This window comes from Urocitellus parryii, chromosome 5 (assembly GCF_045843805.1).
Source record: "Urocitellus parryii isolate mUroPar1 chromosome 5, mUroPar1.hap1, whole genome shotgun sequence".
Lineage (NCBI taxonomy): Eukaryota > Metazoa > Chordata > Mammalia > Rodentia > Sciuridae > Urocitellus > Urocitellus parryii.
Window position 1 is genome coordinate 22,449,390 of NC_135535.1, and position 288,358 is coordinate 22,737,747.

Below are 288,358 nucleotides of genomic sequence, written 5' to 3' on the forward strand. Positions count from 1 at the left end.
TTTGCAGTGGGGAGACCACAGGTCTAGTCACAGCCCTCAAGGAGGATGCCTTCACCTAGAGATTCCCTAGTGTCTGCCGAGAGCTTTGCATTTGCCAGATTGAACTCTATGAGTGTCCATGTTAGGACTCTTCTTGCTCCTTTCTCACTTTCACAGGCAATTTCAATAGGATTTCAGAGGCCCAAGGATTGGGAAGGAGAAGGATCTTAACAGGATTATTCAAGAACATAAACAGAGGAGAGAATAAGAAGTAAAAAAGGTGGAGAGAGAGAGAGAGAGAGAGAGAGAGAGAGAGAGAGAGAGAGAGAGAGGGGATGGGACATATGTCTTAATTTTAATTTTTTGGTTCTGGAATTATTTTGTGAAGATTTGTAGGAAAAAGGACCCCCTTTGCATAGCGCATCCTACTCACCAAAAAGGGTATTATTGGAAAGATAAAAAAGAGCCTTCATTCACAACCTGTAGCTTCTGGGTGATGGCTCACCTGTGAGAGGCTTAAAAAAAAAACAGACTCATTTTCAAAGCTTTTCAGCCAGTAAATAACATTTCATACAGAGAGATTTCAATCACCCAAGGGCATCTGTCTTGATGACTCTATTTGTGGATAGCAAAATTATCAATGTTTATCAGGGGGTGAAATATTGGCAAGTCCATTCTGTATCTTATTATCTGAAAAAAATTCTATTTTTCAAGCAAAAATGTCTGACAAGCAAACCACATATAATGATATATATCAGTATCTCACCACACGATCTCTCTCTCTAGACAATTTAAATCAGATTTGAGCAGGGAAAACGAGATGCTGATGAGAATATTAGTCAGTGTTTTCAAACAATGGGCTTGAATTCGTCTTTGCCAAGATAAGAGTTCAGTCTTGCAATTAGCCAGGAACATTAGCCAAAGTTAATATGCTTCTTGGGGTGTGCGTGCCCATCAATGCGGCACTGTTGAAAAGACTCATCTGCTTGGCCAGATACCATCTCTTGTCATGCTTCTTTCTCTATCTTTGGTCTTCTCAGCTTCTCTGAAGGCCTCAGGTACCTTCTTACATAGCTAGAGGCCTTCCCTGGGGAATGTCATGCCTGGGATTAAATGTGTGACCCCCTCCTGTCTCGTCTCCATCCCCTCAACTTCTTTAGTCATCAGAGTTGACTTAGGGGGCCAGACTGTGTAAGGGCTGAATATCACAATGCAATTATGGATTTCAGTTTTCTCAGAGAAGTAGCTTTGGGTACCTTAGAAATACCTAGAGTTACTTAGAGTTTTGTGGGAAAAGCAGCCCGAATGATCAGGAAAGAAATGTCAAGAGACTTTTGGTAGTTTGAGTGGCAGGGTTGAGACCTCATCCTTTGGGAGGTATAAGGGTGGTTTTAGAGGTAGAGATGCTTCAGGCCTCATTCCTATGGGTCAAAGGGATGGATTTAGGTGCTCTTGTGCCAGCCTGTGCCTCGGGGAGTGGGAATTATGTGAACTGAAAATCTTTCCACTAGAGTTATAGCCTTGGAGTACTGAGGGAGTGGGACCACGGGAAGTGGACGTGGCATCTCACAGATGGGACGTGAGCCCATGGATTATGGAACTGTGAATGAAAAACGTTAACCTAGACACCGTGTGGTGGGCAGAAGCAGTGGCATTGGGTGGTGGGGACCTGCAGAGTTCTGGAAAAGGAGGAGAAGTGATTTACTTTTGTAATCTTTCTGTAGTTTCTGGACCATTAGTTGGGACTCCTTGAGAGGAAAATACTGATCATTTGCCTGGATGGTAGGAGGTGACTCGAATGATTATTTGCAACAACAAACAAGATGTGATTTTTCCTTGTACTACTATATGTTGGAGAAATTCTTGCCAGGAACATTTAACATTAGAAGTTATATTTCAACTTAATGACAGGCAGGAGAAAACTTCTTATATTTTTATAATAATTGCACCACGGTTCATATGCTTTTAGGTATTTTGTGAAAATAAGGTGTTGCCTAATATGTAACGGTTGAGCTATACAGTCATTTTAGAGTTGGGCTCTATCCTGTCACTGGTCTTCCTGGTTACTAACCTAACACTGAAAAGGGAAGGAATTCAACCCTGGTCAAACTGAGGCCTTTGCCAGCGCCATATTCTTACCAGGGATTCATCATTCATTGACTTAGTCATTTACTCATTCATTGATTAAACACTTACTGAACATCCAGCATATATCAAACACTGTGTGGGAAGCCAGGGTTGCAACTCTAAAGGGGATGTGATGTCTTAAAGAATTTACAAGTTATTAGGATAGGGAGTCATATCAATAAATAGAAAAATCATGTTACTTTGTGGTCATTGCTTCAACAAAGGTATGCTCAACATGGCCCAGGAGGGGACATAGGCTCAAGAAACAAGCTTTTTGAATTTGGGAGAAAGGTTTCTCAGGGAAGGTAAAATTTTAGCTCAGGTTTTTGAGGGCTGGGGGATGGGGAGTCATTTATCAGGTGGATTAAGACAAGGGCAGGTCAGACTGAGGAAGAAAGCTAATGAGTATAAAGTGCTGTAGGGCAAAATCTATGCCACAATAGCCAGAGGGGTGGTTTGATGGTGCAGCTCAGAAACTGTGTCTATAGGGACAATGGCAGAACATCGGTCCAAGGCAGTGCCCAGCCTAGAAGGGTCTGTCACTATAAAGCATGAGCGAACAACCAAACTTCTAACTCAGGAGGGAACAGAGACTTTCCTTTGCTTTTGTAGCAGGCATCATGTGCAGAGTGAGTAGGCAAGGAGAGATGCATTTCTTGAAGTTCCCAAATGTGTACTGATTTGTGGAATAACGAACAGCAGCAGACACAGCTACAGTTTAGTTCAAGAAACACTACTTACAGGTGTTATTGAAGAGAGCTATTTAAATTGGAGAACACGACTAATGATTGCGGTTAAGATTGTGATACCCAGAGTGGGCAGACCTGGTGAATGACATACCTATTATAGGCATTACCTAAAGTCATACAGATATTTGGGAATATTAAACATTTTAGTGTCATTGAAGGGTTGGAATCAAGGGAGATGTATAGAAAACAGTGGGTTGCATGCCATGTTTAGAAATTTCAACTTTACTTTTTATATCATTATCATGTGCTTAGTGCCTGTGAAATGTTTATATCCCTTAGGATTGCATTCAGCTATAAGTAGCATAAAACTCAAAAAAATGCAGGAGCCTAAGTGGTAAAGGAGTTGAGGATTCTTGTGGGATGTTCAGGACTGGTTCGTGGGTCAGTGCTGTCATTAGGGAAGCAGGCTCCCTGCCTGCATCTCCCTGCTCATCCCTCTTCTGCAGGAGTCTGGGATGGTTGCCACCTCTAGCATTACATCTTCATTTTAGGCAAGAAGAGGAAGAAGTGGAAAGGCTACAAGGGAAGTGCTTTTCAGAACTTCTATCTACATCATATTGCTGAGATTGTCACTTAGGCATGCCAACGACCAGAAAACCCAGGAAATGACTATATTTTTCCCACTCTTCTTCCACTTTTCCATTCTGTAGTAGAGAAAAATAGAAATGGGTGTTGGCATGGATTAGTGAGCCAACCTACAACATCAGACTCAGTTCTCCATTATGAAATAGTCTCATATAAAAATTTGGGGGAATGCTTGGCTCCTCTTGGAGGCTCATCATGCAGAGAAGTGTAGCAAAGTCTCTGTGAAGTCTTGTAATAAAGAAACCCATTTAAACGTGTTTAAGGCAATGTTGCCCCAAATGATGTCACCACAGGACACTTTCTCAATGAAACACCTTCTAGCAATGTAATTTGAAAACTCACTGAAGATTTTTATAAGATAGGAGACCTAAAATGTATGTTTTGAAAGATAATGTCAAGTGAGATTGGAGATGGTAAAGAATGTTGACAGGAACATTATTGGATGCTACTTTAAAGGTTTAAGCCAGAGATAATTTAGGCTTGCTAAGGGAGAAGCATTGACACTTGAACGGAAGGAGATTCAAGTGATGAATTAATATTCGTGGGGGAGTATATAAAGAAATTGGTGGGTAATAGTGAGTAAAAAAAAAAAGGAGCTTTGATGAAATAAGAACTACTGAATTTTCTGAGTTGTTCTAGCAGGAGGACATTGGTGCCATAAAATGATATACGAAGTCAGCAAGAGAAACCAAAGGAAATGTTTAGTTTGGTCTCGGTTGAATTTGGACAGACTGGTCAAGTATAATTGACACCAATATTACTACAGAGAAAGCAAATTGAAACTTCTACCATAAAATTTTATTTAAGGATGGGAGTAATATTAGTCCAGTCTAGTTTTTCTTTTGGAAAGAAAGAAATCTGCTTTATCATTTTGATATTTATCCTTTCATTCACATCTGCTTAATTCGAGGAGGATTTGGTACAGCTGTGCTGCATACTATGTGCTGTGTTAGGATATGAACAAAATGATCAGTTTGGCATCTACCATGGGCTTAAAACATGAACACAGCATAAAGCGCAAAGAGCTCTGGATCAGTAAGGTAGAAAGGGGATAAGAAGGAGAGAAATGGCTAAGAATTGATAAAAGGATAATATTTCAGCAGGTAAAAATGGAGGGGGAGGGAACTCTCTTACTAAATGTTAATAAATGTTAATGCTTCCTAAAGGTAAGTAGTTAGTGCAGTTTCTTAGAAAAACTCCAGGATAGACATGTTATTTTGTTTACTGCTGTATCCCTACCACCTAGAAAATGCCTCGCGCAGAGCAGATGTTGTTGGAAGGAGGAGTTCATAAATGGATAGAACATCTTCTCTTGATGTGTTTTCACTGCTTTTTGCCACATATCCATGGTGAGCTTTTTGGAAGACACTTATGGGTGTCCTTTCTTCTAAATGCATTTAGCAGAATATGAAGAGTCAAAGTTTCCAGGAAAAATTTAGTTTAGGTTCTTATTTTCCATTTTTACATGAAGGGTCAGGAAACTAGGATGTCTGTCTTGTCTGCTGCTGTGTTGTTTGCCCCCAGCACAATGTTTGGCTCACAGATACATGTAGAATGGGTGAATGAATGAATGAATGAAATAATAAATTCATTAATAGAAAAAGATCACTCCTTTTTTTTTTTTTCTTTTTAAATTCCTGGTGACCAATTCAACACCCTTAATCCCACTCTCCCCAGTGATGTTAGACAGCCATGAAAGGTGATTTTTTTAATTCCCAAAAAGTTGGAAGAACTCATCAGAAATCTGTCATAAGCACTATCCCGTGTCACATATGAAATGTGGGAAGCAGCTGCAGAACTTGAATAGCCTCATAACATATGCTAATAAATTTTGTTTATTCAAAAGAGGCAAGTTTATTTGAACAGTTGGACCCAATGTCTAGCCTTTTTTTATTGCTTTTTAAAAATCATGGCAGTATGGCACATGGGGTCTTTGTCCCACTCAAGAAAGAACAAAATACTAAGTTTTATGACAACCTTATTTTATGTGGGAAAAATGCCAGAGATTTTATTACTTCTCAGTATAAACTTCTCTCTCTCTCTCTAATATATATATATATATATATTTTTTTTCCCCCCCACAGCCTGTGGCTGTCAGGCATGTGTGTGTGTGTGTGTGTGTGTGTGTGTGTGTGTGTGTGTGTTTGTTTGTTTCTGGGAAATTCCAAGGACTAGTCCTTGGGTTGAGGACAAGAACATTGACTTTTTGCAACAAGTACACTTCAGAGAAGGCTAAGCTATATTAATAAATTTGATCAGTGAAGCCAAACTGTTTTCATTTTGTTCAAAATAAAAGCATATTTTTAACTTTAATGTTAAACAAAGCTTATGCTAATTCTATAAAATTTGAGCAATGTAGAAAAAAAAAGATAGGATGTAAGTTAGCTTATACCTAACACTAAGGTCAATAGAATGAAGTGTCCATTTCTCTACCTACCTTTTCCCATGCAGACTACTGGAATGTCAAATTTAAATATTTGATTTCATGGTAGGCTAAATCACTCTTGAAAGCACAAAAATGCTATCAAGAGCAAAAACCTTAGAGCCATCTCCAAAAAGTGCATAGTACTCTGTAAGAGCCTATACTTCTTGAGTCTGTAACAAGCTTGACTTTGATTTTCTCTCTTGTTGGATACATTAATAACAATAGTGGCTAATGTTTATTGAAAATTAGTTATCTACTTCTAAGTGTTTTGGATCCAGTTAACTAGTATTATATGTTTTACATGTAAGGAAACAGATTTATAGAAAAGAGAAATGCTTAAAATAACATTCCTAGGAAACACATTTTTATTTTCTCAAATTTCAGTCCCTTATTTTCCATTAAAAGTCATGAACATCACGTTTAATAGCGAACATGTCGGAGATGAAGAGTGTGCCTTTGTGTGTTAGGAAAGAGAGGAATATAATTACATAATTATATTAACAAAGGAATAGATTCAAATCACTAAGAGAATAACTGAGAAAGTCAGGAGAGCTCTATACTCTAGAAAATAAGAGTATTGTCTTAGTTTCTGATGCTCCTGTAACACATTGCCACAAACTCAGTGGCTTGAAGCCACACAAATGTTTGTCCTTACAGTTCTGAAGGCTAAGTCCAACATAGGTAACATTAGCTAGAATCCAGTAGTTGCCAGGGCCATGTTCCCTTCAGGATGACCTAGGGGAGGATCTGTTTCTGTGCCTTTTACAGACTGTTGAGGCCACTGGCATTCCTTGGCTCATGGCCCCTTCCTTCATCTTCAGAGCAAGCAATCGTTGCTCAAATCCATCTCCCTTTTCACTTCACATCATTCTGATCTTTTCAGCCTCCCTCTTCCATTTGTGATTGGATTGGGCCACTCTGTATAATCTAGGATGAGCTCCCAATTTTACGGTCATCATGTTTACAATTTCCATTTCCTCTATAACATACTTACAGAATAAACAGAATAGGATGTAGGTAATTTTGTGGGAGTAATTGTTCTTCCTTCCTTCTTCTTCCCTTCCTTCCTTCCATCAGCAAATGAACTTATGAGGGCCTCTACAGTAGAAGTATGGTTCTAGATTCTGAGAAGATAGCAAAGAACTAAGCCAATCCCTGCCCTCATAGAGCCTATGTTCCAGTGGAGGAGATGAACCATAAACCAAAACAGAATATCAGGCTATAGAAAGTACCTCGAAGATCAGGAAAGTGAGGAGTGAGAGTAATGGCACCCAGCGATTGTACAGCAATTTTTGATAGTGGTTAGGGGAAGACTCCTCTGAGAAGATGATTGTGGAGCAAACCCCTACATGAAGTGAGGAATCTGAGATGATCCTTCCAGACAGAAGGAGCAGCAGTGCCAAGGCCATGGTGTGAGCCAGACTGGCATTTTGGAGAAAGAGCACTAAGGTCAGCACATAGAGAATGAGGGAACGAGATAGGCAGGGGTAAGAGATGAGGACGGTCAGGCAGCAGCAGCCAGATCTGCTCGGGCCTGGAGGTCATGAGATTAATTATGGGAGCCAAGGAGTTGTGATCAAAGGAATGACTGATCTCATTTTCAGTTGAAAATACCCCTCTGCCTAGAGTATAGTTGAAGACATTTGAGAACATAAGAATGGAAGCAAAAGGACCAGTGAAAGGCTTCTGTAGTAATCTAAGCAGAAGGTAATGATGCCCAGGACTCTTGTAGTGGAACAGGTTTTGAGGAGTGGTGAAATCAAGAAATGGACATGTTAGATTTGTCTATTAGAGAGCCAAAAAGAGATACTTTGAAGAAAGTTGTATATCTGCGAATGGGACTTTAAGAAGACATCAAAAATAGAGACAGAACTTTGGAAGTGATCAGCTGTGGGAATCATGCATGGAGGCTGGGATGGGGATTGGAGATTTGGAGAGGGAATTGCTTACCAGGGGTACTCAAGATCTCTGAGCTTGTGGTCACTTAAGGTAACAGGTCAGCACAGTTTTCTTTGATCCACGTGCGCTTTGTGTGCACTGGGTGGTGGATGAGTAAGTTAGAAGATGAACAAAACAAGGTTCCAGATGTCCTGGATGGAATTCCAGTTCTTCACTTCCAGGCTGTAACCACGACTGTCCTCAACTCTGTTTTCCTAACAGAGGGAACAAGAGAAATGCCCATTTCTAGGAACTGCTGTGAGGACAAAGGAAGGCAAAGGGCTTAATTAAGTGTCTTGAGCAGAATAAGATCCCAGTCCTTAGTAGCTGGGATCACAGTCAGTATTGACAACATCATCATCAATCACACCGCATCATAGTGTCTCAAAGCTTCAAACTTATTTTTAAGGAAAAACATGTTGGAAATATTCGCCCCCACAGAAAGAAAAATAATAATAGGATGTGATTAATAATGAGTCATTCATGAAGCAAATATGTTTTGACATACAGATGACTTCACTCATTTTTCCTTGTATTGTAACCAATTTTATGTATCTCTTGTCCAGTTCCAGTCTTCCTGGTCTTGTCCCCATCCTCTCTGCTTATTCCTGGTGTTGCCAGTTAACCTTGAGTGTCCCTCTTTCAAGAGGGGTTTTAGATCCTTCCACATGTGTCCATATTCTGAAGCAGTTTTATTTTTTTGAATGTTCAACTCTCATAGAAGACACCCTCTAGAAATGAGATGACCAAGTGTGTATTTGCTGAAGATTCAGGTCTTCGAGTACCAATAAGAAATAGATGAAACACACAAATTAGAAGATTTTTTTTTAACAAAGGGAAAAGGAGAATGTGGGGGAGTGTGATGATCAGGGTCACCCTCTATGACTTGGGGAAAAACATCCCCAACTTGAAGAGTTGGAGAGAAGGGACAATTATAGGTTCTAGTCCAAGAAGACCCAACATTCAGGGCACCAGGGAAATAATTTCCTGACCTCACTGTCCTCCCCTTCCAGCTCCCACCTCTCCTGTCTGGACGTCTGATTGCCAACTCAGCTGGAAGCCAGGGGTACATGAACCCGCTGATGTGGTCCATACCATCTGGGGATGGCCCTCTTCTGGGTGAGGAATGGGTTTGGGGAGGGTGCCCAGGACATTTGAAGGGACTTCAGGAGTTCAGTAAACATAGCTGGCACAATGCCTATTTTGGGACTTCTCTACCAAACACCTGTTCTCAATACAAATATCTCCTGTTGGGGGAAAAAAAAAAAGAAAAAAAGCCCTTTTCATCTTTCTATCCACTCACCAAGACATGTGGACTATCACTGTGCAGCTTTGCCCACCCCTGCCATTTTACCTTTTCTCCTCTTCCCTCCTTCTCTCTGTAAAAGGGATTTCTTTTAAAAGGGATTTCTTTCACTTAAAATGAGAATCCTTTTATTGACTGCCTCATTTCAGGTAGCAAAATAAAGAAAGAAAACTGTAGGAACCTGATCCAAGCAAAGCACCGCATCCCCTTCTTTCTTGACATGCTTTATCTTCATGTGTATGACTCTCAAGAGTTCCTGGGCCAGGGATGGTACCATCTCTGAGACTCTATTCAAGAGTTAATGTTCCATAGAAGGTAATGAGAAACAAATGAATCTTAAAAATATGTCATAAAAGCCACTTAAAAACGTCAGCTCCAAGTGCCCTTCTAAGGCTGGTTACTTAAGGATTCAGTGTTGTAAAAGGAGCACTGTAAGTTCCTGCAGACTAACAATAACCTATAGATTTCTAAATTGCTCTGGCCCTACAGTTAACAACGTCTCTAATACAGAAATACATTGAAGAATTTGCCCATGTATGCAACTATGGGAGTGTTCTCAAAAGCCACTTCCAACTCTAAATAAAATGAGGGTTTTCTTTTGAAAGGGACTCCCTGAGTCCCCATACTCACCAAAAATAAGCATCGCTAGTTGGGCTCTAAAAGGAGACTAGGAATATTTCTAGGGCTCTTCTGGATGGAGACCAAGTAAAAGGATCTTGGCTGTACTCTGAGTTTTCTTTTGAGAGTGCCGCATTGACCTACTGCATGGAGAGGTGAGGCAGTGGCCAGGAGGAGCACAGAGTGGGAGAAATAGCAAATAGGGGGTTCTGGGGGCTGGAGTCGGCTTTGTGCTTAGACAGAAGGTGATGACCGTGGCGCTCGAGTGGGGCTCTTTGACTTCTAGCAGTCCACCATTCGTGAGTGCGGAGCATGGCTTTGGAAGCAGGTGGGAATGCCATTCTTGATTCTCTTTTCTAATTACGTGAAGTGTGGAAAAAGGATATTGGAAATGGAGACCCAGCTGTGCCCAGTGACAGTTCAAACACAATGAGGACAAAGAACTCGAGACGCAAAAAGGGAAGCTGTTTTAATCTCAGGTGTCTGCTCTCTCCTTTCATTATTATAAAGGGGAGCCAGCAGCAATAATGGAAGAGAAATAATAAAATGAATGGGTCCCCCCTCACCCCCTGGTAGTTCCTTCTGCCACCAAACCTTGAAGCAATCAGTCAAGAAAAAAGAGAGCCCACAAGACAAAGTGAGAAAGATGGAGTAGGTAGCTAACTGTGGAATTCAGAGGGTGTGGAGGAAGCAAATTAGGATCCATTCCTCCTCACAGAATGGCATGATAGTCAATACACAGGGAGATGCTCTCTCACAGAGAGAAATGGAGCAGAGCGTAGTGTTGACCTCAAGAAGAGGTAAGCACTGACCTCTTTCCCCTCCCCTCCCCTCCTCTCCTCTGTCTCTTTCTTTCTCTCCTTCACACGGTGTTAGAAATAACTCCAGAGCCTTCACAGCTTGTGAGCTGCCCACCAAAGTGTTGGAGGAGCTGGAATCTCAGGGCAATAAAAAAAATTCACGGACTAGTCTCTTCATGTGTCATGGACACAGCTTGAACAGCAGCACAAACTTCATACAGTAATGCAGATCCATTTTGTCGAGTGACTTTAGTAGCTAAAGTTTTGCTGATTACATCATGTGCTATTTTTAGGCAGACTTCAGTGTCACCATGGAAACTGCTTTTGCTGAAAACTCTCACACTATTTCCTTCGAAATTAGCCATAGAGAAGAAAACCTTTGCAGAAAACTAATAAGGAACAAACGAGTTAGATGCGAGGAGAAAGAAAGAAAACCAACTTAGTATGTCAAAAAGACATTTGTATGTATGAGACACCTAGGCCTGTGTTTGGGGTATGGTTATCATCTATACCTCTATATCTGTATGTAAAAATCACTAATTTTTTTTTTAGTTTCTTTTTTTGACTGGCAACAGTCTGAGACCATGACACAGTGCCATTTATTAGAAGGGTACGGCACTGCATATCAATCTGCAGGGAAGTCTGTCCCTGAGGAAAAGGGAAACGCGGTTTCCTAGCAACGAGATGTGTTGGAAAGTTTCACAGGACAATTCTTTTGACCAATGGGCAACTTGCTGGGGTGTGAGCAGTTTTTGTGAACAGAACAAATTCTCACACCATGCTTGAGAAGACAGAAGTAGTCCCTTCAAACTCTGCTTTGGGATGAAAGATGGCTAATAAGGTGATGGCAGATGGCAGGTATTTAATGCTGGGTTTTTTTTTTTTTGGTACTGGAGATGGAACTCAGGGGCACTAGACCACTGAACCACACCCCCAGCTCTATTTTGTATTTTAATTAGAGTCAGGGTCTCACTAAGTTATTTAGCACCTCACTTTTGCTGAGGTTGAATTTCAGCTCTTGATCTTCCAGTCTCAGCCTCCTGATCCCCTGGGATTACAGGTGTGCACCGCTGCACCCGGCTTTAATGCAGTTTTGAGGTCTGTTCTTTGGTAGGCAGGATGGACACCTTAAAAGAGTCCACTAATACCAGGAACCATGAATGCATTATATTACAGGGCAATAGGAACTTTGCAGATATAATCAAGGTCATGGGCCTTAAAATAGAGAGATTCTTCTAGATTATCTGCATGTGCCCAATTTAATCACAGGAGCCTTTTAAAAGAACAAAACTAACTTAGCTAGAGTTCAAGAGGTATGGCAGAGGAGGATGTCAGAGACATTCCAAGCATGAGAAGGACTTCACTCAGTTGTTAGCTTGAAAATTGGGACCTGGGGGAGAGTGGTTACATGGAAACTTTAAGGAGGAATGGAATTTTTCCAACAACACAAGTGAGCCTGGAGCTAGACTGAAATTCTCCTCCAGAACTTCCAGATAAAAGCCAAGGACTGCTGACATCTTGATTTTGACCTTGTGAAGTCTAAGCAGAGTCCCCTGTCAAGCTAGACTTCTGACCCAGAGAACTGTGAGATAATGAATGGGTGGATAGGTTTGGGGCTATTTGTTACTACAGCAATAAGAAACTAATACATACCTCAAAATTGTTAAGTTAGAAATGTAGTTTACTAGTGAATCTTCTTTTCTACTGCTATGAAAGGGGAAAAAGATAACTTCTTCGGGTGCTTTTTACAGATCTCATTGTTATTTTTCAAAAACCTTGAAAATCTTATACTCTTTGACAAGCAATTATGCTTTCAGAGCTATATCTCAAGGATGAATATTTATGTAAAATTGATTTTTATAATATTGCATATACCGACACAAAAAAGAAACGACCTAAAATTTTGGCAGTAAGGTTCTGGATAAACAAATTATAGAACATCTGTTAAGTGGAATATTTTCCTTCATTAAAATTATGCTGTATTAAAATAGAGGTTGACCTGGGACAAATTTTCATGTTATATATAATTAAAATTTGGGGGAGAGTAATTAAACATTTTATATCTGCATTTAAAAGGCTGAAAATATGTTAAAGTGTTGAATGCTCTTTCTCTCTGGGTGGTGGAAATATATATTTTTCAAAATTCCCTTTGATGAAAACATGTGACTTTAGTAATTGGGGAAAAAATCCCAATAGATATCATTAAAATTATAAAAATAAACAGAAGAACTTGGTACTGAACAGAGTTGGTGGGAATAGAGAAGAACTGAGGCTATGCCTCAAATACAGCTTCTTTCAAATGCTTTACCACATGGCTGGCTTGGACATGGGACTCTGTGACTTCATCGCTTTTCAAAGCTGGCTTCGGGATGCACCTTGAGCATGCTGACCTTTGTACTAGGTAGGATTTGTGCAGTTGTGAATGATAGATACCTGATTCAAAGCAGCCAATCCTCAAGTAACGTAAAGTTCTAGTGGTGGATTCTGGTTTTGGGTAAGGCTGGATCCAAGTGCTCCACCAGTGTCTTCATGGCTCCCCATTTCTCCTTACCTCTTGGATGACCTCTTCATTTAACCCAGTAGAAAGAGCTTTGATAGCAAAGTCCATTGAGGACTCTGGTTAATCTGGTCACAGGGATCAGGGAGATGGGTGCTCATAGGCTCTACCTATGACAGGGCTAGCCTTGTCTGAGAAAGGAGGGATGGCTTTTCTAGGGTAACTAGAGAATCTGTTAGCAAAAGCAAGAGTTCAAGAAAAACAAGAGCTACCCATCAGATGATCTGCACAGGACCCATGACCCCATCCAGATAACCAGAGTCCTCCTTGATAAGGATCCAGAGTATTCATTACTAAAAGTTCCATAATGCCACACTGTGTTCTTTCAAGAGAGGCTCATATACCTAAGGACTCTTCTGTATTGAGGTGCCATGTAGACCATCTCTGTCATCTGTTCCATGTCCTCTGTCAACCCCCTTTTATTTCACCACATCTGAAACTCGAGGGGAATTCTTTCCGTAATTTGGGAAACACTATACATGGTCATATTAAGAGCTATTACTGTGGTTAAGGCTGAATTTTTTTTACTTCTTCCAGCCCATACGACTTTGTGGCCTTTCTGGCCCAGTGTGTGCCTCAGTAGGAAGTCAGTATATATTTGCTGAATGGAGGGAAGTTTCTAACTTCTGAGGTTGGAATGCATGTTTGTCTCCCTTCTTTGTTTAGGTCTTAAGCTCACATGATCTTTACTGTCAACCCCAATGTCTCCTTCACTGAGGCTCCCAGAGAACTGAGCCCCCGTCCTGATTCCATGAACCCCAGAATTCACAGGTGGTCGCTCAAATGGTGTTCTCTAGTCATTCACACCTTACACTAACCAAGGCAGACTTCCTCTCGCATAGTCTAAACTTCCACAAAATGGAAACCTATTTTTCCATACCTTTTCTCTTCTGTAGGATCCTGAGCTGCTAAATTTGGTGTGGAATTTTGAGAAAAAACATTTCAGAGTTATAATAAGTTCTTACCAGTCTTTGAGGGGTGGGTTAGACAGAGTTCCTGGGATAGGAGGAGGAGCAGTTGAGACATCATTTTGATATTCTGATTTTTCTACCCTTATTAATTTTTCTCTATAAGTGCATTGATATTTCTGGGTATTCTTTGCTAAATTGTGCACTAGGGGCCCTAACATTTAAGGTGTTAAGCCAGTAGGAGCAAATAAGGAGTCGAGGACTTGCTGTACAGTATCCCTATTGGCTAATGACCAGCACTGTGCAGATAGCAGGGTGACCTCTGGTCTCTCCCACTTAGAAATCCTCATTTCTGATATTCTGCAAGGATCTTTATACAAAATCTTCTTGGACTGGCAGCAATTGTCTTGCACATCTCAAAAAGTCTTTAAAAATACTCTTGAGCATATGAAAAGGCCCAGAAATAAGAGGCAGTGTGTACTTTCAGATTATTACCCATCCCTTGAATTCTCTTTGGAGGATACTTGCTAGATAATTACTACAACAAATCAGTGAGTGACTGGAGGACCCACAAGGCAACAGCTGTCCCTAGACAGAACAGCAAAGTAGGCAAAGTTGTCATTTAGTGTATTTTTTCCCTCCCCCACCCCACCTCCCACTTCTGGTTTTCCTATGTTTCATGTCACCTCTCTCCTCCCCAGGCTTTCTAGGACCCCCAGCTGTACACTCCACCAAAACACAAGCTGGTCTTGCCCCAATCTCTTTTCTAGAAAAAATACAGACTCATGCAATATTCCAGTTCTTCAGGCATATCTTTCTAGAATAATAGCTCCTTTTGAGTGGCAATTAGCTCACCTGGGCAAAAGTATCTATGCCATAAAATTCATGTTTCCCATATTGTTTGCAGATTAGCAGGGGATTTCTGGAGATAGTGGATTAACAGGCTGAAGCCTGAAGTCTGAATGACCTTTCCTTCGTAGTGCTTTACCTCAGGTTACATCATACCCAGTATTCTTTAACCAAATATAATAAGAAGTACATTATACTTCATATGTTAGTTTTCTTTCTTACTCCCATATAATTCCCATATAATTCATATTTTTGTTCAGTGACTAGTGGGCTCGTGAACCCCACCAACTATCCAACGGCTTAATCACCTAACCACCAAGCTCCCTTTGCTAAGCTCGTTTGGCCTGTCCACACCCCTAGCTGCTGCCTCCTAGTCAAATCTCCTGCATCCTTTGGTATCTCACCAGTTCATTCTTCTCTGATGAATTAATGGTCTCCTTAACTGGTTTCTCTTCTTTTGCTTCAAAGCTGAGTTTCTGCGAGAATCACTTGGACTTCCCTCCCTGGATCTCTAACCCACCCGGCTAATTACAAAATTCTCAGCTCAACATCTGCCCAGTCTTCATCCTGTTGCCCTTGCTTTGATTTAATTCCTGGTTACATTTCCTTGAATTTCCTCAGTTGTTTCCTGTCTCGTCTTTTTCCCTGGGAAAATCTATCTCCTCCACAACTTGAATCACCCAGTCTTAAAACGCCTACTACGGCTCACATGTTTTTGTTTCTTCATTTCTATTCCAAGATTTTTGCTTCATCGTTTGCACCTATCTTTGAAGTCTTACTCTTTCTTTATCACTTCTCCTCTTCACCCAAGTCTCCTCTTTGGCAATAGACAAAAGAGATCCAGGTAAGTCTTTCATTTTCTATTCCTGAAAACACCTCCTATGTTATTTCCTCAAGGCTACTGGGTAACCTAAAAAAGAAAAAAAACCAGAAATTTATTCTCTCACAATTATGGAAGCCCTAAGTCTAAAAGCCAGCCATTGGCAAGATCACAGTCCCTCTCTGGAGGCTCCAGGAGAATCCCTCCTTGCTCTTCCAGCTTCTGGTGGCTGCTGGTGTTCCTTGGCTCATGTGGCATCACTTGGTCTCTGGAGTCTTCATGTGACCTCCTTTCTTGTCTCTGTGTGTCTTCTCTTTATACTTGTCATTGGATTTTTGTCCACCCTAAATCTAGGGTGACCTTGAAATCCTTCCCTTAATTATACCTGTAAAGACAAACTTTTTCCTAAGGTTATATTCAGTTTAACCTGGGGTCCAGTCTTGGGTGTATCTTTTGGGGGTTCTTCAACCCACCACTCCTCCCTCTTCTGAACCTGCCCCTTTGGGATAGCAACACTTCCTCGGGAATAGCTTCCCTGGCATTTTAACTTGACTACAACTGAGCCAGCTTTGGAATCCCTCCTGAATTCCAGTTTCTCCATGGGGTCTCTCTTGACTCCAGAATGTCTCTCTTTTAAACTCCCAGAGGAATTTGTACTGCTCCCATAAAAATTACCTTAAGATACCTTGATCCAGAAGTACTTATGAACCTATCCCCATTCTCTGTCAGACTTTCAGTTTTTGAACGTAAGATCACCTTTGCAGCCCTCACCAGAGATTTCCAAGTTGGACCCATTTATGCATGAGCTGAATTGAACGGGCTATAAAGGCAAAGTTCTACTGCAGGATTTCATGTCCATAGATGGACAATAGGGTCTCTGTGTGATCTCTTTTGCTCTATCCTGATAGGAGCTTTGGGGAGAGAGGTGCAATGTGAATACAGCAAAGCAGGTAAGCATTCCCCATTCAATCTTGTAGCCAAAGTTAAAATATCAACCGAAAAGAATGCTTTTGAAACACCTGTACCTGGCACCAGAGTTTTTAAACTTGTTTTTAAAAACAAAATTGAGCAGTCTTATAATTCCTGGACTGCTTCACACTAGTGGAGCTCCGTGGTCTTCCAGCCCAGTCATAAAGATAAGAGTGTGATTTGCCCAAAGCCATACAGCTGGTCCGTGGCAGAGCCAGGATCAGAGAATCCAAGTCTCATTCAAAACAGAAAAGTAGCTTCTAGTGTTTTCCAGTTGAGAGATAGCCAATTTGATCTCCTTCTGTGAATCCCTCCACACTCTAATTAAGAGAAAGGATGACAAAATTTACATGGTTTTAAAGAAGCTTTGGCTTTCTGAACGCCTTTGGCATGAATAACCTAAATTGGAAAATAAACAAGTACAAATAACACAAAGATCTATTTCTCATATTTTTAATACATTAAATGGCCTGTTTGTTTTTCCTCTCATCTTTTCACATTCTCTCTAATAAGCAGAAGTCAGTAGATCATGTGTGCATTGGGTCTTGTGGTCATTAGTGTGAATCAGAAAGGTTGTACTCTAATTGCTTACACCCTGCATCAAGCACTCTGGTGACCGGGGTGCAAACCACTTTCCTTAGCGACAAAGTGAATCTCTAGGTCAAAAACCCTCACCATGGTTTTTGTAATCCTTAGATGTGTTGTTACCAACATGGAAATCATTAGAACCTATTCTTTTAAAATTACACATCTTCATTATAATCATTTTTGGAATGAAAAGTCAGGACCAAAAGATTTGTGCTTGATTTGTAAAATTATATATTTGGAAATCTGGCAGTGATGCAAAATTAAATCCAATTTAGCTATGCATTTAGCAAATCAAGGCCTTTCATGAAAAAAGAATAGAACTGGTTAACCAAGAAAATCCAGGCCATGTGGTCATTGCAATATGCTTTATCAGTATTATTAAAAGGCATATGTAAATAATAAGTATACATTCTCAGTAATATCCTAAAATGAGGATTGAATCATCAAATTAAGTGAGATCATGGAGTAATTGATGAGAGATGGATTTGAAAATAATTACTCAGATTGTAGGGATTATAATCCCTTGTTATCTTGATATTACGCTTTTGTTAATAATAACAATCAAAATAATGATAACTGATATTACTGAGCTCTAACTATGTTAAGCCTAATCTATGTTGGTGCATTAGCAGAATCTAGTTTCTTCCGAGCTTTGTGTCTATTCACTGATTTGGTCTCCAGAATAAACCTATGACATAGGTGCCAATAATAAAGCGGGCACTAACATTATCCCAGTTCACCATGGTTCAGATGAGGAAACTGAGGCACAGAGAAGTTTAAGTATCATGCCTAAAGGGACATAGGGAAGAGTGAATTGTGGAATTTAGGCTGCTCCTGAACCTGTTCTCCTCTCTCTCTCTTTCTCTCTCTCTCTCTCTCTATCAACACACACACACACACACACACACACACACACACACACACACATATATATATATATATATATATATATATATATATATAAATTCCACAATTCTCTCCATATCTATCTATCTATCTGAGAGATAGAGATAGAGATAGATAGAGAGATTGATTTTATATATATAGTCAAAAAATTTACTTACATGTCACCAGTTCTTTGGCTAAATAGAATTCAATCCATTTTGTCCCATCATCCCAGATGTGAAGTATTTATAAAAACTTAAATATAATATATAATATGAAATGTAATTCATTATTACATAAAATAATCATATAACATAATTATACAACATACCAACATAATTATGTAAACATAATGCAACTATATAGTATATAATATAATTATAACATTAATTGATATTGATTAATATAATGATATAAATAAGTAGTAGATTATGATTTCCAATCTAATGTACTTGTGCCCTTTTCATTGAAATGGTCACAGAATTGACAACTTGGGACCTAATGCATTAATGGAGTTTAAGGAAGTCTGGGGGATTGGTAAGATGGTTCTGAAGTAGTGTGTGGGTGACTAGGTGTCTGCTTTGCTTTCTGGTTAGGTTTTGGGAGGGTCCATGAGGAGGAAATGCTTTTCTTTCCTTGAATTTATTTCCGACTCTCTGAAATGCCTAGGTCCCTTTGACAGCCACACACAGACACACACACAGCTCAGGCAGCTACTCTGGCCTCTGGCACCACGCAGAGGAGGAGCATGCTGATGGCCAAACAGCCCCACTGTGCAGCCAGGTGCCGTGAGACAGCGGGCCGGCTGCTGGCCCCACTCTAATTGCCGTTCTTGTCACTCCTCTTGTCTTCCTACTTCTTCTACACGGGTCCCCGAGAGGCCCCATCAAGGAGAGCAAGAGGAGAAACAGCATGGATCAGTGTTCAAACATGAAATGGTGGGTGCTTCGGGACTGTTTTCTTCCAGGAAAGAACTCTTCCACTTTTCCTTTCTCCTTTTCTCACATCTAGGGTTCTGGGAACAAGATTTATGCACTGCTCAGGTTATGGTTCCTTTCTTAGTATCAGACTTTTTTTCTTTTTTTTTAACATGGGAAAAGCTTTGGTTCTGTCTATGATCTAGATCTTGATCACTAAATCACCAAGGTTTGATTGTCAGCAAAGCATCCTTGAGAGTTGAGTGGACTTCCGAGGTGAAGCAGGTCCATGTGGTAGACCAGATAGCCTTCCTCACCCTTATCCTTCAAGAATTGTTTCCTTCTGTTCCCGCAGACAGTGGGCAGGGGGAAAAGTGGACTGATATTTTTCTGGGGCTGTCTTATGCCTTGGTGTTCTATGTACATCATTTCCTTGATTTCTAATAACAACTCTGCAAGGCAGACATTATCACCCTATTCTGAAGAAGTGAAATAGAGATTTAGGCACGTTCAAAGAGCTCAGGTGGTAAAATTGGGATTTGACTCAGTTGGGTTGACCCCAAAGTTAGCGTTGGTTCCCTGATTGCATTAACATGGGGGTTAGGTGCAATTTAATTGAAAAGCACTATCTTTAACAGAAGAGATTGAGCCTTTCAGTAGAATTTGGGACATACACTACCTTTGAGAAATCTTTAGGAAAAAATTTTGACCAGAAGTAGCAATTTGGTGGATAATTCTTCCAGGTGGTACTGTACAACAACTAGTCTTTATCACATAAAGGGAAAAGATATTCTCTCCCAGAAATACAAGATTGGTGCATTCCACACAAATCACAAGTCTTACAGTCAGGCATGACCTACCAATTAAGGACATCTTCCTCCAGGCAACTGATTGCCATCCATGACAGAAATACAAACAAGACTCCTGTTAAATAGATTTGTTAATAGATGATTTCTATTTGCCCAACTTCAGTCATTGATCTTAGTCTCTGAATGTTTGATTTTTTGAGTGACATGACAGAGGTCCTGCCTGACAAGCACCATACCTGGGGATTACCTTAATTGGAAGTGATTGGAGCATTGATACCTGTCTCCTTCTCTTCAGTTCTCATACTGTCTCCAATGGAGAACTCATTCCAATTCCATTGCTTCATTACCCTGCTATGTACATAATTTCTAAATCAGCACCACTCAGGCCCTGCTTCTACACAAATAGCCCCTTGCCTACTGGATATTTCTAGTTGAGAGTCTTACAGTCAGAATTCCCAAAGCCAAACTAATTGTCTCCCTTCAAAATAAGCTCTCTCTCCCAAGAGCCCACTTTCTGGAAATTCCAGTGTTGGCCATCCTTGCTTCAGAATTTTTTTCTGACCAGTTTCCTCTTCCTCTTCCTCCTCCTTCTCTTCCTCCTCCTCCTCTTCCTCCTCTTCTTCCTCCCCCTCCTCCTTTTCCTCTCCTCCTCCTCTTACTACTATTATCCTTGTCCTCCTCCTCCTCTTCTTCTTCCTCCCCCTCCCTTCCTCCCCCTCTTCCTCTTCCTCCTTCTCTTCCTCCTCCTCTTCCTCCTCCTCTTCCTTCTTCTTCTAATTGAATCCAGGGCCTCACACATGCTAGGCAAGTGTTGTATCACTAAGTTACATCCTCAGTCCTTATCTCATCTTTATTTCTTTGCAAGTTTGATCATTAGTTTTTCTTCCTCATCTAGGTTTTTGTGGACACTCCTCTGAACTTTCAATGGTGTGCCTGGCTCCTACCCTCATAGACCTCGGTTTGGTTCTTCTGCACCTGCAGATTGGCTCTGCCTTCAAGTTCTGGGAGTCTTCCTATTTCTAGACAAGAGCAAAATTAAAAAACACTGGCCCAATCGTTCTCCTTCCTTTCAGGAACAAGGACCATCATTTTAATCATGCGTTAAAATTTTTAAAATTAATATTTTATCAATTAATATATGAATATTCTCCTTGTAAAAATTAACACATTACTTTTAAGTCAAAAGTCCCTGTTGATTCTCTCTACCTGACCCCAGTGAATTCTCACTTTGTTTATATCTTAAGTCTTTTCTAAGCCTCCACATGCATATGTGTATTCATAGAAAATCTATACTATTGTTTTCTTTTTTAAATAATAATGATTATAAATGAAAATATCACATGGTATATATTCTGTTACAAACTTCACTTACCTTCCATTATTTGACACATATTTATTGGGTGGGTGCTAGGGGCCAGGCACCATACCAAACCACTGAGAACACGTTGGACAACCAACAGAAAAAAAGAACCCAAATCCCCAACTTTGTGAAGTTTACATGAATGACCCACTAATGTGTTACCAGGAGATGTGCAGTTCACACTTGTCAATGACCATGGTGTATTCCATAACAAGAGGTTATGTTGGGATTTATTTGCCCATTTCTATGTTGATGGACGCTTGGATCACTTCCAATATTTTGGTAATACAAACAATACTGCCATGAGCACCTTGGGCACAGTGTGTCTCTCTAGGATGATGCCAAGAGGTGGAACTGCTGAAACATGTACCCTCCAAGGTTCCAGTACTTCCAACAGCATGGGTAAGAACTCTCACTTCTGCACACCTTTGCCAGAGCTTAATATATCCAGATTTTAGGCATTTTACCCATCTTATGAATGAAGTATGGTATTTTGCTATTAAATTAATGTCAATCAAATTTTATAAAATGCTCATCTATGCACTGAAGTAGGTGAAATGGATAGAGTAAATTGTTACAAGTAATTATTATTATTATTATTATTATTATTATTATGGTTATTTGTTCAACTCACCCAATATTTTCTGAACTGAGAACTATTGCAAGCATGTGGCAATCTGAGATGCTCCCTCGTTCACACATCTGCTCTTTCTAGAATTCCCTTGAGAAGGAAGCCCGTGGCTGGGCCTATCTCAAAAGTAGACAGGGAGATATGAAAGAATGCAAGGAGAGATGGTGAGGAGTGAGGGACAGGAACAGAGCAGGGTTGGTGTGCAAAAATCAATTACTGAGACATGCACACACGTGCACACATGCAAACTTGCACAGACCCCCTCTCACACGGGCAAAGACCAAGGATGTCAATCTGTGAGAACATCAGAGAAAGACCTGGCAGGTATCCAAGAGACATTTCTGTGCTTCCTGTCATGAAGATCTGCTGAGGGGACTAAGACAAAGTCCATAGACTCTGCCCTGAGACAAGGTAGCTTTGATGTTGGCCACCAGGTTCGGAGACTTGTTCTCTCTATCCACAAATCCATCACCCTTCTTCTTGGAGTGAACCAACTACCATGCTACCATCAGTTCAATACCTGGTGGCCTGGGGAATCCTCTTGTTGCAGATGTTTGGGCATCTGGGGAACTTATCTCCTGATGTCTTCTCGGGCTGAAAATATGTACTTGAACTTTTAGCCTCAAGCACCATGACAGATGACTCGAGTCCTGAGAGATGCGATTGGGGAATACAACATCTCTCCAGCTCAGATGCCAGGACCAGACCTCGGATGAACTGCATCTGGGTGAACTTGGGGATCCCCCGCTTTTTCTTTTTATAATTTTGCCACATCAAACATGGATGGAGACAGATATGAAGGACAGTATAGGTGGAAAACTGATATCTAGTGATCACATGAAATTAAGTTGCTAACTGGGCCTGTAATTCCAGCAACTTGGGAGACTGAAACAGGAGGATTGCAAGTTTAAAGTCAGACTCAGCAACTTAATGAGGCCCTAAGCAACTTAGTGAGACCCTGTCTCAACATTAAAAAAAAAAAAAAAAGAAAAACAGAAAGAAAAAAAAAAGGGCTGGGGATGTGGCTCTGTGGTTAAGTGCCCCCTGGGTTCACTCTCTAGTACAAAAAAATCAGCCACTTTTGATCTAGTTAACGACACAGTAATTGGAAATGTTCAGAGTGCAAGGAACCAGTGACAAGAGGAACAGATTAGCCATTGAGAGTTCACAGGGAGGAGAAGGCAAGGAAGGAGTGGGAAGGTTATTAAAACATCACAGAGGATGTTTTTAAAGAAGCAGCTCCACATTTATGGTTCCACACAGAGTTTAATGGCCATTGTAAATCACCTGGTATTTGCCCATAAGATGCTCGAGCTTACTGTGGGCCTTTTCTTGCTACAAAAGTAGGTCTGGATGTCTGAATTTGCCTTTACATAACTGTGGGTGGTTGTTGAGGATGAATGTATGGGGATCCCAAAGCTGATTCCAGTTTGGGTTGGGGATCATTGTCATCTGGGGGTTTCTCATCCAAGGCTGTACTCTGGAGCTTGACAGGTGCATCGTGGAGACAGATTCCTGGGTTTCAAACCCTGTGTCAACCCCTGTAGAATAGGGATAACGGTGGCAATTCTTACCTGGTGGGATTGTGTGGGAATGAAGGGATCTAGGAGGGGTCTTCCTACTGGCACTCAGGACAGCCCTTTTGAGCCAATCACTGAATCCTTTTGCCTAGTCTGTCCACGACTTCGTCTTTCTCCCTATTTGAATGGTCACTGCCTGTGGGACCTTGGTATTTGGAGGAATCATTTCCAAAATATATATCCCAGGAGGATGTTGAGAATCTTGCTATAGGTTATAAGTCAGTAATCAACCCGGGTTTTCCTTCCATTTATCCAAAATAGTCAGATTGATCTTTGATTAAAAAAATAAACCTGCGAGGATGCTCATGACCTTGTACCTGGCTGGGCATGGGCCCTCAACAGAGCAGCTCTGAATGGTGCAGGAGTTGCCATTGGTTCATGGAGGTACGGGTGGCTGCATCTCCCTCATGCACTGGAAGTCCCTTCAGTCCTCAGCCCTCCTCTTCCCACAGAGCTCAGTGACTCCTTGTAGAAAGACCCATCAGGAAGAAAGTTGACCTCTAGGGAGTGAACCACAGTGTGCACACTGGCACATGGAAAGACGTTTCTCACTGCAGAAAATTGGCTTGCCTCTGGGAGAAAAGAAGTATTCAGATTTTTTTTTTTTTTTTTGCAGGGGGAGGAGTGGCCGTGGTTAAAGTTCTTCGCCAAATGCTTCCCCTCAGCATTTTTCCAATTTCTCATACACGAGCCCGTTCCTTTCCTTTCTTTCTTCTTTTCTCCCAAAGATACAGGCTAACAATGTCTATAGACGTATTGAACTTCGTTGTTTTAATTCATTTTCAGGAATTATTGACCCAGCAGAACTTAATGATACTTCAGAGTTGAGGCCCTTTGTGTAAATCCTTCATTCTTTGCAGATTAATAGCCAGATGGGATCTGGAAGGACTCCAAGGTCCAAATGCTAAAATCTATACCAGACTTTCAGCTGAAAGAAAGTTACTGTTCCTGAATAACAACTTTTATTTTTTTAAATTAGAACAACAGCAACAATGACACCAACAAAATTCAATTGATGACCCTTTCCTTGCTTAAAAAGAAAGTTTTTTTTTTTTTTTTTTTTTTGTCTTTTAGAACTAACAAACTCCGATCAACTGGCCGAAAATCAGGAACCTAACATAAATTCACCATCTCCTCACAAATGTTCTTTGTAGATGGCCTATAAAATCTGATTTCTAACAACATCGGTTGACTAAGTGTACCTAGAGCAGCCATATCCCCAGCCACTAAAAGCAGCTTTTATTTTAACTTAATTCATAGAAAATTGGGAACAATGTACTCCTAGGTTCTGTATAAAAAGTCATCCTTTTATTGCTGGATTCGGAAGTAAAATTTTTATTTACATATTTTAGTAGGGAAGCTCCTGCCCCCTGAAAAGAGACCATGATATCAGGCATTTGATTGATTTCAGCTGGGTTCTGATGACAGTATGGGAGAAGTAACTTCAGGACCTGGCACTTGGATGACAAGAAGGCACTGGGAGATGGAGGCAGGGCGCTGTCCTACTGTGGGAGCCCAGACCTCCTTCAAACGAGCCCAAGCACACAGCCCCAAAACCTGTCTGACAAACACAGCCCAGGCTGACACCGTTACTACCCAATCAACACATCTGCCCATTTCTAATCCTTCAATGCAGAAGAGACAATTCTACCACCCTACATCATATGTACCAGCTGAACGGATCCCAATTTATCAGGGAAACTATAAATTGCAGAACACCAGGCTGCAACTAAAGTAATAAACCCTGTGATCTCTGTACCATACATTTTCAGCTGTTATTTAAGGTCTCCAAGGAGATCGGTGCCATAAAAACCATTTCTCAGGAATTCTGCCAGCGATAGAAGCTCACTGCTCATGCTAATATATTACAACTTGTTTATCACAGTCCAGAAGCAGCAGCAGCAGCAGTGGCGGCATTACCAAGGGAGGGGAAATGAAGCGCACACCCTCCCAATGGGCCGCCAGATTGTTGTTTCCTATGTATACATACAGAAGCAAGCTTTTCTTTTTTTGGTTCTCTGTCTCGTCTGTACCCTCTCCCCAGAAATAGCTCCCTAGTGCAAAGGGACTGAACAGGGCTTCTGTTGATCTTCAAATCTCCTCTCACCCTCTGCACAAAGATAACATGCAGCTGTTGGGAAAAGCCTGTGAAAATCTGGGGGGTATATTATGAGCTTGGGAGTTATGTAGATCCAGACACAAATTCCACAAAGGATCCATGTGGCTTCTGCTGGGCCGTCTAACTTCTTTGAGTCTTCGTTTCCTCATCTGTGTTTTTGCTTATTTATTTTTTTTAAGGAAAAATAATGTGTCTTGTGAGGGTTCAATTCAATAACAGATGTAAACCACTTAGTACAGTGTCTGGTATAAAGCAGGGACTCAAAATGTGTTAGCTTATTTTACTTAATTATTCAATGAAATGAACAAAATACAAAAACATTGATTTTATAAAAGACCTAACTATATTTGGAACAAAATCTTACTCCATTAATTCTGGCCATTTATCTATTAGATCTTTTTATTGGGTGGAGGGAGGGTACTGAGGATTGAACCCAAGGGCACTTGACCAATGGGCCACAAACCCAGCCCCCCCCCCCATTTTGTATTTTATTTAGAGACAGGGTCTCACTGAGTTGCTCAGCACCTTGCTTTTGCTGAGGCTGGTTTTGAACTCACGATCCTCCTACCTTAGCCTCCTACCTTAGCCATGTGCCACCATGCCTGGAAACCTCTTAGATCTTTAATGCAATTTCTGGGGTGCTGGAAAAACCCCCTGTTTTAGTTTGTGAGGGATGCCATCACAAAATACCATGCACTGGGTGGCTTACATAAGCTTATTTTCTCATAGTTATAGAGGCTGCAAGTCCAAGATCAAGGTATTGTCAGGGTTGCTTTCCTCTCAGGCCTTTCTCTTTGGCTGCAGGGCCATTTTCTCCATGTGCCCTCCTATGGTCTTCTTTCTCTGTGTGTCAATGTCCTCATCACCTCTACAGTTTTGATCTTAAATGTTCCCCAAGGTCCTGAGTGTGAAACGCTGGATTGTCATTCTGGAGCCTTTGTTTGTTTTGTTCTTTTTTTTTTGGTGCTGGGGATCGAACCCAGGGCCTTGTGCATGCAAGGCAGGCACTCTACCAACTGAGCTATATCCCCAGCCCCCATTCTGGAGCTTTTGGAAAGTGGTGGAAACCTATAAGAGGTAGAGCCTAATGGGAGGTTTAGGTCATTAGAGATGTGCCCTGGAATGGGGAGAGCAGGCTCCTGCCCCTTCGTCCTTTTTCACTTCATGGTGAGCCGCTCTGCTCTGCCATGTACCCCCTGCCCTGAAGTGCTGCCTTACTACAGACCCAACAGCAACGGGACCAGTCCATCATGGATTGCAATCTCCAAAACAGTGAATCCAAAATAAACTTTTTGTTTTTATAAGCTGTTTATCTCATGTATTTTGTCATGGTGATAGAAAGCTTACTGAAACATCATCCTCTGACACCAATTATATTGAATTAGGACCCATCTCAACAACCTCATTTTAACTTCACTGCCTCCTTAAAAACCCTATCTCTAAATATAGTTGTATTCTAAGGTATTGGGCTTAGGATTTCAACAAATGAATTTTGGGGACACACAATTCAGCCCAGAATACCCCCATCCCCTGCCACCCCCGTTTTTGCAATGGAAAGGCCTGATTCCATTTAAGGAGCCATTGTGTGCTCATTATCATCTTACAAGCAAATTTGGAAAGCTCGTCCTTTATATTGTTTGATACAGGAAACAAATTCTAGCAGACATAAGAATTACAATAAATATTATTATCTGATGATGTCCTCTGCCTAATTGGTTATCCAGTGAAGAACTTAAGGAAAAGCACCAAGCCTTTCCAGTAATGGATTCGTAATCTGATGGCTGTGAAATCCTTCAGGTTGCCGAAAAGTCATTTCCCAGCCTAATAGAGCTAGTAGTTATCTAGCACACTGTCATGGTTGGTTTGGTCCGTGATGGATAATGGCTGGATCGCAGAGTTGGACAGCTGTGCTGTGGAAAGGCTCTGCACATCAGGATAGGGACTTGCTTCTCAGCTCTAGGGACTCTGTCTTGACAGCCCAGAGGGACTTCTTGTCTCCGTGTGACCAGTGTAGCAAGCCAAGGCAGGAGGAGCCCAGCAGCTGAGCCACAGGGTCTAGTTCTGAAGAGGTGCATTCATTTTCTGATTGCTGCTGTAACAAAATACCACGTGCTTCATGGCTGAAAACGATGCAACTTTTTTATAGTTCTAGAGACCTGAAGTGTCACTTGAGTCCTGTGGGGCTGAAGACCAGCTCTCAGCAGGTCCAGGGGAAGTCTGTTTTCTTGCATTTTCCAGTGTCTATAGGCCTCCTGCATTCCTTGGCTAGTGACCCTTCTTCATCTTCAAAGCCTGTGACACAACATCTGCCAATCTCTCTTTAATTCTGTGATCTTGGCTTCCATCATCCCAGCTCCTCTCTCACTCTGACTCTCCTGATCCCAATGTTGACTTCAAAGGATCCTTATATTGACATTGAGCCTGTCTGGGTAATCTGGAACAATCTTATATCCAAATTATTTACTTCATAACATCTTCAAAGCCATTTTTTGTCTAAGATGACATATTCATAGGTTCTGAGGATAAGGATGTGGTCATTTCTGGAGGGGCCATCATTCTGTGTTTTCCTCAGAGGAGAGACCTGGCTGGTGGGCTCTAGGAATTGTCAGCAGCTCCAACATTTAAGCCAAGGGTAAGCATGTGTGTGAGTAGGTTGGTGCAGGTGGTACAAAGGTGGGATTCAGGAGGCCCATGAACTCTCTCACATTCATTCACTCAGTCCTATGAACGTGTCCCTCTCCTAAGATACACAAAGGTGGCTCTTCTTCCACCAGGTCATAACCTGACCTTCAGGCATGGTAGAGGAGAAAAAGCTACTGAGCCCCACGGGTTCCAGAGCTCCCTGGGAGGTCATGAGCTGCTGGTTCTGCTTATCCAGAGGGCCACCTCCTCCTCCTCCTCTTCCTTTTCCTTTTGTGTCTGGTAACATTTATTTAGTACTTATCATGAGGAGATAGAGGGCTTCATGCTTTATCTGCTATTTATCTTATAATCTTTGTTGCATTTGTGAGCGGGAGACCTTTGGCTATGACAAAGAAACCACAAAATTTCAGTGGTTGAACCTCTAGGGGGTCAATTTGTTGTTGTTGTTGTTATTCATATGACCTTTTAATATAGAGCTCTAGTCTCAGGACAGCTTTCTTCAACAGGCTCTGTCCATGGTGCTGGTCCACCCTCCCTTGGGTCCTCAGAGACCTGTGGAATCCTCTGCATGCAGCCAGCTGGTTGAGAAAAAGTAAGTTGAGAAGATTCATCTGCTCCATTAAAATTCCAACTGGAAGGCAGATAGGTCATTTCTGCTCATGTTCTATCAAAACATGGCCATACCTGGCCACTAGAGAGCTGGAGAAAGCAGGGCCTGGATGGGTTGTTTCCTTCTTGGTGGAACTTAAAACTATGCAAGTTTGGGGGGCAGTGTGAGATTTTGGTAGACAGCTGCCATCTCGTCTATTCTATGAATAAATTCACCTGGTAAGATGATATCATTTATTTATTGATGAGTAAATAAAAATCCAGAATAGTTAAATATATGACTTGGCTAATTGGTGGTATAAACAGAACACTGCACATGCTTGTCTGCAATCTTTGACTGCGAATCCTGTCTTTGTAAACAATGCTCCATCTCAGCACTCCTCCAGATTCAATGCCTATCAACCTTCTTTGCACCCAAGAGTCCTCAGCACCCCCTCTCCCCTCCCAAAATCAAAGGTTATAAAATTTGCTGACCCTACTCTGGGAGGCAGCCCAGCTGCAGCATCCTTGCTCTTCTTCTCTCCTGTTTTCTTTCTGCCCTTCTCTTGTGAAATTTCCAGATTCCCCTGTGCTTTTTCCAAGCTTCATGATCCTAGTATCTTCTAATCTCCCATCTCTCTGTGTCACAGAGCATGGAGCCCTGACGATCTGCTTTCTCAAGCTTGTTCCAAAGATGCTCTAACCCCAGATATCAGGTATCCCCCATCCATTCATTTATCCACTTTCTGGCATTATTCTGTGCCCATTCTGTGCCAGGAACTGTGCAATCTGCTCCATAGAAATAGAACTCAAAACTTAGCCTTAAGGTGTTCAAATTCCCATTTCAGGACCCAACAGTGCTGGTTTATCTTCCTCTGTTCCACTGTTAAATGTTCTAGTTCATGCCTTATTCCTCAGTCATTTCTAGCAATATTTGTCTTTAGTTTGTTTGCTTCCATACTTTGTTATCCAGTTAGTCTCTATGAAGTAGAGACCTCATTACTTCAGTTTCCAGCTCTAAACCTTCTGTGGCTCTCTATCGACTACAGATAAGTTCTGAACTCTGGAGGATAACAGACAAACCCTCCTGCCATCTGACCTCTCTTGGTCTTTCCAGTTTTATAACCATTTCTCCCTTTCATGCTTCTTACTCTTACTGAACTGCTTATACTCCATCTTACCTGCTCAACTGAACATAAATCCCATGCACATCTTGCTCTTTCTCATCTTTGAAGACTTTGAACAGCATAGTTTCTAGTATGAGTGAGTCCATTTCTATTCCATAAATACATGCTAATGAGAAGCTATGCCCCAGCCTGAAATAACCTTCTCCTCTTTAGCATGTCTAAATGCTGAACATAATGCTTTGTACCTATTTCGTGGTGATACATTTATTGTACACATTATTATATTTGCTTAATGTATGTACCTTATTGCTCCTATTTGATGGTGCTCAGGGCTATACATGATTTACCTTATGCACTGCACACCAAACCATCCTTTACCTGCTCAACAGCTGAGCACAATGTTCTGTACGTAGTCCAAAAAAGTGTGTGTGTGTGTGTGTGTGTGTTAGCTTTTTTTCCCCTTGCTGTGACAAATTCATGAGAAAAAAACAATTTAAAAGAAGAAAGATTTATTTTGGCTCATGATTTCAGAGATTTTAGTCCATGGACCATCCATTCCATTGCCTTGGGCCTAAGGTGAAGCAGAGTACCTTGGAGAAAGAGTGTGGAAGAGGAAAACTGCTCAGCTCATGGTATCTGGAAGCAGGGAGTCGGGGAAAGGACTGGAGACAAGATACACTCTTTCAGGGCATGCACCCAGTGTTTCCTCCATCGAGGCCCTACTAACTACAGTTTCTCTCTGCTTCTAAGAAAGCCACCCTCAAAGACTCATGTACTGCAGGCTTGGTCCCCAGTACAGCAGTGTTCAGAGGTGGGGCTCTCGCATTGGATCATGAGGCTCTGACCTATTGGTGGATGAATCTACTGATAGCTGAATGGACTCCTAGAAGGGGGTGGAAATTGTGGGCCGAGGAGGAATGGTTGGAGGAAGTAGGTCACTGGAGTGCGGTGTCCTTGGGGACTGTGTTTTTGTCCCCAACCCTTTTTTCTTTTTCTGTTTCCTGGCTGCGGAGAGATGAGCCATTTTCCTCTGACATGCCTTTCCTCCTGGACAGTCTGCCTCACCTTAGGCCAAAGGCTCACCATGGAATGAAATCTCTGATTCCATGAACCAAAATCAACTTTTCCTCCTTTCATTTAAGTTGATGTCAGATATTTTGGCCATCGTGATGAACATGTACGTCATGCTAGACGCTAATGGCTGACAACTACTGAGCCATTTCTAAAGGGAAATTTTAATAAGGAATCCAAGGACATGAGTTTCGACTTGAAGAATTCAGGGTTCAAAGAGCAAGTGAGAAAGGCATTTGGTGTCAGGGTTCCTCTGATCACCCCGTATAGGCAATAGGACCTTCATTACAGGGACGACCTGTTTGGCTTCTCTAAAAGCAACCATGCCTCTTGGAATTGGAGTGTAGAGTGAGCTGCTGGTGGAGTCTGGGGTACTGGAGTGGGAATGACTGAGTCACCCATTCAACACAGGGTTGGGGAGGATGTTAGTTGAGTGAATCAATGAAGGCCTCAGATCTGGGGAGTAACTAAAAACTCGAGTGCAGGGCTCTTTGCAAGAGTCGGCTCTCTGGTTGCTTCTTTGTGAAAAGGGGAGGGAACGTCCTCCCTCGGATGAAGCCTCACTCTTTCATTTAGAGAGCAGACAGCTCTCTAACGGTGCCCTCTGATCCCCACAAGTGTTTCTGTCCTCTTCATTTGGTGCCAGTCCTGGGGAGCACAGACACAGGCTGGGGTTGTGTCTTTATTAGAGACATTAGCCACCAAGGGAGCCTGCACAGGACTTCCCATGGTTTGCTGCTGAGCAGAAGGCCAGAAGCATCACCAGGCTCCGCATGATTTAATTAGAGACAAGATTTCGAGCTTTGTTTGTGTTCCCAGGATTTGGCATGATGGTACAGCTGGGACTCCAGGATCTTGGCTTCCTCTGTCGAGGTAATTGGTACAGCAGGGAGGGCTTTATTAGACCAATGGTAAGTATTCTCCACCAAAGGTTTCCAACACCCTCAATACATTTCACTGATTTTAAATAAGTCTCTGAACACAATCCAGCCAAGGAAAGCACAGGTCTTGGAAACTCTTGCTCCCATTCTTCAGAAAGACTTGGCATAGACAGGCTTTGAAATGGGACATCTAACTCTTACCTTACAGACAGAAAGCTAACTCTTTTTATTTCTAATTTTTTATCAGTCTTCTCTCTAGCTTATCTTCTTTGGTACATTTCAGAATGTTGTCAGTCCAAACAAGAAGCATAAGACTCCATCCTATCACCAAGGCCGTTACCATTGTGGTTTTCTTTGTTTTCTGATAGAACTCTCTCTCCCTGCTGCTCAGCCTCCCATATCCAGACAATACAGTGTTATTCCAAGTGGAGAAGACATCCGTGGTGTCATGGGCCCTTTCTGTATACCCACGGCAGACAGTACTAATTGACCCCAGAACACTTTCTCTATGAGCTGACTCTTACAGGCAAAGTTCTACTCACGAGAGATCCAGGCAGTCACCAATGATTAGTGAGTGTAAACTTGTGAGATAAAACCTATTTTTCTAATTAGGCTGTTTCTATTGACTCCTAGAAATAAAAAGTGGAGATTCAGCTCCCTTAAAAAAATCCCTTCTCTTCTTTTTCTTTTCTCAACTTTTTTTTTTTTTTAATACTGATCATCTTTGGAATTTTACAGAGTCAAATTCATCATTTTCCTTTGTCAAGTCTTAGCAGTATTTCTTGATTCCCTGCCTTGTAAGGAAAGAGCGTTAGTTTTCTTTGTCTCTCTTCTCACATTTTAAAATCCTTATTCTACAGCTTTCCTCCTGCCATGATGTTAACATTGACCTCCTTTTCTTCATAGAGTGGGTCCTAATCCCTCTTGATGAGACAATTACCCCTGCCCGTCTATTATATTTATCCTGCTTTAGTTTCCTTTATGCCATCTTTCACTACTTGAAATATTACATATTTACTCATTATTTCTCCTCAACTAGAATTTAAACTTCATGAAAGGAGGAAATTTGTGTGTTGGGTTTAGTGTGATAGCCCCAGTATTCTAGCAGGCACAGAAGTGAAGTGTTTAATAAAATTCCTGCTTAGGTAATAAATGAATTGCAGCAGGGCTCCAGATCCCAGCTAACTTTTATTGGCAGAACTAGCCCTTGGGTGCAGTGAGGGAGTATCTGCCCTTGTGATACAAAAGGACCATCTCACCTCTGCCTCATCAGAGTATTGAGAACTTCCATTGAAGGCATTCTCTAAAGTAAGATCTTATTAAAAGAAATTTGCTTAAATGGTTACCTAGCTTAACCTTATGAAGCATATTAACCTACTCTGGAATAGAACCCAACAGGCAAATTTTGATGAGAAGAAAGTTCAAATAAGAGAGAGGTTTAGAACATGAGGTTGCTTAGGGAGGTCAAAGTTTGGGAGATGTGGGAGATGCAGTTCAGGAAAGATAGAAAAGGAACATCACTACCTAAATTATTTTCTGTCAGACTGAATCACAACTACTTGTGTAGCAGGAGGGTGCCAAGGAGACCTGGCCTTTGGCAGAGACAGATCTGGGTTCCAGGCCTTCTCTTGGCTCATGATATTGCATGAGTTACTCAACCTCTCTGAACATTAACTGGTGTTATTCATAAAACAGAACTCACGTCGGCTAACATCTGTATATGCCTGGATATGTGGCGGAAGACAAGGAAACACTTGAGGTCACTTCAGGGCTACCTCAGAAGCTCAACAGCATTAAGGAGCAAGGGAAGAGCCCAGTTTGTCTTTCTCTTCTTAAGATAGCCATGGTGGGATAGCTTCATATGACAGGGGTGGAGAGTGGGAAAGGGTCTTCTCCTCATACTCCTCTTTCTGTAATCAGGCAAGAAGATTCCAGAAATCTCCATCGAGCAAACTTCAGGCATATGCTTAGCTACAAAGGATCATGGGAAATAGGCGTATGCTATTTCAAGCCTCCATCCTGGAAGGGAGCACCACAGAGTCACAGGGAATCACAACTAAACCATGCTCGTGTCAGAGACCCACTGGAAAAAGGACTCTGTCATCCGAGTGGATATTTTCATTCTTCGGCAGCATATAGGGTTGACCAGGCTATGGTGGATATAACATGAAAAGCAAAACTACAAAACATCTTTTTGTAATTCTGAAGAGTGACTTCTGAATCCAGGTTATCATTTCCTAGTACGAACTAGACACATTACAAATGTAAACTACTTTATATTTTTCCAACATTTCAGAAAGTAGCTAGTAAATTTTTCTCCAGGGATCTAGAAATGCATAGGAAGTTGTCCCAAGCCTCCTAGCTAATAAGCAGTCCAACTAGGAACCGAAGCTAGATGTTTCCAATTCCTGTTCTTAGGCTCTTCCCCAATTGGCCACCTGGCCCAGCCAGGAAAGATTGTCTTCTCAGAGGCAGTAAAATGGTGTAATTACTGCTTCTGAGGTCTTATCCAACACAGTTGTGTACGAAGTGAGCTTTGTTTGATGGCTTTAAAGATCCTTTCGTTACTTTTTTTCTCCCTATTGACGTAACACTATTTTTATAATAAAAAAAAAAGAGTGTGTTTAGGTGTGATCCAGTGATTCTGAATACTACTTTTTTCCCCCCTTCCATGATTAATTTTTCACTCTGACTGCTCCACTCTTGTTTGCAGCTCCTGTGGTTGGATAAAGCCAGGGCAATTTTTGGAATGTCAATCATTTTGAAGGGCGACTTTCTTGCATGACTTGGTAAGATCTGAAAGGAGGATAACCACAATAGAGAGGCTATGGTGAGGCATCCCCAGGCAGCTGGCAGTCTTGAGCATCCAAATGTAATTGCTCTATTTTATTCGCCACAGCCAGCCTGCCGTGTTCATCAGACTGCCCAGTGGAACAGAAGGTAATCAGGGCTGAGATGGCCTCAGAAAGTCAGGCACTCACAACCAAAGTTAAAAATATGTAAAAAATCACTCGGATGTGATTTGCTCTCATAGAACTCAATTTCTGGATAAGAACAAGAGGAAACAGTGCAAAACTGGGGCACTAAAATTCATTTTGACCAAGGAAAATGCAGGGCGAGCTGTGAACATTTAATAACTTTAGTATCTGACTGCCCATAGTAAGTGCTTGCTTAATGCATAGACAAGACGGGGAGATTCATAGAGCAGTCGACTGAAGGCATTTCCATTTTATTTAAGGAACTCTTTGATCTGTTTTGAAATTTAGGATTCTGCTTTTGACTTTGCTAGATAAAGTTGGAGTAGAAATGAATTATTCATATGAAATATTGCCTCAATAACACTGCATCAAATAAACATAATGAAAAGCTGCCCATGTTATATAAGGGAAGCTAAGTCACAACTCTTTTGAATTGCAAAGTTAAGCACTTGGGGCTAGACTCTTCTCCACCATGCCTCTATGGAAGAATCCGCTTAGGAGGATGTAACACTCAGATCCTTTTTATTTCTGTCCAGACATGCATTTGTGGTTTATGAGTTTAAACTACTGTTGTAACCATGGTGTTATTAAATCTCACAGTCCTCATCCTGATTCCATCCAAGTCATTGGAGGCCAGAGAACATTTTCCACGACATTGTACCCAGTATCACTCCAACATTTTAAGTTCACCATAGAAATATGGTAACCAATATTCTCCCCCTACCCACCAATGAATTGTGCACAGTATGATATTTTCAGCAACCATTAAAGCTTACCCACATCTATGTCCATAGCCAGGGAGGGAAAACTTAAATAGCACCCTCACTTATCAACAGTGTGTGTGTGTGTGTGTGTGTGTATTTAACAATGCTTTGACTAATAGATTAAAAGAGAAAGAAGAGTAAACTAAACCTAAATAAATAGTGTGTGCCGGGGGAATTGAGTGCTGCTGAAATTCAATAGATAACACTTGAATTCTTGCTGACAATTCAACTTTAAAGAATTGTTGTTCAATAAAGGTACAGGAAGTAGCTGAGTCAGCCCAGGGGAAAATGGTGAGGAAGGCAGGGTTTGTCTTCGGCATTGCCCTTGTCCCTGTCCTCTGTCCTTTGGACCCTTGAGGTCCTACAGGAGCAGGCCCGTCCCCATAAAGTGGGTGTTCTGAGATTCCTAGTCCCTGGCTCAGGTTCACCTGGGAGCTCTGTAAAATGGGATTCCAGGGGCACACCCTAGACCTGAACTGGAGTCTCTGTGAGTTGAGGAGCTTCTTCTGCTATCTAAGGAACTGACACTGAGCTGGCCAGGGGACCCACTATGAGGTGGGGGTCAAGAGCATGAGCTCTGCCATGGTCTACAAGGCAACCTCGGGAGAGTCATGGCTGTAGGCTGAATGCTCCAGTCTCCCCGGCTCCACATGCTGACACTGTGATGCCCTATGGGATGATATTAGGAGGCGAGGCCTTTGGAGACACTTAGGTGTAGATTGGGTCCTAAGGATGGGGCCTTCCTGATGGGATAAATGCCTTCACAAGGAAAGGAAGACAAAGGAGAGCCCTCCCTCTCCCCAGGATCAGGCACGGAGGAAAGGCCACACAACTCGACCTTGAGAGAGTGGCTGTGTCCAAGCTGGGAAGTGGGCTCTCACCTCTGGAACCTTGAACTTGGACTTCTCAGCTCCCGAGACTGTGATAAATAACTGACTATGGCTTCAGATAGCCAGTGTATGGCAGTCAGAGCTAAGACACTCATGTTCTGTCTCCGTGCTTCTGCATCTGTGAAGTGGGGAAGGCAGGGCCTGTCTCTCAAAATGGTTGTGAGATTTCACTGATAGATTTACACAGATTCTTACAGCTATGAAGTGACTTGGACAGGAAGGAGACTGGAAAGGAATCCGGGCTTGTCAGTGCTAATCTTAGGCCACTCAGATTCAAGTTTAGGTTTCTTCCCTTATAAGATAAGAACGATAATAATAGTTCTGTTTCAAAAAATTCTCCTGAGAAGTAAATGAGACAGTGTAAATAATTCAAAGTATACCTTGATATTTGTTAAAAAGCAATAACTATAAATGGAGGCCTTGGATTGGATACCCCAGCCCACTGCCCATAGCCACAAAGCCCAAACTCAAGTCAACCCGATTTCCTAAACACCAGCCTGGATCATAAGCGAAACATGAAAGGTAAGCTCTTTGTCCTTGTCAGTAGGATTCAGAGGAATTAAACCAATTGGCCATTGATGAGTAGCCTTAAAACGCTTTGCTTGACTTAAAAAGAATGTTAATGTCTAGCAACTCTTTTAGTCAGCTTTTTTTTTTTTTCCCCAATGTGACCAGAAGAACTGACAAGAACAATTTTAGAGGAGAAAAAGTTTATCTGGGGCTCAGAATTTCAGGCGTCTTAGTCCATAGACTTGCCAACTAGGTTGCTCCTGGCCCAAGGTGAGGCAGAACATCAAGGCAGGAGAGTGTGAAGGAGGAAGGTGGCTCAGGACAGGACAATCCAGAAACAAAGAGAGAGAGTGAGCTCTGCTCATCAGGGATGAAATATAAACCCTAAAAGCGTGCCCCCAGGGACCCACTTCCTCCAGCCACACCCCGCCTGCCTGCAGTTAATTAACCACTCTATTAATCTCTATCAGGGGTTTGATGCACTGATTAGACGAAGGCTCTCATAACCCAGTCGTTTCACCTCTAAGCTTTCTTGCATGGTCTCATACATGAGCTTTTGGGGGATGCCTCATATTTAAACCATAACAACAACCAACCAAGAAAAAGTCAGAATACATCCTCCTCTATGCTTCAGAGACTGTGTTGTAACTGTCAGGAGCAGGACTTCGGAGAGTATTGGTCTGAAGACTTCCAGCCCTTGAACTGTTCTTTTTAAAAACTTTTTAACTTGGTCTGATTTTATTTTCCACATATTAAATAAGCAAATGTATAACACAATAATATAACAACCTGAACATAAACTGTAATGTAAATTTTTATAAATGCTATTTAGGTAGGGAAATGATATGAATATAATACATAAATAAAAAAAAGAATGATGATACACTCCAAATTCTAAATTTATGTAACAGGCAATCTATTTGATATTTTAAGTTTGTGACACTGCTTCTCAAAAGAAAGCACCTTTTGTTTATGGGGTGGGGGGTCTTGCTGGCTGATCATGGTGTGAGGTGCTTTTTAGCACGAAACACTAACTCTTATAAAGCCGTCACTCTGGGGCAGGCGCAATTCCAGTGCTTTGCATGCATGAATTATTCTCATCATCACAATTTCTAGAAAGCTCTTCTTATCATTGCCATTTTACAGAAAAAAAAGCAAAAAACAACAACAAAAAAACGTGAAATCTAGAAAGGCGAACACATAACATGCCCAATGTTACATGTTAAATGCTAGATTACGATTTGAACCTAGGTATTCAGGCTGTGCAGTTAACTCTAAAGCAGAATTCTAAACTGTATTTATAAAATAAAATACTTTTAATAATATTCTGCCTAATAAATACTTGTCCAGTGAATGACTAAACCTTCCTTGGAATTCCATATCTTCTGGAAACAGCACCACCAGAACAAGAAGGGAATGATTTGGCTTCACCTTCTCACGTTTCCTAATAGATTCTACCTGGTGTGCTGTGCTGAGACCTGGGTGATGTTTAAATGGCATATGTCATTTTCTTATGTCTCCAATCTCTTCCTCCTTATTTCCCTCCTTTTTTATTCACAGGTATTTATTAAGCACATGCTAGATGCCAGGCATTCTGTGAAGCTCCAGAAGTTCAGCAGTAACCAAAGTGACATGGGTTTTGCCCTCAAAGAGTTAATGCTTTAGAGAGGAAGAGGCAATATAATAGGGGCAGTGGTCCTGAGGGTATCTGGATATCTTAGGGGATTGGTTACAGGTCACCCTGCAAGTACCAAGATTCACAGATTCTCAAGACCGTTCGTGAAATAGTGTCGTAACCTTTACATATAAACCATGAGCATCCTCCTGGGTACTTTAAATCCTCTGAGTTCCTTGGAACACCCAATACAATGTAAATGCTATGTAAATAGTTGTTATCCTATATTGTTTAGGGAACAGTGACAAGGGAAAAAGTCTGTATGTGTTCAGTACAGACACAATTAAAAAACATTTTGATTGGCAGTTGGTTGAGTCTCTGGATACAAATCTGTGGCAAATTGAGGGTGGATGGTGAGAGTTTATGGCTGTGCATCCTCGGGGTCAGGGGAGGATGTATTTTCAAAGCCAACACTGGAAGCCCATGTTAGCCAGGGGGCACTGTGGGTGAAGACTTGGGTGAGTGTTTCAGGCACAGGGTGCAGCTTGGGCAGAGGTCTGGAGGCAGGACAGTATGGCTTGGTAGAGAAATTCAAAGCAGGTTTCTTTTTTTAAAAAATTATTTATTCTAATTTGTTATATATGGCAGCAGAATGCATTTCAATTCATATTACAAATACAGAGCACAATTTTTCACGTCTCTGGTGGTGCACAAAGTGAAGTCACACCATTTGTGTCTCCATACATGGACTTAGGGTAATGATGTTCATCTCACTTCTCTGTCTTTTCTTTCCCCCTGCCCTCTCCCTTCCCCTCCATCACCTTTACCCTGTCTAAAGTTCCTCTGTTCCTCCCATGCTCCCACCCCATCCCCATTAAGGATCAGTATCTTCATATCAGAGAAAACATTTAGCATTTGGTTTTTTGGGATTGGCTTACTTAACTTTGCATAATATTCTACAGCTCCATCCATTTACCTGCAAATGCCATGGTTTTATTCTCTTTTATTGCTGAGTAATATTTCATTGTATGTATATATATATATATATATATATATATATATATATATATATATCACATTTTCTTTATCCCTTTATGTACTGAAGGGCATCTAGGTTAGTTCCACAATTTAGTTATTGTGAATTGCGCTGCTATAAACATTGATGTAGCTGCATCCCTGTAGTATGCTGTTTTTAAGTCCTTTGGGTATTTATTGAGGAGTGGGATAGCTGGGTCAAATAATGGTTCCATCCCAGTTTTCTAAGGAATCTCCATACTGCTTTCCATATTGGCTGCACCAATTTGCAGTACCACCAGCAGTGTATGAGGGTGCATTTCTCCCCATATCCTTGCCAACACTTATTGTTGCTTGTGTTCTTAATAGCTGCCATTCTGACTGGAGCGAGATAAAATCTTAGAGTAGTTTTGATTTGAATTTCTCTAATTGCTGGAGATGTTGAACATTTTTTCATATGTTTTTTGATTGATTGTATGTATATCATCTTCTGAGGAGTGTCTGTTCAGTTCCTTGGCCTATTTATTGATTGGGTTATTTGTATTTTTGGTGTTAAGATTTTTGAGTTCTTTATATATCCTGTAGATTAGTGCTCTAGCTGATGTGTGAGTGGTAAAAATTTGCTCCCAACCTATAGTTCTCTATTCACTTCACTGATTGTTTCTTTTGCTGAGAAGAAGCTTTTTAGCTTGAATCCATCCCATTTATTGATTCTTGATTTTATTTCTTGTGCTATAGGAGACTTATTAAGGAATTTGGGGCCTAATCCAACATGATGGATATTTGGACCTACGTTTTCTTTTAATAGACGTAGTTTTTCTGGATTAATTCCTAGGTCCTTGATCCACTTTGAATTGATTTTGAGCATGGTGAGAGATAAGGGTTTAATTTCATTTTGCTGCATATGGATTTCCAGTTTTACCAGCACCATTTGTTGAAGAGGCTATCTTTTCTCCAATGTATGTTTTTGGCACCTTTTCTAATATAAGATAACTGCAACTATATGGGTAGTCTCTGTGTCCTCTATTCTGTACCATTGGTCTACCAGTCTATTTTAGTGCCAATATCATGCTGTTTTTGTTACTATTGCTCTGTAGTGTAGTTTAAGGTCTGGTATAGTGATGCCACCTGCTTCACTCTTCTTGCTAAGGATCACTTTAGCTATTCTGGGTCTCTTATTTTTTCATATGAATTTTATGACTGCCTTTTCTATTTCTATGAGGAAAGTCATTGGGATTTTGATTGGAATTGCATTAAATCTGTATAGTGCTTTTGGTACTATGGTCATTTTGACAATATTAATTCTGCCTATCCAAGAGCAAGGTAGATCTTTCCAGCTTCTAAGGTCTTCTTTAACTTCTTTCTTTAGTGTTCTGTAATTTTCATTGTAGAGGTCTTTCACCTCTTTTGTTAAGTTGATTCCCAGGTATTTTGTGTGTGTGTGTGTGTGTGTGTGTGTGTGTGTGTGTGTGTGTTTGTGTGGGTGGCTTTTGTAAATCGGGTCGTTTTCCTAGTTTCTCTTTCAAAGGATTTGTCACTGATATACAGAAATGCCTTTGATTTATGGGCATTGATTTTATATCCTGCTACTAAGCTGAATTCGTTTATTAATTCTAGCAGTTTTCTTGTGAAAATTTTTGGGTCTTTTATATATACAATCATATCATCAGCAAATAATGGCAATTTGAGTTCTTCTTTTCCTATCTGTATCTCTTTAATTTCTTTCATCTAATTGCTCTGGCTAGAGTTTCAAAAACTATGTTAAATAGGAGTGGTGAAAGAGGGCATCCCTGTCTTTTTCCGGTTTTTAGAGATAATGCTTTCAATTTTTCTCCGATTAGAATCATGTTGGCCTGGGCTTAGCATAGATAGCTTTTACAATGTTGAGATATGTACCTGTTATCTCTAGTTTTTCTAGTGTTTTGAACATGAAGGGGTGCTGTATTTTGTCAAATGCTTCTTCTGAATTTATTGAGATGATGCTATGATTCTTTAAGTCTACTGATGTGATAAATTACATTTATTAATTTTTTAGAGAGAGAGAGAGAGAATTTTTTAATATTTATTTTTTTAGTTATTGGCAGACACAACATCTTTGTTTGTATGTGGTGCTGAGGATCGAACCCAGGCCACACGCATGCCAGGCAAGTGCGCTACCGCTTGAGTCACATCACCAGCCCACATTTATTAATTTCTGTATGTTGAACCAAACTTGTATCCCTGAGATGAACCCCACTTGATCATGTTGCACTTTCTTTTCGATATGTTTTTGTATTTGATTTGCCAGAATTTTATTGAGAATTTTTGCATCTATGTTCATTAGAGATATTGGTCTGAAGTTTTCTTTCTTTGATGTGTCTTTGCCTGGTTTTGGAATCAGGATGATATTGGTCTCATAGAATAAGTTTGGAAATGTTCCTTCTTTTTCTATTTCATGAAATAATTTGAGGAGTGTTGGTATTTGTTCTTCTTTAAACAGCTTGTAGAAATCAGCTGTGCATGCTTCCAGTCCTGGGCTTTTCTTGGTTGATAGGCTTCTGATGGCATCTTCTATTTCATTGCTTGAATTGATCTGTTTAAATTGTGTATATCATCCTGATTCAGATTGGGCAAATCATGTGACTCTAGAAATTTGTTGATGCCTTTGATATTTTCTATTTTATTGGAATACAAATTTTCAACATAATTTCTGATTATCTGGCTGGGCAAAATAACCGGGGGGTGACAAGCAACTTGTGAAGATTGAAACACGCCGCTTTATTACGGGACAGCAGAGGTATATATACCTAACTAATTACACACAGCTTAACTTAATTAACATCATCTAGATTCAGCAGTCAGTCATTAAGGAATCCTCATCATCTTAATGGCTCACTGGCGTTGCTTCACAAACCACTCCTCCTGGCAAAGTGCCAGGGGCCATCTTGACTTGGTTGTGGCCCTCAACAATTATCGTCTGTATTTCTGTAGTGTCTGTTGTAATATTTCCTTTTCCATCATGGATGTTAGTAATTTGACTTTTTTTTTCTCCTTCATTTTGTCAGCATGGCTAGGGGTTTATCAATTTTATTTATTTTTTTCAAAAAATCAAATTTTTGTTTTGTCAATTTTTTCATTGTTTCTTTTGTTTCAATTTCATCTCTGATTTTAATTATTTCCTATCTTCTACTGTTTTTGGTGTTGATTTATTCTTCTTTTTCTAGGGCTTTGTGATGTAATACTAGTCATTTATTTGTTGACTTTTTCTTCTTTTAAGAAGTGAACTCCATGAAATGAACTTTCCTCTTAGAACTGCCTTCATAGTGTCCCAGAGATTTGGTTATGTTGTATCAGTATTCTCATTTACCTCTAAGAATTTTTTAATCTCCTCCTTGATGTCTTTTGCAATCCATTATTCATTCAGTAGCACCTCCAGATGTTTGAGTAGCTTTTATTTTTTATTTTATCATTTAAAAAATATTTATTTTTTTGGTTGTAGTTGGACCCAACACCTTTATTTCACTTATTTATTTTTATGTGGTGCTGAGGATTGAACCCAGAGTCTTGCACATGCGAAGCAAGCACTCTACTGCTGAGCCACAACCCCAGCCCTTTATCATTGATTTCTAATTTCATTCCATTATGATCTGATAGAATACAGGATAATATCTCTATTTTATTTGTATTTGCTAAGATTTGCTTTGTTACATAATATATGGTTTATTTTAGAGAAGGATCCATGTGCTGCTGAGAATAAAGTGTATTTGCTCATTAAAGGATGAAATATTCAATATATGTCAGTTAAATCTAAGTTATTTAATAATACAGTTGTATTATTGAATCCTATAGTTTCTTTGTTTAGCTTTTGTTTGGAAGACCTATCCAGTGGTGAAAGAGGTGTGTAAAGTCACCCAGAATTATTGTGTTGTGGTCTATTTGACTCTTGAACTTGAGAAGAGTTTGTTTAATGAATGTAGATGCTCCATGTTTGGGACATATATATTTATAATTGTTATGTCTTGTTGATGTATGGTTCCCTTAAGCAGTATAAAATGACATTCTTTATCCCTTTTGATTAATTTTGGCTTGAAATCCACTTTATTCGATATGAGGATGGAAACTCCTGCTTGTTTACACAGACCATGTGAGTGGTATGATTTTTCCCAATGTTTCACCTTCAGTCTGTGGATGTCTTTCCTATGAAATGAGTCTCTTGAAGGCAGCATATTGTTGGGTCTTTTTTTAAAATCCAATCTGCTAGTCTATGTCTTTTGACTGGTGAGTTTAGGTCATTAACATTCAGAGTTACTATTGAGACTTGATCTGTGTTCCTCTTCATTTTTGTTTTTTTTGGTATTTAACTTGAATTACTTTCCCTTTTGATTGGCCGGTCCTTTACTATAGTTCCTTCCTTTGCTGATTTTCATTGTTTGTTTTTTTCTTGTTCTGATTTTCATTGTTGTTTTTCATTTCCTCCTCATGGAATATTTTGCCAAGAATGTTCTTTAGTGCAAGCTTTACTTGCTGTGAATTCTTTGGCTTTTTGTTTATCATGGAAGGCTTTTATTTCATCATAAAGACTTAAGCTTAATTTTGCTCGATATATGATTCTTGGTTGGAGTCCATTTTTTTGTCAGAGCTGGTGTATGTTGTTCCAGAATTGCCTGGCTTTGGGGGGGTCTGGGTTGAAAAAATCTGCAGATATCCTAATTGGTTTTCCCCTATATATAATCTGATTTCTCTCTCTTGCAGCCTTTAAATTCTATACTTACTCTGTATGCTAAGCATTTTAATTTTTTTAGAGATATTTATTTAATTAGTTGTACTTGAACACAATACCTTTATTTATTTATTTTTATGTGGCGCTGAGTATCAAATCCAGGGCCTTGAACATGCCAGGTGAGCACTCTACTGCTGAGCCCCAGCCCCAGCCCTAGGCATTTTTATTATAATGTGCCCTGGGTGTGGATCTGTAAGCCTCTTGTATTTAATTTTCCAATTCATTCTTCATGTTTGGGAAATTTTCTGATATTATTTCATTGAAGAGATTGTGCGTTCCTTTGGTTTGAATCTCTGAGCATCCCTCTATCCCAATAAATATTAGATTTGGTCTTTTGATGTTTTCCCATACTTGTTGGATGTTCTGTTAATGGTTTCTCACCGCCTTCACTGTGGTCAAGTTTATTTTCCTTTTTCTTTCTTTCTTTCTTTTTTTTTTTTTTGAGAGAGAGAGAGAGAGAGAGAGAGAATGAATTTCAATATTTATTTTTAATTTTTTTTTCAGCAGACACAACATCTTTGTTTGTATGTGATGCTGAGGATCGAACCTGGGCTGCACTCATGCCAGGCGAGCGTGCCACCACTTGAGCCACATCTCCAGCCCTCAAGTTTATATATTTTGTTTTCATTGTCTGGATTCTATCTTCCAAGTGATCTAGTCTGTTGGTGATGCTTTATATTGAGTTTCTTATTTAGTTGATTGTTTCTTTCAATTCAAGGATTTCTGTTTTTTTTTCCCCCTTAGAATCTCTCTTTCTTGAAGTAATCTCTTGCTCCCTGTATTTGCTTTCTTATCTCTTTGTTGGAATGATCAATTTTTGCCTGTATTTGCTCATTTAGGTCATTCTTTAATTCCTAGATAGTTTTTATTTATGTATATTTTCAACTCCTTCTCTGACATTTCATCTACTTTGCTATCTATGGGTTCTATTGTTGTAGTATCTTGGTTTGTTTGGGGTACTTTCATTCCTTGTTTTTACTTGATGTCTATGTGTCTTCCTCTCTTGCAGTATAGAAGTGAGGTATTGTAGCTTCAACTCTATTGTCTTATAGTGTCCCTGCAGGTTACCAATACGTCACCTTTAAGAGAGATATCAATATTACTGCCCACCAATGTGACCAATATGCAGCCATAAATCAATTTAGCTTCTATTTCGACATTTACAGTTTTGTTGCTATAAACAGAAATGATAAGTCCGGTTATCTTTTACCATATAGCCAGTAGGTTTGCATAATGGTTTATAGCTTCTGATGAAAGGGGTGGGGGGGATAGACTGGGATGTTTATGAGGCAGGATGTGAGAATATAGAGTTATTAGATTATATGACAAGTGAAAAGACAATCAAAAGAAGTTGGCTGTTAGCAGGAGAAACAAGAGAGAGGCAACCCCATGCAAGGCTCCCTGTTACCTTTGCAACAAGATGATGACTGTTAGCACCTCTAGTAGAGATATCTCTGGTGCAACCATTCCCACAGGGTCCTTGATGACATTTTATCAGGTCCTGATTGTTGTCCCTAGATAGAAATGGTGATGTCCCACTTTGGTTGGTGGTGGCAGCATCAAGCCTGTAGGTACCTTAATGTTGGGCTATGGAGCCACACTTTGGTAAATAGGGAACCACACTGCAGGCCTGGTGTGCCTCTCTGAGTGCTCACAGGGTGCGGGGTTTGGGCCTTTCATGGCGGGCAGGCTGTGAGGTGTGCTCCCAAGCAGCTTTCTATGCCTGGAGTTCATGTTTCCATGGGGAAGGATGGAGAGAGATGAGGAAGGAGAGAGATCGGGTGTTAATGAGTTTATGGCTTGAACTTCCTGCTGGGAGCTGTGGGAGCTGTTGTGGGCTTTCAGTAGGGATATGGCACCAGGATGAGGCTACTGTCTTGAGAAGACAGCTCTGGTGACAGTCTGCAGGGAGCAAGGACAGCAGAGGAGCATGGAGAAGCTGTTGTGGCAGCCAGGTGGTGGTGGACAGTTGCCTGCACCAGGGTGGGGCTCTGGGATAAAGAGAGATTTAGAAAGTACCGTCAGCAGGACTCTGTGACCAAGTGGATGTGAGCAGTGACCAAGATATCTTAGGGATCCCTCTGACAAGAAAACAAGTAGAGAACGGAGCATGTTTAGACCAGGGAGGTAGAGTGAAGATGGGGCAGGAGAGGTGTCTTCAAATATTTAGCATAGCATAGCTTTTTAAGTGTTTTAATTTTCTTATCTCCCTCTGAGAAAGTGACCAGCTAAGAGCACATCTATTAAAGTGTAGACACAACAAAATAAGCTAAGTGGGTGTAGAGGGTGCCAGAGCCAAACTGCATGCTGGGGCTTCAGAGTTGAGGATTTGGATATTAGCAAGTCCCATGAAGAACTTTCTGGAAATTGTCTGCTGTTCCATTGGGGTGAGCTCCCCATTCCTGGATGTACTCAAGCTGGTCTGGCCCTAATCTGCCAGGCAAGGTTTTCCTATTGAGGAGGACATCTCGTGACAGTCAGGGCCCCTTATGACTGCTAGTAAATATGACATGTAAATGACATTCCCTTCTCAGGGGTGTCTGTGTCTCTCAGGGCTCCACCACTCAGGTCAGTATCAGGAGCACACACCGATCCTCCTGGGATAATCCTGTCATCCCAGCATGTGCCATTTTAGGGATCTTTTACACTCGTTTCCAGGTAGGGTCTTTTCTTCTCCACAGAAAACGAAACAAGAATTCCACATTTCACCAAGCGAAAGCTGCCTCTCGCTAAGTTCTTTTTCAGAGAATCTTGTTTTATAATTTAATGAGTGATTCTAACACTGGAAAAGAAAATAAGAATCCAGAGGAAAATCTTGTATCGACTCTGCCACTGGTTGGACAACCCAACAATAAAAAGGCAGAGAATCGATCTGATGATAAAGGATCCAAGTGCGTGTGAATGACGTGCGTTGGTCCTGGTCCTTTCATGCTCTTCAGAATAAGAACAAATGGCCACCCAGGACCTTCCCCTGAGCTGTCATATTCATTTTACTTGTGTCCAGGTTTTTAGTGAGGTTTGCTAAATAAATAGAAGCCTGTTGCCCCACGTCACCTCTCTTCCTCAGGGTTATGCTTTTAAAAGCCTTCTCAACAGGAAATACGTTTCATTAGTGCCTGGAAAATAAATTGGTGATGTGACAGATTCTGTGATTTGATGGAAGCTCAATTATAATTGTATAACATAATATAGCAAGTGCAGACGAAATCCTATTAGGGTCTGGAAATCCAATATCTCATCTCTATGACTTTTAATTGATCTTTACACATATTGTCATTGCAGTCCAATATTCAAGCTGATTCCAGTACACATAAACAAATGTAAGCATATTAGCTCTGTTAATAATTTTAACAAGTCATCTGTATTTCCCATTAGACTGTCTCTAGTTTTGCCTTGGCATAATTAAAGATCTCATCAGCGATAAGCCCCGATGCGTTATTTAAAGGGTGCGTGTTTTGAAGTCTTGCTTTTATCATTAACTGCATCGTGATGTAATTGTGCACGGCCATCATTAAAAAATTTAGACCTTCTCTTTCTCCGAAGCAAATGTGAATGGTGATGAGGAGAAGGCACCCCCAGGGATGGGGTAGAAACCACAGGCAAAGAGTCGAAAGCCTGAGTTCTAATCTTAATTTGCCACTCAGTTTGCACACTCAGTGTGCAATCTTTAACCTTCCTGATGCTATGTCACCACCTCCAGTGGCGCCTGCATTCTGACTTCTGTGAGGCAGAGGCTAATAATTGACTGTTGGATATAAAAACTGTTAACATGTTAACATGTTAAATGCGTTTAGATTCATTTTTTGCTCAGTTTCATGTAGCTGGACAATGCAGGCTCCAATGTGTGCATGGAGGAAGTAGTCAGGGAACGTGGTTTTTTTTGCTCATTATTTCTGCAATGTCAAGCTCAGTGCCTGACATATGTTATGTTTATTGAATGAATGAGTGAATGAATAAACGAATGAATGGATTCTAATCTTTTTGCTTCCACATGGAGACTGATTGAGGAGATTGGCTCCGCTCTCCATCATCCCTCCTGTTGTTATCTTTAGGCGAGGTAAAAACATCCTTAAGAAACCTCTGAAAGGACACTCTAATGACATGACACCACGTGCCTTCGTGCCTTCGTCAGTCCTTAATGAAATGGAAGTGAATCAGAGCACTCACCACTGTCTCCGGGACCCTTCCCCCATGCTAGCCCATTAGGCAGAGCACAGAGTGGAGAGGCTCCTGTCACTCAAAGGCACAGAGACCCAATTTGTTAGTTTCTAGCCCACTGGAAGTAAGAACTATTTGCGTGTTATACAGATGCGACATTTGAGAATGTTCTCTGAGCACTCAGATAACATTAAAGTCTAAACCGTGTTGTAAACAAAAACAACTTTTAATACCAGCTCGACTAATCCAGTGCTTTTGTTCATTAGGTAGAGCAAACATTCTGATTTACAATCAAATATCTAAAATTACCATGAAAGGCTGAGAAAAATCCTCCCTTGCGTGAGATTTTATCTCAGCACACAGAACTGATGAGATTCCTTCCTTGATAGACAATCTCCATGCACAGGTGATCTCGGCAAACAGTCTTTTTGGAGTGACTTTTAGCAAATGGGTGGCTTATTCTGGGGTTTATCTGTTTAAATTCATCACTTTTTGAAATCGTCTTTGCATATATTAGCCTGTACTGAGTTTATTTTCATTTCACCGGCTCTTTGTTTCTTTGGATGGGCGATGCTCGGCTCCTCATTTCATCTGATTTGCTTTTGAAGTGATGAGCCCTTTTCTTCTTTAGGTGTTTGTCTTTTGAAAATAAATCGAATTTCCTGTACATTAAAGAAACTAGATGAACTCAGATAGCTCGCCCGCGTGAAGGGGAAGAGCCCCATGGTAAAAATCACCAGTGCTCCTATTCCTTTATGATCAACGTCTAGAAAGAAGCTGTGTGAGAGACTTGGGATTCCTGAAGTGAGCCACGTCCCTTCAAGGTGACACCATCGCCTCCCGGATTAGTGACCCTTTGCTTGCTTTTGCCTGTTTGCACAAGCAGAAGCTTTTGATGCATTCCCCAAGACCCTGAAATTCCTCTCTATTTGGCACGTTACCAGCAACATAAAAAAAAAAAGAGAGAAAAGGAGATGCTCTCATTTTATCTTCGAGCTCCTTAAATATTTATGTTCTAATTTGTTATTGACTTCGTGTGAAGTTTTATCAAAATATAGATGGAAAAGTTTAAAGATTGCTCCTGGGAGAGCACTTAATCCATTTAAAAATAAATTTCTAATGGCCAGATTTTCTGGGCTTAAAACATGAAGCTAAGAAAGAAAGCAAAACCAAACAGGCCCAGTTGATAGGCTGACATTTGTAGGCACGGATAAGGAAAATTTGGTAATGAAAATGCTAATCAAATATCATTGTGAATACTCATTTTTCCATCTTTAAAAAATATTTGATGGGAGCCTTTACTAGGTTTCTATTTTAATTGCTTTTCATTGGCAAAAATAAATGAAACTTAATTAAAAAAACACCCCAGGGTAAACCCACGGGGATGATGTTTAGTTACATTTCACCTTCCATTTCCATCTCACTCTTGGTATACTCATGCTTCTTAGCTATTTCATGTATTATTTCTTCCAGAAATAGTTAACATGTTAAATGCAAGGGGTAGGCAATATGGATAGCAAAGGACCGAATGTCTAATAGTGAAATTTCAGAGAACAAAAGGAAAGATAAATTGAGGCAGAGCACACGAAACAATTTCCACCCCCCCCCAGTCTAGACTTCTGGGCAACACTTTCTGGATCTCGGGACTTGAAGATGCATCTAGCATCTCTGTTATGCAACCCTCTCATCACAGTGGCCTTTAAGACGGTCCTTCTCCTTGGTGACTCTGCTGCTAACTTAATGTTTTTGACCAGAGTTCTTACAGCAACAAACAATCCATTGCAAATAATAATAATAATAATAATAATGCTTGTCTTTCCAAGGAGATGTTGAGCAGATACTGTGAAATCCTAACCCTGGGAAAGATTTTATCTATCTTTCTATCAATCTATCTATCTATGTATGAATCTATCTAAGATGAGATACTGCTCTGTGTGTTCCAATTGCTAGAGGTTTTTTTTCTCATTTGCAAGTAGTTTTTCCTTGTTTGCTTAGATAAGAATTTCTCCTATTTTAAGCCTCAGATGAGGCCCAGTTCCTGAAAAAAAAAAATTGGGGGGGGGGAGCCCTTAGAACAAAACCGAACTAGAAAGAAAGAAAGAAGGAAGAAGAGAGAGAGAAGGAAAGATACACTGTGTGCCCCCAGATTCCCATCTTGTCTCATAGAAGCAAACACAACTTCCAGGGAAATGAGCAGAGTCCCTACAAAGAGACCGAGACAGGAAATAGACTTTAAAAAACAACAACAACAACAACAACAACAAAAAACCTTGAACAGATTAAACTCATCTTACTCCAAAAGGGCAAGTTGAATTTATATGTCTTTTTATTTTTTGGTGTAGGGGGTTTAAACCCAGGAGTGCTTAGCCTCTGAGCCACATCTCCAGCCCTTTTTATTTATTTTTTAAAATTATGAGACAGGGTTTCATTAAGTTGCTTAGAGCCTCCCTAAGTTGCTGTGGCTGTTGGTCTTGAACTTGCAATCCTCCTGCCTCAGCCTCCTGAGTCACTGGGATGACAGGCCCACTCCTTGTATCCTCTTGTCCCTGATGCAAAGCAAGATCTGCTTCAGTCAAAGATTCTCAGGCCACTGTCCTTGAAGATGTTCCATATTCTGATACATCCTTTCTGTACGTTCCTGAGCTGCCTATAGGTGGCAGAGTTTGCAATGGTGAGTGTGCCATGGCACACTGGGGCTGTCCCCTGAACAGAGCTTTTAGATCCCCCCATCCACGTCCAATGCTCATGAAAGTCAATGATGTGACGGTGACAATTGTTTGCCGATTGTGAGTAAAGGCCACTGGGTATTGGAAATTCCTGAGAAGGGGCTTCCCAAACCTCTTGAATCACCTGCATGTCACCCAAATGTAATACCCAACTTCTGGTGTGATTTCTTACTACAACACCAGGGCCATGTTTGCTGTTCAGGCATGAGAGACAGAAAATCTATTAGGGTTCTCCAGAGAAGCAGAACCAGAGTCAAGAGTATATCAATATATGTTCTTTTTTTTTTTTTCCTTTAAGGAGGTGCTGGGGATTGAACTTGGGGCCCTGTGCGTGTTAGGCAAATACTCTACCACTGACCTGCACCCAGCTCTGAGTACACATATATTTATCATAAAGATTGGCTTATGCAATTATGAAGGCTGAGAAGTCCCACCACCTGCCATCTGCAAGCTGGAGATCCAGGGAGGCTGGAGGTGTGCTTCAGAGGCCTGAGAGCTAGAGAGCCAATAGCGTAGATTCCGACCCAAGTCAGAAGGCCTGAGGATCAGGAGCCCGGCACAGGAGGAGATTGATGTTCTAGCTTAAGCTGTCAGGCAGAGCGGAGATGGGGGCGACAGAGAGAGAGAGAGAGAGAGAGAGAGAGAGAGAGAGAGAGAGAGAGAGAGAGAGAAGGAAGGACTCCAACCTGCCTCTACCTTTTTGTTATTGGCTCTCAGTGGACTGGATGATGCCCACCCAGACTGGGGAAAGCGGCCGGCTTCACTCAGTCCACCAGGTCAAATGCTGATCTCTTTTGGAAAACCCCCTCACAGACACAGGCAGAAGCCATGTGGAACCCGCTACGTGGCCAACCTGTGGCCCAGGCAAACTGGCACACAGAATTCACCATCACATGCAGCTACTCCGAAACTGCATGCTGCCTGCTGAGGTCCTGAAGAGGCTGGTCTGGCAGGTCTGGCCCAGGCCACTGAAGCTCCCAGGGGTCCTGCAATCCAGGGGGAAGACTGGCGACCATGTCCCACTGCTCCAAGATGAGCTGGAGTGAAGGGTGACTCCTGAGGCAGGCAGAACACAGTTTCCCCAGCCACGTGCAGTGACTGGTGGGATCAGAATTGTGCTTTAGGAAGATCCCAATAGACAGGGCATGGTGGCATGCACCTGTGATCCCAGCTACCTGGGGGCTGAGGCAGGAGAATCTCAAGTTCATGACCAACCCGGCCGATTTAGTTAAGACCTCGCCCCCCAGATTAAACAACAAAAGGCTGGGGGCTATAACTCTGCTCCGGGTTAGAGCAACCTTGGGCTCAATACCAAAACCAAAAACTAAACAAAACAACAACAAAAAAAGCAACAAACAGAAAAGGTCTCCAAAGAAACAGGAGGTGGTGAATGGATACATCGGCAAAGGATGCTGGGGATGCCTTACTTAGCAACACAGAGAGGGAATGAACTGTTTCTAGAAGTAGCTAAAAGAGCAAGGCTGCTTCTAGGGAGCAAGACTGGGATTGGGAGGCACATGGAGGGAAGGGCGTGCCTGTCTGCCAAAGCCAGGCCTCTTGCTCCTATTTCGTGTTTAAAAATCAGGCCTACGTGTGTATAGATGCAGTATCATAGACACATAGGCATGTGTGTGTATGTGAATATGGGTGCCGTTGGACGTGTATATATGTGTGTGTGCAGGTATATGAAGACACATATTTGTTTTCAAAATGAGAAAAAGATGACTCTGGGAACCGTGGTTCAGCACTGGAGAGAAGACACCAGTTCATAGGTGACCTCCGCAGTGATTTCCAGAAAAACTTGCCTGCGATGGCATGACCTCTGGCTGTCCGTCTCTTGGCCTCTCTCCCCTTCAGTAAGTGGAGGCTAAGTTAGAACAGGGAGGAAAGGGAGGGGGGTGGATGGTGGAAGCTTGCAGAAGCATCAAGACCCATAGTCCATGTGCTGGACAAGGTGCCTCTCTCCCCTCTAGCTGGATTCAGGGTCTTCTACACCTTGGAGGAGAGATTTGCAATTCATTTTTATCTTCACCATATCTATCTTGCATCCCTTTACCAAGTATGCACAGGTTTGCATAGGTACGTTGCTCTCCTAACATTCCTCCACTTTAATCTATCCTTCCTTCCTTCCTTCCTTCCTTCCTTCCTTCCTTCCTTCCTTCCTTCCTTCCTTCCTTCCTTCCTTCTTTCTTTTCTTTTCTTTCTTTCTTTCTTTCTTTCTTTCTTTCTTTCTTTCTTTCTTTCTTTCTTTCTTTCTTTCTTTCTTTCTTTCTTTCTTTCTTTCTTTCTTTCTTCCAGAGGTTGAACTCAGGGGCACTCAACCACTGAGCCACACCCCCAGCCCTATTTTGTCATTTTTTATTTAGTGTCAGGGTCTCACTGAGTTGCTTAGCGCCTCGCTTTTGCTGAGGTTGGCTTTGACCTCGCGATCCTCCTGCATCAGTCTCCAGGGCTGCTGGGGTTATAGGTCTGCACCAATACACTCAGCTTCTTTTATATTCTTTTTTCCTCTTGTTTTTTTTCTTTTATATTCTTAATGTGATGTATATGTGTGTGTGTGTATGTGTGTGTGTGTATGTGTGTGTGTGTGCGCTTGCACTTGCATTTTGTGTATTTGAGGAGGTGAGGTGAGCAGGGAAGAATGAATAGTTTCAGGAGATGAACTTGATGACAGAAAAGATTTTGCTCCATTCATAAAGAATAAAATATTACACATGTATATATATTTCTCCCTGCTTCCTTCCTTCTTTCCTGCCATCCACCCATTTGAGTTTTCTGTCACAACGGTGTCTATATTAACTCATTTGCCATCGTAGTTTCTTTGGGGGAAACCTTAATTTCAGTCTGACAAAGGCACATCTAAAGTCATAAAAGTCTGACTCTCTACCCGTTTCCAGTGGGCTCAGACTCATTTCCGATGATCTCATTCATCTGTTGAATATTATTTGAGATTTTGTTAGCCAGACATTTTGTCAACTGTCTCAGTGCTCATTCCAACTTCTTTTCCCTTCCTTCCTTTCATAGAAGACACAAAGCTTACATTTTCAGATGCGTAGAAGCTAAAGATAGTCATGTAACACTATTGTGACTAAGGAAACATGAGTAGGAAGTCTCTTATGAGATTCATGAGATGTCTTTTGTTTTCTTGATTTGATGAGCCACACCATCTGCCTTTATTTTGCACCAGTTTTTCCTTCATTTTGCCTGAAATAAAGATATGATGGCTGGAACTTTGGCAGCCATGACATGATCATGAAGCAAGGCCAAGGGAATTAGGGACCACTGACTTCCTAATAGACTTCACCCGATGAATCACCAATGGCAAATATCTGTCAGATTTCACGTTGAAGCTCTGTCAGGTGGATTTTCTAAGACTCACAACTGAATGCAGTCTTTGATATAGGCAGGCATTGGGAAAATAGTAACAACTGGATAGGACAGAAGCTCTGGCCCGTGGCATTGTGGACTGAGTAACTCCACAGGAGGTGAGACTTCAAGCTGTGTCCTCCACAGACATGCCTTAGATGTTCAATGCCTGAGGACCCTGGAGCACAGAGGCTTAGGAGAATATGTCCCTGGCTATCAATGCTGAGACAGTGGCCACTCTAGTGTTAATCTTTCAGGCTGGAGATAAATTAGGCCCTGTCTCCACTAGACCGAAGCTTTACTAAAGCAGCATTAATACCTATTTATATTTTTCTATCAATATTTCATAAATGTGAAGAGAAACAGCTTGAAAGAATTCAGATTATTTTTCTCTGTGTGGGCTTTCACGGGCATCAATTATTGCTGTGGGGGCACCTTCAGCACTGCCTAAAGCTACAATAAATTCCCGAGTTTTAACTTGGAAGATTTTAGAAATGCTAATACAGGGATGCGTATGAGTTATTACTCCTGCTCTAACACAGTGATGTTCCCCTGAAGAGTAAACAAAGTCCTCACCCAGGTCTAGACAGATGATCACTTTTTCTGGCTCGGGTTGGCGGGGCCGGGAGTGGGAGATGGGAGAGCACGGGTGAACCTCGTAATTGTTTCAAATTCAGTTTCTCACCAAGTGAAGGACAGGGATAGGCCAAAGAACTTTGGTATGTCTATATTTTTTTTCTAAATATTTTTACATTTTCTAACATACCTGATTCTTATAAAAATATTATTCAGCATGTGGGTTCATTATAATTATTTCTGATTTATCAATGTGGAAACCAAGGTATGATGGATTTTTCTCTTGATGGGCTTTAGGGTGGCTTCTCAGCATTCCAGGAAGATGAAATGCGTCACCAATTGGTGTGAAAATGGAAATCCAGTGGACAGGCCTGCTACTTTGCTGTCTTTTCAGTTTAACAATTAAAAAAAAAAAAGTAGGCCAATTTCCTTTATTTTAGTCTTAAAAGCAACAACCATGTTATCCACCAAAGTACAGAAATACCAGTGGATTGATTTATATTTTATGCAGATTGGACCAGGGGAGGGAAGGAAGGGAAGGAAGGAAGGAAGGAGGGCCATAGCAGGCACGGGGCAGCTGTGGTGGGGGCCACAGTGCACATCACCCCAGCACCTCTGAAAGAACTTTGTGAGGAACGTTATTCACAACTTCCAGGGGCAGAGAGAGGGTCAGACAGATGAGATCACTTGCCCAAGGCTCTATAGCTGGGTATCACAGAAGAGTGGTCACGGGGGGCTGTTTTCAGGGCCCAGGATCTTGCCAGTGCACTGTGGCTTCAAGAAGAGTTTGGTCTAAGGGAGGATGTGGAAGGGATAGGAATTGGACTTGTGTGAGAAATCAAGCTCCTGCCTTCCTGGTAGCTACCAGGAGGTTTGGACTATAATCAGATTTTGCTCTATCCTTGACAACTGCAGAGGGTGACTTGATTAGAAAATGTGAATTATGTCTTGATGGTTGATTGTTTTTTGAACCCTATTTCCATATCATCTTATTGTGATTATTCATGTGATCTTGCAAACAACTCAATTGTTTGTAGAAAGACGAGGGAATAAATATTTTGTAAACACATGAAGTAGATTCTTTGATAATAAATGAGTGCATTTGTGGAGGATGTGTAGGACATGTAGAATTGTTATCCATGGCTTATTAAAAGAGTTCCTGTCACTAGTTGCATGGTGGTGGAGGAAACTCATACATGAATTGAGTCTCTGATGTTAATACACTGTTGTTCACTATGAAGAACTCTGGAAACCCTCAGTTACATCTACCTCCTCCCTAACAGGGACCAGATTCAATTCTCATATTTTTCTTGTTTGCTGATTCTTTTTGGTGTCTCATGTTCCTCTAATATTTAATTTTGTGTCATGACTTTAATATCTATAACTAAATTTATTGAAGAGTTTTGCTCTGTCATAAAATGACTTTTATTTTTTCTCAATCACAATCCCAAATGTGCTATATTAAAGCTTGTTTTCTAGTTATTTGAAAAATTAATATTTATTGAACTAACTTAATTACTTTTGCTCCTGTAATTCATGTTTAATAATCACATAAACTTTATGATATGAATATTCTTTTCAACCTCATTTGACTGAGAAAGACACTGAGGCACAAAGAGGTTTCTCAACCAGCGAGGGGAAAACCTGGATAAACCCGGAGGATACTGTCTCTATCAGTCAGCTTTCTGTTGTTGTGACAAAACAAGTGAGACAATCAATTTAAAAAGAGGAAAGGTTTATTTTCCTCATGGTCTGAGAGATTTCAGTCCACAGTGGCTTGCTTCTGTTTCTTTAGGCCTGCGGTGGCACAGGACACCATGGTGGGAGTGAGCAGCAGAGGCCTGTTCACCTTTTGGCAGTCAGGAAGCAAAAAAAGAGGAAATGGCCAGGATTCCAATATCCTTTCCAGGGCACACCCTCTGTGACCTAGCTTCCTCCCACTAGGCCCCACCTACTAAGGATCCCACCGCCTCCCAATAGCACCACCCGCTGGTGACCCTCCTTCAACACATACGCCTTTGTTTTTCAAATCCAAACTGTAGTACTATGCTACAATTTCTTTTATTGCTGTAACAAGAGATTTTCTATCACTTTCAGGGCTGTTAAAAGCACAGTTTGGTTTAAAACTTCATTCCTGCAGTTGATTTTTAAAAATTCAAGGAGATTTATTGAGCCATAATTCACATGCAGTACAATTCAGCTATTCAAAATATACACTTCCAGTGTTTTTTTACTATATTCATTTTTAACGTATGACTATTGAAACAGTTACTCTCACTAGTTGCTTGACTAGAGGAAACTTATATGAGTGAGTCTATGATGTCAAAAAATTGTTCTATGGGGAAAAAAATCAGGAAGCCCTCAGTTACATCTGTTTCTTCCCTAACATGGTCCAGATAGTTTTTCAAATATTTTTCTAACATTAGGTCATTATCTCTTTTCTAACATCATGTTGGAATATTTCATCACCCTAGAAAGAAATCCTGTATCCAGAGCAGTCCTGTTCCTCTTACTTTTACTATGGCTTTAAAAAAATGCCCTATCATATGATTTATGATAGAAAATTGTTCATACGTTCTATAGAAGAATGTGTACTGTTTGGTTGGGTGGCGTGTTTTATAAATATCTGTTAGGTCTAGTGGGTTTTATAATGTCATTTAAATCTTCTGGGTCCGTGTTGATCTCCTGTCTAGTTGGTCTGTATGTTACTAAACTGAGTTATGGAAGTCCCAATCATTACTATTGGATTATCTATTTTTCCCTTCAATCTTCCAGTTTTTGTATTTTGGAGGATCTATTGTTAGGTACATGTATGTTCCAATGTATTATATCTTCCTGGTGGATTGACTCATTTCTCTTTCTAGAATGATTCTTTCTCGCTCTACTAACATATTTTTGTTCTAAAGCATATTTTGTGTGATATTGGTTTGATTCCTCTAGCTCTCATACTATTTCTGTTTTCCACTTTTTATTTTAAACCTGTAAAGTGTGTCTCCTATTGACAGTACGAAGTCAGATATTTGTTGTGGTTGTTGTTGGGGATGGGTACTGTGGAGTGCCCCCCAGGTCTGTGTGGCCTTGTGCATGCTGGGCAAGTGCTCTAACACTGAGCTACATTCCCAGCCCCTCAATCTTGTTTCTAAACATTTTATCTGATAGTTTCTGTCTGTTCATTGGATTGTTTAATTTTTTTCACATTAACTTTATGATTGATTTTTTTTGGGTTTTTATCTTCCAGTTTATTTTTTTCAATTTCTATAAAACCTCATGTCATTTTACACTCTGTTCTTCATTTATTGTTTTCTTTTACATTAAATATTTTCCAGTGAATAATAAAAGAAATTAAAAGAATTACTTTCATGATTTTTAAAGTATAGCTTTCCTATATCCAAGGATTTAATTTAACTGAGTTATCCATTTTGGTGGGGCCCCACTACTAGGTGTTTGAAAGGGCTTCCAACAGTTTTAAAAAGAGTTTAAATTTAGTTTGGAACCAGAGAGTATAAGATTTTAGTGGTAAAGAATTAAAGCAAACATAATTCTTAAAATCAATAACAGAAAAGGATAAGTATATTTTCTTAAAATGAATTATAACTTTAGGATAAAATTCAACAAATAAAGAGAATTATATTCCAAATATTAAAATGTTGCTTAACCATTCAAGCATAACTCTCCAGTTGGCTATTCTGTATAAATCCTCAATTATCATGGATGGTAAAGCAATGAATAAGTCTTTCATTTTTAAGAATTTATCACAAAATGTCATCACAAAGCACACGTTTTCTATACATAACTTCAGAGAATGTTATGAGCTGCATTGTATCCCTCCCAAAATTTATGTATTGATATCTGATATGGTTTAGATGTGGTGTCCCCTGAAAACTCATGTGTAAGACAATGCAAGAAGGTTTAGAGGAGAAATGATTGGGTTGTAAGAGTTTTAACCCAGTCAGTGAATTAATCCCCTGATTGGGATTAACTGAGTGGTAACGGAGGTGGTGGGGTGTGGCTGGGGGAAGGGGGAACTGGGGAGTGGCTTTGAAGTGTATATTTGTATCTGACAAGTGGAGATCTCTGTCTCTACTTCCTGGTCATCATGTGAATTGGTCCCCTCTGCCACCCTCTTCCCTTGTGATGTCCTGCTTCACCTGGAGCCCCGAGGAATGGAGCCTGCTCTCTAGGGATCGAAACCTCTAAAACCATGAACCCCCAAATCAACTTTTCTTCCCCTAAAATTCTGGTCAGATTCTTTTAGTCACAGCAACCAAAAAGCTGACTAAAACAATATCCTAAGCTTTGATTCCTCAGAAAGTGACTGTATTTAGAGGAGAGTCTTCACAGGGGCTTTTGGGGTGGATCTGAATCCAATATGGCCAGGATCCTTATAAGAAGGGAGGATTCGAACAGAGATAGATGCAGAAGAAAAGATCACATGAAGACACAGGGAGAAAGCAGTGACTTGCCAGGTCAGGGAAAGAACCAAAGAGAGACAAGCCTATCAAAACCTTGATCTCAGGCTTCCAGTTCCCAGGATTGTGAGAGAAAAAAAAATTCTCTTTTTGCTTAAGTCACTCAGTCTATGGTACTTTGTTATGGAAGCCCTAATGAGTGAAGGACATTTCAAGGACATTTCCCATAGACCCTTCTTCCCTCCATCCCTATCTCCCTTCTTGTCCATCTTCTTGACTGGACCTGCCCACAGCAGACCTTCCCCTGCTCTGAACTGGGCATGGAGGGAGGAAGTAGGTCATGGCTCAAATGTCATAGAGCTTGACAGTTCTTACCAAGATTTAACAGATTTTCGTCAATGTTTTCTCTTTCTCCTAGGACACTGCTCCTTTAGGATACTTTCCAGAGATTTAAAAAAAAAAATTAAATCCATTGGATAACATGGAATCAAATTCCCCCTTTTAAATCCTTTTTTTCCTTCCTTCTTGCCTATAATCCTCATTCCCTCCCTCCCTTCTGTCCTTGGACACATGTTTATTAGGGCCTGAGGCCCACCACGGTCACAGTAAGATGAAAATAACTTACCCCACAATTTTTATTTATTGTCAAACTTTCCGGGGAAACAGTTTGCAAAGTTGGAAGATCCAGGAAATTTGAATGTGGAAACCAGATGCCAGCCTTTGGCCCCAGGAAATATATGGAATATAATGGAATATCTAACTCAAAAATCTGTATTCTGTGCCTTAGAGGAGTATATCTTAGTGGAAATTATGCATGTTTTGGTTTCAGTGTTCCACATTCTGGATTTGGCCCCAATTTTCAAGATTTTTAACTCGTTTAAATTAATAAACATGACACACATTATTGCTTTTCCTTTTAATTAATTTACATATTGTTCTAAAGCAGTAAACAAACGACTATATTTATTGTCTTTTGCCAAGAGTGGGCTTTTGTTATTTGGTCATAACTTTATTGAATATTTTCTATACCTAGATGTAGAAAAATTTCATTTATAGATGTTATGCATTGCATATATTAAAGTAGCAATTTACTTACATGTTTCTTCCAAATTGTGAATGCTGCTGTATCAGGAAATTGAATAATGATTCTGTAATTTTCTTTATTAAAAATAGCTGAAGCAGTTGTTTTTAAACTAGTGAGAGATGAACCATCTCTAATTCAGCATGTTAATCATGGATGCTTGGGGGAAATATTTGATAACCAAAGTATTCAGAAAATTATTATCTCCTCAAACAAAAAGAATTAATTTTTTTTGTGCACAAGTTTCTGCTGAACTCAAGCGAGGGAGATTAGTGCCCTCTATGTCCAAGACCCTATGCCAGGAACACAAAAGTCCTCCAAGAAGCTTTTCAGGATCAGTGACTTGTAACCAAGCTAGTGGTCTAAGAAAATACCTTCAAAGAGGCTAAAATAAGTAGCAGAGGAGGAAGTATGCAATTTGTCGGAAAGTCCAGGAAGCACACAGGAAGGTGATGTTGAGATTAATAGTATATATGCTTTGATTAGGATTTGATAACTTCTGTTTCCATGTCTTTGTACTTTCATTATGTTATTTGTTTAGTCTAGCGTAAGCATACTTCATTATTTTCGTTTGACTAGTTTTAAAGCTTCTTGAGGACAAGGAACTTGTAATAATCCCATTTGTTCCAAATATCTCCTACTCCTTTCTATCCTTTGTACTCCATATCCATAGTAGTTGCTAAATAAATGCTTGTTTAATTCAATTTAGCACTATTTTAAGGATAAAATTATGCAGAAGTTCAGAGTGTTAATCTGTATGGGCCAAAATATTTTTAATAAGAAGATTTAAGATTAGCAGATAAATGCTAAAAAGAAGTCAGGGCATAGAGGAGATAAGTTCAGAAGCAATGAAAATGTTTTTATTCCCTCTTGAAAAAAAAGAAAGATGTTTTTAGATTGACAAAGATTGACTATATTCAAAACATACAATGTGATGATTTGATGTACATTGTGTGATTACAATGTAATTAATTAATCAAATTCATTAATACATGTTGTGTATTAGATCCCTAGAACTTGTTCATCTTTTAACTGAAATTTGTGTCCTTTGATCAATATCTTTCCATCTCCCTGCTCCCAACTCCTCGTAACTGCCCTTCTACTCTCTGTTTCTATGAGATTCCACTGCAGGGAAGATAATACAGTGTTGGTCTTTCCATATCTGACTTTTGAAAATATTTTTGAGTAGAAAGATGCTATGCAAGGATATTCCTGTTTATAGATATATAAAAAGGGGGGAAAAAGTCATGCATGTTAACAATTAAGCAGCAACCGGAGTATTTAATTTTCACCCATGAGTACAGATTCCTTTTAACTTTTGTTAAGGATTAAATGCATTGTCAACCTGTGCAAGACTGGGTTATAAAGTATAAATGGCCAAGGAAGACTTGATTCCTGTCTTCAAGCATCTTTTCAAAATAAGTTCCTATCAAAAACATATCAGCATTGTTTCTCTTCCTCTACCTTCCCAATTTCTCATTATTACAACGGTTTGTTCTCCTTACCCAGCATGAGCTATGTCCTGATTTTAAAGCTAATCTCAAGTGAGGAAGAAATACAGACTGACTTTCCCTAATGGGAGGATTTGAAAGACACAGAGCCCGGCATGGGGGGGCTGGACCACATTGCTTCCTTGAATCTTCTCCCAAACAGTTAAACTTTGGGATGGGTTTAGTTCTGTCAAGTGGCTGTTGGTTAGTTTTTCTCTTTCATCTAGCTCAGCATCTTTCTTCTGGTGAGCTTCTACTTTGGTCCCCACTCTTTTGTCAGACATATGTTTCTGCCCATTTCCTTTGGCTCTCTGGCCCCAACCATCAACCTGTTCAGATCTTTGCAATTCCTTCCCCCGAGGGTTGGAACATTTATCTTGCCATCTCAGGCTGCAGGCCACCATTACTGTTCTTCCATATCTCGAGAGTTTCCTACTTTTTGACTTTGGCATTGCTATGTGCTCTAACTGTTCAGATCAATTTACCTGGGATTAATGGTTTTCTTGAATTCTTTCTAAGTTCCTGGATTCTTTCTAAGTCTTAAACTCCTTAATTGCCTTCCCATCGCCCAGGCTCTGTGGCCATGCCAGGTTCTGGGTTACCCTCTTCTCCACTGTTGCCCTGCCTGGTTTTTCTCCTCTGCCTTCCAGCTCCATGTGGCTAAGGTACTGCAAACTCTAAACTCAGGTGCAGCTGAGCATTGCCAAATTGATGTTCTTGTATTCAATGAAGCTAATGATGTAGTTAGAAATTAATTTGAATTGCTTTCTTAGCAAAAAAAAAAAAGGATTTCTCCCCCACATCATATGTAGTTCCATCCCCAAATCCACTTTTTTGAAAATATTAACTTTGTGTCCAAGAGTAAGAATTTCTTCCCATCCACCCCTGTATCTATGCATCCATTCAACAGATATTTAGCAAGAAACTTCTAAATTTAAGCTATAAAATTCAGGCTTAAATGTTGATTGGCAAAATCAAGCCATTCAAATGCTCCATACAAATATATGCTGATAGCTTCAGAGTTTCTAAGGAGATAACATGAGTTCTTTGATCTTTTTTGTTGCTATAAAATTATGAGTTATGAATTCTACATCATGAGTATAACTTTAAGGTTAAGCATATTTTAAGTTCAAGTAATAAAAATATAATCTCAACTCTATTAGGCAGGGTTTTAAAGCTAGCTGTTATATGTCAGGCACTTTACATACTTTATGAGATAGACTTTATCATCAACTACAATTTAAGATATGAAAATTTAAAAAAAACGGAGGCTCAAGGAATTTAAGTAACTTGTCCAAAGTCAATCATCAGGGAGCAAAGGACAGAGATCATAGTTTAGATATTTCTAGGTCGAAGGTCTGGGCACTTTTAATCTTACCATAGAATATTTCTAAATACTTAACAAAGACTAAGAGAAATATTTGAACTTTGACAATCTGATTATATTTAAAATATCATATTATTATTATTTTTTTTAAAGTTTGCTTTCTTATTTACCCTTAAAATATTCGATCATCACAAGGTCATCTATAGTCACCCTTCGATCCCCAAATCCCCCATAGCATCACCCACAGTATTTGTCTAAGATCTCAAAAATCAAAATTAGAGCCAGAGAAAAGGGAACTGACCAGACAAAAGAGAAGACCTGCCTTCACCTCTGTGTGGGCACTATATTCAGGCTGCAGGGTACCAGTCCCTCACTCAAATGCTTTGAATCTTGACCAAATTCTAACGATGTTTGTCATGTGGTTCCCGGCCCATGAGAGAGAGGATGAGAAAACTATAAAAAGCAGGAAAAACACTAAGAAAACAGTGATGAAGAGACCGCTTACTGTCAGATGCTACACATACCTGCTCCATAAGGCTTTGGCCTGTGATAATTGCTTCTTGACCCAGGGACACACATAATGATGACTCTGGGGACCAAGTCAAAGATTAAAATATTTCCCAGTCTTCTCCTTTAGAAGGTGGGTAAGTGTGCACTACCTTTAAAGAGTGCTGGAATCCAAAACGGTGGTAGAGTTTCAAGGAATAAACTTGTATTTTCTGAAAAATCCACACATTGGGAATCTGCATCCCAGTGGTTCCTCTTCCCTGCTCATTGACCTTGGGAAAGTTTTCCAATTTCTCTGAAATGCTTCTATTTTCTTTAGAGTGAAGTTAACAATAGTAAAGAAAGTTGTCTGGGAGGATCAAGTTAGATCAGATGCTAGCGCAGCTTATGGTAAGTACCCAAGAAAGAGTTTGCTGTTGTTTCTTATGTTCTATCCATTTGCCTCTGCCTATATTTTTACTTGGATCTGTGGATTGAAGTTTTTGCATTTCATAGTTTAAGAAACTTCATGTATAGAGGTGTGTTTATTTAAGTAGTGAGTTTGCAGGTGTCTTGAGACCCACCCTTGCCTGAATTCCTCATTACTTTTTACAATTACATGAGAACCAACTACATTTCTCATTTCCTCTTCTTGTTCCATCGCTCCATAAGAACCATAGAGCCACCAGTCTCCAGACTCCCAGACATCCGTTTTGTGTGCCAGTAACTCACTGTGCAAACTCAGGTAAGCAGCTTAACTTCTCTGGGCTTTAGTCTGAGTTCCTCCTTAATATTTCTATCACCTGCCTTTTATAGCATTTTCTATCAGTCTTTGGAACCATCTAAATGCTTTTGTTTATAAAGGTTTAAATGTTTGTTTAGTGTAGGGTTTAAGTATGAGGACTTTGGAGTCAGATTGACTAGTTTCAACCCTTAGCAGCTGTGTGAAGAGAGACAAACTGCCTAACTTGCCATTACTTGGTCTACTAATTTGTGCAACAGGGATAAAAGTACTTACTCCCTGGAGTTGCGAAGATTGAAAAAAATCACAAACACACCTGCAGCATTTGAAATCATGCCTAACGAACACAAAGTACAAGTCCCATAAGGGACACAGAGATGAATATATTTTCAAAGAGCTGGCAATTTAGTAGGGGTAGATAAAAATATACATCCATAACAAAGCAGAATGCATACATTTTCAACAGAGGAGACGTTGGAAAGCCAGGTGGCCCCTGGAGGGAGGATAAATTAATTTCAATGGGAATTGGGAGTTAGGTCCACTGTGGCCTGAACATTGAGACATGAGCTGGTGTTAAGGGAAGGGGTGGGAACATGGGAGTCCCCAACGTGGCAACTCCTCAGATGGAAAGCTGAGACTAAGCAGTGGGAGATGAAGTTGGGAGAGTGGCCTGGCATGGGGTCAGGAGGAGTTTCAGTGTTTTGCTAAGAGGTGTTTCTCTAACAGAAATAGAAGCATTGAAGGTCGTTGGGCAGATAGGATTCCATTTGTGAGTTGGGACAAATGATACTTGGCAAGTGATTCTGTTGAGAAGAAATTAAAGGAGAAATGAGTTGGGGATAATAGTTATGGGGCCTTGGAATAGTCTGGGTAAGGGATGATAGGGCTCTAAATTGAAGAAGTGATTGCCCAGGTCCAGAGAGGGCTCAGAATTGAGAACTTGGAAAATAGCTACTGTCATAAATTCTTTTTTTTTTCTTTTTTGGCCCCAGGGATTGAACTCAGCGGCACTCAACCACTGAGCCACGTCCCTAGCCTTATTTTCTATTTTATTTAGAGACAGGGTCTCACTGAGTTGCTTAGTGCCTCACTTTTGCCGAGGCTGGCTTTGAACTCACCATGCTCCTGCCTCAGCCCCCTGAGCTGCTGGGATTACAGGTGTGCACCACTGTGCCTGATGCTGTCATAAATTCTGTGACCTGTCCAATGCAGCTTTTTCTTCCTGCTGTGATCCCTTCTGTTGGCCTTGCTACGTTGCAAGGGGTTCCCTCTGTGGCCATCCTCCTGTGTCTAACTCACTCGCATCTAAGCAGGGACGGGTTAAATGGCAAGCCGTCAGCTGGCTGCCAAGCCAGCAGCTTTCATTCCCATTTGCTTAAGGTGGGGGACATTTTTAGAGGCAGAAAACAGTCACACAACAAATAGCTTTTGTTGGATGAGGGAAAAGCTTCCAAGCAATAATTAATCTGAAAGACTTCTTTTTCTTACAGGAAGCCAACAGATTGGGAGGTGCATTCAACCTCTTCATTATACAGCTACAATAGGCATTGTGGAGCAGGGATTTTGCAGGGGGCATTTTGTAATGTGCCATCTGTGGTAGAGGGAGCATCGTTCTTTCATCATCGCCTGGGCTCATGTAGCATCAAATAGGAAAAGGATCATCTAGATCAATACAAATAGCCATTACAGACACCATGTATGCATTTCAAGGCAGGCATTCTCTTTACTTGAAAGGGTGCATTTGAAGCAATTGCAGCTCATGAGGATTCTGTTTAATTAGTTATATCCTGATATGACAAAAGGAGGCGAGGTTCATGAATTCATGTGAAATACAGCTCAGGAATAGATCAGAGAAGACTGATGCAGCAGAGTCACACATGGAGACCAGAATCAGGTAGAAACATAAAAGAGTGGCTGGTTTAGAGTGACGGTGATGTGCTGATGAGAAGAGATTGTTAATGAAGCCCAGGACCATGCTGTAGCAATGCTTTCTCCTTGTTGTAGATGAATATGCATCGGTATGTCCCTTCCTACACATATGCACACATGAATGCATGTAATTTATAAATATATGTCAGTGAAGAAGAATCCATTCAGCAAGTGTTTACGGAACACTTACTATGTACCAGACATTACCCTAAATGCTGAGGGTCAAATAATGAACAAAAATAGAACTGTTCCTAAAGAGCTCTAAAAGGAGAGAGAGCTACTAAATGTCCATCAAATCAGGTAATGATAGGGGCTCACAAAGAAAATGAGAGCAGGTTAAGAGGACAGAGAATGGGAGTGGGAGGGGAGCTTGATGGGAAGGGCCACTCTAGTCAGGTAATGTTTGGGCTAAGACTTGAGGGGAGGCTTCCAGAGATCTGGAAAGAAAGACAGTCCTATTGGAGAGAATGGGAGGTGTGCACTGAGGTTACTGAGGTGTTATTGAGGAAGAGCAAAGAGGCAGGTACCTAGAGAGGGAAGGGAGATAATAGGAGGCAGATTTAGAGGGACTTCAGGCCTTGCAGGGCCTTAGGGTGGGTGGTAGGACCTTGCTTTTATGCTGATGCAAAACCTTTAGAAGCCTCTTACTAATACGTCTATGTGAACCATGTGAAGTTAATTTTGTAACTTGGACCTAGTTCTTCATGGTCCCATGTTGGCATTTGTAAAATTGTCCTACTGTAACCCTCTCCTGTCTCCTTTGTCTTCTCTGTCCCAAGGCACAGCGAAGATAGATTTGGATTTTGTTCTTGGCGCCTGTGCTGTGTCCTTTGATAGTTTTATGAAAACACTCTTCTTATTCAGTTCCCTCACCAAACAGTGGTGTACCCTCACCAAACTCACTCTATAAATAATTTAGTAAGAAAAGGGAAACAAGAAAAAAAAACATCCACAACAATTTCCAAATGCATGGTATTATAATGCCTCTGTCTTTCTAGAATTGCCAGAGGGCTTAGTATGTGGTAGGTACTCAGTAGAGACTTATGGAATTGAATTTGAAAGCTGAAATAGTGGTGATGTGTAAAACATTCTTCAAGTTTCTTTAGGAATAATGTAATTTTATTCACTCAGCTCAACAGATTTTCTTGCTGGGGAACATTGCCCTTATTAAACAGAAAGTGAGATTATGTGTTCATAATGTTTACAAGAAAAAAAAGTTTACTTTTTAGATAAAATACATTTCATTATTCCTTTCACAAAATTTTGAAGACAGTTTTAGAAAATACTTTCTCTTGTAAAACTTTGCAGAATGTTCTATGATACATTTCAAATACTTTGAGTCTATTGTAAATGGTGTAGTTTCCCTCATTTCCTTCTCAGAGGATTTGTCACTGATATACAGAAATGCCTTTGATTTATGGGCATTGATTTTATATCCTGCTACTTTGCTGAATTCATTTGCTAGTTCTAGAAGTTTTGTGGTGGAGCTTTTAGGGTCTTCTAGGTATAGAATCATATCATCAGCAAATAGTGCCAATTAGAGTTCTTTTTTCCTATGTGTATCCCTTTAATTTCTTTCGTCTAATTACTCTGGCCAGTGTGTCAAGAATTATGTGAAATAGAAGTGGTGAAAGAGGGCATCCCTGTCTTGTTTCAGTTTTTAGAGGGAATGCCTTCAATTTTTCTCCATTTAGAATGATGATGGCCTGGGGCTTAGCAGAGATAGCCTTTATGATGCTGAGGTATGTTTCTGTTATCCCTATTTTTTTCTAGTGTTATGAACATAAAGGGGTGCTGTATTTTGTCAAGTGCTTTTTCTATGTCTATTGAGATGATCATATGATTCTTATCTTTAAGTCTATTGATATGAATAAATTACATTTATTGATTTACGTATGTTGAACCAACCTTGCATCCCTGGGATGAATCCCACTTGATTGTGGTGCATGATCTTTTGGATATATTTTTGCATATCAATTTGATGTATGCATGCTGTTTTGTGAGGTGACTTTTTAGCAACTCCCATTAAAAATTGGCATTTAGCCGGGCCAGTGTGATGGTGCATACCTCTAATCCCAGTGACTTGGGAGGCCAAGGCTGGAAGATTGCAAGTCCAATGCCAGCCTCAGCAATTTAGCAAGGTCCTAAGCAACTTAGTGAGACCCTAGGACTGAGGATGTAGCTCAATGGTACAGCACCCCTGGGCTTAATTCTGGGGGCGGGGCGGGGAGGAGAGCGCACTTCTATTTCTTCATTCCTTAATTTGAGCATGGCCACATGACTTGCTTTGGCCAATTGGACATTAGAACATGGGAGGCAAATATCGCTTTGACAAGCACTTTTGCTCAGAACCTTGCTGTCCCTTACTTCTTTGGCCCTGGGACCATGACCATATGAGCATCAAGATCACCTGATGAATGATAGGCAACATATGGTCAGTTACTGTTACCCTTGCCAAGAGCCAGACACCACCAGACAAAAGAGAACAAGGCATTGTCCACCAGCTGACAAGGGCAGGATTGAGCCCAGCCAACATCACACAGTCCAGAGAGGAACCAGCCCAGCTGAGGCTACCCCAAAATGTTCATCCACAAAATGTTTGGGACAGCAAAACCTAACTAATGCAGCTCATATTTCCATTAATTGTTTCTATGTTTTGAAGTCCAAAGTGGATTTTCTTTTTTAACCTTCTTTTTCCAAAACACACTGTAGAAGAGACAACTAATTATTCTGATAGGGAATAGGTAAACATGAGAGGTGGTGATATGGAACATGAGGGGTTAATTCTACAGACTGAACCAACCTGCCAACTCAGTGTTTTTAAAGAAGTGACTCACACACAGTCATCCTGGCCCTGTTCTTTCCAGATTTCAGGCCCTATCCCTAATGCCTCCTGTTGTCCTTCTTAGACACCTCACTTGCCACTATCTTTGAGCAGCCTGCTTTGGCAATTAGGATTTCAATCTAATGCCCACAGCTCCCCCCACTCTTCAACATCCAGCCTATGTGGCTGTAAAGGATTTAAGGGACACAAGTCTCTGACCCTGTACCTGCTCTGTCTCTGTTGGCAAGATGCACTTTGAGTTTTCTTTTGCAGTATGATTTGGTCACAGTATTGTTTGGGGAACAGACAACACGGGCCTAAAGATGACAGTGTCAGCTACAACCCTGCTGTCTACTTAGAGCTCTTTTATAAATAGGAGGGTAAATAGACAAAGGTTCCTTGTGTTCAGACTTTTCTTTTCCTTAAGGGATCCAAAAGATTATACTCCAAATGTTGGATATTCAGCACTTTGCTAGCAATATTGGGACAAGGATCCCTGGAATTAGGGGATCTCTTAAAGCCTGGCTTGCCCCCTCTGTCTTCTTTCCTGGTTACCCTTTCCCATAAGTTTGGTCCCCTTCAGGAGGTAAAGGGAGGCACCAATCTCAGTAAGTGTACCTAGTCGCTTCTTTCTGCTTTGTTCAGGTAAGCTCCTGGACTCCAATCACAGAGTTAACATGACTGCTTTTGGATCTCTGTTCTCTCTTCTTTTGTGCTTCTGCTTTCACTAAGATAATTTTGTTATTCAAGGTTACTTGGAAGTATGTTATTTTAGTCAGTTCTCCTTGGAATGTAAACATCTGTGAATAAACTCTTAGACTTGAGACTGAGACCAAGGCAAAGCTGCTATAAGACTAAGCAGATCTTAATTCGTTTCATTTTAAAATAAAATATAACTTGGATCTCTTTCTTTTTTCCCTTGGCCAAAATTTTTTACTCTTCCTTTAAAAAAAATATATTTGTTTTTAAAAGAACTGAAGTTAAAACTCCTTTTCCCTCCAGCTCCTTAGTCCCGAATTCTTGACTCTGTAGCCTCTGATATGACTCAGAATTCTGAGAACAAGTTTCCGTGGCCTCTTCCTTCACCCCTTCCTCTTCTTATTTCTGTGGGATGTGCAGTCTCACAGAAGGTCTCTGTCCTCTGCAGGGACCGTACTCTCAGAGTGACAAGGCACTCTCAGAGCTTCACTCTGCTCAGTAATAATGATTCTCACATTTATTCTCATGTTCTTTGTGCACAGAATTTGGGGAAGGAAGCCATTCAACTTGACCAGTCTTTTCTATATGCCTTATAGATAGAATCCCAGAAGAAAATGTCCTCTTTGTTCAACCTCCTATTATATATAACCTCCTCCCTGGCATGATCTGACTGTTGGAAAACAGCCCTCGCTTGGAGAATAGCAATTGCCAAAATTAGACATGTCTTATTTTGCATGAAATCCCACCATGAAGAAATCCACCCTTGTTGGTCATGGGATAAGACATCAGCTTTAAATAACTATGTCTGTCTGGTATCTCAGTTTTCATAAGTAGTCTAGAAATAACTGCTATTAGGCAATTATCAATGGGCTAAATGTTTATAAATGTACATGACAGAGGTGAAATATCAGAGGCATAAGTAAGAACACTGAAATATCAGCTGCTAAATATAAATTCAAGTACTCTTGGCTTCTTAAATTCTATGAAGTAATATCTGTGTCTGTGTATGTAAATAGGTCTATTAATTGTATTTTTTGTAAATTGTTGGTATATAAAAACAGTTTAAGTTTGCTTTCTTTCTGAGTCTTCACTAAAAGTTACTGAGTTAAAATTCTAATTAATGTGTTAATTACATGAGAAGGGAGCAAAAAGAAATTAAGCTGTGTTTCAATGGGAACATTATTAAGTATAGAGTATTTTATTTCATAGAAGAAAAGAGTAATTTTATATAAATTCAGAAGTTTTTAAGGATTGTTTCAAAATGACAAATTCAAGGAAAGAAGGAAGGCACAAAGAAACCAGTAAGTAGCAATGAAATGGAGGTGAAGAAAGTTGGATATATTTTTTGGTAAGAAGGGTTGGAGAGAAAAGAATATTTTGGGATAAGAAAGGCCTTTGTGTGGCGAAATCATATTTTGTTCTAAAGCCAAATGATTGCATTGTCCCAAGATGGGAAAAGAACAACAGTAAAGTTAGAAGGTAGAGTAAGTCACAAAAGCCATGAGTAAATTGCATAAGGTTGTGGAAGATGAAACTGAAGGAAGACTCTTATTTGTGTGAGATCCAGTTGACTGGTTGCAATTAAGAAAAATAACTTAAAAGGTTTTCTAAAAATCAAAACTTAATGCAGATATAAAACAAAGTCTTATTTCCTATGTTTACAATGATTAGGTTCTTTCAAGATATTGATATGCTCTTGGTAAAGTTTATAAGAACTGGCCTAGAAAGCAAAGCATGTACATTTTATTAAGATAAATTTTATTAAGATACATTTCTGCTGTTTTTATTACTTTTTTTTTACTTAGGAAAAATGAATCTTAAATCATCTATGAAATTTTACCTAACCTTGTCCCACTCAAGAATACCCCTGAATCCATTTGAAAACTCACTACAAAGTCCTTATGCTCTCTCCACTAAAACAGAACAAAACAAAACCCCTAATAAACAGAGAAAAAACTTCAAGCATTCAACACACCTACACTGAGATCTCAGGAGTGTTCTTTGCATAAGAAGTTAAAGCCCCAACCTTTGTATACATACTGCAGAAAGAAGGATGCGGGAAGACGGACACACTTCCAATGCCTCAGAACACCTAAGAGGTCTGCCAGAAAATTCTAGACTTAAAAATAAGGCAGAGATGCTGGGGATGGGATCTGAACAGGCTTGTCACACCAGATTCTTGTGCTCCTCTGAGGGAGGACACCTCAAGGTTCACCAGTAGACGAAGAGACTAAGACTATGAGGGAAGGGGATACTTTCCCATGGTCAAGATCATCAGTGGGCAGAAGGAAAACGTAGTCGGCTATGGCTCTCTATTTGTCTTCCTCTTGCACATAGGAAATCAAGAGTTCATCCTATCAAATTCCCCCTTAGAATGCATCCTGAAAAACTGAACTAAAAGCAGCGAATACTCATCCTGTTTCCATTTCTCCAAAGAACCTGAAAACTTATTCCCATAAATTATAGTATCTGACCAGATCAGAGATATACTGAGGGCTTCAACTTCTCATCAAAACTCTAACCATGGTTGGTTTAAGTCTTTTGCATCCCCAGTTTTGATTCTTCTCTGAAGCATTGGCAAACAAATTCATGGAAGAGATTCTAGCAAGTTCTCTTCCACACGGATTCCTGATAAGGGTAGACCTATTTTTTTCCAAACATGTTAGTTTTTCTATAAGTGTCTTTCACAAAGTTGATATAACTGTAAAAGAAAATTGTTTCTTTGTGTAAAATTACTATAGGAACTGGATTTGGTTTTGTTTTGCTCTTGTTAGTTTTGTATTTCCCCTTAAAAGCTTTGTAGCTCTTTCCTCTCTAAATTCTGCAGAAGTACCCTATCTAACAAAATGATCTGATTCAGTGTTTTGATAGTCATTGCCTCAAAAACAGATAAGATGAAATTTACCAATGAACTTCAGGTAAGCTTGGCTTCAAAGTTGTTCTTCTAAAACTCTTTGGTTTTCAAATGTGGCTAAAAGGGTTTTTGATATTGACTTCCAATCATCAATCCTTTGCCTTTAACACTGGACCAAATAAGACCAGTAACTGGAACAGATATATCCCACAAATGAGGGACAATAAAAACTCAACTAGAATGATTGATCAGCAATGTCTTTTGGGAAAAACTTTCCCAAAGACAAGGGGAAAGTAAGAGTATAAGAGATGTCAAAATCAAGATGAAATCACTTATGTCAAGCCTACCAAAAAGTAAATGAACTCAAAAGGTAATAAAGGAAGGGTCCTTATGCCTGAGTGCCTGATAATAACTACCACAAAAGGTTGCCAAAACCAAACCAAAAGTTTGTCCTGAGTTGAATTCAGCCTGATCTTACAAACCTGCTAGCCTCTTTCTTGGTTCTTCAAAACATCTTGGTAAAAAACAGTTACTAATATTTCTGATAATAATTATTTGTTGAAAAAAATCACACTTTGCTATCTTATGTATTACTGTGTAACTATGATCTTATCTTGATTTATTATGCTTCTCTCAATCAATCTCAGGGGTCAAAATTCAACTACTACTCCAAGACCATTCCTCTGTAGACACTCCTGAGTTTTACCCGATTGCCCTGATGTTAAATTCCTTATCCATGTCCTACCCACAGGAGACTCTTGATCCCTAAGACTACAACCTTTGTCAGCAGGAAGTAGTCAAAGATAGACCATGACAACCATTTCCCCAAAAGACTTCATGGTCTCCAGTTCTTGAGTGGGGGGACATGATAGGAAACAGTTAGACATGAGCAGTGGGAACATGGTAAATGAAGGTTTAATTTTACAGAAGGAGCCTAGACGATAGCTCTCAATATGTTTTTAAAGAAACAACTTATACAAAGTTATCCTGGCCCTTCTATGACTTAAGATAATAAACATCATATTAGTCACAGAGCAAAAGAGTGTTTGCCCAAGATTCTGATAAAAAGAAGTCAGATTACCCTGTCAGGAGACTGGAATGCTCAATGGTCTCAAAGTCTATGAAATCAAGTTCTAGATGAAATCCACCTGCTTAAGACAGGATGACCAAAGTTGCCTTTAGGTCCTTGGAGTATTATTTGATCTTATTATAATCATAAATTTTCACTCCCCTGGGCTTCACTTAGACACTCATGAGTGAGACATATGCAATAGGGATTTAGAAATCTATTATTATCCAACTCTCAATCAAAGAGGTAGGAGAGAGTACTGAGGTAAGACCCTCTGGAAACTGCTCCTTGGCCCCAATAAAAACTGAGCTCATGAAGGAGTGAATTGTCAATCTTCTCTTGAACAGCTACTCTCTCCCTTGAAGGCTTACCAGGAGACTTCTTCTTTCTCTTCTAATAAACTTTGCTATACTCTTACTATGCCTTGTTGTCTTGCTTAAATTCTCTTGCCAAGCCACAAGAGCCAAAAACTCTGCACAAATTTTCAATAGCACTTCACTATCCATTTTTCTCTTCTTTAGTTTTATTAATAGACTACCCCTTCCCTTCACATTAGTGTTTTTGTCTGGGCATATATAGCTGTCCAGCTTGAGATTAAATTTTCTAGCTTCTCTTGCAGGTAAGGCATGGTCATGAGACTCATGGTCATGAGAGAAAAATAAACCTCCATCTTGAGTAAACCCCTATAGTTTCAGGTTTCTTTGTTATAGCAGTTTGACTCTTATCTAACTCATACTTGACAAATACACAGCAGACACAAGTACACACATACTCTGTCTCATGCAGCACTTAGAACTCAGAAATTCAATAAAGAATTCATGCACTTATTCAGTAACAGTTATTTTGTACTATTTTGTGCTAGGCACAAAGTTGCATAGATAATAATTATATATATAATTATATATATTATATTTTTGCCCAGAAAGTGACCAACTAGTAAGGAAAGACAGAAAAAAGAAATTGTAATATAAAAGGGAAATTAAAGGTAAAAAGTCTTATAACAGACTCTGTCAGGGGGTAGTCACCAGAGAAAATGAAAGGATTTGGACATCTCTTAAAAATTTGCTGCAGTGGATGAAACAGGAATCATGGAATGAAGCATCCATTCAATGCACCTGTACAATTACTTTCACAGAATTTGGAGGTCTCCTTTCACTTGTTTCTGGGTCACTAACCTTGAGCTGAAGCAGGGTAGGGGGTGGCTACTGGCTTACTGTTTTCTCACTTCAGACTTTCAACACTAGCTTTTCAAAGGGTTTTGTGTGTTGGGTAGAGGGGTGGCAGAAGGGACAGGGGTTAGGTTTAGAAGGATTACTGACAATCCTGTAATAACTTTTGAAATAGCTTTTCAGATCAATTCCCATTCATTTCCCACTTTACAGAGAAGAGAGGACCAGGGAAGGATCAACAGTTATGAGAAAAACCACGAGGAATAAAACCCCACTCCCTACACCTGGGAACGGAAGATATCTCTTTGTTCTCATATTCCATTTTCTTCTCCCTACCATGTCCTGTGGCTTGCTTATGTTTTCCTCCTGTCATCCACCACGGATTTTATTTTATATGCAGACTAGCCTCAGAAGCTACTAAGTGGGAAATCATTGCACAAGTTCAAGAAGAGAACAAAGAGACAACCCTACGGTGCTAAGAGATGCTAGGCATAAAATAGAGTTGTGTCAAATTGGGAAGTCCTGTCTGCTTCCTCTTCTTATACCAAATTTTCTATCATGCTCATTTGCAACACTGATACTTTCATCTTGAATTATCTGGTCTTGCTCTTTGTGAATGGGTTTTCCCCTCTCTTTCCTACAACTTCAGAATTTCTTTCATTGTAGGTGATAGGGTATACACCTTCATACGAATCATTGTGTCTCAGTTTCCTCATCTGGAAAATTACTGAGTGATCCATGATATCGCTTTTGGGTCTTGAATTTCATAATCTGCCCCCCCCCCTTTATAAACATATTGATTAAAGTATGGTGATAACTGTAGCTACAGTGACAACAGAATGATGAAACGTATTAACATTGGTGTTAATGCAATAATCAGCTGTGTTTGGTTCCATATGGCAATTTATTTCAACAATTAAGCCCAGCTCCATCTGTTTTGGCATCAACAATGTTCAGATGGATTCCTGAACCACATCTCTGGAAATTATTTTATGTTTTTTCAAATATTGCTACCGTCAGTAAATGACTGTGTGGAGTCCTTCTGATGAAAAGAAAAAAAAAAAAAAAAACCCAGGAAGGTCAAAGCTCTTCTTATTTGATGAAAGGATTGTTTTGTTACTTGACCTTATGGATACGTTGTGCAGTTTAATCGATAGTCCCAGAAAAGGAAAATAAATCTTGGTGTTGGTGTAGAGGAAATGGGTGAGGGGCACTGGTTTCTGGGGCAGGCAAAGCAAACTTTGACGCTGTTGGCAGAGGATTTCTATTTTTCTGACCTGAGGATCGTGATGGGACAGGATGTGCTCCCATCTGTGATGGAGACAAGACAAATGGTACATTCTGCACATCCGGCAGGGGTGTCTTTCTTTGGCTTAGGTTGAGCTGCATTGACAGAATAGCAATGGGGAACATTTGTCTTGATCTTTATAACACCTGACAAGAGGCATGATTACTGCTGTAAGGGTATCAAAATAAAGAAAAAAATGGGCTGTCTGAGCGCCCTGTTATTTATCACATTCAGGAACGCTAACCCAGACTAGCGGGGTAGAAATTCCTTGTCAAATTGCCTCTAAAAATCATTATTTTCCTCCCGGAGACAATAGGCGAAGCCCATGGATCTCACCTGTGCTGTCTTTCTCCCCCCTTGGCTTGCAAGTTGGGGCCAGTCTTCTCCTGAGACCAGGCTGTGTCTCCACACACTGAGAGTCGCCTCTGTGTGACCCTGCAGTGTGCCTGTAGGACAATACACACACCACTTTCTGCTTGTGCAGGAAATACAGAAAATCGCAAGCTGGCAGCTTATTAACAAATATTGAATGTATGCAGCCAAAATTCGATTTTTTTTTTTTTTTCAGCAAGTGTTAGGATGTCTCCAGGCGAATTAGAGCTGGAGCTGACTTTGTTCAGCCCTTCTATTTATTTTTCCCATTCCTTTTGTTCCTAATCAGGCAGGTTTTCTTCTGGGTTCCAAATACCCTCTCTGTCTAAATCATTGCAGGTCTATTGAATCCTGAACAAAATAGGCTTAAACCCTTCGTATTAATACATATTAACACCATGAGAGAGAGGTACAAGCCACCCCTTTGCATATAGGCTCCAAATTTTATAAGTTTCATACCAAATGCCTTTACGATAGAGAACATGCACATAAACTGCACAACATGTTCCTGCCCATGTGTAAGGCCTGGATGTGCTATGGACAAATGATTTTTTTCCCAAAGAAATTATGAACAATAGATAGGTCTAAGTAATATTTGCTTTGAAAGGCTACCTCCTTCAGTGTATGGCCCCAAAGTGAGTTTTTCTTTTTTTCTTCAAAGTGTTCTCTTTTCACCAGCCTTTGCAAAAGAGGGCACTTGCTCACAATTCCTCATGAAGAGCAATTCAAGAATTAAATCAATGGCTATGTCCTAAAGCTTTTTCAGAATTCAACATTTTATTTGGACTTGACATTCTCCTGTAGGGTTTAGAGCAGTGGTTCTCAACCTTGGCTTTTCATTAGAATCATCTGGGGACCTTTTAAAGAGTATTGATGGCCAAGCCCCTTCCCAGACTAATTAAGTTAGAATCTCTAGGGGCGGTACCAGAGCACTGGAACTTGGAAAAAAAAAAAAAAAGCTCTTTGGATGATTCCAATGGGAAGGAAGGGTTGAAAGCCAGTGGTTTATGGGGATATATCATCAGAATATATCTAAAGAATTCTTTTTTCATTTATTCATTCAATAAGTACTTCAGTGACTACTACCTGTCGGAAAAGGGACCGTGTAAAGGAATTTCTATTTTCTCCAAGTATCCAGTAAGTTAATAGTTGCAATGAAATTTTCATTCGTCCATGCATGCTGATTGAGTCCTACTATGTACGGTGAGCCTTGAGGAGTCAGCCATAAGCAAGACAGACAAGGCCTCTGCCATCACTGAGCTTACTTTCAAGGAAACAGATTTTAAAAATAGATCCTGATGGTGAGAACCACCAAGAAATAAAAGCATAAGGAATGTGACAGAGAGTGGCTACGACAGAGAAGGAGTTCTATCACAATGTTCAGAGTCCTGATAGGAATGATTTGAAGGAAACAATGAAGGGGACTTATAGAAGGAGCAAGTCCTGGGTAGAAGAAGGATGAGTAACTGCCAAAGAAGAGTTGAGGTCAGAAAGGTAGACGAAAAGTAAAAAATTTTGAATGTCGGTGGTTTACAGGGCCTTATAACCTGACTATATCCAAATAACTCTTAACAGAAGAAAGCCCACAAAATTTGGAGATGTAGATTAATGTTTCTGAGCACCTGAAGACATAAGAAGTTGCTTTGACAGGGGCATTCAGACCTTGAATGGTGCTTTGGAGGCCAGTACCTGAGAAGCTGGGGGAAGGGGAAGATCGAGATGGTTTGGTTATAAGGTATCCACAAAAAGTTCCTTTGGTAATGCAGGAATATTCAGAGGTAAAATGACCAGATTACGAGAGCTATAATCTTATGAGGCCATTCTAGCTAGTGTGTTGTGGCTGTTGGAGGTGGCTCACTGGTGGTCATGCTTAGAAGAATTACTTTCCCTGCAGCTCCTACCCCTTTCTGTCTGCTTCCTGGCTACCCTGAATTGCACAGCACTCTCCCACCATGCCCTTCTGCCATGATGTTTTGTCTCACCTTGGACCCAGAGCACTGGAGTCGGTCCACAGTGGACTAAATCTCTGAAACAGTGAGGCAAAATAAACTTTCCCTTTTAAAATTTGTTCTTGTATGGTATTTTGGTCACAGTCACCAAAAGCTGACTAACAGAAATTGATCTTGAGAGTAGGGTCATTGCTGTGACTAACCAGACCGTGTAGCTCAGAAGACTTTGTGACTAATCTGTGGGAGAATTTTGGGAAAAGTTTGGAAATGCAGATGACAGAAGCCTTAAAACTTTGTAAGCAGAGCTTAATGTATGATTCTGGTGGGAGCTCAGAAGACAAGAATGTGGACAGTAAAGGCTGTGCTCATGAGAGGGAAATGAGTACTCTCTTGGGAATAGGAGCAAAGGCCATTCATATTAAATTATAACAAAGAACCTGTCTACCTTTTGTCTTGTCCTGAGATTTTGTATGAGACTAAAATTAAAAAGTGATAAACTAATCAATCTGGTGGGAGAAATTTCAAGGTGCACAATATTTGGTCAGTTGCATGGATTTTGCTGGCAGGCTTTAGCTATGTTTGCCTTGAAAATCAGTGGCAAAATCAAAATTGCAGTTTGGCCCGAAAAGTTCCTATAACACTGGAGCTGAGAAATCTGTTATCATTAAAAAGATAATAGTCACTGAAGAGATGCTATGTACTTTTCACAGAGACAATAGGAAAGATGCCTTGAGGTTATCTCTAAAATATGCAAGAGCACTGTTATAGGCTCAAGGGTGTAAAATCCTTCACTAGACCATGGGGTTGCCCTGCTCACTCAAGGTGCCTAGAAATATATATATATTTGGTACTGAGTTTGAACCCAGGGGCATTTAACCACGGAACCACATTACCCGCCCTTTTTATTTTTAACTTCAAGACAGGTTCTCACTAAATTGCTTAGGGTCTTGCTAAATTGCTGAGGCAGGCTTTAAACTCATGATTGCCCTGCCTCGGCAACCAAAGCCACTGGGATTACAGGTGTGTGCCACTGAGCCAGCTTATTACTCCATTTTGAAGTGGGAATGTTTACTCTGTGCCACTGTTTATTGGAGATCTATATCTGTATCTTATTTTTGATCTTTGTATGGGCTCACAGTCAAGACTTTGTTTTGAGTCTCAGGGGAGACTTTGGACTTGGACTTTTTGGCAATGCTAAAACTGTTAAGACTATAGAGAATTTTGGAGATAAACTAAATGCATTTTGCATTACGAGATGGACATGAGATTTGAGGGCTATCGATAGAATGTTATGGTTTGAATATAAGATGTCTCCCAAAAGCTTCTGTGTTAATGCAGGGATGTTCAGGGGTAAAATGATTGGACTATGAGAGCTGAAACCTAATCAGTCCATCATAGGATGAATGGACTAACTGGGTGGTAACTGTACACATAAGAGGCATGGCTGTTAGAGATGTCACTGGGGGTGTGCCCTGGAAGGGTTCCTCTTTCTTGTGGCTCCTTCCCCTTTCTATCTCTGCGTCCTGGTCATTATGAATGCATCAGGACTCCTCCACCATGGCTCCTGCCATGATGTTCTGCCTCACTTGGGCCCAGAGTCATGGAGTCAGCTCACCATAGACTAAGCCTCTGAAACAGTGAAATAGAATACACTTCCCCCTCTAAACTATATTGTAGGTATTTTTTTTTATCACAGAAACAAAAAACTCACTAACACTAATGTAGGAAATGTAGACAGTGGGATTATTTTCTGTGGACGTGTCCCAAAGGCTTAGAACAGTGCCTGGCACCAAGAAGGTGCTCAGTCATATTTGGTGAATCAATGGAAGTTCCATTGGAGGTACTAATAGCTATGTTGGAAGTTTGTGTGAGATGTAGATGACTCCTGTCTTGGCTGGAGTTGAGATATTTTCTGGAAAATGTAACTTTTTTTTTTTAAGTTTTTGAAGGATGTACAGTTTCCTTAGGAGAAGATGGAGGGCATTTCAAGCTGAGCCCAGCAGTAGGACCTTACAGAAGCAGGAGAACCAGGAGAATTCAGGGTCATGGAAGGTGAAGATGGATGGAGGGAGAGACCAATAGCATGGGATGTTGATGAGAACTCAAGGCAGCAAAGTGTGAGGTGTGAGAGACATGGCTGTGTATTGGGGCTGGTGGAAAATGGATTGAAGGATGAAGAAGTATGTGGAGTGACAACTTGGAGACCAGTATGTACTATTCCAGACTCTGGCATATAATGAATGGCAACTTAAGAGAAGATGGCCTTAATTTTTAATGAGACCAGGTCAATTAAGCATGCTAGTAGGCAAAGGAGAAAAAGCCAGCAGAAGAAGCCAGGATAGACAGTAGAAGAGGGTGAAGTTGATGCAATGTGGTCCTGGGAAAAACAGAAATGGAGGGAATTAAGAGGACAGAGAGGGAGTATTGGCCTGAGAAGAACTCATTCCTCCTCAGAAACTAGAGGTTCCTGGGAGTGAATGAGAATCTCACCAGTCAAGTGGAACCCAGTAGTGATTCATCAAAATACTGTCAGAGAAGGTAGTCTTGTCATAGAAACCAAGACTGCATGGGCATCTAAATTGAATCCTGTCAACTCATTTTTATTTGTTGTTGTTGTTGTTGAATAGCAGTTAAGAAAGGTGGCGGCCTGGGGCGGTGGCACACACCTGTAATCCCAGGGGTTTGGGAGGCTGAGGCAGGAGGTTTACAAATTCAAAGCCAGCCTCAGCAACTTAGCAAGGCCCTAAACCACTTAGTGAGACCCTATCTCAAATTAAAGAATAAAAAGGGCTGGGGATGTGGCTCAGTGGTTAAGCATCCCTGGATTCAATGCCTGGTATCAAATACAAACAACACACAAAATAACAACAACAACAAAAAGGTGGCAACGGAGGGAGTCCTTAGAGAGGAATGTTCAAGAAAAAAAATAAACTGTATAAAACCCAGGATTTGCTATTGTGGCATTTTCTAACTCGGGAGTTTACCAAAAACTGGTTATGGCTTCACCATTGTTAAAAGAGACTGCATTTTTTTTTTCTGATTTTTGTTTTAAAGTAAATGATAAACTGCCAACAAAACTATTTTAAAACTGTTGAAATAACTCAGAACGTTCCTGCAAATTTTAATTTTCTTTTAGTTTGCAAAGGTAGCTGATATTGAATAAAGGATTGGCATGAAGGTTATGTACCTTTGGATGTCCCCAGGGACAGCATAAAAAAAAATAATAATCCCTCAAATTCAGTTGTAGCCAAAAAGTATTTAGTGAGTTGAGGATCCCGATGTCTTAGCTTTTTTATTTTTTTATTGTGTCTGAAAATTAACTTCTAGCAATGAGAAAATGGAAGATTATAATAATGAGTGGATTTTGCAGATCAAACTTATGCTTATAAACTTCGTATTGGATGGGTAATCTTTCTATTCTGCCATGAGCCAAAGAAGTGGGTTGTCTCTGAATATAACTATTATATTATCAACCATAATAGTTTTTTCCTCAAGGGCAATTTCTCAAACACATGATTTCAAAATCAATAAACACCCCATAGCCTCCTGTTTCAGAATTTACTTATTCATGAGATGCTTATCTCTCTGCAAATTCCCAGGAAGAATTCTTATTGCTTAATCCCACCATATTGGATAGAATGCTTATCAGTTCAAAATTAGTTCTTATTAAATTTTCTTGGCAACTTTGTAACTGTCTCTGGGGCTTCTCCCCTAGAGAGTTACTTTTACTTTTAAATCTTAACATGAGTAGAAACTCATTTTAACATCCTAAAAATCATTAAATGTCGGCCTGCCCATTTTGCAAGGTGCCTGATTTCAGTGTTTACTGGGGGACAAACGCCACATGCTTTTTTAAAAAAAAGACTATTTTGTAAGACTGCATGTTTTCATTATTAGACAGGAACAGTCTCCATCGCTGACAGGTAATGACAGATGGAAAGCTAGTAGAGGCAAGTGTAGGTGCCTTCTCATTTGTCACCTTGAAGGCTCTTTCTGATGTGCTTTTGCTGGGTCACAAGATCATTACCAGCTTCTCTCCCAATCTAGGCATGTGATCTGGTGTCTACAGAATTCTTTTTCACGTACATGACCAGGTAACTAAAGAGTGGTGGTCTGTTCTTACTCCCTGAGTGTAAGAGGAGATGCCTGCTAGAGATGGCCACGACCCCGGCACTACTGCTCTGCTGCGGACTCATTTGAATAATCTCTCTACTCATTAAACACAGCTCCAAGGCAAGAGGCAGCAGAGTTCAAAAGGCAAGCCAAGGGAATATATTAGTAATAGAATTAAGAGTTTAAGCCTTTAGGCGTGTTTCCCCAATATTTTTGTACTCCATTAATTACAACAAGAACACTTTTGTCACTTACAAAAAAAAAAAATTAAAAAATAAGTTTAAAAAGAGGTTAGAGGAATATTCTAAGAAATGTAAGTAAAATGTACATATTTTATCAGTGTTAGGTATACTGCAATTAAATTTTAAGAAAAATTCTGAATGTGATCCAACAAGTCATTTCCTTATTGTAGAATTTAAATCCCTGGTGAGCTGAGATTAGTACCTTTGGTGCATTTTAGCTTTGTGACTCACTCCACCCTTGATGCAGCATGTGACCGTCCTCACACAGTCCTCCCAGCTACTTGTGAAGGTGTGGGTGATTTGTGTGTGTGTTTGTGTATGTGTGTGTGTGTGTGTGTGTGTGTGTGTGTGTGTGTGTGAGAGAGAGAGAGAGAGACCGAGTACTCTGTTGGGTGCTTTCTAGTCTAAATCCCAGAATACCTCTTGCTCACACCCACTTAGAGCAACATCCCTATTATAGGACTAGAAAATATTTAATGAGAGAGAAAACAGTGGAAGTAAAGGTGTAAACCAAAAACTAAAAATCAAAGTTCCCTTTGGAGGCCCTCACTGGCAACTCTGGTTCTCCTTTCTGCCTCTGAGGTTCAGAGGCTTCTTTGGGTTCCTCTGGCTTTGCAAATGCTAAGGTCACAGTTTCCATCCCATCCATCTCCTCCCTTAATCTTGCCCCTCATACCATCTTGTGTGGATGACTCATCAACATGACATTTTTAAGATATTAAAATACATTTAAATTCTGAATATGGTTTAACTCTGAATCCAATTGTATATCCTTTCTTGGGCCATGGCTTGAATTGAGTTGAGCTTTATTACCCTAGGGACTCCTGTTCTTTTCCAATACAGAAGCAAGTGACATTCACTTGGTCACATGGTTTCTGTAGGGAATTTAAGGATATACTGAAGTCCAAGGTTGGACAACTTCATTGTTTCTTTGCAAACACTGCCTGAATTGACAGAAGGTGAGGGTTGATGTATCCCCGTTAGAGGTTATAGAGGGATTCTGGTTTTCTGTTTTCATTCTCGTTTCCATATGGAATCCTTCCGAAAGCCTCATGCAAAACGCTGACTCAAAGTAAATACTTTTAAATCCAACTACTGAAGTTTTTTTTTTTTTTTTTTTTTTGGCTAAGTTTTAAAGTACAGATTCAGCATTGTATAAATAAAGAATTCATCTCAGGTGAATTTTCAAGTTAAATGAATATCGCCACTTGATGGCAAAGTTTAAAGAATAGAACAATAGTTTGTCCCTTAATTTTGGGTTTGATCTTCACCTTCATGATTGTAAGTTTGTATGTACTGAATGAGAGGCTGAGAAATGACCTATCTGAGTAGGACTTCAAAGGACTTTTAAATCCTAATCCCTAGAACCCCTGAATGTTTCCTTGTATGGAAAAAAGAAATGGTCATTGGGCATGTGACTAAGTTAAGACTCTTAGGGGTGGGGACATTATCTTGGGTTATGCTTTGGGCCCTAAGGATTCCTCTACAGATACAAGAATCACTGGGAGATTTGACACCCACACAGCATAGAAGGTGATGTGAAGAGGAAATGGAGACAGATTTCGAGATACTAGCCTTGAAAATTGGAGTGATGAGAGTACAAACCAAGAAATGCTAGCAGCCATCAAAATCTAGAAGAACAAGGAATGGATTCTCCCCTAGATCTCTGGGGGAAAGTACAACCTTGATGGCATCCTTGTTGTGGCTGTAATACTGATTTTAGACTTCTGACTCCCAGAATCTTGAAAGAATAACTTCCTGTGTTGTAAGCCACCAAGAATGTGGAAATTGATTATAGTGGCAATAAGAAGTGAATACAGTAGGTCACTCTCATAATATCCAACCATTGGGGCACATTTGCCAGGCAAATGAACTTACGTAAATATTTAAAATTCTATTTTTTCAAATGATCTTCTAAGCTATGGAGAATATAACTCAGCTACCTGCTTCAACCTATCATCTATAAGCAGAAACAAAAATTAACAAAAGGAAAAGAGATAATGATTTAAGGGATGTGGATCAAAAAATATATAGACATGACAATTATGAATTCATTCCTCTTATTTCTGGCCTAAAGGGAACAGTTTTACAACGTGGGTGCTCTTTGTCAGGAAGTAAGTAGGCACTGGATTAGGTACAAAGGGCTCCTATCACACCAGGATTTGCCGCTGCTGTGTTTCCATTTGTAGTCACTTGTCATGTTCTCCTAGGGGAAGCTACAAATAGTCTGGCTGGGTCCTTAGTCCAGAGAAGTAAGATGCCCACCATAGCATTCCTGTCCCTGACTGGGACCCTGATCTCTGATCTTTGGTCCCCAGGAAGCAAATCCAGCCCTGAGATCTTTTACAAAAAAAAAAAAAGTATTATTAATTAATTAATTTCCAAGCTTTCTTGTGGTACAATAAGTTAAAACAAAACAAAACAAACAAACAAACAAAAACAACCCCAAACACCAAACATATATTAGAGGTGCACAGCATGATGTTTCAAGATATGTATAATTTGAGAAATGGTAATTTTTACCAAGCTAATTAATATATCTAGCACTGGAGCTAGTTACCATATTTTTGTGTCTTGAGAACATTTAAGATCTACTCTCTTCACCTATTCAAGTATACAGCACAGTTGTGTTAACTATAGCCATTATGACCTACTTTATAACTCCAGAACTTACTCATCTTTCATAGCTTTGTACACTTTGGTCTCTCTGCTTCTCCCAACCCCATATCCTGGCCACCACCCTTCTATCCTTGGCTTCTATGGGTTTCACTCAGATTTCACTAATAAATAAGATCACGTAGTATTTGCACGGCTTATTCTGTTCAATAAAATATCCTCCAAATTTTCTTCATCTAGTTATCTGTTGATGGACACGTAGGTTGTTTCCATGGTCTTGTGAATGATCTTCAATAAAAATGGGAGTGAGATATGTCTTCAAGATACTAATTTCATTTCTTTTTGACATACACCCAGTAGTGGGTTGCTAGATCATATGGTAAATTCTATTTTTATTATTTTTAGGAAACTTCTGTATTGTTTTCCATAATGACTATACCAACTTACATTCCCACAAAAATTATACAAGGACTCTTTTCTCTACATCCTTATTGACACTTATATTTTGCCTTTCTAATAAGGGTGGTGATGTCTCATTGTGATTTTTATTTTCATTTCCATGATGATTAATAATGAGTAGTTTCTTTTCAAATACCTTTTGGTCATTTGCATGTCTTCTTTGCAAAAAAATGTATACTTATGCCCTTTTCCCACTTTTTAAATTGGGGGTTTATTTTCTTGTTATTAAGTTTCTTACATGTTTTAGATATCAACTTTTTATCAGATGTCTGATTTGCCAATATCTTCTCCCATTTCATAGATTCTCTCTTCATTCTGTAGATTGTTTCCTTTGCTGTGCACAAGCTTTGTTATTTGATGGAATCCCACTTTTCTATTTTTGCTTTTGTTACCTGTACTTTGGTGGGATCATCTTCAAAAACATCATTGCCCAGACCTGATGTCAGGAAACTTATTTCCCAGGTTTTCTTCTAGAAGTTTTACAGCTTAGGGTTCTACAGGTAAGTTTTAATTTCTTTTAAGTAGATTTTTGTGTATGTTGTGAGATATCCAGTTTTGCAACTAATATTTATTGAGGAGACTCTTTTTTCCCCTCTGTATGTTCCTGCCATTGTTGTTGACAATTATTTGGCCATAAATTTCTGAATCGATTTCTGTACTCTCTATTCTGTCCCACTGATCTATGTGCTGGTTTTCAGGCTATTGCCATGCAGTTTAGATCCTATAGTTTTGTAGTACATTTTGAAATCAGGTAGCATGATGACTCCAGATTGGTACTTTTTCTTCAAAATTGCTTTGGCTATTTTGAGTCTTTTGTGATTTCATACAAATTTCAGAATTGTTTTTCTGCTTTGTGAAAAATGTCATTGGAATTTGGATAGACACTGCCCTGAATCTGTAGATTGAGGGCCTGACTGTTTTAACAACATTAGTTCCTCTAATACATAAACGTGGGGGCATCTTTCCATTTTTAATGTCTTCTTCAATTTCTTCATGTAAAAAGCCTTCACTTTCTTGGTTAAATTTATTCGTGTTTTGAGTGTAGCTATTGTAAATGGGATTGTTTTCTTGATTTCTGTTTTAGATACTTCATCACTAGTGTCTAGAAACACAACAGATTTGTGTATGCTAATTTTGAATCCTGAAACTTAACTGAATTAGTTTATTTCTAAAAGTGTGTGTGTGTGTGTGTGTGTGTGCATGTGTGTGTGTGTGTGTGTGTGTGTGAGGGAGAGAGAGAGACAGAGAGAGAGCGCGAGAGCGTGTGTGTATGTGTGTGTTTGTGTGTGTGAAGACTTTAGGTTTTGCTATGGATAAGTTTATGTCATCTATGAACAAAAATAGTTTTAGTTCTTTCTTTCTGATTTGGATTTGTTTTATCTTTTCTTTTCCTTTTTCCCCCTAATTGCTCTGGTGAGGAAAACAGGATATTTTGCTGGAGAGCCCTTAGAGGAGGAACAACATCTACTTTACTTCTTCACTTGGAAATCACAAACAGAAGAACTTAAGAGATATTCCAGGTATCTTTGAGCCAAAGTATTATATGGGCAATAGAGAAACTTACATAGTAAGCTACAAATGACTGTTGGTTAGTGGATCAAAGCCAGCTAAATAAATTTAAACATTCTCTCGCACTGGACCCAAAAGATAAACTCATTTAACACGCAAGGGTTTATCATGCCCTTTCAGTGGTCTAATTGAAAAAACCTAACGTAACCCTCAGGAAGAAGTCATTTATTTTAAGAGCCTGTGGTTCAATATAGCTACTGATTTTAGACTCGTTTCCCTCACAGGTGAAATCCTAAAAAGGTTTTTTAGGAATGTATTATTTTGACCTTCAGTTGAAGAGAAACACCATGCTTGGGAATTAAAATCTCTTTCCTCCCATTTAGAATTGGGCTTATTATTAGCTCGTTTCTATAGGAGTCCTGATTATTTTCCTCCTTTCCATCTTCAATTCAATACAGTTTTTTTCTGCTTTTTCCCCAGATCCTTCAAAATTATTCTTGAGCGAAGGAGCAGTGATGTAGTAGTTAAGCCCTTTGGAATCTTTTTGTCCTTTTTTTTTAAAATTGACTTCTTGGAAGAAGTGTGTGATCTGGTCTCTGCAGTGAACCCAGGGATGTGGCGTGCCATCTGCCCTGAGAAGAACTGTACTGGGTGGAACAATGAAGGCCTGAAGGCTGCCATCACCCTGCTCATTGCTTTGTGCTGCCAACTTCCTGGGCTCTTCTCAGTAGCAGGCCTGGTGCTGCTGGATGAGAATACAACCCTAAGAGCAATCGAAGCTGGGGTCCCAGGGTAACCATCTGCATTCTGATCTCAAGGCGACCTCACGTGGCATCAGGGGAAGTTCCCAGTTCCTTCCCAGGCCCTCTGGCAGAAGGGTAAAAATACTACTCTATGCCATAGATTCTAGAGTACATTTTTCTCATAGCCTAGCATCTTTTACCATTCATGGCATTTCAAATCACCGTTAGCCTGGATTGACACAAACTCCTTCCCTGGAAGATTTAAGTTGCCTTCTTTCTGCAAATTGCTTGGGCCCACTAACCTGAAGCCACTTTAAAATAAATTCTCTGCTTGAGGTTTTTCAAGGCCACACTGATGGTGTGAATTCAGACCAAAGCTTGGGTTGTGGCTCATATAACTCTGAGGAAACTTTTCAGTTTCTTCCTCACTTAGTACCAAAGCAGAGGCATCTATTCATCGTCCCTTTCAGTGTAGTGGGTTGGCTTCTCATTTACTGGAATGCAGAGGGTATAGTTCTTTTGTCTCCAGGCTTTATGCAGGAGTGCCTTTCTTCTGTTAATAGGACTTTGAAAAAGGGCTCATGAGTTTGTCAAAGACAGTAGAAGGACAACAGGTTATGCTGCCTCTACAAATTCTTCAGCATTTAGACTCAATTTATTTCTATTACAGCTTAAATTCTTTCCCTAATAAGGGCACTTTTTTTTTTTTTTTTTTTTTTTTTGTCGGAAGCATGCAGCCCCACCCCCAAATCTCCCCAGACTTTCCCTTAAGATGGAACAAGCTTGACCAAAAGTGACTCCATGTCCAGGTTTGTTTTTCCCAGTAACATCGGCCTGGGGGTGGAATTTCCCACTCCATGACTAGGCCAACTGGGGTGAGTTCAGTCTTTTTAAAACTTTACTAAAGCATACCGTTTAGTTGCTTTAATAAAAGATAAAATACTTTTTAAAATAAAAGATAAAATAAAATACAGTTTAGTTGCTTTAGTTGGAATTCACCTTAACCCCACGTGACCAAAGTGCCCCCTGGGTCCTCAGCTCCCTTCATTGCTGGGCCAGGGACAATCACAGCCAGCTGCTTACACCATCACCCTGTCTTCATCCCGTTTTAGCTGTCTCTCCTCGCAGGGTTGCATACTTTCCACCAAACGTGCTAATTTGACTTTTCTTCTCCACTAGCTAGCCTGGAAGCATTTCTACTGTACACAGCGTTCCCAGTTTCCTCCCCCAGCGGCACGTCCGACATCACTCAGGCCGAGGCTGCCCACCTCTTAGAGTGTTCTCTTTTCTGGCCTTTGTCTGTTTAGACGGTTAATAGCAAAATGCCATAAACCAAGTAGTTTACAAACAACAGAAATTTACTTCTGGCGGTTCTTGAGGATGGGGAGTCCAAGATGAAGGCAGCAGCAAATTCAGCACCTGCTTTTTGGGCCCGCTTTTTGGTGGAAGCTTCCTCTCATTGTGTTCTCACATGTGAAAGGGGGCATCATAGTTCTCTGGGATGAGGGCAACGGCCCAGCAAAGAAGGGAGCTGAGAACACAGGGGCCCTTTGATCACGTGGGGTTAAGGTGAATTCCAACTAAAGCAACTAAACTCTATTTTATCTTTTATTAAACAAAGTATTTTCTTTTTTATTAAAGCAACTAAACCATATGCTTTAATAAAGCTTAAAATGAGTGTATCCTGTAAATACACGAATCTCCTGCTTGAGGGTGCTCCCTTTATGACCTAATCACCTCCCACAGGCCCTGTCTCCTAACACCATTGCCTTGGGGTTAGGATATCAATATACGAATTTGGAGGACAAACATTCAGACCATAGCGGGACAGGTTAAGGATAGATATTCCTATTCCAAAAGGAAGGAAGGGTGACTCCAAAGCTCAACATGGCAAACAAAATATATTCGTTAGCCTCCAGTATAATGGTTTTTGACTTCATGTCCCGCCCGCTGTACACACTGGGGTAGAGTTGGACTCCCCAAACTCTGAGTGGCTCTGCTCCTGTAGCTTGTCTGGGTGCAGCCCCCACTATGGCTCTCACAGGTTGGCGTTTCCTGCCTGTGGCTCCCCTAGGTTGGAAAAGCCACTCCACTGGTATGAGATCACTGGGGTAGCCCCATCCCTGTGGATGTACTAGGTATTGCTCTGGTGAATCTACTGTTGAGGTAACTTTCTGCTTGGGTTGTCTTCTCAAGGTTCCTGGTGTCTCCATCCTTTGCAATCTTGATGGAGGTAGCCATACCCCGTGCATTGTGCATTCTGCAGGCCAATGGAGATGGCTCTGCATGGTTGCCACCAATGTTTATCACTTGTTCCTTTAAGAGGGACAGCCACCTTAGTGTAGTCTGTACCTGGACCAGTTGCTAAGAATTACTATGCCAGGATGGGTGGAGACTTGAAATCATTTTGCTTCCAAGGACATGGCACTCTGTGCTTGTGTTGGGGTGGGGACAATCCCTAAAATCTCTGAAATACTGTTGGGGTCATTCTTTCATTGTTTTGATTTATACCATCTGGCTTCTACCCATCCATATGAATTCCCCTACCAGGTCACTTGGCTACTCTGTTCATTTTTTTTCCCTCCCAAACACATTTTTTTTTATTATTTCTTACAATTGTGGAAGGGATGAGAATTTTCTAAATCTTTGAGTTCTGCTTCTTTTTGATTAAAAAATCCCATTCCTAAATCCTTTCTCTCTTTTCTTGCATTACTATAAGCATCCAAGAACTGCTGCTCCTTGAACATTTTGCTTAGATATTTTCTGAAATATTCCATTTCATTGCTCATAAGTTCTATCTTCCACAAAACAACATGCACACGACATGCACACAAGTCAGCCACGTTCTTTGGCATTTTTTTTTCTAGTGAAAATTGCCTTTTCTCCAGTTTCCAATACTGTTCCTCACTTCTGCTTGAGACCTCATCAGAATGACCTTCAATCTGTGCACAACTGCTTAGGTCGTCTCTAAGAAGATGGAAGCTCTCTCTGCAGTTCTTTTCCTCTGAGCCCTCTCTAGGACTGTCATCTAGCAGCCTGTTTATGGTAATATAAACTTTTCCAGCTTGCAGTTCAAAATTAGTCTAACCCATTATTAGTTCTAAATCGACTGCTGCATTTTTAGATATATGCATAGCAGCACCTCTACTTCTCAGTCTATTTGGGTTGCTGTAACAACATATCATAAACTGGGTGGCTTATAAACAACAGACACTTATTCTAATAGCTCTTGAGGATGCAAATCTAAGATCAAAGCACCTGTAAATTCAGCATCTGGTAAGGGTCCTCTTTCTTGCGGAAGATGATTTTTCACTGTGTTCTCACATACTAAAAGGGACATGGTAACTCTTCAGTATCTTTTTTACAAGGTTGTGGATCCCATTCATGAGGAACACACCTTCATAACCCAGTGACTCCCTAATGGCTTTGTCTCCTGATACCATCACTTTGAGGGTTAGAATGTCAACATAGAATTTTAGAGGAATACAGACATTTGGACGATGGTACTTCTCTTCTTTGACATCATCTTCTCCTGATCTTGATCCTCCTTCTCTTATCATATCTGATCCTTAAGTGCTGGTTTCTCAGGATTCTTCCCAATGTCCCTTTCTGGTCTCACTCTGTGTAACTTTGCCATCTAATGGATGCTCTCAGAGCTTCCATGATAATTGTTAGGCTAATGACCCCTTAGCCCTTATCTCCAGTCTAATTCCTCTGCTGAGTGCTTAATATGTCTTTTCAGCTATCCCCAGACACCATCCAGAGGCGTATGAGACTCCATAGTCTAAAAAGAAGCTCAGCACCTTTCCCACAGATGCATACCCCTTCCATATCTCCAGTCCTTGCTGGGCATCATGATGCAGCTTCTGGTCCTTCCTCCAAACCTGGATATCTTCTCAATAGGAATTACTAACTTTATAGACTAATTATTTTTCCTCTCTAAATCTTATTTTCTAATTTATAAAATAAGAATCATAATGCCTATTTAATAGCCTTGTGAGGATTTTACATATATCTATGTAGTAGTTATCATGGTAGTGACATAATAAGCAATAATACCATATGAAATAAAAATTAATGTTATTTTTGTTACACTTTATTCTTTCCTTTTCCGCAAGCCCTCACTTGATCACCAAACCTTCTTTTGCTCCTGTCTTAATCCATGTATACTACAATTATCTTTCTAATTTACCTATTTCTTACATCCCAATGATAAGATTTTAGTGTCCTCTTAGGCAAATTATTTCCTTGTGTTCCATCTTGTCAGCTATCAATCCATTTCCCACCATTAACACAGAATACTCTTCTAGCATGGTATCTCTGATCATGTAACATTTTTGCCTAGAAACCTTTATAATTTTCCATCATCCCCAATATGGTACCTGGTTTTTGTTATTTTGTTTTGCCTATCACCCTACACCCATTCATTCTGAACACTAACACAAGGCACACACAATCTCTTTTTTTTTTCCTCATGTTCTTTGCTTTTGCATTTCCTCTTGGAATCCTTTATTTCTTTCCCTTTTCTTGGTTAACTCCAATTCATCTTTCAGATCATGGTTCTCAAGTGTGGGTTACTGGTTTCTCCTTATGCATTTCTTTTTTCTCTCCCACTGTTATGAAGGCATAATTCACAAAGAATCTTATAACTGAAAGTTGGTATCCTGTCTTAGTCTGTTTTCTGTTGCTATAACAGAACACCTGAGATTGAATAATTTATAAGGAAAAAATGTTTATTTGGAGCCACAGTTCTGAAGGCTGTAAAATCCAAGGTCAGTTGTAACAACCTCCTCTTGGGATAATTAATATAGTCCTATGAGAATGAGAATTCACTCACCAGAGTGAGTGGCATTTATCCATTCTTAAGAATTTCATCTCATGACCCAAACACTTCTCAATTGGCCTCACCTCCAAACCCTTCCATTTTGAGAAATTAAGGATCAACATGAACTTTAGTGGGGAAAACATTATTCAAACCATAGCATACCTTTTGACCAACAGCTCCCCATTTCCCCCACCTCCCAGTCTCTGATAACTATTGTATTAGTCTCTGATTCTGTGAGTTTGAGTTTCTGAGATTCCATTTAAGTCACACTATGCAGAATTTTCTTCCTCTGCCTAGTGTTGTAAATGACAAGTTTATCTTCTTTGTACGACTGAATGATACCTGATACGTATATAAGTGTATGTGTGTGTGTGTGTATCATATATATATGTATATACATATATACATATATATATATATCAGGTATCATATATCATATATTATATATCATATATATAAAACAATTTATTTATCCATTCATCTCTTGATAGACATTTAAGTTATTTCCATATTTTAGCTCTTGTGATAATACTGCAAGGAACATGACTTTCTCTCTCTCTCTCTCTCTCTCTCTCTCTCTCTCTCTCTCTCTCTCCCCTCTCAGCATAGTCAACAAAAGCAAAATTAACAAGTGAGACTATGACTATATCAAACTAAAAAGATCTGCACAACGAAGGAAACAATCAAAAAATGAAATGACCACATTCGGAATGGAAGAAAATATTTACAAATCATATAGGTGATAAGGGATCCAAAATATTTAAGAAATGTAACAATATAACAATGCAAACTAAAAGAAATAACCTGATGTAAAACTGGGCAAAAGACCTTAATAGACATTTTGCCAAAGAGTATATCCAAATAGTTGACAATTACGTGAAAAGGTGCTGAACACGTGAATCATCAGGAAAACTCCAACAATAACTCCAATGAGATGGTACCTCACATGGGTCCTCAGTGAGGTTGAAAGTGTGACCAAAAGGAATCCCGACACACTTTTGTGGTGTACGATGGTAGAGCTATTGTGGAAACTAGTATAGGGGCTGCTTAAAAATTCATTATAGACCTACAGTGTTCAGGATTCAACAAATCCTATTTCTGTGTACATGTCATAAGGAACTGAAATTGGGGTCTTGAAGAGATGTTCTTATGCACTTTAGCTCTCAGATCTGCACTTCACATAATATGCTCATTTACCTCTTCGTTGGGTTACCAGATTTAATAAATGCAGGATGCCCATTAAATTTGAATTTCAGGGAAACAAGGAATGATTTTCAGTTTTAGCATGCCCAAGCATCTTATCCCCTCCTATTAGACTGTGCTTACTGGGGCCAGGGGTCACCATTCCTTCCGGACACCTCACATGCCTTACTCACTGCTGAGTAAATGAATATACCACGCAATGCAGCCCAGGTGTGTGTTCATTATTTGCATGTTAGGTGCTGACGTGTTCCTGATCTATCATTTTGATACTATTCTCATCATGAAGCATGTTCTTTTAGTTTCATTGTCTGTCTCTCATGTGTGTTTTAAAGCAAACAGAGATCTTAGAAATTGACTGCCTGCACCACCATTGGCTTTCCCATAAATGTCTCAAAATGCCCAGGTTTGGAATCCTCATCATGTCAAAATAGAGTGTAAACTCCAATCACAATTTTCATTGTAAAACAAAAGAGAAGCAAGAATATAACTTCGGCAATTTGACTCCCTTTCCCCTTTTTGTTCAGTTTGAAAGGCTTCTGTTCTCTCGAATACCCATGTTTTCTGTTCTTGCTTGGCAAAGACATAATTTAATCTCCAAGGTTTATTTGCCAAAAGAATCATTAGATGTGGATAAGATCCAGGGTTTGAGTTTTTATTAATTTGGGATGCATGTTCATCTGAGAATAAAAGTGTAGTCATCTCATAGGAAACTTCAAAATGAAGCTGCAACCAAAGGAGAATTCATGGACATTTCCAATCCATGAACCTCTCAGCTTCCCTTGGCCCAATGAAAGTGTTTCTTGTGCAGATTACGAATGGAACAGAAGGAAACAGGTTTCAAAGGTAAATTCTTCATGCTCCGAGTCACTCAATACTTTCTGTCTAGAGAAAAATTGGAGAACAGGGAAATGCCAAGGGGTCTGACTGCTTCGTCCTATACCTCGATCGACTGTGCTTCTTCAGCGATCTGGTTTAACAAATAAAATGCTGGGTTCTTTCCAAGTTAGGACAAAACACCTTACTATGGTTTTCCATATATTGTTCTCAAGGCAAGTACCAAGGTGATTAAGGCCTGGGATGTTTGACCAATGAGATGAATCAAAACCTTATTTTTTTTTCCTTCATGTTTTGGTTATCCAAAATAGAAACAGATTTTAGCCTTTGGGTGGTTGTATGATGTACACAAGTCTGAGACAAAAAAAAAAAAAAAAAAAAATCTACAAGAAAGATCTGCTCCAACCATGTTTCCCAGGGGATTAAACACATTAAAATCAAGAGGCGCTCTCATTGTAGGATTTAATTGAACTATTTCTCAGTAGCTGGTATTTAGTTTGCTTTATTTATATTTAATGTAGCTGCAAGTAGGGAGACTGTGAACTGGGTCTCTGGGCTAATCATGCTGACGTGTTTAGGATGAAACTCTGGGGCTTTGCATAGCAGAGTTTCCGCCGTCAGGTCAGCGCAGGGTTATTGAGTTTCTAAGGTTGAGGATGGGCCCGGTTAGTGCGCGTGCCTCCAGAACAGGAAAAGAAAATTGCACCTGGAGGCGACAGGAAGAGTCAAGAGTAATTTGCCAGGAGAGAGCAAAATGAAATCCTGCAGGAGGTCGGGTTTGCTTTCGCCAGGAGGTGTCGCTGTTGTCAACACACATTCCCAGAGATGGAGGGACGATGAGAGGAGGTGGCTGGCATCCTTTGACAGCAAGAGGAGAGGAATAAATTCTGGTTTCCCCCTTCCCACCTCCCTCCCTCCCTCCCTTGCTGCAATTTGTATCACCTGTGTATGTTACAGTAACAGGTGTGTTAAAACTTGATCACCGACATCTCGAAGACAAGTTCAGTGGTGAAGGATGGAGAGCGATTTGCATTGTCCTGGGGGTCACTCACCCACTTACACTTGAAAAAGGAACTTCACTTTATTCTTTTTTTTTTGAAGTAATGGTTCTAAACTCATGAAATTTTAATATCAGGAAGTTGCAAGGAACCAACGCCTTGGCATCTCTCCATTCCTGCATAAGTCAGTAAAATTCCTGATGATTATACCCAACAGGCAGAGTGGATGGACCTCGGAGTCTACACTCTGGGCTATTATTGCAGTTTTAAAATTAACGCTGGAAACTTCTGAGTCATTCTTATTTTCCCTCCAAAGTCAGAGAGTGGGGACTGAGATTCTGCCACTATGTAATCCAGCTCAGTACTCTTCTTTGGCAAGTTATTTACTGTGCCAAAGTCTCAGTTTCCTCACAGAAAGGTGAGGGTGGTAATGCTACTTACTCTTATAAGATTACGGAGAAGATTAATATGCACCAAGCACCCAAAACAATGCCTGGCAGACAGTTCAATGAGGATCAACTTTACCAGTGACTATTAGTATTGTCTTCTGGACAGTAGAGAGGCCATAGTGGGACTTGAAGGTCACATTGTCCTTCAACTTCCCTAACTTGCCCATTACTATTCCTTATGCCTTCATTTTCCTTTACATCCCCATATCTGGTCTGTTCTCCATTTGAGTTGGTGGGGTTTTTTTAAACTTTTTAATTTTTTGTTGTAGATGGACCCAATATCTTTATTTTATGTGGTGCTAAGGATTGACCCCAGTGCCTCACATGTGTGGGGCAAGTGCTCTACCGCTAAGCTACAGCCCCAGCCCTGAGTTAAGTGTTTTATAAAACCTATTGATGATACTTCCTGAGATGATTGTTGGAAGATGTTTTAATTTATTTTCCTCTTTCTCCTCTCTACCCGTCCAAATTCTTCACTCCCCTCAAACTCCAGATCAACATCCACCTCCCACGTATAACCTTCCTCATCTTTCTTTGGCCAAATTTCTGCAGCACTCAGAGATTGCATTCTACAAACCTGATTGCTGTCGTTACTGTTTCTTCCACCCTTGTGGTGTTAGGTGTGTAATCTCCGCTTCCTCAAATAGATTCTTTGTTGTTGTTTCTTAAGGGTGAAAAGGACATTTGCGTCTTCCTTCTCTTCCCTGTCGCACCCAGCTTAGTTCCGAGAACGCAGGAAGGATGGAGTGCGTTTTTGTCACTGGTTGATTTATTGAGAGTTCAGAATGTCAGGGAAACATGTTGAGACAAACACAAGCAAGTAATTTTGAAACTAAGTAAGACGAAGGAATTCAGTGGGGACTCAGGGTGGAAGGTGGAGAAGGAAGACTTTGAGAGGAGTCACAGAGACCAGGTCTGACAATTTAAAACTGGGAGAAAAATGAGTGCCGGGGTACAGTTACAATTGATGGACAGAGGCAGTGGCCTCGCATGAAAGTGGCAGTGCGTTCTCTAGGACATAGCGCTGGAGACTGGTTTGGAGTTTTTGCTCTGTCAGTAACTGGTTGTGTGACCTTATGAAAACTACGTTGTCACCTCCCTGGACCCAGGTTTCTTTCATTGTAAAACAAGAAGCTTGGATTAGATGACACCTAATGCCACATCTGACTCTAAGACAGTGTGTTTCTAAGATGGGGATGGGAGGCAATTTTAGACACAGAAGAGTTGGGTGCCAGGTATTCCTTTCTTCTCCCCCAGAGTGTAAGGAAATAGTGTGGGGTGAAGCCCTGACCCTGTTCTGTCACTGACTCACTCTGACCCACTCAATTAATCATCCAAGTGCTGGTAGAGCCCTGGGATGTGTCAGGCACTGAGCTAGGGCTAGCAATGACATATGTGCTCGATGAAATGGACACGTCCCTTCCTCTGAGAATTTGCAATCCAGTGGGGGAATACAGGCACAGAAATGTAAAGCTGCAACTGGTATCGAGGGCTAGGAAAGACGCGGATGTGCGGCATGAGAGGGATCCAACTTGGACTGGAGTCTGCGAAAATTTCTGAGTGGAAATTATCCAGGTGAATGACAAGCAGAGGGAAAGAATAGATGTGCACAGATTCTCTGGTGGGAGAGAAAAATGGCAAGTTTGAAAAATAGAAGAGTGCTGCTAGAGCTGAGAGAATGAAAGAAGAGAGTGAGTTAGGTGATGTGGGAGGGAAGGGGGTCAGATTGCAGGAGATATTGTAAGAAATGACAAGAACATTGTTTTTTATTCTAAGAACAGTAAGAAACCCTGAGTGGGTGCATGGGCCATCAGCATGGTGACGAGTGGATGCCAGGGAGCGAGGCTATCCGGGAGGAGCACGCAGGAATCCAGGTGAGGCGAGGAACCATAGCTGAGTCTAGAGAGGTAATGGTGGAAATAGAAGAAGCATTTCAGGTTCTTATTTCCTCATCTGCAAAGAGAAGGGCTGAATCAAACGTTGGGGTCCTTTCTGCAATGTCTGTGGCTTGATAGAATGAAAATACTTTGGAAGACAGTGTGTCACTGTGTGAAAATATGAGTGGCATTTGCCAAGCCAATGTGTGCAGATGGGACTCTCACCCCTGGCCTTTTTTGGGTGTGGGGTCTTTTTCTGGATTTGGGGACTCTCTCAGATTCCTCTCACAGGACATTCACGACACGGTGGAGACACAGCTCCAACCTGTCTGTGGAACTTCCAGCAACTGCTCTTTAAAATTTGTACTTGGACTCAAATAAGAGCCCAGGATGAGGAATAATTTAAATTTTCCTCTGGCAACCACCCTCCCTTTTTTCTTTTGGCTTTGGTTTTATGTGTACAGGAAGCTCTAGACACAACAAAACAAACAGCTTCATCTACTCATTTCACCGCCGGCTCCACTGGAAGAAATGATGAGAACACTTTGGAAACATTTTCCCTCAGGAAGCATAAATCCCATGAAAATCTCGAGAATTTTATATCAGAACTTAAGCTTCCTGATATAACAAGAAGAAGGGCAATCTACTGTAAATTTTACTGCTTTCCCCTGACCATAAAAAGATATGGTTATTGCAGAAAATTTGGAAAAAATGCAGAAAACTATAAAAAGAAAATTAAGATTACTCATAATCTCATTACCTAGAGATAAATAGGTGAACATTTTCACTGATTTATGACTAATTGTTTTGTACCAATATCAATATGTACGGAAGTATATTTGACATATAAATATATATTCCCTTCTTGCGCTGCAGGGGCATAAGGGTTATTATTTAGTCTGCATATGGACTGCTGGTTCAAATTTACTACTTTAGGTTACATTCAAGAAGTTTCTACTGTTCTAAACCTCAGTTTTCTCACCTCTAATATAGGCATCCTAATAACACTAACCTCTAGGACACTGTCAGAACTACATGAGATCAAATATGTGAAACACGTAAACAGCTCCTGGCACCAATACTTCAATTTGCACTAATAAAACATAGATTTTTTTTGTTGTAATATTTTGCTTTATAGTTCCTGTGATCTTAGGTATCCTTTTATTCTCTCTCATTTTCAGTTTGTCCTGTGATTTTGAAGGCACAGATTCTCTTTTTAGTACTGGTAGCTGTCTTTGGGTTTTATTTTAAAGTTTTACTTCGTCCATGTTTACTTGATCATTGAAGTCAAGCATGGTATATGGTGACCTTCTCCCTCCATGAAAGAAGTGGACTGTCTTTTGGGTAAAAGAATATCTAGATCCTGGGGACTCTTCAGGATAGCTGGCCCACTATGTGAACACATTCAGAATTTTTGTAACAGGTAGATTATTCATCCTAGGGCAAGATGAGGAAACAAGTCTCTGAGAGGTTCAGTAACTTATCCATGATCACTTTGTTTTAAGGTGTAGGATTAGGAGTCAAACCCAGTTCTTTCTGACTCCATATCCTTTTATGCCTGGCTCATTTCCTTACTATCAAGTGGTTCTTGAGGTCCTTTGTTGTAAACTTGTGGGGTCAGAAACTCACCAGTTTCTGTCTTGGTCCTTCCTGTCTCTTCTGGGTTCTGCTCCCATTTCCTAGAGCAGTTTGGGAGAGTAGCCAGACACCTCCTGATTCTCGTTATGTTCTTGAATTCAAAGCAAGAACCATGAGGGTAAAAAACACGATCTTTGTCCTTAAGTAGACTTTGGGTGAAGTAATATCAAAATATGTAAAGTAATTAGAGAAGAATACAAAACCGTAAAGAATTATAGTGAAAATATATTAAGCAAATTATCAACTTATGAAAGTTCAACGCAAGGGGAGAAAGGCATTGGGCACAATTTCCAGTGAAATTTTATCTCTACCCCCATCTTTTACTCCATCTGAAATGATATAATTATAATTGAGAATTGGGGATTCAAAGGCATTATTAGAGCTAAATGGTAATGCAATAGCAAAAGAAACTTCTGCAGGGGTCCTTGGCTGTTTGATGTAAATGTAAAACAGATTCTGCTAAAATAATAAATGTCAAATATAAAATCCATTGTTTCCAATTACTGCCACTTCACAGACTTTAACTACCTAATTTAGCCAAAGCATGAGGGGAAAATATTTTGCGCTTGAAAATGTAAATTAAAACATTTTCCAATGCAGCCACAATGCCGAATTACTGAGCTTGGCAGACCCCCACTCCATCTCCTATGGTCCATTACCCTGGCCCAGCGCCCTGGAGCTTATCGGGGCTGCAAGACATTCTTTGCTTCAGACTCTGCTTCTTTGATAAGGGTTATCACTTTGCTAGATGGAGAAAGCTCAGATGCGCCAATTTGGGGCTTTCACTAGAAATTCATGACAAGGTAAGGGGCATGCTGATGGCTTTTTTTTTCAGAGTTATTTTTCTCTTTACTAAACAAATTGAAATGCACGATCTGCGTGAAACTTTTGTAGACTTCCTGGGAGTAAAAACACAATTATTTTATTTTATTTTATTTTTATTTTTTTTTTTTGCTTGTTCAGGCTCCCTCTTGATTTTAGGTTCTTTGTGCTGCATTGCTCAGAAAGGAGGCAGGTTGATCTACACTGCAGGGAGTTGACAAGAGGTGTTTGGAGTAGGATCAACTTGAAGACATGGCATGCTCTGGCCTCATGCATTAAGAGTTCTGTGGGCTCATGGTTTCTCCCTGCCCAGGCTCCACTGTTTCACTTCTGCTGTCCTCAGAGCTTCCCAGACTTCCCAGGAGGTCCTGAGTTTCTTCTTCCCTGTGTGGCCTGCCTGTGCTGTGGGTTTGCCTTATCTTGGGGTTTTTGGAGCTGTGTGATAAGAGGTAAATCATGTGGTACCCAGAGGCCTCACGTGCCTGACTGGCGCTTGATGCCTAAGTATCTACTATCATGAATTATTATATGATAATTCCTCTCTCTCATCACCTAGGTTTTTGGGAAAGCAATTTTCAAAATTATTTTCTAATTTTGAGCTGCTTTAGGCTATTCTTTTTTTTTTCCCCCTTTCTTTCTTTTCCTCTTTGATTTTACTGCTCATTGATGTGATCTCCTGCATGGAGAGAGACTTGTGTTTAGGGCCAGATGCTGAAATGATCCATGAAAACAGTGATGCCAACTGTCCCCATAGGATCAGCACAGAACCACCCCTTGAGCACATAAGTAAATGAACCCTCATGCTCCACACCAACTTACTGTGGATACTGGACCTCTTGTGTTCCTTCCAGGATAACTCTGTCTACCTATTCCACTTCTAGGGAATGTTCTTTTTCTCACCTTGATCCTATGGTGAGGATGGAAACAGACATGCTTTCATCATTCCTATACATGTGACCCCCAATGTTTGGTACAGGGTAAGGATTCTGTGTTAGGCCCGTGGTAGCATTTTTCAGACTCTGGAAACTTGGGATGGGATAAAGTGAGATGAAATGCCTGATCACGTTGGTGGCCATATTTCCTGACAGGTGGAGGAAGAGTGACAGGATTCAGCATGTGCGGAGAGAAGCAGAGATAAGAGATCAAGAAGAAGGGGCTGACACCTCTGCCGTGCCTGATTCCGCTCTCTCTGAAGCCAAATGCACCTAGAACTTCCTGTGGTTAATAGGTTCCTAGGTACCACTTTGTCGAAAGCTGGTTCAAATAGGAGTTGTGTCACTTGCAGCCAGTATTGTCATCTATTTCTGTATAATAAATTACCACAAAACCAAGTGGCCTAGGATGACAATGCACAATTACTATCTCTTAGCTTTTTTGGGTCAGGAGTTCAGGAGCCACTTGATGAGGTGATATTTGACGTGGGATTGCTAATGATATTCACTCTGGTATTAGTTGGTGCTCCAGCCACCTGAAAGATCAGCCAGGGATGGAGGATCTGATTTCAGGGTGTCTTGGGCACATGGGAATGAGTTGGGACTAGCTAATGGTAAGGGTCTTCAGTGCCTCCTGCCCCAGAGACCTCTTCTTAGAGCTCGCTGTGCCCTGTCATCATGGTGGAGGACTTCCACTGGACTAAGGGATCCAGGAGAACAAGGCAGATGACACAAATGTGACTCATGCTCCAGCCTGCAAAGTCACACACCACTGCATCTTCAATATTCGATTGTTCATGCAGGAATAGAAACACACAAGGGTGTGAATGCCAAATGGTGAAGACTCCAAGAGGCCATCTTGGAAGCTAGCCACAGTAGAACCAACGGAGTCCTGACCGGTACACTAGGGGGACAGATTTCTGTTTCTCAAAGTTGGGTTTTATATCATATAGGTATTCTGAGCACACTGATCATCAACATTTGTTCTCAAGCTAACTGGCGTTATCACTTATATTTTGGAGTTTAAATTCACATATTTCTCTCTTGTTTTGCCACCAGAGAATGTGAATTCATGAGTGGATAATTTCCTTTTGCCTAAATAAATTTCTTCTTGGTCTAGGTTTCTTACTAGTTGGGTACAAGTAGAAGTGGGGATGAGATCATGACATAAAGCAGCCAAAAAATAAATTGCCGAAATAGTTTCTTTGACTATCCAAGTTCTGTCTTCTTCTCCATTCAGAGGTGGATTTAGAAGAGGTGAAATGGAATTAAAATACCTGGCATTTAGATATAGTTTGCTATATGCAAATTGTGGGATGTCAGTCATGTCATTTAACCTTGATGAGTCCCTGTCCTCATGTTTTAAAGACAGGGCTCAACAATTTCATCTTGCAGTGAGGGTATGAGGATTCTATAATGTAATGCTTTATAAACTACATGCAGTCCCTGGTTTAGGATGGCTCAGTTTAACAGTTTCTTGATTTTATAATGGTTGTGAAAACAGTGCTTTTTCAGTAGGAAATATTCTTCAGTTTTGATTTTTGATCTTTTCCTGGCCTGGCCAAATGCTGAACTATACCCTTGTGTTGCTGGGACGCCAGAGTGGGCCACGGCGGCTCCCAGCGAGCTGCCTGATCACAAGGCCAAACAACCCAAATTCTATGGTGCTCCATGTTGCTGAGCTATGACATTTGGTAGGCTGTGTGTATTAAATGTACTTTGATTTTATGATATTTTCCACTTATGATGGCTTTGTTGGCATGTAATCCTACCATAATTCGAGGAGCACTTGTATCAGTCACTATTTGTTTGTTTGGAAAGGTGTCATGGTATTGCTTTGGGAATCAGAAACTGGGTTTGGGTCTTAGTTTTGGCTCCTGCAGTCCTATGTTCTTTTGAGTCGTTATTTATCCACTTTGGTTGGTTTAATAATAATTATTCAGATTTCATGCAGACATCTTTAGATTACTTTCTTAATATCTATTGTAAAGGGGTTGGGATGAAATATATTGTATCCTATATATCAAAGTCAACATGAGTAAGTGATTTATGTAATGAATGAACATTTATGGAGGCAAAGGATATGTTGGGTGTGAGCTGAGTGCTTTAGATACGTTGGAAAACAAGATGGACAACATCCTTGCCTTCCTAGAGCTTAGGGGAGAATCTAACAGATAGGCAAGAAATTATAAAGCCATGTGATAAATAGGGTGGAGAGAAAGGTAGGTGCTCTGGAAGCCCATAGGAATGATTCTTAACCAAGACTTTAGGGTTACAGCAGAATTTCATGAGGGACGAAGATCTTAAGAGAGACCTGAAAGTTCAGTTGGAATTACTTAGGTTAAGGGAGGTGGGAGAGGGTTTGGGGAAAGAGTTCCTCAGGTGGAAGACAGAGCCTTGGTAAGGAATGAGAGGTAAGAGAACAATAAGGACAGGCAGAAATTTGTTCAGTGTGCCAAGAGCCAAGAGGCAGAGAGGCAGAGTAGCCAGCTGTGAACTAGAAAGATGAAGAGATTCTTGTAAGTATAGTATAGGCTTTGCCCTGGATTTTATCTTGAGGCCAATGGGGATTCCCTGAAGGATTATAAGGCAAGAGAGAGATAGAAAATCAGATTTGCATTTGAGAAAGATTGGCCACTGAGTATTTCTCAATGGGGCTGCTATTGGCAGTTCTTTATCGAGGAGATCGATCATTTTAAATACATAAGGTCGAATATATCTATCCTCCCTCACCACCAAAGACATCCCTGTCCTAATTCCTGGCACCTACAACACTGCATGCTATGTGGCAAAAGGGACCTAATAGACAGAATTAAAGTTATGGACGTTGAATTAGGGAGGTTGTTCTGTATTTCCCTGATCTGGTGTGCCCCATCTAATCACATGGGGGAGAGCAAGAAAGAAGAGTCAGAAAAAACGTAGAAGAAGAGAAGTCAAAAGACACAAGACAAGAAAAGCATTCAATCAACCCTTACTACCTCAAAGGTGGTGGGAGCCATGAACCAAGAAGCAAAGGAGGTCCCTAGGGGTTGAGAAGGATCCTGCTCACAGACAGCAAGGGAACTGAAACCTCAGCCTACAGTTACACAGTGCAGGATTCTGCCAACAAACGGATGTGCTTCCAAGGGGATTCTCCCCTGGGATTCCAGTTAAGGAGTGCAGTGCTCTGAAACCTGAATTTTCGCGCAGTTAGGGTGCTGTCAGACTTCTGACCTACAGAACTGAGATAATAAGCAAATGTGGTTTTAAGTTCTGAAATTTGTGGTACTTTGTTATCACGGCAATGGGAAATTAATACCCTTGGCCTGTCACTATCCCTGATTCCTGCCCCTTCATGCCAACAACCCCCACTTCCACCCTAGTTACTGTGACAGCCTCCTGTGCCCTCTCACACATATCTGCTGGCGAGCATAGGGGAGGGGTGCAGTTGAGACAGTGTCCTCCTGGTTGAACCACTGCCGTGGAGACTTCTGGATAGGAAGAGCCCTGGTTAGAAGGAAGAGGAACCAGTTAGGAGGCCAGGGATCAAGTGGCCTGGAGGAACACAGTGGTGGTGAGAATAGAGAAGGGAATGAACCTGCCAGATAATTAGGAGGCCGAATCAGCTGGACTTGTCATTGGTACTGAATAGGGTAGGGGTTGGTGATCCTCTCTGTCCCCTTTCTTCTCTGCTGCTCCCTCCACCCTTCCACTCCCCGCTCCCCATCACTACATAGTTCCAAGAGCAAACAGTGCTTTTGCAAGAACCTAACTTCCCCTTCAGTGAGCAAAAGCACCACATTCTCAAAATCATTGCCCATTTGTACCAGGCTCAGCCCAAGAAGGGAAATGCCTGCAGAACTATTGGAATCCCCAAAGGGCCCCTTGTGGCCTAATGCACCCATTTGGTGAAACAGTCATTACTGGAACAGCTCTCAGCCATTGTACACCACAATCGATGATAGGAAATGAAAAGATTTTATACTTTCTAACACAAGTAAGTCAGCAGATCCAAATGGCTGGAATGAAGTTTGAACCAGCTAAGCCCATCGAGCTAAGCCTATGCCATTGGAGAACATTTCACCCTAGAGAGCTTTGCATACACAGTCCTGCATCACATTTCCATCAGTGATGGACCACGGGCCACCTTATATGATGACGGTCCCAATATTAGAGTGGAGCTGAGAAACTCCTCCCTTCTAGTGACCTTACCATTGTAACATTGTAGCACAACTGACTCACAGTTTCATGGTATGCAGGTTAAACAAACCTGCAAGTTGCCAGTTAGATAGAAGTATAGCTCATACAATCATGTACAGTGTCTAATACTTGATAATAAATGACTATGTTGGTGGTTTAGTATTTACTCTGCTTTCTATTGTTAGAGTGCAGTCCTACTTATAAAAGAAGTTTATTGTGAAACAGTACACCTCGTTACACCAGTAGCCGCCTCATCCATCTTGTGTTTACTGTGTCTCTTGATTGCATCGGGAGGCCAGAGAGAGTGATTGACCTATGCCGTCTGGGCTTGTGTAAGGGCACTCTCCAGCGTTCACACAAAGACGAAATCACCTAATGTCACATTTCCCAGAATGCATCCTGTGGCTGAACTTTGTCCAAACGGGCTTCTGCCCCTGTTTATGCTCATGTAGCCAACTCCTTCTACTAACTACCTTCTACATGAAATTCTCACCATGGTTTCCATATATATATATATATATTGGACCAGGCTATATGGGCAAAACCCAAACAGACTCCATTTTGCCCTGAGACTCCACGTCATGTAGGAAATGCTTCTCTTCAAATGTTTGAAATTTTTTCTCATGTAAGAAAAGCCCCACCTCCGTACCCATCAACAGTTGCTTAGCATAGCATGTTTGGCAACACAAAATGGCAATTCTTATACAATGTGAAGTGTTTTCTCTTTGGTTCCCATTTTTTTCTTGGACAATGTACCCTGTCAGAGATTGTCTAGACATTAGTAACCATTCTTTAACTTGTACACAACTAGGGACTTTTGGGCCCACTCCTTTTTCTGCTTGTGATTTTAGATCTCATGATGTTTGTTTATGGTTTTGAATCATAGCAACAGCCACTTATGCTTTCATATGGTTTTGGACTATAAAAGGTGTACTCAAACCCCAGGAGTGGGGTCGAAGGGTGTAGACTCGAAGTCCACCCCTTGGCCTGGCAGCTGGTGGATCCAGACTGCCAACTGGTGAAGAAAGTTAGTCTCTTGCTTTTAAGTTCGACTCGGTGATTTATTGCAATCCCTCCTTATCAATATTGGACTGGGCTCTTGTGGAGGTAGGGCATGCAACAGGGTGATTTCAAACTGAGTTTGCTCTTACTTCACATATCATAGCCCATTCACTTGTACCCCTAATCTGGCCTCTGCTGACTTCCCTTGCTTAGTAACTGGGAGGACCACAGGGCATAATTAGCCCAATATCTTGAGAACATGAATACACAACCAGTTACCCAAGACTCATTCATCACGAGTGTTGTGGGAACATTTTAGAGTTGGTTTTAGGTGGAAAAGTAAAATTCCCCTGGCATTTCCATTTTTCCTACATTCCTGAACACAAGCCACAGGGGCATGAATGAGGCATCAAGTCAAGCAATAATGACTCAACATAATTTGTCAGTTGCTTCGGACATTCTGAATTTTTGGTGCTATTTCACGTGGGCATCGGTGAATCTCACAGGTTTTCTTGGTTTTGGTGCTTTCGGGTGACATGTTCAGGGTGTAATATTAAAGCTAACTGGTGAGGTGTAATTCATGTGAAGGTGCTGTCTATCAAAGTCTGAATAAAGGTTGCCACCCTATCGTAGCTGGCCAAGGTACTGGGTACTTTGGCTCAAGATCCGATCAAGCAAAGCTTTCCTCACTTTCCGCTCTTGATTAAAGTTCATTTAAGTGGAGTCAGTTCTGTTTCTTACAAACCAGGGACCAGGACAGGTGTTTCTGGGTGTGCTCCCAACTTACCTAACTTGGGAATTGCTTTCCGCTCCAGGAGACCCTAGGAACCAAGAAAAAGCCACCTAGAAACCAAGAAAGCCAAGGACATAAAAAAACAGATCTCACTGTCAAACTCTCTTGGTGTCATTTTTCTGATGCTGACTCTGTCTCAGGACTTTCCTGATTTTATAATTGTAGCTACTTATTTGATCTTGGATGGGCAAATCGGCTCGGGAGATAAGGGATGTGCTATGTCAAAATGCTCTAACTTTGGTTGGCAATTATCTTCTGAACATTTAGGAATGGTGACAGCCGTCTCTCCATTTTTGAATATATTTCTGGCATTGTCAAACCTTCCATCGCAGCAGAGGTGGGAGACGGGCCTTATAGGAGATGAGATAGCTAATAAAAGTATAGAGTTGGGATTTTTTTTTTCTCTATAAAAGAAAATCCATAAGTGACAAAATATCTCAGCAAGTCATTTTTCCTCCCGAATGTCTCGTGTGGTGCGTGTGCTTGGCACATGCACAAATTAGGTTTACAGATTCTGTAAAGCAATTCATCCTGCCCTGAATCTAATGCCAGTAATTTTTCAAGGAAGTCAGCAAAATGTGGCCTGAGAAGGAAAATGCTGTCATTATCAAAAAAAAAAAAAAAAAAACCCCACGAAAAAAACCTCTGTTGTTTTTATTCAATCTGCTATTGAACTGTGACTACAACATTTACTCTTAACCTTTAATTTTTAATTTTGTCGTATTCTTCCTTCAAAATGAGGTTGAGTTCTAAGTCCTTGTACCCTAACATCGTGCTGTATAGTTATATAAGGGGTTTGTTTCAGCAAAAATGATTACTGGTATCTGTAATAGAATTGTAATAACTCAATACTGTTTTATAAATTTTTGATTCACTCTGCATTTTTTATTTGACAGCTTGCCAAGTTCCAGTTTTTATCTGATCATCTTTTGCATCAATAATACATGAGGCAGAGATCTTCTGAAAAGCGGATACTTCCCCCCCCCCCCCCACTGAATGCTTTGCTTTTGCCAGCAAAAATATTGATTTGGATTTAATAATCTGTAGTCCGTTTGGTTTGATCACACTTAGCGGGAAACCCTAAAAAGAGCCACGGCCACATATCCACCAACATGGAATCAATTGCGCTTCTCTAATAAATGCAATCATTGAACACCTGATCCATACTATTGCTTGTTACGTGTAATTGATTAAAGGTTTGACACCGTTGAGATTCAAATGGCCCCGGGTTTCTTTATTCAGATCCTCTCAACCAAAAAATGATAATCAGAACGATGCTGTAGAAAGATGATGTTTCTGATTGTAATTTCTCATCACCTCCGTCAACAGACATTACAGAATTGTACAGCGCTGCTGATCTCAGTCTTGCTTCCAGCTGTTCCCGTTAAAAGACGACTGCGAGAGTAACAGGCCCATCCTATAACCTGCCTCCAGCATGGTTATAAATAACCAGCGTCAAGAAAATGAACAGACCGGGAACTGGGAAGGCCCTCCACCGGTACATCTTCATCCTCTGTCCTATTTTCCATCTGGGTGGAATGTAATCAATGACATCTTTTAACATTCAGCATTTCCCATCTGAAACAAATGGCAGAATGCTGGTAAGCAAGAGAATTGCTAACCCAACAGCTGTACAACAATTAAATCAGGGGTACGAAGTGGGCATTGGTATTTTTTCCAAATCTCCCCAAATCATTTCAATGTGCAGCTCAGGTTGAGACTTTGGGCTCCACTGGAAAGCTTGCTACTCTCAGCATCTCATGTGGCTGGCTGCCAGCATCATGGGCTTGTTAGAAAGGCTGAAACCTCAGGACCCCCTTCTAGGTCTACCAAATCAGAATCTGCATTTTGGCAGCCTCCTCCCCAGATGATTTGTAAGCACCTTAAAATTTGAGGAGCACCGGCTACTGATATAGAAAACTCTTTTGAGTTAGGCAAGCCAATCATTAACAGATTGGCAGCTTCCTGTGTTCCAAGAGGGAGCGGGATGGCACGTAGCAGTGGGCTTTGCTGTCAGGAAGTCCTAGATTTGTTCCTTGCTCGTCCCAGCCATGAGCTGTGGAACTTTGGGTACGTCTGTCACCATGGTTTGATATTGTTTGTTTCCCTGAAGGTTCATGTGCTGGGAGCTTGGTCCTCATGTGGCAGTGGGAGGTGAAGCACCTTTAAGAGGTGGAGACTAGTGGAAGGTCCTTAGGTCACTGGGAGTGTGCCCTTGAAGGGAACTGTGGGAACCTAGCCTCTCTGGCTTCCAGGCTCACCCACGGGCTCTCTTCCTTATGCACAAACTCCCACCATGATTTGATACAGCCAAGGGCCCTCACCAGTGCCCAGCTGGTACCCGTGCCATGCCCTTGAAATTCCAAAACCATGAGCTACATAAACCTCTTTTCTTAATAAAGTTAGCCTGCCTCAGGTATTTTGTTCATAAAAAATTGATATGTACCTTCAAACTTTAGTGACTCATCTGTTATGATACTAATACCATATACCTTCCTGTAACTATTGTGAAAATCCATCAAAAGATTGCATATAAAGTGCTTCAGGTAAATTCCAGATATACTGGAAGCAAACAATAGGTTTTAGTGATTAATACTAATATTCATATTAAAGTGCTGCCTTTAGAGACCTTAATGATAGCTCTCACGTTCAAATGCAGGCAATAATTCCTTTTTATTTATCTGTTTACCATGAAATCCAACTGAAACTCCCATTGAAGTGAACCCCAATGTCTACTTTACACTTTCAGCTCGCATAGGATCCCATTCATCACTTACAGGAGGGACAACAGGAAGGTTAATGGATGCTTAGGAAATCAGTGCCGTGGTGATCTCAATAACAATGCTTTCCCAGCTCCCTAGTCTGGGTGACTTGAGCTTAATTTTCTTTGGAAGCCACTTGTCATTGTGTGTAAAAGGACTCACCAAGCTGGCTTCCATGTGGGCCTAACTCTGTTCACCTAATTCTGGCCTGATTTGGAAAGCTCTCTTGGCTTTCTCCCACCAAATCCAAACAGGGATGGAAGATTTTATTAAAATGACTCGGGCCCAGCCTGCTCTGTGCTCTGAAACATTGATAGGAGCCAAAAATGTCCCCTGGTGTCCATAGAAACATTGTTCTTATTTTTCAAAATTAATCTAGCTGAATTTGCAAGGCTGCGTCGTCTCCATCAGAGTTCAGACAGCCAGGACAAAGAGCTGTTTTGATGTTCCCAGCTGGGAACCCTGCCCTCAGCAAATACAGTTGATATAAATAAATGGTCTCTTGCCTGCCTACATTCATGCCCATCTGTTTGGAGGGCATGGTGCCCAATCAAAAGTTGCCTAGACGCTCGCCACGGGCACCGGTGCCAAGGAACGACGATTTCGTGGCAGCCTGCCTGAGGCTGTGAGTGCCATCTTTTCAGTCGTGGGTTCTCATTCTGGACCAGAATGGGAGCCCTGGCACTGTGTGCTTCTTTCCTGTTGATCACACCTGTTGACAAGGCTGTGCCAAGCCAGAAGAAGAGCGAGAGAAAGAAAACTGCTGGGTAGGAGCATCTTTGGGCTCCCAGGGCCTAACGAGCTCACTTAAAACACATTCTAATTAAGTAGAGAAGGTCTCAGCCCCTGGATGTTCTGACGGGGCACAAGATTGGGGGTGGAGAGTCAGACTCACTTGACTTTATCGCAGGGGTGGAGGGCAAGCTGCTCCCTGCTGGCAACTCTGTCCCAGTTAATATAAGAGAGAGAATAGACATCTTCAATGACATCAGGAGCCAAATAGACCAAGTGGAATGAATCATGCTCAGCCCAGTGCAGTGTCCCCGGGCTCCCAATTTTCACCCACCTACTGACAACAATAAGGCCTGATGTGCACAAGTCACAGGATATAAAATCCAGGGGTTGATGGTACTTTGTGTTGTCGGTGCTTGAGAGAGGAAATGAGGCCAGTTCAGAAGAAAGCACAATGGGGGGACATTTTTATGCTGATAAAGGTGAGAAGTTCCCTCAAGTTTGTTGAGCACAATCAGAAATAAAATCCCATCATCAGGAGACCAGGAGGGCATCCTCCTAGAAAAAGGTAGTAAATTCCTAACCCCTGGACACTCTGCGGACCCCTAAAGGATTAAAAACAGTGGTCCCAGCGATGGAACACTGTGGAGACAGGGAGGGTACAATCTTTATGGATAAGCAATTCAGACATTCTCCCTTGTCCTGTGGAGGGGAAATATGATAAGAAACCGCTGGCTGACAACCTCAAAGCAAAGTACCTATTTATACTCAAAAGGGCGTTTTGTTAGTCCCACATTTGCTTTTGATCCTAAATTTGCTCTGTTTTATTTAACTCCGCTTAATCTGTCAGCTAGACTTATTGTTAAATCTTAGTGGAGGCTGGACGGTGGCTTCCCAAGAGGTTTATGTGCTAATCCCTGACACTTGGGAACGTGGATGTATGGTTTACATGACAACAGAGACTGCAGCTGGGATTAAGTACTTTGAGGTAGGGAGATTATCCTGGGTTATGCGGCTGTTCCTGATAAAATCATGAGGGCCCCATCAAGAGTAGAAGGCAGTGTGAGGAGGGAGGCAGAGAGTGAATGATGTGCTGGGAAAATGGAAGAAGGGGCCAGAAGCCAAGGAATACCAGTGGCCAGTAGAAGCTGACGAGGCAAAGAATTGGATACTTGCCTCAGAACTTGCAGAAGGATCCAGACCTGTTGATACCTTGACTTTACCCAAGTAAGACTGGGTAAAGTTTATAGAGTCCCTAACCCTAACCCTTTAGAATTTAAGGGAACAAATGCATTTTGTTTTGAGTCTCTAAGTGTGTGATAATTTGTTACAGCCACAACAGGAAACTAATAAAATCCATATTGTTATGTAGCAGACACAAAGTGGCCCAACATGGAAGAACACTGAGGCTGCAGAGTTTGGAGCAATATTGACCATTGCCTGCTGTGATCAAATCAACTACAGTTGACTCTTGGACAATGCAAGGGGGGTTGGGACAATGACCCCATTCACACACTATTGAAAATCTGAATATAACTTGTCTCCCCCCAAACTCAAGAGCCTGCTATTGGCCAGAAGCCTTACTCATAACATAAGAGTTGATTAACACAGTTTGTATGTACAAAGTGTAAAAGTATTTGAGAATCTCAAGGGGTCACTTTTTACTGTCATATGCAATTTACTGGAGAGTTGAGTGTCCCACACGAAGATGATCAGCGTCACATGGCATTTCAAGTGGATACTCACAAGCTTAAGTTCACAGCAATAACAGCAGCAGGTGGCTGCACAATTTTTACAGCAGTAAAGGATGCACTACAGCTCATTTTGTGCAGTTAATTTAATACTGCATGTTTGCCTTGGTTTCTATTTCTCTTAAGTGCAAATGGTGCCATGTATAGTCTGGGTCTGTGTTTGTGTGCATAAGTATTGATAAGTTTAACATTTAAAAAAAAGGTTTGGGCAATATTTTTTTTCCATTCCAAAGGATTCACTAGATTATTATATCCATAAATCTTATGCATTCATGACATAACTTTTTTTTATTTTTTTGACATTTTTTAAGTTACAGGATTTATTTGTAATGTTTTTTCCAAATTGTCTCATCTCCCAGAAATAGATAAAAATCCATATAAAAGCGAACCCTTGCAGTTCAAACCCATATTGTTTGAGGACCAACTGGAATTGAGTTAGTTGCTTTTCCCCTCTAACTCCTTGGCAAGTTTATTTTTCCCCCTTTTGTTTGCTTGAGTCAAAAAGATCATTAAAATGCTTTTGATTTTGTTTTTCCTTCTTGTCTCTGTGCAGGAATAAGTTTCTCTTTTTTTTTTTAAAAGAGTTCCCTCTCATTCTCATCATTAAACTTGCAATGTTCAGCCTGTCAGGTCAGAATGCCACTGAAATGACTTCAACACAGGTAATGTCATTTCAAATGGCAAGCATTCCGTTCCCAAAGGTAGGGAATCATCTGAGAGCAGCCATTCAGGTTAAGTTCAACTAACTTTAACGTATCCCTACCATGAGCTGGGTACCATTGGGCATGCCAAGTTTGCCATTTGGAATAGCTCCTCAAGCAAATCAGTGGATTAACTGAGAAACTGTGGGACACACACACACAGTGTGAAATTGCTGTTATTGTTACAAGTTAATACCTTATTCCTCTCAGCAACTAACCTAACTTTGTCGGGCAGCTGCTGTCGCTGAATGTTATCAGCCTGTGCCTGTCCACATAGCTGTCCATCATTCCATCTCTGCAGCTGGATTATTCATCATTTGTTTTCTTGCTTGGATCCCTGATCTGCAGAAAGCAGACACTAGGACAAATTTAGACTTGACTTGTAGTTAAATTAAGCTTTGGCCAGGTTTAATACTCTATTACTAAAATTTACCTCTTCTGCTTTTATTTTTTCTTCAGTGCAACATAACACACACACACACACACACACACACACACACACACACACACACCAAATAAATATTAAGTCTATATAATAAGGATAAATTAACAACATAGGCTTTCTCCCAGTCTAACCCATGTACTCCAAAGTGACAAATACCCAACAGAAAAGAAGAACTGTTAACTATTTCACTTTTCTGTCAAATAAATATTTTTAACAAATCATTAAGTTTAAGAAACTGAGAATTTGTCAGTTCTTATATTGTTTTCTGTTGACCAAAGTTAAATGGCATCTTTTCCAAATTGGTTGTGTTTTATCCATGTTTTCTATCATTCGATCTGTTTTAACATGTATTTCAAGTACTTGGCATACTGAAAAAAGAATCACCCTGAACATGTCTTCATCTAATAGGTGAACTTTATTCTGCTACAGCTTTCTTTTAACAATAAAAGTAAATATAAATATTTTTATTGGAGAGTCCTTTCCTCAAAGCTATTTTTATTTTTTGCTTGCAACCTGAGTTAGTGATAATTCAATCTTCTATTATGATGATAGCCTCAATATTTGAGATGCCTATCAGAGTGAAATGAAAACATTTCTGTAGAATTCAATAGACCGGAGAAGAAAATAATCAAAATACTATTCATTCAGTCACTTATCAACAAACATTTATTGAGTACTTAGTTGCCCTGCTATTCTATAATTTTTTTTATTCTCTCCCTTCCTCTTTCTCTTAAAATAGCCAGTGGTACTTCAGAAACTGAAAACTGAAGATGAATAAAATACAGTTCTATCTTTATGAATTTGGAACTTAATAAGCACTAACAATATTGTGCCACTAGTTCTTTACGGAAGGGTGCAGGAGGTACAGTTGAGGCACGGGGGGAGGAGAGCCCATCTGTGCATGGGAGCATTAGGGTAGGTAGGCTTCATGGAGGAGGTATCATGTGAATATGTCCCCCCAAAATTCACATTGAAATTGATTGCCACTGTGGTATTGGGAAGTAGAGCTTTTAAGAGGTGACAGGTTGTTAAGAGAGATTAATGCCTCCTCTCCTTTTCCCCCCCTCTTATAATGAAAATGGGTTGTCACAAAGCCAGTCCAGTCTTGGCATAGTGGATTTCCTCTTCCATGTGGGCCTCTTTGCCCTCTTGATTTTCCACCAGGTTGGGTTGATGCACTAGACCTTCATCAAATACAGTTGCCTGAGCTTGGACCATGAGCCAAGATAAGCAGTCCCTTATAAATCACCCAGTCTTGGGTATTCTATTAGAGCAACAGAAAAGGGACAGTGATTCCAAGTGAACAGGATTGGGCAGATTAATTTTCTTTCTCTATGCAACAAATCATCACAAACTTAGTAGTTTAACACGATCAGTTTTTATTATCCTGTGGTTTCCACAAGTCAGGAGTCTGGGCCCTGGCTAGCTGGGTTCTCTGTTCAAGGTCACACAAGGGTACACTCCACATGTCAAGTGGGCTGTATTCTCATCTGGAGGTCTGACTGGGGAAAAAATCTACTTCCACGTTCATTCAGGTGGTTGATGGCTTTTGCTTCCTTGTGGTTGTGTGCCTCAGACTTTTGCTGGCTATCAGGTGAGGCCATTCTTTGGATCCTAGAAGCTGTCCATAACTCTTAGCCATTGATCCCCAACATGGCCTCTGACTTTATCAAGTCAGCAAGGAGAGTCTCCAGTCCACCAACATGGAGACTTATTCCACAGAACAAAATCATGGAAGTGATATCATATCACCTTTGACACATTCTATTTATCAGAAGCAAATAACAGTTCTCACCTGGACTCACAGGGAGAGAATTACACAGAGAGGAAGCACCAGGATGAAGGATCCATTGGAGTTCACCCTAAGGTCTGTCCACGACTTGGAATGATAAGAAAAATAGGAGGAAGACGCAGGTAAATAAGAGAAGATGTAAGGAATAAACAAGGGTCCTATGTACTGATAAAAGATGGGGGGGGTAAAGGAAGATGGACTCAAGGCAAGACTGGGCAATTAAGAATCATTGCTAATGTTTATATAATGCCCATTCCAAGCCAGAGTATGTATAAAATCATTTAATTCTTAAATTCCCCATGTGGTGGACATGACTGCCTTGAACAGATGAAGAAAAAGAGTTCAATGCAGGTAACTTGATGAAGATCACGGAGCTTGTAAATGGTGGATTCAAATTGCTTGGCTACTGAGTCTGCCCTGAACTGTTATGCCGTACTATTTCTGGAAAGTCTTGAGGTCTTCAAGGAGCAGATTATGAAGGATCTTTTGAAGGGATTTGAATGTGGAGGCAATGAGGAAGCTCTAGAGAGGTTTGAATCTCAGGCTGACACACTGCCAGCACCATGGAGGGTGCCAGGGGCCCAAGGACATTGGTGTAGATGAGAGGAGTTGCTGGATGTGTTCAGGGGATCAAGGGTTGAGGGGAGAGAAAGTGGATGTGACATATTTAAAAATGTGTATAATCTGAACCAGTGACTGATTGTGAGGGCTGAGAGTCAATGGTGAAACTGAGGAAGAGGGATGTATGGAGGATAATTTCTAGGTCCCTGGTCTCCATGATTTGGTGAGCACTGGAGCAGGAGACTCATCCATTAAGCTCCCACCTTTGTTCTTGTAACTGTACCCAACTGTTCTTGTAACTGTACCCAACCTCTCGAGAGGTTCCTGCCCTCCCCAGTCTCCAGGAACCACTCGTCTTCTCTCCGCTTCCAAGATGTTGTTTAGATTCCACGTGTGAGTGAGGTCACATGGTGTTTGTCTTTCTGTGTCTGGCTTATTCTATTACATAGTAAGAGAACAATAGTTAATGGATATTTCAAAAATAGAATGCACTCCCTGCCAAGATGTCAGTGAACCTGTTGACTGCAAGACACCAGAAGCAAGACTCCACCCGCTGAAACCTTGTCCCTGCCTTTGATGTCCTCTCCCTCAAATAAAGAACCAAAGTCATTTTCTAGTTATTCAGCTCCTAGGTGGACTGGAGGACCTATCAGGAGCTCCCCTTTTTGAACCTAATTTCTGGCTCTATCATCTCTTATTTCTTTACTAATTATTTCAGACTTTCATTTTCTCAGGTGGCTGCTCATCACCTTCTGAATAGGAAACGACTCTGGCGGGGTGCTGGCTGCCCCAGTATATGAGGCAAAGCACAGTAAAGTCACTTGACCAAGTTCAGACAGCTAGTATTAGGGTGAGGATTTCAATTCTCTCCAGAGTTCATGCACTTAGCCAGCATAATATGTCACATGAAAATAAATAAATAAAAGGTGCTAGCTGGGCTCATGCCTGTAATCCCTATTCTTCAGGAGGCTGAGGCAGGAGAATCACAAATATGAGGCCAGCCTGGGCAACATAGTGAGACTCTCATCTCAAAGGAAAAAAAAATGAAAAAGGTTCTAAATAATATATTTAAATGCTATTGTGTGAGTTTACGTAAATGGGGCGGCTATGAAAAAATGTGATAAATTTAGCAAGTGTTAATGACCTTTGTATGAATGTCCATTATCCCATTTAGGAAACTGTATTTTAAGGGTATATCCTCTCTCCCTACTCCTGAGACCCTTGAGCAAAAGGGTTGGGTTTTGGATGAGACATTTCCACTAGGTCTTGTTCAGTGTCCTCGATGACTGAGATTCACTTTTTATTTTAACTGTATAATCTGTACTTTTCTAACAGCTTTCACCAACTCACCTCCTTTGATAATGTTGTCAAGTTGAAAAGATAAAGGTGGTAGGTGCTGTTATTTCCATTTTATCACTAGGAACATAGAGGTAGAGGAGAATGACCAAACTGAATCAGAAAAGCTCAGTTGAGAGACTTATTAATAATTCTCCTTCATTATCATAACTTTAATATACCTTTAGACTATTTGCTGTGTGCCTGGAGTAAGGGGTGGGAGACCTGTGGAAATGCCAGGCTGTAGGTTGATACAGTCAACATAATGGCAGTCATTCTTTGCCATCATTTTCTTTAGAACCATGTCAGGGAATCAACGAGGACATGAGAACATAAGGAACAATAAAAAACTAAAAAGGACAGGAAAGTAAAACAATTGACGTTAGGCGACGGCTTCATTGATTAATTAAATGGACATCACGCAGTGTAGTCTAGGGGAGGGGTCTATCTATTGTATAAATAAATTTTAAAAAATCAAAAGCCAGGGGAACAAACTGTGTTTGCCATGAGGACTCCAGCCCTCACCCCATGAGCACTGCCTACTTCTGTCACTCTGACCTCTCATCTACTCACCAATTCAAAATAAATTTAAGAAAATCGCCCTCATCAGCACTGTGGCTCTCAGACCACTCCACAGGCAAAGCTAACTGTCTTTGTTTCCCCTTCAAAATTCACCTGTATTCTTCCCTGATCTATTCCAATTGTCTCATTTCCTCCCATTATTGGAAGCCCGTTCGCCCCGCCCCCACCATTCTTTCCCTAACACACCTTACAAAATAGGATAACTTATTTATCTTTTTTTCCCCTTATTTTTCTGCTCTGTGTGATCGGTGACTCTCCATTTTCCACCTGAATAGACCATCTGCTTTTGCTTCAAGAATGAGCTCAGGAAGATCTTTGGGGGTAGACTGACTTTGAAGATGACCCCTAATGGTGCCTAACTGTCAGCACTCATGCTTTTACATAATCCCTTCCCTTTGAGAGTGGGCTGTATAGAAGGATTTGCCAAGCACGGATAAAAGTGGTGGATGTCACTTCCACAGCAAGGTTACAAATAGTTGTGATAACCATCTTATGAATTGCCTGAGGTTCACCTTGTCAGCTTGTAGGAGTAGATGAAGCTCCTACTTTGGAGAAGTCCATATGGCAAGGATCTGAGGACAACCTCTGACCAAAAGTTAGGAATTGGGACCTCAGCCCAGCAGTGTGACAAGAAACAGATTCTTTCAAAAAGCTTGCAAAGAGCTGGGCACAGTGGTGTAGACCTGTAATCCCAGCGGCTCAGGAAGTTGAGGCAGGAGGGTCTCAAGTTCAAAGCCAGCCTTAGCAACTTAGCAAGGCCCTAAGCAACTCAGTAATATCCTGTCTTCAAATAAAAATACAAAAAAAGGGCTGGGGATGTGGTCAGTGGTTGACTGCCTCTGAGTTCAATCCCTGGTACAAAATTAAAAAAAAAAAAAATCTTGCAAAGTAGATACATTCCCAGAAGTACTTTTGGATGAGACTAAGTACATGGGTAACACCTTGATTACAGAAATGCAGGAAACAATACAATACAGGACTCAGCTAAGCTATTTGACACAGCAATAGTAAATGAGTACTATTTTAGCCATCAAGTTTTGGGATAATTTGTTATGCAGCAATAGCAATATACCTCTCTTCCCAGGAGCTTCCCCACATTGTAGGCACCTCTCCTGTAAAGCCATCGTATAGCTCTATTCTTGCACTTAGAATACAACATTCTAATTATATTTGTCTCTGTTTGTGATTCTGCACGCAGCAACTTGAAGGTAGTGACCTGATTTCTCTCCCAGCACAGCATCTGGTTCAACAATGATTGTGTGTTAAGTAATGAACTTGTATTCGGTGGCCCTCTGTGCCCCTCTTCTGCTACCCATCACCTACAATTGGCACCACTGGGACAACACAAGATGGCTTGGATTCAATCAGCTCAGGTAACTGCTCTAATTCTTCCTGCGCCCCTGCTTTCTTTGCACCTTTGAACAATAAATCCATAGGAAAATCGAGAAGGGCAAATTTCAGACATGTTATCTTCTTTGATCTTTCCACTTGATCTTAAGAACTAGGTATCGGGATCCTATATACAAATGAGAAAACTCGTGTCTTGGGTAGAGTTACCCAGCTGATAAGTAGCAGAGCCCCAGCTAGCATCTAAATATGTCTGACTTCTAATTCCATGCAAATCTCTATTCATAGTTATGTTCTATTGCATCACTGTGGATAAAGATTTCTGTGCACTAGAATAAACTGTTAAAATGAGAACTATAACAAAGGTAATGCTCATCAAAAAAAAACTTATTGACTCCTATTTGTGACAGGCATTGTTCTAAATTCTTTAAATGTATTTACTCATGAAATTCTCATAAAAATTATAAGAAGTCAAGGTTATTGTTATGTCCATTTTACAGGTGAGAAAACTGAGATGAAATTTAAAGAGTTTTCCCAAGGTCATATCCCCAAAAGGTGGCAGAGTGAGGGATTCAGCTGAGGTAGCCTCAGAACAAAAATCTGCCTGACGATTTATCTCAGGTCATTTCTTTGCTCCTATAGGAGAACAGAATGACAGCTCACTGCTCACACACATTTGAATCTTTGGTTTCTAAAATAAAATTAATCCATTTTTCCTTGGTTAATTAGCATCAATTTTTCTCTGGAGAGAGCCCCCCTCCTGTTATGGATCCCCACTGCAATGTAGGAGCTCTAATTAAATCTATGCAAAATAGTTAAAAAAAGGAAATAATGAGAATCTGGGATTCAGAAAGACATGACTCTGATAGCCACCTTGCACACACTTTGTCCACAGTATGCCCCTTCCTTTCAGGGTCCTATAGCCATGAGCAATGGGAAGGAGATGCAAAACATAAATTAAGTTTTGAGAAAAGAAAGCTTAATTGGAAGATTTTTCTCAAGCAGGGGCACAGAGCATTATGTTAGCCTCCAATTCATTTGTTGAGGAGAATTTAGAAATTTAATTTTATCTTTTCCATCTATCATAATTGCCACATAAAAAGTCAAAGAGTTATGCAAGACTGGTGAAAAAGAACAGCTCTCTATCCTGTCTCCCACCACGCATGCCCCCTAGAAGCTACCACCTTAAAGCCTTTTCACTGTTCCTCTTGTTATTTACACACATACTTCCAAATAACTTGCTCATACTGTTCTCTCCTGATGATTTCAGTTTTAGATATCACCCTGGAGAAGAGTTGGTCACTGGCATTTTCTATGTCAAGTTAACATTTCCTTTTCAGGCATCTCCTCAAGAATAAAGAAAACAAGGCAAGGGGTTAATCCACATAAAGAGTCCAAGCATATTTACACAAGCATCTTGGGATAGATGGGTTTGGGAGAGAGAGCAGTGACCAAGTAGATGTGGGGACCATCCATTGGTGCTGTAGAATAAAAATACAAGCCAAAGCAAACCTGAGGAGCCATTTAAAATTGAAAAAAGATTTGCAGGAAGAAAATTTAATGAAACATTCAGTAGTGGCTAGTTTTATGTATCAAAACATGCATATTCTTCCAATGAAATACTTTTGAAAAACAATATGACAATATATATCAAGTCCCATAAAAATGGTAATAGTCTTCAACCCAAGGGTCTACTCCTGCAAAAGTATCTTAAGGAAACAGAGGCAAAACTACATATTTCAACATGTTCATTAGAGTATTAGCTCTTCATGAGAAAGAACATGAAAGACAGCTTAAATACAAATTAACAAATTAATGTAGACCTTTAGAAAATCATTCAACTCTTAAAAGTGATAAACATAAGGTCATAAAAAAACAGGAAAAAATATGATGTTTGATTAATTGAACAAAGCTAAGCACAAACTAGTTTATATTCTTTGATGTTAACCATGGTAACCAAGTGGGCCTACATACAGGGAGTGGCCACACTGCCAGGTCATGGATATTATAACTGGATGAACTGGTTTGAATCTGGGTCCTTTATTTACAAGCTGTATGTCCACGGGCTATCAAAATGATCTTTCTCTGAGCCCTGTCTGTTGCAGCTATAAAATCAGAAGAAAATATCAACCTTGTAGTGTTGACGTAAACATTAGAGAAATTTATAATCAGCAGCACATACGGCACCTAACATATTATATAGTCAGGGCTTAATAGAAGATTCCAAGATTTCTAATCCATAGAACAAAACCAGAGGGCAAAATTCAGAAGGGTAGGGGTATATTTTTGGGGATGGAATAATAGATATTGCTTTTCCCCCATTAAAATTACTTTTAGGGCTGGGGATGTGACTCAAGTGGTAACACGCTTGCTTGGCATGCGTGGGGTGCTGGGTTCGATCCTCAGCACCACATAAAAATAAAATAAAGATGTTGTGTCCACCGAAATCTGAAAAATAAATATTAAAAACTTCTCTCTCTCTCTCTCTTCTCTCTCTTAAAAAAATATATTTATATGTCATAATATTATTTGGGGCTCATATATATATAAATATTATATTTTATATATTACATATATATTATATATTCCTGTATGTATAAAACAGCATACACATGTACATATGTGTGTGTATATATGTATACACATATATGTATATATAACAGCAAATATAATTCTACCACCTTAACATAGCTCCTGTAGCTACCTATATGTTTATTATATGGAGATATCTATATATCAGCATTTTAACTTAATGGACACATGCAGTGTCTTTGACAGTGAGACCCATGGCGCTGAAGGTGCAATGAAGAAATGAGCCTTGGGTAAAGAGACAACAGGGTCTGTTGCCTTGGTCTGCTCCGCCTCTGTGGTCTTCTTATTGCCCTTGGCTCGCCCTCCTCTTTGTTCTCCTGTGGACAATTGCTACTGGAACTGGTGTATTCCTGCTAAATGGCATTTTAACCCCGCTATTCCCACAACTTTAGGCTATTTCCTTAACGGACATTTGCATGGCAGATGGTGCAAATGGCCTAGCAAATATATCCTGGGTCAATGTTAAAAAACTGCCAGATTGATGGCTTTGTTGGCTGCGTGCCTCCAAGCAGACACACGACTGGAGATTGCACAGAGACTCAATTTTCCAGACCAACTTGCAGGCTTTCTGTCCCTCCCTTGCTATGGCGATCAGCAGGACAGGTGAAAACAGGGCTAGTGTGACTGGCTTCACTTTTAAATAGACATTGATGTGGGCAGATGGGTTGGCACACAATGTGCTGAACTGGGAGCTAAACCTTTCTGCTCCTAATCCTGCCTGCATTAGATTTGCTCGGGGATGGAAGCCAAAGCCTTAACCTGTTCATTTCCAGAGTGTTCCATAGGATTTCGTTAGCCTTCTTTCAAGGAGCTTAGAAAGGGAGCAGAACATTTTATCTGAGTGGTTGAGGAAGACTTGCTTACTAACTACATTTTAGTGCTTAAATTAATTCCGGGAAAGAGTTATTGATTTGACTTTTACCTTTTGTTTGTCCCTAGGACTTTTACCTCTGTAGAACAATTATTTTTCCATTTATGGTTTTTCTAACTAGACTGGAAGCTCCTTAAGGCCAAGAATTAGTCTATAGATGCTTATCTTCTTTAATACACTTAATAGGATTCTTTGACCATGCAGCTTGTCAGTTCCTAGTATGTTTGTAAAACAGGTTCAGCTGGCCTGGTTCTTTATGCTATGACAAAAGCCTGTCCTGCCCTCAGAGGGACCCTGTCCTGGCCCTCCTGTGGCCATCTACTTACTACTACAGTGAAGAGTCCCAAGGTTCACTAAATCCATAGATGACTCTGAACATGACCAGACACACAGCAGACATTTTACCTGGGTCTCTCCCTGCTCTTTATCTTCCAGTTTATAGCGGTGACCCTGAAATTTCCTATCCTGGGTTTACATCTGGATCCTGAATGTGCTTCCAAGAGAAGGCCTTCTTCCATGTTGGTCCAAGGAAATACTATGCTGCTGGTGGTTGTATGCTTAGACTTGCAGGGTAGCCAAGGGGTAGCTGTTTGCAGAAGGGGGGGGGGAGAGGTAGAGCTGCTGCTTGGAAATATGAGTTGGCAACGTATGCCCCCATCCCACCATGGTGCCGGTGGAGCTGGTGGGAAGTGGGTAGCAGCCTGGGGCTAATGTGCCCTGTGCAATAGTTCTTTAATGAGCCAAGGGTTCTAAATTTGAACCTGGCCTTCAGTTTTCTAGATCAAAGCAGGGCTCTACGATAAGGTGAATTTTTCAATGTAGGCATAAATTTTTTTTAAAATATGGGCATATGTTAGGTGGGCTTTCATTTGTACCCTTGTGCCTATTTTAAGACAGGCTGATATCAATGAATTCAACTTGAGAAATAATGTTAGAATAAAAAGGTGATGTCAATATCTATGTTTTATCCACTGGTTTAACCTACTATAGATAGATACCTTTAAACGCAGAAAATTACAGGAAAATAAAGAGGGAAAACCAATCTATACATATATCGCCAGAGATACTTTTCTTATTAAATCAGATCAAAACACATCGCATCAGTCTTCGTTCCTTCAGGATTGGGAAGTGCTAGTAAATTAGGGAAGAATCTGAATTACAGAGTAGGTTGCAAAACAACATGATTTCATTACATGTAATCACAAAACTGATGATCAACTAAGTATCACTAAGTTGAAGTCCTATGGGCCTCCTTTAGTAAAAAGATAATTAGCCCATTAATGGGCTCCAAATGAAATGAAAAGAAAAGCTCTTAAAGTACTTGAAAATATTTTCTAAATGGGCCTTCCGCTTCATCTGTACTCTTGTATACAGATGATTTGCTTAGGTCATTTCAGCTCCTGACCTTATGATGAACTTTAACCTCATTGAGGTAAAAATAGTCACCAGTTCCAAAATGAGGTCCCAGTTGGCAAGGCTTGGTGGTACTGATTGTCATTCGTGAACATGATAGGACAGGTAAGATCATAGACATGTCCAGTCTTCCTCCAGGAGACCATTTGAAGAGAATCATCATCAAGATGATTATTACAATGTATAGAAATATTTTATTGTTCCTTCTCAAGTGATTTCTTTCTAAAAACCCTACTATAAGCAGGAAGAAATTAAATTCAGAGGGAAAACAAGAGCTTTATAGGCCATCTGCTCAGACTTTCGAATTTAAATTTTATACATAAGAGCACATTAGCTGTGGGGAAAAAATGTGATCACATTTTGTAGCTGTCTGAGCAAACGAAGAAATTTTCCTCTTTTGGGTTTTCTGCGTGGAAGTTAAAGTAGCTGTTTGGCTGAAGGAAATGAAATGGCTTCAGTATGGGGGAAATTTGCTATTCACCATCTTATATTTATAGAGTGCTGAACTTACACAGCCCTTTATAAAATATGAAATAGCAGCCCACGCCTCAGGAGTTCGCAGGGATGTTAGACAAACAGTGTTCTTGGGCACCTCACAAAGAGAAAGCTGAGATAATGGCAGACTGTTGGTGGTCGTGTGTAGGGGATGGATCAGGGAGGGTTTCCAGCACGCACGTAGTGTGCCCACCTGTAGGGGGAGGGGCCACTCATAATGGGAGAGGAGTGCTTCTTCTCTGCACCCCCTTATCTGAATGTAGGTCCCCAATACTGAGGCTGGTCCTAAAGGCCTGTGCCACTAAGAATCCTTTTTCCTATATAGGGACAGAGAACAGCGGCAGAGTTGACAGCATGCAAGATTCAAGGACTGCATGGAGCCCAGGAGGATGGGTGACAGCCACAGGGCTCACACTGGCTACTGACCCCAGCCGGCTGCAGCTGGTGACTTTCCTTGGAGTGTTTGGGACAGCTCTTGATTAGGTCAGACTGCTCCTGCTGGCTCAGACCTACCTGTCTGACGCTCCTGACAGGAGGCAAGAAAGGTCACAGCGAACACCAAGACAATTAATGTACGCCACCCCAGCTTGTCTCCACGGCTGCCTCTGCTCCCGGATGCGGAGGGAGAGAAACCTCCATCTTCATTTGGTCAGATGAAGCCTGGCAAACAATCCGAGCCTTCTCCCCTCCTTTGTTTTGCTATGAAAAGATAAAGGAGACACAATACGCGCCCAGCTGATAGAATGAAGGCTGATCCCAGTAAGTGACAGGCTTATGCAGTCAGCCTCGGAGCTCACACCTTAAACAACTAGTTTAGGGAGCAGTGTGAAGCATGTTTAAACAGTCCTAACCGAGGAAAGCCTGTTAAAGGGGAAGCTATGAACTGAGGGTCACGGAAAGCAAATTAAATATATTTGATTTGATGCTATTATAGGAAAGTCTAGAAAAGCTTAAATTAGCCTGATAATAAATAAATGATGGGGAACACAGAAATCAATAGGAATGACAAGAACTGGAAATCAAACTTCATTCAATCACAAAACCTTAAAAGCGGAATTGCATAGTGGTTTGGGGTCCGTATTGGGGGTCAAAAACACCTGTATTTGAATCTCAGGTGTTCCATCTTCTTGCTGTTTGACCTTGAATAAGCTAATTATTCTCTCTGTGCTTCTATTCTCTCATCTGTAAAATGGGGCTAAGAATAGTACTTTCTTCTTGAGGTTTTGGGAAGGACTAAATAAGATAAACACATCAAAAAATGCTTGGCAGTGTCTGAGACTTTGAAAGTGCTCAGTAAATGTTAGCTATTTTGGTCTACTGATGTCTAAACTATACCTTGATGAGTCCTGGGTTGCATTCTAGAACACCTGTAAATTTAGGGGAAGGACGAACAAGGGACACTTGTTCTCCATCTGTAAGCACCACATATGCTCAGTTAAGATACTTTGCTTTATTTTTTTTTTAAATTATTTCAACAAAGTAAGTTTTTAAAAAGGCACTGATCTAGTTAGTTTTCCCAGCTAGAAGGGGAATCTGGTCCTTGCCTGTTGATCATTCTGCTCCTCCGTGAAACTTTTCAGAACATGGGGCTCTCACCCTCCCAGTTCTTTACAATCCAGGCCTATTCACCGTATTAGAAAGATCCTGTGTTGACTGCAAAATCTGATTTCCATTCCTGGGTCTTAGCTTTATTTTCTAAATATGACAAATTTCTCTTCAGAAAAGGATCCCTACAGATATTGGCCAAAAAAAAAAATCATATCACTTGAGATCTTTGAATACAAGCAACAAAAATTGACTCTGATGAATCTAAGAAGAAAAGGAACTTTGGAATTTTGGAAACAGGCCTGGAGAATAAGACTCAGCAGTAAAGACAGGAATCTTGGTGTTCCCGAGTGCTTGGCAGCATGATCCACCAAGGTCTTCCCTTCCCAGATTTGCTCAGCTCTTCTTGGTAAGGCATGTCCACTGTCTTCTGTGAAGAGCAATAAAGTTGGCAGAATCTCCAAAAGTGGGGCTTGGAAAGGCACAAAGCCATCAGAACATCTCCTACTGAGCAGTGAACCCTGGGTTCCTTTTTAAATTATTGCTTTATTCCCCATCTTCTCATTCCTATTCTACAAAATCCATTAGCTTTCAGGGCACCCATGTTTTAAGATATATGTTGAGCTTTCAGTCAACCAGAACCTAAAGAGAGGCCTGCCAAATTTATTTAAAATAAAATTTATTTTATTTTACTAATAAAATGTAGAAAAACCAGTTAAACTTAAGTTTCAGATAAACAATGACTAGTTAGTGTAAGAATATCCCATGTATTTTAAATACAGTCACATGCATATGACTCACTGTGTTCTATATCCATTCCAAGCCTCTGTTATGCTCCTGCTCAGTTTGGTCAATTGCCTATTCCATATGGCTAATAGTTCATGTCACAGCAAAGTCAACAAAATATATCCAAAGTCAAATTCATGATCTATCCTCATCCTATTTCAGCCTGTACCTTATTCTAGGGTTGCCCATTTCCATGAACATCACATCTTCCAAAACTACTCTCATCCTCAACACTGCCCACTCTTTCATTCTATTTACACTAACATCTCCTGAGGGGTTTACTTCTTAGTCACTTGAATCTTGCTGCTTCTTGCCATTTCTACCGCTTCTAACACTTCTAACCAGGCAAATCCTACCCTTACCTTTACTAATATAATAATCTCATAACCAACACCTCAGTATCCATTCTGACCTCCCTACTGATAATTCTTTACCTCGTATCCTTCCACATCAATCTTTCTGAAATGCAAATCCACAACATGACATTAAATGGGCCCTCCTCCATCTCTCAGTTAAAAATATTTCAGTGACTTTCCAGTGCTCTTAGATAAAACCACAATCTTTTTAAGTAGACTACAAGATTGTAAATGGCCTGGCCCCCAGATACTCCTCCCCAAACTTTATACCTAGGGTTTAACAAAGGTTATGGAATGGTGGTAGAAAGGTGGTGGTGGTTTGTTTCTCCTCAGATAAAGAATATCTTTTACATAAGATTCATCTCCTAGGCTTAGAGATTGCTTTAGTTTGTTAGCTGCTGCTATTTAAAACACCTCTGACTGGGTAATTTAGACAGAATAGAGGTTTATTTCGTTCATTGTTCTAGAGGCTGGGAAGTTCAAGGGCATAAAATCATGATGGAGAGCAACACATGGTAAGAGAATGCTAGCTCAGGTCTCTCCTCCTTTCATATAAAGTCATTAATACTACATTTCCCTTGTCCATTTATTTTCCTAAAGAAGTGGTTCTCCCAAAGCTTACTATGTTCCACTGGGAGATATTTGTCAATGCTGGAGGCATTGAGGATTGTCAAAAGTAGAAAAGGGGTGCTATTGACTTCGGGTGGGTAGAAGCCAGGGATACTGCTAAACATCCTGACACATGCAAGATAGCCTTTCACACAATACACAATTATCTGGTTCAACGTATCAAGAGTGCCAAGGTTGAGAAATCCTGTTTTAGAGCCTCACGGCTCAAAGTGTGCTCCATGGACTAACAATATCTGAATTATTGAAATGTAGAACCTCAAGTCCCACCCTGGACTCTCTGCAGCAGAATCTGTATTTTAACACAATTTTTTTGGAGAGTTGTATGTACACTAGAGTACGAGAAGCCCCTTTCACACCCCTCTTTCCCTTCCTCCTTATATTTTCGACACCCTCTTCATACTCTGCTGAGCCTAATTTGCCATTCCACTGAGAAAAGAAACATTCAGAAGACAACCTTTCGCATGATTCCACCATGAAAACTTCCTCCCACTTACATCTGCATGCGGTCACTCTGCTTCCTTCTGGATACAGGAGTTGAATGATGTGTGCTCCCTGCTAAGTCCGACCCCTCCTCCCATGCACAAAATCACATTCTCTATTGCCCACTAAAGGTCATCACTCCAGCCATCACCTCCTTCCTCTCAATATCATCATTTTCTCATTTCTCCTAGATAATTTCCATCAGCATACAAATTATCTGTTTTATTTTACATTGAGGAAAAAAAAAACCCAAGGAAACAAAACAAAGCAAAATCCTCCCTTGAGTCTGCTTACCCTCCAGCAACCACTATTTCTCTGTTCCTTTTCAAACCACAATTTCTTGGGGGAAAAAAAATAATTACATGCTCTTTTCCAATTTCTAGCTTTAGAGTCCCTTTTGATCCTAGTTCTACCAGACTTTGCTTCAACCACTCCACTATAACGACATTGTCTTCAGAGTCACTAGTGACCAGTGACCACTAGAGTTCTAAGTTCAGGGGTTATTTCTCAGCTCTCGTCTTACTTGACCATGAGCATCATGGGACAAACTTGAGAAACATTTCCTTCATTTAGGTTTCAGGACTTCTCGCTGCTGCTTTTACCCCCAACGTACTGACCCTCTCTCTTCAGTCTCCTTTTCTGTCTCCCTCATTTCCACAGCTTCTTGACACTGTTGTGTCCTCCAGCTCAGTCCATGGATGTCGAGTGCATATTTACCATGTTACTACTCCAAAGGTAGGTTATGGAACCAGCACTACCAGCATCAGTTGGGAGCCTGTTAGCAAACACAGGATCTCAGGTCCCACTCTAAACCTTCTGAAACAGAGTTTGAATTTTAATAAGATCCCTTCAGGTGATTCATATACATATTGACTGACATACACCATTAATTCCTAGCCTTAGCTGCATATAAGAATCTCCTGGGGGGGTCTTTTAAATATCATGATATCTGGGCCTCCATCCAAAACCTATTATAGAAGAATCTTGGGGGACTATAATCTAGATATTAAGATGTTTAAAAATTCCCCAGGTGATTCCAAGATGGAACCGTGACAAACTATGTAGTAGTCCCCATGAACACACCTCTTGGCATTCCCATCCTTATTGATTACATCTTCTCCCTGAGAGTGGGCGGTATCTGTAATTCCTACAGATAGAATGTGGCAAAGATGGTAAGATATCTCTGCCATGATGAGGTTGTGTGATGGGGTGAAAGGGGCAGGGTGTCCTTCCTGAGTTTACACTACACTGCGTGTGACACATTCTCAGCATACTAAAATGAGAAGCTTCCTTTGTGGGCTTGATGTTAAGGGAGCCCCTTGGGATAGCGGTAAAGGATTGGTTAGCAGCCTGTGTTACTATTCAGAGGCTGTGGAACCTCTAGGAAGTGGGATGTATGGGAAGGAAGTTAGGTAATGGAGAGTATGTCCTGGAAGGGGAGATTGAGACCCTGGCCCCTTCCTCTCTCTGTTTACCTCCTGGCTGCTTTGCTCCCCCACATCATGTTCCAATTTCCACAGGCCTAGAAACAATGGATCCAACCGACCATGGACTGAAATCTCTGAAACTGTGAGCCCAAATAAATCTTTTCCTCCTTTTAAGTTACTTATCTTACATATTTGTCACAGCAGTAGAAAGCTGACTAGCACATGGGATCTCTAGGAACTGTGGGTGGTTCCTAGATACTGTGAGCCACCTTGAAGACCTGAGAGCAGCCTCCAACGGGTGGGCCGCAAAAAGTCAAAGTCTTTGGTCATGTAGCTGCAAGGAAACAAGTTCGACCAATAGCCAAACGAGGTTAAAAGTGAACTTCCAGATGAGAACACAGTCCAGCTGACACCCAAAATGTAGCTCTATGAGACTCAGCAGAGGACCTAGCTAAGCCACAGCTAAATTTCTGACTCACTGTGAAATTATATATATAAAATTATAGTAATTATATATTATGACTTTAAACCAGCAAATTTGTAGAATTTTGTGTACAACAATAGAAAGCTAATATAGTATCCAAGATTGAGAACCATTTATCTGGTGTAGTTCACCTAGACCTAAGACTTCATATATGGTATCAGTTATCTAGTGCTGTTAACAAAGCATTCCCACACTTACTGGCCTAAAACAACTATGTTTTATTTTGCTATGATTTTTTGGACTGCAGTTTGGGCTGAGCTCAGCTGGTGGACCTCTGTCCAAGATCATCTCCTCTCAATCCGGACTTTCTCACAGGTCTTAAACCCCAGCTAGGATGTAAAGTGGTTGAGGTCTTCTCCACCTGATTTGCATTCTCCATCAGGCTAACCCAGGCCTCTTAACATGATGCTAGAAGAACTCCCACCTCAGGAATAGAATTTGTAAAGCCTTTTGAAACATGGACTTGGAACTTGCTGAAAACTTCCATTCTATTCTATGTAATTCTATTGATCAGAGCAAGTCACAAGTCCTGCTCATAGAGAAATAAACTCCACCCACTAATGGGAGATGATGCAAAGAATCTGTGGCCACCCTTTGCAATCCTTCCCCCATCATCACTCTATAATCATTTCAAGATTTATGTTTCTAGCCAGACTTCTTCCTGAATTCCAGGAGAATAAAAAACATCTCTAATTTATTATATAAAACATCTCTAATGTATTGCCTAATACATGACTCAAACTTAACCTGTCCCAAACTGAACCCCAGCTTCTTATCACCCCATGTTTTAGTCAGCTTTTATTGCAGCTATGACCAAAAGAACAATTTTATAGAAGGAAAAGTTCATTTGGAGGCTCCTGGTGTCAGAGGTCTCAGTCCATAGATGGCTGACTCCATTCCTCAGGGCGTTGAGTAAAGCAGAATCTCATGGCAGGAGAGTGTGGTGGAAGAAAGCTGTTCAGGACAGGACCTCAGGAAGCAGAGAGACAGGGAGATTCTCCTCACTATGGACAAAATATATACCACAAAGGCATACCCCCAGCAACCCACTTCTTCCAGCCATAATCTAACTGCCTATGATTACCAGCCAGTTAATCCCTATCAGGGGATTAGTGCACTGATTAGGTTAAGCTTCCATAAACCCATCATCTCACCTCTAAGCTTTCTTGCCTTGTCTCACACATGAGCTTTTGGGGAAAAATCAGATTGTTCCTCTGTTAGAAACTCTCTCAAACTTCCCAATTAACTTTTCATAGTAAAAGCATAATGTCCTATGAGTACCGGATGCTCTGGTCTCCTACTCCTTGTCTCCTGTGAGTTCCTCTTCTGTACACGCTGCTTATGTCTTGTCAGCCTCCTTGCTGTTCCGCAAACACACCAGAAGTGCTTCTTCCTCCTGGATCTTCCCGTCTGGCTTGCTCCTTTTCATCGGGTCACATTGTCGTGGGAGCCCTTCCTTGTCACCTCTATAGAATGAAGCTATCCCTCCTTCCCTGGCACCAGTATTCCCTCTTCTGCATATTCTGTTTTATTTTCCCCTAATGCATGTCACCCACACTGTCCATCATTCTCTGAGTCTCATCTCACCCCTGGATCCATTCTTAACGTTTCTTTGTAGAAGTTGACCTCTAGAGATTGGGCCACTCTGGCTTCCTTGTCCTTTGGCTTCTGATTGGATTTAGGCAATGGGAGGAAGGTTAGAGAGATCCAGATATTCTCCCCTGGACTCTTGCCTGCAGTGCTGTGGGTTTGGAAGTGTCTGAGCTCCTTTACCGGCTCCTATTGTGTGTTCCTTCTTTGTGTCTTTTGGGTTTTGGTATCTGTTCTCAGTCAAGGTTGGGGGGCTTGGTAATAACTTTTTGCTGTTGCAGACCCTGAGTGTTCTATCATCTTTAGTTGGTTCCCTTAACTTGCTCACACATTTGTCAGTCATCCTTTCATTAAGACTCTTTCTGGTTAAATCTCTTAAATGTGCCATCTGTTTCCTACCAGATCCTGACTGATCCACACGTCATAAACTTATGCATTTGTTTATTTGTTTGCTTAGAACACGAGCATTGCAGGCAGGGAACTTGTCCGGTCATTGCTCTCTCCCCAGTTAGGACGGAAGCTGACATAGGGTAAATCCTTTCTGAAGGCTTGCTGAGGGACAGAAGGATTCATCTGAATGATGTGTTCCTGTGATGGCATGCCAGGGGGCCCCACTCAAGCTGTTTTTCAAGGAAAGAAAGAGCAATCAGACCACCAAGGGATTCTTGTTAGAAGGACCCAGGAGCAGAGAGGCTTTGTGTGATAAGCATTTAGATAGCTCCTCTCTGTTATGAGGAAATGCTGCCTCTCTTGATCCTAGGGCCACTGACTTGGGAGGATTGTGAAGTCAGTAAGTCTCGAGTTCAAATCCTGGCTCCTTCACTTATAGAGCGGGGCGAATTTTGGTAATTTGCAAAGCTGTCTGAATTTAATCTTGGTTGTCAACGTGATTCAATTAAGAGATGCCTAAGATGCAGAGACTTCCGGGTATGTTGATAAAGATATTTACAGAAGTGATCAGCATGTGTGACAGCAAACTGAGGTGGGGATACCCACCCTGAATACAAGAGACACAATCCAATTGAGGGGGCAGGGCTGGATGGAACAAAAGTTTCCAGTTATTCCCCCCCTTGCATCTTGCCTGCATTGCTATGGATTTGGTAGAGGAGGCTGCGAGATGCAAGCTGGATTCTGATTGAGCAGGTGCTTTGATTGCTGCTGTGATTGCCTGAGGACATTGGATTCTAGCTTCTCCACTCTACCAAAGCAGACTCTGGCCCGTGATTCTCCAGGGAGTTTCCGGGTGCTACATCATTGGTTTCTCTTTCTCCGAGGCTCCAGTTACTTGCACCAAGAAGCTACTGATTTCTTCTAGTTCTCCAGCCTTCAGATGGCCATTATGGAACTACCTGGCTTCAAATCCTATAAACCAATATAATAAATCCACTTTTTATAATCCCATATATACATTTACAATCATATATATTTTACAATGATATATATTTTTGGCTAAAACACACATCTATAAATGGAATTGTTGATCTGCATCATATAGGTTAACTGTAATGATTACTGGTAGATAAGATGCCTGAAAATGGTAGGTATATTGACAGGGAAAGCTTGTTGCTTTGTATTCAGTATTACATGCATCATCTAATTTAATCTCTCTCATGTCATTGTAAAGTCACATCTTCATTATTTTGAAAATTGGCACTCAGAGAGATTGAGGACCCTTTCCATGCTAGTCAGTGCAGAGCCAGAACAGGGACCCACTACTGGCTCACCATCTCCATAACCATGGAATTTTACATAAGAAACATCAACATCTTCCTACTGGACACAGAACTGGGTCACTAAGAGCTACCTAGTACTTGCACCTTCAGCCCAGCATAATAATTTTGGAAGAGGAAATGACTCAAATGGAGGAGAAATGGCACATTGACCAAGAACAGAAACAATCATGCTGTAGCTTAGTTTGAACTGTGAGGCATGCTGCTTAATGATTCAACTGCATGTGAATGTATTTCTATATTTCAGAAATTTCACTAATTTGCTCCAGTCTTTTTCCTAATTGGGTGGGAGACAACTTTCTTCAGACTTTTCAGCTTTTATTTTAATTAATCCAACCAAAGTTTATTGATTCCTTAAATCTTTTATTGGTTTATTAGATAACAGGTACCTTGTTGGTAGTGCAATTAATTGGTCCCTAGCCAATTCTAGACACTGGAGAGAGGTATGTGAAATCTTGTGTTAGAATGTTCCCTGGGCTGGGTGGGGTTACTGACCACCATAGCAGCAATCATTTTGAGCCCAGCACATAAGCAAGCATGAGCTCCATGACAGATTTTGCCTTTTGACATTGGATTCAATTTCTACAGTATGGCTGTATCTCACTTTCACCATCTAGGGATTTTTTTCTGTCTATTCAATGTGTCTGAACTATGTTCATAGTGATTGGTAAAAAATCTGTCTCTGAGCCACTGAGACACAGTAAAAAGACACATTTGGTATAATCCCAGGTCTGTGATGTATTAGTGCATTTTTAAGATTTTTTAGAACAAAATACCTAAGACTGGGTACTTATAAAGAAAATAGGTTATTTTGTTCGTAGTTTTGAAATCTGAAAGTCCAAATAGCATAGTGCTGGCTCTAGAGAGAGTCCTTTTGATTACATCTCTTCATATCAGGTGGAGCTATAATTGCAGAAGTACGTGTGTGTGTGTGTGTGTGTGTGTGTGTGTGAGAGAGAGAGAGAGAGAGAGAGGGAGAGAATGAGAATAAGAAAGAGACTCCACCACTGGAGAGAAAGCCAGATCCTAGAGAATAGTCAGGCTTGTTTTTTTTATAACAAATCCTTTGTGAAAACTCAGGAGTCCTATGAGGACAATTTTAATCCTCTTTGAGTTCATGCCTCCAGTAATCTAGGACCTCCCACTAGGCTTTAACTTTTAAAGATTCCATACCATCTTTAAACTACTACAGAAGAGGCCAATCTCCCCACATATGTAACCTTGGGGGTCACATTTAAACCATATCCAAACATAGCACATGAGTTACTCCTGAGAGACCTAGGACATGAGACTGGGCCTGCTGAGCTTCAAGAGCCTGGGATTTGTTAAGTGAGAATGGTAGTACCTGCTCTATAGCATTCCTGTAAGGAGCTCTCTTAACAACCACGGAGAGCCTGATGCTTGCTCAACTCTTCTCAGATATGCCTTAAGTTAACCCTATCAATAGCCCTATGAAGTACAAGTAGCATCCTCATAGATAGTGGAGCACACAAGTGTGAGCGTGCTCACACCAGGAGAGAGACAGAGACATAGACAGAGAAAGACGGAGAGAGAGACAGAGAGTGAGCTTGAATACCATGCTCAAGATCATACCGGCTGAAGATGGTAGCAACTATTTCAAATGCAGGCAGCTGAACCGCAGGTGTACGCTCCTCCTTGTTAGGTAATGATGCTCAGAACAAGCATTTAATAGGAGGTTGCTGGTATGACCGTGTTGGTGATGTAACCGTATTGCCACTCTCACGTGGCTTCCTTCTCATCTTCTCAAATTCTTCAGAGTCTGTGGCTATTTGAGATCATGTTCCTTTTTCTCATTCAACAGGTATTTCTGGAAACTGGTAAGTGCCATACAGTGTCCTTCCATTGGTGAGATGAAAGACAGACCTGGCCCCTGGATTCCTAGAACAAGTAAGTAGAAGGTGTGCACTGAACAGGAAGCCAAAGGATGAATCAGCTGGGAGTGTGTGACAGGGGAAGTTGGGGCTCTAGGAGAGATAGAGACAAGGAGCTCTGATGCACAGGGCGCTGGGGAGCCGGGAAACCTCTGGGGTTAGAATGACTTCTTGGTCACTTTTTTTCTTTCCGTCAGAGGCCTGCAGAGGATGGATGCCAGTATTTTTCTTAGAAGAATTAGAACAGGTTATCAGAACTATTTTTATGTCCAATTTCTTATTTTTTTTTAAGAACAAAACTCTTTATGGGTTTCAGAAATTTTATATCAGACCATTGGGAAAATGGAATTGATGAAATATGTTAAGTATGAAAATATGATAAAGTTTCCTATTTTTTTTTCAACAGGAGTTACCTTTCTTGCTAGAGATGTGGAAAGCCCTCCATTTATGTGAAATCATATCAGATCTGCTCTAGAGCTGACCTGTCCCGTAGGTTTTAGGATTTCGGAAAGTCCCACATTCATCCACTGGGACTTTTGCCTCTAGTTGTTCCCAAATTCTAGATCTTTCCTTCAAAAGGAGTCTTATGCCCTTAAGGGCTCTCTACCAATGCTCAACTATGCCAGTATGTTCCCCTGAATCTGTTTTAATATTTACATTTATGTAAATCAGTTGTGGGTTTTTTTTTAAATGTTGTAGTTCTGTGTATTATATCTCCAACTTAAAATCTAGAGGAGGATTTGTAAAAATATTTAGGATAAGAGACTGTAGAACAAACCCAATTCATAATATGTTATAAATAATAAAGAAGCAGTTTTCTAATTAGAAGCAGTTTCCCTAAATAAAGACATACTACAGTAGTTTATTTCTGTAGTCCTTTTTTTTAAAAAAAAAATCAATTCATCAGCATATCTGAAATCCATATACCAAACTGGAAGAAAAATCAAGATATTAATTTTATATGGGAGGGGAAATCCCTAGAGAGTTCCATTTAAATATCTACATCTTGGATTCATTTCAGGTTCTGATTTAAAATCAGAGATTCAATATTTTATGGCAGAATATAAGACAGAATCCAGAGAATTATATGAGACATCTTTCTGACTTGTATTATCTCCTTGATGAACTAAAGGCTGCTTGCTTTCAGATTCATTTTCAGTGTGATTTCCCCATTGGGTACATCCTGGATGCCATGGTGAGGAGCCAGCGAGACAACTCCAGGGAGGAACTCAGAAAACGATGCTATCACAGAGAGAAATGTCATGGGACAAGGGCTGGAAATTGGAAAAAATAAAAGAGGGAGAGGGATGGTGAGGGAAAGATGAGAGAGAGAGAGAGAGAGAGAGAGAGAGAGAGAGAGAGAGAGACAGACAGTTGACATTTTTTATATGCAACGCAAGTCAGCATAATACACTGTAAGAAAGAATCCATTGCCACCAATATGATCATTTGGTTCTTCTTATTTAAACCCTATTTAAGTCTTCACTTGTAATTAATAAGAACTGGTATATTAAAATTTTCAGAAGGACTTCTATTAAGTGTTGAAACATAAAAGAAATATATTGGCCTTTCATCATCTCCAAAGAAGAAAAAAAATTCACGACTTATGTGTACACTTTGGAATCAAAGCCCCTTTTAAGTCTCTTGGAGCTTATCATAAATAGAATCCAAGTCTGATCTTTCCTAATAATAAAATAGTGGGGGAAAAAGATAATGGGTCACATCATTAAGAATGGTTCAAGTAAGTGCTGTTAAATTAGTCCTAAGAATGCAGTGCATTAGGATTGGTGAAGTAGGAGATGTTTTTCTAAATGGATGCGGCTGCTGATTCATCAGTAATAAACTCTAGGGTTGTTTTCCCAGGAGCTACGATGGTAGGCTCCGAGCTCGACACTAAACCTGACTTCTTTAGTCTCCCTTGGGACTGATGGTGTTGGCTATAATTTCTTTTCTGGGGGGATTCAGAACTTCTTCCCCTTATTTCCCAAGTGGAGGAAACATACATTATTTACTAGTTCTGAATTGAGCAGGTTACTTATTAGAAAGTAGAGTTTTGATGGAGGTTCAAATACAGGTAATCAGCATCCTAAGACAAGGGAAGCATCCTCAGAGACAATATTTTTTTTCTTTTTATAAAAAAAACAGACAGGCTTATATATACAGCTGTTATTTACATGATTTCTTCCCACTGCTACCTGAGACTTTGGAAGACAGACCAAGAGATAGGAGATAAGCAGCTGCCTGCACAGATGTTGTCAACAAATAGGATTTGGAATTCTGATCTCTTTTGTAAAAGCCTATAACGAGAGACTTTTACCTAGGGATCTGGGGAAGAAGGGCATCTAACTGAACTTCTTTCTCTGTTTTTCCCCCCATATGCAAGCCCACCCTTCCCTCTTTAAATGTCATCTATGCTGATGTGACATCTGTAATGTTCTTAGCAGTGTGCTTAGCTTATAGTAAATGACATAGAAGCATCATCTCTTGTTAGTTATTATAGTTAATTGCCAATAACTGTTCACACTTTGATGTTTAATAGTTATTTCCAAATTAATTCCAAAATGGCGTTGCTGGTTTGCTGTTGCCCCCAGCTAAGTTCCCCCGTTTTGTTTTTCCATCTTTGTCATAGCAACTTGACCTAATGACTCATGCCAAAAGCTTAAGCATCCTTGTTGATTCTTCTTTTTCTCTTCACATCCAGTTCGTCAGCAGGTCATTCTGGTTTAATGTCTAAGATAGAAAACAAACCCATCAACTGATCCCACCCTGGCTGCCTCTGTTCTCCAGCAAGCACTTCCTGTCTTGCCTACCTGCTCATTGCTCCTTTTGCATCCTGTCTTTTATATGATGCATTCTCCATGCAATGCCCAAATGTACATAGGGATTGGGTTTATGGCTCAGCAAGAACTCACCAGTGCACCTAGCATGACATTCAATCCCCTTCCTGTGGTATTTGGACCCCAGGCTTTGGCTCTCTGACCTCCTCTAACACTTGTAACTCTCTCTTCCTTGCCCATTACATTCCATGCAGACAGGACTTTTCTTTGTTCTTCCATCTACCCCCTCTGCATCACCTTTCTCTTTATTCCCCTAACTCTGTCTCCCTACACAGAGTGGATTCTCAAAATCCAAAATCCTTCTCAAAATTCTCAAAAGCCTGGGCTCAGTGATAGAGTGCTTAGAGTGCTCAATGCCCTGGGTTCCATTCCCAGAACGGGAAAAAAACTCAGGTTGCAGTTCAAGAATCTCAGGCTTTCCTCAACTCCTTAGTTCACCCTCAGTGAGCCCCCAGGCCCTTACTTCAGGGTAGTCCTGTCACTAGATTTACCTCCTTCTGAAACCATTCTCTCTGGGAACATGTCAGCTAGCGCTCTGGCTATGTCCAAAGAGAACTGTCTTAGTGCACGCTCTGAGTTGTGAAAGTTGCTGATACCAACTGTATCTGATTTCTTGTCAGATCAGAGCTGGGAGGTTACAAAGGGGGAGAATTTATACCTGCTGTGTAAGATAAATACTGTTTCAAGAACTTTCTAAAACCGGACCAGATATCCCTTCTCCTGCAAGTACCTCATGCTTTGCATGCCCCACATGTAGGCAGTTTTCTGTTACAGTTTATATTAATGTTCTTTAAGACTGCAACAATTCAGACAAGGTGCTCTGTACCTAACCTTGTCCAGTATATCCATGGATAAGCTAACACCAACTCCTATCTGGAGTCTCCAAGATCTGAACTTTATATCTAATCACTGTATGCAAATTTCCCATTTTCCTAATAAAAATTTTCCTTTGTCTCAATCTCCTTGGATATGCCTGAAGCTTACTATGGCAGGTATATCCCATAGCAATTCTCTCTCTTTTTTTTTTTTTTTTCAAAATAAACACCGTTATTCTTTGGAGAATCCCTCTCTGATTATTATTTAGATTGACAGAGTGAGTACAAGCTTGTTTTGTTATTTTGTCTTTTTTTTCCTGCTTAGGATAGTGCTGAACAATGAAAACGCTCAATAAATACAAATGCATACAGATTATTCAAAAGTTTAGCCTCATTCCATGGACAGGAGGCAGGGGTGAGGGGTCAGGGGATAAACTTTGAATGTTAATTATAGGTCGCAGCAACATATATGACATGAAAGAATAATGGAAACACAGGAAAGAGCTGGTGGTTTACTTAGAAAAAATGAGGGCTAAAAAGAGTATACTCAGCCTCTCTATGCTTACATAAATAGTCAAACCCTTCTGTTGCCTATGAGTTACCATTGCCTCACCCAACAAGGACAACATTTTAGGTCCTCTTTCTCTCCAAAATCATCCGTTTTTCATCCTCTACTAGATCATTCCAGTCATCATGAAGAGAGAGTGTGATTTTTTTTCTTCTTTTAAAAAATTGAAAATAAAGAAATAAAATCTCAATCCGACCCCATATCTCCCTTTGACTATTGCTCTTCTTTCCTTTACAGCAAAATTTGCAAGAAGGGATGCTTATTCTTGCTGCTGCAGTGCCTTTCCGGAACTCCCATCCAACATGATCTAACTGCCGTCACAACCCCAAAACACTGTTGAGATGGCCACACTTGACCTCTACTTAGCTAATCTCTCGTCTCTTCTGACTTCTCCTTGCAGTAGCCCTTGATCACTCTGTTGTCCTTGATGCACTTTTCCATGTGGCTTCCCGGTTCCTCCCTTTCTCTCTCCCTTGCTCTCTCTTCCCCATCTTCCTCCTCTCTTTTTTTTTTTCCTGGCTTTTCTTCTCAGTGCTCTTTGCTGGTTTCCCTGTGTCTCCTTCAACTCTGAGTGTTCAGTGCCCCAGGACTCAAATCATGGGTCCCTTTCCATTTCTATCCTCACTGGCTTCCTTGCCGACTTCATAGTTTTAACTTTTCTTCTATGTATTTATGATTCCCATATTTCCATCTCCAGCTTGAACATCTTCCAAGTTATGCCCATACATCGTCTCCACTTGGATATATATAATAAACCTCCCAGCACGAGAATGTTCAAAACAAAACTCCTGATTTATTCTTTTTCTGTTTTCCACAAAAATCCATTGTTATCTTCAGCTCAGAAAATGTTGACTCTATCTTTATGGTTTCTCCAGTGGTGGGTGGGGGGGACCTGGATCTGTGGAAACAGCCTGAATTCCTTCTCCATCTTTCAACACCCACATCCATTCTGTGGGCTCCACTTTTAAAACACAGCGACAATCTGATAATGTCTCTCCATTACTCTCTTGGCCAACGCACTGTATTTTACCCGGGTTTCTTTAATATTCTTCTAATGGGTTTTCCTCTTTCCGTCTTGTTCTGCTATGTTTATTTTTAGCATGGCAGCCAGAGTGATAACTTTCAAAACCTAGATTAGCCAAAGTCACCACTTTGCTCAGACCAGTGTTTGCTTTCTTGCTTTAGAATTAAGCTAAACCCCATTAATGAACTCTAAAAGCTTTGCATGAATTGGCTTTTCATTACTATGACTGAAATATCTGAAAATAACAATTTAAAATAGGAAAAGGTTTATTCTGACTCGTGGTTTCAGAGGTTTCAGTCCATGGTTGGTCAACTCCATTGCTTTGGGCCTGAAGCAAGGCAGAAAGGCATAGTGGAGAAAAGGTGCTCACTTTATGGTGGCCAGGAAGAGGAGAGAGAGAGAGAGAGAGAGAGAGAGAGAGAGAGAGAGAGAGAGAGAGAGAGACTGAGGGTGGGACAAAATAAACCCTTTCAGGGCATTTCCCTGTGACCTCCTACCATGCCCCATCTGCCCACAGTTTCCACTTCTCCCAGTAGTCCATTCAAATGATTAATCCAGTGATGAATAAAATGGATTAATCCAATGACAAAGTTAGAGCCCTCATCATCCAATCACTTCCCCCAAGCTCAGCACTGGACACTGGCACTTTGAAGACCCAATCGTCAACACATGAGCTTTTATGGGACACTCCAGATCCAAACCATAGCGACTTCATTTCCTGCCACATTCCTAGCTTTCTGAGAACTTTATTCAGTGCCTACAATGGCACCTGGCACCTTGTAGATTCTTAATAAATATTTTCTAAATCTGTCAAGTAAAAGTCTGGCTCCTCAGGAAGGGAAACAAAGTAATACTATATGTTAATAATAATTGAAAGTTGCTCAGAAACTCCCAGTGAGGTAAGGGACATGTAGAATTTCCTGGTGACTGACCCCCTTCTCTGTGACTTTTGTTCATTACCTTCTGTTTTCTACCTTCTTACCTAGTTCTCTTTCTTGCTTTTATTCCACCTGAGCAACACTATCTTTCTTATGTTTTTCCAACAAGCCAGGCACATTCCTGTGTTGGGGCTTCAACACTGATTGATTCTTAAGCCCTCTTATCCCCACATCTGCATGGCTTGCTCATCCCTTCACCCCTTCAATCCTTAGCTCAAGTGAGCCTTTTTATTTTCAACCAGTTCCTTCCTGACCCTCCTTTAAAAGATTTTAATCCACACTTGTATCAGCTCATTTTTCTTCTTCCTGAAAGTATTGCTCTTCACCCAGCTGATAACTATCTGACACTTGATCATATTGTATTTTTATTTGATTAAATGGAAACGCCTTGAGGGATTTTGGTCTGGTTGGTTTTCTGTTGAATCTGCAACATTTGCACCAATGCTGGCACACTGGAGGTTCTCAGTACATGTGAAATGAATAGAGGGGAGAGATAATGAATGAACCATCTCTGATACAAAAAAAGCTGAAACTTTCATTGGATGAGAATTTGAAATATAGAAATCTCAGAAATTGCAATTGATTTTTTTTTGTGTGTGTGTGTGCATGAATGAAAAGAATTGCCAGAACATGATAGATTTTAAAATACATCATTCTGAGTATTTTACATTTACATTGCTACACTTGCTTGTAAACGTGATTTTAGATTTGTTCATTATAATCTATGTCTGCCTACTAGGGAAAGTTTACCTCCAAGACCAAATATGAGCACAGAGACTTCTTGACCTATGGTGGAATTACGTATTCCTGAAAAACCCATTCTTAGGTTGAAAATGCTGTAAGTTCCAAGGGTGTTTAATTTACCTAACCTACCAAATGTCATAGCTTAGCTTAGACTGCTTTAAATATGCTCAGAACATTTCTGTTAGCCTATAGTTGGGAAAGATCATTGGAGATTAAAGCCAGTTTTATAATAAACTGTTGAATATCTCATGTAATTCATTGAATACTGAACTGATAAGGAAAAACAGAATTGTATGTGTATGATTTTGCATAACCGTGATACAAAGATCAGTAAGTTGAACCATCGTAAGTTGGGGGCCATCAGCATACGAAGAACCAATTGTGGTGGACTAAATTTAATTTCTAATTTGTCTTTTTGAAAACTAGAATTCCAGAAAAATGTGGCAGAGTTTATTTTTGTCACGGATTAAAAGACACTGATTAAAAATCTCCCATTATTTTATTATGGACATAACGGGCAAAAATAAGCTAGACCTTACATAATTAGATGGATTAAAGGTTTGTTTAACAACTAAAGTGATTGCCATCAGCCTACATACATATTCCACTCAAAGAGTCTTAATCAGTTCTCCATTTTTGATGAGCATTCCCCATCCTTTCCTTTTCTCCTCTAGGTAGTGTGATCTGTAGTACCCGGTGGCTCCCTTCCTCATCCAAATCAATACCTTCACCAGTAAGTTTATCAACATTATTTTTTTAGATAACACTTGGTTGGGAGAAATGGCAAATGTATTGAATGACATAAAGTGGGTCAGATACTATCTAGGCTTGTTTGGATGGAGAGTTCCTCCTAACAAGACTAAGTATTTGGGGTCCTGCCAAGTTTTAACAGCTGGTAGCACCCACATTAGATGGGACAGACATAGCTCAGTAATAGGACATGAGAAAAGACTTGGAGGTTTGATTAGAGAAGGTTGAGGTGAAGTTGGTACAGTTTGTTGACTTCATACATGGTAGTCTGAGTTCACTGGGGCAATTGTGTTTCCTGGACCATTGCTTGGTGTGTCAGGACATTAGTCTTGTCCACAAGGTCAAAATGACCCAGTTTTATGTCAGTGTACCAGAATGTGGGCAGGAGAAGGGAAAGTGACTTTCTTTTTTGTTTTATAAAATTATTTTAAATTTATATATAATAAAACTCATGTTTTGGAGTACATAGTCCTATGAATGCATAAATTTTTATAGTCATCACACTTGGCTCTCTGGTTAGAGACTATGGGCTTCTCTTGGAGCTTTCTTTCAGAGTTCCATGTTTGGACTACCCCAGAGCCTAGACTGACATTTATCAGAGGCATGAACCAATCAACAAACAACAACAATGCTGTGGGGTCACTTTCAAGTCCTGAGTTCCCTATTCAGTCCTCTTGTTCTCAAGCACTTTTCAGAGCCCTCTGATAGTTCCTTTATGTATTATTCACAGAATTTTGAACTGTAATAACTGGGAGAGATACGATGGGTGAGTTTACTCCACCTTAATCAGAACTAAACCTTGTGATTTCCTCTTAAAGGCATGGATGGACATTCTTAATTGTGTTTGCTTCTATTGGTGAGAACTTAATAACGGTCACACCCAACAGTGAGGAAGGCTGGAAAACACAACCTGGAGCTGAAAAGGTAATGTGACAAGTTAAACTCTTTTATGAAGAAGCAAGGAACACAGATTTTTGGAGACTATTGGTGGTCTGCCACAGGGGTGTTAGTGAAGAATAGATTCAATTTAGGTGGAAAGAATAAGATAGCTAATAAGATCTCATGTTATGTGTTTCTGAGTCTAAAATAGATTAGAATGAGACTCTTCCAGCCTCAGTTTCACTTTGCACTCCAGTATAGACCATAGAGACCAAAGCCAGGATCAGACTGATTGCTCTATGAAGAACTGCAAAGATGATAGCTACAAACCACAGTGCAGAGACAGGGGAGATTTGGCAGGAAATATCTTTGTAAGAAGCTGTGGCCTTAACTTCTAGCCTCCTAAGGGCAGCTTCCATGAATCCATATGGAAAGCTGCTATGTGTATTCATTACCCCTGAGAGGGGAGCTGGTGCCTGACTTATATACCTGAGGCTGGAGGTGGCTGCATCTGATATACCCAAAATTCATTAAGACAATGGTGGACCATGCTGAACAGAGAGACAGGTGGAAGACTATATTTAGTCTATCCACCTAAGTGACAGACAACTTCAGAAGCAAGACAGTGGAAGAAAATAAAGAATTCTAAAGTTTAGGAAGGGTCTCAAAGAGCCATAGTGGAGATAACAAGCCGTCAAGTGAGATGGATGTTATGGTCAAGAGGTTTTCCAGAAAAGAAATTTCCAGGGCTGGAATTCTCCACTAAAATACATGGGTAAGCCCATGAAAGGGGGTGGGGTTAGTATAATACATCTACCAGTCCCAGAGGGAGCAAAGCCAGGATGAGATTCAAGACCTTGTCAACTCTGGACAGGTCAGAATTTATCTGGTAAGCAGAGAAACAGGTCACAAACCAAAGACCATACCACTACCTTTTCCACATGAATACATGGAGTTGCCACCTTTTTCCTATTTCAGCCTTCTAATTTTGAGCAGACCCAAGCTGAGATAAAATGTTGGATGAAATTGGCAATTTTGATTAATATCTTGAACTAGGCATTTTAACTACTGAACAGTCTATTTTTTGTGTGACAAAGTGACATAAGGAATATCTGTTATCTAAGAGTGAGAAAAATATCATGTTTCTGTTATAGAGAGAGGAAGTTTACTTTCTCTGATCATATTTTAAAGGGAAGATAGGAGACAAAATAGTGTTACATTTTAATTGTGCCACAAAGCATACTTCATCAATATAACAAGTACAAATATGTGGTATTTCAGAGGCAAGAAAAGAGAAAAAAAATTCTTTTGCTTAGTGAAGAATTTTGTGGTGCACTAAGTCACCTTTTCATCTGTGATCAAAATGCCCAAGAATAACAACTTAGAGGAGGAAAAGTGAATTTTGGCTCACAATTCCAGATGGTTAGTCCATGGTTGACTAAGTCCATTGCTCTGGGTCCAAGGTGAGGCAGAACATCATGGAGGAAGGGCTTGGTGGAGGAATGCTCCTATATTCAAGTCACCTCCTATATGGAAGTCAGGAAGCAGAGAGAAGAAAGCAGGAAAGAAGTAACAGGAAAAATTAACCCTTCTAGGGCTCACTCCCAGTGACTCACCTCCTCCAGACAGGTCCCACCTTCTACAGTTACCACCCAGGCTATTCAAACTAGGACGGACTGATGACATTACAACTTTTACAGTCCAATCGTCTTACTTCTGAAAGGTCCTGCATGAATACAGGAGCTTTTGGGGACCGAACCATAAACATGGAAACTCATATATTAAGAAGACAGAAAGAATCCATCAACATCAATGTGACCATAGACAGATTCAGAAGGATCGTGTTACTATTTTCTCAAACTTGAGGACTGTCATGAGGAAGATTAAACATGCTCAGTAGACTAACAGATGAAGTAGATGGAAGCCTCATGGCATCATGTATATATATGTATATATAGATGTGTGTGTGTGTGTGTGTATCCTCTTTAGTAATCTTGGGGCTCCTCAGATACAATGTGCTGCCTTGGAAGGTGCTAAACTTTGCATCATTGGAGATACTCAAGTTCACTGAATGATATAGTAAGGTCATTTTACAGGGCATCTAAACATCGGGAGGGTGGTTAGAATTGATGATCTTTAAGATCTTTTCCAGCTTTAACGTTATAGTATTCTATAATTTCTACATCCCACTGAGCTTATACTTTTCAGAAACTGTAATGCTGAGTTTTAAACACAGCGAAATTGAGAACTCCGCGTACCTACCCTCTTATGTAACAGGCATTTACTCTATCTGATCACTTCTTTTAGAACCCCATAGGAAAATGGCCAATTGGAAAGAAACTGCAGCAGGTTTTTAAAAACATGGAATCTATACCTTTAAGAAAACATTGCTTTGAATAATGAGAGTTTAGCTATGTGTAAATGATCACTAAATTTATGGTTCATTTTAACTACAAAAATAGAATCTTTCCAGCTTCCCCTATCTTTCCTTTTCTTCCAGCGCTGCCCTGTCAATCACCCTCTCTCAGGTACCCACTAGCTCTTTACAACTCTATCCACAGAGAGAAAGGTAAATTTTGGTTGCAGTACATCCAGACCATTATCTGGATCCATATTTCTGGAACACAGTTGAGGGAGCACAGCTGCTCCTGGCTAAATATGCTGCACGGGGGTTCCACGTGCACGTCTGTTCTTTTAAAGAGTTGTTTATGCCAATGGCTCTTAGAATTTTCTCAGATTCCACAATAGCGGGAGGCACATGGGGATGTTCAGTGGAGAAACAATGATGGCCTATTCTTTTCATCTTTCTTTGGGGAGCTACTGAGAGAAAACCAAATTGGTCTTACAAAGAAAACCTCAAGGCTTTTAAGAGTGCTGGGCATTGCTTTCATCCTCACTTATTTGCTGACCATGTGAAAGAGAAAGACAAAGCCCACAAGCTCCCCACCATTAATATGCCAGTAAGTTGGTTGGAGAAGTTAAACATGGAGAAGTAGCTACAGCAAAAGTAAATAGATGAGGGTAATAAATATTATGGGTAGAATAATACTTTTCTACACACTTGGGTAAACTGAGGCCCTTCCAAGTCTCCTGCTTTCCTGAGTACTGCCTTCTGAGAATCCCTTGAAGCCCCACCCCTTGGTGTAACTGACATTGCAGTGTGCCTTCCCAGCAGCCATTGCTCTCTTCTTGCTCACAGGATCCTGCTGGTTGTGTAACCACGTGCTCAGCCCAAGGGATGAATCCGGGCTGGCTATCCCACCCCTTTATTGTGAATAATTGATAAAGGGATGCGAGTGTGACAATGAAATTTAAGGAAGTTCAGTGGATGGCTTCAGCTTCAAGGGAAGATTTCCTTTCTGAATAAAAAAAAAAGCAAACAAACAAAAGACCAGTGAGAAGGCTCTTTGGCCTTTTCTACTTTATTTCAAAGGTAGATGCTTATGTTTGAGGAGGTGACACTTTGAGCTGGGATATAGACATACTTATGCCATGAAGGGAGACATTGCCGACACATGATAGATGACAGATTGCTATAATCAAAAGAACCAAAATCAACTTCTATTGAGGTTTCCTAGAAAACAATTCCCGTGTTTGGTTTAATCTGCATATGCTTCTTTTACTTTCGATGATAAACATGGCTAATGTTTTAGTCATCTCTTTTGTTTCTGTGACCAAAACACCTGACAAGAATAACAAAAATAGAGGAGAAAATGTTTATTTGTAGCTCACAGTTTGAGAGGTCTCCATCCATAGATGGGCCAAATCTGTTGCTCTAGGCCTGAGGGGAGGCAGAACACCCAGCAGAAGGGTGTAATGGAGGAAAACAGCTCCGAATGACACTCAGGAAGCAGAGAGAGCAATCTCTCACCAGGGACAAATATATACCCCCAAAGGCACACCCCTAGGGACCCACCTCCTCCAGCCACACCCTACCTGCTTACAGTTGCCTACAGGTAACCTCTATCAGGGAATTAATGCACTGATTAGGTTAAGGCTCTCATAACCCAATCATTTCACCTCTAAACCTTCTGCATTGTCCCACACATGGGTTTTGGGGGGATACCTCATATCTAAACTGCTAACTTTCGTCTTTTGTAACTTCCTGTTTGTGTCTACCCTCCTTACTCTACAAGAATCTTGGAACCTGGGTTCTATTGTAAATAATTCTGATGCCAAGCCCACCCTCATCTCTTTGTCTCACCGAATGCTGCCACTCCTCAGAGGGCACTGGTTCGGTTGCAGCCCTTTCAGCTAATTGTGTCATTCTCCATTCTCCAAATGTCACAGGGATCAGAGGTAAGGATGGCATTATCCTAGATGCCTAGTGCCTGAGTAGACCATTAATTCTCTACTATTATGGGCAAAGAAATCCTTCCTCCTCCTTTGAGAAGGAAAGAGGAAACAGATTGTGATTATACCTGATTATGCCTAATAATAGCTGCCATCTGGCTCAGACATCCTCTACCCTTGCATGTTGTTGCCATGTTCTCTACCCTCCTGGGTAACGCCTTCACATTCCTTTTCTGAAGTCTTTGGCAATTGGTCCACAGGCTTCCCCCTTTCTCTTAATACTGCCAACGGCATAGGTGACTTCAGTATCCATGTGGATGACCCTTCCCATACTAGAGTTCCAGGAAGAGGAGTTCAGACTTTCACTGAAATGGTGCTTTCATCAAGGATAGGCTTGTTAGTAAGCCATCTTGAACATCCAGGTTCACTTCTGGATGATTCCATTCTCCAGTCACTGACAGAGCCCCATAGGTCTTGAATTTTTCCAGGTAGAACTTGGAACAAACCATGCCAGTTGTGTTCTGTCCAAATTTTTGGCACAGAGTTTGGGAGTCAAATGAAATTGGTGTTTTAAGCTATTAAGTCTCAGGATAATTTGTTATGCAGCAATAGCAAGCAGAAATCCTGCAACTGGCTTTCAGAAGAGGGCAATGCATTCAATGATCATTAAAGTCCTCAAGAGAGGACCTCTGAAACAGGGAACAAGACAGAACAGGTCTTATCCAGTAAAACCTAATGAGAATTACTAATTTTTGTACACTACCATTGTGCCAGGTACTGTGCTCAGCTCCAGAACATGACATTGGTATCAAACAAACTCAGGTTCAAATTCCTGCCCTGATGTTTATCAGTTATGATTCGGGGTAAAAAGCCTCATTACATTTCTAAGACTCAGTTTCTTCATCTATAAAATGAGATATCGTAGGATGGTTTTAAAGATTAAAGATAAGATAAATTATATAAGCTGAGTGCTATTGGCATTTAACAACTGGTGTTTACTTTGGATAAATCAAGAATAATATGGTTTTCTGTTTGTCAGCCTTTCAAAGCTATGACCAAAATATCTGACAAGAATAGTTTAAAGGAGGTGAGGTATATTTTAGTTCAGTTTCAGTTCCTGGTTGACTGGTTCCAAGGCAGAAACATCATGGTGGAAGGGCACTGCAGAGGAAAACTGATCCACTCATCACACACCAGAAAGAAAGAGAGAGTCTCTGGATAAGATATAATTCCCAAGGACACATCCCCTAGTGACCTGCTTCCTCCAACCATGCTCCATTTGCCTACAGTTTCCACCTTCTACTTGTCCATTCAAATTATCAATCCATCAAATGGATTAATTCACTGTTGAGATTAGAGTTCTGATGAGCCAATCACTTCCCAAAAGCCCCACTTCTGGATATTGCTGTATTGGGGACTAAGACTTCAACACTTGAGCTTTTTGGGAGAACATTCCAGATCCAAATCATAATAGTTTCTATAAAGAAGAAGTGAGAAATAAAGTAAGCGAAGCTACAGAATCTTAAATATTGGGTGAAGAAGTTTGGAATTTGGGAGAGCTAATAATTTTTTTTCAGTCTAAACAAACAGGTTTTCATCAGTTTAATATTTTAATTTGTGTGGGAGAGTGGCTTGCGTCTACTAAAAATTATATTTAAGGCTCACTTTACTATGTAACAATTTAATTTAAAAATACACAGTTAAGAAATATTTATAAAGTCAAGGGAAGAAAAAAAATATATTAGTTGCCAAGGACTGCCCTCATTCTCTCAAATGCTAATATTTAGCCAGCTTTTTGTTTTAGAAGACTGACTTGGTAACATGTTACAGGATGAACTGAAAGGTGGAACCCCAGAGGAGGGAGGACATTTGGAGTGTTTAAGTTCTCATTACTTATGGGAGGTCATCATGCAACGATACAGGGTAGGTGGCAGGCTGGGTGGGAGAGTTGTGACCTCCTCAAAAGAAGAAGTGACAGGCCTTGGCTATCTGGGACACTCATGGTCAAATTCCCCTCTTCCTCACCCCAACATTTGATCATTAATCATTTCTCCTTTTGCTTGCACTAAAAATAAAACTAACGAAGTGTGACTACTGAGCAAGTTACGCTAAGATGTGTGAGCAATTTTGTCAGAAATATAAATTCTACATATTGCAGTAAAGGAAACATGGAATGTTTGCCAAGTTCTTGTGAGAAATCTCTGTCTAAAAATTGTGCCAGCTCACTAAATATAGAGTTGGTACGAAGAACAGAGCCATCGCGCCTGTTAAACCCATCTTAAACGAGATAATGGGGTTCGGCTGCACTTTATCTCATCAACTGCTTCTACCCCAGGGGAATTAAGAATAAGGTTAAGGGCACCTTTCTTCCTTTGATCCACTGTCTCCCAGTGTCTGTAGCTGCCCCTCCCCACAAAAGGTGCTAGGAAGTATCCATATGGTCTCCCACACCTGGGAAAAGAAGAAATCTCATAGGCAGATGGCTGAAACAAGGCCGAGTACTATCTTTGTATTGTTTAATATTTTTTCTGATTAAAGAACTCAGGGGAATAGAGATACTCTTTGAATGTTCTCATATTATTCCAAGACTTCTGTACCATGGACTTATTTATTTATTTTTTTAAGAACAAAAATTAGGTCTGGTTCCAAGGAAGTAGTCACCTCTAACATTAGAAAGCACTTAAATATGTTTGTAATGGACTGACTTGAAATATGGTGTGTTTAACAGGAAGTGGGAATTAGGTTGGGGAGAAGAGGCATGTGTGTGGTTTTGGATATCACAGTGATTAACATGTGAATCACCTGTATCTGGGAAGGTGAACTGTGTCTTGGGCAAACCTGAAGTTATACACTGCCTTAGATGTAAAAAAGGACATGCTGGTGGAAGAAGGTGCTGGAAAAACTACTGTAGTGGGTTCAACTGTGTCCCTAAAGACATGTCTGAATTCTAACCCAAGTACGTGTGAATGAGACCTTGTTTGGAGGTGTAGTCTTTGATTATGTAATTAAGTTAAAGATCTCAAGATGAGATTACTATGCATGTAGGGTAGACTCTAAATCTAAGGTTGGTGTCCTTATAAGGAGAGAGAGAGAGAGAGAGAGAGAGAGAGAGAGAGAGAGAGAGAGAGAGAGAGAGAGAGAGAGACTCTTGGGAAGTAGAAATTCACTGAGAGAGAAATGGGCAATGGGAAGACAGAGGTAGAGATTGGAGCAGTGCAACTGTAAGTCAAAACATATCAGGGGTGACTAGCAACCACCAGAAGTTGGGATACAGGCATGGAAAAGTTCTCCCTCTGTTTCCAGAAGAAAACATGATGACTTGATTTTGGATTTCTGGCCTCTGCAACTATGAGAGATGCTTTTATGTTGGTTTACACTTCTAGTTTATGGTAATTTGTTATGGCAGCCTCAGGAAGCTAACAGAACCACCCAGAAAAATACACACAAACACAAAGAGGAGATATGGGGCTGAGAGTGGGGACTTTGGTAGGTCTAGAATATGGTAGCATTAGAGTTTAGGGCAATAGAGATACTCTTTAAATGCTCTCATATTAGGCTGCTCAAAAATATGTCTATTCAATAAATTAATTAGGATTGAATATGATAAAATCTCAGTTCCTCAGTTGCACTAGCCACAGTTCAAGTGCTCAGCAGCCGCTGTAGCACACAGTTCCCAAGTGAGACAGCCCAGATAGGAACATTTCCTTCACTGTAGAAAGTTCCACCAGACTGCAGTGCTGTAGAGGGTAACTGCTGTAGGAGCTACAAATCAAGGTCCCATCTTTATGGGGAAGCAGCATGAGTGGGGACCGTGGGCTTCAAATCTGTCTATTCACTCACACCTGCACCAGAAGATAGCAGTTATCGCTGGTGGTGTCACTTTTGATTATGAAGGGACAAAAACAGCAAGGTGTAAATATAGTGCAGCCACCTGTCTCAGGCTTCCTCACACATGCCATCTTCCAAAACAACAAACATATGAAATGATACTATTGATCTGGAATTCTCTCCCAAGCCAACATCCCAAATCACTAGGATAGCAACCATCAAACATGTCACTGTTATCTGTAAATGCTAGGTGAGTCATACCCAGGTGACCATATTTACCCAATTCCCCTTCTTGAATATTCCCAGTTCCTTTAAAATTTAAAGAGGAATATCCCCCCTGGGAACCACTTACCCTGAGTTCTCTTATTGAGAACAGCAGGAGCTCCTTGATGGGCTTGGGAAACTAAGGAAAGGTTTTTAACAGGGGATTGATATGATATACAGTTAATTTCTCCCCAAAGATGAATCTGGCAGTGATGTTACAATGATTTGAAGAGATAAAGACGGGCCGTTAGGTGGTCTTGATGAAAATGGGAAAGAAATTATGCTCTGAATTGCCAAAGCTGTCTTCACTGAGATCCACCTGCTCAGAGCTATCTTTAGCTGCGGCTGGGAACACTTTATCCACATAACCTTTCTCTCCCTCACTTCTCTTCCCTCCAGGTACAGAGGAGGAGGAATCTGCAACATGAACATGAGAAAGTGCATTGTAGAATTATGAGGATGAGCGTGTGTGTGTGTTTGTGTGTGTGTGTGTGTGTGTGTGTGCATGTGCAATGCAGAGAGCAATGCAGAGAGACACAGAGGCAGAGAGAGAGACAAGACAGAGAAAAGAGAATGATTATATCTTATGGGGTGGGAAGGAGTGAGAGGCATTTTTGGTTACAGATAGTTTGAATGGAATCATTCTCCATGGTTTCTTGCAACCTGACCACAAATGCATCATCCCTTTTACTCTAACCCTGCTTTCCTAGAATCACCTACCCTGAGTATGTCGTGTATGCCATCTTTTGTCCCTACCCTACTTCATCTGCTGGGCTATACTTTGTCTTCTCCTTGTGGTAAGTTCCTACTCATTTTAAAGGCCAGCACATCGGTTCGATAGGAAATTTCCCCCATCATTTCCCTTTCCTTTTAGAAGGTATTTCTGCCTCCTCCCCCTCCCCCATTCTAAGTACGTTTGCCCACCAGGCAGAACTTGAGTTAGTTGTATTTGTTATGATTCTTTTTTCATACTTTATCATCAGAATTGATCCCTCAATGCACACCCAGGGAGAACATGCTTCATGGAGGTGTGAGTTGGGTGGGGTTGTCTTTATTTAGGTGGGAAAGGTTAGGCTGGAGGGGAATCTCTCAGTCACATTTCTCATTATTTGCCATATGCTGCTATGCCCTGATTTCATTCAGTGAGGCTCACTGGTCTATAATTTCGAGGTGGCATATCATTTTACATCCAAATAAATTACTCATCATAACCACAGGTCTCTTTCTTCTTCTCACCTATCCACATGTATTTTTCTCCATTAATTCCATCTGCCCCATCCCCATTGCATCCCATCTTAGAAAATGGTACCTCCCTCCACTTAATTGTGTAAGCCAGAAATCTGGGCTATCTACTGCATTTTGTTCCTTTCTCTTTACGTTTCCTGTCATATCAAATCTGTCATTATAATTTATCTATCCTCAAATTCTCTCTTCATTTCATCTGTTCCGCAACCATTGAGAAGAGTCTGTTCCCAGAATACTAAGAGATTTAATATTATTAGTACTATGGCACACCCACCACTATCTTTTTTTTTCTTTCTTTCTTTCCATAAAGTGGCCAGATTGACAACTCTGGAAGATAAGTTGGAGAATTTTATTGCTCTGCTGAATTATTTTAATGAATTCCCATTGTCCTGTGAATAAAATTGAAATTCTGGAACATGGCCTATGAAGCCCCATAAAGTCTCTCCCACCACTGACCCCCAGCTCCTGTTGCTATCCTCTTCCCACTCACTCTGAGCTTCCCTCACTCTGAGTGTCTTTCTTCAATCCAGAGCTTTGCCCAAATTCATCCAATTCAAATGATCTTCCTTCTGCTTGTGGAGAGTTGCTTCTTTCTCAAATATGACTCATGCTTATGGAACTTCCTTAGCCAGGACTTCACTGACCTTCACAACACAGGGTTCTATTTCTACAATTCATTTGTGCCATACATAGGACTTGTCACATTTGTCATGAATTCGGTGACTGGTATGTTTGTTTGACTGTTGACTGTTTTCCCAGTGGACCTTAAGCCCTACAAGGGCATAAATCATGGCTCTCAAGTTCGTTCAGTCACTAGCATGGAGCCTGGTGCAAAGTATGTGCTCCATAAAACACACATTGAATACAATGATTGAGTATTTGGACTCCATTTCCCATTCATTAACTTTCCCAATTTTGCTTATGCTTTAAGACTTACTTCAAAGTCAACTCTGCAGTTTTCTCCAATACCTGTATTCAACATGAGCCCTACATTGTTGTATTTAAAGCATTGATTTTGAGAAGCAATATGTGCTATAATTGAGAGAAGAGTTACCAGTAAGCAGGACTTGAGGGGAATCCTTGCCTAGCATATTTTACCTTTATGATCTACTTGGGCAAACAAACTCTCTGACTTTTTATTTCTTTATATTAGGGGAAATGTCTCTAACTTCATTTATATACAGTACTTGGTGCATTGAAGGAGACTTGCTAAGTGCTATAGCTACTATAACATGGTTCATCATTATATGAATGATTTGAAAGCAAAAAAGTGAACCTTAAATGAAGGCATTTGATGTCTGAACCAGGTCATAGCAGCTTGATATTGGAGAGTATCCCAGGTACTACAGTTGTAAAATCCTGGTGTTAATCCCCAGCTTTAGAACTAATTGGCTGTTACCTTGTGTAACTTTCTTGTCTTTTTGAAGCGTAGTTTCCTGTTATAATAGAAATGATACTATCATAATAGGAGTCTTGTGAGGATTAAATATAACATATACAAAGGTCAAGTCATAACTGCATAAACTACTTTTAACCCTAGATCTATTTCACTCAACCAGGACAGAACTGTGGTTGAAATGAATGTAATCAAATCTGACATGCCTAATGATGCCAGCAGAATTCCTGTCAATTTCTTAAAGCAGCCAAACTTACCAGAACCCGACAAAAAATGATTTTCTCAGATTGATGAATCCAGTGTAAAGGTCTGGGCTTTTTTCCAATGCCTGCCAGTCTGTTCAAGGTAGTAATTTCAGTCATTCTTGCAACAGTTGTGGGTTCAAGGTGAACTCTGGATGGGACTGACATAGTACTAAAACATGGTGTGTTACAATGGTTCTTGATCAGCTGGTAGGCTTGTCTTCTTGGTGGGACCTGAGAAAACTGCAGACAAAACACAAAGCTTTCTTTAAAAAGAATAACAAATACCTGATTCCTCTAGGGAAATATCTTTAATGCTCAATTAATTAAAGAAAAATGTATGGAAAATATTTTAGCATATTTCAAAAGGAGAGGACCTAGGTCTGGTTTGAATAGGGTCCCCCCGCAAGTCATGTCTACCTGAAACTTGAGGGTACAATTTTATTTGCAAATAGGATCTTTGCAGATGTAAAGTTAACATTGGGTCATACTAAATTACGGTGATTCTTAAGTTCAATATAATTAGAGTTACATGATCATAATAATAGATGAAGAAATGTTTGAAAAAAATGATATTTTCATAATAGAAGTACTCAACCAATAGAGTATAGAAAAAAACATACATCAACATAGTAAAAGCCAGATATGAAAAATCCATAGTTAACATCATATTCAAAGTGAAAAACTAAAAGCTTGTCTGATAAGATCAGGAACAAAAAGAATGCCCACTCTTGGCACTTATATTCAACATTGTACTGCAAGTCCTAGCCAGTGCAATTAGGCAAGAAGGCAAGAAGAAGAAAGGAAATATATTCAAATTGGAAAGGAAGAAATAAAATGATTTCTCTTTGCAAGTGACGTGATATCTTTTAGACAGTAATATACAAATATGTTTCTGTATGCTAACAATGAACTACTAAAAAGGAAATTAATAATCCCATTTATAATAGCATTAAAAGAATAAAATTACTTAAAAATAAATTTAACCAGAGAGATGAAAAGCTTATATTCCCAAAACTATGAAACATTGATAAAAGATATTTTAAAAAGACACAAACAAATGAAGAGACATCCCATGTTCATAGATGGGAAGATTTAAAATGCCTGTATTACTTAATGTGATCTATGTATGCAATTCTATTCTCAATAAACTCCCAATGACATTAGTTACAGAATAGAAAAAACAACTCATAAAAGTCATATGAAATGGGCTGGGGATGTGGCTCAAGTGGTAGCACGTTCACCTGGCAAGCGTGGGGTGCTGAGTTCGATTCTCAGCACCACATAAAAATAAAATAAAGATGTTGTGTCCATCTAAAACTAAAAAATAAATATTAAAATTTCTCTCCTTTAAAAAAAAGGTCATATGAAATAACAAAAGGCTCAGCATAACCAAAGCAATCTTGAGAAAGAAGAAGAAAGTTGGAGGCATCACATTTCCTGATTTTAAATATATTACAAAGCTACAGTAATTAAAATAGACATTTGAAAAATATAGTCCAGTGAAAAAGAGTAGAGAGCCTAGAAATAAATTCATAAATCCAAGCATATAAGATCAACTGGTCTTCAACAAGGGTGCCACCAATAGACCATGAAGGAAAGATAATCTCTTCAACACATGATGTTGGGAAAACTGAGACTCTATATGCAAAAGGATGAAGCTGGACCTCCATGTTACATAATCACATAAAGATCAACTGGATTGGATTAAAGACATAAACATAAATTTGAAACTGCTAAATTCCTAGAAAAACATGGCAGGGGGGGGGATGGTGGGGAAGTGCCATATCATTAGTCTTGTGCAATGTTTTCATGGATATGACACCAAAGTGGGATTATGTCAAACCAAACAATTCTGCACAGCAAGGGAAGCAATCAATGGAATAAAAAGACAACCCACAGAATGGGACAAAATATTTGCAAATCATTATATCTAATAAAGGGCTAACATAAAAGTGTACAAGTAACAAAATAACTCAACAGCAATAGAACAAATAACCCAATTTAAAAATGAACAATGTGGATAGACATTTCTCCTAAGACATACAAATGGCCAACAAATATATGGAGAGTGTATCAGGAAAATGCAAATTGAAACCTCAATTAGGACCCACCCCTGTTAGAACAACTATTATATAAAAAATGATTCACAAATGCTGAGAAGAATGTGGGAATTGGAACTCTTTTAAAAAATTTTTATATGTTCTTTTTAGTAGTTATACATGACAGCAAAATATATTTTGACATAATATATACATGGAGTATAACTTCTCATTTTTGTGGTTGTTCATGATGTGGAATTACACACGATGTGGAGTTATTTGTGTATTCAAATATGAACATAGGAAAGTTATGTCTGATTCATTCTACTGTCTTTCCTATTCCTATCTCGTCTCCTTTCCCTGCATTTCCCTTTCTCTAATCCAGTGAACTTCTATTCTTCATCCCCCTGTGCCAGTTATTGTGAGTTAACATCTATCTATCAGTGAGAATATCTGGCCTTTGGATATATTTCACTTAGCATGATAGTCTCCAGTTCCATCCACTTACCAGAAAATGCTATAATTTCATTGTTCTTTATGGCTGAGTAATATTGCATTGTGTATATCTACTACATTTTTGTTATCCACTCATCTATTGAAAACCACCTAGGTTGGTTCCAAAAGTAGCTATTGTAAATTGAGCTGTCATAAACATGAATGTGGCTGCATCACTGTAGTATGCTCATTTTAAGTCCTTTGGGTATAAACTGAGGAGTGGAATAACTGGGTCAAATGGTGGTTCCATTCCAAGTTTTTTGAGGAATCTCCAGACTGCTTTCTTGAGTGGTTGTACCAATTTTCAGTCCCACTAGCAACATGTGAATACCTTTCCCCCAACATCCTTGCCAACATTTATTGTTACTTGTATTCTTGATAATTGCCATTCTGACTGGAGTGAGATGAAATCTCAGTGTCGTTTTAATTTGCATTTATCGAATTGCTAGAGATGTTGAACGTTTTCTCATATCTTTGTTGACCAATTGTGAGAAATTGGAACTCTCGAACAATGTTGGTGTGAATGGAAAATTTTGAGTCCACTCAGTAAAACAGTATGGTAGATACTCAAAAAAATAAAACTAATATATGATCCAGCAATTGTATCCTGGATAGATAGCTAAAAGAATTGAAATCAAGGTCTTGAAAATGTATCTGTGCACTCATGTTCATTGTAGCATGATTCACAGTAGTAAAGATATTAAAACAACTAAATTATCCATCAACAGATCAATGGAGAAAGAAACTGTAGTCTACACATACAATAAAATATTATTCAGCCTTCAAAAGAAGGAAATCCTATCATTTGTGACATGAATAATCCTTGAAGACATTAAACTAAGTGAAATAAGCCATTTACAGAAAGATGACTATTATTTTACCTAAATGTGGTATCTAAAGTAGTCAAAATTATAGAAACAGAAAATAAAATGGTGCTTTCTAGAAGATGGGTGTTGGGGGCGGGGGTTGTTGTTTAATGTGTATAAATTTACATTTATACAATAAGTTCTAGAGATCTTCTGAACAATCCAGTGTCTACAGTTAACAACAGGGTGTTATGCACTTAAAAACTCAAGAGGGTGGATCTCATTTTAAGTGTTCCTATCCCACACCCATAAGTGTGCACGCGCATGCACACACACACACACACACACCCAAAAAAATGGACACAAGTAAACTTTTGGAGGTGATGGATGTGTTTATTATCTCAAGTGTGGTGATGATATCAGGAATATATGCATATGTCCAAACTCATCAAATTTGTATTCATTAAAAATGTGCATTTTAAAAATATCAATTGTAACTTAATAAAGCTATAAAAATGCTGATGAATTAATGTCACAACAGGAGAAACAGGATAACTGTAACAGTGTGGTCATCAGTTGTAACTGATGGCAGTTCCCCTCAACTCTCCCTGGCTGATCTTACCACCCCAGGGTTTCTCTGCTGCAGCCATGTGGGGGAGATGCAGGACTCATTGCTCCCAAGCACTGTAACCTGGGAAGTTTATGGTGACAACATCTTATGGGATGACTCTTGACCAAGGCAGGATCCCAAAGTAGAGGACTCTCAGAGTCACAGGCATAATCCTGGGGCATTTTCTGCACAGCTCTAGAGCTGTCCTTGCCAGTTAGAACCCCCAGCACCACAGAGTGAATCAGCTGGATAGCCAACCTTGGGGTGGCTTTCTTCCTAGTCCTCACTCTTTTTCCTGAGGGTCACTTTCTCAAATAAACTACCTGCACTCAAGCCCTTGTCACAGGTCCTGCTTCTTGGAGAATTCAGACTGAAATACAAGGATAATCACTGTTTTGCCCTGAAAAAAAGAAAAAAAAACATGTAAATTTATGTAAAGTGCTGAGGCTGGTGCCTGGAACATAGAAAGCATCCAGTAAAGGTTAGCTGTTTTTTTTCTGAGCTGGAATGTTCTGGAAGATAAATTTGCAATAGGCCATCATCAATCTCTCTTGCTAAGTGTTGAGTGGACACAAGACAGTAAAACTTGCTGGAGGTTTTTCAGCATCAACCCCCAGCTTCATTAACACAAGTGGGGCTATAATGGCAGGAACATGATATCAAATTCCACTCCCCTTATGACACCCACTCAAAACCCTGAATCCAAGAGCTAAAAGTGAAATAGTACTGTTTCTCAGCCAGAGGGAAAAGAGAATAACAGCATGTGTCTTGTAAACTTAACAAATGTAATCACAGTAATTGAGCAGCCCAGGAAATAATTTGGCCAGCATAATTATATTACAAATTGCATATTGCACAATTAAACAATTGCGTTTTGGTCACAAATGAACCTCCAAATATACAATTTATAGTGAAGTGGAGATGTAATTTAAAATGAGAAAAGAAAAGCAAAGACTCAAAAATTCATTTACATGTATAACCATATTGGAAGGTGTAGAGAAAGTAATAGAGAAAAGATTAGTGTTTTGTAAGAAAAAAAATACAACCGAATTGAATGACTATTGCCAAATATTGTATAAGTACTTTACCACTGTTTGATTCTTCAACCTGCAAGGAAACCCTAAAGACTCATTCCTTATTTTAAGTAAAATTCCTGTATTACAGGTTCTTGACTTTGGCTCTTAAGCTGGGTTAATAAAGTTCTGAATTTGGTGGGAAAATCCATTATCCAATCATCAAAACACAGGAGGAATCATATTATTTATTCTTGTTTAAATATACATATATATTAATATACACATATTAAATATAATAGTTGCTATATGCAAGAGAAATAAAATTTCTTTTCTCACTGTTCTACTGAAGTTTTCTGGGAATTTGATCATTTTGTCTGATTCTCACTCAATATTTACTATGGCTATATTTACTATTTAGGATGATCCAGCTTTCATTTTAGGGGGCCCCACAGGGAACTTAATAGACATGATCCTCCCATGACAAAAATGTTAGATGTGAGAAAATAGGTATAAATAATTCATTAAAGGATTGTAAATGTGCAAAATACCAAGAGGTAAGAGCATAGACTACCATGCATGAAGATAGCCTGATGGAGGGAGAGGGCTGGATTAGAGAGAGAGGCTCTGAGGGGAACTGAGGAGGCCCAAGAAATCTAGGGCTCTTCTCAGAGACAAAATTTGACTAAATATATTTTTTTTTCAATCAGTAATGGGTAAAGGGTCTTATTGCCTGTGGACTCCAAATTCTAACTCCTGGTTCTGATGGGAACCATTTCAAGGCCACCAAAGCAATTAGAGAAAATATCTCCCCGCCCCCCCGCCACACAAAAAATCTTCAAAATAGAACAGTTTCAGTGGTTTCAGGACTAGTTCTATAAAGAATTCTGGGTTTATCTCCTGGAGCGCTAGAGATTTAGTATATATAATGTATTGGATTTTTGATAAATGTGATTAAAAAGAAACTCAGACTCTCTTTGCTCAGCACTTAACAGTTTAGCGGTAGGATAACACCAGATACTTTTAAAAAATCAACAAAATAATACACATTGTTTCTCAACATTTTTTGAGTTTTTTACTGTGTACCAAAGTCTCTGTTGAGAGCTTTATAGATGTTGACCTGCTGAATCCTCCTAACAGTCCCTATTTTTATTTTGCATATGGCATTGCTGAAGCTTAGACAGGATAAATTTATTCAGGACCTCAGGTAGTGAGATAGCTGGTACTGAACCCAGTGTCTTTCTGACCAAATAAATAGGTGCTCACTAGCATTTTTCTATCATCACCATGAGATGGATCCTCAGTCTCTAGTTTGTTATTTCTAGGCTTGATCCTCAAAGTATGTTCCCCAGAACAGTCGGCTTCACCTGGGAACTCGATAGAAATGCCTGGCTACTAATTTTGGAGGACTTGGGGTAAAACTTGAAAAACTGAATTTAGATAAACCCTTGGGTGAGTCAGAAGCTGGTTACAGTTTGAGAGTGGCTGATTTAGGCAAATGTGGGAGGTTCTGCAATGCCCTCTGTTTGTTTAGGATGTGACAGTCTCAGACAACGAGGTAAATATGGTTTATTGCCTCATGATGGGACAACTAAAGTCACAGAAAATTGATTCTTCATTCAACCTGCAGATTCATAGCATTTTGTGGGTCTAAAATTTCTCTCTTCACTGCCTTCCCCACACTAATGTATACTTATCTTTGGTCCCTGAGGTTTCTTAATTTTGATTCACATCATCTTGCCTTTTAACACAGATTAACTCATTAAGAAAGTTTCTCTCCTCCTGTTAAGGTCTTGGTTTTTGTTATATTCAAGTGTGTGTTTCTTAGCTGGGAAATATGTCAGATCCACCATTAGAATGTGAAAATCTGATGTAATCCAGGGAAGTGAAGACTTTCTAAGGAAACTTAATGAATCCTTTTCTTTGCAATATGGAAGGGAATCAACGTCACAGGGAAGAAATGAGTAATAAAAACAAAGGAAGCAAACGGCCTGATGATAAAGGCAAATACTAGATATATGGAATTAGTTTTTCTCATAAAAAATAAATCAAATCTGATTGAGATGGACAGTCACTGCACAAGTGGCATGTCCTAAGTTGTTCCTATTGGTCAGTCTCTCTTTCAGGTAAATACTTACCTGAGACTCAGCTTTACAGGACTCATGGGTCATATAAATAAGAAAGAATTTCTAAGATGGGTTGAATAGATCATTGCATCTATGCTGATACAAACTCTGCAAAATAGTCTTTGAATTAATTTAGAAGATGCTGTGTGCTTTTCTCCATCTTGGAGATTTCAGAGCACATTTAACACTAAAGAGAAGTGCTTTGGTACATGAGCTGTTTGAGAATTTCTCAATCTTATTTTATTTTAGAACCATTTGTAAACAAAATCTCTTAATATTCTGGAAATGTACTCTTCTCAAAGTCTTTGTTACTTGAACACCAAATGGTTCTGGGTACATTGAGGACAGCATTATCTTTCATATCCAACTCATAAATTTGACATTTGGTGGTTGGTACCATTCTGTCTCATTCTCTGGAACAAACAGTGGTCCTAAGGTGTGGTGCATGGAACATGAATTGGATTTCCTGGGCAGAACCACTGAAACAAAGAAACTGAATAAGTGATTCATCTAATATTTTTGTGCTGTGTGGAAAGTTTCTTCACTTCTTCTATTGGATGAATCTCTCACAGGTAGTTTTCTCTTCCATGATGCAAAGCATTTCATGATTGACACCTTCCATGAGATATTCTTTTTTGTCATGCCTGACTTGGAGATGAAGGTAAGGAAACTCAGCCTTAACTGGAGGAAACATCAGTCATAGAGGCAGCAAACAGGATTAGAAAAACAATGAAGTTGGACTAATCTTATCTCAGTCTCTTAATTCTTGGCATTGCGATCATCAGCTACAACCTCAATACTTATCCTTTGCTGAGTCAGTCTTGCTAAGGAACATCTTAATCTAGTCTGTGGCTTAACTGATGCATCTTCCTTTTCATCACTCAGCATCTCCATGACAGGTAATATTTTTGTCCCTTAAACACACGATCCTCTCTTTCTCTTTTTGCTGGATATACTTCTGCTCCAAACACTTTGCTTTTCCCTTTCCTCTCAACTCCATTCTTCTAAACACTTCTGTTTAGACATGACTTTCCTCTGGAAAGCCTTTCATATTTGTTGGGGGTTATTTTTAGTTCTAAGTGGTAGAAACCAAATCTGGCTTATTAAGCAGAAAAGGATATTACATGGTTCATAAAATTTTGGAGCATGCTGGCTAATCAAGCTCAAGGCTTATTTCCAGAGACTGTGCCCCAAGCCCTCCTGTAGGACTCATCCAATGAGGGAACAGCCACTGATTACATCACCTAGCCTTGAGTGTTAGATATGGACTACAGCCAGAAATCTGACTTGACTGGAACCCTGATTACCACCAGCATTCACACAAAACCTGAGCCAAGAACCTGACTTTCCAACCAGAGCAGCACCAATTTGAAGGCCAAGTATTTCCATGTGGGGCCTTTGGATCTAACTGTTCAAAGTTAAATGGAACAATACAAAATGGCTTTGGATTTAATTCTAAATCCAAGTCTCTCATACGTGTGTCTGAGTGGTGTGGTTTTTAAGGAACATTCTAGGTCCCACTGCAAAAGAGGCTGGGGAGGCAAGTTTTCTGGGAAGTTAGATATATAAACCTAGAAACTTCATGTAGATTTGAAAAAGGACTCAAAGATTCTGGGCTACCATTTAAAACTACAAATATGCATTACCCACTTCCTAGTTTTATATCTAGGTGTCCCCTCAGCCCACTTGTCTCCTCCCCCATATTATAATTGGTTCTCTACCATTTTAAAACTCTCTCCAGACTATCTCTGAGAAGAAGGAACTGAGAGGTATGAGTTTCTTTTTATTCACAATTTTATTGCCAGTCTCCAGCTTAGTATTGATCTGCATACAGTAAGTATGCAATAAAGATATGTTGAGAAAATAAATTTGATTCAATTAATCTAGACTTCATTAAGTTGGCATCCAAGGAAACTTCATCTCATACCTTCTGCATCCATCTTATTACGACTCAGCCATAGCCTTGTACTGAATTTTTTCAGCTTGCACTCAATTCTATGATTAAGGTGAAGAAAACTACTTTGGGTTTCACCTCTGTTGATGAGTTTGGCCCCAGAGCTCTGACAAGCAATTGCTAGCTCTGTGTTCTTGGAAGCTTTGCCTTTGTGTTCCAACCACAATGGAGCCTATTCCCACCCAGAGAAATGACACAGGGAAGGAGCAATTCTCTCTCACCTGCCTAACTTTCTCATTTTTCTAGATTTGGAAACTTTGTTCCCACCCTGATAGTTTCTCTTTTAAAATATTTTTTAAATTGGTTCTAATTAGTTATACACAACACCAGAATGCGTTTCTTTTCACTATACACAAATGGAGCAAAACTTTTCATTTCTCTGGTTGTATAGGATGTTGAGTCATTAGTTTCTCTTGATCATGTCATTCCTATTCTTATTTGCCTTACACATTTGGATAGGCTTCACAATTAAGTTTGCTCCTATAGCTCCAGGTCTGCTAGCTACCTCTAGTTCCTTTTTTCTCGTCCTAGCCCTACACAGAGAGCTTAGCATTCCTCAAGATCAGATGAGGTTGCGTGGAAGAGTATAGCATTTCATTTTGGTCTCACTGAATTTGAATTGTGGGTGGAATACCCCAGTGAAAATGCCAAGTAGGAAACACTGATCTTCAGCTCATGCATAAAATCACAGCCAGAACTGAAAATTGGAGTCACTGGCAAAGGAGAGTAGATAGAGTACACGATTCCAAAGATCTAATGTAGAATGAGAAGAGAGGCAGGAACCAACTCAGCCTGTTTGTAATCCAAGAAGAGCTGGTTCAAATGGGAAAGCCAGATTGTGAAATAGATGGCCAGCTCCATTCCTTGAGGCTTGGAATATCATGGTAGAAGAGTATGCAGGAGGAGACCATCTGGGAACATGGCACCAGGAAGCAGAGAGACAGCTCTCTTCAACAAGAGCAAATATAAACCCCAAAGACATGCCCCCAGGAACCTGCCTCCTTCAGTCACACCTTATCTGCCTAAAGTTATTATCTAGTTAATCCCTACAAGTGGATTAACACACTGATTAGTTTAAGGCTCTCAGAACCCAATCATTCCACCTCTAAACATGTTTGCATTGACTCATACATGAGCTTTTGGGAGACACTTAATAGCTAAACCTAACAATCCCAGATTTTTTTTTCCAGTGATTCACAGTCCAAGTTTCCTGGGAAGGCATACATGTGATATTTCTCGTGTTCATCTTATTGAAACTTCACAACGTCCTTGAAAGGAAGCAAGGAAGATTTCCATTATAAAACTAGAAAATGTGATTTACACAGGTAAATTTATTCAAGATCACTCATCTATCAAATGGAAGAGAGGAGATTTAAATCTAAGTTCTTGCCAAAGTCCAGACTATTTTCACTTTTTAATGTTGTCTTTCAATAAGACCTGAAACTCATTTTAAATGAGTTTTTGCCTTTTATTATGTCTATATTTTCATCCAGGTCATTCCTAGTTTTGGTAAAGACATAAAAGCTTTAAGATATGGTTCATTCTGCTAGTCCTCAGGATTTAGTCATAAGAGTCAACTGAGGATAAAAGAGAAGTTTGGAATAATTCCTATGTATGTCAAAATCTCTGGAAAATGCCAAAGGTTTTTAAGGCTTTATGTGGTTCACAATGAGAAATGAGAAAGATAAGACTAGAAAAAGAAACCTCAGCTAGAAAAATATTTGGCCTATTTTATGTCTCTGGATCCTGTGTGGCTTTTCATCTAGATTACTTTCTCACATTGCTCCAATTTCCCCTCAGCAAATCCAAAGTAAGAAGTGAAGTAGGGAAGTACAACACTTCTACAAAATAAAAATTAACACATAGCTGAGAAAAATAAGAGATATCTTAAATAAATGAAAGATCTTTATAGATAACAATATCATTAAGATGTCAGTTATCCTCAAATTGCCAAATAGATTGGATGGATTCCCAATTAAAATTCAACAGTTCTTTTAAATTTTAAAAACCTGTCTTAAAATTTTTATAGACATGTAAATAACCTAAAATAGCCAACAATAAAGTTTGTGACTTATTTTACCAAAATCAATACTTATAAAATTATACTGAGACAGTGTAATAAGGGCATATTGGCATAAGCCTAAATAAAGAGATCAATAGAACTGAAGAGAGTGTCTAAAAATAGGACCACTCTTATACAATCAATTATTTTTCGACAAAGACTTCAATGCCATTCAATAGGTAAAGGAGATTTTTAATAAATGGTGTTGGGATGACCAGATATGTCTATGGAGAAGTAAATCTTAAGAATGAAATATCATATGTGAATCTATTCGAGATGGACCATAAACCTCAGAGTAGAAGCAAAAGTCATATAGCATTTAAAAGAACATATATGAGGCTATTTTCATGACCTTAGAGACTATTTCTTAAATAAGGAACAACAAACATGAACAAGGAAGAAAAATTGAACTTTATCAAATTAAAAAACTTCAATAAGAACAATATTAAAAATATGAAAGGACCTGAGATAAAATGTTTACAGAGCATTTATCTGGTGAAGAATTTGTAGATAGATAAACAAGCTCCTATAAATCAAAAATCAAAAGACAACTAAAAATTGGCAATGATTTTTATCCCTTTGATAAGAGAAATTGCCAAATTTCCCTTTTTGACATATGAAAAAGTACCTAACATCATTAATCATCAAAAAAGTGTCAATTAAAACCATCTAGAGTCACTACTGTGTCTCCAGATTAGTGAGAGTGTTGAACAATGGAAACTGTACACTGTAAGAATAACTTTGAGAAATTAGCCATTTCCACTTAAACATGCACCTACTGATCAATCAGATACATTGTGAGAGAAATGTGTGCATCTATTGTCTACACAGGACTTGCCTAAGGGTATTTGTAGCCTCTTTATTCACAATAATAAAGTCAGACCTCTCCTCCACCTTATATAAAAATTAATTCAAAAAATAGAAAAGGCCTAAATATTGTGCTAGAACTATAAAACTCGAAGAAAACATATAGAAATCTTCATTAGCACAAATAGACAATGGTTTTGTAGGCCTGACATCAAAAGCATAAGCAATGAAAGAAAAAAATACAAGTGTAATTTAATTAAAACTAAAAAATTTTGTGCTTCAAAGGATACAATCAAGAAAATCTATGGGGTGGGAGGAAAATATTAGCAAATCATATATCTGATAAAGGCCTAGTATCCCTAATACATAAAGAACTCATAATTAAAGGAAAGACAACACATTGCTTAAAATGGACAAAAAATTTCAATAGATATTTCCCTGAAGGACATGCAAAAATAAACAATATGGACATGAAATTATGATCAACATCATTAGTCATTAGGGAAATAGAAATCAGAACAATAATGAGATGCCATTTCAGAACCACTAAGAGAACAATATTTAAAAACACAGAATAATGAATATTGGCCAGGATATGAAGAACTTAGGCTCCTCATACATCATACATTGTTAGTGGAATGTAAAATGGTGTAGTTGCTTTGGAAAATACTTGAACACCTCCTCAAAATGTTAAAACATAAAACCCAGGAATTCCCCTTTTAATTATACTCCCAAGAGAAATAAAAGTACACAGTCACATAAAAACTTGTACACAAATGTTCACAACAACATTATTCCTTAGAGCCAAAGGTGGAAAAATTCAAATGTCCATCAACAGGAGAATGCATCAACATTTGTGATATATCCACACAATGGCATAGTACGTAGCTACTAAAAGAAAATTAGTACTGATACATGCTGCAACATGTATAACACCAGAAAATGTTGTGGCAAATTAAAGGAGTTAGGCACAAAAAGTCACATGTTGTATCATTATATTTCATGAAATATCCAGAAAAAATAAGATAATGGAAAGTAGATGATTTCCAAGGGCTGAGAAGATAACTAAGTAGTGACTGCTACTGGGTTAAGCAGTTTATTTATTTATTTATTTACTTATTTTTATTGTTGTTGTTTTGGGGATTGAACCCAGAGTCAATTTACCACTAAGCTGTATCCCCAGCCCATTTTAGTTTTTATTTTGAGATAGGGTCTTACTAAGTTGCCCAGAGCCTAGCTGAGTTGCTGAGACTGGCCTTGAACTAGCAGTCCTCCTGCTGCTTCAGCCTCCCTAGTTGCTGAGAGTAGAGGCATGCACCACGGTGCCTGGTTATGTGATTTATTTTTGAAGTAATGAAAATGTTCTAGAATCAAACTGTGATGATGGTTGAACAACTTTGATAACACATGATAACCATTAAATTGTGCATTTTGAAAAGGTAAATTTTTTGGTATGGAATTGCATATCAATTAAATAAAAGAGAAAAAAAACATCATGTTGAATGAAAGATGTGAGGTACATGCTATGTGATGTCATTTATTTGAAGTTCGAGAACAGAAAAAACTATTCTATGGTGGGTGATCCAAGTCAGAATATCTCAGAGGGTGGACACTAACAATAAGAATACACTAGCAAATACAAAAGAGCCTAGAACTTTATGGGTGATAAAATGCCCTTTATTTTTAATCTGAATAGTGGTTGCGTAGATGTGTACTAGTCTAAAACTTCATCAGGCTGTGTATTTGAGATCTCTGTGCAAAATTTTATAAAGAAGAATAAATGAAAAGAAGACAAAAGAAGCAGATTTATTTATTTATCCAAATAAATGTACCCATTGAGAAGTGACTGTATGCTATTTACTGTTGAGGTTTGAGGACACAGCAGTAAAAAATTTTAAAAAAAGGAGAAGAAAAGAAATCCCTGCACTTACAGAGCTTTCACTTTAGTTACAGGGTAGTGATGGTGGTGGAGCCAAATATATAAGTTTTAAAGTAAAATGCAGACTCTATATGGTGGTGACTTTTGCTATTGACAAAATAAGGATATTAAGAGGGTAGAGGGTTCTAAAAGAGGAGGAGTAGGTAATTTTAAACAGTGTTTAGAGAAGGTTTTGAGTAAGGACTTGATACTCAGAGTAGGTAAGGGACTGAGCCAAGGACATAAAGGGGGAGAGAAGGACAGGTCGAGGCAGCACATGCACAGAACGTCAGATGTCACATGGCGGGGCGGGTGGTGTGAAGAATGATGAAGAGGTCCCCCGTGTGGCCGGAGTAGAGTGTGAGGTCAGAGTGCTCATAGGGAAAACAATCAAAGAGGGCATTTAGATGATAAGGAGGACATTAAACCCTATTTGGGGGAGATGGTATTGGTGTGGAGATATATCATGGTCTTACCCAGTAAGGACTCACTGTTGGCAACTGGTGGCATCAAGATGTGGAATGTCGACCCAGGAGTCAGTAATTATATCTGGGACCTCCAGAAGGAAAAGAGGATCCCAGGATCCAAGTAACTGGGGCAGATGACTATGTCAATGAGAGCACTCCAGGCGAATGAGGTGGGTCAAGTGGGGCTGCGAATCTTCTGCTTTGGTATATAAGTCCCTATGCAATGTCCTTATTTTGTCCTTTTTAACTTGAAGAGCCTAAAATATTGACCATCCAGCCAAACTGTGATCTACAGAATTCACCAAGAATTGTGATCAAATAGTGTGGAAGTGATTGATAATGAGCTAGGAGAGAAATTAGGGAAATCTTTCAATAGTGAAAACGTAAAATCATAAAGTCATTAACTGCAACAGAAGAGTGGATGAAACAGTTTCATACTATAAGGTTGAAACCTAGAGCCTGGGTTCCCTCTGTTCCATGCTTTTAAATATTTTAATATTTTTAATCCTGCAGAGAGATTGACCTAGGAGTGGCAAAGGTTATTACCAGGAATAAAAAATATAGTTTCAAATGAGCTTTTAAAAGTTATTGTCTTACCTTTATCATTATGGAGGTATAAATGGTTATTGTGTTGAAGGAGAATTTAATAGACAATTTGAAAACTATAAAAAGATTAAGTACATAATCAATAGTGGACCATCAATGTTGAATTCTGAGCAAGTTTAAATGTAGGTCGGAGACCCACTTTTCCTATGAAACTATTCTAAGTGTCCTTGGTTTCATCTCTAATGTCTTGCACAGAAGTAAACTTGCCATGCAAATTACTCATTGCCTGAAGAAACTGGGGCCACAGGAAGCTAAAATTAGAAACACCATCCAAAGAATTGTTGTGAAATATTTCAAACAACTGATGCTCCCCTCCATCATAGTCATGGCAGGGAACAGAAGAAGACGATGGAATAACTTTTAATGGCTGGATATTTTTCTGAGCTACTTCATTTTTAAAATTAGCCCCAACAGTTGCTTCAAGTCAGTGGGAGACAGCATGAATGGTGAAGAAGGTTGAATTTCAAGCAGAATGCTGGTCTGCCATTTTCAAGCAATGTGATGTTAGGTAAGGTACTAACCCTCTTTGAACCAAAGTTTCCCAAACCACGGAAATGGATATTTCTAAAATGCAGTGGGTTATGGTGAAGAGTGGAAAAAATGTGTGTAAAAGTTTTTAGTGCTGTGTCTGGCATGTGTGGGTACCATACTTTAGAAGGTGAACCTCAGTTCTGTACCCAGCTAGTTCCCTGATCCTCAGACCACACTCTCTTGGGGATATGCCTTTTCTGAATCAGTTTACAGAGTCATGAAAAAGAGGCATTTTGTCAAAACATTCCAAATGACTATGCATTGTTTAAGCAATAAGGTAGCAAAATTAACTGGCCTCTATGGGAATAATTCAAAATGTTATATATAGACACTTGATTGTTTGTACTCATTTTATTCCTTCTAAAAGTCAATGAGCCAAAATTCCAATAAAGAGTGCCAATACTGGATGCGTATTAGAGAGCCCCTGTTCCATTTAACAGCATTGACATGCTTTTTAGCAGCATCCTCTGTCATTCTCCAAATCATTATATTGAGCTAATAGGCCATCATTTTGTAAGGCTCTGTGTATATGTAGATCCTTAATTTTTGTTGAGAGAAACATCCAGATCTTTATGAATACCTTCTTAACTCAGTTGAGATTCATCAACTTCCTAGGCAGCTCTGTTGCTGAGAGCTAACAGCGTTTTAAACTGTCATTAAAATTTGATCTTCCACTGTATGGTCATTTTTCATAAGGAAACAAAGCTTTCATTATGTCACAGGAATTCTGCACACCTCAATAATGAGCCATGAACAGCAAATGCCCATTGAAATGTGAATCCTCTGTTAGGCTTATTTCCTAGCTGAGGGGTTTGTTCTCAGAAACTAGCCTCATAATCACCTGAAACTCAAATTTCTGCTTCAGCAAAATAAAGTTTTACTGCAATGGGATGGAAAGTCTGGGACCCCTGGCTTCAGCGACTGAAACTGACCCAGATCTTCCTACCCTTTGCCTTATTGGTTGTGTGATCTGGGATAATTAGCTGATGCAGTACCCCACCCTCCTAGAACAGGGTTCATATTCTATAGAATCAAGGAGAAAACACTCAAGGTTGGTGACAGAATGAGCCCAGACTGTCTGGAGAAGTCGTCAACTCATAGCCCTAAACCACCTTTGAGGAGCTTGCTTACACATTTCGTGGTCTTGCTTTCACACCATTTCCTCAAGCAGCTTTTCATCCATGTCTTGACTATCATCAACACGTCACCTTAACAGATTCAATCGATGTGTCCAAAAAGCTACCTTAATGTTTCTTTAAAAAGGCTTTGTTTTCTTTGGCAAACACATATTTACCCACCCAATGTTTTTAAAACATTAGAGAGAATGCTCAACATCTTAAATTTTGAGATCTCAAATTAAAGTTCTGGTTTCTGGCTTTTCTTGAGAAGTTACAAGGCTCAGGCAAGTTTGGGATGGTGGTCCTGCTGACTACTACCATGATGCCCCAATGAGTAGTCACTCTTTTGATGGGACAAGGGCTACTCCAGACCTACTAGATCCCACCCATTCCTACTACATAGCTCACTTATGTCACCTGCTCTTGTAAACCTTTGTGACTCCCCATTTAAATATCCCAGATAGGCTGGTGCTATCAAGCATAGCAGATTGGTACCAGGATCACACAGAGAGGTGTACAAAAATTATTGAACTTAAAATTAAAATTGTAATACTTAAGCAATAAAAATTAACCTACCTGGATACAAACACTTGCTTATATGTTCACAGAGTTTCTGATCTTATAAATAATAGGTAACATCTATTTAATGCTATGCATTAACCAGATTCATTTACTTCATGTTTGTGCACATATGAAGACTACGTTGACCCGTCCCCTAGCACCTGGGTGAGGTTCTGTGATTGGTTTGGTGGGTACCTGATGCATGCTATCACCAGGTCTGGTCCTTAAGCAAAACTTCCAGATATAATTCTCCTCTTTTCTCTGTTTATGGAATCTTCCATCCTATGAATTAAAGATGACGGCATTCCGAATAGAAGGTACCAAATAGAGGCAGATTCCTGAGTCATTACTAGAAGAACTGCCACCTGGCAAGGATCATTAGTGCTGAAGAAATGAACTTTGATTTGGAAGAGCCACTGAAATTGGGCACGTTTTGCAAAACTGGTAGTTGTCATGACTAATAGTCTCACTATTATTCTTCTCTTGGCATTTGACACATAGAAACTCAATCCTCATGGATACTTGGTAAATTCTCTGTTTTTCCATCTTATCAATGAGGAAACTCAGGCATTGGGAGGTTAGTAATTTGGCCAAGGTCACAGGATTCGTCAATGGCAGGGCCAGGAGCTGAACACAGGCTGACTGGCTCCAGTCTCACCATTGTCCATTCTGGGTGTCAACAAATTTCCACTCAGCATGTGTGAAGGCCCTCACGTGAAGCCAGGTGCTAAGGATGCAAAGTCAATAAACACACAGTTCTTATTCTTAAGGAGCTCACATTACAACAGTGGAAACAGCCATGTATAGGAATTCAATAATTTTCTAAGCTTTTGGATCTGCCAGACACTTTGCAGGGGAAGAAAGTCGTCCATGACAAAAGGCAGTAAAGGTCAGGTTAGGATGGCAACATGGAGGAGGGAGGGAACCATGTCACACTGGGAAGATGGGGACACATCCTGTGGGAGACTGCCACCCATGGCTTTCGAGGCTACTTAGACTTTTGCCAGTATTAGATCAATTCTAGGTTGTCTCCAGAGCTGCTAGATCCCACCCACTAGAACAAACAGGACACACCTCTTTCTTGTATATACAACCTGAAGCCCTTCCCCCCCTGACTGGAGCCTCCTCTTTGTTATTTTAGGAGCAGAGACTGAGAACAATTAAAAAACCATCAATTACTGTAAATAAACTTGACAGTCAATATCCCTTATGATACCATAAACCCATGAAACCATTGACTCGCTCGCAGGTGAATAATTCTCTACAATCAATGATGACAATAATGCTTTGCTAAATTTAGAACCATCAAAATAAACATACAAGTACATAGGGTCAAAACCATTCCTCATATCCACCAGGGAAATTTTCATCAAGTTAATGTGCCATGATAAAGCAAAAACAAATGGGGAAAAAAAAATCCACTTCTCCTTGAAATGTACCTTTTTTTTTCCCTCCCTGTAGAGAATTCTAGAATTATTTTATTTTTTTCCTAAACTGAATGATATTCTGTGCAACAATGATATTACCTGAGAAAAATGATCACTAGTCAGCATAGTACAGAGTCACTGCTTTTAAAATATTCGTGAGGGAGTTCAATTACCTTTAGTATCCCATGACTTTAGCTTGGTTATTGCAGCAATTATTTGTATTCCTTAGTTTTTGCTATTTTCTTCATTTTATAGGTTTTGGTTGCATTTTGGATATTCTACCTCTGAAATATATAGTGTTTTGAAATGTCTTTTTTTTGGCAGTGGGATTTATAGTAAGCTGAAATTTTATATGACCTTATATATTCAAATATATATTATCATTCAAATCTATGCTACTAGGTACTCTGCGGAAGAGGGAGGCCAGAGACATGTGAGTTCTAATACCGTCTCTGCCCAGTTCTCCCCTGTACATCCCTGAACTTAGTTTACTGGTTTATGAGATGAAGTTAGTAATAGAATCTTCCACACAATGTGGAAAAGTACAAATGAATGACAGGGCACAGGTTCTTGGAGTGAATGTAGACAAGAATGAGCAGAGTAAAGATGGCAGGACATCTAGACGTGGGTTGAAGGGACAAAGAAGACTCCAGACATTTTCTTACCATACCATTGAATTATTCTTTTTTCACCCACAATTTAAAACATGGACTCTGAATTAACTAGCTGGATTTCCAGGTCATATATATCTACCCAATGTCATTCATATATATATATACACATACATACATACATACATATACATACACCTGTATCTCTATCTCTATCTATCTGTCTATTTATCTGTCTATCTATCTATCTATACTGATTCCAATTTACCTTCTTCCTGTTGTAGTCTTGGCTTAGTCTCAAAATAATTGGGTTATAGTCCAGAATTTACTATTTATTGGCTGCGTGATTTAAAAGGGCTGCTGATCCTCTCCAAACCTTGTTTTTCTCAGCAGCAAAATGTAGATATAATTGTCTTACAGAAAATGGTGAAGGCTGAATGAAATATTTAGCATAGAACCCCACACCTCATATACACTCAGTAAATATATTCTCCCTTTTCTTTGCTTGTATGAAAAGTCCTCTGTAAACTGTTAGACATTTGGAAGGGTTGAATATCATTATATATACAGAGCAGCTGGCCCAAGGATCCCTGCATTTATGCAGCTTCACAGAGCTGCATAAACACATAAATGTCTAGGTAGAACACACATTGTCCTTCCTAATGGTATCGAGTTTCTTAAAGTCAACCACGAGTAAAGAACGACTCCACAAGGATACAGATGAAAATGATGTCATTACAAACTTCAATTCTGGCAAAAGGTACGGAATGGAAATTATTAAAAATTCCATCCAGTAGAACATTACAAAAGTATAATGGAATATTTTTTTCCCACTATAAGAAAGAAACTTCTGCTTTGGGCAGGTTTCTTGTGGGGTTTCCCATTTGGGTGAAAACTGGAATGTTGATCCTTTGGTCTCAGCCTAGGTACCTGTCAGCCCTGCCAAGCTTTCCCTTACTTGAACCTCTTGTTCACGGACGACTTGGGTTAAATTCACTGTCACTTCTTCCAGATCTCAGTAAACAAAGTTTCCCTGATCTTTTAGAAAAGCTACTCTGTCCACCATTCAAAGAAACCTCTGCCTAATCCCATTAAATTTGTGGGTGTTGATCAGACTGCACTTAGTAACTACAGACATCAGTACTTCGTGTCCTTTTAACATCTTTCTGTTCAAACGACCTGTGTGAAATGTACTGACTGATCTTTAATTTGACAGTCAATTCACCTTTTCATTCAGACCCCTAAAAAGTTTTCCATTTTGGTATTTATAAAAATTACTGTGATAAATCATGTTGAGTCCCAGTTCCATTTCACTTCCTATTAGATCCCATGCCAAATCTTGTCGGACCAGCATTCAATCTGCTTTCACATAATAGAAACCTTGTGCATCTGAGGAAGGAAAGTGGCCTGTATTTTTCTGGTGGTAAAAAAGAATTGCTCCTTCTTGCACATGCATCGTGGGAAGCAACTCCCTTACAAATCCTGCAAATCCTCAGTAAGAAGGTGGTTTATTTCCCTGCTGATAAGTGACAAAACAAAGATACAATAACTGTGGCATTAGGAAGTTTTACGATAACAACTTTAGTATATTTATTTTTGGGAGCAGCTAAAATGCACATTTGCTTTTTGAAAAAAAAATAGGTTAGAGAAATAGACCACTTATTAAGGCCATACAGTACAGATAGTATGCTCAATACTGATAAAATGTCTCTAATTTAATCTTCCCAAGTTTATAAGGTGTCGTTAAAGATAGAATTAACTTCTCATCATTTACTTGCCAAGTGGTGGAGCTAGTTTTGAGTCCAGGTCTAGAAAAGTCCAAATTATTTTTACTCTACTCCACCAACTCTCTCTAACTATAGAAACTTGTAAGTAGAATCAGCTTTGCTTTAGAAATGTTTATGTCACTCACATTTTTTTTCTGCATGGCTCTCCCTATTCTTTGATTATAAAATGCTGTATTAATGTATGTGAATTAGAAGAAACATCAACGTGGTTTTAAATTCAGGCTCGGCAACATGTTAACTCTGTAACCTCAATCAAGCATCTTAAGTGCTGAAATCCTTGATGTTCTTATCTGTAAACTGGGGATCAAAATATCTGCATTCCATGATTGTTGTGAACTTATAAATAATAAGTACAACATATCCAGCAGGATGTCTGGCAGACTGTTTTCACCTAAGGCACCAGTTGTTCTTGTTATACTGAGTGGATATTTACCTGGTGACATTGAAAGCAGTTACTCCAATTGATGCTAATGTTTCGAACCAGAAAATTAGAATGTCTCCTTCATAAAGGATCAGGGAAAAGAAATGGATGAGAAATGGTTTCCTCACACACATAACTGCTAGGGATGTTGAAGAATTATTAATGCAATCTGCAAGGCAAATAGGTCTGTCAAAGGTCGAAATAACAAATGCATTCCTTTTTTTCTTTCTCGAGCTTAAAATGGTCGGGTGAAAATGCTCACCATGAAAATAAATTTGGAGTTTTTCACTGAGCTTTTTTTATTCATTCTTTAGGGGGGAAAATAGTCATGCTGTAAATATAACAGGTCCTAAACTTTAAGTTTGAGTAATTTTTAAAGTGGTAGGCCAAATTATATGCATGCCACCTAGTAGCATTTTTCTGAAAACCCTAATATTACTCTAAATAGTGTCAAAATGGGCAATTTCTGAGAAAGCAGAAAAGAAATGTTAAGAGCATTTTATTATAGCATTTGATAGTCCTCTGGCTGACAACTCTCAAGTTGGGATTATTCTGGATAATAAGGATAAATGTAAGTAAACAAACATCACCTTGTAAATGGCTTCCTTCTCTTTCCTCTTATTCCTTAGTAGCAACAAATATGCAGAAGATACTGCAAATTTCAAGTGCAGGCTTTTATGGAGGTGTAAATCACTAGAGACTATGCCTAATGAAAATCATTGCACAATCCATCTACTGGAAATCAAAAAGGTCACACATTCTAACCTTGAATTTTAGAACTGCTTGTTTTAAGCCTCAAATGTGTATGCAAAATTCAGTTCATTCGGGGCTTCTTACCATTTTTGCCATTAAAAAAAGAGAGAAGGAGAGATTGTCATCCGTTAAGACACTGAATACAGGTTGTCTACAAAAACTTAAGGAGAACAGTGGTTAAAATACCAGACATCCACTCTACAGTATGCATTTCCCTATGTGGTTCTGTAACAGCACCTTGGGGCAGGATGGCGGGGTGGATAGGAAGGTAGTTCAGAGGGACCTTTGTCATCTAGAGTCCATCACAACACTCTAGAATGGATGTTGGTATTCTAAACATTATCCTTATATTTTTGCGGATGGCATGTATTCAGTGTCTTAACAGATGACAACCTCTCTTTCTGTTTCTCTCCTGTTCTATGGAAAAAAAAAATTGTCAGAAACTCTGAACGAACTGAATTTTACATACAAATGTGAGGTTTCCATCAAGTAGTGTTTCCAAACGTTATCAGCATTGGAGCCAGAGAAGGATTCACACCAAGCCTTTTGGCCATCCACCTCCTGCCCTTCCCTTCATGAGAACCTGAAGTGACAGGACAAGTAACAGGAGCATGCACACCAGATCCCTAAGGAAGGGCCAGCAGAGAAAAGGACAAGAAGATAAAATGAGTCCATTTTTATCCCAGCTTAGTCTCAGCAGCTCAGTCTCATATCTCAAGATATGCTACCTGTAGAGGTCAATTATAAAGTGGCACCTCAGGATGAGCAGACTTCCACCCTCATGCATTGGTGAGACTGAAGAGAACCCATGGGGGACAACTGTCCCCTGAGTGTTTTTCACCTGTGAGGATGGCAACACACATCTTACAGGACTTTTAGGAGGATGAGTCAACCTATATAAATTGGTTAGAACAGGGCCTGGCACAGTAACTACATTAGGTGCAATAATTCTTACCTTATTAAAAAAGACCCAATCCTTCTCATTATAAACATGCATGTCCATGGTTCCAGGCTTGGAAAGTATTTAACAAATACTTACATAGTACTTAATATGTACTTCACAAATGTGAACTGATTTATTAAAAAGAAAGTAAGTGTTATTTAGCACCCACACTGGTGGAGAGTTTATACAACTTGGCTATAGTGAGAATTGGTATCAGAAACAGGATTCAATGTCCAGAAAAATCCATGAATCAAAACATTATCTTAGGTGGCCTCTCAAACAGAAGGAGGAAGCAGAGAGACCTATAATCCCACCACCTGCAGAGTAATTTTGTTTCCTGTGTTCATTCTCCCCATGTTTATTTCAAAGATGGTTTATTTTTTTTTATTTGATTATTTTACCTTGAGAGGATCATACTCTGATTTCAAGATAGGGAAAAGCAAAACTGTCATGGATTAGTAATCTGCTATGCCCTAGACATTGTTCTACATCTTGTGCTTTCCAGTTGGAACTTCCCAGTAGCCCTGGCAGGTAGGTTTTCTTTACCTCCATTTAGAGATGAACAAGAGAGGAAATGTTCATAAAGACTTCTCATTCAAAATTAGGTATGCAGCAGAGACTATCACAGCAGTTTGGAAGGAAGAAGGATCCTTAAGGTACACTCTGCTGATCTTAAAGTTGAGAAAATAAGCATGGGGAGAATGTATATGATGTTTGCAGCTGCAGTTCACTCCTCAGGTTAGGAACAGAAAGAAGACTTGAACCCCAGACCTCCTAATTGTACTTCAGTGCTCTTCAGGCCACCCCACTCTTTGTCCCCTCTACACACCTGCGTGACATTTTAAATTAGCATTTTTTTTCCTTGGTCTCTTTTTTTTTTTTTTTTTTGCTGTTCATCTGCCCCCTAGAAGTGGAAGTGACAGAGAGTCAATGTTTCAGAGCTGATCTGTTCCTTAGCATCCTGCTTCGAGATGCACACAACCATCTCTTTGTCTGCAAGACAACCTTGCCGATCCTCACGACTGCTTCCCGCTCCACAGATCACTCTGGATATCAACACATTTCTCCGGTGGGACTCACTTTAATATGCAGAGGGAAGTTTGGGCTGAACAAGCTGGATTTGGGAGGACATCCCAGATGCATTTTAAGTTATTGGAAGCTTAAAATAAAGAAAATACAGTGTGGTTGAGGACAGATAATTCTGCCGGAAGTCGTTCGCATTTTTGACAGACATAATACAGAAACTACAATAGAGAATCAGACTGTGACATCTGAGTGAAAGGGTAGAGGGAATAGAAAATGCATTTCTGAAATAGTGTGTATATGGTCACTGAAAATAGACATGAGCAGAGCTGTAATAACAATAATGACGATGATAAATCTCTCTGATATTGGGGACTTATTATATATTAGGTAGGTCCTGTGCAAAGACACTCCAGCTATATCGCCTCATTTTTGCCTTTTAACCAGCCTAGACATAATCACAACCCAGATGAGGAAGATGAAATATCATGTAATTTACCACCTAAGTAATTTATAAACACAACTTCTAAGTGACAAGAGCTAGGGGCACAGTTTTTTAATGACCACACTTAGTTTCCTCAAGAATATAAGCTACATGAGGGTAGAAATTTTTTTCTGCCTTATTTAAAGCAAAAATTTGAGGAAGAGATAAAACTCTTAACTAGGATGAAAGATCTGAATGGAGCTAAACAACCAGAGAAACTGTAGCCTATCTTCAGAAGCCCATATTAGCAAGGTAGACAGAATGCAGTGGAGGGTTCGGGGTGAGTAGAGGGCAGCCTCATCACATAATAGAGGAGCAATAGCAGTAGCTAGAAGCATTTGCAATGCCCAGTCCTATGAAATGACAATTCTGCACAAATTGCTTCTACGGAGATAATAAGGATAATGGGAAAAGCATCTATTTTACTCACTCTCTGTTTCCAGAATTTAAAATAATAATAATTGCATGCAAAACATTTTGGAGGGCTACTTATTGCCATTCTGCCAAATGGGATTCCTCAACTCTCTGACTTCTGTGATTCATCTATCTGTGTGCAGATCAGGGCCTGTGGTGGTAGCTGTGATCACGTATTTCATGAATCAGCTCAGGCTTTTGGACCCTGAACTTCTGTGTAACTCCTGAGACTTTTTCTATTGAAGTTGTATCTAACATCAGAGGGAGATGTACTGGCAGAGTAGTTAGTAGAATTTTGAGTCCCCAGAGGGAGAAAGTGTACACTCTGGATGGAACAGACAAAGGCATGATCTCAGGAGGATCTTCTATCCTCTGACCTTTGAGATGACTCTGACCTTTGAGATGACTCTGACCTTTGAGATTCCATGACCTTGTTTCTGGCTAGAGAATTTCCTTGGCTCTATTTATTTATTCTGAGATAAATTTAAAACTTTTATATAAATGGCTATCGTAGGTGACAAGAGACACATTGTTGTTACAAAGTAATGGATGACCTGAAGGCCAACTTAAGTATCTCATAGGCCAATTTAGCTCTCATATCACTTAGAAGTTTGATGCAACCTGGCCTGGGGACTCCAAGAGACAAGGTCAGGCTACCTTCATAGATGTAACTTTCATGAACCTTAGAACAATGCTTTCCTTTGCAAGAGCAATTTCAAAAGAAACCCTGGTAACTGACCTGGACTAAATTTATGTATAAGAATGGGACAAACCATGAGCATGGTCTCGGTTCAGACTTCCTAGTTAGTTCATCCTCTGAGCCCTTGACTGTATCTGGTCCACAACTCTGTGCTCCTGCTGTTTTTGTAAGAGAACAGGCACATTAAATGCCTCAGTGACAGATGTTGTCTAAGACTCACCTTTGACACTAACTGGACTGAAGGGGACAAATTACCTCAGAAAGCTGGTGAACTAGGCCCTCCTGAGACCCCTGAACATGACAATGGATCATTATTTTCTTTTAGCCTAAAATCAGAGTGGCAGTAAAAACAGAGATTGGAACTTTGAACTTTTTCTTCATTCAAGGGAAGGTTGATAAGGACACAGGCTGTGAAGACGGTAGACCTTGAGTTCAAATCCAGCTCTTCACTTCCTGTGTAAACTTTCAAAAAATAGCTTCGATTAGTTCAGTTTCCTCATCTGTCATTGGAAAGGTGGGTTACTAGTATCAGGCAATTATTAATGGTATTTGAATAAACAATTATGTTGCTTTGGGGATTATTTGAAGAATGTATATAAAAAGCCTAACCCATTGTAGACACTGTAAATAATAGATTTTATTATTAATATTACCTGGGATTGAACCCAGGGGTGCTTAGCCACTGAAACACATCCCCAGTCCCCACTTTTTTATTTCTTATTTTTTATTTAGATTCAAGGTCTTACTGGGGATATAGCTTAGTTGTTAGAGTGCTTGCACAAGGCCCTGTGTTCAATCCCCAGCACCACACACACACACACACACACACACACACACACACACAAATTCTAGAGACAGGGTCTCACTAAATTGCTTAGAGTCCCACTAAGTTGCTGAGGCTGTCTTTGAACTCATGATCCTTTTACCTCAGCCTCCTGAGGTGCTGCGATTACAAGTGTGCACCACGGTGTTCAGCTTATATTATTTTTATCTACTGTATATAAGAAACATTAAGGACAAAATGTATAATTTCTATTAAAATTGTATCAAATCCAAGACTCAAAACAATAAAATTCTTAAAAAGTTATATTAACAATTAAGCACTGGGCAAAGAGTATTAACAAGCAAGTCATAAAAAAAGAAATGTAAATGAATGGTATGCTTGTGAAAAAACTCCCTCAATACCATATTTTATTTTCTCCAGGAGATGCAAAATTAAAAACAAATACTGTGTTTCACAAAACTTATGAGAAAAATAGAATAGCTTGATAACATCTTACAATGAAGAGGACATGGGAATAGAGCAGAATGAAGTACATGCTTTTATGAAAAGTAATTAGGCAATATCTACTAAAGATAGCATTAGACATATTCTTTCACATGGCAACCTCGCTTTGGAGATTGATTTTATAAGATAAAAAACACCAGTGGAACATCATATTCTGGATCATAAAACAAGTCCTTAATAAACTTAAAAGGATTGAAATCATATAATATATTCCATGACAAAAATGAATTAAGTTAGAAGTCAGCAAAAAAATAATCGAAAGTATAATTTAATATTCAAATTTAAAAGAGAGCTCTTCTACCTAGTCAATAGTGAAATCACAAGAGACATTAGAAAATATTTTGAATTGAATAAAAATTAAAATGTAAAATATCAACTTTTATGAGATTCAATTATCAAAATTTGTATGACATTTATAACATGGAAAACTTACATTAGAAAAAATGAAAAGACCTCAAACAATGATTTGCCATAAGAAACCGGGAAAAAAAGAAGAATAAAATAAGCAGAATAAAGAAATAAAAGATTGGAGTATTAATAATGAAATGGAAATTAGATAAACAATCAAGAACAGCAATAAATCTACAAGGTGGTTCCTTGAAATACTCAATTCAGTGGATAAAATTTTAGCTAGGTCAATTTAGAAAAGAAAAGAAAAAAATAGAAGTCAGTAAGAAGGCACAAATTACTGACATCAAGAATTAAAGCAATGATTTACTGCAGATTTTAGAAACATCAAAGAATAATAAATGAAAATCATGGAAAAAACTTCATGTCAATTTGGTTGAAAAATGACATAACAGAAACAAATTCTTTGAAAAAAGACCAACTACCAAGCTCAGAAAGTTGAAAAATAGGCAACAGAGACATCCTTGTATTATTTAAAACCTTTTCACATGGAAAACTGCAGACTTGGATGACTTTGACCAGTGAATTATATCAAACATCTAGGGAAGAAATAATACCTATGTTGCTTACTTTTCCAGAAAATAGAAGACAGGGGAAAACTTCCTAATTCCATTTATGAGGACAGTAACATAGGCCAGATGCAAAACTAGACTAAGGTCATTACAAGAGAATACTATAGAACAATATATTCAATTCCAACAACATAAAATATATAATGTATCATGACCAACTGAGGTTTATTCTAAGAATTCAGGGTCAATACAGCATTTTGGAACAAAAATTTACCAATTTAACTGACTAAAAAGATAATAAAACAAGTGTTAATAGATGAAAAACAGGGAATACTTTCCCTCTGATAGCAGAATAGCCACACTCACTAATTCTTTTCAGTGTTGTTCTACAAGTCTTTATCAGTACAGTGATTCAAGAAAAAATGTATAAAGATTGGGAAAAATAAATAACACCATCTTTTTCATATAATCGTAAATGAACATGGAAAATCTTAACCTACAAAAAAACTTAACTAAGCTCATCGTTGTTATAGGATATAAGGTCAACATACAAAAATCAGTTGTATTTCTATTTAAAAGCAATGAATGATTGGAAATTAAAATTTAAACAAATTTATACTAACATAAACTATCTAAGAGTCCCCAAATTTAACAAAATAGGTGCTAAATGTGCACTCTGAAAACTGCAGAATTTTGCTAAGAGAAAAATCTAGATAAATGGAGAGATGTACCATAGTTTGGATTTCAATATAACAAAGTTGGACGTTTTACACCATCTGAATTCAACACAACACTCTAGTAACCAAGAGAACATAGAATCAGCATAAGGACAGTCTGCAAATAGACCAATGTATGCCTGTTCAGTTGATTTTTTTGACAAAAAATAATAGAAATTAGATAAACAGTGATAAGTTATATTTCATCAAAATTGTAAGCCTCTGCTCTTCAAAAATCTCTATTCAAAGAGTGATAAACCAAACCACAGATTAGAAGAATTTTGGAAAATTCTACTTCATGATTTCTAAAAGCCAAGTAGGAAGCCATCAATAAAAACTATGAACTGTAAACTTTTATTTATTTTAAATTTTATAAACAGTCCCATCTAGTCATGAAAGCAGATTAGTGGTTGCCCAGGGCTGGGGAGCAAAGGGATATAATAGAAACCTCTTTGAGTGTGGTGGATGTGATCTATATTTTAATTCTGGTACTTACACAATCATATATATTTTGTAAATATTATTGTGAAAACATGTTCAACTGTGTGCTTAATATGGACAACTTTCATTGTATATAAACCATGCCTCAATAAAACTTACTGAAAGAAGCAAACAAACAAGCATTTTCATCTAGGAAAGATATATTAGGATTTTTTAAAGACACTCCCCCCTCAAATAAAATAACATCATGGCTATTACCTGGTTGACCTTCTATAATAGATCACTGTGCACAGTATATTACATTCAATAAGAACGTTAGATAGATTTTTAAAAGGTTTGCATCCATGTATTATTGGTTTGAAGATACATGTATGATGTTTTGTAGAATTCCAAAGTAAAATGTGGAGAATATGCCTATGTTATTATTAGGGAACTTTATATAAAGAAGCAACTTTAATTTTTATCACTTTAGGTTGCTAAAATTAAAGGCAGGGAGCAGGGGAGATGATGGTATTCTTTTTTTAATTACATCTGTACATTTTAAACACAATTACATTTTTCAATTTAAAGCATATAATAATAAAGTTTAAGAAAGTAGAATAAGTTACCTCTTTCTGAAGGGCTTCTCTTTTTAATATTACTATCATATGTAATCATTTATAGTGCTTATGCGTCCACATTGTTTGAATATCTACCACATTTTATTTTAGTTGCTGGTTGCATGACTGACTCTTCCTGTATTATAAACCTCTGGGAGTTGGGGCATGTCATATTCATCTTTGACGTTCTGGGACCCTTAATTTATCAACACTTTATCAAGCATCTGCAAAATGCTAGCCACTGGTCAAGGTGTACACATATTTTTTAGTATGTAATAGAGAATTAAGAAATCTCAGTGCTTCTTAATTCCTGTTTGATTTCAGATATGGAGGACATTGAATGAATCTACCACTTTCCCCTCTAACAAATGTTAAGAAACTAAAAAAACTCTGTAATATCTGTCCACTCATAATCGGGTTTAAAGTGGAATTTGGCTTTGCAATTTGAGTGTGAAAAGGGAGAGAGATGAAAAATTACATAAAAAGTCCAATTTAAATTGTTTTAAAAAGAAGCCATATGTTCTATATCTGATGTTCACTGCTCTCTCCCACATCCTTAAGATTATAATTTAAGATCATAAATCACAAACCTAGTAGAAATGAGGACTACCGACTTGCGGTAGAATTCACATTTTGGTAAAATTTAAATACATAAACCTATCTGTCTCTGGATAGAGGTGGTCTAATCTTTATGAACCAGTGTGAATTTATGAATCAAAATAACTGTGAGAATGTTAACCCTGGAACATCAATGGCCTCCAACTCCACAGGTCAAGGAGCCCTAAAGAGGCCCACATCCCACTCACAGCCATTGTGGGTACCTCTGATCTCACTTCATGAATGGCATGCATTCGCAAAATGGAAACCAGCACCTGCCACAGCTCCCCTGCAAGTGCTAGCACAGCCTCAAGTATGGATTCCATTGCCTGCTTTATAGTCCACACCCCGCTTGCTGTCTCTGTGCCCTTGGGTAAATTAACCCCTGTGCCTCAGTTTCCCTATCTGTAAATTGAGAATAATGAAACTGTCCACCTCAGAGAGTTCTCTGAGGGTTAATGGATTAACAGCTGTGAATCTCCTTAAACTATCTCTGGCCATGGGAAATATTTGAGGGAGAAAAAATTACTCCCGTGCCTGGAAAGCCAGCTGTGCCCCGCTCCATTTCTGCTGATGAGCAACCCAAAGACCTGCAGGGGGGAGAGACTTGGGGCCAATTGAACCCATGCTCCGCTTAGCCTTGGTATTTTTTTACCTCCTTCTTGGAACCTGGGGTGCCTTACCAGAAACGCAGACCAGAGAAACTTCTAAATGAAAATGTTCAGAGGAAGAAAATGTAAACGCATCTTCCCCATGCCAAATTTCTTCATTCTAGGATTCTGGGGCTGGGACTTTGTCACAAATTTGAGCAATGGTGTTATAAAACAGACTGACAAGGCTGTGAATCGCAACACTACATCAAGCTGGAGTCCTAAGCTGTTACACTTTTTTTTTTTTTTTGCTTTGGGTTTTTACCCCATATGCTTAGCACTTCTGCAGACGTACTTTCATGCACTGAGATTTCTATTTCCCTGGGAAAAAAAGTAACTGGGGTTTAAATCAGTCAGGATGCTGTTATCTTAGGGCAAGAGAGTTACGGCATTTGGGAATTAGTAGGGAGAGAGCCCCTGGAGGAAAATGTATGCTTCTCTCTACTCCCTTCCCTTTCCAGAATCTGCCTGTAATGGCATTATTCAAGCCTGTTTTGGTTTTTCATTATGCTACAAGTCATCTAAGATAAGAACTACCCCTTATTTATTTTTTAATAATAAATGGCAACCATAAAGACAACAGGTGATGTTTACTTTGTGCCAGCTCTTATGCTGTGTCTTTTATATGTGTTGCCTTTTAAATACTTGCAGTTAATACTAGCTGTTACTTTTATTCCAGTTTAACAGAAGGGGAAGCTGAGACTTAAAAAGGAACATTAACTAGGTGAAGGTCATTCACATGGCTAGGGGTGTGATCAGGTTTGGGATGAGGATTTGTCAAGCTTCAAAACACGTGCCCTTATCAGGCGGGTATTTTGTGAGTCCCACATGAGATACAGGTTTGTGCTAGGAATCTGCTGAGGGCTCAACAAATGATTTTCCCTCCTTGGAAATAGCTTGACACAGCATAATTGAGAGAAGCATGCAGGGGAAGTATCCAATAGGGGTATTCTCAATAGGTAGTGGGTATTCTCCATACTTAAAAAAATATATGCATACTTCTGCATTTCTTTATATAATTTATTACTAAACTTCTAGCTTTTAGGTTGAAAAAGCATTTCAGAATAATGGGGTAACAGAAGGTATAATGTATCATAATTGCAAAGATTGTGGAGAAAACATTTTGAGCTTACTGGCTACATGATGCTGGTCTATGGTAAATAATTATGATGTCATGGGAGGGCCTAGACCTGTGGTCCAAAGGACTTGGGCTCATCATCTTTTGCTGCTTTTGTTTCATGATCATAAGGCCGAAGAGTCCAGGGACTCAGTTGATCTTGGTATGCTCACCAGTTGAATGGAGGAAATAATAGTGTCCTTTAAAATCGAGGATCATACCAGTTGGTATATATGAAAGCCTTGTAAGTCATAAGGATCCATCAGGTTCCATTTCCCCCTAGTTGCTAAGGCATTGGGAACAGTGTGGGGGTCTTGTCCTTACAGGCCATGATGAGCAGATGAGAGAAGTACAAGACAGGTGTACAGGAAGGATGAGAAGAAGGATACTTCCCTGGAATGATGTAAGGCGGCAGCATGAGCCATTCTTTGGCTTCACAAGAGGCCCCTCTTCCAGTCTGGCCAAGCGACATCTGGCAGTTTGATGGGGGAACAAGGAGTAGAAGAGAACACGGACTGATGCTACGTGGCTGAGAGGCGCCAGAGGACATTTAGCTCCAGAGAAGTGGAAGGTGGGTTTTTTAAAGATTCCTAAAAGTGTGAAAGTACAAACAGAAGATTTGCCTAGGCACAGCTTTTACTATCTGGCATGGACTCAAGGCTGGGTCCTTCAAAATTCACAGTTTAAAGTCCTAATCCCCCCGGGGGGATGATATTTGGAGATAAGACCTTTGGGAGGTGAATGGGAATGGCTGAGGTCATGAGGATGGGCACTTCATGATGGATCAGTGCCTTTGTAAGACACTTGCTGTCTTTCTCGCGGCCAGGTGAGGACTCAGTGAGAAGGCAGCAGTCTACCAGCTAGGAAGAGAGGCTTCACCAGAACATGTTCATGCTGCACCCTGATCTTAGACTCTCCACCTCCAGCACTCTGAGGAAATACATTTTATTGTTTAAGTCCCCCCAATTTATATTTTGTTATGGTGGCCTGAGAGAGGACAAAGACACTGTAAGAATGTCAGGTAAATTTGGGAGAATATAATCAGCAAAAATATGGCGGACAGTCCATGGAAGACAGTCACTCGTTTGACAACCTGATAAACGTGATTTTATCTCTTTTGTACTCAGGATCATCTCTTATATGGAAAGTCTCTCCTGTCCAGTTCCCTTTTCTGTTTTCCATTCCGCTGCAAATATAACTTCCTTTATGTAGTTCAGATTTGTTCATTTTGGATTTTGAGTAAGAAAGAGTATTTTTAGACACCAGGTCTGCTAAGTCTGAATACTTAATACACTTCGAACCCTGTAGACGAGAGGCTTTGCGGACTACCTATAAGGGATTAGGTGTTGAAAAGATGACTTTTCATTTTAAAATCAAAGTGATGATAAGAGTAGAATGAACTAGCGGTTGTTTCACTTTGGGAATTAATAGTAAAAGAATCTGTTCCTGCCTTGGAAACAGTCTATCTCGACAAGCAAAAATGTGATTAGTGCTTTCCACTTATTCCAATGACCCTCATTATTAGCTTGAGAACAATTATGTTTTCAAAAGGATACAGGAAAGTGCTAGTAAGACCGGTATATAAGAAATCAGCAAAATGATGGTAATGAAAGGGCAGTTCCTTATGTGGAGGATATAAATTCACTTCCACTGTGTCTTCCTTCCAATGAATTAAAAAAAAAAAAAGTAACTGGATGTCAGAATCTCAGGAGTGAGAAAAAAGAAGGCTTCAACTAAAATGTCCAGAGCCTCCACTGTGATAAGTTACTTCTGGCAGGTTGACACCCCTGATTGATCATGGCTTCAGAGCCACCTCCTTCTTGCCTGGAAACTTAACCTTCAGATTTTGGTAGCAATGAAGATTGACTTTGTGCTTCTCGTGGCACAGTCAGAGTAATTCAAAGAGGAGAATTACAGATCTTACCCCATTGTGCTGGTAAGGAAACTGATTTAGAAACCTGTTTGCAGAGAGCCCTTTTAACCATATTATGGTCTGAAATTGGACACTCTTTTTGAGACAGGATGAAATTTGATCCCTTTGTCAATGACAATACAGGGTTCATTGCTCACACAATAGAAGCTTGCATGTGGTAGGTGATTCCTCAAAATTTCTCAGCAGTTATAAAGCAAACAAAATAAGCTCTAGGGTAATGTGATTGTGAGGAAACTCAAGATCATGTGCAGTATACACCTCTGCTTTCAGCAAAAAGCTCGATTTGACCATCACAAAAGTATACATCTCCTTCACTGTTTTTCTAGTAAGATAGTTTTCGATATTGTACAGGTCAAGTTCATTCCTGATGGTAGGGCTACAGAAGGCCTCTAGAGGCTAGCTAATTGACCACATTGACTCTCAGCGGGGTCACTCATTTATCTTGCTGCATTTTAAGCCCAATTTCTTCTTGTGCATTCTTAGAATGGAAAACAAGTTAACTTTTCCTGTATTATAAATCCACTTGACCAGAAGGCAGTTCTAAAAGTAGCTTCATGGTTTTTCCTCTGTTTTTCGGGCTGAGTAATCCTAAATTCTGTAGGTAGCCCCAGCCCCTGTTGGGACCTGATTTCTATACCATAATTCACTCTTTGATGAACTGTAGCTTTCCGAGATCTTTCCAGTTTTAGTTGGGCCCACCCGAACTGTCATCATGAATGTATATCAACAATAAATATAAGTCTATTTTACCTGGAAGTTTCTCTCTAACTGGATTGCTTAGGCCCAGAGCCCCTTAAACCATTAACATTACCTCTTCTCCAAAAGCATCTCCTGGAAAGGAAGGGGAGTGGTTCATGAGGATCTGTGGTTGCAGATGAAATTTTTTCCACTAACTGGCTGGGAGCACCCTGCAGGAGGAGATAGGGTGGTGCTGGGCAGAGAGCTCTGGACTGCAGGTCAGCAGGTGGGATGTGGCACTTTTACCCTTGCTCCTCATCTATGGGGTGATCTTGGCCATGCACCTGAGTCCTGGGTCTCTTGTCTGCATCAAGAAGATAGTAGCAAGATGGTATTTCCAATCTTGCTCAGCTCTGAAATTTGTAATTCCACAAGTAATTATAAGAAGCAGGGGTCTAAGAGGACATAATACAAATTATATTTGGTAGCCCAAAGGGTTGGTGAAGGCTGCAGCAGAAGGCCATTTGTATTTAGCGGAGATGCAGGAGAGAAGATTGAGAGTCTGGGTATAGAATGAAGATGTGGGATGCCTGGTAATTGGGGAGGGTGGCCAGAGGAGGTTCCCGTTTTGTCCCGGGTTTCAGCAATGTTAAAGGTAATATCTGAACTCTTCTGTTTCCTTACATAAGGCCAGCTATGCTGAAATTGATCTCAATGATTCTAGACACATTTAGTGTTAACCTAACATATACCTTTGAGGAAAATCTTATTTATTCCAGGCAAAATCATCTCCTCTAGAGTTGCCAAGTTGATAAATATCCTGGCAGAAAAGTTGATGACTCCCTATCAAGTCCTATAGTAAACCCAAGAGACAACTTGGAGGATTTATCTTTCCTTTAATTTCAAAAGACCTAATTCCAAAGACTCAGCACCTACAGAGCTTTTGAGGTCAGTGCTTTGGTTGGAGGTGTCTAGAAGTGATAAAAGAGCCACAAATGAAGGAAACAAAAGCTGTCCTTGAACCTTAGATCAAATGAGTTAGCATTTCTTCAATAGTTAAAATCACTGTTGCATAGGGTTAGATGTGTTCATTCTGGACTCACCCAAGCCTGTGTTGGACCCCTGATTCTCCCATTTAAAAGCAATGAGAGCTCAGGTAAGGGTGGAGGCTTTCTGATTTCTGTCTCTCCACAGCTATAAAATGGAGATAATAATAAAAGCTATCTCAGAGTTTTCATATAGGCTCAATAATTAAAAGTTCTAAGTTTAATATGTGCATATTAATAAATAAATGATGATGATGACAATGGCAATCCAGAAGCATACAAAAAGGCTTCTGAGTCAGGAGGCAAAGTCCTCAAATATGCTTCCAATTTCTTGCTGGCTGCTGGTCGTGGCTCTTGAAAAAAAGCTGGAATGTGGCAAATATAAATTTCACAGAAATAGGTAGAAAACTGCTTGGAGCTAGATTCCCAAGCCAGGCCTGTGTCTGATATTAAACTTTCCCTGCAGTCATATGAAGTATTATTACTATATATTGCTTTGAAAACAAAAGCTGAGACCAGTGTCCTCAAAGTTCCTTCAGGCTATGTTGATGGTCCAACCCATCTTGTCATTTTCTGATGGAATCATTGTTGTGATTATTGGGAGGCAGAAGGCTGAGATTGGCCTGTTTACCAATGCTTTTATTTTTATAAACACCAGTGAAAAACAACAAAAAATTTCACAATAGTTGTGAATCCAGCCCTCTGTAGAGGAAGCCTTTATAATTATAAGGGTCTTTAGGAAATGCAAATAATATTACATTTGATGCAAACCCATCAAAAATATTAGAGTGCTTTATCTAGGGAAGTCTAGTGATAAGCTGAATTGTTGCATTATTGAATTGAACATGAATGTCTAACAATTGAACAGGACTGTCCATTCTTACTATAAATTTTGTTTCTGTCAATTCAAAATTCATATTTACATTCTTTTTTATTTTTTTAAAATTTTGTGTACTTAAACAAGTTCAAGCTGCAAAAATGACATCTGTGTTTGTACAAGACAACAGACACCATTTGAATTTATTAATATAAAGCATTTTACACCTAAAAGAGATTCAAATAACCAATGCAGTAAGCAGATGGGAAAATATAATAAATAATCTGTCTTTCAATGACATTTATATCTTTTTCTCATTCAGCAATGGCAGACTAAATAGGCAAATGGACTTTTTTATAGTTATGGTCTAGGAAAGCTGATTTGAAGCTACTTTTATCAGAAACACTTTTTTAAAAATATTGAATTGAGTATCGTCTCATCAAATGATCTGCATCTTATGATGTAAAAGTTTTAAGCCATTTTAGGGGGAAAAAACCCACTTAATTTACAAGGGTGTTCAAATATAAATAAAAACCAACAGTGGTTTCTGAAATGGAGAACATTTTTGTAAAAGTACTTCAACCTAAGACATTTAAATCTAAATTTTGCTTTCAGATCCACTTATTCTAATACACAAAGGAAAGATCTCAGAGGAGAAAACTGAAGGGGCTAGAAGTTTCCAGCTTAAAGGACAGGAAGTATTGGAAATCTTTAAATTAAAAATTTATTACAAGTTTTTGAAAGTTTTGACAAAGAGAATGGAGACATATTGTTCTCTGCCTTCTTTGACTTCAAACATACTTTAAAAACTTAAGAGCATGAAGGGTCTATGACATTCTCATGTGGAGGTCTTCATTGGAAAGAAGGTACCAGAGTTTTTCACCTGAGTTAAAGAGTTAGAAAGTCCTCAAAGAATTTACAATTCTTTTATGACATCTTTTAAAATACGGCAGATTCTTTTCTATCAAGTTGGAGTGAGTTTTCAGGTGCGATTTCTTCAAATCCGTTCCCACCCTTTTCAAACTCTTCTAGCTCAATTTGCTGTTGGCAAAAGAGAGGGTTTCTTAAAAAAAAAGTGGCTTCAATTCCATTCTTAGGAGAGGACTAGAGTATAATTCTTCCTTTATTTTTACTTTTACTGTGATCAGGGCCAAAGTCATGACTATCCTGCCAGATCTTTCAAATCCCACTGAAATCTGTCACAGTCAAGACACATTACGGAGTGACTGCTTTTCTGGACCCTTTATCATATATTTTTTTCAGGATATATCTCATAATAATATATCTGTCACTGATCATGGCTTCCCCCCCCCCCAGTCTACAGATAATTTGAGATGAAGAGTCATCAACCAGGGACTAGGGAACTTCCTGTAGATCAGGTGACATGGTGCAGAAGATTCAAGGATTCAACCCGTAAGTGGACAATCTGGATCCATATATCATTCTTCTTTCATTCAGCTGCTAACATAAAACAATTTTATGTAACTTTTTAAAATGTTGCTTAATTCAAAGTGGGAGCTGTCAGAATTTAGCACATGCCTTCTTTTCTGAAGGATGATGCGGTCACTCAATATATGTCTCAGGTCCCACTGTTCTTGAGTCATTCCATGTACTTCTGAACATGGTCCTTGGATATAAACATTATGAATCTTTCTGCTGGAGATATATTTTTTTCTAATGGAGAGAGGAAAGGAGGAAAAATGGATAATAATGAAGGAACTGAACTTTTTCCACCAGAAAGCTATGTTGTATGTAAAATTGATCTTTAGAATGCTTACCCAGGACAATGGGGGAGAGTGGCAGGAACTGGACTGAGGTCTAGTGAGAAGCACTCTAAACTTTATAAAATTACACACTGAGTGGTCATTGGAAAGAAACTAGAAGCTTTTTATAATGCATACTTTTTTGCAAAGAGGCCAAACACTCTTATAAGTACTTCTAAAACTCTTACAGGGAATGAGGGTTTTGATTTTAAAGGAAGATTTTCACCATTTACTTATCAAATTATTTAACCTTTCTATGCTTCATTTTTCAAAGTAAAATGAAGACCATTTTATATATATCTCCATAAGGCTGGTGGGAAGATGAAAGCCCATAATGTACATGAACACTGAATATGGCACCATGAGCAGAGCAAAGCCATTATTATACTAGAAAACATTTAGTGAAGAAGTAACTGTAGATAGAAACCAAAAACAGTGTCTGTGTTGTCATCTAAATCATAACACATCAGGATAGTCTCTTCATAAAGCTGTTGGTTTCATAGTTTCATTTTAGTGATGGTAAAAATATTCATCAGATAAATATTTGCGAAACATTTTATGAGTTTACCTAGGATCATTTCTGACATTCCTTCCTTTGTACTATATTTACAGACATATATCATCATGATTTATTTATGTACAGAAATACAAATGCTCTCCTATTGCTTACTACTTAGCATTTCAGGAATTTATCCCTGATAGTTGAGGTGAGAATTCACACATTTGGAGGAATTAATAGCTGATTCAAATGCAACCTCTATAAAGGACCCCAAGTTTTCTAGGAGAAGACAAATTACAGACCTCTAATCTATGAGAGAGAGAAGAGAGAGAGAGAGAGAGAGAGAGAGAGAGAGAAAGTTTGTGTTTGGAGGGTCATGAAAATGTGGAGCCCATTTGATTTAAATTTATTTAATTTAATTAAATTTATTCATTTTAGTGGGGGGAGAGGGATGTGTCCAAATTTGAAGCCAATGTACCAAATAGCTTACCATTATTTCCTCACAGAGATTCTTTTGATGAAATAGAATTAAAAACTCTTCTACACACTTAATGAACTGATGGAGGATTTCATTTTTTTTTTGAGTTTGGTTTCACCATCAACTAAAAATATATTGAATTGCAAGTCAAGTCCAAATTCCAACCAAGCCTCTTTACAAATATGAATCATTTCCTAATTTCTATGACAACCAATTTATGTTTCTATTTCCCTGTGAGGCTCAAAATGACTTTGACCCAAATCGGGGCCATCTTTAACAATAATAATTTAAGCTACTCAAACTCCCTCATATAATTTGAGTTGCTAATCTGTCTTGTAAAAATTTAAAAATTATTCATAAGCTGAGGTCACCTGATTGTGAAGACCAAATTTTCCAAGAACAGACATTCCAATTTTACTGGGTTTTGTTCAAGAAGTTTTTTTCCTGCACTGATCCATCTCTTCTTGTTCTTGAGACTTTTTAATACCTCCACTCACTAAACCCCCAGATCTTCCTTTTACGCTGTGATAGGTGAATTTATTCAGTTTAATAATATTTATTGGACATCTACTAGGCAGCAGGCTCTAGGCTCTATAGCACTTTTGGAAATGTGTAAATGAAGTCAGAAACAGGTCCTGCCCTCACAGAGCACTTAGTCATAGGTAGATGAAGACCCATTAATGAGGCATTGTAGTTAAACAAGATAAGGGCTCTGCTAGGGACAGTATCGTGCCATGGCAGTACCCCTCAAGTTCCTTGATGAGGTGGCATGGATGCCTGAATAGAAAGACTTCTCCCGCTGCTTCTTATTTTAAAACACAGCATGAAGGTGGAAGCAGCTCTATTTTTCTATTCTTGCTTACTGGCAGACTTCAGGGCCAAGGTGATGATCTTATGTCTGCCTGTGGTGGGTGGACGAGGTGGGAGATGGGACTGCCACAGGAAGCCATCTTCTTTATAAAATGATAATGGTCCCAACTTGTCAAATAGCTTGCCAAAAAAAAAAAGTGCCACTTTTTTTTTTTTTAATCCTGCTTGTCAACACTTCTTTAAACACAACCTCTGAAGAAGAGAACACTGAGTTTGGCTCAGCCTCCTATGTCCCCAACAAAGTCATCAACATCTTGGAGCACTCAGATCTTCTAAAGGGAGCTGAGAAAACTGGAAAGTTAACTCCTAATTTTGGACTAACAAAAAGATGTCTGGAACTAGCCAGACTCCAAGAGTCACTGACAGGGTATTTGAAAAGTCCGAGGACCAAAGACACATCAATTTAAAAACTCCAAATTGATTGGCTTCTCATTTCTTTTGAGCCGTCTTCACTTCTTGTTCTTTATCCCTATCTGAAACATCTGGAATTTTCTTACCACTTATATCCTCATCTTTCCCTCACTGGACATCTCCATCTGTGGAAAAGCAACAAGAAGAAGAACCCAACAGTATGAGCCAATGTTTCATGGCACACCTGCTAGAAGACAACATGAAAAAGTTTGGCCTCTGTTTGAACACTTAAGACTGTCCTAGAGTAAGTCTCCCTTCTTGAGCCTCAGTTTACCCATATGTATGCATAGAAAAATCTCAAGACTTGTATATTTACCCCCTTAGCAGGGTTTTCTGTCCTTAAAATGTCTAAGTCACACATTTGCCATCCTTTGTGTCAGAACAGATTTTTGCCTGTTGTCTGTATGGTTTTATCTTACGAAGGTAAACTCTGGGTAAGGTTGACATGGGATCACGTAGCTGCTGTCCTGTACAGTGGAGGCTGCAGATTGTCCTGTGATGTCTATATTTCTCTCCTCCCAAGTTTTAGCCAGGCATATGCCCACTTGGCATAAAGAAAACATCCCCAGATTCCCTTGTAGGTCTCACCAGGTCTGTAAGTCCTGACCGGTGAGAGTCATTCATTCAACAAACAGTTACTGTGCACTCCCTGTACACTGGGCTCTAGAGATCCTGCACTGAATAAAATTAAAACAAAATCCTAATCATCTCTGCTCTTCCCCATGGAGTTTATAGCCTATTGGAAGGACATAGGTAAGTTGAAAACATGATCTCAGGTGGTGCCAGGTGCAAAGGAGGAAAAGGCAACAAGGCAGGAGGATGGAGAGTGACAGGGAGGCAGGTGTGGTCTCGCCACCCATGAATTCAAGTGCTCAATGAAGACTGGCCTGGGATTCAGGAATTCTTGGGGTGACTGATGGAAAGGGGGACAAAAAACACACTGGGGTAACAGCTGAACAGATGTGGAGTAGTGAGCTGTGAGTATTGAGGTTTGGTTAGAAGCATCAAGTTCCCCCTCTTTACTCCTGCCATAGTGGTGTAAAAGTGGGGGCAGGAGCAAAGCCATCCAGACCGTACAAATCTTTCCAGTGAAGCCTCCTGCAGCTGCCATGAGCAATAGGGGAATGTGAGCACTCATGTCATAAATGCATATGTCCCATGAAACAGCTTCCACTAACTACCCTTAAACCATTTGTTAAGTGTCATTTTTCTCTTCATTCCTTATTCCTTTCTCCATCCTTATGCTTGGAAAAAAAGATTTGATGGCAGGATTTCTAGCAGCCATCGGAATCATGAAGTGAGGATCAAATTTCAGGGAATCCGGGGAGTTTGGTGCCTGAGAGCTTTAGACGACAGAGTCAAGGTGCTACTCCTAGACTAGCATGAGATGAGCACCTCATTTACTTCAGAGTAAAACTAAACTTCTTTCTTAAAAGTCACTACTAAAGATTTTTCTACATTCAGCAAATCTATTCTTATCAAATACCCTAGAGCCTGCAGGTACCAGACCTATCATTTATCCCCAGAATGTTTTATGTTGGGTTGGTAATGTACTGTGGTAGACAAGTAATTTGGGAGGCAAAAAAATCACTGGGATTATGTCGTAAGGAGCATTCTGAACTTCATGTTCCTATTTAGAAAGATCAACATTCCTAACAGAAGAGCAAGTAGCAAGACCTAGAGGTGAGAGCTGGCCGTCTTGCTGGGAGTAGATTGTGAGTAGGGAAGCATGCTCCATGGGCTTGGGGAGACATCCACTGCTAAATTTGGCCTAAATTGGAGTTTCTCTCTTTTCTTCCCCTTCACCCAGATTGCACCAGTCATTAAATATCCCTGATTTTGCTCTTGGAACATTTGTCACATTTGTCCCTCTCCACGGCCTATGTCCTGCTCTCCTGGTCACTCCCTGTGTCAATGCATGGCGCTCCTGACTGACCCCACCCCTTGTCCTGTCTCGAGCCATCTCCCCCTCATCGCCACTAGGGTAAAAGTGCCCAGAGGAAGACTTAAGTAGAAAGGAACAAAAAAAGAAAAAAAAATTGGCTCTGTTACTAAAACCAGCAACATTCTCTCACCTTGAACAGTGATTTTTAATCTTTTTCTGAAGACGACATGATTTTGAGTAGAAGTTTGAGAAGAAATAAGCAGACAATTCAAAGCATACGTTTCCCCTTTCCCCTTCAGTATATGATTCGTTTCCAAATAGAATTGTTCACCGCCATTCCCAGACACTCAACATGCTCATGGATTCAGCAAACATGCACAGGTCCGTTGTGACATTGTTTTGTCCCATTGCATTACATCTCTTAGGTCAGAATAGTTTCCCCTCCCTCTGCATCATGTCACACCTCCAAGTTCAACCTTTTATTATGACCCTAACACACTCAGTGTGGAAAAATATAAGCTCTACATTTTACCTTCAAGTTCTGAACGTTGACCTACTATGTTGGTGGCCCACCCATGTGCCATAGCATACTTACCAGGAAGTATTAACCAACAGGAGAGAACTCAAATCCCACCGCACGGCACATCCATTCTCCATGACTTAGCCCCTCCTTGGTGCTCTTCTTCATTAGCATTGCCCTCCAGAGGAACTGAGTGGCTTGATGCTATTCTGTACTCCACCTTTATGTCTTTACAGTTCAGCTGAGGCTACCTGTCTGCCTAGAATGTTCCTAGGTAATTCTTTTGTTTTCTATATGTTATTTCAAATGCAACTCAAATGTGGCCCTTCCAGATAGGTCCTTCCTCTGTTACTTCTCCATACTACCTGCATGGATTGAAAGTCGGACCCCAGAAGTATGGTCACCTCCTTGAGGGTGTGAATGTAATCTTATTTGGAAAGAGTCTTTGTAGATGTGATGTGATTTATGGATCCTGAGATGAGATTATCCTGGATTATCTGGGTAATCTCTAAATCCAGTGTCAGGAGACAGACAGAGAGTAGAGAAAGATGGAAAGAGGAAAGGCTGTATGAAGGGAGAGGTAGAAATGGAGGGGTGCGACCACAAGTCAAGAAATACCTGGAGCAACCGAAGGCTGGCAAAGATTGGGGAGGACTCTCTCTGGAGAGCCTTTGGGGAAAGCGTGTGTCCCTGCTGCCATCTTGATTTCAGGCTTCGGAACTCCAGAACTGTGAAAAAAGAGATTTAGGTTGTTTCAAGACAGCACATTTGTGCTAACTTGTTTCAGGAAATGAATCTTTTAGAATATATAAGAAACATTGTCTTCCAGACCAATTATTTGTTTTTAATTGTTTTAGTTTCTTCAGGCTGCTGTAACAAAAACCATAAACTGGGTGACCTATAACAGCAGACATTTATTTTAAACAGTTCTGGAGGGTGGGAAGCCCCAGGTCAAGGTGCTGATCCATTCAGTATGTTCACAGATGACACCTTGATGTGTCCTCAGGTGGTGAAAGGGACAAGGTAGTTTTGGGGGACATCTTAAGGGCACTAATACCATTTACAGGGGCTCCACCTGAATGACCTAAGCACCTTGTTAAAGGCTGCACCTCCTAATATCATTGCTTTATGGGGCAGGATTTCAACCTAGAAATTTTGGGAAGACACGACCATTCATTCTCATGTAACAGGGTGAGTCCTTCGAGGGGACCCCTCTCAGTCCTTTACGTCCGTACATTACAGGTAATGCAGTATGGGTTTGTTAAGATAAAAGGAAGAATGGATAAAGAAAAAAGAACCAAACATTTCAATACCTTGACTACAAAGTGTTAACCAAGGATTTCTGAAGGCAGCTTTGCACACCCAGTCCTGTATCAGTGTTGGCCTGAGCGCTCTGGCTCTTGCTGGGTTTTATTTAGCATCACACCAAATCAAAGGAAATTAGATGTTCATGCTTTCCTTGCTTCCTGGGGTTTAACCTTCCTTGTGCATGAGTCCTTCCTGCCCCTCACAGCAAGGCAGTGCCCGCTGCACCCCGAAAGTGCTGTGTTCAGCTCCATGGGAGGCCAAGGTCTACAGAGCGCCTCTGACCCTACCCCCCACTTCCCTTTCACGTGGCCTTTTTATTTAATTGGTTGAAAGCTGAAGGCAAATGTTCGCCTCTGGCACTAATTCCGTGTGGAGATGGGTGCTCGCTCACTCTGATGTGTTTTTGCAGTTGTGGGTCGTTTCCACAGCATGACGAAAGGGACCTTGAACCCGCCCCGGGAAGAACCAGGTTTCGAGGCTTGGTAATTAGGTCCCCACACATCAGCTCTCATTGGCTCAGACCCACGCACTCACTATGGTCACTATGGCATTTGCTTAGGTTTCATGATCGCTGAAATCTCATTTTCATCCATTTAAAAGTCCAGACACCAAGATGAGGGGACGAGCGATCCATCCTCCTATGAAAGGAAGGGGCTCATTGGTGATCAGGGAAGCTGCTCACAGGGCAGAAGTTGAGGGGAGCGGTGCTGTGGGTCCCCACTGCCTATGACTCCAGGTCACCTGTGGGCTGTGTTTGGGCTGCCTCCTGGCTTTCTAGATCTTCCTCGAAACTCATTTGGTCAGCTCTTGATTGAGCACCTACTGGACAACCAGGCACAGGACCAAGGGCTGAGATTACAGTAGTGAGAAAAACAGAAACGATTTCTGCTCCTGGGGAGTTTGCTTCCAATGGGAGCCGGTGGCAAAGGATGTCGTGGTCACCATGGTGCACTAGAGGCCTGTGGGGTTCTCCAGGCAGCCGTAAGCCTCGGCTTGCGTAATAATGTACATAATAAATGTGCTCTGCAAGTTGTAAAAATATTTAAAAAAAAAAAAAAACAACATTCAGGACTATTTTTCCTTGGGAAGGGCTTCCCACTAAGGCTTCTTTGTGCTTTTTCTGAAATGGATTCACCAAGGATAAAAGGCAGAAAGAGAGAACCTCCAACCAACCAAGCATGTGCTTGCTCCCCTGAGCAAGTGTCCTTGGGCTTTGGGGACATGCTCCTTCTGAGAGCTGGCTGTGTCTGACATCCTTAGATCTACTCGCTGAGTCCCTATAGTGAAGACCAGGGTCATTGGCTCCTGTGTGTACCTGCTTGCCTTAGAGGATGACAGCATTTGGGAGACAGATGGGAAAAGTCACTGGGAGGTTTGTTGTCTGCACATGGTACTCCCTGCTCATACTAAACAATAAAAAATTAGTCGAATTACTGGGAACTACCCAGTGAGTGATCATAAGAAAATGGGGATAAAAGGCATCGGTTAGAATTTCCCATCTGCAATATTAAAGGAAGATCGTTTTGCCTGAAGATTTACTTGATAGTTAATACTTGTGGGCACACAGGCTACACATGTGAAATAATCAGAAAGGTAAAGAAAAAAGCAGAACAATGGATACAACATGTAGACAAAACCATAGAACAACAACAGCCAAAACCCAGAGACTGAGCCAGACACAATGCCTATGAGTTCATGGTAATTTGTATCCTAAGTATCCTGAAACAGGAAGCAGCACCCTAGAGTGGAATCAGACAACAGTGGCATTGTGACTTCCTCGTCTAAAACATCACAGTACCTAACAGGGACCAATCACTTTGTGCAACACTTCACATCCGTTGTCCTGGTTCAAACCCCATCCCTTGTATGAGGTAGGTACAATTGCGAAGCAGAAGACTGATTTTGTGATTAAATGAGCAAGTATACCAAAAGCTTCTATGACAACACATCAGAAGTTTTGTTAAAATACTCTCATCATTTTTGAGACAGAACTCTTCTTAGATCTAGGTTTGCCACCGCTGAGCGGCTTGATTTGGAGAGTGTGATGCTTCATCTTTGTTAACCTCAATGATATCTCCATCACAGAGTGGTCATGGCTATTAATCATGTTAACACAGGAAGAGAACCCAGAATAACTTTGGAGCATGGAGGTGATTAACAGAAATTAGTCCCCGCAGCATCAGTCTGATGGATGCAAACACGACAGAGAGGCATTTATGTCTCCACACTCCCAAACTTGATCCAGATTGGAGCTTCCAAACATGGACCACATCTGTAATTAAAAATTTTTAGTGGCCAGATCAACAAAGTAAGATAGATAGGTATGATCCATTTGAATAATATATCTTATTCAACCCAATTTACTCAAAATATCTTTCCAGTATCAAATCAATGTAAAATCATTGATAAAATATTTTACATTTATTTAAGGCTAAGTTTTTGAAATCTGAAGTGTATTCTATTCTAAACTTACACCATATCTCAATTTTGACTCTAAATTTTCATTGGAAATAATAATCTGTGTTTAGATTTTTGTAAAATTAACAGTTGACAATGCAAAGTCACATATCAAGTCAAACCTTAAAAGGTTTCTTTTGGGGGGTGGATAGTGGACTGAACTCAGGGGCACTCAACCACTGAGCCACATCCCCAGCCCTATTTTGTATTTTATTTATAGACAAGGTCTCACTGAGTTGCTTAGCACTTCGCCTTTGCTGAGGCTGGCTTTGAACTCGAGATCCTCCTGCCTCAGCCTCCCAAACCAGTGAATTACAGGCATGTGCCACCGCGCCCAGCCTTAAAAGCTTTTTAGTAAACAAATTATAAGTTTTTTAACGTAACTGACTAATTTTTTTTTCAATAAAATGAAAATTTCATCTCTCTAGTTTACTAGTCATATTTTAATTGTGTTGCAACCATATGAGGCTAATGGCAACCCTGTTAGATATTCCCTACTTCCCTACATGATCAGCCAACACCAAGAACCCAGAAGAACTTCCCCTCTGTTCCCTCTGACATCAACCAAGGAGTCTCTGGATCCGTCTTCTGAGTTTGGGTGAAGAGCTGTAGATTTTGCTGGAACTGTTAAAGATGAAACATGAACATCATGTCGGTTCTTGTTAGGTTCTTGAAACTGGAGATGATGTTGGAAATATCCCTTGATCCTACAGGCCAGGGCTAGTATGAAGAAAGCTCCATGTGAAATGAGACCTGACCAAAGTTCTGAAGATTCAGTTGGAACCAGATGAACTCAGTCACTCACCAACGGAACTGTTATAGAGGAGGCGGAAGTCTATTTTACTGGACGGTTTTCCAAATATTTGGTGGGTAAGAAACAAGGGAATGGCCATGGTCCTAAAATAGACAATATAAAGGGTAAATAAACTATGAGGGTTTTCTTTTCCCTTAAATCTTTTTCTCAGATAGAAAAATAAAACCTAGAGAGCTCTGGAGACATATGGAGAAGCTGCTAATTCAGGGAAGGCAGCAAGAGTTATTCTCTGGGATAGTGGTGAGATGTTACTTGAAATAACCTGCCTTTATTCCTTCAAACACTAACTGGTGGGTGGAAGTCAAAAGAGAATAAGAGTTAAGAGAAAGAGTTTCTAGCTGAGATAAATGAAAAGACTTGCAACCTGGAAAGAAGAAGCCTGAAGAAGTCTTCATAATCCTGGCCAAATATGTGATGTGCATCATCAGGAAAGCGATGTCGATATTTGACATGAAAGAGGCCCTGAAATTTTGAGTAATAATACTTAGTGCTTTCGTTTCAATCCAGAAAGGCACAGTGTGGATAACCCTTCACAGTTAGTAATAAAACTTAGTGGACAAAGGGAAACACTTTAAAATTAATAGAGAATGAATGATGGCATCTCGATGAAGAGCAGGGTATAGAATATAGTCTGCTGTACAAAAGGAGCATTGTGCAGACAGAATTAGAATTCTCTTAGACATCTTTATGACAACTTTAGAAAACAGGGAGTTAACGAGTGTGTAAATAATTTGTTTCTGAGTTAAATATAGAAATGACCTTTCGTACACACCTGTCATATTAGGTAGACCTTTTATTGAATGCCAGATCCATCCCCAGCTCAATGCTTGGTTAAAATGCAGACAAGGAGGCTGGGGATGTGGCTCAAGCACTAAAGCGCTTGCCTGGCATGCGTGGGGCGCTGGGTTCGATCCTCAGCACCACATAAAATAAAATAAAGATGTTGTGTCCACTGAAAACTGAAAAATAAATATTAAAACATTCTCTCTCTCTCCTAAAAAAATGCAGACAAGACTCAATGATTTATCTAAGACTGAACATGTGGTTAATGGCAGAACTGAGACAAGAACTCAGGTCTTCAATGTCTCTCATCTATCCCATTCTTTCTCCACTAAACAGTGCTTGTGTTTTCTCCAATTAAATGTGTAAGCGTTTAAAGATAAATCAAAATCCAAAAATTACTACCAGAACAGACTTAAAATTTGGTGTTTACAGAAAATTACCTATGAATATATACTCCCAAGTTATTCTGAATATGTGTTCCAGGAACATGATTGCAAATTTGAAAGCCATTACACATTACCATTAATACATAATGACTTTATAATCTGAATTAATTAAGGAAACATCGTATAGTAAGAGATTGTATTCCACTGGCTACTAATTGGGCAATCTCTCTAAAAGCTTTTCCTCCCATTTCACATTTATTCTTCCAAAATGATCCTTTTGTTTTTTTCTATAGTACTTACTTTCTAGTGCAGTATATAATTTGCTTATTTATTATGTTTATTGTTTATTATCTGTCTCTCTTGCCAAAATTGAAACTCGAAAATAGTTATTTTCTGAGTGCCTGTGCTAAGCGCTGTTCATGTGAAATATCTGTGTTCAGATTTCATAAAGCTAACAATTGAAAAAGTAGCTTCTATGCACAAATCATTCCAAACATACTCAGAAAATATTTGTCCAATTTAATGAGAGAATGTTGTTTTCTTTTAATGAAATCAACTTCATTCTTCTGGAACCTCCTGATACTATTTGGAGGAAGCAGGGGATGTGGTGTAGGCCATCTCCTATCTCTACCTTTCCTAGGGAATCCCTGGCTACACAGTAGGGTGGCAGAGGGACAGTTATTGTCATTGGCCTAGGAGATGCAGGGTCTGAGGAAGAAGTGAGGAGAAAATGACCACAAGAGGTTAAGACCAAGGGACAAGAACAATTGGAGAAGAGAATTTGGCAACAGGGAGTTCAGAGACAGGATGTTATGGTTTGGGTAACTATCCCCAGAAAGCCCATGCTTAAAGGGTTAATCACAGCCTGTGATAATAGTGGGACATGGTTGGAACTATTAGGAGGTGGAGCCTAATAGAAGGAAGTTAGGTCATTGGGAACTGACTTTGAAGAGGATATTGGGATCCCTGTCTGCCCCCAACCTCTGCTTCTTGACTGCCATAAGGTGAACAGGTCTTCTCTGCCACTTGCTCCAGCCACAGGCACTATGCTGCCACATGTGCTGAAACTTCTGAAACTATCAGAATAAACTTTTCCTTTTTAAAGTTTATTATCTCAAGTATTTTGTCATAGTAACAGAAAGTTGACGAATACAAAGGGAGTTCAGTCAATTGTTGCAAATGAGAAATGTAAAAAAAAAAAAAAAAAAAAAAAAAACAGAAAATATTTCAGGACCTAGAATTCTGAATTCTAAATCGAGTCTTTTAAATTTTTTTTGACAAAGGAAAAAACTTTTTATTTAGTTACTCTGGGTGTTGTTTTTTTTCTATTTGTAAATTGGAGATGATTATAAGGATAAATTATTTTTCCCTACTCTTCTTACCATCTCACTTCACCAAAACTCTGTCCCATATTCTTCCTGAAAAGAATCCTCAGTTAATTGTTGTTCATGTACAATTAACAGTTGTGATACCAATCATTAGTGTTGCTATTGAGATTATGGAATTTTTGTTTTTGTTTTTGGCTTTCTGTCTTTGGTGGTGCACAGAGGGTCTGTTGCATCCTATGTGCACAATACATGTCTGATGAATAAAGGAATTAATTAATTAATTAATGTGAATGACAAAGACTAACATCATAAATGAGCATTCCCTTCTTAATATGTTGGGTTGTTTCCAACAATGCCTTACTGTTCTACTTCACTTAGTTAATTTACGTAGGCTGTCAGCAGATATTTATTGAACTCCCACTCTGCCCCATCTTTGTGATAGATCTAAGGAGTACAAAGTTGGAGACTGAGTTGAGTTGCTCTCCACAGAGAGCTAACATTCCTGAGATAAATCAGACCTGCCAACCCACATCTTCCAGACAGCGCTGTCATTGCTGGTTTTAGTGGCGGAAGCAGCAAAACTGTTGGGAATGAAGAAGGGACATGAGGGCCCTAGAGGAAACTCAGGAAAGGCACCTCCCAGGGGGTAGTCTGTAAACTGAGTTGAAGATGGAGTAAGAGCTTGGTGTATGAGCACTCCTTACAGAGAAAGCCTGGAGCGTGGCGCACAGAGGCAGAGTAGAAAGGAGCATCACAGAGTTTCAAGATGAAGTGTTTGGGTGTTGTGAAGATCAAGGTGAAAGTGGCAGGGAGTGAGGCTGGGCTGGTAGAGGTGAGATCTCAAGAGCCTTGTGTTTATGTGGAGAAGCTTATATTTTATCCTGAAGGCAACAGGAAAGCACTGTAGGATTCTTTGCAAAGAAGATCACTTTTGCATATTTGAAAAGTTGGATTGGGAAGTATCAATGAAGTTAGGAGAAATGTAAGGAGGTATCATCAGTAGTCCATGTCAGCCTGACATAAATACTTACGAGTGATATTCAGGACACACAATTTTAAAATTTAGTGATTGATCAAATCCATGAAAAGTAAGGGACGAAAAAGGATAGTTGAACCAATTTCCAGCTTTCTTGATTGGGATAAAAATATCGTATGGGGTGACTTAAAACAATCAAAACTATCATAGCACATTTCTAGAGGCTAGATGCTCCATATCAGGCTGCCTGCAGAAGCAGGATCCTTCTGAGCTCTGCAGAGGATGGTCCTTCCTTGCCCCTTCCTGGTGTCTTGGGCAGTTGTCAATATTTGGCATTTCTTGGCTTACATCTATCTGATCACTCCAGTCTCCATCTCTGCTCTCCTGGGCATTTTCCCCATTCTACCTATGTCCCTTACCTGTCCTCTGTCTTTTTTCTCTTCTTATAAGGACATCAATCACATTGGATTTTGCTCACCCTACTTCAAACCATGATAGAGTCGTAGAGGCAAGTGTCAGGTAGAGGCAGGTTAAGATTTTAATACAGGAAGAAAGAAAGATGTCCTGGGTAAGTATACTTAGCATGTCTAGTCATCTGACCACGAACGGGAAGAGAGAGAAAGAACTACAGGGAGATGCCAACAACCCAAAGGGGAATTCTTTATTTATTTGAAGCACAGAAAAGACTTGAATCGGTTTATATCCTGATATATAATGTCATCTGAGGCACTTGCATGTGAGATAGACAAAAGAATTGTTGATGAGGGTGATGACCCTCTTGCTCCTCCTGCTCTAATTAGTACCTCTTCTAATTCCCGGAATCTGTGAGTGTGCTACCTTACGTGGTCCAAGAGTCTTTGTAGATGTGATTAAACTGTGGCTCCTGTGGTGGGGAGATTATCCTGGGCAACCTGAGAGTATTTCATATAATCATAAGGATGATTGTCAGAGGGAAGCTAGAGATCAGAGAGGAGTGAAGATGGTGCTCTTTGGCTTTGAAGATAAAGAAGCTACCAGCCAAAGAATGCAGATGGCCTCTAGACCCTGGAGAGGCAAGGGAAGAGATTCTCCTTGAGTCCTCAGAAGAGTCTTCAAGGGAACCCAGACTTCTGACCTCCAGAACTGAAAGGTAATAAATTCGTGTTGTTTTAAACCACAGAAGTGCAATAATCGTAGCAGCCATAGAAAATTCATACTGCCTTGTAAATGAGTTTGTGAAATTTACAAATTCAATTTTGGCCTTACACATTTGAAATATAATGGCCTGTTCTCTTGCTGAGCTACGAGAGGGGTTGAGACATGTTTCCAGGGATAATGGAAGATAAACATATCTATTGCATAGTCAAATATAAATGTATTATGTAACAGTATACTCAAATATGCAGCAGGCCTTGTGATTCACTAAGAGATTTATAAGTTTCATTCTTTCCAGTCTTCTAAATTTAAATGAAATTCCAGTGCTCTTCTCAAACATTATAGATCCGAACAGACTTCTGTATTTTTGTCCATGGACCCTCTAAGAATAGTTAGATATTTCTGAAATTAAAAAATAAAATCAGCCTGATGATGTGAACAGAGCTTCCATATTTAAAATTACATATAAGATCATTGAAGTTCAGGGAAAGCTGATTGATGTAATCTTTTCTTATTACTGGTTATAATAGAGGTATTTCTACGGTGAGAATATCCTTCATGAGGCAGGAATAAGATTGTCTTGTTGCCTCTTTTAATCTCAGGGCTCAGACGGTCCCTGGGTTATTTTCTTATTTTGAGGGTCACTTTTCAACAGAGGAGCACCGCTGTCTGTTTCCTTGAAAATACAAAAATAAACACAACTTCCTATTATATTTCAATTTCATTATAGGACAATTTCAGGCTGACCCAGGCTGTGTGATTCACTAATGTCCAATCATCATATGCAGTGAGGATAGCAGTACTAAGAGTCAGCCTTTCCTTCAACTGGAAAATTTGCAGACAAATGTTTATTTTATGAGGATGCTTCCTCTTCCCCATCGAGCTTACAGCACATAACCCATGCTGGCTGAATTGCAGCACTAAAGGCAATATTCAGAAATGACTCACATTTCCTGATCTTATTATTTACTATGGGTACACACCACACATTATTTACTTGTACTCACATTTCATAGATAATTGCATCATTATAAATTCCTAGCCACCAAATAGCCATATATTTAAATGGTGCCTTTCACCTGCCAAGGAAGAGTCCACCTTTGGAGCTGGCAGACTCAAGACTAGCCTGGAAATACTCTCTCACAAGGATCATTGTCCTAAATGAGAAGCTACTAAAATGGCACCACTTATTGATTCTGTAACCCACATACATGATTTGTCCTGCTCCTGGGACTCCGAGTGTTTGTTCTCTGGTTTTGTAGTTTTTGTTTAGAATTCATTTCTTCCTCTGAACTCATTATCTTGCAGAGCTTAGTGATTGTGTCTGAAGATTTTTCTCCTACCTCCCAATAATAATGACTGGTGTTACCACCAAGGTACACTAGCAGTGGTTCCCATGTTTTGAATGCTTGCTAAGTGCCAAGCTCTATGCTCATGCTGTCTCAATGTGAGGTGAATACTACCAAACCCATTTTATAGATGATGAAATGGAGACTCACAGAACGCAGCATCTTGTTGAAGGCCAGTCATAAAGCCGGGGAATTCAGGAAGTAGGATTGCAAGTCAGAACTCTTTTCCCTTCCTCTATATTGCCTTTCATGGTATAAGCTGTAGGGAACAAATAATGAATGGACATCTAATGTTTTAAAATCCACTTACACAACTTTTAAAATGGCAATAAATGTTGCTTGTAAAAATAGAAGAATGATTCAGTGTTGGAGCACTTTTGTTAATGGTTTCTTAACCTGTAAAAATTTTAAACATCCAGTGCTAAGGGCTATATTCTTAAAGACCAATTCAATCTATACCTAAAATTTTGTAGGGATCCTACAAAAGTCCTTTTCTGTAGACTAGTGTTGGAAAGAACTGGATTAAAAACATGCAGAATGGTTCCAGTTTGCTACCAAGGATTTGACTCCTTGCTAATCATCTTAAAAGCTTGATCATCGCTAGTAGACAATCAACCTGAAAGGAAAACAGGGACAGCTTCAAGCATGTGAACGATGGGTGGCGAGTACAATAATTTTAGGATCCTATTCTCAGATGGGACATTTAATATTCTGTGATTGCCATCTTCAATTTCTTAATATTTTTGCCTTTGGACGCCTCTTTTATATGTGAAGTCTTATGACAATGGAGTGGGTACTGAGAACTTGGAACCCTGGCTCACAGACAGGCTTGCCTGCCCAAGATGAGACGTTGGCCACTAGCTCCTCTGCTGTAGGAATAATTGGGGAAGCTTGGGTCCAAACATAGAAAGAGTCGGGGTCCAGAGTATGCCCTATATGATGAATTGTGGACAGACCTGGGGTGTCTGCAATGTATTGGCTTTTCTTGTGAGCATCTCCATGACCAAGGAAATGTGAGATTAGTTAGCAAATTAAGAAAGTACCAGGACAGGTACAAAGAAATACAGAAAGAAGATAAAAACATTTTACCAGATTTTTCTTAAAGGGGACTCAGAATTTTATATTGCTGTGGGCCCAACAAATTACACAGCTTTCCCTAGGATGATTCTGTAACCCACATACATGATTTGTCCTGCTCATAGGGCTCTGAGTATTTAACTTCTGGTTTTGCAGATTTGGTCACGGGCCCAAAGACAAATTGGACAACCGACCATGAACCTCTGACATCATAAACCAAAGTAAACCTTTGCTTCCTTTAAGTTGATTATCTCAGATATTTTGTTATAGTCGCAGAAAACTAACAAGCTGTATAAACAATAGTAGGTTGACTGTCACTTTTCTCTTTAATATTTTGAGGATATTATTTTATTGTTTCTGGCATATATTTTTGACAATAAATGGAGAAAAAATATGGCCATAGTTAGATGGATGGCTTGCTTTTAAACTTGCCAGTCCAAATTGCTAGAAATTGGCTACATGTCTATCAATGCTCATTTCTTTAGTGAGAAACTTTGTAGAAAGTTATTGCATTTCCTGGTCTTCTTGTAGTTATGTCTGGCCAATAAAATGTGGGTTCAAGTGTGGCCTGGCCATAGAAAAATCTTCTGTCCCCCAAGACTGGTCCAATTCAAAGGATCCAGCAAATGACTCTAAGGAACTCTACAAGATAGAAGTGATACAAGTTTGAAGGAAATAAGATTTCCCAATCATCAATGTAAGGTTGCCCATCAAACAGTAAGAAATACACATTGTGTAAAGTCACTGAGAATTTGGAGGTATTGAAGAAGTAGTATTAATTAACCCATTTAATATTTTCAAAAATAATATGTTTTTGTTAAGTAGAGTCTGGAAGCTTACAACTTTCAAACCAAATGTGCTAAACACCTGTTCTTATAAATAAAGTTCTATTTGGAAAATGGCCATGTAAAATTGTTTATGAATTATACATGGCTATTCTCATAGTGGTAGAATAGTAACACAGAATGTATGTCCCATGAATCTTATAACATTTGCTATCTGTTCCTTTACAGAAATAGTCCATGGATTGCTGTCTTATGCATGACTGAAGAGGTTGTTGCATTGACTTTCATCAAATGTTCCCATGAAGACTTGTCTAAGTTAAATAATGACATATTCTGGAAAATATGCTTTTGATTCTTACTTTTTTCCTCATTTTTTTTTACAACTAGAGCAAGTTGTTTTACCAAGAGATATAAGAGTGAATTCAAGAAGATGCCTGTTCTTATGCAGTTAAAATTGGTAATAATGATGATGATAATAATAATAGCTTTATAATAATTATAATGATAACTGCTGGAGCATTTATTGTCAACAATGTGTTATGAATTAAATATTCTTTATATGATTTATTAAATGTGTTTATGTGATTTGATGCCTACAGAACTTTATGAGGTAGAAATTAGCATCTATTTTATTAATAAGGAATTTGAAGCTCAAAGAGCTGAGTGACATTTCCAGTATCCCTTGGGCAAGAAGAGGGGATGGATTGAGATAATTCCTATGAGTCAGGAGACCAGTGTCTCAGTGACAGGAGAGGACACAGTGCCTAAGGTGACTTCTTGACAAACCACCATGACTGTCTTTTCTTGAGTCACTGGAGACATTTTTTCAGGTTTGTAAATAAACAGAAGAAAGGTGTGAAACTCCCAAAGACAGGGAGATCAGGCAAAATAACATCATTTGAAAATGTAAACAATTCTGTAAGACAAAGCAGCAAGTGGATAAGTGGGTACTGATTGAAAGCATGAGAAAACAGAAATCCTCAGGGGATAAAGTCAAAAGGAGAGATCTATTAGTGTCACTAATCCCCAGAAAGTCTTAATATTTGGAGCTCACAGATACCTCTAAGTATGGAGTTAAAGATGGAACTGAAAAAGACTACAAGTGCCCCCCCCCCAAAATTGCTTAAATCCCTAGATTCACTCCCTTCCTCCAGACAGCCAAGTGACAACTCCTTTCCTACCCAAACAGGAGACATTTGACTAGCATGACTATTTATTTTATTCAGCTAGATTAAGAGATGCCCAGATAACTGGTAAAGTCTTTTTGGGGTATGTCTATGAGGATTTTTCTGAGAAAATGAACATTTTAACCAGTAGATGAAATACAGGTCTGCCTTCGCCAACATGGGTGTTGGGCATCATTCAATGTATTTAAGGCCTAAGTAGAACACAAAGGCGGAGGAAGGATGAATTATTCCCTTTTTTGAGCTGGGATTTCACCTGTTCTCCTCCTGGTTTCTTGAGATTTTAGACTCTGGGACTTGCCCAGCAAATTTCCCTTCTCCATCAGTTCCCTGGTTCTCAGTTCTTCAACAAAGACTGGGAGTTACACCATCGACTCTCTTGGTTCTCAGGTCTTTGGACTCAGACTTAATTATACCACCAGCATTCCTGAGTCTCTGGCTAGCAGACTGGATATTTTGATTTCTTGGCCTTGAGTGGTATAGACTAACCTCCATAATAAACCTTCCTTTATATATTTCTATATATCTTTTTGGTTCTGCCACTCTGGAGATTTGTCTGACTACAATCATGGAAGCTCAATTCTTGGAGATATTGACCCAATAGATGTGGTTAAGAAGTTGAAACAGAAAGATCAGTATTTAATGGTGAGAACAGCAACACCTTCCTGAGTTCTGCTTCCAGATTCCTGGTTTTAAGGTTTAAAACTTTGAGGCAAGAACACGGGAGATTACTCTTCAGTGAAACACAATTTCCCCAAAGTATAATCAAATAGACATGAACATTAGAGTCAACCAACACCATTCCCAGCAATCCTACACTAGTCATCTAACCGGCCTTTGGAGATAAAGTTTTAAGTGTGTCACTCTTAAATAGACACACACACACACACACACACACACACACACAATGATCATCAGATTTTTTAGAAACTTCTCTGAATGATAGAAATAGACCCAAATAAGCAGATTACAAAGAGATTTGAGGAACATACAAAGGGAGCAAAACAAAAGACAAAATAACTCCAAGTAATCTCCTGAAATAAAAGAAACAGGGTGCTATTTTAAAGAATTTGAAATGAGAAAGTAAAATAGACATTAAAAATAAAATAGCACAACCTTTAAAAAAATCAATAGAAATGTTGAAGATAAAGTTAGGAAAATTGTCCAAGGAGAAAAACAAACACAAATTGATTGGAGATGAATGTTCAGGAAGTTTCTCAAGAAGTAAAACAAAACAGAAACCAGTGAATTCTTTGCCAATAGAAACTCTAGCATAACAACAGAGAGGAAGAAATAATGAAATAATGATAAACTGAACATGGATGTTAAAATAAATCTGATTAATACATTTTAAAAATAGGATGACAAGATGAAAATTTCACTAGAAAGTTGACATCTATTAAAAATGATATAAAATTGGGGACCAAATAGAATGACAATTTAGAACTCAAGATATAAGTTTAAAGGCAGAAGATACATAAGAAGAGAGAATTGCTCAACTGGAAGATAATTCAATAGAAAATATTCAAACTAATTTTAAAAAAGGATTGAAGGATGGAAAGAAAAAACCCACTGAAAAGATAGAAGTTTAAAAGACAAATGAGATACAGTGAAATGTTGTAGCATATGTATGATTGAAGTCCTGTATCTATAATTGGAGTTCCATTAGGTAAAAGACACAGAAAATTGCAGAAGCTGTTCTAAAGACACACAGCCCACGAATTTTTCCACAAAACTATGAAACTAGTGCGTTTTCCAAAAGAAATGATGGCTTATAAAATTCAGAATATATTATGCACCTAGGGAAAAAAATACCAAGGAAATCACTGATGACACCACATGTTAAAATTTCTGAAAACAATTCTTGAGAACATAGATATTTGGGGATGAGAAATACATTATATTCAAAAGAGCAACAAAATAATGACAGAAGATTGACTTAGGGAAATAAAACGATACCAGAAAGTTGCAAAACAATATTTTTGAAATGCTAGAAGAAAAGAAAATTACTACCAATCGAGGATTCTCTCTTTCTCCAATAAAGGAAAATAAAAATTTTTTAAAAAAATGTTTCACATATGAAACAAGAGAAAGATGTCTTAAGTCAATTAAATTGACAGGATTCATTGCAAGCAGTCCCAGATGAAAAGAATCAGAGGAAGAAGGGAAGTTGTTTATACAAAATGAAGGAATTATAAGAAGGAATGAAGAAGAATGAAATATGAGTATGTGGGGAAAATATAAAATACTGAATATATAAAATGACAAGTCATTGAGGATTCAAAGGTTGAAATACATGTCGATTCAAATACATACTAGCACAAAAGTGTTTCAAAAAACATGTCCAATTAGTAATATATCCAAATGACCAATTCATACATGGAAAGATGATCAACACAATTAGTTATCAGAAAAACACAAATCAAAAATATTGTTTTGCAACTTTCTGGTATCGTTTTATTTCCATAATGTATAATGAACATCCATTTGAATGGTAAAGACAAGCAAATATTAAAAGTTGGCTATTCCAAGTGTTGGTGATATTGGAGACACTGAATGCTCTCACATTACACATGGAAAAATGAATTGGCTCAGCCACTTGGGAAAACTGCCTGCATCTTCTGAAACTGAGCATGTGCATATTTAGCAATCATACTGACAGGCACAGCCAACACAAAAACATATATGTGTATACCAAAATAATAGAAGAATATTAGGAAAGCATTATTTATTCTTTTTTTAAAAAAAATTAGATGGACACAATGACTTTATTTTATTTTGTTTTATTTTTAGGTGGTGCCGGGGATCGAACCCAGTGTCTCATGTATGCTAGGTAAACACTCTACCACTGAGCCACAACCCCAGCCTAGGAAAGTATTATTTACAATAGCTTAAACTGAAAACAAGTCAAATGGACATTACCAGTGGAATTGATATATAGTTTTAAAAGTTGCAAAATTGTGCAACAATTAAAGAGTCAGTTTTCTGAAACTTCTTCTAAGGCAATTTGTGCACTTCCATGAAAAATCCACTTTTAATTAGTGGTGGTGATGGGGGGAGGCTCTTTACCACAGAGGTGCCTCTCCAGTCATTTTTACTTTGAATTTTGAGATAGGGTCTTGCTAAGTTGCTTAGGGCCTCACTAAATTGCTGAGGCTGGCCTCAAACCTTCACTTCCCAAAATGCTGGGATTACAGGTTTGTGCCACTGTGTACCCAGCTGTTCTTATCTTTGATTTTTTTAAATATTTCCACAAGTCAAAACTAGTTGGCTACCATTGTTTAGACTGGGACTGATCTTGTTAGTTCTCTTTTTGCAGAGAATGGATATATCCAGGATATGATCGAAGATTCAAATAACACCTTCTCAAATTCTATTTTTATTTGTGGGGTCCAAAGTGGCTTAGAACTTGGACTGTGCAGTCAGCCACTGGAGATCTATTTCTTTTTATAGTACAGGGGACTGAACATAGGGCAGTTAACCCCTGAGCTACATTTCCAGCAGCCCATTTCATTTTTAATTTTGAGACAGGGTCGCTCACTAAATTGCTGAGGCTGGCCTTGAACTTGGAATCCACCAACTTCAGACTCTAGAGCCACTGCAATTGCAGGCATGCACCACTGCACCTGGCTATAGTTCTATTTCTGTCTCTGCCATTCACATACAGTGTCTTCTTTAGGTAACTAATACTTTTGTGCTTTTCCATTTCTTCATCAATAAAATGAGTTTAAAAAATCCAGTTTTAATAAGATGCCTGCTAAATCAATTTAGTAAGAACCCTTTCCCACCCTCAGTATTTGATCACTCTTGATAGTTGGTTGGGTTCTGCATCCTGCACCATCCCCCAGGTGATGTCTGATCACCCTGGTCTTTTTTTTTTTTTTTTTTTTTTTTGCAATGATCCTATTAGGTCAATTTAGCCAGAAGACTCCTTCCCACTAATGTTTCATTGCAGTAATTTCCCAACCACTGACTCCCAAAAATTTTCTTGGCTATAAATCCCTACTGGCCCAAGCTTATTCAGAGATGAGCCCCCTAATCTCTTGCCCCACTACAAAACCTATTGCAGTAGTCCCTGTACCTGCTTCTATGATCTGAAGAAAGCCTCCCTTAATGTGCTTCCAGAAATATTGAATATATTTTTTAACACAATATAACAATGAAGTAAAACACTGAAACTGAACAAATTGCTGCCATCTGCAACAATATGGGTAAATCTATCAGGTTAAATAAAAAAGCAGGTTCAAAAGAACATTTATGCTATGATTTTATATTTGTGAACTTCCAAAGCAGGTAGAATCAATCTATAGGAGTGCACGTGAGAATGAAGGGTACTTTTTGTTGGGGAGGGTGGCTGATGGGGAATCGAGGGAGACATCTAATAAGGCAATGAAGATGAAGACAACCAGTAATGTTCTGTTTTCTGACCTGTATGGAAGTTGCACTGGAGTACTTGAAACTTTAATCCGTTAGGCATTTCATAGTATTCTCTGCAAAGTTTACCAATGAAAGGTTGACTTTGAAAGATAAAGAACAAAAAAAGCATGTTTACAATATCATTCCAATTTTCCTGAACAATATTATAGACATTTCAGAAAAATGATGTAAAGATAGATAAGAGACAATACATAATGTTTACCTTTCAGATGTAGGGTTATTTAGTGAGTTCTGTTTTTGAGAATTTGCATACTTATCTTAATTCTTTACAATTAAAATATGAATGTAAATTTTCTCAGGAAAAAATGAAAACTGAAAAATGACAACACTGAGTTAGTATTTTTCCCTTGCTTGTCATATGGGAAAGACATGATGAGTACGAGGAATAGACACCCTTCTACCCTGTTGGTAGAAGTTGTCAGTGGAGACTTGTGTGATTATTAAAGTATGTCTACTTTTATACTCAGGCAACACATGAACAAGTACAGAAAGATCTTCATGCAAGGGTGGTAATTTTACCTTGGTTTTCATGGTTAAAATGGGAGCTCTTGCAATGTCTGCAAAGAGACTGTTTCAGGATGCTATGATATGCTGTATAATCATTAAAAATGGTCACTTGTATCAGTATTTATTAGCATAAAATGCATGTGCATTACAGAACAGAAAGATCATATTTAAAAATCATCATGTGTTTCCACGTGTGTTGAGATAGAGCAATATTTTTCTTTATATGTAAAAAATATATGACTATTACTTTTTTCCAATCTTGTCTGCATGTTTGATTTTTGTTTTGCAACAGCATGGATAACCTTTGTCATGAAAGAAAAATAACACAGCTACTTTCATTTTGGGGAGAATAAAGCAAATGAAGAGGTAGTGAAGCATGTATGCCAGAGAATTATCATGTTTTGTTTTAATTTTCTTTTCCATTTGAGTCCCTGTCAGTGTTAGTTGAGGTGATCTTAAGGTAGATTTGTCCTCCAGCAAGCATAAGAAAAAAAGGACTGTCAAAGAAAGCCATTATTTCTTGGCTATTTTTACTGCCATCAAATACTTTGGCCTTGTGTGAGCCATAACCCCGTCACCCAAGAGCTGCATGATGGTGTTAGCCTGGGCACAGCTTCTTTGAGCTGAGCTCCTCAATCTACAGCTTGTAGATAATAGTCACTTTCTGACTTCTATTTCCAAGCAGTTGAGCTGTGCTATATCAGACCTTGTCATTCACTACAGAATCTACCTCCTCATCCTCCCAGGCTAGAATTGTTCTTGGCACAGAGCAGAAGCTCAGTATATATTTGTTGATTGAATTAATGAATGATCAAGACCAACTGCTTTTTGTCAATGTGCCAAAAGTTCAGGTGTTGGTTATAGAGCCACAATTTTAGTGCTGATTAGGTTGTCATAAAATGATCATTCAGATAACATGGACCCAATATGGGTTACAGAAGACCATGCATCATATGATCAAAGTAATTTATTTTAGTTTGTATACCTTATCACAGTATTCAAAATCACATTTGAAATGCTGGGGGTAGTTCCAGGGTTCTAGAGGATGTTTATTAGTAAAGTTACGATCTTGCAAACAATTAAAATCAAGTTTTCTGCCTGGTTTTGTTACTATATGAATGAGAAAACAACATTCTTCCCAAAGTAACTCACCCACAGAAAAAAAGTAGTAGGATAGGATATAAAATAATTTTATGGTTAGCAGTAAATCTTTGTGGAATAAGATCTTAATCTTTTTATGAAAACATGGGACCTGCTTCTCATTGCTGATTAGCTCTATGCAGAAACTACAGAGAATGGTAAGTATTCTAGTCATCTATTCTAATTAAAATTTAAATTGAAATCTGGGTTCTAATGAAGAGAAGCTTAGTGCTAGTCCTGTGGGAACTCTTCAGAAGGTAAGAGGGAAAATGCACAAAGGCAAAAAGAGATTTCACAGACATTTTCTTCCCTTGTGTTTTACTTGAACGTAAAATTTATATTTTATATAGAAGCATATCTTTCCTTGATGGAAGCCAATCACTATCCTTCTGACATGGACAGACTTAAAAATATACCATATCCCAAAAAAGCAGACCCAGCTCTGTCATTGTGGACTTGTTGGCATTATCCCTCTGACACCAAGTCTCAGGGAAATGAACTGACAGCTCAGCTCTACCTGAGAATGGATTCATTACTACCAATCTGGAGCATGCAATCTGGCTCAGGCAGAGCTCATGTCAAAGGTTACTTTTGTGTCAGAAAAAAAAAAAGTTGGGTTGCTAGAGGGATAGTATAGGAATAGAACCTAAAACTCTCTAGAAAATTCTTATTGGAAAACTTTAAAAAATAACTGTAGATATCCAATTACTATACAAGACCCCATTAGGAGCTGTTTGTTAAACACCATATACATATAGAATACATGTAAAGAGATAATTGACTCCAAGCACTGACGAAAAAATAAAATGTATGAAATGGAGATATTTCATAGGAAATTGTCAAAATGGCAATTTCTTACTAAATGCATTATTGTCATAAAACATAATAAAAATTCAGGAATTGGAAAAATTGAAAAGTCCCTTATGGTGTTTTAAAAGACCTACATTCACCCTACTTCAAAAACACATTATTTCGAGAATACTTTTGTATCCTAAATTCAACTGTTTTCCTTAAACCATCAACTGCATATATTGCTGAAACAACATCATCCGTGTATCGTCTATCTTTCTGATCACTTCCTGCTTTGTTTCTCCATATTTGCATATTTCCCTCTTAATTGGGGAAGTGAAATTAATTGTCTATTCAGGATTCCTTCTTAGTCAAGAACAAAGGCATTTTATCTGCAGGAAAAATATTTGAAGGCAGAAGCAGTTCTAGAAAGGTAATAAACACTGCGATAGGGCATCTTTCTCTGGCTGTGAGCATTCCACAGATGAAAGTTAGCAACTGTCGGATACCCTGAGTGGCAGGCTGCATGCTAGAGAGAGAGCTCACAGCTAATCTGTCCTGAACTCTATGCAGTGTAGCCTCTCAAACCCCCCTTGGTTCCTATGCAAAGAGGTGGCTGGGGACAAACATTTCCCCAGCAACACTTAAAGGAAGAGCACACTGCAAGATAAAATAACAAGGGCATTTCTGGCACAGACTACCAGCAGAGTTTGATTAAAATATACCAAAATTGTGATTTTTTTTCCTTCCCTATTTAACTAAAAGACAGTCAGTGTTGCTTAATGTCAATGCTGTTAACAGAGTTGTCAGGCTCATCATTTTCATTGAATAGCAACTTTGCTAAGAAACTGGTAGGATTACCCCAAGTTCTATACAATTAGTTCATCAAAGTATACCCAAGCTTCAGACTGTGCCAGATCTTTGAAGAACATTCCTATGGTTTTGGAGTCTGCCCCGTCAAAATAACTCAACATGTCTGGTGAAAGAACAGAAGCTCCAAACCATCACTGGACAATTGTTATTTAGGACTTTCTCCTCCAAAGCAGGTCAGTCGGAAATTGGAGAATTCCAATCTTCATCAGGAGAAAGTGCCTTACTCATGAAGGGGTCATAGTGCGTTTTGAAGCACTCCAAGACTCACATGACCAAATCTGCCTTCCCCATGTTAGTCACAAGTGAAATAAGATCCCACCATTTTTCTTTGTTCATTCATTTGTTTTTAAATTCTCTTATTCAAGAAATATTCGAGTATCTCTCTTAACATTGGACTAAGCATCATAGGTGGTAAAAAAAAAAAAGAATAGAAATTCTAATAGGATAGAAAAAAGTTCACAAATAGCTAACATCCAAGTTATAATGTGAAAGCAAGGAAGATAAAAAGTATTATGGACTGGAATTCAGATAGGAAGATTAGAGAAGGTTTGAGGCTGAGGCAGCATCTGAACAAGGCTGGTGTTTGAATAATGGAGTCCTTGCTAATCTCTCTTTCTGGATCTCTCTGATCTTCACATGGTTGAGACCTTCTTGATTTTTGGTTTGAATCAAACATCATCCACTCAGAATATCTTCCCTGAACACTGAGTGGAGTGATACCCCCTCTTCACTTTGTACTGCATTACTCAGTTTTATTGTCTTCGGAGCACATTCCATACTCTGAAATTCCATCTATTGCTTTCACTCATTAGAACAAATGCTACGTGAGAGTACATGTTTTGTCCTTCTTGATGAATGCTGCAATTCCAGGGCAGAGAATACTGACCAGCCTACAGAACTTCTCAGAAACTGTAGATGAACAAATTGAATAAAAGAGATGAGGGGGATTCTAGGTATAGGGAAGAGCATATGAAATGTTGGCCAGATTATATTGCTATAGTATGTGCATGTACAAATACATCACAACAAATCCCACCACTACCTACAAGTATAATGCATCAATAAAAATGTGGAAATATCAAAAAGGAAAGAAAGAAAGAAAGAAAGAAAGAAAATGGCAAGGAAGTTAGATCACATGGATGTGAACAGGAAGCACAGGTCATGGTGGGAGGATGCATTCCATACAGCAGATTTTGAGGATGTCAAATGCCAATTGAGATTTGGACTTCTTTGTGTTATAAGTATGCAGACAGATTTTGGAACAGAGGAATCCTCAAAAGCAGCTTTGGAAAAACTAAACCCTTTAGCTGTGTCTAACCAAAAGGAGGAAGAGGGTGAAGTCTGAAAGACTGAATTTGTTTTAGGGGGAAAGAACTGAATCACATGTGTTTGTAGAAAGATAATGGATGGAAGGCTAATGTCCATGCCTGTGTGCATTAGTGCCTCCATTTTCTTTTATAGGAATTGTTTAGCTAAAAGTCATTCAAGGACTAGTATTCAGTAACCAAAAGAGATGTGATGGAGGTAAGAATAAAGGGAGGAAGGAAGGCTGATTCTGAGACCTTTATGTCCAAGCAGCCTGGAGCTAGCTGGAAAGGGCTTGCTTGGGGTGAGAAACATCCAGCCCCTGGATCCTGTAGGGAGGAGGAGATGGCCTTGAACTCTTCACATTGTTTCTAAATCTAGTCCTGTCTCTAAACTAAGAAAAACAATTTGGGTTCTGGAATAGTTTTCCCATGTCCTGTTCATTCTTCATGACAAAAAAACCATTTCATAGCACAAATAAAATCTTGTATCTATTGTTAAATCACACGTGCTAAAACCTGGTTCTCACATTTTGGTGTCTCTTAAAGAATATCTGAATACCATTTTGTAGACTATGGTCTACCTATTTTCTTATGACCCTGGTAAAGCTTCTGAAGAAGTCTCTAAGGTCTAAGGCCTGGGGAGACGGAGTACTCTGACTCCTGGTTATGTGCATGATTGAGCTTTAAGGGCTGAATTGAATTTTTATGGAATGCTAGACATCTAAGCATTCCTCTGCTATGGCTGTGATCTGGAATGTCTCCCCAAAACTTATGTGTTGAGGAGTGGGTCTCTAATGCAGAGGAGGGGATCTTGGGAAGTGATTAGATCATGAAAGCTTGAATACCCTCAGTGGATTAATCCATTTGATGGATTCAAAATTTGAATGGACTACTGAAAAGAACTGGAAACTTTGGGCAGCTGGTGTATATTGAGGAAGTAGGTCCTGAGAGCAAGCCCTTAGAGACTATATCTCTATATAGTGTCCCTGGCTCCTTGTTCTTGGCCTCTTTCTCTCTGCTTCCTGGCTACTATGAGCGGATCAACCTTCCTCTGCCACAGTCTTCTACCATGATGTTCTGCCTCACAGTGGGCCCAGAGCTTTGGCATCGGACGACCACCCCACTAGACTTCCTTTAAGTTGTTCATATCAGGAGTTTTGGTTACTGTTATGAAAACCTGACTATCTCCCCCAACGGAATGCTGGAACAGCATGGGGCCAGTATTGTTAGGAGAGTCCAAAGCTATACAAGACAAAGAGCAAGCAAAGGTGGCAGAGTCTAATGAGATTCACCACAAGAAAATCCCAGTTAATCCTAGAATAAAAGATTAATGTGGTCTCTCTGGTAATTTCCTGATTTTTGCCATTTTGCCACCAGATTTAAATTGCTCATCTAAAACTAAAAATTGAAAAATTTATATAGGATCAACATTTCACTAGAGTGATAAATAAATATTGGAAATTGCCCTTCAGTTGTAAACATATGCTTTATTTGTGTTGGACCGTAAAATAGTTGCACTAAGAACATTTTTCTTTCGAAGTTGCTGGAATTTATACTCTTGTAAATTTTCAATCTTCCTCAGAGCAAAAATCTCTTCTTGTATAAATTTATGATCCAACTGAAGAAAGCATCTAAATGACAAATTGTATACACAACTGGTTTTAAAAGTTTTACCATGTTTTTTCATTTCTCTATTGTTCCACCTTTGTCTCTCTCTCTCTCTCTCTCTCTCTCTCTCTCTCTCTCTCTCTCTCTCTCCTTTCCTCAATTTCTTCCAGTCTTTCCTCTTGCTTATGCCAATGCACCTGTTAATAACACTTGATCTGTATAACCTCCTGCCATCTTGCAGGTCGATATCAAGCAGAAAGGAGATAAAGAGTTGTCCTGGAAAGACTTCAGATAAAAGGGCATATCAAAGTAGGCTTTTATTGCAAAAGTTGATATAGTCTTGATTACAAAACTTGCTCACACATGGAGGAGAGGAGAGGAAAATTAACAATGTCTGAACATCTCCTGTGTACTAAACCTATGCACTAGGAGTACATAGGAGATGTTCAGACATTGTAAAGTAGATCTGCCGGTATATATGCTCATTGAAGTGTAGCATTTCCCTAGCTGTTAGGCTGTTCAGGTTGTATGTCCATGAACTACCATAGACTAGATGGCTAAAAGCAATAGAAATTTTATTTCTCACACTTCAGAGGGCTGAGAAGTCCTGGATGAAAGTGGCAGCATATTATACTTTAGATATGAAGTATCCCCCGAAAGCTCGTGTGTGAGACAATGCAAGAAAGGTTAGAGGTGAAATGATTGGGTTATGAGAGTTTTAACCTAATCAGTGCATTCATCCCCTGATCGGGATTAACTGGGTGGCAACAGTAGGCAGGTAGGGTGTTCCTGGAGGAGGCAGGTCATGGGGAAGTGCCTTGGGGTTTATAGTTTGTCCCTAATAAGGTTCTCTCTGCTTCCTGGTGCCAGGTCTTGAGCTCCTTCCCTCCACCACACTCTTTCACGAGGGTCATCTGCCTCACCTCTGGCCTAGGGCAATGGATTCAGCCTCCTATGGACAGAGACCTCTGAATCTGTGAGGGCCAAATAAAGTTTTTCTCTCTAAAATTGTTCTTGTCGGATATTTGCTCATATCAGAGGAAAAGATGACTGAAACACAGCAGAGTCAGTGTTTGGCAGGCCCACCTGCTGATTCATAGATGGCAGCTTTTTTGCTATAACGTCACACGGAAGAAGGGGTGAGAGATCTCTCTGGGGCTTCTTTCCTAAGGGCATGGATTACATTTATGAGGACTCAAAGTCCATAACCTACTCATTTCTCAAAGTCTTCAGTTCCTAATATCATCCCACTGGGAGGAGGATTTTAACATAAGCATTTGAAACATGTCAGCTACAATCATCATTTTATGGATAAGCAAACTGATATAGAAAGGGCTAAATAACTCAGCCCAAGCCATCTAGCAAGCAAGAGCCAGAACTTGAACCAAGTACGCCTTACTCAAGAACCCGTGTGTTTTCCAAGGTCAGTTACTGAATATCTGGCTTTTGTGTTTTGACACCAAGTTATTTCCATTTTTTTTTCTCCTAAGTAGTTTTTTAAATTTCCAATTAAATTTCATCCAGTGTCTAATTTAGGCCTCCATTGTCTTCCTCCTGGATCAGAGCTGAGAAGGCCTAACGTGCTTAACTCTTCTCTTGATCTCTTTTATGTCACTCCCCACTTTGCCCAGTGAACATTCTAAGTACGGATATGATCATGTCATCATTTGCTTTAAAATCCTTGAAAGGCTCCCCGTACCCTTAGGGTTAGGTTTGAGGACTCTAACATGACCTAACCCTTATCTACCTCCTGTACCTCCCCAGTTCTTTCTCCCTTCATTTTATGCTCCAGACATGTTAATTTTTCCTAGGTCCTCAATTATGCCATGCTTGCTGGGCCAACCAGTCTTTGTACTTGCTATTTCTTTTCATTTTTCTTTCTTCTATTACCTTTCAGAATTTATTTGAAATGTCACTGTCTCTGAGAAGCCTTTCCTGATCTCTCAGGCTGTGTTAGGCTCCACTAAGCGCAGTATCTTACCTCTGGACAGAATATTTATCACATCATGGATCATAACCCTAAGGAGGGTAGACATCATGAAAGTCTTACCCACCAGTGACTCTTAACACTTTGTTCAGTGTCTGATGCTGTTCAATAAGCACTTGTCTTTTATTTGTTAAATATTAAATGAATTGAGGGTATGCTGTCTGCCTGTGCATCTCCTGTGTTCTCTGGGTACTTGGGAAGTATATATGAGTAGTGCTATATATTCCATGATATGCAAAAATTTTATTATTAAATATCATGAACTGTGATTCAGACTCAAAACATTAAATGAATAATAAATGAATAGTAAATTAAATAATGCATACAACTACTTATTGACTCTTCTAGTAAAGGAATATTTGTCTGAATTTTGTATATATAATGCTTGCATACACATGCAAGAAAACCATTGCTCAAGGATCCAACAATCGTTTTTAGGGATGTAGAAAACACACACACACACACACACACACACACACACACCTGTTAAGCCAAATGGGAAACATTAAAGTAATTGCGTTAGAAGTCCAGAGCCAGGGGAGATCACTGCTGCTTGGCATGAAGGAGTCTGGATGAAAGAGAGGGCTCCTGATAGATAGTTAGAACACGAGAATCCAAAGGGAGTGGAAAATCATTCTGGGTGAAGAAAGAGTGTGATCCATGACAGAGTCAGACATGGGAAATAAATTAGCAGAAATGGAAGGATTTGTAGAGAGACGATGCAGACAGGATTGGACATGCTGAAGAGCTTTGATTTTTATTAATAATCAACTTAATAAGAGCAAGCATTTATTTTGTCTTACAGTTTTGGAGGTTTCAGTCCACAATAAGTTGGCCCTGTTGCTTTGGGTCTGAGGTGGCACACCATAGCAGGAGCTTATGGTGAAGCAAAACTGCTCATCTCATGGCTGGGAAGTGAAACAGAGGAAGAGGAGGGGACCAGGGTCCCATAATCTCCTTCAAGGGCAGTTTTCATCTCTTAAAGATACCACCACCTCTGGATAGAAGATTTACTTCCTTTACCACAGGATCCTTTCAGGGAAACTTGTTATGTGGCAGACTGCTTTAAAAACATACCAGAATTCATTTTGTCTGAATTAGAAAATCTGTATTTAGCCAGCCAGCCAGCGGCTGCTCCCCACAGAATCCATAACTGTCTCTGAGCATTTCAGGGTCTGTAAAGGCAAAAACTGCAAAAACCACATCCGGATTGATGTAGCTGCAAGCAAACAGGGGTGTAGAACCTGAGTCGAGCGGTTAGTGAAACAAGGCAGTGGGAACATTGGTATTTCCCAAGGGACTTTCCAGGTTGGCATAGCAGCAAGCAAATAGAAGGGAAGTGGGTCAAAATGACCCTAGTTGAATACAAGTTAGAGAATGATTACTAACGTCTAGACAATGGATCCATGACAGGATACACTGCCCAAGAAAAATGGGAACCAAAGAGAGAACAATTTCACATTGTTTAAGAATTGCCATTTTCTGTTGCCAAACATGCTATGCTAAGCAACTATTGATGGGTCCAGAGGCAGAGTGTTCCCATGGAAGAAGCATTTCTTATATGACATGGAGTCTCAGGGTAAAATGGAGTCTGTTTGTTCATTGTTCACATAGCATAGCCCATAACATGCTTAGAGTTTAAACTATAGCATTGGGTTGATAGTCTCATTTCCCACCAGAGTATAACTTACTTGAGTAAGATGGTTGTAATTTCCTTTTACATCTCTATTGCCTGGCACAGAGTGGCATGCCATAAATATTAGTTGAATGAATGACTGGTGCAATGAATTAATTAACCAACCAACCAGTCAATCGCTGGAGCATTAAGGGATGATATAATAAGAGAGAAGAGAGAAAGGAGATCAAATGATTAATGGTGATAGACTAGGTATGGCCAGGTGTGTGCTTCAAGTAACTATAGGCACCAATGCCAGAGATGTCTGGGAGAAATGAATGTCCCATATTTAGTAACAGATGGACTGTGGAGGCTGCATACGGAGAAGAAGTAAAAAGCAGACGTAAAATGATGAGAACCTCCAAAATGTTGAAACCTTCAAATCTGTAAGCCAAAATAAATGGACGGTAATGAGAAAATGAAAGAAAGAAAAGATGGTGAGCTTTCTTTGAAACATGTCCAAGAAATTCAAAGTAGCACCCAAAGGAGATCTGCTAAGGTTACTAGAGAAATTGGCCAGATCTTCACTTCTCAATTCTCACTGAGAAGTCAGCATTGGCATGAATCATTCAAATAAGATACTTCTTAATACTTCATTATATTTTTGCTTTTTCATTTGTGCATTATAATTATACATAATATATAATATGTAGCAGTAGGATTCGTTGTTACATATTTGTAGATACACACAATATAACAATAAAAGTTGGTGAACTTTTGTTCCACTACTTTCCCTTTCCCTCCTTTCCTTCCTCTCTCTGGTCCTCTTTGCTTTTTTTTTAACAAAATGATAAATAGTTTACAGTAACTCCCATTTGGACTCTTATTAAAATTTTATAGCAAAATGGCCAAAACAATATTATATAATCATTGTGTTCTGGGAGAGGATAGAATTTAAAAATCTTCATGCTTTAATGTTAAATAAAATCTACGGAATGGTTAGATCACAAATAGTGGTTCCCTCCCCTTTGCCCCACCTTAGGTCACTGGGATGATAAGATCTTGAGTTTGGTTTTGGTTTTGCTTGTCTGAATTATTAGTTCTCTAAAAAGATCCTACAAGCATATGTCAAGTAATAACAATGAGTTCTGATTCTATTATAAAATGGTTAAAGGAATGATTCAGAACACGTTCTAACATTGTTTGAAATTGCTGTATCTATTAGGGCAAGATTCCAGTTTTGGAGCTACCCATATACACACGAGAACAGAACCATCTATTTGTGAAATGCGAAGATGAAAAGCCTGCCAAACTATCCATCCTTTATGACCATCAAGTTCCTTTAGTTTACAGTATTATTTTCAATTACATCCTCAAGTGGCACTTTTATTTTATAATTTAAAATAGCATGCTGGATAATATATATACCTGAGAGTAGCTTTACTACATCACAGTCAAAGGAAATAAATCCTGTCCCTTTCCACTCCAGTGTACTTATCTTGCAAATCTCTGTTAACTACACGGAGGCATTATGCATATGAGAGGTGGCATTTGTTTTTTTATTACCACTTGGTTGGAGTTCACTCAGTCATGCCCTGCATAGTGGTCTCAGCAACTCGATATGTAAAATGGAATCTTTCCAACTCGCATCCTCTTTCTGCTTAAGCATGGATTCGCCTGTTGCCAATCCTACAAATTTTTCCATGGTTTCCAAATACCCACCCACTGGCCCCTGATAGAGCAACTGCAGGAGAAGACTATGGCTCCCATCAGTTTAGCAAACAGCTGGATTCACAGGCAGACCTTTTGGTTGGTGAGCAACTGCGTGGACTCCCGTGGCTCACAGGCTCAGAATTATGTGCACAGAGGGTCTCCGCATCCTGCGCTTGTTTTTTCACCTCCTGTCGTGTTGAAGTCATAAAGAGAGGACTTCTCTCCATTTTCAAAACCCCAAACAACCTGCTAGGCTCCAGCTTTTGCGAGTCCTTTTTTTTTAGGTTTCTGTTTTCTCTTTTCCTGCTGATCACTCTGGCTTTCAACCAAGGTTTCACCCTAAGACTCCCATCAGAGTCCTTAAAGAAGAAAGGTTTCCAGCATGAGTACACTATATTAATAAACGAAACCCAACCTTTTAAAAATTACACTGTCAGAAAAACCCATTAGGCTGTAAAGGAGTTGAAGTAAACATTAGATTTTAATATCTACTGCTGCTTAGATTTTTCTGAACTGAAAATTCCCCAGCGAGCACTTAAAACTTCATTACTCCACTGAAAGGTTGTGAAAGGCTATTTAAAGGTTTTCAATTTTGTTGAAGTCTAGAGGTTATTACAGCTGGAAAGAATACAAACCCTAATATTACAAGGAATGAAAGGAATGAAATTTATGTTCTCATCTTCCCTGCAGTTTAATCCAGGTCTATTAGATTTGTTGGTAAAAATTAGGGCAGGTTGAAAATTTTACAGGTTGAATGAAAAATAATATTTGGACACGATGAAAAGTATTGCTGTCTGTTTAAGACTTAAAGAAATGTTTTTTATCTCTCCATTCTCTGGTCTGAAGTTATTTCAAGATTAGCCTATGCTTAAAATCCCTGAAAGAGTTTTTAAACCCCAAACAAAAATGTAGTGCAAAAGCTGTAAATCCTACCTGGAAAGCCAATGTACGAAACGGGACCTTCAATTCAAACTCTCCAGTATAAAAAAACTTAGCAGTTATGTTCTGTTCCCATATTTTTTATCTTCATTTTTAGAACAGAAGAAACTTGTGTCTGCAATTTTTTTTTCAAACTTGGTGTTGGTATCAATTAACTCAAAGTGTTTGATATTGTTGAGATACTTCATGCACCCTTCATTTTTATTTCAAAGACTCTCTTAACCTTTTTCTTCAGCCAGTCTTTGCACTGTGAAATGACTTTGAGCTATTTTATATATAATGCTATTATCCCTATGCAGGTCCATTCATCCATGTTCCTATCTCCCCATCTATCCTTTCATCAACCTATGTGTCTGTCTATCTAATGTACCTAGCATTGTGCTGTGTGCTAGGGAGTCATGAGAATACTTTAGACTATTGTGAGATGGATAATTTAATGAGCATAGGATGGAGTGAAGAGTACAATCCTGGAGGTGTGTCCAAGGAGCAATAACTTCTCAAAGGAAAGAGCCTGTTAGGGGGACTTCTTTAGGCAGGAGATTCTTCAAGCTGTATTTCAAAGAATGAGTCATGGAAGGAAGGAGACAAAGGTAATATCACAAAAGAAATGTTATACATAAATGCACAGCAGCATTCATGAACATAGCATCTAAGTCAGGATGGGTTGGTGTAGAGGTTTGCCGTGAGATAAATTTGAAAAAAGTCTTTTGGGATGAATGGTAAAAGACAGTCATTGCAGGATGCAATGGGTCTGGTTAGGGAATTTTATGGTTTTTCTTCTGATTGTAAAAGTAATGATATAAACCTTTTATAAGACATATAAAATTTAGGAAAGTATAAAGGAAAACATTTAAAATTCATTCATAATCCTACTAGTCACTGGAAAATACTGTTAATATTTTGGTGCATGTCTTTCCAATCTTCCTTCTATGTTTTTTTTTCTTTTTGGCAAAGTGGAAATTAAATCATAGAATTCAGTGTATTAGTTTTAAAATAATGTTGTAACCAGCATATGATTGTGTTATCTCTTCTTTATGATCATAATTCCAATGGTTGTATCATAACCTATCACAGTGAATGCAATCTTTCCTTAGCTGATGGATTTCTGTATAGTTTTTAAGTTTCTGACATGAGAAATGCTGTGATAACCCTTTTTGTATAAATATTTTGCTGAGATAAGGTATATGAGGAGCTTACCACACCATTTGGGTCAAATATTACCAATTGTTACTGTTAGATATAAAGCCATTTGGGTAAAAAAAAATAAAAAAGCAAGAATAACATTCAAGTTCCTGATTCATATTGCTCATTTCTTTTCAAAATTAGTTTACTGATTTGTACTTCTGTAAGAGGTAACATTAGAGCCCTCTCTCTTTCATTGTATCATTGTCCACAGTAAATAGTATCCCCCCAAACAACTATGCTACTTTGATTTTAAAACACAGCATGCCATTGTTTTAATTTATATTTCCTTGAGTATAAATGATGCCAAATATAAATTCAATATTTATTGGCTTTTTTTGCATATCTTCTTCTGTCCTCAGGTTCTTTAGCCATTGTTTGTAAAGGATTTTGAAAGCCCTTCTAAAGAACTTGGACTTTATCCAGTTGGCAATGAGAAGAGTCACTGAAGCTTTCGAAGTTTTTGCATTTCTGTTGAAATGACCCTATAAGTAAATCATTCCCTGCTCCTTATTATCAGCTCCATAATAACAGTATTCACATATGGTTTTAAGAGAAAGAAGATAAGAATAATAGCATGATAAGAAAATAATAGCTGCTATTTATTAAATGCCTTTTATATACCAGTGTTATCCAAGCAGTTCAGCATTATTTTAACTAATCCTCATAATATTGTAAGACAGGAATTATAAATTTTGCCCTAGAGCTTAAGTTTTGAGAGTGTCAGTTATTCACCTTTTCTTTCTCCTGTTCCTATTGAACACAGAGAACTCTAGTAACCTGTGATAAGAATTTCAGACAACTCCAAGCAACATCTGGGATTTCCCATGTGACTTATTTAAATGCTTTGTCCTGATGCATCTAAAATATAAATGATTTGCTTTCGGTTTAGATGCAACTGCACTCATTGGTTTCAAAAATATCATCACTACTGCTCTGAAGACTGTTTCATAAAGAGAGATGATTTAATGGCTGACCTCTTTGGGAAATCTCTCTTCGTAACATCATTAGTTAACAAAGCTGTTCAGGTGTGGAAGCCTCTGGGATTTCCCCTAAATTTTTTTTTCCTCAGGTTTAAGAAGGATTTTATGATACCTGTCAAACTTAAAGACTGACTATTTTCTAAACCAAGAAATGCAAAGAACAAACAAAAATGGGTTCACAAGGTTGACAACATCGAATCATTTTTCTACTCAGAAATATAGATTGGTTCTTCTTAGGTGTTACAGATTGGATATATATACTTGAAAATCATTCTCCTAGAAAAGGACATAAGCACAAATAAGCCAACAAATTTCTTTTAAAGTTTAAATTATAGTAAGTGCTTTCATAGAAAACTACAGGGAGACCTCAATGAGCAACAGAGAAGACAGCTCTGTTGCAATGGTGTTTAGCCTGAGATTTGAAGGATGGGTTAAAAATAGCCTGGCCTATATTAGGAATAAGAGTTCAGGGAGAGGCCCCTAGCAGGAAACCACATGAATGGTTTGAGGAACTGAAAAGATGAGTGTTGTTCAACCCAAGTTCAGTTAGGAATAAGATGGAGAGCTACCAATGAGTCATGCAAGAACTTGAAGGACCTTAACATTTTAAGAAAAATTGTTATCCCAAGTATAAGGAGAATTCATTATTTTTTTTTAAAGCAGAGGAGTGACATGATTCTATTTACAAAAGCTTTATTTGGCTACTCTAAGTAGAAGGACCAGATGGAGAAATAATAATAAAATGGTGAAAGGCCAGTTAGGAGATAAGGAAGCAATTTACGATTTTACACCAATCATGATTTGGTCTAGGGTCATAGCATAGAAGATGGGGAAAATGTTTTTATTGCTCAAGATACATATTGAAAGTAAAAAACTAAAAGACTTGATATAGAATTTAAGGTAAAAGACATTTTCAAAGAAGATATCTGAATCATCAGAAATGGAGAGGGCTATAACAGAGACAGTAGTTTGAAAGAGGAGGAGTCGGGCGCTGGATTTATTCATGGTTAATAATAATTAAATAAATCTTCGAATGCAAAGAATAGAAGGGAACTACCTTAATCTAATAAAGATCAGAGGAGAAATAAAAGAAAGACTAAAAATAGAACTAAAGATCCTCAACCCTCCAAAACCAAACAACTCATTCAACAAATGGGCAAATGAACTAAAGAGATACTTTTCAAAAAAGAAGCATAGCCAGACATGCTGGCACATGTCTATAATCCCAGGGACGTGGGAGGCTGAGGCAAGAAGATTCTAAGTTTGAGGCCAGCCTGAACAATGTAGTGAGGACCTAAGCAACTTATTGAGATCCTGTCTAAAAATAATAATAATAATAATAATAATAATAATAATAATAATTTTGAAAAGCACGGGGGATGTAGCTGAGTAGTAAAGTGCCCCTGGGTTCAATTCCCAGTATAAAAAAAAAAGGTAAATAATTGTACAAAAAATGTGTTCGACATCCTTGGTCATTAAAGAAATGCAAATTATAAATACATTGAGATTCCATCTTATTTTAATCAGCATGGCAATCTGCAAGAATACTAATAACAATAAATTCTAGCAAGGATGTGGAAGAAAAGGACTCTTACATGCTGTTTATGGGAATAAATTTAGTGCAGTCACTATGGAAATCAGTATGGAGATGCCTTAAGAAAGTAAAAATTGAACTGCCATATAATCCAAATCTACGACTTCTTGGTATTTATAAAAAAAAATTAAAATCAATAAACTTGGAGGCACCTGCATACCTATGTTTAATGAAATACAATTCACAGAAGCCAAGTTATGAAATCAGCATAGGTGTCCGTCAACAGATAAACGGGCAAAGAAAACCTGGTATAAATGCACAAGTGAGTTTTGTTCAATCATAAAGAAGAATAGAATGTTGCCATTTGCAGGCAAATGGATACATCTGCAACATGAAAAGTGAAATAAGCCATATTCAGAAGGACAAGGGTCATGGGTTTTCTCTCACATGTGGAATCTAGGAGGTGGGAGGAAGAAAAAAAGGATGATAATAGAAGGTAGACCATTGGAACAGAGGAAGGGGCAGATGGGAGGGAGGAGGAATAAGAGGAGGCTGTGGGGAATGAAACTGATAAAACTATATTATATGCATTTATGAATACACTCACCACTCTGTATAATTAATGTGTGCCAATAAAAATGATCAACAAAGTGAAGAGCTGATTTTTGAACAGATAAGCAAAGTCATCAATACTTTTTTAAAAGAGAGAGGTGTCAAATAAATAAAATGAGAGCTGAAAATGGAGACATCATAACGGACACTGCAGAAACGCCAAGGATCATAAGAGACTATTACAAACAAGTATATGCCAACAAATTGGATAACCTAGAAGAAATGGATGAATTACTGGACATATACATACTACTAAAGTTGAATCATGAACAAATTGTGCTGGGCTTAATGGCTCATGCCTGTAATCCTGGTGACTCAGGAGGTGGAGGTGGGAGGACTAGTGGAGGTGGGAGGGCTGATGCAGGTGGATTCTAAGTTTGAGGTTAGCCTGAGTAACTTACAAAGACTATGTCCCAAGAATAAAATAAAAAGGGCTAGAGATGTAGTTTGGAGGTAGAGTAAGCCTGGGTTCAATCTCCAATACACACACACAGATATATACATCATACATATACATATAGAAGAAGAAACAGAAAACCTGAACAGACCAATAATGAAAAATAAGATTAAATCAGTAATAAAAGTCTCCTACCAAAGTAAGCCCAGAAGCTTATGGTTTCACTCCTAAATTCTACCAAAATCTTCAGAAGATAACTAACACTAATTCCTCTCAAACAAATGAAAAATTTGAAGAGAAGGAAATCCTCCTACAATCATTCTATAAGGCCAGCATTTTCCTGATGCCCAAACCAGCTAAAGACACAACAGCAACGAAACTATGGGCCAATATCCCTGATGAACACAGCACACTAGTAAACCAAGTTCAATAGCACATTAAAAAGATCATTCATCATGATCATGTGGGATCCACCTAGAGATACAAGGATGGCACAATGTATGCAAATCAGCAAGTGTGATACTTCACATTAACATAAAGACCAAAAACCAATGATCATTTCAATAAATGCAGAAAAGGTACCTGATAAAATTTAATATCCTTTCATGATAAAATCCTGTGACAAATTAGGTTCAGAAGGATTAAAGGCCATTTTTGAGAAACCCACAGCTCACATTATGCTAAAAGGGGAAAAATAAAAACTGATAGTTTTTCCTCTAAGATCTGAAAACAAGAAAGGATGCCCACTTAACACACCATTTTTATTCATTATAGTACTGGAAGTTCTAGCCAGAACTTTTAGGCATGAGAAAGAAATAAAGGGCATCCAAGTTGGAAAAGAGAAACACAAACTGTGCTTGTTTTCAGACAATGGAAAACTCCAAAGAATCTGTGAGAAAACTGTTGGAATAAACTCAGAAAAGTTGAAGGATAAAAAATAGACACACAAAAATCAGTCTTATTCCTGTGAACTAATATCTGAAATATAAAATCAAGTTATCAAAAAATAATAAGTTATCTGAAAAAAAGAATCAAGACAGTGATCCCATTTAAAAAGTACAGTAAATAAATAAAATTCCAAGGTAAAATTTCACCTATAAAGAAAAATTTCTGCAGAGAAAAATATGAAACATGGATGAAAGAAATGAAATAGATACAAATAAATGGAAAGACACCCCATATTTATGGATCAGAAGAATTTATATTAAGAAAATATCCATAGTACCCAAAGCAATCTACAGTCCAACACAGTTACTAATAAAATATCAATGTCATTCTTCACAGAAACAGTAACAACAATGATGAAATTTATGTAGAACCATAAAAGACGCTAAATAGACAAAACAATCTGTAGCAAAAAGAAGGAAACTGGAGGCATCACAGTATCTGTGATATCTCCTATCCACAGGATAGGAGAAAATATTTGCTTTACAATATACTACAAAGCTATCATGACTAGAACAGCATGGCATTGGCATAAAAAGAGACTCCCAGACAAGCAAACATAATAGGAATCCAGAAATAAACATACATTTATAGCCAATAGATTATTGGAAAAGGAGTTAAGTCACTCAATAAGAAAAGGGCAATCTCTTCAATAAATAATGCTAGACATCCACATGTAGAAGACTAAACTATAAAAATCAGCTCTAATGGAATAAAGACTTAAATATAAGACCTGAAACTGCAAAACTACTAGAAGAAAATACATGGGAAATGCTTCAGGACATCGGTGTTGACAAACATTTTCTTTTTATATGACTGCAGAAGCACAGCCTACAAAAGTAAAAACTGACAAAAGAGATTGCATCAAACTAAACTTCTCCAAAGCAAAGGGAACAGTCAACAGAGCTAAGAGAAAAACTACAGGATAGGAGAAAATATTTGCCACCAGACATGTGACAACAGGTTAACATCTAGAATTTAATAAGAGATTCAAGCAACTCAGCAAAACCCAAATAATCCAAGTTTCTTAAAATGGGCTAGAGACCTAAATAGACATTCCTCAAAAGAAGATACACAAATTACCAAGAGATATATGGAAAAACATACAACATAAATGATAGGTGTAGATAGCCACCCACAAGTCTTGCATCAGGGAAATGCAAATCAAAACCACAGTGACCTGCAACCCAGAATGGTTACTCTCAAAAAGAGACGTGTTGTGGGGAGAATGCTGGTGAAAATACAAACGAGATAAAAGGGAAGTCTTACATGCTGCTGGTAGGAATGTCAATTTGTACAGCCATTTATAGAAAAGAGCAGAGAGGTTCCTTAAAAAACTACAAACAGAACTACAATATGATCTAGCCGTCTCCCTACTGGTTATTTACCCAAAGGAAATGAAGTCAGCATGTCAGAGACACCTGCACCTTTATGCTTATTGCAGTACTATTCAGGATAGCCAGTAGGAATGAGTCTACCTGGCAGATGTTGACATGTCTAGGAAATTATATAAGTTATAGGCTAGGCAATAAGAAGAATATATTTAAATTGGGACTGTCATGAAAATATGACTTCTATGACAGCTTTACATACAACAAGATAGTGGGTCTTGGCTTGATTCTGCTGTCCTCTGGGAAGTGCTAAAGTTCTGTAAGTAGCAAAGTCCCATGATCTGAGGTCCTTTTCAAAGTGACTGAGGGAATCGGGCTTCAGGGGACTAAGCCTGTGGTTTGGAGGTTCCTTTGGGTGTCCAGGAAAGGGATGCTGAGATCTGAAGGAAGACACTGGGTATATACTTTCATTTGCAAGTTCCCAGGATACCATGTATTCTGCTCATGGGTGATCATGAATGTCTGGGGCAATGTTACATTTCCGTAGGACAGCACACATGATCTACAAAGAACTTAAATAAATGCTTCTTTTTTCCCCAGAAGCTGGATGGCTTCTGGATCTCTCTTATAGGTCAGTCTTTGTACGACTTATTATATCAGTGAATATGAAATAAGCACAAACCACGTACCCCAGTGGATACTAGAGTCCTAGTTATTTACCTGAAACAAGAAACAGAAGAAATTATGCTATTAACCCTATATGTAAAACCAAAGTCCCTATCAGCAACAGCTTCTCTTTGATGGCCAAGTGTTCTTCAGTTATTGACAAGGCTGACTTCAGGTGTAGATAGCCAACCACAAGTCTTGAGAGGAAGAAGGGAGGTGTGTTTTACAAGAAGAGCAGCATGATTGGAAAGCGACACTCAAGAGTCCCTCCTCTACGTTAAGCCTTGCCTTTTACATCAGGAACAAATCTGATGGAGGAATCTCTGGTTTGAGTCATCAGCACATAAAATTCAATGAGTTAATAAGGTTGCTTTTCTTTGTTGCTATAGAGACAATGAATATTGAGATCGTATTAGAATGGGGTAAGAGAAAGGGGGAGATGGTACATAGGGGAAAGAAGTGAGTGAGATAACATAATGGATATGGAGTATGGAAGATGGAGGAATTTTGTAAGGAAGCTATCAGCTTATCCATAATTTCGAGGAGGTCTGGTCGTCATGATTAAGTAAATCCATACTGTACACATTACAGCTCACATCATTTCATATTTATAAAGGATATTAAATATCCTGTTGGCCAACTCTCATCTATGACAAGAGTACCCCTTGTGTACTCATGTACACCTGAGTGACCATGCACATTTACCTTGGAAACTTCCAGCGACATGCATCTCTTGCTTGATATCTAAAGGTTACTCAGTCTCGCTGAGGTCAAGATTGAAATCTTGTCAACTTATTCCTTATGTGGAGACCAAATCTATGTTCTTGAAGCTGGTGTAACGACCAGACACACACTTAGATTATTTATTCATTTTTGTATTTTCTTCTTCCTTTCCCTTATCCATCATCCCCTTCAACTAAGAAATAAACTTCAAGCATATGGTGTGCCCAATCTGTCTTTATATGCAGCTCTAACATGGGAGAACTGTCACCATGATCCCTCCAAGTTTTCTTAAGAGTAAAACTAGCTATTCTGTTTGTTTTCAATCACAATCAAATTCCTTTTTATTTCATATTATAAATACCATCCACTTGTAGTAACCACATTTTGCACCAAGGGTGGAAGAATCTAAAAGCGTTCAGAAAGATACATTCATTTCAACCCAAACAAGCTATTATGCGGGCTCTTGAGAATTCTTTGCCTCCAAGTATTTGGTTTTGTTTCACAGGTGATTTGAAACTCCTTGTTTTGACAGCATCTTACAGAAAATGACTACATCTCAGTTGCCAGTTCTCAGAATTCCAATTATAATTTTTTTAATAATGCTACTCTTTTGCCTTACTCAGAATAGTTTTATCTATTTTCTCAGGGATATTACTACAGTAAAACAAATAATGATGTTGTTATTGTAGGGATTTTCTGCTGTCAAAATGGTGACCATAAAGCACCGATTAAACTAATGTTAAGGTTTGGATGTGAGGTGTGCTCCAAAAACTTATTTGTGAGAAAATGCTAGAAGGTTTAGAGAAGAGATGATTGGCTTATACGATTCTTAATCCAATCAGTGAATGAAGCCCCTGATAGGATTAACTGAGGGGTAACTGAGGGTATGTAGGGTATGGCTAAAGGGGTGGGTTACTGGGGGCATGGCTTTGGGGTATATATGTTGTATCTGATGAATGGAGTCTCTCTCTCTCTCTCTCTCTCTCTCTCTCTCTCTCTCTCCCCCTCTCTCTGCGCCCTCCTGATCATCATGTGAACCACTTCTATCACTGACCTCTTCTGCCATTCTGTCCAACCTCATCTGAAGCCCTGAGGAATGGAGCCTGCTGTCTATGGACTGAGACCTCTGAAACCTTGAGCTTTCAAATAAACTTTTCCTCCTCTACCATTGTTCTGGACGGGGTCTTAGTCACAGCAGCAAAATAGCTGACTAAAACACAAGAATAGATGGTCCTGCGGTACAGATTGTCACATGAAATGCCCTCTTCCCAAATATTCTGCCCACAGAAGTCTGTATGCTACAACCTTCCCTCCAGGTACCTAGACAAACCTTCTAGAGTGTCAAATGCTTGACTCTGAGGCCTGGGTCACCTTGATCTAACACGTGTAAAAACCCTGTTGCCAGCAAATGTGTTCTTATTTTAAATGTCAATCATGTGTAAAAATAAGTTTCAATTCTCTCAACTTACTGGGCTACTGGCCTTCTCACTTGATTTTCATTATATATAACTGTTCTCAAATTGATGATTCATTGGCTTAGCTCATGCATACTTTCACAGCCCTGATTTCTCCCGGCAACATCAGAAAGCTTTCCTCTCACTGATTACCAATTTAGTCCATAGCCTCTATTCCTTCCTTTTGAAATTCACTTCATTTTAGACTGAACTTGACCCCTACCCTGAAACTGGTGAATTAAGGACTGCTGGAAAAAGCAAAACAGAAAGAAAGAAAGAAAATCCAAACATCTCTGCTGTGGTCAGCTTTTTCATTGCTGCAAACAAAAGATCTGACAAGAACAAATTTAAGGAGAAAAAGGTTATTTTGGGGACTAGTTTTCAAAGGTCTCAGTGCATAGATGAGTCCATTCCTCAGGGCCCAAGATGAGGCAGAACATCATGGCAGAAGGGTTTGGTGGAGGAAAGTGACTCAGGGCATTGCACCAAGAAGCAGAGCTCAACATGGACAAAGTATAAACCCCAAAGGCCCACCTCCAGGGACCCACCTCCTCCAGCCACACCCTACCTGCAATCTCTCTAAGGGGATTACTGCATCCATGAGGTTAAAACTCTTACCACCTAATCATTTCATCTTTAAACATTCTTGCATTGTCTCTCACATGAGATTTTGGGGGACACCGAATATCTAAACCATAACGATCTCATAAGTGGGTCATTTCCCTTTGCCAGGGACTGTTTAAGGAGCCCATGCAAATCAGTCACAGCCAGTGAGAAGGAGATATCTTCTAAGAACTGTCACAGAGAATTTATGCTCCTATGAAAGGGTGGAATAGTCAGAGAAGCCTCACGGCTCCCCTTCCCTTCTTTTCTACTTGTGGTGGTGTAAGGATATGAAGCTGGGAGCTGCAACAGCCAACTCTCAACCATGATGAAAGCCATTGCTAACACATTACTGATGGCGAGAGAGAAAGTCAGATGATGTCACTGAGATGCTCTATTGGCTAGCATTTACTCGGTAGCAAACTACTCCAAAACATAGGTGCTCAAAACAACCATTACTGAGCTCATGATTAGACAGCTGGAAATTTAGCAGGATATGGATAGGGGAGTCTTCTAGATTCAGCCAGCTTGACTCACGCCTCTGTAGTCAGCTGCTGGATCAACTGAGGCTGATTGGTCTGCAGAGTGGGGGAGAGGATGGTGGTGATGCTCATTTCTGGCCCACATGGTCTCTCCTCCTTCGGTAATTAGTGTGGGCTTCCTCACACAGTGGTCAGGTAGAATTCAAGAAGGAGAGTGGAAGTGTTCGAAATCTCTTGAATCCTCAAACATTGCTTTCGATGAATTTTATTAGTTCAGCAAGAGGCGAGGCAGTCCAGCCCAAGGGATGGAAAATATCTTGGCTTCTTGATGAGAGGCATGATGAAGAATTGTGACCATTATTTTTTCTATGCACCACAAATACCAAATGACTCTGGAATCACCTAACTTTGGACTTCTTGCAATGTAACTGATAAATACTCTATGACTTAAGCCACCATAAGGCAGGCACTTTTCTGTTACTTCCTACCAACACATTCTAATAGATCCAGTGCTCCCTCTAAGTAGTCTAGCAGCCAACCCTTCAGCTGAGGAAGTAGCCTGCACTCTCGAAAAAATTTTACAAGTTGAACTTTTGAATATTCAGAGCAAAAAAAAAATATCTTGTATGCTATTTGGAATGCTGGTATGCTGAGAAAATGATTCTCTTTTCAATTAACACACCACAGAAAATCTGCATTTCTGGGGCCTGAGAATAATTTCTACTTTTAATTGTCTTCCATGCAGTCCTTCTCAAAGACGAGCTGAGACAGTCGCCATCCCACAGGGATTACCTGTTAAATCTCTTTCCTCCAGATTCACTAATCTTTAATTTATTCCAAGCAGCTGTTTGCATGTTGGACTCCTCTATTAGATAGCAAGACTCAAAATGACCCAAACTGTGTTATATTCATTTTTTTTCCCCCAATTCAGCCTCTTCCTGAAGCACCTTCCTCATCGCCAGCATCTACCCCCCTGCCTGGTGTGTAGCAGGTATTATTTTTCAATTTGTTGAATTGAATAAGAATAAATCTTGATAAAAGTCATATCGAAGACTACATCAACTAGAAAGTTATTTGGCTTAACAAATATTAGTTTTTAAAATTCAGGGATCCCAAGGGAAAGAGTAAAGGGGCTTTATGTAATTTATATCTCATTTTGAATTTGTACTAACCATGCTCTAGCATCTTTTAAACTAGCTGTTTTAACATTGATCCTCCAGGCATATGTGGGACATTCCTTCTTCTGGACAATTCAATAATACACCTGAGTTACCTTGTCTTGACCTCCTTTGGGAGGAATTTGCTTCTAGAAGGCATGCTTTCAAGAATCAACACCCCAATCCACCTTCTTCATCAGCATTGCACAATCTGGGGCCACTGTGGATCTACTATAATTATCTCTGAGCCACGTACAAACCAGTAACAACACCTAGACTCTTGAGCCCCCTGAAGTTATCCCAACTCCTCAACCCTGAGCCTGTGTACCTGCCTTGACATTTTCTACCCATGGAAATCACAAAAAAAGGCTCCTGCTCACAGTGACCACCCTGGACTCTGAGGCTTCTTCACATGCCCCTTTGCCCCACCCATGAGGCATACTGCTTCTCTTGGGAACTGTTTGTGTAGGGGTGTTTTCTCATAGGCAGTTACCTCCTGATCTGTAGTCTTCACAACACTCCAATCATAATAAAACCTATCAAAACAATGTTGATTGTTTCATGTTTGGCCAATGCCCAGGGAAAACACTAAATGAAGAAAAAATAAAGGTCTTCTTTTTACTTAGAATGGAAATAGAAAGTTTTGAGGAAAACAAATTTATGGAGTATCGGAGGAAGAAGGAAAGCCAGTTTGTCAGCAAAATGAGGAAATGGGTAAAGAACTCTCTAAATACAGCAAGAGAACACAAACACAAGAGGCAACAGAAAGGGAGGTAGAAAATATAAAGCAATCCTCCTCACTTTAATATTGTGTCTTAAAATACTCGTTGAATACATGAATAGGGTTTCTTAATTTCTCTACCTCAACTTTTAAAAAGTCAGTTACCTATAGATGATTCTTAAATGCAGCCAAGGTTGGGAACCACTGTACTAGAGCTATCCCACTCAAAGTGGGGTCCTCGGACCAGCAGCACTGAACACCACTAGGAGTCATAGTATCCTGGAGCCACCTTGTACCAGCTTGGAAGTGTGATTGTGTACGACTCTGGTCAATTTTTGCTGACACAATGTTGATAGTTATAAGAGGAGGGAGTATTTACAATATGGAATTGGTAGATTCCCTTTTGAACTCTGATCCCAGAGCCAGATGTTAAATATTTGCCAGCAAATCACCAATTAGGTATTTCTTAGACATGAAGCATCTCAGGCTTCATCCAAACTCCTGAAAGAAAATTGAAACTTTAGTAAAAGTTACATGTGATTCCTTTACGTACTAAAATTAGAGAAGCATTTGTCCAAAGTTTGATAAGCATTAAAGGCCCTTTAAAATGTAACTTCATACACAACTTCCAGTAATGCCCCCTTAGCCTTGGGGATACATTCAAAGACTCCAGAAGATGCCTCAAACTGTGGATAGCACTGAATCCTATATATACTTTTTCCCCCCCTATACATATACAAATTCAATGCCCTCTATCTTAGCTAAACATTTACCACCCACTGTGGCCATCCATAACTCTCACGGTTTGAGGTATGACAGAAAAACTACAAATTTCACATTTCTTCTGTGCAATTTCAAGGAAAGTAGATTTGTTCTTGCCATAGATCTTAGCAACCTCAGTATACAGTTTTCCTTTTCCTTTTAAGTAGAGAAACATCACCTTTTCAATTAAGGAAAGCACTTTCTGGCTATTCTTTGGCCTATCCAAATTACCAGTATCATTACTCTTGTGCTTTGGGGCTGTTATTATGTAAAATGAAAGTTTATTTAATACAAACATTGAGATAGCATGACAATGCATCTGATAACAAAGATTCCTACTAAACCACTAACAGGAGAGTAGAATATACAATCTGGATACACTGGACAAAGAGATGATTCATGTCCTAGGCTACTCAGAATGGTATATAATTCAAAACTTATAAGTTGTGTATTTCTGAAATTCTCCATGTAATATTTTGGAGTGCAGTTGATTTTATTGTAACTGACATTGCAGAAAGCAAATACAGGTAGGGTGGGCTACCATACCCTCCCAATATCTATCTTTGGTCACAGTGATTTCTCTTATTGTCCTTTCACTAAATTCCTCAAAGAGTCCTAGATCCTCACACCTCTTTGTGTTTTTCCTTTAGCTTGGAAATGCTGTGGGTTTTTTTTTTCCTTTTACTGTTAAAATCAAATATCTCCACTGTGCAAATAGAAATAATGATTCTGCTTATCTTACTCCCAAACTTGTTACCCAGAGCTTTCTTTGGGTAGGTCTTTTACTACTAAATTCTTTCATCACTGTGTTTATCCATTAAGTACCATTATTGCACAATGCCACGGAGTGGACAATTTATGCAGAATAGAAGTTAATCTGGCTTACGGTTCTAGAGGCCAGAAGTTCAAAGAGCAGGGTGCCTGCATTAGGCAAAGGCTTTTAGGCTGCATCATCTCATGGCAGAAGGTGAAAGGGCCAGAGAGTGCAAGAGCCAGAGACAACAGAAGGTCAAACTTGCTTTTATAATAAATCCACTCCCAAGATAACAGACGCCCTCCTATGATAACATCAGCTCATTGCCCTTATGGTTTAATCCTCATTTATTAGACCATATCTCTTCATGCTGTTATATTAGGGACTAAGTCTTCAACTCATGAACTTTGGGGAATATATATCAATCCATAGTAATCACCAACATCATATTCACTTATGTGTTAGCTTATCAATACTTTGACAAGTACCTGATATCAGTAACTTCAAGGAGGAAAGATTTATTTTGGCTCACTGTTTCAGAGGTTTTACTCCATGGTTGGCTGGCTCCATTGCTTTGGGCCTGAGGTAAGGTAGAGAACATGATGGTGGAAGGATGTGGTGAAACACAGCTTCTCAGTTCCTGGCAGCTGGGAAACAGAGGGGGAGAGAGAGAGAGAGAAGGAGGGAGGAAGGGGCCAAGGATATAATATAGTTCCTAAGGGCACACCTTTAGGGACCTAGTGCCTCCAGCCAGGCCCGCCTAACTAAAGTTTCTATTGTCTCCACCTAGTCCATTCAGCTATCAATGAATTAATCCACTGATGAGGTCAGAGCCCTCACTGGATTCAACCATTTCCTAAAAACCCCACCTCTGGGCATGGCTGCCTTGCAAAGCAGGCCTTCAACACAAGCTTTTGGGGGATATTCTAGATGTAAACCCATAATAGCTTAAAATTGATCTCCGTTGCTTGCAAGATCTCTCGAAGGCAGGTACCATGAATTTATCTGCAAATCTCTACAAATATCAACACACAGTAACTTCTCAAGGGATGCTTGTGAAATCTAAAAATCACTTCATTGATGAGATTTAATGGAAAAATTCTAAAAAATCTGGTTAGCTCTAATAACATATGAATCTGGGACAAATGTGAAAGGAAACCTCAGGAATAGGTATAAATGACAAAATAAAAGTGCTTTTCTGGCTACAATCTGTGCCTAAGTATTTAGGAATAACTGAAAATTAAGGGCTATTGGAGCTTGTTTTGTTGAATAATACATCTGCAAACTAGAAAACTGCATGTCTATTTTATTTACCAGCGCAAATGCCCATTTGCTCACAGACATAGCTGTTTGCAAGCAAATTTTGTTCCCATGCAAAACAAATGTAAATTTGGCATTAAACAAGTGCCAATTATTTCCTGAATGTGGAAGGGAAAGGAAGGGTGATTTAACAGATAGAGGCTCTGGACGAGGAAGCAGAGGAGGCGGCCTAGCTCAGCTGCACGGGGCTCTTTTATCACAAGGACTGAATGTTTAATCTGCTTAATTGGGTGGGCATTCACTGTCGATGAGCAGAGACCCAGTGTTCCATGTCATTTTCTTTCCCTAGGAGATGGCTGCTGTGACCTTCCGCAGTCTCCTCCACTCGCTGCTGGAAAAATAGGAAGCTAATTTGGGCTTGTTCTCATGTTTCTTTCATGCAGTGGAGAGAATTTGTTTGATAAGCCCTATGTTAGTTTTTATTGTGGGGCCTGATTACTGTGATTAATTTTAATACTACTAGTTACCATTTATTAAGGGCCCACTGGGCGTCAGGCTATACTGCAGAGCTCCAGGCTTTCTGTCTGTCGTTAAAATTTTAATCCTCCCCACCACCCTGTCGCTCTGTTTTGCAGATCAGGAAACAGAGGCACAGCTTCCAGTCACATGTTGTCGAGTGGTAGAGGCAGAACTGCGGATCAGGTCTGTTTGCTCTAGGGCCCCCTACCCCAATTCTTTCCCCTGTGCAGTGGTCCCTCATTTTGATTTAAACTGCCTAATTAATCATGTCCCAGTTTAATCATGTCAGCTATTATAGAGGAGAACTCTGCTTCTTTCTTAGGGCTGCCTAAGACGAAAGACACAAAAATCTATTTTGCTGGTACCACTACCTCCTTTTATCCTCACCCTCCTCCTGGTTCCACATACCCTACCTCAGTCCCTAGGAGCTTGGTGTCTCCTGGGTTCCCACTGTGCTTTCTAATGCAAGCCCTCAGCCCTCTCTGCTCTGGAAAGTGCTGGCCTCCCCCATGGGCCTCCTGCTTCACCCCATTCTTATAGGAACCCTCCCTTCCTGTCCTATACACACACACACACACACACACACACACACTGACACAAACTCACCTGTCCCATACTCTGAGCATTCCAGGCAACTGTAGCAAATACAGTAAACTATTTCTTTCTCATTCATAAAAGGTTTCAAGAGACTGAAGTCCTATACATAGTTACACATTCAACAAAAAGGTAAAGAGTGCTAACTGGGTGCCAGATATTGCTACAAGCTCTGAATATCCCCTAGCCAATGAAAGAGCCAGTCCCTGGCCTCCTGGAGCTCAACTGCATACCTATTTCATACCTGGATCCCATTCTGTGATGAGAGGGTACAGAGCCAACCAAGGCTCACCGTTTGAACGTGGTGGTTTACAAACAACCGGAAGCTCATCATTAATCTCTACAAGTAGGAAATAGTGATAGTGTTTACTGAGCATTCATTATGCAGAAGGCACTTTTCTAAACCCTTTATAGATATTATCTTAACTAAATTTCACCAGCATTATTGCAATTTTGTAAAAGAGGGAACCAGTGAAAGAAATATAGTACTTATCTCTGGCTAACACAGCTTATGGACAGTGGAGCTAAATTTGAAAACAGTTTAAATCTCCTTGTTCCACCATGACTCTCCCTCAAAGAAAATATCTTAACGCAGAAAAATTTTTGTAAGTAAAGATAACCACGGAGGATGTCTTTATAGAAGCAGGAAGTTGGCACCAATTGTCTCACCATGAGATGTGATGGAGGTCCGAGTGCTTGAGAAGCTTGAAGAATCCATACTGATCTGGAAACTGAACAAGCACCCTATTGCCCCCGGGCCAGCATCTTCAGACCCCTGACTGTATGGTCTCAAGGCAGAGGAGCACTGGCTGACCACATTTCTATAATCTTCCTGCTCTTTCTTTTGTTCTTTCTTTTGAGGACTCTTCCAATTTTTTTTTCCCATTCTTATTTTTGCTTTATCATAGGTAAACATTCTCACTATACGCACGCTGGACAAAATCGAGATGCTCAAAATGTAAAGCTCAAATATTACTGGCATCTTAAAATTTAGAATAACAAAGAATGAACTTAGGTTCCAGAATAAAAGTGGTCCTTTCCTGCATTTTCTTATGGGTTTCCACTCTATAATGGGAAGAAAAAGAGCAGGGAAGAGTGCAGAACACCCTCTGGAGGGGCTGGCCGTCTGTACAGTAGTCCCTCATTTTGGTGAGGCTTCTGGGATCAGGCTGGAACTGGACATTACCTTGTGACCAGTGGCCCAGAATTTTCCAGTCAAATGGTCTTGTTTAAGTGATCCCATAGAAAACTAAGAAAAAGGGAAACTAAATAAAAGCTAGATACATTCTTTTTTTTTTTTTTGCCAGTAACAACATAAACTGGACCACAGTGAATCTTTTGACATAATTTTATTATGAAGGCAATGCATTAAACTGCTGAATTTTTATGATGTATTAAAGTGAAATAAAAGCAGAATTAAAACATCGTATTTTAATAGGATAAACTCAAGGCCAAATTTGTGCTGAACCTCTGACAAGTGTATCAGGTTTTAGGATAGACCTTTGTTTATCATTCTGATTGATTACTAGATACAAGTTTTCTCACCTATCTTTTCTTTGCCAGCTTTTCTAACCATAAAATATATGCCCTTGGGTTTTAAAATTACTTTAAATTTATTTAGAAGAAAAGCAGGTTATAAATGAACTAATTAAAACAGTATGTTTGCAGCTCTTACATTCTTTTACCTATCCTGGGCTCCGTCATTTCTGTCTTCTCGGTGTACGTCTTGGTTTCTTGGGTCTGATGATTATTTTTCTTGACAGAAAGTAAACAATTAGGACTGAGGAGAAGAAAATGCTTAAATAACTTTGCCTTTGGTGTCAAACTCCAGTTAGAATCTACACAGGGGAAAGAGCGGTGTGGGAGAGATGGTGGCCTCAAACAGCAAACACCAGGGAGGGTGACCCAGCCTCTGAGATGTGAGAGCAAGGACCAATTAGCCAGAAAATGACTGGGGGCTAGAGTCACAGGTCAGCAAAAGAATTGCAGAGTGGAGACAGGTGGAATAAAAAAAAAAATGAAGGAAGTGGATTCCAAAGGCAATATCTTGAGAGTCAGAGAGAAGGCACTAGAAAGGCAAAGGAAAGATTTCCTGGGATCCATATGGCTATGCCAGTATTTGAGTTACCATTTGTCTCCACTGCCAAAGTTCCCATCTGCCCATGATGACATCATGCAGCATGCATGCCTTGTTCCACTCTGTGACCTCCCTTGCCTTCCTTCAGCCTCCACTGATCCTTCCTTCTGAGGCACTTTAACTTTTGGTCAGTTGTAGGCAATGCACACATAAAAGTGTGCTCTTGGTGCATTGAATCCTGGGGCCTCAAGGCTTTTAGCACAAGAAGCCGGAACATCTAATAATTGATTCTTCCAAACGGGACCAAGGTAGCTCTTGGTCTCTCCTTTCCCCTATGCATCCATAGGCACATGAAAGCACACAGTGAAAAGGAGCACGTTTCATCCTCAAACGAGCTCCAAGCAATTCCTGTGAAATGGTTGTCCTTTTACAACAAATGGGTTTAGCATCCCTCATAACATTAATAAAATTATTATGCAAAGGAGTTGCTTTTCAAATCTACTGATAATTTTCCCTTTCCTTTTAAACATCAAAAAGAAACTAGTTTCTTCTACTGAGTCTGAAACATACCACTCACCAGGTCTTCCTTAGAAATCCTAGCAGCTCCCATGGCTTAGCTCCTGATGGAACAAAGGAGCGTATTCGTTCATTCGTTTCTTTATTCATATATCCAACAGGACCATTTTGTGAGAACTATGATGTGATGGGCACTGTATCAGCTCTTGAATAATTTTAAAAAAATTAAGGAACTAGTATGTGTCCGTTGCCATTCTAGGTTTGAGAGAGCAAAGGACCACCCTGTTTAAGGACATAGAGGAAGCATTAACACATTGAATAAAAAGAACGGTGGGGACCTGAGGTAGAAATGGGTAGTAGTTCATAGGGTGTGGAAGTTCCAGCGCAGGGTTCCTACAGGGATTTTGAAAGGGTTGGATGTTGACGGCACTTCTGATATCTAAGAAAAACTAAGGCTTCAGACTCTAGTAGGAGAGGACCCAAACTTCAAAGAGCAACTAGACAACTATTTTAATAGAAAACAAAACCATTTGCTGGAGCAGAAGCTTAGTCAGATAAAAGGCACAAAATGTGTTATAGTGGAGAGCAAATCTCTCTCCAGGCATGGTTAAGGAGCCAACATTTCTGAGAAGTGACCCTGGTCACCAGAAGGAGCATCACTGCCTGTGTTTATCCTCACAGAGCAGGGAATCAAAGATAACACACATTCTTAGGGCTGGGGATATAGCTCAGTTGGTAGAGTGCTTGCCTCCCATGCACAAGGCCTTAGGTTCAATCCCCGGAACCACACACACACACACACACCACACACACACAAAATCACATAAATTATAACACATATTCTTGTCTTACATAGCAAATAGATGCATAGAACTATGGATGAACTCAGATCTGGAAACCAGATCTTTTTCCACCTTAATATGTCTCCTAAGAAGGATTCTGCCACTTGAAGTGTTTATTGACAGGTGAAAAAGAAATTCAACAGCCCCTTCCCTAGGTGGAAAGGATGGCCATATTTTTCCATAATGGTATGTCCCCAACATGTTGCCTACATGCATCGACACAGAAAGGACCACAGATTAGGGCTTTTAGGCCAGGTATTTTTAAAAAGTTTAAATATTTGCAAGAGATGGCTTTATCTTTTTTATTCTCAAATGCATCTCCAAGAGCCCTTAACAGGACTTGGTACTAAATAGGCATTCAAAAAGTATTTGTTAAATTTAATTAAGCTGAGGAGTATCATATATGAGCAGATTCACTGTGCCTGCAATGATTAGAGTATTTTGAAACATGTACACCAAAGACTGGCACATAATCTTACCAGGCACTTAATGTTATACCTCTTAAAAATTAGTCATGCTTAATATTGTTCACAGCTCTTAGGCAGTGGCAAATTTTGAATCTGTGATTCTGGAACTCAACTTTTATATAGGTGTAGGGGCTCAAAGAATCTTAAAGAAACATGGCTTGGGCAACTTTTTTCAAATGCACTTTCCGTTACCTTTCCATTTCTCCAAGTCACTGCAATCCCTTCCTCTCTTTCAATTTTCCAATACTGCTGTTACTGAGGTTGCTTTTTTTTTTTTTCCAAATCTAAGACTTCTTTTGAACTTCATCTGACTTGATTCTTCTGCAGTATGTAAAATGTTCAGCCATATTTTCCTCCAAGGTCTTTTTCTTTTGGCATTTGGAAGAACATTCCCTCCTAGATCCCATTGTAACTCTTACATGTCTTTTTTTTTTATTTTTTTTTGGGGGGGGGAGGCGGGTACTAGGGATTGAATTTAGGGGCACTCAACCACTGAGCCACATCCCCAGATCTTTTTTTAAAAATTTTATTTGGAGATATGGTCTTACTGAGTTTCTTTGCACCTCACTTTTGCTGAGGCTGGCTTTGAACTTGTGATTCTCCTGCCTCAGCCTCCTGAGCTGCTGGGATTATACGCATACACCATTATGCCCAGGAACATGTCTCTTTCTTGATCACCTTTGCCAATGCTTGCCTCTGCAGCACACTTATCAAAATAACCCATTGAGGTAGGAGCTATTATTATTCTTATTTGACACATGAGGAAATTGAAATGAAAGTATTTTGCATAATAATGCACAGTTGTTTAGATTTAAATCTGATAGGTCTACATCTTGTGTCCACGTTGTTATACATTGTCTTATTTCCCCAATGAGGTTGAATCAAATCATAAGAAATTTTAGAGAACATTCTAATAAAAATTATGCTCTCAAGAATAACTAATATTTATGTACTCTTTACACCATGCCAAATACAGTTCTTAAGCTTCATATAATTAAACTATTTAATCTTCAAAGAGTTCTATGAGATGGGTACTATTATTCCACTTTACAAATAAAAAAAAAGTATATAATTTCCTAAAAACATTAAGCATTTGGCCTCGATTCTGTAGGCAACAGAAACTCAAAAATATTCTTAACAAAGAGAATATTCACAGATCTAATACAGATTAGGATGTTCACATCTATAGAAATATGCATTTTAGAAGTATGGAGAAGAGATGGAAGGGATTATTTGGATGCAGGAAAGCCTGTTAGTAGGTTGCGAAGAAGGTCAGGGTGAGGGATGAGGCAAAGAATGATGAAGGAAGGAGCATCTTGAGACATATTAGATCATTACCATCGAGATTCGGTGCCTGGCTGGATGAAGATGGCCGGAAATGAAGGAAGGATGGTTTCAGGCTTTTGCATCAGAGGCAGTAGAAGCAGAGTGTTTGTTTAGCTACATTGTGAAATGTGGGTATTTAGCCTCTCGCTCTGGCCTTGTGCCCTATTAGTCTTAATTAACAGGGCTCGCCTGGGTAAGCAGTTCCCCTGCAGGAGCCACGGTGGCCTCTGCTGCTTCCTCCAGCTGACACTTGCTGTGCTACCACCTTTTCCCTTCAGGCCTGTTCTGGCCCAGGGAAGAGTGTTTAGGTTGCTGGCTCCGTGGCCACTCCACGATTGCTGTTCAGTGACATGGCAACACCATTCCCCTTCTGCCAGGCACCAGATGCTGCCTTGCTGGGAAAATAAGAACCTAAAACTGTTCTTGGCTGAGCCTGCAGCTCCTTGGCAGCACTGAGCGAATAGATTTTGATACCCAACCCCACCCTGCCCATCCCACCTGTACTGTCTTGACTGACGGTGAAAGGTGGCAATCTGGATTAGGTCTGGCAAACACAACTTTTCTCATGACTTTCTTCTTGCCTTTTGCAATGGTTATTTTATTTGGAAGCTAACAAATATTTATTGGTGTGTACTAGAGTTTCACTAGAGTTATTGTGAGATGGTGTGTGCATCACGATAACAAGGCATATCCTGAGCTTAAGGAGCTCTTGTGCTATTATTGGGGAAATAGATAGATGGAGAAATAGTGGAGATAGAAGATGGCACAGAACAGTGGGAAGCATAGGTTGTGGTGGTTGGTAGGAGCAGAGAAGAGGGAAGCACTGTGAATAGTCAATAGAACTGGATCGTCTCTTTGAAAATACTTTCCGTAAAGTTGCATACTATTTTCCTGAAGGGGACTGTTAAGACAAGCTTCCCAGAGCATGGACGCATCCATAGTGAGTCCTGAGTGACAGGGAAGAGTTATTTGGGTAAGAGAATAAGTGGAATTGCAAGGTGATGTCAATAGATAAGAGAACTCATGTACAGAATCAGGAGATAGTGCTACTAGTTTGAGCACCAACAAGAAGTTCTATGTGTCCACAAACAGGTGGTAGAATGAAGATATGTTGAGAGATAATCCTGGAGGGGGCAGGGGGGTAAACCATCAATAGTCTTGAATATCATGATTTGAAGTTTGGAATTTATTCATAAGATAATAGAAAAATTTAGGCTTGAATGGAATGCGTTACATCTGCTCCTTAGATGTTATACTACTGCCAAGGGGTGATTCGATTGTAAGAATCAAAGAAGAGATGAGGAATCCTGTTAGGAGGCTGTTGCAGTCAGCCAGGCAAGAGCTACAGAGAATCACCAAAAGTAGGAGCGTTGGTAAGAAAGAAGAGAGAGCTGATTCACAGGATTTGTAAGGTGAATGCAATGAGATTTGGTGTTTGACTGAATTGGGAGGAAAAAAAGACAAAATAGAGTGCATCTATCATCTTGGGTGATAGAACTGCATCATCTCTTTGAAAAGACTTTCCATGAAGTTCACTCAATCACATTGCCACATCATCTCCCAGGACACTAGATTTAATTTCTCTCAAATTCCTGTTTTGAAGTCTCAAAGTTTCCTTTTGGATCAATGTCTTCTAATAATATTGAATTAACTCTTGAGCCCCGAAGGAAGTTATGTCACTGGCAAAACAAGTATCCTGATGGGTGTTTATGGATTATCAGTCGCTGCTGGAGTCTTCTCTTCCTATTCAGGGATCTCTTTAATGTACAGTGCTTTGAAAAGCATCACTGTTCATAATTTCATTCTTCTTTAAGGCTAAATAATATTCCATTGTGTATGTATACCACATTTCCTTTATCCATTCATCTGTTGAAGGGCATCTATGCTGGTTTCCATAGCTTAGCTTTGTGAATTGAGCTGCTATAAACATTGATCTGGCTGCAAAACTCTAATATACTGATTTTTAAGTCCTTGGTATATACTGAGGAGTGGGATAGCTGGGTCAAATGGTGGTTCCATTCCAAGTTTTCTGAGGTATCTCCATACTGCTTTCCAGAGTGGTTGCACCAAATTGCAGTTCCACCAGCAGTGTATGAGTGTACCTTTTCTCCCACCTTCTCACCAACATTTATTGTTACTTATATTCTTAATAACTGCTATTCTGACTGGAGTGAGATGAAATCTCAGTGTATTTTTTATTTGCATTTTTCTAATTACTAGAGGTGTTGAACATATTTTTCCATATATTTGTGAAGACTATCATGCTAAGTAAAATAAGCCAATCCCAAAAAACCAAAGGCTGAATATTCTCTCTGATATGTGGATGCTAATGCAAAATAAGGATGAGGATTGAAGAATAGATGTTCATTGGATTAGACAAAGGGGAATGGAGGGAAGGGAGAGGAGGTGAGAATAGGAAAGACAGTAAAATGAATTGGACATAACTTCTCTATGTGCATATAAAAATACATGACCAGTCTAATCCACATCATGTACAACCAACCACAAGAATAGGAAGTTATTTTCCATGTATGTAAAATATGTCCAAATACACTCTACTGTCATGTATATCTAAAAAGAACACTCAATAAAAAGCATAGCTATTTTGCTTGGGAGTGGATTACATTAGTTTTGATATTTCTCTGTGGTTAGAGAAAGAAATCCTAAAAACCTACTAAATTATTTCTCCATCAAGACACCTACAAACTAACTGGATTAATAAATCAGTAAACTTTTTTCCCCTCAATTGAAATGTCCCCTAATCTTCAGGTGACATCCATGAAGCCATACCCAGCAATTCCAGCTGCCTTTGCTTTCTCTTTAACTCTCTCAGTGATAGAAAGTCCCATATTTTCTGTTCATTTGTGCCCAGAACCACATAGTTCTTTGGGATATAGAAGATATATCTCCTGCACTCATGGAGCTTACATTTGATGAGAGAAAGCAGAACATGAGCAAGTAAACAAGTAATGAAACAGATAATTTTAGAGGCTGAAATGTTAAAAAGAAAATTAAAAGAGTAAGTGTGATTTGGGCTGGAGAAGACTTGGGAATTTAGGTTGGTCAATATGAAAGACTGTACTGAATCATGAGTGAACAGCAATAGAAGCTACCCATGAAGTGGTTTAGAGGCATAGTACTTTCTGAGCAGATATCCTAAGGAAAAGGTAAGTTTGGCTTGTCCAGGGTAAATGAATGCCCCTGTATGTCTGCAGCATAGTCTGTATCCAGTTGACTTATTTTATGCTCTACTTTTCCATATTTGCACTCTGTGGGTTTCCAGCCTAATTGGATTATTTGCATGTACATTGTTTCTTGCTAAAATTCTACACTCCTCAAGGGCAAGGGCATATCATATACTTCATCTTTTTCCCAAAAAACTTCTACCACAATGCTAGAAACATTTCTTGGCGCTCAATAAGTTCTTGCTAAATTCAATTGAATTTGCAGTAACAGGATTGTTTTTCACAATATAAAGTGTGAACAAAAGAAATATCTACTAAACAGCACAGTGACACAATAAAAGGGGTTCAAAAACAGACAAATTGCTTCATAAAGACTTGAAGGATATACATTCATTTTAATGATTGTCATCCTCAAAGTTTTTAAAAAGTCATCTTAGTTTAGAAAGTCATTTTCTATGACAGCTGTCCACATTTTTGAGAGAGAAGAATTTGCCAGGACATGGCTTTGGTAATTATAAGTGATGCCATTTGCTGCTGAAAAACAAGATCCGGGAAGCAAAGAAAATTTATTCTTGTATCCAGTGACCAGGAGGAGAGGGGAAGGAGGAGGAATAGGAAGATGAAACCCCAAGACAGGGAGAGCACTAGGCTCCAGAACCCTGATTCCTAGAGGTACATGTTAAGAGAAGGTGAATCTGAGCAACAATAAATAAGAGAGGAGACACAGGTGCAGGAGTGGAATTGATTAACTAAGACAGTCAAACCAGAGATGGAGTAAAAGTTAACAGAAGAGTGAGAGGAGGAGAAGTGTGATCAGACTGAAAGCAGGAAGACCTGCTGCCCAAAGGACCATCTTGGAATGAATGGGTTACCTGGGTATAGCTGCATCCTTTTCTCCTGCATCCTTTAGCAGACTCATAGATGTATATTCTGTCCAGAACAGCTCACAGCATGATGCTTTAGTTTGTGTCTTCTCTTGGCATCATGGCTTTTCTCTTGGAAGGATCTTTATGGCTATGACCTCTGCTACCATGTCAACACCTAAAAGCACATCTTCACTTCAAAGTCCTCCATCTCCACAGCCATGATCTCAGAGATTTCCCCTCATTTGCCTTTGATGAATTTCCTATTGCATCCATCACTGAAACACTTCCAGACCTCCTCCACTGCATCACCACCCCCATCACCACACAGGAAGTGATCAATCCAGCTGTTGCTTTAAAAGGAACTGAGTCCACCAAAACTCCTTTAACTGAACACCTACTTCCTTTTCCTTTCTACCAAACCCATTCCTCTGTCTGTTGACCTCTCTTTGCGAATCCACTGGCTACCCCATTTGAGCCACAGGAATCACTTCTGATCCCTTCAACACCTGCATCCATCTAGTGGCTTTGCTGTCAATTCTCCCTCCTATACATCTTATATTCAAGCCCTTATCCTCCAAACTAACTACTTCTGATTCATACCAGTACTCTAATATTGTTCATCTTGATGGTTACAATGTCTTCCATATGGAGCTGCACTGTCTTCCGACCCAAATTCACTGATCACTGCCCCCTCCAAATTTCCAATAAACATAACTTCTTATATTCTTCCTTAATTTAAACATCTTAGTATTCATGACAAGGGACACTTCTCTGGGGAAACATGTCTTAATGTCATTCCTCTCCTACTTTATAAAATAGAGATTTTTTAAAAAAAAATATTTATTTATTCTAACTTGTTATACATGATAGCAGAATGCAATTTATTTCATATTACACATATTACACATATCAAGTCACGGATTATACACAATGTATTTTCACACCATTCATGTCTTCATACATGTACTTAGGGTGATGATGTGTAACTCATTCTACCGTCATTCCTACACCATTGCCCCCTCCTTTCACCTTCCTCCTCTTTGCCCTGTCTAAAGTTCTTCCATTCCTCCCATGCTCCCCCCACCCCCACATCACCATTTGAGTCAGCATCCTCATATCAAAGAAAACATTCAGCCTTTGGCTTTTTGGGATTGGCTTACTTCACTTAGCATTATATTCCCCAAGTCCACCAATTTACCTGCCAATGCTATGATTTAATTTGGGAATATCATACGTCTCTAGAAATTTGTCAATGCCTTAAACATTTTCTATTTGATTGGATTACAAAGTTTCAAAATAATTTCTAATAATCTTCTGTATTTCTGTAGTTCATCATAATATTTCCTTTTTCATCTGATGTTAGTAATTTGAGTTTTCTATCTCCTTCTCTTCATTAACATGGCTAATGGTTTGTCAATGTTATTTACTTTTATTTTTTCAAAGAATCAACTTGTTTTGTCATTTTTATAATTGTTTCTTTTGATTCAATTTCACTGATTTTATCTCTGATTTTAATGATTTCCTGTCTTCTACTGCTTTTGGGGTTGATTTCTTCTTCTTTTTCTAGGGCTTTAAGATGTAATGTTAGATCATCTATTTGTTGACTTTTTCTTCTTTTAAGGAATGAACTCCATGCAATGAACTTTCCTCTTAGAACTGCCTTCATAGTGTCCCAGAGATTTCAATATGTTGTATTGGTGTTCTCATTTACCTCTAAGAATTTTTTATTCGAATTCTTGATATCTTTTGTAATCCATAGCATATTATTCAATCTCCAGGTGTTGGAATAGCTTTTTAAATTTTATCATTGATTTCTAATTTCACTCCATTGTATTCTGATAGAATGAAGGGTAGTATCTACACTTGTTTGTATTTACTAAGATTTGCTTTGTGGCATAATATATGATCTATTTTAGATAAGGATCCATGTGCTGCTGGGAAAAAATGTATTTGCTCGTTGATGATAATATATCTGTCAGTTAAGTCTTAATTACTGACTATATTATAGAGTTCTATAGTTTGTTTATTTAGCTTTTGTTTGGAAGATCTATCTAGTAGTGAAAGAGCTGTGTTAAAGTCACCCAGAATTATTGTGTTATGGTCTATTTGACTCTTGAACTTGAGAAGAGTTGGTTTGATGAACATAAATACTCCATTGTTTGGGGCATATATTTATAACTGTTATGTCTTGTTGAGGCATGTTTCCTTTAAGCAGTATGAAATGTTCATCTTTATCCTTTTTGATTAACTTTGGCTTGAAGTCTACTTTATTTGATATGAGGATGGAAACCCCTGCTTGTTTACGTAGACCATGTGAATGGTATATTTTATCCCAACCTTTCACCTTCAGTCTGTGTGTGTCTTACCCTATGAGATAAGTCTCTTGAAGGCTGCAGATTGTTGGGTCTTTTTTTTTTAATTCAATCTACCAGCCTATGTCTTTTGATTGGTGAGTTTAGGCCATTAACATTTAGTATTATTATTGAGACATGAATTGTGTTACTGGTCATTTTTGTTTATTTTTGGTATTTAGCTTGACTTGGTTTCTCCTTTAATTGACTATTACTTTATTGTAGCTCTTCCCTTTGCATATTTTCATTGTTTTTCATTTCCTCCTCGTGGAATATTTGGCCAAGAGTGTTTTGAAGTGCAGGATTTCTTGCTGTAAATTCTTTTAGCTTTTGTTTATCATGGGAGGTTTTTATTTCATCATCAAATTTGAAGCTTAATTTTGTTAGATATAAGATTCTTGGTTGGCATCCATTATCTTTTAGAGCTGATATGTTGTTCCAGGGTCTCCTAGCTTTGAGAGTCTGGGTTGGAAAATCTGCTGAGATGCGAATTACCCATATAGGTAATAATATGATTTTTCTCTCTTGTGGCCTTCAAAATTCTATCCTTATTCTGTATGCTAGGGATTATAATGTACCTTGGTGTAGATATGTTGTAATTTTATAAATTTGGTGTCCAGTAAGCCTCTTGTATTTGATTTTCCAGTTCATTATTCATGTTTGAGAAATTTTCTAACATTATTTCATTGAAGAGATTGTGCATTTCTTTGGTTTGGATCTCTGAGCCTTCCTCTATCCCAGTAAACCTTAAATTTGGTCTTTTGATGGTGTCCCATAATTCTTGGATATTCTGTTCATGGTTTCTTGCCATCATGTCTGTGAGGTCACCTTTATTTTCAAGATTGTATATTTTGTCTTCATTGTCTGAGATCCTGTCTTTCAAGTGAACTAGTCTGTTGATGATGCTATCTATTGAGTTTTTTACTTGGCTTATTGTTTCTTTCATTTCAAGGATTTCTGTTTTTTTTTTTTCAGTACCTCTATCTCTTTCTTGAAGTAATCTCTTGCAACCTGTATTTTCTCTCTTATCTCATTGTTGGTGTGATCAATGGTCACTTGTATTTGTTTTCTTACCTCTTTTTTTGGAGTGATCGATTTTTGCCTTTATTTGCTCACTTAGGTTGTTCTTTAATGTCCAAGAATCCAAGTGTTTCCATGTACCACTCCCAATGACTAGTTGAAGTTCTCTCACCATTTTAGTTATGTATATTCTGAACTCCTTCTCTGATATTTCACCTACTGCGTTACATATGGATTCTATTGTTGTAGTATCTTGGTTTGTTTGGGACACTTTCCTCCTTTGTTTTTCCATGATGTCTATGAGTCTTCCTCTCTTGCAGTGTAGATCCGAGGTATTACAACTTCTGCCCTATTTATAGTGTTCCTATGGGTTACCAATACCTCACATTTAAGGGAGAGATCAATATCACAGCACTCAATGTACCCAACATGTGGTCATATATCAGTTAGCTTCTATTTTTACATTTACAGTTTTGTCACTATAATCAGAAATGATGAGTTAGGTTACCTTGTACCATATAGTCAATAGGTTTGCATAATGGTTTACAGTTTCTAATGGTACAAGGGGAGACTGGGAGGTTGGCTGAGATGTTTACGAGGTAGGATGTGAGAATATGAAGGTATTAGATTATATGACTAGTGAGAGGATAATCATAAGAAGTTTGTGTTAGTAGGAGAAACAAGAGATAAGCAATCCCATGCAAGACTACCTGTTGCCTCAGCAATAGGATAACTGTTAAGCAGCCCTAGTAGGCAGCCAGGCCCACAGGGACCTTGGTGGTCTCTTACCAGGTCCTTATTGTTGTTCCTTGATAGAAGCAGTGGTGGCAGCCTCAAGCCTATGTGTACCCTGATGTTGGGCTATGTAGCCACATTTTGGTGAATAAGGAACTTCAGTGCGGGGTGGCTCACTGAGAGGGTGCGGGGTGTCTCTTCCCACGGGCAAGGGGTGGCTCTCTCTCCAGATCTCTGGGCCACCGTGTGGCGGGGCAGGGAGGCCAAAATGGAGATCTTAATAGAAGGGACTTCATGGGATGGTGGGTTCATATAAGATGTGTAACTTCCTCCAAAAAGAAAAAAAAATCAGTGTATCCTCATCCTCATTTTTTCCATGTAACACTCCCAATGACTAGTTGAAGTTCTCTCACCAATCTTTGCTCTTTGCCTCAGCATTTATATATTCTATCTAAAAGACTAATACATATTTCAGGCATCAGTTAGCACCTCTGGGCCATATGAGATATGCATGGTAGACAGATTATTAAGGCTGTTGTTCCCTTTATACAGCATACATACCTGGTGTGATGCCCTTTTCTTGGTTTTAGGTGGAACTTGTAATTTGATTTTAGACAGAATATAAGGTGTCATGCATTTGATTATATTACACAAGATTGCAGTTCCCCGTTTTGTTGGAATCTTTCTATCCCTGACTGGCTTAGAAAAAGCAAGTTACAGTTTTGGAGAATGCCAGTTGTTACCTGGGAAGAAATGGAAGCCATCATTACTCCAATCTATGAAGAATTGAGTCTGCCAACAGCCATGTGAACTTGGCCCCAGATCACACCTTGATTGTAGACTTGTGAGACTCTAAAGAGGACCTTGAACCTGATCTCAAGCCTGACCTTCAGCCTGACCTGTAGAAGACAGAAGATAACAAATATGTGTTCGATTGTTTGTAAGCTGCTGAATTTATAATGACATCATTATGTAGCAATAAACATTATCTATCTATACTCCACAACAGGTCTTGATCACAGTACTTAAACCTTGCTTTGAGAGTTTCTGATTGCTTTGTGTTTATCCTCTGGCTTTGGAGACCAGGGAGGAGATGACTACATCTTTCTTCATATCCTGAGAGCCTTGACAACACCTAGGGCCTTTGGTATTTAATACATGTTCCTTGAAAACATTTATTTACTATGATACTTTTAAAATACTTGATTCCAAAATGATTAGATTCTTGATTGGGCGAAAGAGGATAAAACTTTTTGCAAGGAGATAATACTGAAATAGATCATGGGGGAAGGGGGGTGGAATGACAACTCATGATGACATGCATCTAAAGCCAACTTTTCAATGGTTTCATCTTGATTAACAAGGTCCTTCATCTGTGCAGTCGCTAGGGGAAATTTTTAAAGGGTCTAGTTTCTCTTATGGTCTACTTTCAAAAGCACTGCCTTTTCATTATGAATAATCAAACACCACTCCAAAAGAAAGGCAAATGTAAAATGACTAACTTTTAGCTTTTAAGGTCTCCTATTCAAGTGAAAAGTAAAATATGTCTTTTATAAAACTGATGTTATGCTCTTACTTGGAAAATTTAATACTTTGAAAAATAACAGTGCTCTTGTTCCAACTTCTGCTTAACTAATCTGAGTAGTCTCTGGTTAAAATCATTCAAATAATTAAAATGTTTTGAGGAGTTGACAAGACCAAGTATTTTTTTTTGTTTTGATAAGTGTGTTCCTCCATAAAATTATAACACAGGTTTCAGACAGGAACTTCATGAAGCTTAAAGCATATATATTTTTACTGTTGGGTAGTCAATAGGCATTTATTGAATTAAGATCAGAGAGGTCAATGCATGTGCACAACAATCAAGCTAGGCTTGGGCCATAGTCCCAAATATCTCAAGTGACATTGAGAAAAGCTGTTGATGTTACCCTTCTCTTTATCTGAAGCTTAGGGAGAAAGGTTCTTCACCAGACTAGGAATGGTTGATGAGAAAACAATATCATTGCTACCATTTGGCATGGTACTGGAGATCCTGAAAAACATTTGGGGGAAAGAAAAGAAGTGAAAATTTAAGGGAAAAACAAAGTAAAAATAAAATAAGACAGTTTAGCAAGATGGCTAAATGTAGGCTCAAAAGGCAAAAAAATATGTATGTATTTATATATATTTTACATAATATATATAAATATTTACATATATTATATATATAAATAAAGTATATATAGTATATATATATATATATATAGCAGTTTATAGAAGAGCAATAAAAAACTAGAAAAATGTAATGAAAATTAAACTATCATCAGTAGGGGAAAGTACAAAAAATATTCAATAGGAATATACAGTCCTCATATGGAGAAAATCTTGGAACTTGAAATAAAGATAGAGAACATGTTTTGACTAAATGAAGACAAATTTTATGCTCTTGGATGAAAATGTAAATTATTCCCTAGATTTACTCACCCAAATGCAATCTCAACAGAATCTTACTTTACTTTTTTTGACAAACTCAGCAAATATTATAAAGTTTGTATGGAAAAATAAATGTCCCTAAATAATCAAAATGACATTAAAAACCACTGTTAAGAAAGAAGGATTTAGTCTTCTGATATTGAGGTATATCACAAAGTCATGGCAAAGATGTCAATGTTCTTGGATTGGATCTATGAATGTAAGGTCATCAGGGTCACATCCTGACCGGGTGTCGTATTTGGTTTTGTTTGTTTATTTTGTGCATATGTGAACTGTGACACATTGGTTCCAAAATCTGGAGAGAAAACCAAAGAGCCAAGAATAAGCAAAATGTTGCAGGAGAAGAATGATGTCAGAGAATGGCATACAAAATGTCAAAACTAATATGAAGCTAAAGTAATTAAGATAATGTGTCATTATTGCAGGATAGGCAAACTGCTTAATGGAGCAGAATATAGAACTCCCTGAGCTGACTCACAGATTTGTGGAAGACTAATGACGGAACTGGCATTACAGAACAGTGAAGAAGAGATAGATCTTGCAATAAACTGTGCTAGGAGATTCATTCATATGGATAAAAACAGCATTGAGTTTTTATATCATACCATACTCAAAAATCAATTCCAGTTGCAATGTAGACTTAAAAGTGAAAAGTAAAACCATAAAACTTTTAGAAGACAGTATAAAAAAATGTGCAACCTTGGGATAAAGAAGAATCCTTAAAGTGAAAACACAAAACATAAAAGAAATTATTGTTATTTGATTGCATTAGGTTTAATGACTTCTCTTCATCAAAAATGACCAAAAAGCAAATGAAAAAATAAATTGTGTACTGGCAGATAAGATCAATAGCCATAATTGTTAATAGATCTATCCATTTATCTATCTATCCAATTGTCCATTGATCTATCCAACAAGAGAACTAAAAACAAAACAATCTGATAGAAAAAATATTAAAGGTAGACTTAGAGAACATAGGAATAAACTGTACATATATTAAAAAATGCTCAATCTAATCCATAAACATCAAAATGTTATTTAAGAGCATAGCTTCCCACTAATAGTAGAATGGATAGACCAATCAGAGTGAGTTCACACAGTAAAATGTTATAGTAATTATGAATAAACTATAGCTATTCAGCACAAAAATTCATTGGCACAATGGAATGAGGAAGGACACATAGAATGATCTATTGTTTGAATGGGATATTATGTACATAGGAGTTTACTGTGCTATAATTAGACCTTATACATTATAAATACATTTTTGCATTTAATATATATTGCATCTAATTCAAAAACAAGGTCTGATCCAGTCATCTGCCATCTGCTACTGAACTGGACCCCAGAACTGCTCTGACGCTGAATACCCTCAAATGTCCATGCCCCTCCTGACAGAGAAAAAGGACTTTGGGTCATTTTTCCATGGAAATGGAATGTAGAAATTGACAGTGGGGAAATGTAACAGGGGTCCACTTTATGTTTAAATATAGCCCTTGCTGTTTTGCCATTAGGATTTATTTTTTAAATGGATATCTATCTTTGTCTTCTTCTCTTCCTGCTCCTCCCTAATCTCTCTTCTCAGGGGAAACAGGATTACTTTTCTTCCCAATTTTTGGGCAGATTCATTTGTCCCTGAGTACACACCCACCATAGGAATGAAGTAATACAGACTTTGAGGATGGTATCAGAAGGTCTCAGAAATGACTATCTCCCAAATTAGCAAGTGAATTATAACTCCAACAGAGGACACATGTAATAGGTATCCTATGAATCTTTAAAAGCCCCCCCCCATTCCTGCTGATGGGCAGAATCATAACCTCTGGGACAGGAGTACTCTGTATTTCTCCTTTTGTTTGCAAAGCTATAAAACTTATTTCTTGCTTTTTCTCAAAAAAAATAAAAAGTTCTGAGTAGTTTCAGGCATGGAGATGGAGGCTTGCTTGGATTCTGTCCTGTAGGACTGTGTATATGGGCAAGTCAGGCCTACTTAGGAATGCTAAATGGGTTCTTTTGACTCAGGAGGGATATTTCAAATGTCCCTCACAGTTATAAATGGATGCCAAAATTGAGAGTATATGTTGTGGCTTATAGAGTCTGGAGGAAGCTTGCTTCCTTAAGAGAAGTCAGGGAAACCATGGAGCCAAATCACATCTCCCAGAGGGGAGGGAAAAAAAAAATGTCTTACTATATGCTATGGTTTGCATGCTTGAATCCAAAATTCATGTTGAAATTTAATCCCCAATGCAACAGAATGAGAAAGTGGGGCTTTTAGAAAATGATAAGGCCATGAAGGTGAAGTGAATGAGATTAATGATTGATAAAAGGGACAGAGGAGAACTAGTTAGGTCCTTCGTCCCTTCTGCCCTACCACTAGGTGAGGATACCGCTCACTTCCCTGGAGGTGTAGCACCAAGGTGCAAACTTAGAAGCAGAAAGCAGCCCTTGACAGACACCAATTCTGCCTGCACTTTGGACTTGAACTTCCCCACTTGCAGAACTATGAAAATAAATTTCTATTCTGAATAAATTACCAGTCTCAGGTATTTCATTGCAGACTGACAATGTTCAGATTGTACCAGAAACATTGGTTGCGAAAGAGGCTCATGATTATCCATCCTAAGTCCTGCTCTGTCAACCGGCTTCATAAGGTGGTTAAGAAAATCAAATGAGGTAATGAATATAAAATGACCTGCTTCATGGTAAGTACAACAAATATTAGCTCGTATCGTCATCATTATCTTATTATAGAGTGAAATCACAAAATGATTTATTATTTTCTGTGCGCCACTCTTATGGGAATTTGCACATATATAGATCTACTAAAATGTGATCATTGAATTTAGGAGAATTAATTTTATCAGATTTATGATCCATGAGAAGCTGTGTGCATTGAAGTTTTTAATGTTTGTAGTATTCAGACAATTTGCTTAATTCAGAATGACCATCAAAAGTCATAAATCTCCCCCCTGCAGGAGGGATATTGTGGAAAACAATCATCACTGTTGTCTCCCCTGCATAAGCTGATTGCTGATGTCTGTTCTTAAATGCAGTCATGGCTTCTTTGAACCATTTTCCCCTAGCTCACGTCCTCATTTACTCATTTATCTACTTTTATAGGGGGAGAGACTAAGGGTTACCTGGGCAGTTAAGAATTTGGAATTATTCCCCTAAGTTTCATCTCCTGTTTTGCTAAATTAGGTTTGACTCTAACACAAACAAGCAAACAAAAACAAGTCAGGAATTAGGAGCAAAGGCCACGCCCCCTCCCCAGTGCAAATCCTGAGGCTGAGTGTATGACTGAGTAGTCACAGACCGTAAAGAGAAATGTTAAATATTAGAAATTTTAAAAATCAATCAAAGTGGAAATTTGGGGCATTCAATTGTATCTTTCTGTACTCTATGGGATTACTTTTGGATCATTTGAGGAGGCAATGAAAACATCTGAAATGATTTCTGTAATAAGTAATTTCAAAAGAGCATATCAGGCAGGCTTTTAAAATGTAATAACAGGAGGGTGGTATTTTATGTAGCCTCCTCCCACATCTGACTGCTTAATATCTCTACAGGGAACACAATGCATGAGATCCAAATATCAGAAGCTAACTATGGCTGAAATGTGCATTTTTGCATTTTACTTTCTTGCCTTCTCCCTTTTACCCTTACTTTTACACCATATCTTTCTTGATTGTGTTCATTTTGAATTTTTATAGCATTGTAGATACAATAAAAAAAGACAAAACCATATGTCTGTTGATGACCTGATTCCAAAATGAGAAAGAAAAATGATATTTTTATATGTTTTATGTATTTCCTATGACCAAAAATGTGATTTTCCAGCTGTTATTGTCTTGCAGAAGTACCTATTCCCTGCAGAGCAAATATGTTTCCATTCTGTTCCCATTGGGATGATTTGCTGATTCTGATCAACCCCAGGTCCAGAGTCTGGCAGAGAATTATTCAGATGATTGCCCTGATTTCAGACTGTACCTAGCCTAGGAATACTCAACTCTAAGCCATCTCTCTGCAAATCGCTCTTGCCTACGATTTATTCACCAGTGCAGTGGTCCCTGATCCACAATTCTTTGTCATTGCATAATCGAAACATATTTTTCTCCATTACTGTCATAGAATGTCAATGCTGTAATCTGTTTGTAATTAGGAACACTTTGAAAATCCATCTTTTCTTTATCCCCTTCCACCATGAACTTTATAGAAGAATAAACATGCCAGTATTATTCTTGCCCACAACAGAAATCAATCTGTATCAAATTCCCTGGCGTAAAGAGTATTAGCTTGTCACCAAAGACAAAAGTTATATTTACTTAAAGATGTGTCACTTCACACAAAGCTTCTCAGACCTGTAGTAAATAAAAAGGCATGCCCATTTAAGCATTTTAAAAAAGAATCATTTTGAGAAATATAATCCACTTGCACAATGAAAAGTCATGGAATGAATGTACCATATGCCAATAGAGATGTGCCTCAAAGAGTAATGAGTTCCATTTTAGTGAGCTCGCTTTAAAGTTCATTGACATTTTAGCCAACATATTTACTGCCTATGAGCAAATGATTCTGAGTAATGGTGAAAAAGAAAGATGCACCAGAAAGATACTTTATGGAATTGAATAGATTCTTTTTTTTTTCAATTGTAGCAAACAGCCTGGCTAATTTTATTTCTTCTTTCTATTTACTTTGGAGTAATTAACTTAGGAATTTTCATAAATAAAGGTTGTTTTAATAATTAATCCTGACCTACCAATTTTGAGGCAAGTCAGCTCATTTATTAAAGAAAAAAAAGTCCCTTTATGTTTCAATGCAGATTAGATAAGCTCTTAGGCAGGTCATCTCTTTGAAAATGCCTATTAAAAAATAACAGGATACCAATGGTGTGACCCTACATTGGGTACAACCAGAGAAGTAAAAAAAAATTATGCTCCATTTGTGTACAATGAATCAAAGAGCATTCTCCTATCACGTATAACTGATTAGAATAAATAAATAAATACAAAAGCAAAATAACAGGATACCACCAATGCCATTTCTCCGCTGCCATTTGCATCAATGTCTCTTAGGCTGGACTTGTGCATACCATGAGAGTAGGATGAATGTGTGCCAGGGGGAATAAAGTGTTAAACTTCCAACATGAACTGTTTTCTCTATTAAAAGTTTCCATAGTCTGCTAAACTGGATTTTTGTTTTTAAATCACAACTTGAAACCACCCGAACAGGAGGAGTCAGTCCAGGGTCACAAAGACCCAAATGCAAAGTTAAACCTTCAGTTTGGTCCAGGGGCATGTGTGCTGCCCGCCCCAAGCTCCGTGAAATGTAATTAACTCTTCTCTTCAGGAACAAAACAAAGCAATAACAAACAAAAAACAAAACTAATTAGAAAACTGAAAGATCTCCTAACCACAGGCTTCAAGAAACTAATTATCGAAAGAAAAGAAAACATTATATGAATGTTAACAATATCCATTTAAACAAGGTATTTTTTAAAGTGACATCCACAGCGATTATACCAATTAAACTGATGTCAGATTTCCTTCTGAATTAGATTAACTGAAATTTTGCTTTTCTTTGCATATTTCATAAGCCAATTTTCATAAGCCTGGTCTAAGAAGAGACTGTAATATTGTCCTTTGTTAAGGTTCATGATTTGCTTTCTGTATTACTGGAATTCATAAGAGACGTTAAAAAATATTCCAAAAAAAATAGGCATCCAACGTTTTGTATACTTTTTGGACCATCTGTTTATTAGGCAAAAACCATATTCCGTTCATCCAATTTTTATTGAGGGACCACAATTCTCCACATAATGAGCTGGGAACAGGATTTTACCATGATCAAGGACAATGGCAATGCCCCTGCTTTTACAGAGCTTAAATTCTGGTGGTGGGAGACAGACACCCAAAAATGAGAAGATTACATAAAAGTATAGCTTATGATTTCATATTTGGGAAAGGAAATAACAGGGTGCTTTAGTAAGGAATAAAAAGCTGAGTCCTACCTAGATTGAATGCTTACAAAAGGCATTTTCAAATTATGCAAGTTAAGGTGAGCCTTGAAGGATGAGAAGTTGGTTGGTGGAGAATCATCCAAATGAAGGAAACATCAAGTCAAATGGACCTGAGGCAAGAAGAGCTTGTGATGCTCTGGACATCAGCAGATGGTGGCCAGAGAATGGGGAGTAAGGGGTGGATGGTACGAGTGGAGTTATAAAAGCTAGCTCAGGCTCTACTCATTCAGGGGATTGCAAGCAGCCTAAAGTTTGGTAAACTTATTTTATTTAAGGGGAACTGATATGAACTGATTTAAACTTGGCACGATTCCTCTGGCTACTTTGCAGAGAGTATAGAGAGGGTCAACAATGGAAGCGAGAGCTCAGAGAGGAGATGTTATAGTGGTCCAAGTGGGGAGGTCTGTGTTAGACTGGGGGGTGGGAGCAATGAAGAAGGAGAGAAATGGATGGAAGGAAGGTACCACTAAAGGACTGACAGGACTAACCCAGGCTTGAAGTTCGACAGTGAGAATAAGGAAGGAGACAGAGGTAGTCCCTGGGTTTCAGATGGGTGTCTCCCTCACTTATAGAGGAGAAAGGCAAACTCTTCCCTTCCCGGGATACACATAACGTGACATTTGAGTTAAGTAAATGTCACTGCCTGTAAATGTAGAGAGAACTATCAACCGATACCATTAGCAGGGCATTGGATCTAGATCTCTTTTTTGCTCTTTTATTTGCTACTTAGAAAATTATTTAATATCTTTGCTCTAAATTTATTTTTCTGTGACAATGCAATAATGATATCAAAATGAACAATCTATTCTGAAATTTCTATAATTGTGTATGTGAAAATATACCATGGTGTACTAAGAAAAAAATAAGGTTTATTAAATGTTTCAAATATACTTCAAATATGAACATTTCATTATATCAACACATAGAGCAAGTTTTGTAGCAACAACCAAAAAGGAATCCTCCTCCTTTTTCTATCAGAAGATAGTCTCTTAATGCCTTGCATTAAGAAATAAAGCATTCATTGAAGCAAAAATGATAGTAATTAGTGTCATTTTTTAGCATGGTGAAAATATTTTGATAGATTATCTATAAGAATATCAAAATATAACCATACGAAGAAAATCTTCTATATCAGAATGCGTAAAGGTATATTTCTTTTCCATTTAATTTATTAAACTTTTAGACCTCACCTGACTTCCAATCCTTTGACACTTTTCTACCACAAGGTAAAAATAAAAATTAAAATGGAAATCACTCTTCTGAAAGCCACAAATTATGATCATCTGAATGAAAAGCTTGTGTGTGTGTGTGTGTATGTGTGTGTGTGTGTGTGTGTATGTGGGTGTGTGTATGGTTGATCCAGGCACAGCAGAGTGGATAATTTCAAACAGAAGAGGTCTTCAAGGGAACATAATTCTATGTTGGGCCAAGTCTCTATGAATATAACCCCATTAACTAATTATACTGTGTGCTGAAACACATTACTAAAATCTATTTTGTAAAATTTGTATTGAAGCATAATTCCCACATACTGCAGAGAGTTAATTATTAAATATATTATCCATTGCAGAAAAAACAGTGTGGATAATGATGTTTTTGTAGGTTCCAAGTGTGAATGACAGAAAACAAATGTCATCATCTGCCTATTTCACACTGATAAAAATCATTCTATTAGATGTACCTCTGTGGCATACCTTTTCTAAAAATATGGAAATTAATACAGTCTCATGATTTGGAGTGAAAAAAAAGTCTAGGAAACTATTACCAATAATTCCTATTTTTACTATATTACTAGTGTTAAAATTTTAAAGTTTTTTTCAGATATTTTATATGAATTGTCCTTATATTATTAATTGATGAAATGACACCATGTATATATTTTTCTGTCCTACTCCCCTACTTCATATTGTATTGAGAAAATTTCCCTATGAAGTATTATAGATTTAGTCATCATTTATTTTGTGCATAAGTACCTCAGAAGTTCTGTTGGAATTAAATGAATTGATCTAGTTTTATGAATTAATGTGCTCATAAAGTATATTATTCTTATCCAGGCAGATAACATTTTTCTTATCTATTTAAATATTTTCTACTCTAAATAACATTCTGTTATTGGTATCTCATGGGTTATGTACATCTCTTGTTCAGTTCATTGATAAGAGTTTTTCCTTGCACTGAAGAACTCATATTCCCTGACTTCTGACTGGTTATTGCAAGAAGAAAGGAAAAGCTATTGGTTTCTCTGTTTATTTTATCTGTAGCCAACTAATTAAATTTACTTATTAGTTGACTTTCTTGGATTTTCTAGGAAGAAACATGTATTACAAATAATGAATCATTTCACAATTTTCAGCAGTTTTTATCATATATGCTTTTCTTGACTTACTGAATTTGTGACAGTTCCTAAAATAATGTTCAATTATAGCTATGATAGCATGCATTCTTAGTATTGGGATTAATAATAATCCTGTTAATGTCTTATCGTTGAATATGATATTGCCTCCTATCTCTGTACAGCTATTCTTTATCTTATTAAATTTCCCTCTATAATTAATTTATAAGAATTCATACATTTAAATGAAGATGTAGGATTTTGTCAAAATATTAACATTTCTCTAGTTTCTCATATCTTACCTGTGATCTATGAAAACAAGAAGAATAAAAACAATCAAAATATATTGAAAATTACTACTTCCCAAGTACTGAGCTAACCATTACATAAAATATCTCATTTAATCTTTACCACTTTATTAGGTAAGTACTATTATTATCCCCAACTTAAAGCAATTGTACTCACAGTTCTAATAATGAAGTGTCCTCATATAATGGGAATAAGCTTTACTTATTTGTGTGAATTATTTTTATACCTGAACTATAATATTTTCTAGGATTTTTACACCTGTAGCAATATACAACAGTTGCTAAATAACCCCATTTAATTGTATTCACAAACATATGAGGGAAATGTAACAATTCCAAACTTCCAAGTAAGGGAATGGGGACAAAAGAGGGCATAGAGAGATAAAGAGAATGTTAAAATGTTGAACCGTTAGTAAGTCACAAAGCTGATATTTGAACCCAGGCAGTAGGGAAAAAAAAAGAAAAAAAACTCAGGAAGAAAAATGCACACACGCCCCCCTCCCCCCCCAAAATAAAGCAAACCAGTATGGAATGCAGAGTTCCTCTTTCTTTATGGATTTATGGGAATCATTTACATGTTTGGGGTATATATTGTTTACATATTTTGTCTTTTCACTGTCTCAGAGATGTTCTTTAGATAACAAAAAAATTTAAGTTTTCATACACTTAGGTAGTTTTGGGTCCTTTCTGAAATATTTTTTTTTTCTTATTTTATGGCCATGGAAATGTTCACACATGTTTTCTTCTAAAAAAAAAAAAAAAAAAAACCTCTCACATTAGATGTGTAATCCATGTAGAACTCTGTTAGTGTGAATGGTATGAAGTAATGATAAAAAATATTTTCCCCCTGGAGATAGCCAAGGGATCCAGCTTCAGTTACTAAACTGAGCATTATTTCTCTAATGCCCTGGAGTAGTCACATTGCTATAAATTAAGAGACTGTACATTGCACATCAATCACTGGATTCTCTTTTCTCTTGGTATCCTTTCACTAAAATATACTGTGTTAGTTAATTACTCCAACTTTATGAAAAGGTATAATTTCAGCTCATGTGGTTCCTTTTGCTCTGTTTTTCTTCTATGAAAATTGCTTTGTCTATTCTTAACTAATGTGGTTTGTTTAAGCGTCCCCCAAAGACTCTTGTGTTAAAGGCTTGGTTGCCTGCCTGTGGGTGCTTTTGGTGGTATAACCTTTACATGGCGGGAACTAGTTAGAGAAAGTTACCTCAGTGAGAATAAGCCTTCCAAGTGGGTTTAGGGACCTGGGACCCTTCTCGTCTCTCTCTCTGCCTCTCAGCTGCCAACAGCACAGGCAGTTTCCTCTGCCATGTTCTCCCACTATGATGTACTGCCTCACCCAGGCCCCCAAACAATATAGACAACAAATCATACACTAAAACATCTGAAACTGTCAGCCCAAATTAACCTTTTCTCCTTAAAAGTTGGTTTATGTCAGATATCTGTTACAGTAAGAGAAACATGACTGACACATTAACTCTTTGCATTTCCATATATGTTTTAGGATCAGCTTATCAAAATTTTCACACACCTACACTTTCCTGCATTTGCTTGAGATTAAATTGACTTCATAGCTCAATTTGAGGAAAACTGATACTTGTACAATATTGAGTCTTTCAATTTATGATGAAGGTTATTTTTCTTTTTTTTTTTTAGGCCTTAAAAATCTCTCTCAATTTGGTTTTCTCATTTTCAGGAGAGGAGTCTTGCACTTTTCATATTAAATTGATCTTGCATCAGTGATCTTGTTAAATATTCTTTTAAATGCTAATGGCTTATTTATAGGTTATTAAGTTTTTCTTTGGATATAATTATATCACTTGAAAATGTAGTGTTTTTTTTTTAATTCCCAATTCTTATACCTGCTGTTTCTTTTTCCCGATGTTTTATAAAAGCTAGGACATTATTATGGTTTGGATATGAGGTGTTCCCTTGAAAACTCAGGTGTGAAACCGTGCTGGAATATTCAGAGGTGAATTGATTAGATTATTAGAGCTGTAACCTATTCAGTGGATTAACCCACTTGATGCAAACTGGATGGATTAATAATTTAAAAGGACTACTGCAGTGGGTGGTAACTGTAGGCAAATGGGGCATAACTGAAGGAAGTAGGTCATGGGGTGGGGGGGGCTTGTCTTTGGGGATCTTACTCCTGGCTCCTTGCACCCCCCCCCTCCCATCTCTCTCAGCTTCCCATCTCCCATGATCTGAGCAACTTTCTTCCCCATGCCCTTCCCCCACAATCTACCTGACCTCAGGCACAGAGCAATGGAGTCAGCCAACCATAGACTGAAGCTCTGAAACTGTGAGCCCCAAATTCAGTTTTTCTCTTTAAGTTGTTCTTGTCAGATGTTCAGTTCACAGCAATGAAAAGCTGATTCACACAGGTGTCCAATGCATTAGAATGAATGATATTCTTGTCTTTTTTTTTTTTTTTTAGTAATCAGAAGAAAACTTCCAATAATACAGTGTTAATATTATGTTTATGGATGATGTGTTGTAAATACTACTTATGAAGCTTAGGTAATTCCCGTCTATTCCTAATTTGGTAATAATTAATTAATATCAATTATATGGAATGCTTTGTCCTTATTAACTGAGATGATCATGTGGATTCTCTTTTTACTGTTCATGGACTCAATGACAGTAATAATTTTAGAATTTTTAACAACTCTGGCATATTTAAATAAGCTCCACTTAGTCCTGGTGCATTAGCCTTTCTGTAAGTCACTGGATTCAATTTTCAAAAGCCTATTTACCTTTTGGGGGGTCAACATTCATAGACATGCTAGACTGGTATTATTCACTCCTTTCCTGTATCAAAGTTAGGCTGGCCTCATGAAATAACTTGGAAATTTTTTCCTCTTTTTCTAGTCTCTGAATATAAGAGCTTTAGGTAATACTGGTGTTGTTTTCCTTACATATTCGAAAGAATTAATTCGTGAAGCCATCTGAGCAGTTCTTTTATTTATTTTTCCCTGTGGGAAAATTTTAGTGATGAATTCAAAATTTTTTTTCAATCGATTTGATACTGTTTAAAATTTTCTTTTCTTTTATCAATTCTGAAGATTTGTATTTTCTAAGGAATTTGTACATTCTCCATCTAAATTTTCAAATTCATTATTTTGAAAATGTTCATGATATTCCCTTATTTTCTTTTTTAATATTATAGATATAGAGAGACACTTCTTATTTTATTTTTCATAGTTTAGGTTTTTGAGTTACTTTTTCCCTTTAAATAGTCGTGTTCGGTTTATCAATTTTATTAACAGTATAAAAATTCATCTTTGGCTTTACTGTGTGATTGGTTCTACTTAAATGATGGCTATTGAAAGGAAAGAAAAGGAAAGGGGAAAATATAAAATGATTATAATTAAATCATGTTATATACATATATAAATGTGTCAAAGGGAATGTATACATATATGTAGAAAGTGCCAATTTATGTATATTTAGAAAGTAACCATCAAAAAATAAATAAATAAATAAATAAAGGAGTAAAAGGAAGATCAGTAGAGTAGGGAAGTGTTAGGAGCCACAGCAAAAATATTGATACAGGCACCTTTGGATTTTATTGACTGCCAGCCAGCAATTCACATTCATATGGTAATTGGACTCATGCTGTCCAGCTGGGCCCAATTTCAGGACTCAGGTTACTCATGTCACTCTTGTAATGGGAGAGTTCCCATTGGTTGGAAAAGGATGGTAGGAGGGTGTTCCGGGGGAAGTGGAAACCCCCCCCCGGCTCAGGTAGACACACACGTGGCGGACCCACCTGTTAGGGAACGCACACGGCCTCTCTCTAAATAAAACTTTGTCTCAGTTTGACTGGCTTGTGTTTTTGTGCCCAACCGGGTTGCAAGATTGCAAGCCCGTGTGCACTGACAGCTCAGCAGGGGATCGCTCAGCAGGGGTGCCGCAGGCAGTGCTCGGCAGCAGGAGCGGGACTCAGCCGGCCCGGGGCCGGGCAGTTTGCGGCATTTTGGTGGCCCGTACGGGGAACGCCCAAAACTTAAAGGTGAGTAATATCGCTCGCCCCTAAGGAAAGGCGACAGAATGGGTATTTCTGTTTTGATTTATTCTGCTTTTATTTCAGGCTCTCTAGCCTTACAATTTTGTCAGGCAAATTGGGAAAAATGGCTAACTCAAGGTTTGAAGTTATTCGGCCCTGAGAGAGAGAAAATTGACATAATCATTTTCCTCCTCTCCGTTTCTGTTTCATTCTGTTTTGGCTTTCTTCTATCCTATCTTATTGGGTTACGTTACCTTTATAGTAGATTAGAATCTAGTAAAAAACAAACCGAAAAACTGTTAAGTAAATTGTTAGAGGTCCAGGCCATGGCAGAAAACATATTAGGTCAAGCAAAACAAAAGGTCTCTCAAGCTAGTCAGATAGAAGAAAATTTGAACAAGGCAAGCTCAGGGAAAAAACGGTCATCAGATAGGGAGGCTGCTACTAACTCCGTTCCACCACCAGAGGGCATAGTTCAACCAACAGCTTTACCTGCCTCCATAGATGATGAACGGAATCCTGAGGCAGGACCCCAAAAACTAGCATGCCCTGTAGTTGAGCAGGGAGAAGAAAAAGAACGAGTTTACCGTGCCTTAGATTTCAAAATAATAAAGCAATTAAAGGAAGCTATAGCAGCCTACGGCCCGGCCGCTCCCTTCACAGTCAGTATGGTCGAATCTATTACCGGCTGGAATTTAACACCAGCAGATTGGGCTAACGTGTGTAATTCTGTGCTAAATAGAGGACAGTATTTATTATGGAAAATTGCCAATGAGGAATTTTGCAAGGAGACAGCTAGGCGAAATGCAGAAGCAGGTTACCCTGAACGAGACCTGAAGATGTTACTGGGAAAAGAGGATTTTCAAGAGCAGATGCATCAGCTCAGATATGATCCTGGCGTATACGCTCAGATCGCTATAAATGCAATTAAGGCATGGAAAACTTTGAAGGGACAAGGGGATTTTCAAGGTCAACTATCTAAGATAATACAAGGAGTTAATGAGCCCTACGCTGACTTTGTAGCTAGACTTATTGAAGCAGCCTCTGAGACATTTGAAAATACAGAACAGGCAATGCCATTTATAAAACAGCTGGCTTACGATCAAGCAAATCGTTGCTGCAAAGAGGTCATTAGACCGTGGAAACAGGAAGATTTAAACACATATATTAAATTATGTAGAGACATTAATGAACAAGGACAAGTCATGGCAGCTGAAGTAAAACAGGCTTTAAGTACCAAGCCAAAAACATGCTATAATTGCAATCAAGAAGGGCATTTTAAAAGAAATTGCCCCATAGGAGGAGGGTTTAACAAAGCTAGGTATCAAAAGAGTAGAATCCCGGGTATTTGCCCACGATGCCATAGAGGAAGACATTGGGCTAATGAATGCCATTCTCAAACCACCATAGAGGGTATTCCGTTATCAAAAAATGGACAAAGACCAAGTGTCTACCCACGATATCGTGGAGAAAGGCATCAGGCCCCGTTGTCAAAAAACGAATTGGAGGGCCCAATGCCCCGGGGCCCAAAACCACAAATATACGGGGCAATGGAGGAACCCAGCAGCACCATCAAGGTGGTGCCCAGGACGCATTATCCATCAGATCCCTCATCAGACAGACTAGAGGGAGCGCAGGGTTGGACATCTGTGCCTCTGCCAGAGCAGTATTAACTCCAGAGATGGGAGTTCAAATCATTCCCACAGGAGTAAAAGGACCTCTTCCCCAGGGAACAGTAGGCTTATTATTAGGACGCAGTTCTTCTACACTTAAAGGACTTATGATAAGTCCTGGGGTAATTGATCCCGATTATGAGGGTGAAATAAAAATCATAGCTAGTTCTCCAAGAGGTATATCAGTAATTTCATCAGGAGATAGAATAGCACAGTTATTAATAATACCAAGCCTACATGATAAATTTTCCAGTTGTAATGTAGAAAGAGGTTCCAAGGGATTAGGCTCCACAGGTGTAGATTGGGCTATGCTATCTTTAAATTTAGATTCTCGCCCTATGCTAAAATTAAATATTCAAGGGCATGATTTTAATGGACTGCTGGACACAGGCGCTGACCTCAGCATCATATCTCGCCAGGAATGGCCTAAGCATTGGCCATTACAGCAAGCGACCCAAACGCTTAGAGGCCTAGGAGTGGCAACTAATCCCCATAGAAGTGCAATGGTATTAGATTGGAGGGATCCTGAAGGATGTGAAGGAACTATACAGCCCTATGTATTGGACCATCTCCCCATAAATTTATGGGGACGAGACGTCCTAGATCAATTAGGATTGACATTAACAAATAACGTCAATCCTAACGCACCCACTACTAGGGCAAAACAAGGCTTTAAAAAAGAAAAGAGATTAAGAGATCAAGAACAAGATATAACAGCACCAATTCAAGTAGATCAAGAGATAGATAAACATGGATTGGGTTTTCAAAAAGGGCCACTGAGACAATCAAAATTACTTGGAAATCAGAAAGACCAGTATGGGTTCCTCAGTGGCCCCTAACTAAAGAAAAGATACAAGTAGCCCATGATCTGGTCAAACAGCAATTAGCGGAAGGACATATACAACCTTCCGTATCTCCCCATAATACTCCCATTTTTGTTATTAAAAAGAAATCTGGTAAATGGAGATTATTACAAGATTTAAGAGCCATTAATAATGAGATGGTTATTATGGGACCTGCTCAATCAGGGATTCCCCAACTGTCTGCTTTACCAAAAACGTGGCATGTTCTAGCTATAGATATTAAGGATTGTTTCTTCTCAATTCCAATTCACCCCGAGGATAGTCCACATTTTGCATTTACTATCCCTGCACTGAATCATGAAGGTCCTGATCAGAGATATGAATGGAAAGTACTCCCTCAAGGGATGGCTAACAGCCCAACTTTGTGCCAAATTTATGTTGATAAAGCAATCCAGCCACTTAGAAATCAAAACCCTGAACTACAGATATTTCACTATATGGATGATGTGTTAATGGCACATAAAGATAAAAACACATTGCTAGAATGTTATGCCACGCTTACAAACTTATTAAAAAATTATAATCTAGAAATAGCAATAGATAAAGTACAATTAAATCTTCCAATTAATTATTTAGGAGTTCTATTATCCTCAACCATGGTCCGTCCACCAAAAATTCAAATACGAGTAGATCAACTTAAATCACTTAATGACTTTCAAAAGTTATTGGGAGATATAAATTGGATAAGGCCTTATCTAGGCATACCAACAGGAGAATTAGGACCTTTATTTGATATTTTAAAAGGTCCATCAGATCCAAATTCACCCCGCATGTTAACGCCTGAAGCTAGAAAGGCATTAAAAATCATTGAAACATATATGGAAAATATGCATTTGGATAGAATTGATATAAGTTTGCCTTTATTATTTATTGTATTACCGACAAAAAATATTCCTACAGGGGTATTTTGGCAAGAAGGTCCATTATTATGGATACATTTATCTTATTCTCCTAATACTATTCTTACTAGATATCCTGAGGCTGTAGGGCAATTAATACTCAAAGGAATAAAAGCAGCAAAAGGAGTGTTTGGGATTTCTCCCAATAAAATTATTACTCCATATACTATGGATCAAATTGATGAGTTAGCTAATGAGTTAAATACTTGGGCAATAATCATGTGTAAATCTAGTGTTGCATTTGATAATCACTTGCCATCTAATCCTTTGTTGTCCTTTTGGTCTAAGCATCCTGTAGTTTTTCCAAAAATGACAAGAAAAACCCCTATCATAAATGCTCCAAATATATTCACTGATGGGTCAAATAATGGTACAGCAGCAGTAGTTACTCCTGATCAAACTTTTACATTTTTAGTACCCAAACAATCAGCTCAAAAGGTAGAGCTCAATGCAGTATTGCAAGCTTTTATGATGTTCAAAGATTCTACATTTAATTTATTTTCTGATAGTCAGTATGTAGTTAATGCTATCGTATCTCTTGAAGATGCTGGTAGGATTTCTCCTTCCTCTACTGTTTTCTCTTTGTTTTCTGCTATACAAAGTCTAATCTAAGATAGAAAGGATCCATTCTTTATAGGACATATCAGAGCACATACAGGATTGCCTGGAGCCCTTAGTTTGGGTAATGAACTAGCAGATAAATCTACACATGACATACATATTTTCTCCACAATAGAAGAAGCTATAAATTTTCATAAAAGGTTCCATGTCAATGCTAATACTTTACAAAAACGTTTTAAAATAACTAAAGAACAAGCCAGACATATAATAAAACAATGTCAAAATTGTGTGACATTTTTGCCACAAGTTAATCTTGGAGTCAATCCTAGAGGACTGATACCTAACCATATTTGGCAGATGGACGTCACACACTTGCCAGAATTTGGAAAATTAAAATATTTACATGTTACAGTTGATACTTCTTCTGGATTTTTGATGGGCTCCCTTCATCCCGGAGAAAAAACTAAAGATGTTATAGCTCATTGCTTACAAAATTTTGCCACTGTGGGTGTTCCTAAACAGTTAAAAACCGATAACGGTCCTGGTTACATCTCCAAGTCTTTTAAACAATTTTGCTCATCATTTGGCATTACTCATATAACAGGAATCCCATACAACCCACAGGGACAAGGCATAGTTGAAAGAGCTCATCAAACTATAAAAATGTACTTATTAAAGCAAAGGGAGGGAATTAGTAAGGGGTATATATCCCCCAAAGATAAACTTAAAATAACCCTTTTTACTCTAAACTTTCTAAATTTGGATTCATCAGGACTTAGTGCTGCGGAAAGACATATGTATCCGAAAAATGTACATAAGCCTAAGGTACTTTGGAAAGATATTCTAACAGGACAATGGAAAGGTCCAGACCCAGTAATAGTCTGGAGTCGGGGCTCCGTCTGTGTTTTTCCACAGGAGGAACAGCAACCAATTTGGATTCCAGAGAGATTAACTAAAACAATTTCTACAGAAAAAGAAGATGATTTGACTCAAATCCATAACAGCTGATATCCAGAGTTCCAGCCTGGCTATTCTTGCATCTGCGACAGTGATTTACCACGGTGCCTTTTTCAATATCTATTTTATTATTTGCATTTTTCCCACATCATAAAGTTCTATTTTATTTTATTTTATTTTATTTTACCTTATTTTTTAAGCTCATACAAACCTAGGTTAATGTTTTTCTGATCAGTTTTATTTTTTTGACTGTGTTTTATTTATTTATTTTTTTTTAACTGTAAAGTTTTTAAACATTGCAATGGAGATTTCACCTAGCTATAGCTACAAGGCCTTTATTTACTATTGTCTTATATGTTCTATGTTATGTATGCTGTTTTGTGTTGTATGTCTGTATGTGTGTATGTCCATATTTCATTTATAAGGAGCGCTCATGTATATATAGATACAAGTATTCAAAAAAAAAAAAAAAATTTAGTCACGTGACTTATATGGTTTAATTTACTTTAGGTAAACAGCTGTTATTAAATTTTGTTTTTAAAGGTGGTTAACAGATATGTTTGTTTACTTTCACCTTTCCTTTTCATTATATTTCATAATTCTGTTCAGGATAATGTCTCTTTAGCAACATGGCCATAATTCCCATCTCCATCCCAGTGCCGGTGAAGACTAAGACCAAACTACAACTTTTATGATAGCTATCACTATAAACTGTATAAATTGATACATCAATCAAAATAACTCAATAAGACTGCTCAATCAAGGACTTAATTTACTTTGGGAGGAAATGGACATATTGATAGACTCCTCCAATTTGAACTGCTCAATCAAGGACTTAATTTACCTTGGGAGGAAATGGACATATTGATAGACTCCTCCACTTTGAACTGCTTACACAACTTGTCTGGACTATGTATCACCTGTATGCATTGTGTTCTATTTGTTGATACAGCGAACTGGTAGTGCTAAATATCTTAGCCGATGTGTCACCAGTGTTTCCAAAGGAGCCGTCAATTGGCTTGGTGTCGTGGCAATTCTGCGTCTTTCTCCCTTCTGCTAGTGATGGTCTGATTTTGGGGGCCAACAGAGGTGAGGCAAGAACCTCACCCCCCCACTGGCACCAAGGTTAAATTTGGGGGCCAACAGAGGTGAGGCAAGAACCTCACCCCCCCACTGGTGCATAGGCCTATTACACAGGTATGGCTATATACTGGACCGGTAGTCAGTGACGGGTATGATTCGGTTACAGTGGTATCAACCTAAGCCAGGAGACTGACGCAATAAGGTCAGTTTTCCCATGACGGGTAAGAACCATATGTGAATTGGACATACCTAACAGGCATGGTCCCTAGCCACATTTGCCTGTTGTTTATTTAAACAGTAGGGGGCAGGGAAGGAAGAAAAGAAGGAGGGAGATGGAGAAGATGAAGATGGGAAAGAATTTTGTCAAAATGAACCCAAATACCATAATTTTAATACTCTAATTAAAAAAAACTGGTCACTTTTTATTTCTCTCTCTCTCTCTCTCTCTCTCTCTCTCTCTCTCTCTCTCTCTCTCTCTCTCTCTCTTTAATTATAACAAAGTCTTGCCCAAAACTCTTTGATAGGAAATGTAAACCACTTTTCAATATAGTAAAATATCTCAGATAATTTATTAACTTCACTTTCCCTTGGGGATTCTCTTGGGCCTTCTTATTGTCCGACATGAACCAATTGATCTTTAGGATTGCTACCCTACTTATATTCTAGTGATTCACTGCCCCATCATCCTGGAAGTGCTCATTACGCTCTTCTGTGTGGAAGTCAGTTTGGCTTGGATCTCACATGTTTTAATTTGTTTATTTAATAATACTGTAGAACATTTTCTAGTAGCTTTTTAAAATATATTACTTAGCAGTAACATTAGTTGGGGAACGCTTGCATCTGAAATTTATTGGTTCTACATCCAGACTTAGAATAGTTAAACATGATGTCTGTAGTCAAAAAGGAAAAGAAGTCTGAGCAAAAGCTTGAGGGTTCCACTGACTTGGAGCAGGTAAACTTTATGAAACTTACTTTAATGAAGTTAAAATATGATGCTGTTTGAAAATATTTTAAAAGATTCAATAGAACAGTTTTTTGTTTCACATATATAAAGAGCTCCTAAAAACTAGTAATAAAAGGACAAATCAATAAAAAAAAAAAGGAAAGAGAATAGGAAAAAAAAAACATGTGTTTTGGTAAAAAAAATTTGCGATTTACTAAGCATTTCTAATAGGCAAAGAAATCTAAATAAAATAAAATAAGATGTTTCATTTTAATCTAATTAGTAGAATATATAAAAATGATACCAGACTTATAAGGATATGTACAAACAGACACAAACTTTCTAAAAGCAATATTGGAATATTGATTATTTTGAAATTCATCTTTTTAGAATTTTTTTCCTTTGGAAATATTCCTACATTTTACATATACATGCACACAAAAATCCCCACTGCAGTATTGTTTGTATTTACACCAAGGAGGCAGTGTCAGAGGCAGTGACAGAAAAGTTTGTCATGAGGAAAATGGGTAAACAATGAGAACACTGTTAGAATGGATTAGTACTATGCAGCAATAAAACATAAAGGAAGAAAGAGTGAGAAAGAAAACAGAAGGAAAAATAAATATTATTGATATGGAAAGATATTTAAAATAATTGATATGTATAAGAACCAAAGGGGGGAGGCTGAGACAGGAGGATCACAAATTCAAAGCTAGTCTCAGCAATGGCCCTAAGCAACTCAGTGAGACCTTGCCTCTAAATAAAATACAAAATAGGGCTGGGGATGTGGCTCAGTGGTCATGTGCCCCTGAGTTCAAGTCCCCAGTTCCAAAAAAAAATCAAGTTGCAGAACAAATATGTATTACTACATCATTTGATTAATTATAAGTTAAATTACAGGAGAGAAAACAATCAAAGGAATGTGCATGAAAATTCTGAGAAATTGAAATTCTCAGAATTGATATTCACTTTTAATGATACTAGTTCCGAGGTGTTTAAATTTTATATAAGTCTTCAAGACTATTGCAATTTAAAAGAAGCATGTGATGGTGTCAACAAATAAACAGAAATGGTTTCTGGGTCTTCTTTTATTATAGTTTCTAGTATTTCAAATACTCCCAAGGAGACCTATTTTCCTTTTCCTTGTGTTTCCTCAGGGTACACATGCATGCTCTTATTTGTTTTGCTGTTAAGTGAGAACAATTGGTTTTGCTCTTATTAGATATTTGAAGACAATTATATCACAACTCCTTTAACCTTTCCTTTTGAATATTTAGTATTTCATGACTTCAGAGAAAAGTGGAAGACAACTTATTTTAAATCACTATGAAATTCAGCTAATTAACTTATTTTAGATATTAAATTGTCTCTTTACTTTCAAATTTGGCTAGAATAGGAACTACCTTAAGCAGCCATCTAACTTTCCCCATTAATTAATTTTGCGTTTTGAGGAACACTGGCTCAAACCTAGCTATCATTGAGGATAAGGCAGAAAAATCTCTTCTTCAGGGCAGGGGTTATAATATAAACCGTGAAATGTGCACCTTATAAAAACTTCCACAAATAAGCAATACAAATAAAAGGAATTTATATGGTAAATCATGTTTACCATATCCTTGTATATAAATTTAGTATTACAGAGCTTATGTATTTATTTCCTAAGGGCACAGTCCTGCTTGTTCCATTTTGGTAAAATCACTATGTGTTAGTACTTTTCCAGTGGACCAAGAAATCCTGTTGCACTTCCAACGTACTCTCTTTTTTTCCCCATTGTAAGAATCTGTTCACCCTTGTTCAGAAATAACTGCTGCAGCCTTCAAATTTAAATATTTATGAGGGTGGAAATTCAAACTGTGTCCTATTGGGGAAGGAAGCATGCTCTTGTGCTTGATTTTTTTCCCATGGGATCTCAGAAGCACTTTTCTCCCCCTTGTTTTCTCATCTAATTTGCACAGATACAAATTTCATTAATATTTAAACCTAAATATTAAAAGAAACAAAATTCCAAACACAAAGCCCTTGATGCGGGGTGTCTCTTGGCCGATCTGTGCTTGCCAGGCTCCTTGTCAGCACTGTTCCTTGGAGAAACCATCAATCCTGATCAGAAATCTTCCACTGCGATTCTGCCTAGCTTCTGGGGTGTGTCTGACACAAACATGGGGTAGCAACCGGGAAGTCAACCACTACCATGAGGGACCTGTGAGTTTGAGATCCAGAGTGTGAAGAAAACTGGCATGTGTGAGGTGTGTTCTGAGAAATATCTTTAGGTGATTTTTGTCCCTGTGTGAACACCCAAGAGTGTGCTGACACAGAGACAGCTATGAGGTCATTAAGTGCTGCCATCTAAAGGGACCGCCATGGTAGACACAATCCATCTATGGCACGTGACTATAATTTAGATTTCAAGTTGAAGAGGACAAATTGGGATAGACCCTACAGGTAAGCTGTCTAGGATCTGTTCCAGATAACAAGAAGACAGTAGATCAGGAGCAGAGAACAGACTGAGGGTGAAGTTCCTGACTCCAATAAAAAGAGCAAGCTCAAGAGATTAAGTTGATCATTGCTCAGAACTTCTCTAGAGCTCTCTTCCCATAGGAATCTCCACTCTAGATGAGAAGTAAACAAAAGAAGTGAACAGAAGACACCCTGGCTCTGTCATTTGGCACATATGTGCTAGCAGGAAAGACAGGCTTCAAAAAATAATTCTAAGGGTCTGCGATTTCAAAAAATATAAGAGTACAGGGTGCTATGGAAACATAAAACAAGTGAACTTACCCTTGGGCTGAAGAGTCAGAGAAAGCAGTTTTGGAAATGTATTTGCTATTTGGAACATGATTGAACAATACCTAGTTTAGAAAAAGCGGTAACAAATATTCCAGGAAGAGCTTGAGCCAACACTGCAAGGATAAGTAAGAGTTGGTGTGAACCTCACGAAGCTCTAAGCTTCCTATGGGTCCTCTCACAGTGTGCTTTGAATATCTTCCTGAAGAGATAGGGAACTCAGAAGAGGCAGTGTGTCTTGTTCACTGGTGCTGTACCTCCATCACCCAGCACAGTATGCATTGCTCACTGGTGGGTGGTACCTCTCCATCACCTGGTACAGTACCTGCACACGGTGGATCTGAACACTTTTCTATTAAGTGAACATGTACAATGTTTCTGTTCACTGAAATGACTGTGAGGGTGTCCATTGTCTCCCTGGTTCTAGGCTGAATTAAGGTTGTGTGTTTACCAGGGAGACAATGGTGCCTCAGCTCTGTGCCCATGATCCATGCTTCTGGGGGTTCCAAAGGTGGGTTAATACTGAAGTCATATTAGGTAGTATAATTTTCTATTCATTTATCATCTTTCCATTACAAATTAGACCTCTAATATAGTATCTATGAATAAAACATAATAATTTAAATTAATTAACATTGTGAAGTGTCATATGCTTTTCAAAGAAATGTTTTAAAGTATTAAAGTAAAAAACAATGCAAAATCTATTTAACATAGCTATTGGTTTTGTTGATCTTTGCCTTAATGTTTCTTTAATTTAATTTAGTCCAACAGATTCATATGAAGCAAATAGCCCTAGGAAGTATACACATACACACACACACACACTCACACACACACACACACCACATCCATATATAGTATATATATTTCTAGTAATTTTGAACTTCAGGGTTTTATAGAATCAAAAAATTCCAAATAAATCCTCTCTTTTTTAATAGCAAAAACATAATTACTTGTAGGTTCATCAGAAAAAGGAAAGCGTCTTTGTTAACCATTCTCTTGTCTCTTTGTCTACATTCTTTTCCCTCTCAGCTGAGATAAGAGAATTGAGAGCATACATAGTGTGACTCACTGGTCCAAATAAAATCCTCATGATGGTCTTTGTTTTTTTTAAGCATAGTTTTTTTGACAGCTTTAAAAAAATAAACAAACAAACAAAAGCCACCACCAATAACAACTACAATTGGAGATATTCTCCAACTTTCTTCCATTTTTAACCTTAAACCCAAAATACATTTAAGCAGACTACAGTAAGTCTTCTAATGAGCTCTCAGTTTCTACTAAATGACATGGATTTCAGAAATCACTTTTGCATTTTTATTTTGAGATGATCTGCATCCTAAGAGCTTCTACTTGTAATTCTATAGAGGTTCTTTAGTATACAGAGATTACTCTGCTTATTGAAGCATACCAGACTTTAAAATGGTTTCTAATTAAATTTGTCTAAATACTATTTTTTCTGCATAAGGCTCTATCTTGGTCTTACTTATTTTCGAGTTCTTGGTGCTGAACATTGTATCCAGAACATAGTATATGTTCAATAAATGCTTGTTAAATAAATGAATCTATACATTGTGGATACAAAGTTCTTTAGAATATCTGCACTATTGGAAGTTTATATAGTTCAGTTACAGTGTAATTTCAGATTCTCAGACAAAAGGTTCTATAATGACACATAATCAATAATAGTAATAAGCCTTATTATTTGGGAGTGACAACGGTTCTGCTGCTCCTTTAATGACTCATATGCCACAGTACATAATGTTTCTGTTTGATAATGAAACATTGCATCTTCTAGACAGTTTGCCAGACACGATGATCTAAATGGCTGAGTTTAAAAATAACTTCCAAGCAGTCTCACTAAATGAACAAGCTGTACGATGAGGACTAAGTGAAATATTTAGTTTTCAGGTTGAAATTACTGGTAGCAAGGAGAACCTGTTTTTATTGTGTGTAAAGCACTTATGTGCCTGTAATTTCAGCCACTGGTATAAAACAAAAATTGTATTAGAACAAAGTAAAATAAGTGGATAAATAGCTGTTCCTTATTTGTTTTCTTACGTTAAAGCATGTGATATTTAAGTCTGTAGCCAGAATGGAGCAAATCTCTCTACTGTTGGGAAGCCAAAAGTTGGATCTGAGGAAAAACAACAGATATTATTATACCAAAGTAATGTTTATTCACTTGAGTAGCCCACAAGGTTATGTATATGATCTATATAGACACATAAAATGATATCACCACTATATACATATGTATATATGCATATACACACATCACAACACAAGCGCATTGTCACGAAGGGCTGGGAAAGGAAATTTGCACTACCTGAATACCCACTATGTGCTGGCTTTATCTCATAAAGTTTTCTTAACATTTGTATAAAGAGGCTATATAAAGTTTGGTAGACAAGCTCCACTCATTACACAACAGTTGCAAGAAAAGAAGGAGGAGTCCTGAAGTAGCCCATGTCTTACCATCACGGATTGAAAGAGTTCAGTGTCGACCCTACTTATCAAGGGACCCATCACTGCCTTGTGCAGTGTGGAGAAAGCTGGCTTCCCACCCGTAAGAAGAGCAAAACAAATATGGGCTGACAAATATTGAGAACTGGCTTGTCCTTACCATGGCACAAAGGACATGAGGCTACCTCTCCAAATAGCTGTTACCACGTGCACAGTGCATTTGCTCAGATGTGATGTCATGGAAGTGCTGTCTGCCAAACAAACCTGAGCTCTCCTAAAATGCAAATTACAAAGAATGATGCAAATCAGATGGAAAATGAGCCTTTATTGCACGCTGACTGGAAGAAGACCTGTTCTGCTCCGTGCTTCTGTTTCAAAGCTTAATTGGCCACTGCTAATGCATCCAACAGACAATGGGTGTGCAGACACTCAACTTCTTACCTCCAAAAAACCACCTTGCACTTAAAGAGCCCTCACCTATTACAAAATGTGGTTGCACTCTTGTATGCTTGAGACAGCATAATCCAGTCTGAAAGCTATGTTGGGAATGCATTTGGATCTTTTTCTTACCCAACCCAACCCTCTTATTCTACAGAATTTCAAATGTGGAATTATTTTCATATTCCAGAAGACCCCAGATAATTGTGAAAAAATTGAGCCACTGGACTAAGAAAGAAATAAACAACAGAATTCCCTGCATATCCCAAATATGTAATTCCTAATGAGGAAAAAAAGGAAAACAAATCTCACCAGGCCACAATACTAAAAAGTAGATATGATATTTAGTACACCTTGTTTCTCTTTCAGTTTCTGAAGTTGTCTCTCCATTCCCCACTCAATCGTCTCACTTTGTTCCACACTCCCACAGGTTTTGCATTTCATGGTCCAAAGGAGAGTTGAGATCTCCTGGGAATCTAGATATTTAGGTAATAAATGCCCAATGGTACAGGAATGATGATGATTGCCAGAGCAGTGCTTATTTCTGCTTTTGTTCTCAAGCCTAGGACTCTCTTGTGCAGTGCAATTTTCATAGTGTTGAACAATGAGGCTTTGCCTTCATCTTGGATCCCAACTAGGGGAGAAATTCTGTTTATCATGCGGCACAATAGAGAGCACATAATACAGAGGTGGTTGGATGTACCAGCCTGAGATCAACGCACCATGGCTCCAGGCATCTTGGACGGCCCGTTTGAGGACATCAAAGTCCCTATCAATGGATAAAGGCCACTCAGAGCAAACTTCACACCAACACATCTGCAGAGAGAGAGAAGCATC